At 42.0% G+C, this 288,358-nt stretch overlaps 1 protein-coding gene across 3 annotated transcripts; it reads left to right on the forward strand.

Annotated features, from left to right (window-relative positions):
• Positions 1–23,346: 23,346 nt before the first annotated feature.
• On the forward strand, positions 23,347–197,255 carry NR3C1 (nuclear receptor subfamily 3 group C member 1). Of its 3 annotated transcripts, none has more exons than XM_075856543.1 (9): positions 23,347–23,431; positions 25,968–27,152; positions 137,875–138,038; positions 144,378–144,494; positions 166,362–166,640; positions 167,272–167,416; positions 188,355–188,485; positions 189,582–189,739; positions 192,392–197,255. In XM_075856543.1, the coding sequence occupies exons 2-9, from the start codon at positions 25,981–25,983 to the stop codon at positions 192,542–192,544; spliced, it is 2,319 nt and encodes a 772-aa protein (XP_075712658.1). In that variant the 5' UTR covers positions 23,347–23,431; positions 25,968–25,980; the 3' UTR covers positions 192,545–197,255. The 3 variants fall into 3 exon arrangements, with proteins under 3 accessions (XP_075712658.1, XP_075712660.1, XP_075712657.1); XM_075856545.1 differs by lacking the exon at positions 23,347–23,431 and adding an exon at positions 23,512–23,644; XM_075856542.1 differs by lacking the exon at positions 23,347–23,431 and adding an exon at positions 23,657–23,743.
• The last annotated feature ends 91,103 nt before the right edge of the window (positions 197,256–288,358 follow it).

Below are 288,358 nucleotides of genomic sequence, written 5' to 3' on the forward strand. Positions count from 1 at the left end.
CCAGGGGATAGCAGGTAAATAATGGGAAAGGGTTGAACAGGGAAGTGTTGTGTTAGGGGGGAGAAGTTGCGTGTAGCTGCTGCTACACGTGGATACTTAGCGGTTCATCTGGTCCAAGGTTGGTGGGGTCTCAGGAGGGGAGAGCCATGAGGCAAGAGCAGACCAGGAGGGAAAGGGAGTCCGTTGGGAGCCGGGGAGCAGGAAAAGAGAGCAGAGCCATGAGGCAAGAGCAGACCAGGAGGGAAGGGGAGTCCGTTGGGAGCCGGGGAGCAGGAAAAGAGAGCAGAGCCATGAGGCAAGAGCAGACCAGGAGGGAAGGGGCTTCCATTGGGAGCTGGGGAGCAGGAAAAGAGAGAAAGTGTGGGGCAGTTGACCCTCTTATACCTTGCCCGTGCACATCTGTGTGACATCACATGCTCAGGCACGTGCAAGGGGGGAGGGCATGGGATCATGGCTCCCTCATGGAATCTCACTACTTGGTGAGGGGGATGGAAGGGCAGTTGGAACTTCCTGCTTCCTGGATTTGTTCACGGCTTATGGCTTCCATCCCCCAAATATATATATCTACACATATACATAGATATAAATATATAAAATACTTCCCTATACAATCCCCCTGTTGTCGGGAACACGACAATGAAATTTGTGGAAGAGTTTGTTCTGTATTAGGGTATGTGCACACACACTAATTACGTCCGTAATTGACGGACGTATTTCGGCCGCAAGTCCCGGACCGAACACAGTGCAAGGAGCCGGGCTCCTAGCATCATACTTATGTACGACGCTAGGAGTCCCTGCCTTGCTGCAGGACAACTGTCCCGTAGTATAATCATGTTTACAGTACGGGACAGTTGTCCTGCAGCGAGGCAGGGACTTCTAGCATCGTACATAAGTATGATGCTAGGAGCCCGGCTCCTTGCACTGTGTTCGGTCCGGGACTTGCGGCCGAAATACGTCCGTCATTTACGGACGTAATTAGTGTGTGTGCACATACCCTTACCCCCTCAACCTTGTTACTGGTAATGGTCGTAGATGGAATGAAGTATAATTTTTGATTTAGGTACTCCGGACATCACTTATCTCCTCGAGGACACCTTCCTGCCAGTCGTCAAACTCAAAAGTCCATATCAAAGCCCATCGAACTAACCTCAATGTCCATAGACAGTACCTCAAAGTCCATAAAACAAAGCTGAAAGTCCATAGAAACTCAATGTCTATCCTTGATCTTCTTCTTTCTTGGATCTTGATCTTTCTTATGAATCTTTTCCTCTTTAGCGGCGTCAGCAGGTCTTTCCAGCAGTCAATCCCATTTTAGCATGCCGACCCATGTAAGGCTACTTGTGCCCTCACACGGTCAGACTTGGAATGGCCTAGCCCGCCTTTCGACAACCTTTGTACGCAATCCGTTATCTTTCCAAATCTTTTCAGTATCTTGATTGAAGACGAAACAATCTTTGTGGGCCGATATCCATGTCTCTATCACGGCAGGTTAACATCCCTGAGGAGGAGGTGATGTCTTGTTACCTAGAAATCTAATTGTGGGGCGGAACATCGCCTTCCATTTCCCCTCTAACATTCAATCCATCATCGTATGGACCATACCAGTTCTAAGATTGAGGTGGCAATTACCTACAAGGGTGTGTGTGTGTACCTTACCTGTCTCTAAGGGTTCCTACACACTACCCAATCATACACACAAAATGTAAAATAATCAAACATACAAAAATATTCCCCCCAAACCATAGGTACATGTACATCACTACTCCTCCATAAACACGTGCAGGGTACACATGTAAATGGGGTGACTACAGGCTGTAAATATGTGCCCGCCTACCCATACACACTCACTTGCTGTGGGACGGGCACGTCCTCACTGACTATGCCTATGTTGCGGACACATATCTAAACCTAGAATGTCTATATGTGCACCTTGAAAGTTTTTGTACGACACATTGATTCATATTACATTACACAAATATATATATATACATAAACTTGACGATTACGGGTCGCAGGACAGTATTGGTGTTATGTCCTTAGTCCAAGTTCATGCTTTTACGCCTGACCTAGTTTACTTGGTCGGCAAGTCCTTTCACCCATCAGTAATATCACAGAGTGGATGAGCAGCTTGAAGAAGAAAATTGCATTGGGGTTGTACCCAAACAGGCTCTCCCATCAGGACACCTCTGAGTCTCTTTTCAGGGAATGGGATGGAGGCTCGATTCTCAGACTCTTTAAGCTTCTCCACGATATCTTCTTCCGCACTGAACCCAGGATCATCTGGGGTGTTACAGGAGCATCTGAGTGGATATCGAGCCTCTACTCAGGGGTGACTGGAGTTCTTCCATTCTGCTACATCGATACCTGTGATAATACAAAAGGGTAAAAATGCTCCTTGGAGGAGTATTCCTCTTCCGGTGCAATTAGTCGCACAGATGGTGTAGTAAACATAGGCGTTCCGGAGTAAAGGACCTTTTTCATGCAGCAGGGTACAAGGAGGACATTGCAGACTGAGATGACTTCTGATAGAGTGAGTATGGATTTCTCCACACTCAAACCCCTTTCTAAACATAGTTCATTCAATCCAGTAACACCCACTACATATGAGTCAGCAGGAATGCTGTGGCCCACACTGCTGGACGAGGCTTATGCGCATGATAAGATGTGCATCAGCAAGAGGAGTGTTTTTAACAAAACCTCTAAAAGGCTCCACATGCTCGCTAAACTAATCTGTGTTTATAAAGAGACGTGGAAGCCTGAGAACTCAGAAATGAAGAGTGGTTTCCTAAATCTGCCAGTGTTGTGTCAACAATGTGAAGCAGGTTTGTGCTTTACAGACATAACTGGCAGAGAATGCTCAATGTAAAATTGATAGAGATAAGCAAATTTGCATGCTGGAATCGCAGGTGATAGTTTTGAAAAATCATGGTGATGATATTGATGCACAGCTGACTGGGTCTTATGCTGTGATCAATGTGTTTAAGGATAAGGCGGCATCTACAGATGCGATCATTGCCAAGTTGAATGATGAGCTTGCTGCTAGGTCACAATTGGTTGCCAGTATGAAAAACATCATAAAAGATTTCTCAAAAATGTTACCGGCCTTGTCCTTTTCAAGGCCTGATTCTGATGTAAGTTTGCCCTCTACAGGGCAAAAAGGGGGAAGTAGGTAGAGTGATTGATCAGATGTCCCAAATCGTGATCCCATCCAGAAACCTGAACTATGTTTAGAAAGGTGTTTGAGTGTGGAGAAATCCATACTCACTCTATCAGAAGTCATCTCAGTCTGCAATGTCCTCCTTGTACCCTGCTGCATGAAAAAGGTCCTTTACTCCGGAACGCCTTTTCCCGAGCAGCTGGACTTCACCCGAAGGATACCGACATCAATACTTCCTTTCTTTGCTATCTATCAGAAGGCATTTCAGTCTGTGTTGTCCTCCTTATCCCCTGCTGCATGAAAAAGGTCCTTTTCTCTGGAACGCCTTTTCCCGACCAGCTAGACTTTACCTGAAGGACACTGACATCGATATTTATCTATCAGAAGTCATCTCAGTCTGCGTTGTCTTCCTTGTCCCTTGCTGCATGAAAAAGGTCCTTTTCTCCGGAACGCCTTTTCCCGACCAGCTGGACTTCACATGAAGGACACAGACCTCGATACCTCTGAAACTCTTGTGTTGCTCGATCGCCCGACGATTCGTCACCGTAGAACAGCGCACCGCAAAGCAAAATAAAAGACGTTAATACCTCAGAAAAGAAAACAAAAAAAACAATAAATTCGCTGATATCAATTGTAACCTGTATCAAGCCTTAAATAAAATTGTGTTACTCGTCCAAACTTCAAGGTCTGGGCGCACAGTATAACACAACACTACACCGTGTACGTACGTTCAAAAGTTTAGGGTCACTTAGAAATTTCCTTATTTTTGAAAGAAAAGCACAGTTTTTTTCAATGAAGATAACATTAAATTAATCAGAAATACACTCTATACATTGTTAATTTGCTAAATGTCTATTCTAGCTGCAAACGTCTGGTTTTTAATGCAATATCTACATAGGTGTATAGAGGCCCATTTCCAGCAACCATCACTGCAGTGTTCTAATGGTACATTGTGTTTGCTAACTGTGTTAGAAGGCTAATGGATGATTAGAAAACACTTGAAAACCCTTGTGCAATTATGTTAGCACCGCTGTAAACAGTTTTGCTGTTTAGAGGAGCTATAAAACTGACCTTCCTTTGAGCTAGTTGAGAATCTGGAGCATTACATTTGTGGGTTCCATTAAACTCTCAAAATGGCTAGAAAAAGACAGCTTTCATGTGAAACTCGACAGTCTATTCTTGTTCTTAGAAATGAAGGCTATTCCATGCGAGAAATTGCCAAGAAACTGAAGATTTCCTACAACGGTGTGTACTACTCCCTTCAGAGGACAGCACAAACAGGATCTAACCAGAGTAGAAAGAGAAGTGGGAGGCCCCGCTGCACAACTGAGCAACAAGACAAGTACATTAGAGTCTCTAGTTTGAGAAATAGACGCCTCACAGGTCCTCAACTGGCAGCTTCATTAAATAGAACCCGCAAAACGCCAGTGTCAACGTCTACAGTGAAGAGGCGACTCCGGGATGCAGGCCTTCAGGGCAGAGTGGTAAAGAAAAAGCCATATCTGAGACTGGCTAATAAAAGGAAAAGATTAATATGCGCAAAAGCACACAGACATTGGACAGAGGAAGATTGGAAAAAAGTAGTATGGACAGACGAATTGAAGTTTGAGGTGTTTGGATCACACAGAAGAACATTTGTGAGACGCAGAACAACTGAAAAGATGCTGGAAGAGTGCCTGACGCCATCTGTCAAGCATGGTGGAGGTAATGTGATGGTCTGGGGTTGCTTTGGTGCTGGTAAAGTGGGAGATTTGTACAAGGTAAAAGGGATTTTGAATAAGGAAGGCTATCGCTCCATTTTGCAACGCCATGCCATACCCTGTGGACAGCGCTTGATTGGAGCCAATTTCATCCTACAACAGGACAATGACCCAAAGCACACCTCCAAATTATGCAAGAACTATTTAGGGAAGAAGCAGGCAGCTGGTATTCTATCTGTAATGGAGTGGCCAGCGCAGTCACCAGATCTCAACCCCACAGAGCTGTTGTGGGAGCATCTTGACCGTATGGTACGCAAGAAGTGCCCATCAAGCCAATGCAACTTGTGCGAGGGGCTTCTGGAAGCATGGGGTGAAATTTCTCCCGATTACCTCAGCAAATTAACAGCTAGAATGCCAAAGGTCTGCAATGCTGTAATTGCTGCAAATGGAGAATTCTTTGACGAAAGCAAAGTTTGAAGGAGAAAATTATTATTTCAAATAAAAATCATTATTTCTAACCTTGTCAATGTCTTGACTATATTTTCTAGTCATTTTGCAACTCATTTGATAAATATAAGTGTGAGTTTTCATGGAAAACACAAAATTGTCTGGGTGACCCCAAACTTTTGAACGGTAGTGTATGTTATCAGTCCACGCCTCTCCGACTATCTTCAGTTCACGTTTTGACACAATTTTATTGTACAAAAATACAGAAATAAATTGACAACAGTTCGGGCCTTGGCTCGCCAATGAAATAGGGTGTGTAATAGTGGATTTCACCTGCTTGTGTCACCCACCATTACTACCTCCTTTATAATCAGGGTCACTAGGGTTATACCTAGTTCCCCTACCTTTTCCTTATACTAACGTTAATCTACTTGCTTTGCTGCTACGTAAGTGTATACACTGAGTAAATACAATTGTATAGTAAATAAAGGTAATATTTATTAACATACAGCAATCACTCTCATATATGAAATACAGTAACTAAACACAGAACACAGTAACCGATCACCGCATAGTATCAGTATACCCCAATACATATAACAATTAATATATACTAAGTATACTCACACTATACGTAGTACAGTATAAACACTGTATCACAATCCTAATTGTACCACCACCCACTTACCTAAACATACATAGAAGTTATGTTACAATACAGTACACATGCTCACTGTTTCTGTCCCACTGCCACCTAGCAATAACTATCCCTGTACACTAAGGGTTAATCAGGTAACAGGGACAGTAAGGGTTAACTTAGGAACTCAGGAGGAGAAAGGGATAACAAGGGGAATGGGTTGCTGTATACCAGGGGATAGCAGGTACTGCAGGGCTAGCAAGTTACTGCAGGGGTTACTTAGGGATAACTATGGTTACTGCAGGGGTTACTCAGGACTGCAAGGGTTACTTAGGGAACTCAGGGCTACAAGGGTTAACAGGGTATGGGAATGCGCAGGTGAGGAGCTGGAAAGAAACAGTTACTTAGGGTGTATAGGGTATAAGATACTTAGCGGTTCATGTAGTCCAAAGTTGGTGTGGTCTCTCAGGAAGGGCCATGAGGCCAGAGCAGACCAGGAAGGAAGGGGCTAATGTTAGGAGCCGTAAAAAGAGAACTGTGGGACCGTTTGTCCTTTTAAACCCTCCCGTGCACATCTGTGTGACATCACATGCTCATGCACGTGCAAGGGGGGGTATAGGCTTATGGCTACCTCATGGAATCTTATTACCTGGTGAGGGGGATGGAAGCAGTTGGAACTTCCTGCTTCCTCTCCAGAATCTTGAGGGGGAAGGGAGGTAAGTTAATCAGTGGTGATGTCCTGTGGTACATGAGTGTATCACAAGATACATCCCCAATTACCTCTCTGGCCCCACTGCAGAGTAAGGCTTCTTTTGCATCTCACTCTCTGTTAATACGACCAAGTCTGTGATTCTACAGACCTGGCTCCTGGGATATCAAGATATACATATTACATATACACACATATATATATATATATATATATACACATACATACAAACAAACATACATACACTACACATACCCCCCCCCCTCCATCTCCATTGAAAGGGGAAACTTCCCTTTACACAGGCAATGGCTGCCTGAAGACTGGACCAATAGACATCACCAAACGCTGAGTTTCCTCCTTTGTGATGCTTTGCCAGGCCTTTACTGCAGCTGTCTTCAGTTGTTGTTTGTTTGTGGGTTTTTCTGTCTTAAGTTTTGTCTTAAGCAAGTGAAATGCATGCTCAATCGGGTTGAGATCTGGTGATTGACTTGCCCATTGCAGAATATTCCACTTCTTTGCCTTAAAAAAACTCCTGGGTTGCTTTTGCAGTATGTTTTGGGTCATTGTCCATTTGTACTGTGAAGCAACGTCCAATCAACCTTGGTGCATTTGGTTGAATCTGAGCAGACAGTATATCCCTGAACACTTCAGAATTCATCCGGTTGCTTCTGTCTTCAGTCACCTCATCAATAAACACTAGTGACCCAGTGCCTTTGGCAGCCATGCATGCCCATGCCATCACACTGCCTCCACCATGTTTTACAGAGGATGTGGTATGCTTTGGATCATGAGCCGTTCCAAGCCTTCTCCATACTTTCTTCCTCCCATCATTCTGGTACAGGTTAATGATCTTAGTGTCATCTGTCCAAAGAATGCTGTTCCAGAACTGGGCTGGCTTCTTAGATGTTGTTTGGCAAAGTCTAATCTGGCCTTTCTATTTTTGAGGCTGATTAATGATTTGCACCTTGTGGTGAACCCTCTGTATGTGCTCTCTTTATGGTAGACTTAGATACTGATACACCTACTTCCAGGAGAGTGTTCTTCACTTAGGTAGATGTTGTGAAGGGGTTTTTCTTCCCCATGGATTTTTTTGCGGCAAGATTTTGGTGGACGGTGACGCAGTTAAGCCACGCCTATTTTGTCAAGCATGTTGGAAAAAAATTCTAAAACAGTTCATAAATGTGGCGCACAGCATGTACGCCAGAGTTTTGGCTTTAATCTGAATAGTAAATCTGCCCCAGTCAGTTTTAACACTCATTTTGTATATGACGCAATCTCTGGAAAAAAATTCTAATAAGATTGAATAAAAGTACATTTTTAATGACCTGTGGGTCACTAGTGGGACTATTGCCCTTTAAGTAAACCATTTTGATCTAAAGTTATTTTTTGGGGCACTTAGTGGGCATTATTACTGTCAGAGGCATATCAGCTTGGCACAATTATTTTTGAAAGGACATTGTCTGTAGCACTACTATATTCTGGGCACAACTGTGGAGTACTAGTATTTTCAGAGGAATTATCCATATGGTACCAATATTTCTCTAGTAGTATTTGCGGGCACTGGCAGCACAGTGGTAAGTTTGTGCGGAGATGGTGGGGAGGATTATTGAAAAATGAGGAACATACTGTAATGGTGGGGGTAGGGAAACAGACAAGTGAGCCCTAATCTACCCGCCACTCAGTCCCTGCCTACTTGCAACGACCCACCCTAGGCGACAGGGTACAACTGGGCGACGGTCCCTACGCTCAGTAAGTGCACGACAGACAAACAGACAAGGGTACACAAAGCTAAGGGAAAAGGGGCAGTTGCCCACGGCAACACCGTGAGCAACAAGAGTGGTGAACGAGCCGAGTCAAACCAGGACTGTACGAGGTACCAAACGCAAAGCAGGAGAGTAGTGAACAAGCCGAGTCAAACCAGAAGTGTACAAGGTACCAAACGCAGAGCAGGAAAGTAGTCAGTAAGCCAGGGTCAGTATGAAGCAGGGTCAAATAGTTCAGAAGCTGCAGCAGGGCCAGGAAACCAAATGAGAAGAATCACAAGCAAGGAGGAACAGGAAAGGCAGGTATAAATAGACAGAGGGCGGGAGCTAGCTCCATCTGGCCAGGCTGTGATAGGCTCTCCCACTCCTAAGCCTGCCATCCTGAGTGGTGGAAGATGGAGTCAGTCTCACAGACATAGAAGCAGGTGCAGACTGATTATCTATGGGCGCTAACCCCGAAGCTGTGCCTGGCAGATCCTTTACAGTACACCCCCTTTTATGAGGGGCCACCGGACCCTTTCTAGGTGGACCTGGTTTATTGGGGAAACGAAGGTGGAACCTCCTGACCAATACCCCAGCATGAACATCCCGGGCGGGTACCCAAGTCCTCTCCTCAGGCTCGTATCCTCTCCAATGGACCAGGTACTGGAGGGAGCCTTGGACCATCTTGCTGTCCACAATCTTGGCCACCTCGAATTCCACCCCCTCAGGGGTGAGAACGGGGACAGGAGGTTTCCTCGAGGGAGCCAAGGACGGGGAGCAGCGTTTAAGGAGGGAGGCATGAAACACGTCGTGTACTCGAAAAGATGGGGGCAACTCCAGTCGGAAGGAGACAGGATTGAGGACTTCAATGACCTTGTACGGCCCTATAAACTGGGGAGCAAACTTCTTGGACGGGACCTTAAGGCGCAAGTTCTTAGACGATAGCCACACCAGATCCCCGACCATAAACAAGGGGTTAGCAGAACGTCTTCTATCTGCCTGAGTTTTTTGTATGCTCTGGGACGCCTCTAGGTTCTTCTGAACCTGGGCCCAGATTGTGCACAGTTCCCGATGAACGACCTCTACCTCGGGATTGTTGGAACTACCAGGTGAAACGGAGGAGAACTGTGGATTAAACCCAAAATTACAGAAGAAGGGGGAGACCCCTGACGAGTTACTGACCCTGTTATTAAGGGAAAATTCGGCGAGGGGAATCAATGAGACCCAATCATATTGACAGTCAGAGATAAAACACCTTAAATATTGTTCTAGAGACTGATTAGTCCTCTCAGTTTGGCCATTAGTTTCAGGATGGAAGGCAGAGGAGAAGGACAGATCAATCTCCAACTTTTTACAGAAGGCTCTCCAAAACAATGAAACAAATTGTACCCCTCTGTCCGAAACAATATTGACAGGGACCCCATGGAGACGCAGGATGTGTTTGACAAACAAGGTAGCTAACGTCTTAGCATTGGGTAGTTTCTTGAGGGGTTCACTGAAGTGACAACTGAGTAAAATATACCTTTTAATAGTAACTCGTTTTAAAAACAGGGGTAACACACCACTGTGAAATAAGCCCCACCGTGAAAATTAAAAAATGTATTAAACAAAAAACACTGAGTCATTATGATAGATATATCTCAATGTTTGTAACAATATTTTTCTGGAACCAGCATTTATCCTGGGCACAACAGTAGTACAATCCCCAAAAGAAGGACCAGTGTCCGAAATAAATCACCGGATCTCCTAGCGCTGGGTGTAACACAATGCTACTGTCCCCTATGCAGACATTCCATATACAATAAACGACCCTACGCGTTTCAGATACTCATCCTCAGGGGTCCGTATCTTGATAACTCTGGCCTCATCACCAGCGATAATAATATTCAACAGCAGATATTCTGCTGTGCGTCACGGGAAGATGCTCGTATCGATGTCAACGGCATACTTCATTGCAGGCGCTGGGTTACTATAAACACCAAAACTCCACCCCTCGTATTTGGCGGCGATACATGAACTGACCAATCACAACACCCTCTCGATTCGTGACACCTGCCCATGTGACCCCCCGCCGTCAGCTGACAGCCAGGGGTCATCATCGACCGCATCATGCCGAAGGCGCAGTAGAAGCCAAGGACGTGTCGCCCGGACTGCCAAGTTAGAGGAAGGTAAGAGTAAACCGATAATTTATTTTGTAAGTATGTCTTGCGGGACAGTTACCCACCGCAAGTGGACTACCTCACAAAGCAACTCTTAAGTTAATAAACACATATTAGGTGGACAAGATTACTGAGTCCCTCCCATTAGGAAAATCTGACAAAAGATCTCTTTATATGTTTGCTGGCCAATATGGCCATATCGAACATAGTGCACTATGCAAATGGAACCCACCCACCCAAAAAGGCAACCCAAGGTGAATATTAGCCACCTTAAGGGGAATGGTATTGCATATTAAATAAAACACGTATAATTAGTCTGCTCGTTTAAACCCGCTGGTTGTATGCATGCCAGTCTATGGATCCATTGGGCTTCTTTGCGTAGAATTAGGTTGTCCCAGTCACCTCCTCTTTTTGGGGGTCTAATGAGTTCAATTGCTTGAAACTTTAAACATGCTGCATGGCCTTGGTGTTTAGCATGCACATGCTTAGATATTGGGGTGTCCCTAACATGGATAATATCTCCAACATGTTCCCTTATCCGGCGCCGAAATTGTCGTGCTGTTTTGCCCACATAATTTAGGGGGCATGGGCATGTGATAAGGTAAACCACCCCCGCTGTTTTGCAATTGACAAAATCCCGAATGTTGTATTTTTCCTGTGTTGCAACACTGGTGAAGCTATTCCCTTTGAGAATGAAATCACAAGCTTTACAGCTACCACATCTAAAAGTGCCTGGTATTTGTCTATCCAGCCACGTACCCCTAGGTGTAATGGGGTCAAAACAACTGTGCATGACTCTGTCCCTAATGTTTTTCCCTCTCCGATACGTGACAGAAGGCCACTGTGTGATCTGATCTACTAAATCTATATCAGAACTGAGAATACGCCAGTACCTTTTCAGGATCTGCATAATATCATTTTGTTTAGAATCATAGGTGCCTATGAGTCTCGTAACTTGTTCTTCTTTACGTTTTTTAGGAACCAGGAGACATTGCCTGTCTGCGTCCCTTGCTCCCTCATAGGCCTTCCTGATTACACTCTTGGGGAAACCTCTATCCTTCAATCTTGTTTTGAGTTCCTGGGCCTGGCACTCAAAATCACCCATAGAGCTACAATTCCTACGTACTCTCATAAATTGGCCTTTCGGAATGCCACGTTTGAGGGGATAAGGATGACAACTGTTCCATTGCAAGAAACTATTGGTTGCTGTTTCTTTCCGGTGTACCTTGGTACGAATTGTACATTCTTCTGTTTTTATAATTTTCAAATCCAGAAAAGACAATTCTTTTTCACTGATCTCACATGTGAACTTTAGCCCTACATCATTTGTATTGAGGGCTGCTACAAAACTATGGAAATCCTCTGCTGTAGAGTTCCAGAGAAGCAGCACGTCATCAATATATCTAATCCATAATCCAACGGATGAAGTCCATTTGGTAAAATTGTCCCCAAAGACAATTGTCTCCTCCCACCAGCCAAGAAATAAATTTGCATAGGTGGGAGCAGCAGGACTCCCCATTGCAGTGCCACATTGCTGATGAAAGATCTTGTCTTCAAAGATAAATATATTTTTTTCAAGAACAAATTGTAATAACTGCAAAACAAATTGGTTATGGGCTGCAAACTGAGTGCCCCTTGATCCAAGGAAGTACTCGATCGCCTTATAACCCAATTTGTGAGGTATGGATGAATACAACGCCTCAACATCCAGGCTAGCCAGGAGTGTGTCTTTCTCCAAAGAAATACCGTCAATCTGTTTCAAGACATCCATAGTGTCACGTACATATGATGTGAGACTCAAGACAAAAGGGCGCAACACCTGATCAACATATGTACTCACATTTTGAGTTAAATTATTAATGCCTGAAACAATGGGTCTGCCACATAAGGGGGGATACCCTTTGTGGATTTTGGGCAGGCTATAAAAACACGCCATGATGGGAAATTGTGGGAACAGGAACCCAAACTCACTCGCACTAATCAAAGATCTGCTCTTTGCATCACTCAGAATGCCCGGCAACTCTTTCTTGAATAGTGCTGTGGGGTTGTCCTTTAAAATGGTGTAACAGTCAGGGTTGAGTAAAATGTCCTCACACATTTTTTTATAATCATCCCTACTCATGACCACGATGTTCCCACCTTTATCAGATGCCTTTAGAACAATATTTTGTTTTTTCTCTAAAGTGGTCAGAGCTACTCGTTCGGACCAAGACAAGTTGTTATCTATGCCCCTAATGTCCTGACTAAGATTTTTGATCTCATCTCCCACCATCTCCACAAATAAATCCACATTGGTAAAGTCTCCTATAGGTGGCAACTTTCTACTCTTCATTTTAAGATTGGTGAAAGGACCTAGACCTGGGGTTCTACCAGATTCCTCTAGCAACCCCTCTAAGGCCACAAGGCCTTCCATATCAGATTCTTCTAACCCCAATTCCATGCATTTTTTCCTATTATGGTGTTTGAAGAATTTGATCCATTTGAGCTTGCGAGCAAACAAATTAAGATCCTTTATCCAGGATAAATGCTGGTTCCAGAAAAATATTGTTACAAACATTGAGATATATCTATCATAATGACTCAGTGTTTTTTGTTTAATACATTTTTTAATTTTCACGGTGGGGCTCATTTCACAGTGGTGTGTTACCCCTGTTTTTAAAACGAGTTACTATTAAAAGGTATATTTTACTCAGTTGTCACTTCAGTGAACCTCTAATCTTTTCATATTGTGGGAGCACAATTATATTTATATCAATTTATACAGTGAATTTATATTTAGTCCATACAGTTAATATTCTTACTATATCTGGGTATGGCAGCCTTTGCACTCTCTGATTTAAACACAGAAGGGTAGATGAGTGAGGCAAAAAGTGTCTTTTCTGAATGTGAACTGATGTATACAGCACAGTGTGCATCTCTCAAATCTACCTTTAAAAACCTTAATAGATTGCATAAGGATTACACTAGAAGCTGGTGGGAGATTCAGAGTCTGGAAAACTATTTAAAAAACAATATAGTTCCCAGAGGCCTTAGGGTCCCCATTGTTCCAGCATCAAGATTAAAAACCACTAATATAAAAGAAAGGTGGGAACAGGAGATCACAGGGAGTTCACTTAGGCTGATGCAGATTTTAGTGGAGGAAGAGAAAGTCCAGTTTGACTCCATTAGTGCTGAGCTTAAAAAAGAAATTGAGGCAGCTAAGTCTTTGGTAGATACCCCTGGTTTTGATAAAAAAGACAAAATCCTACAACTAACTCTAGAAAGGTTTACTAATCATTTGAAGGAACGTAAACACTTCCAATTCCAGAGAGACCTACAGGAATTTAGGGAGAAAAAAGCTTACGACTTTGTTAATACCCAACAACAGCAATATCAACAGACCAATAGGGGGCCGAGGGAATCTGACCCTTCCACATCAGAGAGTGAAACAACAGACTCTGAAAGAGTGGGCCCTTTCTTTGGTGGTAGTGGTGGGAAACAAAAATATAGGGGAGGAGCTAGAGGTAGAAATAGAGGCCATGCTAGAGCCTCTTCTAATAGTGGCAATAATTTTTTAGCCAACAATCCCCCCATTTCCCGCTACATGCTGAGGGGACAAAAGGATTAGTGAAGGGAATTAATATGGATAGGCTACAAATCATAAACCTATCTGAATACATTTTGAGTGCATCAGAGAGTATGTTATTAGAAAAGGGACTTTCTTTTGTCCCCACAGTTAAATTTGACTCATTTTCTTGGATAAAGGATCTTAATTTGTTTGCTCGCAAGCTCAAATGGATCAAATTCTTCAAACACCATAATAGGAAAAAATGCATGGAATTGGGGTTAGAAGAATCTGATATGGAAGGCCTTGTGGCCTTAGAGGGGTTGCTAGAGGAATCTGGTAGAACCCCAGGTCTAGGTCCTTTCACCAATCTTAAAATGAAGAGTAGAAAGTTGCCACCTATAGGAGACTTTACCAATGTGGATTTATTTGTGGAGATGGTGGGAGATGAGATCAAAAATCTTAGTCAGGACATTAGGGGCATAGATAACAACTTGTCTTGGTCCGAACGAGTAGCTCTGACCACTTTAGAGAAAAAACAAAATATTGTTCTAAAGGCATCTGATAAAGGTGGGAACATCGTGGTCATGAGTAGGGATGATTATAAAAAAATGTGTGAGGACATTTTACTCAACCCTGACTGTTACACCATTTTAAAGGACAACCCCACAGCACTATTCAAGAAAGAGTTGCTGGGCATTCTGAGTGATGCAAAGAGCAGATCTTTGATTAGTGCGAGTGAGTTTGGGTTCCTGTTCCCACAATTTCCCATCATGGCGTGTTTTTATAGCCTGCCCAAAATCCACAAAGGGTATCCCCCCTTACGTGGCAGACCCATTGTTTCAGGCATTAATAATTTAACTCAAAATGTGAGTACATATGTTGATCAGGTGTTGCGCCCTTTTGTCTTGAGTCTCACATCATATGTACGTGACACTATGGATGTCTTGAAACAGATTGACGGTATTTCTTTGGAGAAAGACACACTCCTGGCTAGCCTGGATGTTGAGGCGTTGTATTCATCCATACCTCACAAATTGGGTTATAAGGCGATCGAGTACTTCCTTGGATCAAGGGGCACTCAGTTTGCAGCCCATAACCAATTTGTTTTGCAGTTATTACAATTTGTTCTTGAAAAAAATATATTTATCTTTGAAGACAAGATCTTTCATCAGCAATGTGGCACTGCAATGGGGAGTCCTGCTGCTCCCACCTATGCAAATTTATTTCTTGGCTGGTGGGAGGAGACAATTGTCTTTGGGGACAATTTTACCAAATGGACTTCATCCGTTGGATTATGGATTAGATATATTGATGACGTGCTGCTTCTCTGGAACTCTACAGCAGAGGATTTCCATAGTTTTGTAGCAGCCCTCAATACAAATGATGTAGGGCTAAAGTTCACATGTGAGATCAGTGAAAAAGAATTGTCTTTTCTGGATTTGAAAATTATAAAAACAGAAGAATGTACAATTCGTACCAAGGTACACCGGAAAGAAACAGCAACCAATAGTTTCTTGCAATGGAACAGTTGTCATCCTTATCCCCTCAAACGTGGCATTCCGAAAGGCCAATTTATGAGAGTACGTAGGAATTGTAGCTCTATGGGTGATTTTGAGTGCCAGGCCCAGGAACTCAAAACAAGATTGAAGGATAGAGGTTTCCCCAAGAGTGTAATCAGGAAGGCCTATGAGGGAGCAAGGGACGCAGACAGGCAATGTCTCCTGGTTCCTAAAAAACGTAAAGAAGAACAAGTTACGAGACTCATAGGCACCTATGATTCTAAACAAAATGATATTATGCAGATCCTGAAAAGGTACTGGCGTATTCTCAGTTCTGATATAGATTTAGTAGATCAGATCACACAGTGGCCTTCTGTCACGTATCGGAGAGGGAAAAACATTAGGGACAGAGTCATGCACAGTTGTTTTGACCCCATTACACCTAGGGGTACGTGGCTGGATAGACAAATACCAGGCACTTTTAGATGTGGTAGCTGTAAAGCTTGTGATTTCATTCTCAAAGGGAATAGCTTCACCAGTGTTGCAACACAGGAAAAATACAACATTCGGGATTTTGTCAATTGCAAAACAGCGGGGGTGGTTTACCTTATCACATGCCCATGCCCCCTAAATTATGTGGGCAAAACAGCACGACAATTTCGGCGCCGGATAAGGGAACATGTTGGAGATATTATCCATGTTAGGGACACCCCAATATCTAAGCATGTGCATGCTAAACACCAAGGCCATGCAGCATGTTTAAAGTTTCAAGCAATTGAACTCATTAGACCCCCAAAAAGAGGAGGTGACTGGGACAACCTAATTCTACGCAAAGAAGCCCAATGGATCCATAGACTGGCATGCATACAACCAGCGGGTTTAAACGAGCAGACTAATTATACGTGTTTTATTTAATATGCAATACCATTCCCCTTAAGGTGGCTAATATTCACCTTGGGTTGCCTTTTTGGGTGGGTGGGTTCCATTTGCATAGTGCACTATGTTCGATATGGCCATATTGGCCAGCAAACATATAAAGAGATCTTTTGTCAGATTTTCCTAATGGGAGGGACTCAGTAATCTTGTCCACCTAATATGTGTTTATTAACTTAAGAGTTGCTTTGTGAGGTAGTCCACTTGCGGTGGGTAACTGTCCCGCAAGACATACTTACAAAATAAATTATCGGTTTACTCTTACCTTCCTCTAACTTGGCAGTCCGGGCGACACGTCCTTGGCTTCTACTGCGCCTGCGCGTTCGGCATGATGCGGTCGATGATGACCCCTGGCTGTCAGCTGACGGCGGGGGGTCACATGGGCAGGTGTCACGAATCGAGAGGGTGTTGTGATTGGTCAGTTCATGTATCGCCGCCAAATACGAGGGGTGGAGTTTTGGTGTTTATAGTAACCCAGCGCCTGCAATGAAGTATGCCGTTGACATCGATACGAGCATCTTCCCGTGACGCACAGCAGAATATCTGCTGTTGAATATTATTATCGCTGGTGATGAGGCCAGAGTTACCAAGATACGGACCCCTGAGGATGAGTATCTGAAACGCGTAGGGTCGTTTATTGTATATGGAATGTCTGCATAGGGGACAGTAGCATTGTGTTACACCCAGCGCTAGGAGATCCGGTGATTTATTTCGGACACTGGTCCTTCTTTTGGGGATTGTACTACTGTTGTGCCCAGGATAAATGCTGGTTCCAGAAAAATATTGTTACAAACATTGAGATATATCTATCATAATGACTCAGTGTTTTTTGTTTAATACATTTTTTAATTTTCACGGTGGGGCTCATTTCACAGTGGTGTGTTACCCCTGTTTTTAAAACGAGTTACTATTAAAAGGTATATTTTACTCAGTTGTCACTTCAGTGAACCTCTAATCTTTTCATATTGTGGGAGCACAATTATATTTATATCAATTTATACAGTGAATTTTTTTTTTTTTTTTTAGTTTCTTGAGGGGCACAAAGTGGCACATATTACTGAAGCGGTCTACTAGAACCCACACCACCGACTTGCCTTGAGATGGAGGCAAATCGGTGATAAAATCCATGAAGATATGGGTCCAAGGTCTCTGGGGAATGGGCAAAGAACGTAGTAAGCCCGCTGGTCGGGACCTGGGAGTCTTGGACCTAGCACAAACCTCACAAGCGGCGACGTAGGCCTTAACGTCTTTAGGCAACCCAGGCCACCAATAGTTTCTGGCAATGAGGTGCTTGGTACCCAGGATGCCTGGATGACCAGATAGTGCGGAGTCATGATTTTCCCTAAGTACCCTTAGCCGGAATTGCAGGGGAACAAACAGCTTGTTCTCAGGAAGGTTCCCGGGAGCTGAACCTTGATCAGCCGCAATTTCAGAGACTAAATCAGAATCAATAGAGGAAATGATTATACCTGGAGGCAAAATACAAGCAGGATCTTCCTCCGAAGGAGGGCTGGCCATGAAACTACGCATCAGCCTTAATATTATTAGACCCAGCCCTATAGGTAACCAAAAAGTTGAATCTGGTAAAAAATAACGCCCATCGAGCTTGTCTCGGGTTTAGCCTCCGGGCAGATTCTAGGAAAACCAGATTCTTGTGGTCGGTAAGGACCGTTACCTGGTGCCTAGCCCCCTCCAGGAAGTGGCGCCACTCTTCAAATGCCCATTTAATGGCTAAGAGTTTGCGGTTGCCAATATCATAGTTACTCTCAGTGGGCGAAAACTTCCTGGAGAAGTAGGCACAGGGACGGAGATGGGTGAGGGACCTGGTACCCTGGGACAAGACAGCCCCCACTCCCACCTCGGATGCGTCAACCTCCACGATAAATGGCTCCCTTTGGTTGGGCTGAACCAGCACCGGGGCCGAGATAAAGCACTTCTTAAGGACCTCAAAAGCCTGGACAGCCTCAGGAGGCCAGTGGAGGAAATCAGCACCTTTGCGAGTGAGGTCCGTAAGAGGCTTAGCGATGACCGAGAAGTTAGCAATAAAAATCCTGTAATAATTAGTGAACCCCAAGAAACACTGTAACACCTTCAGGGGGCAGGTTGGACCCATTCCGCCACAGCCTAGACCTTGGTGGGGTCCATGCGGAATTCATGAGGAGTGAGGATTTGACCCAAAAATTGTATCTCCTGCACCCCAAACACACATTTTTCAATTCAACAGTGTCTTTTAGGATCCTGATAACTTACACATCATTCCCCCAATGGTTCTGTCACAACTCAGTACCAAGTAGATCAGTGCTCAAGTTACAACAGTGTATCTCCACCTCCCTAAGGTTGTCCACCCCTGCTATAGAAAGCAGTCGCACCCACGCCCTGGTGTTTGAGGTGCAGGATTTATACGAGCCCATATTGAATATGTGCTGGCACTGCGTAGGGTTTACAGGATACCTTATAAGCAGGAGCCTCTCCCTGCCACCCCACTCAGCATTCCGGAATGGGCTTCCCACCCTTAATTTTTGCTTTAATACAAAAACTTTCATTTGTACATGTATATACAAGCTGTTTGTTTTACTTTGTGATGTATACACGTTTTTTTTGCTGTTACAGATTTGGAAGGAGACCCTAGCCTAAGGAGGGCACCATACTATTGAACAAGTGCATGCCCCTGCGGCTGAGGTAAAACGGAATGCGAGATGGCTCTAAGTTACGTTTAATTTTGAGTTATAGCAATTATCCCTTCTCAATCATGTCTTCTTAAAGAAGCACTCCAACCCTCCCATTTGAAAATGTAATGTAGTGTAATGTAACGTTGTCAGGTGTCTCGGTTTACCTAGTACTGTATTTCACAGGACGCCGCTCCGTTCCGCTGTTGGGTCACGTGATCTTCAGTCTGACTCCCTGTCCTTAGGGACCGAAAGTTAGTCTCTCAATGTAAGTCTATGAGAGCCTTCAGGTGAGTCTTATAGACTTGCATTGAGAGACTTACCTGTGGTTTCTACAGTATATGCTGTACAAGTCAGACAGTCAGTCTGAAGATCACATGACCCAACGGCAGCCAAGAATGGAGCGCCTACCCATGAAATACAGCACCAGTTAAAGGGGTTGTCCATGACCGGACAACTGATGACCGATTGGCCTTCAGCATATGATTGGTGTGGGTCCGACGCCCGGACCCCGCCCTGATCAGCTGTTCCAACTGCCTCCGGGCGCTAGATGTTTTGAACGGTATGCAGTAGTTGGTGCCGGAAGAAGATGGCCCGGACCATTGCATAGCGGCCATTCTGCAGAACTGCAGCTTTGCTCCTACTCAAGGGAATAGCTGATCGGTGCAGGTTCCGGGTGTCGGACCCAGACCGATCATATATTGATGACCTATCCCAGGGACGTAACTAGGGGGGCAGGCAGGGCATATGTCCCGGGCGCAACTTAGAGGGAGGCGCCAGCGCCACCCCCTCCTGCACTATAATTGTACCTGCGTCTATGGGACACAGCTACAATTAGAACCAATGAATGGCCGGGTACGTTCCATGCCCGGCCATCAATGGCGGATTATCATGGTACATTGTAGTTTTGTCGCGATTTTGCCGCGAATCGCGGCAAAAACCGTGACGAAACTGAATTGTGTATGTCCTGCAAAAGGACCTTTAAACATAAGGTCACATGACCTCATCTCTGAAGTTCTTACTATTGCCCCATGCACACGAACGTAAAAACGCCGGTAATCACGGGCCATAATTACGGGCCCATAGACTTCTATTGGCCACGGGTACCTCCCTGTATGCTTACGGGAAGGTGCCCGGGCAGTTCAAAAAATAGAGAACATGTCCTATTTTAGGCTGTAATTACGGCACGGGCAGGCCCATAGAAGTCAACCGTAATTACGGGAGCGTTGCTAGGCGACGTCAGTGGATAGTCACTGTCCATGGTGCTGAAAGAGTTAAACGGTCGGCAGTAACTCTTTCAGCACCCTGGACAGTGGCTACCGATCACAATATAGATCAACCTGTAAAAAAAAAAAGAAGTTCATACTTACCCAGAACTCCCTGCTTCTTCCTCCAGTCCGGCCTCCTGGGATGACGTTTCAGCCCATGTGACCGCTGCAGCCAATCACAGGCTGCAGCGGTCACATCGACTGTCGCGTCATCCAGGGAGGTCGGGCTGGATGTCAAAAGAGGGACACGTCACGAAGACAACGGCCAGGTAAGTATGAATTTCTTTTACTTTTACTAGGGGTCTGTATTAGTTTAGGGGGTCTGGTCTGAGGTCTGTATTAAGGGAGTCAGGTCTGGGGTCATTATTAGTGTAGGGGGTCAGGTCTGGTGTCTGCATTTATTCAGGGTGCTTGTGATGGGGTCTGTATTTGTTTAGGGGTCTGGTCTGGGGACTGCAATAGTTTAGAATGTCTGGGGTCTGTATTTATTCTAAAATCTAGTCTGTGGTCCAAATTTATTAGTGTGAGTAATAGGGGTTGTCCAGTCACATCGATAGGTCATCAGTATAAATAAAACGGTCTGTGCCCGCACCACCCCTTTAATGTATTGTCCTGGGCCTTGGTGTCTAAATTTGTGTGTTTCTATAGGGGCTGGAAATGGCTGCAGTAGTGATGGGCAAAGATGTCTCATCAGGAGAAGTCGCCATAACGGTCTGTGTCAGATGGAGAAGAAAAGAAAACGGCTCCCATCAGAGAAGACGTCACTGGATCTATAGGGGATCTCCTCTCCTAACACGTCTGTTGCAGGTAATCCTTGTATTCTACATATCTCTGTGTACCCAGAGCTAATAGACAAATGCGTGTTACCATTCCCATTGTCAGGAGGCTGTGTCCCTACATAGTGTGATCCTGTCAGCGATGGTAGGAGACTGTCAGTATGTAGGGACACAGCCCTTTGACAAGGAGAATCGTAACAACCATTTGTCAATGCTCACACAAAAAGGTGGTGTCCACTATAGACATGGCAGAGCGGCGGTGAGGAAGGGGGGCCCAAGAACAGCCCAGGGCCCATGGTCTACTTGATCCGCCACTGCCGGCCATTCAGTGCCTTTCTACGAGTGAAGCGGCGCGATACTTAGTTGAAAGGCGCTGATTGACAGGGAAGCGTTCAACCCCAGGAGACCTGCACAGAAGAGAGCAGGTCTCCTTTGCTGCCGGACGGCGTGGGAACGAGATTAAGGTGAGTTTGAATAGTTTGCTATTTTATCGTAATAAAAAGTGTGTGGCATTATCTACGGGGTGGCTTTATCTACAGGGGGGCTTTATCTATGGTGGGGCTCTATCTACAGGGGGCTAAATACTGGGGTGGGCTATATGTGGAGCACTATATACAGGGGTGGGCTATATCTATAGGGGGCTATATACAGGGGTGGGCTATCTGTGGAGCACTATATACAGGGGAGGGCTATACCTACAGGGGGCTATATACAGGGGTGGGCTATCTGTAGAGCACTATAGGGGGAGCTATATGTGGGACACTATACAGGGGTTGGTTATATGGGGGCAATATCTACAGGGGGCACAGTGTGTGTGTGGGACACAGTGTATGGTGCTATTATAATTAGAGGTGCAGTGTATGGCGCTATTATATTTAGGGGCGTAGTATGTGGTATAATGAGAACTTTATCATTGTTTATAGGTGTAGAAAAGTGAGAAGCTGAAGACATCTGAGCGGCAAACTGCAGAAATTGGCTGTGAGAAATACATCATAGAGGTCTGGACCGGATGGAGAAAAAGAACTAGAATCTGAGACGTCACCGGTGAGTCACTTAATGTAAATGTTTATTCTGCCTCTAATCAGCACTGTAGTCACTGTATGATCTTTAGCACGATGATGGGTGGTATGATTATGATATGATTTATTTTTGTGTGAAACAGCATCTCCCAGCATATCCTTACCATTGAGACAATTTAGTGTGAACCTATACGTCAGGGGGTTGCAATAAATTGAGCTGTATTTGTGCTGGAGGTGTATATATGTAATGAGTTGGGTTCTGGTGCTGTATATATGTACTGAGCTTGGTTCTTGTGCTGTATAGATGTAATGAGCACGATTCTGGTGTTGTGTATAGAACTATATTGCTTGTAAAATGTACAAATGTTTTTATGCTCAAGTTACATAAATAGAAATGTGGAAAAGAAATGACACGTCGATTGGTAGAGAAAACAAACACGGCGAGGGGGAAGGAGATGTCCGGAAAGAGGTTGGAGGGGGCGCCAAACTGAATCTTTGCCCGGGGTGCTGGAGAACCTAGCTACGCCTCCGCCTATCCTGTAGATAGGTAATAAGTTGTCCAATCGTGTACAACCCCTTTAAGCCGATACACCTGTCTACTTTGCACTACATCACATTTGCAAATAGGGTAGCGGGAAACATTTCTTTAAAAGTTTCTTTAATAAAGCTGTGCCAACCCCCCCTTTCCATGAAAAAACTTGTGTCCTGATACTTATTTGGGCTCGCCTTTAGTGTTAGTCCACCCCTTAGATTGCAGCCATGGCCCCCACAGGGCTCTGGTACAGGCACTGCTGGGTTTTCTGAGTGGCTTGCGCTATACGTTATGTGCCTATATACAATCCGCCTCGTATAGCCCGTGCGGCAGAGCCAGTCCTCGGTACGCCGTGTACAGGAGGAGGGCTGGGGAAGAACCGGGCTGTAGTTGCCGGCAGCAGCCAACAGGTTGCAGCGTTCCCCGCTCGGTCGACCAGCCTCCCTTCTCACGCAAAGAGCCCCCTCCGCCCTCTGCCTCTCTCCTCCCTACATGTCCGGGATAGGCGGCTCCCAACCCCGAGGGCGCCTCTGCTGTCTGCACCGTGTACTGGGGCTGCTGTGAACTACGCACCGAGGGGCACCGTCCACCCACAGGAAACACTCGAGACATGCCCGGAGTGTGAGGGCCGGGAGGAGTAAGTGTCAGCACTGCGGGGCGGGAGTCGAGTTGGGTAACAGGAGGGAGGAGAGCACTGGAGGGCGGTGGAGCAGGGACTGGAGGGAACAGCTGTGCAGCACGGAGAGTCCGGCGGACACTTCTGGCGGGGACTGTGTTCGGGGTTACGCGTGTGACAGGACGAGCACTGCCATGCTCCCGGGGTGCCAGGGAAGCCGCTATTCACACTTGTGTATGTATATACCTGGCGCCGTTTGCTGGGGAAGTTACGTGTTGTCCGGTGCATGGCGCTGAGCGGGAGCCTCTGAGCGGACGCGACGTTACCGCATATGTAAGTAGTCAGGAGCCGCACATTAGGGGCACGAATGGCGGCTGAAGGGCAAATGCTCCCCGTCGGCCCCTATATATATATATATATATGTAGCTGTGCGGTCGAGCCCGCCAGAAATGACGCGGCACTGCGCCCTGTTTTCTTCTCGGTGTCGTTATTATTATTAATAATAATCATCCCCTGTAGCCGCAGCGCGGGGCACCTCCGCTTCCTGCCTGCAACTTTCGGGGGTGTAATAATAATATTATACAGCGGGCTGTGGACGCTTGTGCCCGCACACAAGTCAGGAGGGCCAGTCTGTTCCCAAGAGCTCACGCCTCATCTGACGCATGACGTGCTGCCTATATCGATACATGTAACTTTTCCTTTCCAATAGCGGCGGGGGGAGGAGTGATACCCTGCTCGTCGATAGTGTTTCCCCGCAATGTCCTGTGGGCCTCCAGCTGTTGTGAAACTCACTACTCCCAGCATTCCCTGGGAGCCGTAGTCTCACAACAGCTGGGGAGCCACAGGTTGCTGAGCCCCGCCGTGCACGGAGCGGTGGGCTACACTCTACCCCATGACGGAGACGATGTTTATTTCCTCTCTGCTGACAGCAGCGCAGGCTGTGGGGGGCGGGGCCGCACGTCACGTCATGGACTCACTAGTGCGCTCGGTCGTATTAATAGACGTCTGTATAGAATGAGGGGAAGGCTTGTTGTTATGTACGGGTGGGTGTGTCCTGCCGTGCAACAAGTCGCTGCGATGGCTCCTGTATACATGTGGAAGGTCCCCTCATTGACCATAATGGCTTCTATGATAGCAGATTATCATGTAATGCATAGTGGATGGGACCTATGTCATAAACCATTGTCCATTGTAGTTTGAGTTTTAGGTGAACTGAAACTTTCTTACTTTGTATAAGGAAGGGTTAAATAGAATTACCATGTAAGCATTGCTGGTCCATATAAATACATTATTGTACTGTGTACATGGTTTCTATAGATCCATAGTCATGTGTGAGATAACATGTAATGATGTATATCTGAGTGTAACTGTATGGATATTAGGCCATAATGGCCATAGAATAGTCAAGTGTAATATCTACCATGTTTTAGTTATGATATTCTCTCGTGAGGAAGCAGAACTGAGGTTAGAATGGACTGTATGGACAGTAAATGTCGTTTTCTTTCCAGATTATATATAGTAATAATCTTTAAATGATGACATTTTATTAAGAAATGTCACATGATCATACATGAGCAGACAGATTGCCGTTCAGGGTGTGGGTATATAGGAATATATTAATCTATGTAGATAGATGTATTTGAGATCCAGCTACATACAGCAATATATATGTATTTGCGACTTATAGCACAATTTGTAATCCCTCCTATGTCCGTATACCCTATACACATCCCGGCTAATTCGCCAACTGACCGCTCAGTATGTTTTTGTTGTGTGAGAAGAAATCTGAGAATTTATAAGAAACCCTCGCAGATACAGTGAGAAGGTACAAGCTCATCCGGCTCCTATCTCTCGTTATATATTTCCTGAGCTGAATATGAGGAGGCAAATGTTGCCATTGAGCAGCTGGGTGGGCAGACTCCTTGGAAAAACAAGGATTTCTTGACAATCCGCAATTGACTTTTTGGACTGCTTTTCTGTTCCATATCGCAGGAGCGGCCTGCGGAGTCTGACTGTGCTGTGAGGCTCAATATGGAAGATTAGGAAGTTGTCATCTGCATTGCTAATGTTTCATTAGTGACACTGCACAATGTATGTTTGTTTCCCAGTATTGCGTTCAATAAAAGCTCCATTGTTTGAGTCGTGAGATTGGAGATACGGGAAAGAGACTATATAATTAATGTATCTCTATAAGAACATAATAATAGCGCTGACATGAAGTGCTCCAAGCATGGCGTGGCATGCAGCATCTGGTTACCATTGCTTGTTTTCTACATCTTCTTCGTGCAGGGTTAACATTCCAGCCTTTCCATTTTCACGTTACTTTTTTGTACGCAGCATTTTATACCTAATGATATAAAAAAATAAACCAAATGGTATTGAAGTAAAATCACTCTCCTATTTTCTTTATAGTCCCGTATGTAACACATTTTATGGGCAATGAAGAGTTAAAGGAGAGTGTAACTTGTCAGGCAGTAACAAAGACCTTTATTTAATGTTTATTTTTTGTGTTGTTCGCTTATGCTTTTACTTTATGTTGTTCCCTGTCATCTTTCAGGCATCGGTACTCGATGGATCCCAAAGATCTATTAAAGCCACCCAATGGATCTCAGGCTGTGAAGAGCGCACATCACAGTGACAAGACAGGGAACGTGACTGATTTATTTACAAACTACAGAGGTGGAGCCTGCGTGAACATTTCTACATCTCGTGCAACACCACCTGCAGCAGTGCCAGACACAAGACGGGCACAGCAGCAGCAGCAGCAGCGACTGGCGGTAATTGCGGACCCAGCTAATGGTCTGGGCAATGTGCGTCAGCCAGACCTGTCCAAGGCTGTTTCACTCTCAATGGGACTCTACATGGGGGAGCCAGACACAAAAGTAATGGGCAACGAACTTGGTTATCCTCAGCAGGCTCCACTTGGAGTCCCAACTGCAGAAACAGACTTCAGACTTTTGGAAGAGAGCATTGCCAGTCTTCAGACAAAGCCACCTGTCCCAGATAAAGTGCCAGAGGGCCTTGATGACAAAGGAGGCATCAAATGTGATATGTCTACACAAGCAAGTCCTTCTGTACAGGGTCAGGGGGGCAGCGTCGCCAAGTTGTATTCCAAAGACCAAAGCACCTTTGAGCTTTTACATGATCTAGACCTGCCACCAGATTCACCCAGGGATAATAAGGGCAGTCCATGGGTACTGGACCCTATCTTTGAAGATGATGCCATTGGCTTGCTTTCTCCTTTGACCACTGATGATGAATTTCTTTTGAGGTCTAGTGCAGTAAATGAGGACTGCAAACCTCTCATTATGCAGGATTTTACAGCAAAAGCAGGTAATCGTGAAGGGGACTTACTGCTGCCCAACCCTGAAATACATTTGTCTCAAGTCAAGACTGAAAAAGAGGACTTTATAGAGCTGTGTACCCCAGGGGTGGTGAAACAGGAAAAGTTTAGTCCAGGTTATTGTGGTGGCCATTTTTCTGGATCTGGTCTATTTGGTAACCAAACATCAGCAATTTCTGTGCATGGTGTCAGCACTTCAGGGGGGCAAATGTACCACTATGACTTGAACAGTTCCCCTCTCTCTCAGAATCAGCCGGATCAGAAGCCAATTTTTACTTTGGGAACACCCCTGTCTACCATTTCAGATGCTTGGAATAGGTGCCATAGGACTGGGGATGACAATACCCCGGGGAATGTAAATTATCCAGGCCGGCCGCTCTTTTCAAATGGCTACGGAAGGTAAGAGTATGCATTTTCTGGTGACTAATATGCACACATTCATTCTATTTCTTTCCATATATGTGTTGTATTTGTATAAAAGAGGCTTTTATTATGTGGCCTTAAGTTAGATTAATCACAATGGTGAAATGTATAACAATATTGTATATAACTATATACTGTATCTACATATATATATATATACTGCATACTACAAGGGTTTTATTCTCTGGTTCATGCAGTCTTCCAGGCGATGATTGGGTTAACGTTCTCAAGTTGTTACCTGGTAAACTTCCAGTGTTGTGTTCTGAGGAACAAATTGATGTTGTCGCTTGGTTTAATTTCAAAATTGGTTAATATTACACAGGGGAGATGGCATATAAAATGCGTAGCGAGTTGTTTGTTTTCCCCGGCTGCTTCTTTTATGAGTGTTTTTCCGAATAAATTTTGTACGTTGACTCTGCACTTTGCAAAGGATCAACCTTTTGTTATATTTATCAAGACAAGGCTGCGTTTTTCAGACTGGGCACTTCCTATGAAATGATTCCACACGTTATCCATTACATTGAATTGTATAGTAAATTTGTGGTCATATATGTGGAGAATGGGTCACCAGATTTACAGTGTATTAATAAAGTATACCGCTGTCTTTATTTTCCCCACACTACCATTATGTAATTACTATTTGTTAGAATAACATTTTCGTGTCTACGACAAAGGTGTACCCAATGACCTATGCTTTGTTATTGTCAGGGCAGTCTTAAAGGAAAGCTGAATATGAGTATTGGAAAATTAGTTGCGTTGCTAATGTTTAAAAGGTTTGTCCAGTTTAAAAAATAAATATATATATTTTTTTCATATACCCTATTAGGGAATTCTGAGTTATTAGGCGGGGGTGCCCTGTTCAGGATCCTCATGTCTTGGCCGGAGTGTTGAGCGGCTACGAAAAGCGTCTTTCTTTCTCTGGAGGAGCTGTCCTGCATTAAACAGACAACCCATTGATATGAATGGTCACTGTGTAATGCTTAATTTCCCCTGTGGTGGCACTGCAGGGAAATTGAACACTTAGGGTATGTGCACACGCTTAGCAAAAAACGTATGAAAATACAGAGCCGTTTTCAGAGCTAATTTTCAGACATATTTTAAGCCACTCGTGATTTTCGTGGCGTTTTTCGCTGCATTTCTTATGGCCATTTTTAAAGCTGTTTTCTATAGTCTATGAAAAGCAGCTCCAAAAAACGTCTCAAGAAGTGACATGCACTTCTTTTTTGCGGCCTTTTTTTTACACGGCCGTTTTTCAAAACGGCCCGTCGGAACAGAGCGCCGTTTTTCCCATTGCAATCAATGGGCAGATGTTTGGAGGCGTTCTGCTTCTGATTTTTCGTCCGTTTACGGCCCGAACAACGGCCGAAAACAAGCCGTGTGAACATACCCATAGGCTACATTTACAAGCGTAAGAAACGCGCATAAATCTGTCCGTGTGCATTGCGTTTTTGTATCAGTGTTTTGCGTGTGGCATGTGTTTTTCATGCACTTGGAAGCACTTATTTTTATTGAATTTTTTTTCAATGTAATTGATGCGTGAAGCACGGACACGGATGTGCGTCCATGTGCTGTCCGTGGTTTTCACCCACCTATTGATTTCAATAGCGACAAGGTGCGCAAAAACGCACCAATATGGGACAACCAGTGAGTTTCACGCAACGGACACTCGCTATATGAAAACTGACACATGAGTGAATAGCCCCATTGAAATTAATGGGTCGGTGTGCTGTGCATTGTTTCAACGCACAGCACTCGAACGAGAATCGCGCTCATCTGAATGAGCCCTCACTGCCAGGTTTCCTCACAGATAACCGCAGATCGCAGGGGTCCCAGCAGGGGACCGCTGTGATCAGCTTATTGTCAAGGGAGCCTTCTAACAAGTAGGAATTGTTGAAAGTGAAGAACCACTTTGAAGTAATGGAGCTTATAACAGAGTGGCTGAAGCTCAATAGCAACTGATGGGAAGTATACACTTTTTTAAAATGTTAAAAGTTAAATTGGGACCCGCATCTATCTCTAGAACGGGGCCCCCTAAACCCCCGCTGAGCTATGCTGTTTCTGTAACTCCCATAGAGCTGAATAGTAGTTACGGAAACAGCAAAGCTCGCATGCTACGCTGTTTCCGTAACTGTAATTCACTACTATGGGAGTTACGGAAACGGCGTAGCTCAGTGAGTTAGGCTGTTTCCGTAACTCCCGACCATGTAATCGGGAAGTGGCCGTGAGCACAAAAAGTTAGAATGGGGTTAAGGGGGCCCCGTTTTAGAGATAGGTGTGGGTCCCAAAGGTGGGACTCACATCCATATGACATATCTTGTGGGTATGTCCTTCATGGGAAAACCCCTTAAAATACTGTTAGAATTATTATTATTATTTTTTTTTTACAGATTCTTCTTTTATCATTGACGTTTCTAAACTATTGCAGTACAATACAAACTGTAGCAGTTAAAAATTATCTTTTAAGGAGCCTAAAAACAGATGTCTCTTGACATCTGCTAGGCGCAATGGTTTGCCCTTTTTAACCCTTTCGCTCTTGCGGCAATTTTCACACTTTTGACATACACAAAACCTGACTTATGAAATAAAAAAATCATCTTCTACCCCAATACCTATATATTTTCTAAAAGTAGACACCTGGTACATTGAAAATACCACCTAGCACTTCTACTCATGGACACCTTCATGAAATTAAAGTGTAATATTGTATAAAGAAAAGCATAAAAAGTAATTTTGGAGGCTAAAAGTCCGACAAGCAGAACCTGAGATGCACAACACTTCCTAAACATAAAGGTTCAAAATGTACAGCGTTATAACGGTCTCCATACACATACTGTATCTTTACATAAGCACCTGAACTGAAAAGACTAAAAAATCTCCATGATCCAGATGCTAGTAAATATCCGAGTCACTAAATGGTCTGATTAGAGGTGCAGGGGGTGATCAGATGTGTAACTGCTCATCCCTGTAGCAGAAAAAAAGACCCCCTTAGGCCTCATTTACACGAACGTGATATACGTCCGTGAGACTCGCGTGCTTTTCACGCGGGTCGCACGGACCTATACAAGTCTATGGGGGCATGCAGACAGTCGTGAGTTTTGCTCAGCGTGAATGCGCTGAAAAAAACCTCACGACATGTTCTATAATTCTGCGTTTTTCGCGCATCACGCACCCATTGAAGTCAATGGGTGCGTGAAAACCACGAAGGTCGCACGGAAGCACTTCCGTGCGAACTGCGTGATTCGCGCAAGAGCTGTCAAACTGAATGTAAACAGAAAAGCACCACGTGCTTTTCTGTTTACAAACATCCGAACGGAGTGTCTTAGACATGAGCGAACCAAACTTTACCGGGTTCGGCCGAACTCGTTTTGACCGAACCCGGCAGGAGACAGTCACTGTGCAGGGTGCTGAAAGAGTTTAAACTGTTTCAGCACCCTGGACAGCGACTTCCGATTCCAATATACGTGAACGTGTAAAAAAAAAAAAAAAAAAAAAGTTCTGACTTACCGATAACTCCCGGCTTCTTCCTCCAGTCTGACCTCCCGGGATGACAAATCAGTCCAAGTGACAGCTGCAGCCAATCACAAGCCAAGCACAGGCTGCAGCGGTCACATGGACTGCCGCGTCATCCAGGTAGGTGGGGCCAGATGTCAAGAGAGGCGCGTCACCAAGGACGCGTCACCAAGGACGCGTCACCAAGGCAACGGCCGGGAAGTTCTCGGTAAGTACGAACCTCTTTTTTTTTAAACAGGTTACTCGATATGGTGATCGGAATTCACTGTCGAGTGTGCTGAAAGAGTTACTGCCGATCAGTTAACTCTTTCAGCACCATGGACAGTGACTGACGTCGACTAGCCTCATCTCTATGATGGCGGCCGCGCGAAGATCACGCAGCCGCGCATCATACACGGATGACACACGCAGCTGTCAAGTGCCTTTTGCGCACGCAAAACGCTGCGTTTTTTGCGCGCGCAAAACGCACACGCTCGTGTAAATGAGGCCTAAGGCCCTGTTCCTATAGAGTTTTTCGACACTGTTTTGCCACGGAAACCGCAGCAAAAAATGGCCGAATTTGCCTCCCATGGATTTCATTGGGAGGTAGAGGCAATATTTTTCCCGCGAGCAGAGAAAAGCGCTCGCGGGAAAAAGAAGCGACATTCCTATCTTAAGGCTTTTCCGCCTCAAAAACTCCATTGGAATCAATGGGAGACAGAAAGAAACGCTGTGAACAGCCGCATTGTTTTTTGACTCGTTTATGGCAAAAAACGCTCGCGGTTTTTTCCTTTGCCTGTTGAAAAAAGAGGTAAAAAAACGCCGCAAAAAATAAGGGAAAAGTTGCGGAAAAAAACGCGCCATCACATATCCTCCCTGATTGTAGGGTTAATTACGTAAAGAAAATCTTTCTTCCTGCTGTTATTTGCAACATCCACCTCCCTTACGATAACACAAAGCCAGGAAGTAAAACTTTTTACATCCTGCTCTCCGACTACTATTGCACCCAGAATATTGAATTTTAGAAAACTTCTGACATATCATAGTAACATGTCAGAAGTTTTGCTCTGTGGGAGTCCGAGCACTGATGAAAAATGAAGCCACTTGGCAAATAATCTCAATTCTAAATCTCCTACCATTTGGGGCTACAGCTCATATGTGGTCCTATGTGTCTCCATGGTAACAGTCTAGAAACAAACCGTGTGTATTCTAATCCTCCATCACTTCTTAGCAACATACAAATACTACATACTACAATGCATTGGTGGGGACAGATGGATGGTACTACGACTGCAGAATCCGACACAGTTGTTGGTAGTCTGTTACTATGGAGACACAGATATTTTAACGAAGACTATTTTTAAAGTTGCTTAATTTTTTATTAAATGCATTGGACCAGTACAAATAAAATGGTAGTCTTTAAGCATCTCTGCACTCTTCACTGCATTGAAATCTAGAATCCATGGATGGAGTGGATTAGTCAATGAGAAATTGATGCAAAATGCTTGCCCATTAGCAGTGCTTGCACGCTGTTGCAACCTCTAGGGTATGTTCACACAGCTTATTTTCGCCCGTTTTTCAGGCCGTAAACGGCTGAAAAATCGTAAGCAGAACAGCACAAAACATCTGCCCATTGATTTCAATAGGAAAAACGGCGTTCTATTCTGACGGGGCGTTTTTTTTACGCATCCGTTTTGAAAAACGCCCACGAAAAAGAAGTGCATGTCACTTCTTGAGCCGTTTTTCATAGGCTATGTTCACACGGGGTATTTTGCCGAGTTTTTTGACGCGGAAACCGCGTCGCAAAAAACGGCCCAAGAACGCCTCCCATTGATTTCAATGGGAGGCGTCGGCGTCTTTTTCCCGCGAGCAGTAAACTGCCTCGCGGGAAAAAGAAGCGACATGCCCTATCTTCGGGCGCTTCCGCCTCTGACCTCCCATTGACTTCAATGGGAGGCAGGAGAAAGCGTATTTCTCGCTGTTTTATGCCCGCGGCGCTCAATGGCCGCGGGCGAAAAACGGCGCGATAATTGCCGCGAAAATCGGCGTGCAGGGAGAGGAATATCTGCCTCAAAGCTCCAAACGGAATTTTGAGGCAGATATTCCTCCCCCAAAATACTCCGTGTGAATAGCAATTATCGCACCGTTTTTCGCCCGCGGCCATTGAGCGCCGCGGGCATAAAACACGCTTTCTCCTGCCTCCCATTGAAGTCAATGGGAGGTCGGAGGCGGAAGCGCCCGAAGATAGGGCATGTCGCTTCTTTTCCCCGCGAGGCAGTTTTACTGCTCGCGGGAAAAAGACGCCGACGCCTCCCATTGAAATCAATGGGAGGCGTTCTCGGGCCGTTTCTGCCGAGTTTTGCGACGCGGTTTCCGCGTCAAAAAACTCGGCAAAAGACCCCGTGTGAACATAGCCTAACTATAGAAAAACAGCTCCAAAAACGGCCGTAATAAACGTGAGTTTGTTTATGGTTTTGTATGTGACCTGTTTAGTATTTCCCACCTTGTATGCGTCTCAAAATAATTGGTTGCATTTTTCTTAGTAACATTGAAAATCAAGGTTTCATCTCCGTGCAATTCACGAAAGTGAGAATGAAAAAAATGGATAACAAGGGCATTTTTCTCCGATACAAGAGAGTCATAGTCTGACACTATGGCTGGAAATATTTACTTACACAATATCTGCAAAATGGATTTGATAGATGCTGCATGAATCACACATTGGCACGAAACTCATGAATATTTAATCATTAACTTATTATTTTAATCTGTTTGACCTCATTGTGATCTATACAAGATCGTTGTTTTTCCGGATCTACCAATAATGGCCGATGCCTTCTTGTGGGCGCATTTATTTTCCCAGTCTCTGTAAAGATGTAGTAAACCTCCTAGTCTTATCCAATGTCACTACTTGGATGAAATAGAGACTAATTTACACATTAGACTGGGTTCACATCTTGCGTTGTGCAATTTCCTTTGCTTTAACCCGTCAGAGGAGCAGAACAAGGAAATAATGGAACCAACTGTTCCGTTGGTCAACGGACACCGCCGGTTGCCGACAGAACCCATTGACTTTAATGGGTTCCGTCGGAGTGTCCGTGATTTTACCGGACACAACAGCGCAGCATGCTGCGCTATTGTCTCCAGGAAACTCCGGTAAACCCTGCCACCTCTGAGATGGAGGTCCCTAACGGAGCCTCCGACGCCGATGTGAACAGAGCCTTACTTTTACAGGCTGGCCGGTGTTTTCATGAAATGTACTAAACTGTATTACATGTGTAATACTCAATCTAGAGAAACAGATCTTGGACTGTAGTTGCAGCATTAGAATCCTCCTAGTTCTAGGTTATATAGCTTCCTAGTATATGTGATAGGAACAAGATTGCCCTCTATGGATATAGACTGATGCTTGATGAAGACCCATTCATGGGTTGAAACGTTGCAAGTGTTTTTATGCTTGTTGAATAAATCCAATACACTTCTTTGGATTATCTTGAGTGCGGCAGTTCCTTTCTTCAATTGCATATTGATTGTCTCCCTTGGACCTGGGATTCTTTGCTGCGTGCACCTCCCATGTTTGGGGAGTCGTCCTTTCCCACTGAAGAATGTTTTGTGGCTGTGCTGCTGTTTTCCTGAATATATAGACTGATCTTCGCGATCACAATCTTTGTACAGCTTCCGAAAATGTATGTGCATGGCCGTAATATCAATGTGACTACTTCCACCATCTTTTTAGCCCAAGATGGAGCTGCACACAGTGGACACTTCCGAATTCAGGGATTTCCTGTCTTGTATATGTGAAAATGAGCGCTGCTTGAAGTTCACGTTGTACAATAGTCACTGATGCATTTCCTTGTAATCATAATGTAGGAAATTTACAGAGAAAGGCATTCTGCTGCTTAGATCAAGTTCTCCGAGGAGCCATGAGATGAAGGGCACAAATGTCGTCTTGTGTCTGTGCAATGCATGAAGCGTTGTATGCCGCAGGGACCCCAGGCCCCCTCCTCACTACTTATTGTAAGACTATTCCGGAGATATCCAGTGGTGAATATCCATCTTTTATCAGTTTTGGGTCACTGCGGTTTTTTCTGGTGATTTGTTATGAGACTTTTGTAGGAGCGGCAGTAAACAATCTTTTGCTTACTAAACTGATCCCATAAAATACGTAATTCAGGGTTAAGATGTTATTGATTGTTACTGTTAGCTATGTTATCATTCTGAAATATTACCAACAGTAATGTCAGGTTGATAATCGAAGAGAAAGACAAAAATACTTTTTGCTACATGTTTAGTCTTTATAAAGTAACCCTTAGCCGCTATTCAGATGAGTGTACCCATAAGGCTGTGTTCACATCTACGTCGTAGCTTCTGTTTATCACCGGAGCCGCAACACAGAGTCTGATCTGTTGTACGAGAGCAGGCTGCATATTTCACGAATAACCAGTGGCCACATACAACAAAAGCCGTTTGTATTTATCTTGCTACAAGCACAGACACGGACAAAATTCTGGCGCATGTCGCAAATAGCAGTCTTCGGCACTTTTGCTCCCGTGAGAAAAACGGAAACCTAGCGAACGGAGGCAAACGGAATGCAACTGAAAGAAAAGAATTACCATTGAAATCAATGGTAATTCCAACGGAAGCGATGCTTTCGGTTTAAGCTGTCGGTCGGCTCTTCCTCTATGGTAGAGCGCTAAACGAAAGATGACGGTAGTGTGAACTTTGCCTAAATGCGCAATAAATGTGGACCTGTGTCTTTAAAGCCTGTTATTCACTCAGCCTGTGAAAGATAAGAATTGGTGTAGCTGAGGAGGCGTATATGGAAGCCGTCTAAATGACCATGTGGTTCACCAAATAATGAAACCAGCTATTCAGATCTTCTTTTCGCTCACACCAGTTGAGCAGGAACCTTGTTTTGCATTGAAACTGTGTGGAATCATAAGGGTCAATGCACACGATGCGCATTACGCGCGGGACGTAAATTGACCCGCGACTCATATTTTCCAAGCCTGATTTCCGCAGAATTATTTTCTGCAATGTTTGAACTAACTTTCCTAAAAATGTATAGAAACAAATGTAAAAAACGGCTGCTGCAGAATTCCACTGTGGACTGTCCGCAGCGGAATTCAACAACAATTCCGCCACGTGTGAATGTGCCCTAATGCTGCCCTGTCTGAAGACAGCATAAAGAAGTGACACACACTAATTTCAGCGTGCTGTAACTCATTAGTTAATGCCGCGGCGCAAGTATGAGTCCAAATATATTCATTCACCTCTGCCCTCCAGCTGCTGAATTATTATTTATTCTTTTCTCGCTTTTCACAGTAATAAGGAGAAAAGTTTCAATCAGCGGCAGGGAGGGGTCTTGGACTCATACGCCACAAGTATAGGTTCTAAGTACCCAATACCTACCTAACATGAACTAATAAGTGAGAGCACACTGACATTTTTGGCCTCCGCTGGACTAGCCATTCCCTATGGACACGGCTTAGAGTGCACCTCGGGAGCTATCCCAAAATACACGCTAAATAAAGGGCCAAATAGTGGTGTGCATGGAGCCTAAGACTTGGATTTGCTGTGATTTTACCTAAGGAGATGTAAATCGTGCAGGATAACAAGGGCTTTCAGGGCTTACATATATTTGCATGGAAATTGCCTATTTCTCTGATTAAAGTGTTGCAATGTCTTCTGTTCTAATCCATGTTTGCAACAGTTTAGTTACTATATCCTACACTTCTCTGTGTGACGGGCTTTCTTCTCGTTCTTTCTTATGAAATCTTGTAGTCGTTTTCAGAGAAAAAAAATGTCCACATTTTTGATAATCATTGCTCATTTGACTTTGGGTGAACTTTATATTTATGTCACAACATTAATTCTTGTAAATGTAGAACTGAAGAGGGGTGTATCATTTCACTACTAGAGGTCAATTTTGTTCCATTTTTAATGGCCGTTTGATACCCATTATGCATCCGTTTTTCATGGCCGTTAAATGAAATTCATCATTTTTTTTATTTTTTTTCAGGCTTTTTTTGTCCCAACCCCCTGAAAACACCCAAAGGAAGGTCATTGTCATGATTGTTTCACAGCCCTCCTGTACATGATGGCGCACCGACCCCCTGTATATGGTAGCACACAGCCCCCCTGTAGATTATGCAACACACACCTCTCTGGAGAAAGCATCCCCCCTGTAGTAATCTTCCAGGACTGTCTCTGTAAATTCAGGACCGTCCAGAAAAATTCGCTACAGTTGACAACAATGCCCCCTGTATTAGCGCCACACTACCCTTGGAGTGAGCACAAAAATACCCGACATTTTATTCCGCCTGAATGCCCTACACACTCACCGATTCAGCACCGTCTACTTCACGTGTGGTCTCTAGTCTCACGGGTTCTGCGAAGGCGGCGCGATGACATCGCCTTCGCAGAACCCGTGAAACTAGAGACCACACCTGAAGAGGACAGCGCTGCATTGGTGAGTATGTGTCATGAACCGATAGTTTCCTTGCCTCTTGAATCCCCATGTCACAGATCCGTTTTTAACGGTTGTTACATGTATTGACAGCCGTTAAAAATGGATTCATTGACTTCTATGGGGGCCGACTGGCCGTGAAAACAGCCAAAAAAAGGACGTCCTAATTTTTGACGGTCAATATTCACGGGCCGTTAAAAAAAACGGCCGTGTGAATACACCCATAGAACATGATTGTTCTGAAAACGGCCGTCACATGGACTTTTTTCACTGTCGTGTGAATGCAGCCTAATAAGTAGGATGTAGCCCAGTTTTTTTTTTTGTTGTTGTTTTTTAAGTTTAAGGACCTTTGCATATGTAGCAGATTTGTTATGGATATTTAGTCTGGATTTGCGGATTTATAATAAATTTCAGCCTTTTTGTTGTAGAAGGGGTAAAATGTGCAGCATGAAACGCGTATCTTGCTGTGGATATGCTGCGAAAAATCTGCAACAAATCTACGTGTACAGTCTTACACTGCATGGAATATAGAAGTGGTCACCAATGCTTAAAAATGAAAACCCTGAAAAATTAAGGAGCAGAAATATGTCACCAAATATAAAGTGTGTATGGAAATAATCCGATTACATTACTATACCTGTTTCTTGGTTTTATTAGGAGAAAGGAGGCTATTTTAGGTTAATGAACAGAGTTCTCAGTTTCGATGGTCCCTGTTTTGACAAATTAATATACTTTATAATCTGACTAACATAGTGCTGAATGGGTGTAGTCTTTAAATAACCTATATTAAAATAATTTTTTTTTTAGAAGGAGCGTCACATCATGACAGTTGCTTGTTTTATTACAACATGAACCCTTACTAAATATGTTATCGTATAAATAATGGTGAAACATATAATTATAAAATGTGGAGAGACCGGTTGGCCTGGTTTTGGCAAAATATATGTTTATAGTTGAAGATTTTTTTTTTTTCTTTAAAGATGTAAGTTTAGATTGTAGTGCAAAAAAATGTGGGTTTGTTGAGAAAGCTTTTTGTCATCTTTCTAACCAGGCCCTGAAATTTACTTTGAGCACGATCAACCGGTGTACTGGAACTCCAAGAGTTAAATTACATTGAAAAAGAGCTTTATGTTAGACTAGCCTAACCTGTTGTAGAAAGACCTGAAGACCCAATGTTCCCCTCCCTCGTTTTTCAATGTCTACTATACGTCAGAAGCAAAAATCCCCAAAGAACAGATTCCTTTTTGGGCATTTGTAACATGCCCTAACAAAGCTAAACTAGCCACATTGATACACATTGATTTAATTTTTTCACAAGTCAGGAAATATTATAAATTAGATTCTAATTTATAACATTTCCATGTGCTGGCCACTAGAGGGAGCAGTTCCCAAAATTGCAGCATGGTCACTGTGGTAAAGCAACCTCATTGATGTATGCTGCAAATTTGGGGTGGACACACTCTCTAGTGTCCTCACACAATCCCCCCTCCCTAATTATGGCTGGTGCCAGGAGAAGGAAGGGTTTGAATGTTTTCAAACCTCCTACACTGTGTGCCGCCATTTTCTGAGCGACTGCACAGTGTAGGAGGATTAGATACAGGGCTCAGTAGACAGTATCGCACGAACATACACGATCATAATATACACGAACATAAATTACCTGCTCCTGCCTCCGCTGGTCTACGCTCCTCTTCCTTGCACCTTCGCTTAGTTGAACATATGGACGGAAGCCGCGGCCGGAAGTCGGCATCTGACTGTCCGACAGCGGCTTCCGGTCCACATGAAAATGACACCGGATTTCGCTCTACAAACGAGCTTTGTTTTGGTATGTGTGGGAGCGGCGCATGCGCCGTTCCCACACAGACGGCGCACGCAACTGAGAATGGAATGGCTCCCGTTCGCATCCTCTATGGGGTTGTATGTGCCGTATTCCATCTCTGTATATGTCATTAATCGACAACTACAGAGATGAAAAAAAAATGGCAGCCCCCATAGAGAAGTAGAAGTCAGACAACATTAAAAAGTAAAACATGAGAACACAATTAAATACAATTTTTGAAAATATTATATTAAAAGCAACATGATAAAAAAAAAAATTCATGACACCTTCCCTTTAAGGCACATGTAAGACGCTTCATTGTCAAGGGGCGTCTCTCCAGCGAATAGGTTTCCTTTTAACAAACTGATCCAATGACATAAAAACAACTTTTAGTTGTGTTTATTTAGTGGTAAGTGTTTTCTTGAACCTGAATGCTTTACTTTATCATTTCCTATAAAAAGAATTACAACTCGCCCACTAGTCGTGTGTTTACAGTAAAATAATCCAAGATCCGTGTACGCTTGTTCCCAAATATATATCAGCATAATGATTTATTACTACAGACACATGAACAAATTAGTCACGGAGCAGGCTCTCACACTTCATGGAAAGCCCAGTGCTGATGGAGCCGTGTTCATGACCTTGCCAAGTTTTTAGTTGTTTTTTTTAATAGGGCAGAGTTGGAAGCTGCCTAGAAATAAAAAATAATTGTAAGCCCCCCAAGGATTTTACACTTTTTAAATTTATTTTACTGAACTGTTTAGATGTATATGGTTTTACATACTTCTGACTCAATAGCTTTTCCTTCTGTCACTTAGAAAACAGCCTGTTCGCAAGAAGCAGGGCAGTATCAGAAAATGAGGGATGGGGGTAGCACTATAAAGTAATAACAAAAGGTTTCATAATTTTTTACTTTGTTCAGTGTTTAGAATTAAACCGCTTTATTTTTGAAAATATTTAGAACCCATTTAAGTTATCTTTTGATTTTCCTTAAGGCCTCGTTCACATCGCATAGTGCGGTACATTATTCATGTAAGTCAGGAAAGCTTCCTGACGTACACGATAAACCTGTTCATAGGGCTCAATTAGCCCGAATGAGACCAAAAGATTGTCCTTTTTTCATGATTGAATAGCGTAGTAGCATATTCTAGTCCATCCTGAGGGATCCCGCAAAATAACATATATGCGCACGGTATATGTTTTTTTACCATGTTAGCCTATGGGTGACAGATGCCACTGTAGGGCATCCGTCACAGGTATATGTTAAATGTATACGTTCGGAAGCTACCGACACCACTGTCCGTATACGGATACTCAACCCATGGACCCCGACCCTAAGGAAGCTCCTGACTTCACTGTCCATATATGGACATTGACTTGTTTAAAAAAAAAAGACAAAAAATATATCTAGAACTAAGGTATTTTTTTCCATTCTACTATAAAAGTGTGGACTATTTTTTTTCAGGTCCATTACATAAAATAAAATTTTAAATGCATTTTACTTCCAGGTTGTAATGCCACAAAACAGGGAAAACACCATGAGGGTGAATACTTTTTCAAGACAATGTGTGTAGAGAGAATGAGTTTTTCACAATGCTTGTGAAATATACCCACGACATTAAGATTCTCTACAGGCAGCATGGAATGTATAATTTCTATAGCTGTTGTCCTCAAATGCTCCATGGCTGGATTAGAATGACTTTCTCACGTGGTCTTGCTTTTGAGCGATGCTCCGTGAATTTTTAGAGCTTTTGTACTTCATTTTGCTTTCACCCTTTCTCAAGCCACCAGCACACCCCAGTAGAGCATTAAATGAAATATTAGTGTGCTCATTACACTATTTCCCCTCTGGATTATAAAGCCAAAAGTGCATATCCAGACATTAGAAAATGTTGACATCTTTACTGGATTATAACAGACTTGAAACCTTAGTCTAGATTACGTTTATATGTTGGAATTAAATTATAACAGTCCTGCTTACTTAGTGTCTTTCTTATGATGTATGATATATTGCTCTTTAAAATAATAATTTTTTGGGGGATTGGGTTAGTCTTTCCTACAGTGGTAATTTTGGAGACGTTTTGCAATTTTCAGGATATAGAGAGTCTCATGTTTCTTTTATAAAATGCTTATTTTCAGCACGTCTTATTATTGCTAGGATCTGGCTACCAGACTATTCCTTTTATTGAAAACTGGTTAAATTTAGTCCATAGAATATTTATATTTGAGAAAATTATCTAATCTCTTAATAATAAGATGAAAAACACAAGAAAATATAAAAATATTGTATTTGATTTAGTCAATGGGTAAATATTATTTCATTTATTATTTTATTCCTGTTAGGATTGGGGTTGCAGGACTCTGTAATTATTCTGTATGTATATGCTTTATAATTTTTATATAAGATATATAAAAATGTAATAAAGGAAAAAAATATCTTTTTCTTCACTTGTGTAGTTGTAGTATTTAATTTGATGCTTACAAAACGTGTCTCCTAACTTTATTTTTAGGCCCTGTTCACACAAAGTATTTTGTATGCAGTGAGTTTCACGCAGCGGACTCTCGCTGCGCGAAAACTCACGCATATATGAACGAGCTCATTGAAATCAATGGGTCCGTGTGCTGCGCGTGATTTCCATGCACAGCACACGGATGTGATTCACGCTCGTGTTAATGAGGCCTTAGAGTGTCCAGCATCCAAAAATTACTTCAAGGCAGCAAGCAACCAGCCTCAAAGAATATCCAAATAACTTAAGCCCCTTAAGTATCTGCTAAAGTTAGTGTTAAAGGGGTTGTCTCATCACAGACAACCCCTTTAATCTGAGAGCGGCTTCTGAGGCCTGAGAATTTTTTATTTTTTTTGCTGGGGGATGATGCGGCTGGCTGCCATCCATGGACAATAGAAGCCCAGACCACATATGAAGACCGAGATCAACCAGTGATTTGCCGTTTTAGCTTACGACAACCTTCACAGACCAACCATGTTCAGTAATTGGCCATCTGAAATCCCCAGTGTATGGCTAGTTTCAGAACTGAATTTCTTTGGTCAACATGATCCCATTATGTCTGGCAACATGGGGGTGATAGAGTGATGGTATGGGGATGCTTTTCTGCCTCTGGATGACCTGGATAATTGGCCGTCGTTAAATTATTTCCCAGAAAACTGGGTGGTTAGAGTGTATAATTTTGTTGCATAAATACGGTAGCAATTCATATGCCACGTCTTTTTATAAATCCTGAATATATACAGTAATAATAGGATCACCTTGTTCCAAGTTTTTTTTTTCTTCAGCCTTAAAGATGCTCTCTCTCCAGATTATAAGTGCCCTATCTCCTACATAATCTGATCGGCGCTGTAATGTAGATAACAACAGTGGTTTTTATTTTGAAAAACGATTATTTTTGTGCAAGTTATGAAGAATTTTAGATTTATGCTAATTAGTTCTTAATGACCAACTGGGCGTTTTTTTTAACTTTTTACCAAGTGGGCGTTGTAAAGAGAAGCTTATGACGCTGACCAATCCGTGACCAATCAGCGTCATACACTTCTCTTGATTCATGCCCAGCTTGTTTCACTGCACATCGCGTTCTCACGAGATCATGCTGTGATGGGACTTCCTCCCACAGGTCCTTCACCGGAGCGATGGAAGAGTCAACAGACATCGCCTCCAGCCGTGCCAGGACGTTTATCTGAATCTGCAGCGGCTGGAGGCGATGTATGTTCAGTCTTCCATGGCTCCGATTGAAGAACCTGTGGGAGGAAGTTCCATCACAGCGTGATCTCGCGAGATCACGCTGTGCAGTGAAACAAGCTGGGCATGAATCCAGAGAAGTGTATGACGCTGATTGGTCAGCGTCTTACACTTTTCTTTACAACGCCCACTTGGTAAAAAGTTTAAAAAAAGCGCCCAGTTGGCCACTTAAAACTAATTAGCATAAATCTAAATTTCTTCAGAACTTGCACAAAAATTATTGTTTTTCAAAATAAAAACCACTGTTACCTACATTACAGCGCCGATCAGATTATGTAGGAAATAGGGCATTTATAATCTGGTGACAGAGCCTATTTAACCCCTTCCCGCTCCTTGACGTACTATTACGTCATGGCAGCTGTATCGTTCGCGCTCCATGCCGTAATAGTACGTCTCGGGAGTAACGGCCGTTTCGGCCGTCCTCCCGACACATACAGGAGCTGTGACGCTGCTGTCTTGTTCAGCAGCTGTCACAGCTCCTACAGCGGGGACCGATCGCTGTGTCCCCGCTGATTAACCCCTTAAAAGCCGCGTTCTATAGAGATCGCGGCTTTTTAGGGGTTAAGCTGCCATCGCCGGCCTGCTACGCGATAGCGGCCGGCGATGGTGACTATGGCAACCGGACACCAAACAATGGCGTCCGGCTATGCCATAGACGGAAGCCTAGTGGGTCCTGACAACTAGCTGACAGTTCTAATACACTGCACTACGCATGTAGTGCAGTGTATTAGAATAGCGATCAGGGCCTCCTGCCCTCATGTCCCCTAGTGGGACAAAGTAATAAAGTAAAAAAAAAGTTAAAAAAAGATGTGTAAAAATAAGAAAATAAAAGATTTAAAAGTAATAAAAGTAAAATTCCCCCCTTTTCCCTTATCAGTCCTTTATTATTAATAAAAATATATAAACAAACAAATAAACTATACATAATTGGTATCGCTGCGTCCGTAACGGCCTGAACTACAAAATTATTTCATTATTTATCCCGCACGGTGAACGCCGTAAAATAAAATAATAATAAACCGAACCACAATCACAATTCTTTGGTCACTTCACCTCCCAAAAAATGGAATAAAAAGAGATCAAAAAGTCGCATGTACCTAAAAATGGTGCTGATGGAAACTACAGTTCGTTACGCAAAAAATAAGTCCTCGCACGGCTTTATTGATTAAAAAATAAAAAAGTTCTGCCTCTTAGAATAAGGTAACACAAAAAGTGAATGATTGTTTACAAAACGTATTTTATTGTGCATGCGCCATAAGACATAAAAAAAAACTATAAACATCTGGTATCGCCGTAATCGTATCGCCACGCAGAATAAAGTGAATAAGTCATTTATAGCGCACGGTGAACGCTGTAAAAAAAAACGAAAAAAAAAACAATAGTACAATTGCTGTTTTTTAGTCACCACGCCAACTAAAAATAGAATAAAAACTGATCAAAAAGCCGCATGCACCCCAAGAAAACTGCAATGGATTCCTCAAGGGGTCTAGTTTCCAAATTGGGGTCACTTTTGGGGGGTTCCCAATGTTTTGGCACCACAAGACCTCTTCAAACCGGACATGGTGCCTAATAAAAAAGAGGCTTCAAAATCCACTAGGTGCTCCTTTGCTTCGGAGGCCGGCGCTTCAGTCCATTACTGCGCTAGGGCCACATGTGGGATATTTCTCAAAACTGCAGAATCTGGGCAATACGAATTAATTTGCGTTTCACTGATAAATCCTTTTGTGTTATAAAAAAAATGGTATAAAGAGGATTTTCTGACAAAAAAAAAATGTAAATTTCACCTCTACTTTGCTCTAAATTTTTGTGTAACACCTAAAGGGTTCATAAACTTTCTACATGCTGTTGTGAATACTTTGAGGGGTCTAGTTTCTAAAATGGGGTATTTGATAGGGGTTTCTAATATATGGGCCCCTCAAAGCAACTTCAGAACTGAACTGGAACCTAAAAAAATAAATAAATGAGGCAATACTTCGCTTCTTACATTATACTGATAATGAGCCGTGCCCACCCCGAGATGACCCCAGTTTTGACCGTTTGTATAAACGGAGACCCCTATTAGACCGTTCCAGTGCCCGGTTTTCCCAAGCATACACCCCCGAGACGTGTATTTCTATTGATGAGTCCCTGGTACATTTTAAAGGGAGGGTTCAATTCCGCGAGTACCTGCCAGGTAAGAGGGCAAGGTATGGCGTGAAGATGTATAAGCTGTGAGAGTGCATCAGGGTATACCTACAGGTTTAGGATATATGAAGGAAAGGCCACCCCCAAACCAGACTGCATCCTGGACTACAATAGGTACATGGGAGGGATGGACTTGTAAGATCAAGCCCTGAAGCCCTACAGCGCCATGCGGTGTGGTATAAGAAGCTGGCCGGGCACATCATACAGATGGCATTGTACAATGCAGGTGATTATCAAGAACCTAATCTTTAGGGACCAAGAAGGGGGGGGCACCCAGTACTTCTGGAAGCGAGCCCACACGCATCGTACCAGGGCAACACTTTCCAGGAGAAGTTCCCCAAACTGGCAAGAAGGGAAAAAGTCGAAAGAGGTGCAGAGTCTGCTATAAGAGGGGGATAAGGAAGGACACAATATATCAATGTGACACGTGTCCCGAATAACCAGAGCTCTGTATGAAAGTGTTTTAAAATTTATCATACATCCCTTGGTTTATAATTTACCCCAATTTTACTTACCCTGATGCACTCCACACAGCTTATCCCCCCTCGTCTTTCCCCTCTGGGCCCTGCTGTGTGTCCAGGCAGCGCTGATAACAGCCACATGTAGGGTATTGCCATACCCGGGAGAACCCACATTACAGTTTATGGGGTGTAGGTCTCCGGTCAAAATGCTCACTACATCTCTAGATGAATGCCTTAAGGGTGTAGTTTTTAAAACGGGGTCACTTCTTGCGGGTTTCAACTGTACTGGTACCTCAGGGGCTTCTGCATACATGACTTCGCACTAGAAAATCCCCAGTAGGCCAAATGGTGGTCCTTTCCTTCTGAGCCCTCCCATGGGCCCAAACGGCAGTTTATCACAACAAATGGGGTATTGCGGCACTCAGAACAAATTGCGCAACAGAATGGGGTATTTTGTTTCTTGTGAAAATAAGAAATTTTCAGCCAAAACTACATATTATTTGAAAAAAAATTTTGTTTTCATTCCCAGCCCAATTCAAATAAGTTCTGTGAAAAAACTATGGGGTCAAAATGGTCACAACACCCATAAATGAATTCCTTGAGGGGTGTAGTTTCCAAAATGGGGTCATTTGTGATTGGTTTCGATTGCTTTGATAGCTCTGGGGCTCTGCAAATGCGACATGGCACCCGAAAACCAATCCAGCAAAATCTGTACTCCAAAGAACACACAGCGCTCCTTTCCTTCTGAGCCCTCCCATGGGCCCAAACGGCAGTTTATCACCACAAATGGGGTATTGCCGCACTCAGGACAAATTGGGCAACAAAATGGAGTATTTTATTTCTTGTGAAAATAAGAATTTTTGAGCTAAAATTACATATTATTGGAAAAAATATATTTTTTTTAAATTCCCAGGCCAATTCAAATAAGTTCTGTGAAGAAACTATGGAGTCTAAATGGTCACATTACCCATAAATGAATTCCTTGAGGGGTGTAGTTTCCAAAATGGGGTCACTTCTGGTGGGTTTCCATTGCTTTGATACCTCTGGGGCTCTGCAAATGCGACATGGCACCCGAAAACCAAACCAGCAAAATCTGTGCTCCAAAGAACACACAGCGCTCCTTCCCTTCTGAGGCCTCCCATGGGCCCAAACGGCAGTTTATTGCCACAAATGGGGTATTGATGCACTCAGGAGAAATTGGGCAACAAAATTGAGTATTTTGTTCCCTGTGAAAATAAGAAATTTTGATCACAAATGAAATTTTATTGGAAAAAATGAAATTTTTTTCATTTCAGAGCCCAATTCAAATACGTGCTGTGAAAAAACTGTGCGGTCAAAATGGTAACAACAACCCTAAATGAATTCCTTGAGGGGTGTAGTTTCCAAAATGGGGTCACTATTGGGGGATTCCTACTGTTTTGACACCTCAACACCTCTTCAAACCTGGCATGCTGCCTAAAATATATTCTAATAAAAAAGAGGACTCAAAATGCACTAGGTGCTTCCTTGCTTCTAGGGCTTGTGTTTTAGTCCACGAGCACAGTAGGGCCACATGTGGGACATTTCTAAAAACTGCAGAATCTGGACAATACATATTTAGTAGTGTTTCTCTGGTAAAACCTTCTCTGTTACAGAAAAAAAAATGAATAAAATTGAAATTCAGCAAGAAAAATGAAATTTGCAAATTTCACCTCCACTTTGCTTTAATTCCTGTGAAATGCCTGAAGGGTTAAAAAACTTTCTAACTGCTGTTTTGAATACTTTGAGGGGTCTAGTTTTTAAAATGGGGTGTTTTATCAGGGTTTCTAATACATAGGCCCCACAAAGCCACTTCAGAACTCAAGAGGTACCTTAAAAAAAAGGCTTTTGAAATTTTCTTAAAAATATGAGAAATTGCTGTTTATGTTCTAAGCCTTGTAACGTCCAAGAAAAATAAAAGAATGTTCAAAAAACGATGCCAATCTAAAGTAGACATATGGGAAATGTGAACTAGTAACTATTTTGGGTGGTATAACCGTCTGTTTTACAAGCAGATGCATTTAAATTCTGAAAAATGCAATTTTTTAAAAATTTTCTCTAAATTTTGCAATTTTTCACCAATAAACACTGAATATATCGACCAAATTTTACCACGAACATGAAGCCCAATGTGTCACGAGAAAACAATCTCCGAATCGCTTGGGTAGGTTTAAGCATTCCGACGTTATTACCACATAAAGTGAAATATGTCAGATTTGAAAAATGAGCTCTGAGCCTTAAGGCCAAAACTAGGCTGCGTCCTTAAAGAGGCTCTGTCACCAGATTTTGCAACCCCTATCTGCTATTACAGCAGATCGGCGCTGCAATGTAGATTACAGTAACGTTTTTATTTTTAAAAAACGAGCATTTTTGGCCAAGTTATGACCATTTTCGTATTTATGCAAATGAGGCTTGCAAAAGTACAACTGGGCGTGTTGAAAAGTAAAAGTACAACTGGGCGTGTATTATGTGCGTACATCGGGGCGTGTTTACTACTTTTACTAGCTGGGCGTTCTGATGAGAAGTATCATCCACTTCTCTTCACAACGCCCAGCTTCTGGCAGTGCAGATCTGTGACGTCACTCACAGGTCCTGCATCGTGTCGGCACCAGAGGCTACAGTTGATTCTGCAGCAGCATCAGAATTTGCAGGTAAGTAGCTACATCGACTTACCTGCAAACGCCGATGCTGCTGCAGAATCATCTGTAGCCTCTGGTGCCGACACGATGCAGGACCTGTGAGTGACGACACAGCGTGATCTCTGGAGAACACGGCTGTGTCTGCACTGCCAGAAGCTGGGCGTTGTGAAGAGAAGTGGATGATACTTCGATACACAACGCCCAGCTAGTAAATGTAGTAAACACGCCCCGATGTACACACATAATACACGCCCAGTTGTACTTTTACTTTTCAACACACCCAGTTGTACTTTTGCAAGCCTCATTTGCATAAATCCGAAAATGGTCATAACTTGGCCAAAAATGCTCGTTTTTTAAAAATAAAAACGTTACTGTAATCTACATTGCAGCGCCTGTCTGCTGCAATAGCAGATAGGGGTTGCAAAATCTGGTGACAGAGCCTCTTTAAGGGGTTAAGACCTCTTTCCTAACAGAGCCACAAGTTTCTATTTCCCAATGATAAAAGTAGATATTTGAAAATCCCCATTTCTATTTCCTGCGTTTCTTATTTCTTCACGTTTTAGTTGTTACTGTCATCATGTATATTTACCCTTCATGTTTCTTTCCTATAAAGCAGTTGTCCCAAACCAGTGAAATTCCAGCATACACTTACAGAGAAGGCTTGTAGTATCTCAACGGTTGGGAAGCCTCAGGCTAGAGAACAGTGATATAGTGTATTACATCAGAGAATAAGCCGCTCCATGTGTTGCAGCAGAGCAGTTGAGGGTACATCTTATTTGCTTTGGTTGCTGCCAGTCTGAAATAACCGGGATTAAGGATTTCCTTCTTCTTGAGCTGTTTTCCATACATTAGTTGTATTCCGATTAGATTACTTTTATTTCCCCATTATGGGGAGGCTACATCCTCATGGATACCACAGCTTGTGCAGGTTTCTTAAAGATTTCTATAAAATAAACAAAGGAGTCCATGTTAAAATGGATACAGGCTGCTGTATATTCGGGGCACTGTATATTACTGAGAACGGTGGCTCCAGTAAACCCACATATGTATAAGTGTATTAATAAACCAATTATTCTAAAATCTCTTTTCACAATCATCTTATCTGGAAACCCTTGATGACTGTGTATTCGTTCATGTTCCACCTTCTGGTGGTACAGGATTAACAGATAAAACGACTGGCATATTTTGTTTTCTTTTTGGTTATTTTTAAATGTTTTTTTGGGGGGGGAAAAGGGGTTCTAAGTACAAAGGCTTTCTTCTTTGTGATAACAGTTGTAGATGGATGATGAGACAATAACAAAAACTAATCTGTGACCTTGACCTACTGTAAAAATCAGCAAAATGCAAATTGGGTGTGGTCCCTGCACGTGTATCTAAAGTAAATGGCGAGCTTTGCACGCCACGGTGATGCAGACATGTTAATTAGAGGGAGACATTAAAACTGGTTTGACAATGCTCAGTGCCAAGAAAGATCCTTCCTCATCTGAAACAGAGAACGTATTATCTTGATTCATTTACCATTATTGGTAGATTTAAATCTACTTCCTTAGAACAGTGGTTATGAAACGGGGATTTCCTAAAATTAAATTGGGTAATGGCAGATGAAGGAGATGCATGACGCACCTAGGGTTGTCACGATACCAGAATTTAGACTTCGATATCGATACTTTGTGTAGTATTGCTTTTCTCGATACCAAAACCATACTTTGCCAACAATAATAAAAAAAAGTTCTTCCATTTTCTGATGTAGGGCACGTGGTGTGATGAAATTGGACAATTATGGCATATCCACAAGATATGCTACAAAAGTTCGATATATCTGGGTCCCACCTCTGGGACCCGCACCTTTCTGTAGACCCGTACCCCCCCATACCCCGTTCTAGCTTACTCCGATCCCGCTGCCTCCCGGCCACTTCCTGGTTAGGTGGTCGGGAGTTACAGAAAAAGCCGAGCTCACTGAACTACGCTGTTTCCGTAATTCCCATAGAAGTGAATGGGAGTTCCAGAAACAGCGTAGCACAGCGAGCTACGCTGTTTCCGTAGCTACTAAGTTCCAGGAACAGTGTAGCTCGCCGTGCTACGCTGCTTCCGTAACTCCCATTCACTTCTATGGGAGTTACGGAAACAGCGTAGCTCAGCGAGCACTCTGGTGTTTCCGTAACTCCTGACCACCTAACCAGGAAGTGGCCAGGAGGCAGCAGAGCTGAGTAAGATAGAACTGGGTTTAGGGGGGCCCGTTCTAAAATTAGATGCTGGTCCCACCTCTGGGACCCGCACCTATCAGACCTTATGCCATAATTGCCCAAGACGGGAAAACCCCATCATGTTTCTCACAGTCATGATGGACAACATTGGGTTAATGTGTGAGGTACATGATGGGGTTAAGTACTATTAATGTCAGGCACATGGATGTACTAAATTCATAACACCTTGTGCCTCACATTAATAAGTGCAAGAAAGCAGATTTTTTTTTTTTTTCAGCATACACATCATAAATAATGCTATAAATATGTTGTGCAGGTTATTACGGTTGTGACGATACCGAATGTGAATATTTTATGTATTGGGGCTTTTGATTTAATGATTATTGTAAGAAAATGTGAGTGTATTTTTTTTCCTTTTTTTAAAATTTATTTTTAACTTTTTTTTTACTTTTTATTTTTTATTTTAATGTACTGGCATATATCTATATGCCAGTACATTAGCATGTTACTTAGGCTGGGTTCACACACCCTATTTACGGACGTAATTCGGGCGTTTTAACCTCGAATTACGACCGAAAATACGGCTCCAATGGGCCGGCAAACATCTGCCCATTCATTTGAATGGGCTTTACGATGTTCTGTGCCAACGTCAAAGAAGTGCCTGTCAATTCTTGGGACGTAATTGGAGCCGTTTTCCATTGACTCCATAGAAAAACCGCTCCAATTACGTCCGTAATGGACGCTGCGAAAAACGCCGGCACTTGCCTTTACGTCTGAAATTCCGGAGCTGTTTTCTCCTGAAAACAGCTCCGTAATTTCAGGCGTATCGGACGTGTACGTGTGAACATACCCTTATAGTACACAGGCTGTTGTTCGGACATACCTAAGTATGCTCCAACAACAGGAAATCTAGTCAGACAGCCCTGGGGTCCTTCTCAATGGACCCTGGACTGTCTGACCATATATGGGATTCCTCCTTCTCATTTTCCCCTTAAATTCTGTGGTCAGCTTTGATTGCAGCATTCAAGGGAATAGCGGTGGAGATCAGAGGTTTCTCGGTTCTCCGCCGTTATAGCCGTGTTGCGGCTGTGTATTACAGCCATTGCCCCACTCCTGACAACAAGTGTGCCCACGCAGTCAGCATGAGGTGATGTGGCCGGCGCTGCACTAATGAGCGGTGGCGCTGGCACTGAAGACAGAACATGGGGTTGCTTTGCAGTGTGCCCGCCATGTTCTCTGTCTTAAGTGCCGGCGCTCATTAGTGCAGCGCCGGCCACATCGCCTCATGCTAACCGCGTAGGCACACTTGTTGTCAGGAGTGAGGCATTGGATGTATTATACAGCCGCCTCCCTGCTCTGACTACATTCATGTGTTACAATAATAACTGTTTGAGGGTGTACGGCACCGAAATAGTATGGATATTTCGATGCATTGTGCAAACCTAGGCACACCACAGCCATCACTGCAGGCCACTAAAGGCCCTTTTACACTGGCCAGTTATCAGGCAAAGGAGCGTTCACAGTTCATCGTTCATCAGTTGATCGTATCGTTTTAAATACTGAAAATATTATCGTTGTGTAAATAGGGAGATACACAGATCTCTGTGTAAATAGGGAGATTCGCTGCCGCCATGATAATAATGTATGGGGACGAGAGATCGTAGTAACAAGCGCTCGTCCCCATACATGGCTCCTTGTGAAAGGTGCAAACGAGCGCCGATCAACGAGCTGTCTCGTTGATCGACGCTCATTTACACCGCACAGGTCGGGCCGTGTAAAAGTATCTTAACTCTCCTCTGAATTACTTACCACGCAGGAAGACAAGGAGTCACTACTCTGTGGCGGGCTCCTGATACTTACAGTAGGAGAGCTGTGGTTGACCCCTAGACTGACATTTTCAGCAGAGTTGTACAGGCTATAGGCCCTGGAGGAAGCAACAGCACAGCCTACTTCATGCATCTACCCAATGTGTTACCAGGCCTGTTTAAGGTATTTGGACATCCTCTATCTGTGTACAGTGGGGGAGATGTATCAAGACTGGTGCAAAGGAAAAGAGGAGCAGTTGCCCATGGCAACCTAACATATTCCACATTTTTTCCCTTCACAAATTGAAGCTGGTACTTCATTGCTTATCATGGCCAACTACCCCACTTCTCCTTTGCACCAGTTTTCATACATCTCCCCCAGTTTTCCTTCATAGCATTTTTATGATATGATGGCCCAAGGGGACCCATCACCTCCTGAGCAAGACTCGATGCAGTTTATGGTCCACAATATCCAGAATATCCAATATATGTCCAGAATGACCAAAGTCTCATATATTTATAAATTGGTATTGATATTGGTATTCATTCTGTGTGTAGTTTGCATATATTACTTGCTTAAAGCGTAGCTAAACGTTTGACAAACTTCTGACGTCCCAGTGACGTGAGGTTTGGATTGGTGGGGGTCCGAGCACTGAGCCCCCACCAATCGCTAGAACGAAGCAGCTGAATCGCTCGTGTGAGCGCTCAGCTGCTTCGTGTCTGTTCTGCTTTTTCCGGAAAGCCGATGTATCGGAGTACGGGCTCATAGACTTTCTATTGAGTCCGTACACGATACATCGGACCCCACCAATCAAAACTTCACATGTCTCTATGACGTGTCAGAAGTTTGTGAAACGTTTAGCTACACTTTAACTTTAGTTTAAGAGATTATGCTTCTGCTCTCACTAGTATACATTTTAGGTACCCTTGTGTACTGTACGCTGTGGACCGTTTTCAGTGTTTCAACATTCAGTAAATTCATAAATTAAAAAATATTAAATGTTTAAGCTCCTTTTGAAGCAGACTACACTACTAAAAGTTTGAGTAGCGCTGTCTTAGATGGTTTATATTAGTTGTGCAGCGCCAGCGTTCACCGAGGCCTTTATTTGCAAAACAAACTTCAGAATTGCTTTACTTCAGCTATGGAACCTGAGAATGATTATACAAGATCTACATTATTTGATCTTTTGCTTTTATTGGGGCCTATGACCCTGGAACATAAGCATAAATGCACAATTCAAATTCCACAGAGAGAAATGAATTACGATGGCCATCCGGTGATTGCCATAGAAACGGCAAATAAAAATATTTACTTTTTTTTACGTTTTTTTTTTACTTCTTTAAAGAGGCTCTGTCACCAGATTATAAGTGCCGTATCTCCTACATAATCTGATCGGCGCTGTAATGTAGATAACAATGGTTATTATTTTGAAAAAACGATTATTTTTGAGCAAGTTATGAACCATTTTAGATTTATGCTAATTAGTTTAATAGACAACTGGGCGTGTTTTTACTTTTTACCAACTTGGTGTTGTGAAGAGGAGTGTATGACGCTGACCAATCAGTGACCAATCAGTGACTAATCCGCGTCATATACTTCTCATTGTTCCAGCCCAGCTTCTTTCACTGCACAATCACACTGGAACAATGAGAAGTATATGACGCTGATTGGTCACTGATTGGTAAAAAGTAAAAACGCGCCCAGTTGGTCATTAAGAAACTCATTGGCATAAATCTAAAATTGCTCATAACTTGCTCAAAAATGATCGTTCTTCAAAATAAAAACCACTGTTATCTACATTCCAGCGCCGATCAGATTATGTAGGAGATAGAGCACTTATAATCTGGTGACAGAGCCTCTTTAAAGCGTACTTCCTCATCATAAATACATTTACCATTATACCTGTTACCATTGTCGAGCAGACAAGCTGTATCAGTTGTCGACCAAATGGGGATCTCCTGCTTATGGCTGCTATACCGAGATGTTATCGATTAGGCTGTGTAAAATAACAAGGCTCTGTCTACGCTGCATGTTTCTGTAAAGATCTGAATCTCTATGCAGTTATTATGATGGACTATTTCATATGAGATTGGAAAATGTACAGTTGACATTCTTCATACTTCATTAAAAGACTGTTCTCGGCTGCAATAACTTTCTGTAATCACCTGTGGGATATATTTGTGAGAACTGGCGTGACACACCAACCGCCTAACCATGTGAGCATCTAAGGCCCTGTTCACATCACGAGAAAAGCCTACATTTGGACTATTCGCCAAACGTATCCATAGGGCACCATACAAAAGTATACAGTAAAAAGCGTAAACTGCACGCTATACGTTTTTGTTTTTTACAATGGCAGTCTATTAGTGAAGTATCCTACTGAATGCCTTAATGTCGGGATATGTCATAGCCTTCGGTCGGAGGGATACGTCATGAGATTCTCCCTAACTCCAGCGTAGTCTCTTAACGTGATGTGAACAGGACCCGGTGTTAAACTTGTGAGGTCATGCTTCACTATACTCCTCCTCTCTTCTCAAGGTCTGGAGTGGGTGATTTTGCACTTTCTAGCATACAGGCACGTCAGTCTTTTGTCACCTTTTTATGTTCAAACGGCATTGCAGTCATTTGTAGCTTCTCTTCTTCAGCACTGCATTCCTATTCATGACTATTGGATTTACAATGACTGTGTCATGAGCCAAGGTGGCAATTATCAGTCTGTAATAAAACACTGTTCCCTTTGGCTCCTTGTCAGCATGATTTTTTACCTCATGATCCAGGTGACCTTAGGAAGAATAATTATGGTGGTTCTCCGGAGGCCAAAATAAGTGTCAAGGGGAGAATGAGCACAGGGCTGATATGTCATGTCAAGGTTGGGGTATATAACATAATATGTATTCTTTAGACTACTCTTCTTTCAATCAATATCTATTTTTACCCTTACCACACATCTCTTCTGCACCTATACAGTTTGTTTACTACTACAAAAAATGTCAAGAAATAAAAGTGATTTGTGAATAGTATTTGGTTTGAATTGATAGTTTATCTTATTGTGTTCTGTTTTACTTATAGAAAAACAGAACTCCAGCTTATGCGTGGTAGAGCCTTAAGGGTAAATCTTCACGGAGCGGCCGGGTTGTGGTCACAATGCTGACCATAACGAACCATTTGATTGTTAATGGCCATGTGGTTTTGCCGATTAAGCTGCTGTTTACCTGCAAGATTGTACAGCCATCAAGGGACTTATTAAAAAATGGCGCACAATTTTGCAAAGCAAATGGTGCAGCCATTAAAGCCCTATTCACACAGAGTTTTTTTTTTTTGCAGAAAAAATCTGCCTCAGAATTCCTACAAGAATTTTGAGGCAGATTTTGAACTGCCTGTGATTTTTTTGCTGCAGTTTTCATTGCGTTTTTCGCCTGCAGCCATTAAAGCTAATGCAAGAAACACAGCGAAAAACATTCGGAACTGAGCGCCTCAGGTTTCCTCTGCCTCCCATTGATTTCAATGGGAGGTCAGAGGCAGAAACCGCGGCAAGAAAGGACATGACATTTTTTTTTTTTTTTTTTTTAAATGAACGGCTAAAAACCACCCAGGAATAAAAAAACACCCCTTCCTCCGATTTGAAATGGGTGGCGATTTCGGCAGTTTCTTGGCGCTGATTCCGACGCAGTTTGCACGTCAAAATCAGCGCCAAAAACCTGTGTGATCAGGGCCTAACAAATCCATGCCGTGCCAAACAGCATGCCTTGGGCTCTTCGTGTTGGTCTTACCCTCCTTCTTCAACAGCTTATGCCAGTCATGGCTATTCCATGGTCATGGACCACTATGGTAGGACTTCCAGGAGTAAATATTTCCGTAATACAGCATGTGTTAGCTCCATGTAAAGTCGGAGGCACACTGAGGCTCAGCATGTGCCCATAATTTTTCTATACACTCCTTTGTTTTTAAACCTATAGAAATGTATTCCTGAAGTATTCCATAACATATGACATACATTTTTATTTTTCATGAAATTGATAAACTTATGCAAACTTGTTCTCTATCTTTGCATACTTTTTTGCATCGTTACTACGCTTTTTCTTTTTCCTGAAATGAAAAAAAAAAACATATAGCTCAATCGTACGTCAAAATGTGTAATGAAAGAGGCCTTAGGTGTACTGTACAGTGACCGAGCTATGCCCACTTGTTATCAATAAACTAGATAAATATTACAACTATGGATACCCTTTTTAATGTATAGGTAGTTACATACACCGTTATAGTTGCTTGTTTCTCCAATAACATCCTCTTGCTTCTGTGGAACAGACACTTCTTTAAAAAAAAATAAGGGTGTTCACATCAGCGTTGTCTTTCCGTTGAGCGGTTCCAACGGGGAAACCCCTCAACGGAAAGGCAAACGGAAACCATAGCCTGTTTGCATCACCATTGATCTCAACGGTAACGGATACTTTGCTAATGGTTTCCGTTTGTCACCGTTATGAAAGGGATCAGTTTTTTGGACGGAATCAATAGCGCAGTCGACCGTGACAAACGGAAACCATTAGAAAAGTATGCGTCACCATTGAGATTAATGGTGATGAAAACGGAAGCTATGGTTTCCGTTTAGGGGTACCCCTGACGGAAAGGCAACACTGATGTGAACAGGCCCTTAGTCTGCTAATATGGTTCTCTTTTGCACTGCAGAATACACTATTGCTACTCTTTGATAATTTCTGAAAATGGGCAGAGTTGGAGAACATCTTTACCATTTGGCCAGGGGATGCTGTAAAGCAAGAACTTTTCTTGTAATGTCAGATGCTCAATTCAGTCATATGAGAGCCCCCCCAGGAACGAACAAACGCAGGAAATACGTAAACGTTAAAGTGCAATGTTTTTATTATGGGTTGTCTCACAAGAAGAACCCCTCTCCATATGTCCTATTTGGGCATATGAGCATCATAGAGGGAGGTCCCCCCAAAATGTGCCAGAATGGAGAACCACACTTAGCGCCTCCTGCTCTGGCAGACCAGGCACATCCATGCATTACATGGACAGCCATTAATTTGTATGACATACATGTAATTCTACATGTGAGGCTGGCAGTGGCATACCCTAGCGATAAAAGTGGATTGCTTTGGCAGGGCGGTAAAGAAGCTCTAAGCCGGACGGCTTCTTTTTTAAAAGGGGTGGTCTTCGTGAGACCACCCCTCAAACTCTAGCTAAAGCATGTATATGTAATTCCAGTTCATGCATGCAGTGTTTTGTTTCTAAAGTACATTGTTTTTTCAGGAGTTTAATATACCATTTATTTTTTTCAGGGAGGCAATGTTAGGGGTTTCTAAGTAGCTTCTTCTATCTTATGTTTCAATAGGCATTGACAGGAAAAGATTGTTCCCTACATGTTGTAGAATATTGGTATTTATAACTACCAACTTGGCGGCTGGGGGCATTGGCTTACTGGATTTATCTACTTAAAATGTGATTAAGCAAATAACTTTCCAGAGTCCTATGTTTAGATAGATAGGTTTAAAAGATCTGTCGGCTTGTTGTCTTGTCTAACCTTAAAGGGTTATTCCCATCTTATGGTATATCCACAGGATATGCATGAATATCTGATAGGACCCGCACCTACCCTGTGAATGGGGGTCACCGCCGCTTGCTCGACTGTTTCCATAACTGCCGTGGAGACAGCCACGAGCATGTGCAGCAATCTCTCCACTATGCCCATTCTGGAATCTGCAGTCAGCGGCCGCCGCACCAGACAAATCGGGGGTCTCCGTATGGGTGTGTGACCAGGAGCTGGGACTCGCGTATATCAGACGTTTATGGCCTATCCTGTGGTTTTGCCATAAGTGTCTTAAGATGGGAATATGGGTATGTTCACACGCTTAATAAAAAACATCTAAAAATACGGAGCTGTTTTCAAGGGAAAACCGCTCCTGATTTTCAGCTGTTTTTTAAGCAACTCACGTTTTCCGCAGCGTTTTTTTACGGTTGTTTTTGGAGCTGGTTTCATATTGTCAATGAAAAATGGCTCCAAAAACGTCACAAGAAGTGACATGCACTTGTTCGCGGGCGTTTTTTTACGCGGCCATTTTTCAAAACGGCCTCGTAAAAAAAAACGGCCCGTCGGAACAGAACGCCGTTTTTCCCATTGAAATCAATGGGCAGATGTTTGGAGGCGTTCTGCTTCTGATTTGTCAGCTGTTTTTCGGCCGTTTACGCCGTGTGAACATACCCTAACCGTTTAAGGCCTCTTTTACATTGCAGTATCTTGGTCAGTATTTTGTAAGCCAAAACAAGCAGGGAAAATTAAACCGAGTGTAATGGAATGATTTGTACCTCTTAGGCTTTGTTCACATCTGCGTCGGGGTTCTGTTCATGGGTTCCGTCTAACCTTTCCGTCAGGGGAACCCATGAACGGAACCACACTGAAACAAATGGAAACCATAGCTTTCCGTCTGCATTACCAGTGATTTCAATGGTAACGCATCCATTGCAAATAGTTTTCGTTTCTCACCGTTCAGTAAGGTTTCCGTTGTTTTGACAGAATCCATAGTGACTGCGCTATTCATTCCGTCGAAACAAGGTAAGCCTTAGGGTATGTGCACACAATAACTGCAATTACGTCTGAAATTACGGAGCTGTTTTCAGGAGAAAACAGCTCCTGAATTTCAGACGTAATTGCATGTACTCGCGTTTTGTAGGGCGTCTTTTACGGACGTAATTTGGAGCTGTTCTTCATTGGAGTCCATGAAAAACTGCTCCAATTACGTCCCAAGAAGTGTCCTGCACTTCTTTTGACGAGGCTGTAATTTTACGCGCCGTATTTTGACAGCGACGCGTAAAATGACAGGTCGTCTGCACAGTACATCGTAAAGCCCATTGAAAGTAATGGGCAGATGTTTACCGACGTTTTGGAGCCGTTTTTTCAGACGTAATTCGAGGCGTAAAACGCCTCCATTACGTCTGAAAATAGGTCGTGTGAACCCAGCTTTACAGAACCGAGACAAATCTGCAGAATCATCCACACCAAATCTGACCCTTCTGGAACCGACCTAAATGAGTGTTTGATAAATCCCACAGCCAGTTATCCAAAGTACCATGACGTTTTCTACCAATGTTCTTCTTTCCTGGACACTAAGGCGGGATTCACACGACAGGGTTTCCCGTTCATAGATCGGCTGGCACCCGGCTGCATTAGGAATAATAGACCCCTAATGGGGCTATTCACACGACAGATTTTTTGACGGGCCGGGAAAACCGGCCGTCAAAAAACGGGACATGCCCTATTTTCGGCCGGGTACCCGGCCGCCCGGCTCCCATAGAAGTCTATGGGGCCGGGTAATACACGGCCATCACCGGAATATGTCCCGAGTGATGGCCGGGTCTACCGTCGCTCGCGCACTCTCTCCTCCTCCTCCTCACAGCGCAGAGTGCATGTGAGGAGGAGGAGTTGATGCCATTCGGACGAATGGCTACGCTGGAGATACTGTGTGGCAGGGCCGGGGTGTACAGCAGGTGGAAGGGAGCGCTGCACTGGCTCCCTTCCCCTGCTTGTTACGGTTCCCGACCGCTGGCTGTATTTTTACGGCCAGCGGTCAGGGTCCTTAAAACCCGAGCCATAGACTTTTTGCGGCTCGGGTTTTAACTTGCTGCCCGCGCGATCGGGCAGCTGAATGTCGGGTCTCCGGCTGTCAGTGACTGCCGGGGACCCTGAGGAGAGGATAGAAGCAGCTTTCGCTGCTTCTGTCTTCTCCGATGTCTTTTTACACAGCGCTCAATGAACGCTGTGTATAGGAATAGAGACAGCAGCAGCGGCGCTGTCTCTATTCCTCCCGGTGATCATGTGACTGGTCACATGATCGCCGGGTGCCGTTAGTGACAGGCTGCTAATGGGTCTAACTAGACCCAGCACAGCCCTATTTGTGACAACCGTCACTATGAGAGGGCTGATTTCCCCTGTAACTGGGGCTGCTGTGTAAAAGAAAGAAAAAAAAGGTATTTTTTGACCTTTGAGGGACAGACCATAATAATAAAAAAATAAGTAAAGTGCAAAAAATTCATCCGATTAAAAAACGGTCAGGGAAAAAAACGGATGCAAATCGGCCGGTAAAAACGGCAACACAGCCCGGAACGGAATCAGAACGTATTCGGAACGGAACCAAACCGGCCGGGAAAATCGGACAAAAACAGCCGATTTTCCCGGCCGACACTCGGACCTTGTCGTGTGAATGAGGCCTAAGACCCCATGCACACGACCGTAAAAAACCTCTGCAATTGCGGTCCGCAAAAATGGACCCATTCACTTTCATTGAACGCAGACACCTTTCCGTAGCGCTACGCATGGGTGTCCGTGCCGTAGAAATGTTCCGAAAATTATGGAACATGTCCGTTCTTTTGCATTTTGCGGGCCGTGCTCCCATACTTTGTGGCAGTCGGCGGCCGGCCGTGCCCACAATCGCGGGCCGTGATTGCAGGTACGGTCGTGTGCATGGGGCCTAAGGCTTTGTTGACACAGCACAGATTCAGTGCAGTTTGTGATGTGGTTTTTTTTGGGACACAATCCTAGAAAAAAGCAAAGAAAAAAGTTTTTGTAATTTTTAATTTGGCTTCTTAAAAACCCTGCATAAATTGTATGTAAACTGTATGAACGAGACGTAATAGTATTGATCTTTCTCCTGAAACGATTGAACTGGTTTCTACTGCCATTTTTCCACCTTAACATTCCCATTTTTATGAAGGATGAAATGACCCCCGCCATACCAGTCTACATTACCAGCTATGTTACAATCTCGACTTTTTAATGCATAGCATGTGGGATTCTCAGAAAAATGTGAAAATACAAGCATCTTCTCAGTAACAAACATTTGACTTGCTCATCACAATGCAAATTGCAGGTGGCATGCCTGTGACAGTCCTAATCCTGTTTTCTTGGTAACTGCTCACTTTCAATGGGATTCAGGGCTTTCTGCACTAACAAAAGAATGCAGGGAAACAGCTCTGCACTAATTGCTAACATGAAGGAGGTAAAAGGGATTCTTTGCAGGTGTGTGGGTGTCGTAATCTGTAGTCAAATCGCTTGAAATGTATGACATTAAAACATACATATTTTTTACTTCTCGATTTTGTAGTGGTGTATTAGAACTGCCTATTTAGGCTGTATTTCCCGGACCGAATACCGTTCAGGGAGCCGGACTCCTAGCATCATAGTCATCCATGCTGCTTTGAGTCTCTACCTCCCATCGGGACTACTATGCCATACTGTAATCTTGTTTTCAGTACGGAACAGTATTCCTGCTGGGAGGCAGTGACTCACAGCATCACGATGACTATGATGCTAGGAGTCCGGCTCCCTGAACGGTGTTCGGTCCGGGAAATATGGTCAACATACGGTCCGTATCTCATGGACTGAATACGGCCATGTGCAGCACGCCTAATGCTGATGTTTAGGCAATGCCTATGTTGTATATAGTGTTAGGCTTTATACAAATGACCATTCTATGGAGTGCATAGCTCCATGTGGGGTGTCCAATCTCAGACTGAAAACAGTTCTTCAGGCATATGGCATCCTATAGAGCAGGGGTCTCAAACTCGGCCGGGTAAGTGGGCTGCATATAGAAAAAATGGGAAGTTGACGGGCCGCATTACTTTCAAATTTGATACAATACAAAATTATTGTTAATCAATTAGTTATTTGAACTACTATAACACTATATTACTAGAATAATAATACTACATTACTATAATAATAGCGCTAGGTTTAAAATTTGAGATATTTCTCCACGTGCTTATTTCAACAATCCAGCTTTCCAGTTTAAGTGTTGCTAAATGCAGTCCGGCGGCTCAGTTAGCACACATGTCAAGATTGGGCAGCCCCTTTTTAGATAGTGCCGCAGTGCCCTCTGTGGATGCTGCCGCAGTGCCCTCTGTGGATAATGCAACACACCCCTAGATAAGGCCACAGTGCCCTCTGTAGATAAGGCCACAGTGCCCTCTGTAGATAAGGCCACAGTGCCCTCTGTAGATAATGCCACAGTGCCCTCTGTAGATAATGCCACAGTGCCCTCTGTAGATAAGGCCACAGTGCCCTCTGTAGATAATGCAACACACCCCTAGATAATGCCAGTGTCCTCTTCAGATACTGTCACACGCCCACTTGTAGATAACTCCACAGTGCCCTCTGTAGAGGCTGCCCCAGTGCCCTCTGTAGAGGCTGCCCCAGTGCCCTCTGTAGAGGCTGCCCCAGTGCCCTCTGTAGAGGCTGCCCCAGTGCCCTCTGTAGAGGCTGCCCCAGTGCCCTCTGTAGAGGCTGCCCCAGTGATGTCAGGGGCTTGCCCAGAGCTGGAGTCCCAGGCAGAGCGCTAGTAGGCTCATCCTGGGACTCCAGCTGTGCTCCTGACATCACTGGGACTCCTGCTCTGGGGAAGCCCCTGACATCATTGTCGATGTATGGACAGCGATGTCAGAGGCTTCCCCAGAGTCCCGGAGCAGAGCCGATAATAGCGCTCTGCCCGGGACTCCGCTCTGGGGAAGACCCTGACACACTGTCCATATATGGGCAGCGATGTCAGGGAATTCCACAGAGTCCAGGAGCAGAGCCGACACCAGCGCTCTGCTCCGCTCTGGGCAAGACCCTGACACACTGTCCATATATGGGCAGCGATGTCAGGGAATTCCACAGAGTCCCGGAGCAGAGCCGACACCAGCGCTCTGCTCGGGACTCCGGCTCTGGGGAAGCCCCAGACATCGCTGTTCATATGTGGACATCGATGTCAGGGAATTCCACAGAGTCCAGGAGCAGGGCCGACACCAGCGCTCTGCTCCGCTCTGGGGAAGACCCTGACACACTGTCCATATATGGGCAGCGATGTCAGGGAATTCCACAGAGTCCCGGAGCAGAGCCGACACCAGCGCTCTGCTCGGGACTCCGGCTCTGGGGAAGCCCCAGACATCGCTGTTCATATGTGGACAGCGATGTCAGGGAATTCCACAGAGTCCAGGAGCAGGGCCGACACCAGCGCTCTGCTCCGCTCTGGAGAAGACCCTGACACACTGTCCATATATGGGCAGCGATGTCAGGGAATTCCACAGAGTCCCGGAGCAGAGCCGACACCAGCGCTCTGCTCGGGACTCCGGCTCTGGGGAAGCCCCAGACATCGCTGTTCATATGTGGACAGCGATGTCAGGGAATTCCAGAGTCTCGGAGCAGAGCCGATAATAGCGGCTCTGTGTCCCGCGGGCCGCAGATGACAGCCCCAGGGGCCGCATGCGGCCCGCGGGCCGCGTGCTTGAGACCCCTGCTATAGAGTATGCTTCAATTTTATTATTATTTTTTTTAATACATGGCCCTATTAATATGCATTACAACTGTATCATCTCAAACCAAACATACCCACCAGGTCTACACTAATAAAAAGGGGTCTGGTTTGGGAGTGTGATTTGCCACTTGCGTCTGAGAATTATTCATTATTTATCGAGATTTTTATTCTTTTCATATTTTAAGTACAGAGACTTAAATGTTAAGGAGTCATCGTTGCCAGCCATAGGTCATAATTTCATTGCATAGATACTTTCAGGAGATGAAATATGCAGTAAAATGGTCATGCGCTGCCATGGCTAGCAAAAATAACTTTATATATTAGAGAACGGAAATTTTTTTATTTCTATTTAATCTATGTTGGGTAGGCCTAGAATATAAAGCACACCTATGTTAGCCATAAATGTCTGAGTTGGGAATACCCCTTTAATAACGACTGGGTCGGTGGTACCCTAGTTTTTTCTGGATCCGCAAGTTAAGGATCCCATATACAATTGTGTGGATAAGGAATTTGGCTAAATCCACACCACATTTTGACATTATGTGAGACACATACCTCTGTATACCAATAAAGTATTCAGGCGCATACTGGAACGTACGTACTTGGCTCTCTGGACCTTTTTTACTGAATAAAATAAGCCACTTTACTTTTCTTAACCACAAATAACATAATTACTTCCGCCACCCCACTGACATTCATGGATGAAAAAAAAAACATACAATTTTTGGTGGTGCAGGTTTTACATATATTTATGTTGTACATCACCTCTCTTTTTGGACCCTATGCCTAAAATATAGTGCAGATAAAGTGTCAGTGTTGTGTTCAAAAAGTGTTCTAATATTATATAATATAATATTTATTTTTGGCCTAGAAAACAAACCGGATTGTATTGTGAAGCTTTATTAGTGACTTCAATAATGGAAAGTGGATTAGTTTATTATATTCTATTTTATTACTGTTACTGTACAGCTCAGAAACCCAATCTGTCAACATGTCACAGGCAGTCACACATTTCTGAATTTGTTCTGTGCCTAATGTCTATATATGCCTCCTTTATAGAAGAGTGGAACTATGGGAAAAGTCTTGGGTGTGGAGATGATGTTTCCATTACTTACTCGAGTGAACGATTTACTATTTCCAGCAAAAAAAAAATACTTTTGCAGGCTTTTGTTGGAATTCTATCTGTTTCTGCATCCATTGCCAATATATTTCTAATTCAAAAAATGTGTTGCTTATTTAAAGTATTTTCTTCATACAATAAGTTATATTTATAGGCCGTAAGGGAATGTCATTAACCGATTCAGGTCCGGGCTATTTTGATCCTTCAGGGCCAGACACCGTTAAGTCATTTTTAGCACACATTAGTTAAACGGCTATAACTTTTTTAATTTGTTGGGCTAGCGACGTGATTTTTGCGATGTTTTTCCCGTAGAGAATGCAGGTTTCTTTTTTCTTTATCATTTTTATACACATCCTTTTTGCTATTTTAGAATTTTTAGGCTTAAAGTTTGAAAATAATAATGAAAAAATAAGCTTTTTTTACTTTTTAGCTATTTTTTTTCTTGTAATAACACTCTAAAATAGACCTTTTGTTTGTGATCGTCACTGTTTACTGTAAATGTTAATATATTACATGCTTATTTTAGGGTAATTGGCTCAGGGCTAGCGTTACGAAAATGATTGGCGGGTGGGAAAGTATTTTATTTATTGATAATTTTTTTGCACTTTATTTAACTTTTTTTTTTATTGTTATGGTCTGTCCCTCAAAGGCACAGCAGCCCCAGTTACAGGGGAAATCAGCCCTCTTATAGTGACTATTGTTACTAATAGGTCTGGTAAGAGCCAGCAGCAATCGCAACTAACGGCATCCTGGCGATCATGTGACCAGTCACATGATCACCGGAACCAATAGAGACAGCGGCGCGGCTGCTGCCTCTATTCCTATACACAGCGTTCATCGAGCGCTGCGTACAAGTGATCAGAGAAGACAGAAGCAGCGAAAGCTGCTCCTATCTTCTCCTCAGGGTCCCCGACAGTAACTGACTCCCGGAGACCCAACATTCAGCTGCCCGATCGCTCGGGCAGCAACCTAAAACCCGCGCCGTAAATAGTTTATGGCGCGGGTTTTAGGGACCCCGACCGCCGGCCGTAAATACACAGCCAGCGGTCGGGAAACTGTTAATGGGATAGTGATTGTCTCCTACATAGAAACCTCCCTCTAATCGCATGTTGTCATTCTCTGTACCAGAAGCACGCACTCTATAAATGACAGTGTAAATGAAAGTGTAACTAAAACTACGGGCTCAATAGAAAGTCTATGAGTCCGTACACTGCTCGCTCGGCTTTACGAGGAAAGACGATCAGAAACAAAGCAGCACATAGATCACCCGAGTGCTTCTGCCGCTTTGTTTTAGCGATCGGTGGGGGTCTCCGTGCTGGAACTCCCACTGATCAAAACTTTTGACATGTCACTATGAGTTACACTCTAAATTAAGCATACAAAGAAATCACTTTTCATGCATTTTCATCATTTTTTGTAATACCTTTGGATATTTTCTGATGAGTATAAGGCCTTATTTACACGAGCGTTGAAACAACGGCCGTCACACGAACTCATGTTTTTCAATGGGGCCGTTCACACGGCCGTTGTTTCAACGGACCGTGTGAAGGGTCCGTTGAAAAATAGAACTTGTCCTATCCCTCCAGAGGCTCAAGTTAATGGGGATCTGTGAATACGGGACCTGCACGGGGTCACCACGCTCGTGTGAATCTAGCCTAAATAACATACACTATTTGGATAAAAGTATTGGGACACCTACACATTACACCTACAGGAGCTTTCATGACAGCCCATTCTAAATCCATAGGAATTAATATGGAGTTGGTCCCCCCTTTGTAGATGAAACCGTTTCCACTCTTCTGGGAAAGCTTTCTACATGATTTTCGAATGTGTCTGTGAGAATTTTTTAATTTGTGAGGTGAGACACTGATGTTGGACGAGAGGGTCTGTCTCACAAGTTCTAGTTCATCGCAAAGGTGTTCTATAGGGTTGAATTCAGGGCTCTGTGCGGGGCAGACAAGTTTGCCAAACCCAGAGGCTGACAGATAGAGAAGGGTGATTAGTCACTCCACAGAACACGATTCCAGAGTCCAGTGGCGGTGTGCTTTACACCACTACATCCGACGCTGGGCATTGTGCTGGGTGATGTAGCAGCTGCTCGGTCGGTCGTGGAAACATGGAACATCTAAATTCAATCAATAAGAGGTGTGTCCCAAAACTCTTGTCCATATGCGGTTTGGTGCGTTTTCGATGCGGTTGCGCTATTTTACCACAATGCATTGTAAAACGTATTAAATCACGATAAAAAACACATGCATATATATATATTGTGTGTGTGTGTGTGTGTGTGTGTGTGTATATATATATATATATATATATATAATGGTTTTGTTTTGTTTTTCAATGTGGTTCTAACCGCAACGTGTGAATGGATCCATTATAATCTTGTATTAAGCGCATCCTGATGGGCTAACAAGTACCTGTTGATAAAAGTTTTGCACAAGAGGGTATCTGACATTCATTGTGCCTCTGTTGAACCTCTGTGTGACTCCTGTGTCTACACAGGTTTTTTTTCTTGCAGTATTCTCCCCTAGAAGCATGAATACTGTGCACACGGAGTGTAAGGTGGCTCCTTGTACAATGCTGTATATACTCCAGGGCTCATCGCTTCCATGGCTACATCTCTTTTTTTGGTAGAAATACTCTTTAATTGAAAACATAAATAACATCATTGCATACATAGCATGTGACTACTTCAACATCAGGTCCTAATTCTGTAAACCTTTTGATTCAGGCAATGGAGAGGCACCAGGGGCATATCGGGTTCCTCTGCCACAGTGAAGGTAACATTATGAACTGGTGATTCTTCTATTTCAGGGTTTGTTTAGAGTGCAGATTAAGGGAATTCTAATAAGGCTGAAAGTTGGCCTGAGTCTCTTATTATGTTAAACAATACGTATAATCTCCTTCTAACTGCCTTATGCTTTGAGCTTGAAATGAAAATCCTATATATCATTTATCCCAGCTTAATTACGCCAGATTGTATTCTGGTAAAGCCACGTGCTGAGGACGAGCGTCTCTAGAAACTCTCCTCATCTAACCTTAGAAGACTGGATATATGCTTTTATCATCTCCTTACGCAACTAAATCCATTCTAACTATTGTAAATCTATCTAGCTGATACTCCGGTTACGGGAGAACCTGATTCTATGGGTTAGAACGTATCAATTTTTGTCACCAGAAATATCAGTTTTTCTTCAATCCTAGTCCAATGTAATACTGTAAAATTCCGATAATTGAGCGTGCAATTACCACTGGCTATATACAGAAGGTATTTGTCAGCAGATCTTATTGGATCTACTAATAATCTCATGCGTATAGGGACAGCTAGACTGTTCCTGATCTCTTCTGTCCTATATTAACTTATCTCTAAGAAACATATATCTCATATCTCCCCCATATTTGAAAGCACGTGTCAAATGAGCAATGATTTATTTGACAGCGGTTTTATGCGAATGGCCATCTTATGTAGCTAGTGATGTAGGCCTCCACTGATCAGTAGAACGAGTGGACCGCGGTACTCACCGGAACACCATGGCACCTTCACCGGGCTGTGTCTGGTACTGCAGCTCAGCCCATTCAAGAGAATGCAGCTGAGCTACAGTACCCATGACTAGTGTGTCACTATCGTTACTGTGGTAAAGGGGTTGGAAAACATGGCTGCTTTCTTCCACAAACCCCATCACACCTGTCCGCAGATTGTGTCTGGTATTGCAGCTCATTCCATTGAAGTGGATGGGACTGAGCTGCAATACCACAGATAACCTGTGCACAGGTGTGGCACTGTATTTAGAAGGCAGCCATGTTTTCTAATCTCTACAACCCCACTAAATCCCCATGAGGTGGATGGAGCAGGGATAGGGGACTGTCCAGTATCTGAGGCCACCATACCAATTTTGAAGTCTCAAATGCAAAGTTTCTATAAAAAAAAACTTCGATAGGGGCTTTGCAGGATACGCTTCTTTCTGTTTTATTAGTGAATTCAGTAAAAATAGCTTTGAAATTTAGTTTCTTTCAGAAATTCTTAAGCAGCATTGGGTAATTGTACTGGAGGCCTTTTTAATGTGATAGTCTAGAGGGCTCTGATAGCGGCCACTGTACAGCCCCTGAATTGTAGGTTAGAGGTCTATATACAACATGCCTTTAAGGGGGTTTTACACTGGGCGATTATCAGGCAGACGAGCGTTCATAGAACACTTGTTTCCGATCATTGCCCTGTGTAAACAGAGCAGCGATCAGCAGATGAACGATCAAACGCTCGTTCATCTGCTAATCGTATCGTTTTAAAAAAAGTTAAATATTATCGTTGTCGGCAGCACATCTCGTTGTGTAAACAGGGAGACGTGCTGCTGACATGATGATAATGTATGGGGACGAGCGATCGGAGTAACGAGCGCTCGTCCCCATCCATATCTCCATGTGACAGGAGCAAAACAAGCAACGATCAACGATGTCTCGTTGATCGGCCAGCGCTCGCTGCACCGGCTGATTTATCTGACTACCTGAGATTGGTGGCGTGACATGAGGGGAAGCCCTACACTTGGTGAATATTTCCTTGTATAGTGTTTGAATATTACTGTCTGTGGTCATACTGTGGATGTGCCGCACGTGATCTGGGATTTTATTATGGAGTTTATGGGACTATATCAAGATGGCACAGAAGATGACAGGCAACAGACGTTTAGTTTGCGCAAGGCAAAACTGTTTTCAGTACAGTCATGAGCAGTGGATTGTTGCCTGATCATTATGACCATAGTTTATATTACATATGTTTATTTTGTTAATGGGCCCAAATTTCTAAAGTTTGCTGCTCTTCTAATAAAATCGGTTTTTTTTTGTTTGTTTTTTACTGTCCTAAATGAGATGTTCACTGCTGGTTAATTATGAAGGCGTGAAACTCACGGTAGTAGAACAGTTTAAGATTGAATAACAAGTTGGCAATGCTAGTTCTTACTCTAATCCTTACTCTGTTAATGGCCGTGTCTCAGTAATGGCCTATCACAGACGTATAGTGTACTACATTCATATTTACTGATGAAGTGTCTGGGAACGCAATACAAGCATTCGAAACAAATGTGTAAAAAGCACTTACATAGTATATGGCAGTTACTATTCATGGCTGTGTATAGGTGTGTAATATGTTGTTTTGTGTTTTCTTTTTTGTTTGGTTTTTAACAGATGTAGCAGAGCAAGTTTTCTTTTTATTTGCTAAAACTCATCCTAATTATAATGTGTGATCTCTGATTTTACATGGTGATAACTTTGAAGTCACAATGCCCAAATAAAAGTAGTAAATCCTAAATTCAGCTTCACGATATCTGCGTGTGTAGGTGAATTATATTAGGATTGCATAGACCTTTATTCTGCTGTAGTTGATGGCTTTTCTTAATAGATAATGGAAACTGTAAGTGCAAGTGTATTCACTTATTTTATACATTATCTTCGGCATATATACCCTAAGTGTCTATCTCCTAGAATGAGACATTTCCCCGCAATAGAATGTATATAGAAATGCTGTGGACATATGAGCACGTGCTAGTGACTGTCAACTTACTGTATAATGGCGGGGACAGGACTCTTTTACATAAAAAAACGCAACCTGATTACTCGATTTTTCTAAGCTATAGTATATCACTGTGTGGTATGTGTACCTCTTTCATGGGAGCCCTGTATGTAGCTTTGTAATGAGGACAATATGATTTGCAGGCTCTATTACAGAGGTACTGTTGAAAGTCAAACTTGTCAAGAATGGTACAGCAATACCACACCACATATTTGTATACATATTTTGCATCTCCAAATAATATAGATGTACACTCGCCCACAACTCTACTAAGCGAATCCCTCAGTAAAATATGCTTTCCTAGTTAAAGGGAACCTGTCACCAGCATTTCACCTATTGAACTCTACTCGCCGCTTGCTGGCCGCTGGTGTCAAAACTTCATTGGCGTTATCCCGTCTCCTAAACTCTTCCTTCGACTGTAAATATATCTGCAAACATTTTGATGGTAAAAATCCAGCAGTCTCGTTCGTTCCTCTTCTTATGCCTGCCCACTGCCAAAAACTGGACTGTCCTGAATGCATAAATCTCGTCTGAGATGGCGCACGTGTGCCCGTCCTGTATGGTCTGATACACTTCCCTGCTTCGTCCAGGCCTCAAATCTAGTTACTGTGCATGCGTGGTGTCCCGTTGTGCACATGCACCAGGAAAGGACATTGATGCGCAAGCGCAGGATTTTGTGTGTGCTGGGGGGAGCCGAGGAGCTGTCAGCGTGGTTAACTCGGAAAGGCTTGAGGAATGAAGATATGACTCTAGCATACGTCACCGGAACATACACTGAATACTAAAGGCACAGAAGCCTACTTAGAAGATAATTTTAAGTTACATAAAAATGATTTTTCACCCACTTCCACCAGGTATTGCTGGTTTAATGGGTGAAATTCTGGGGACAGGTTGCCTTTAAGGACAGCACATTATAGGGTCTTAAAGGGTTACTATGACAAATGGCACTGTTGTGCCAATCTTTTACAATTCTTTATAAAATATATTAAGTAGCATGTTCATGAGGAGAGGGCTTACCTGTTGCTTTATGTCGGGGAGAGTGCTCTACTCATATGGCGGACTCCATAGAATGAGGCCTTAGGGGGTCATTCTTTTTTCAAGGTGATGCTCTCAACAAAACTTGTGCCCAGCTCTTGACCTCCCTTCCTCCAAATATTGCTTTGAAACATTTTGTTATTAGGCCTCATGTACATGAACGTATTTTTTGCGGCCGCAATTAATTTCAATGGGCCCATGCACACGACTGTGGTTTCCACGGTCCGTGCATGGCCCAGGAGCCTGGACCGCAAAAAAACGGCTCATAGAAATTAATGCAGGAAGCCATGTTCATTGCCCGCGATTTGCAGGCGGTCCGCTGGTGACACTCCGCTGCCGTCCGAGCCGAAAATCATGGCCGTGCACATGGCTACGGTTGTGTGCATGAGGCCTTATTCTAAATTTTTAATTATCAGAATCTAATACAAAAATGGAGCAGGGTAGCCCATAATTCTTCAGCAGATTACAGAATATCCTAAATCTGTGATCGGTGTCCAATTAATGGACTATACACGGCTGCCTACAGCCGGATGCCAGGATCTTATGGCCACCTCCAGCTGCCCTGTTCTACTTTTGCATCACTGCTGGTATACACAAGCCATTTAATGCAATTCCCTAATATGTTTTCAAGAGCACCACCAAAATTATACATTTTACCAAGCGTAAGACAACAAGCCTAGTAAATGGAAATGGTCTTGGGGGGGTGGGGTGGAATGGTTACCATCCAATCAAAGTTCAGCTTTCATTTTCTAAAATAGAAAACTAAAATGTAGAACAACTGCACCTATTTGGGATTGTTCCCTATTGTTTCTGGGGCTGTAATATAGTACTGGAAATAATATTTATTGCTGCATAAACGATACGATCAGCTGATGAACGAGCGTTTGCTTGTTCATTGGCTGATCGTTGCCCTGTTTACACAGGGCTATGATCGGGAACGAGCATTGATATAAATTCTTGTTTGCCCGATCATTGGCCCGTGTGAGGGCTTATTTAGCCGAATGTTGAATACGTCCGTGTTACGGCCGTTAAAACAGCCGTTAGATGGACACAGGTGTTTCAATGGGACCGTTCACACAGCCGTTGTCTCTAGGACTGTGTGAAGGGTCCGTAGAAAAATAGAACATTTCCTATTTTCTTCAGTTTTCACGGATCCCTCCATAGACTCAACTCTATGGGGATCCATGAAAACGGGAAACGCACGGGGGCAACGCGGACCTGAAAAACTACAGTTTTTCACATCCGAGTTCCCTCGCGTTCGTCTGAATAAGCCCTTAAAGGGCCTTTACTAAAGCATCACATATAAATAGTCAATATAAATGAGAAAACTGCATTGATTGTCCAGCACTAGGGAGTAAGGTCTCATGCACACGACCGTAGCCATGGGCACGGCCATGATTTTTCGGGTCGACCGGCCGTTGAGTGACACCCGCGAGCCGCCCGCAAGTCGCGGGCCGTGCACATGGCCACGTCAATTATTTCCTATGAGCCTGGACCGCAGAACACGGCCGTAATAAGACATCCGTTCTTTCTGCGGTCCAGGCTCCTGGGCCTTGCATGGTCGTGTGCATGGGCCCATAGGAATGAATGGGGTCGCAATTCTCCCGTGGATTTGCGGGGGAATTGTGGCCGCAAAAGCACGTTTGTGTGCATGAGGCCTTACGGATGAGAACTTTGTGTCCCTTCAGAGAAGCTTTTTTTGTGATTACCAATAAATTTGGCGAGAACACGCTAGAGGTGGGGACGCCTGGGACAATGTTTCAAATCGAAGTCTGTCACACTGTTTCGAAGGTTCATATGTTTTTACTAGGGGTATTCAGTAGGAGGTCTTACATAATGTTTTTGTTCTCTAGGTGTTCATGTTATGTTTCTTTTTGTTTTGAAACTGTTGCTGTTAGTTATGGTAATAACGGTTTCACTCATCTGCTATGTGTGGTATTTTAAGCATTCTTTGGATAAGTACAAGAGCTCCTTTGTTACTTCCCCAAGAGATTGAAATGCCTTGGATTAAACTTCAGTGATGTGTCTGAGTATACTCTGGAACTCCAGGCCTACAAATCTCAGAGATAATTGTTACAGTATGTGCTAGATGAGTAAAAAAAGAGCAAGAGATGAAGTAATACTATTATTAAAACAATAATGCAACAAGCATCTATATGTAAAACAATGGGGAATATGAATTCCCATTCACACAGATTAACCACTAGTTGGGGTAATATATTAAGACTGGCATTTCAAACGCCAGTCTTAAACTAATTTACGTTGTCGGAAAATGTGCCAAATATATTGTTAGCTTAGGCACATCTTTGGATGACTGTGCAACAGAAATGCATATCTACGCCTGCTATAATTGAGGCGTTTAATTGCGCAATAACTTACACCAGTTTTTGGCGTAAATTATGATAAATCTGTCAATTTGGTGGAGCTCCCATCCCCTTCGACTAAACCCCACCCCATTTTCTTGCCACTGTCGTTAGGTGGTGAGAAGAGCTAAAATGTATGACTTTTTACTTAACTATGGTGTGTTCAAAAATATACAACTATTTTATGCCAGAAAACATCTTTCGATGTTTTCTCCCCAGTGTCTGTTTTGTTGTCTTACTTTTCGCCAGTTTTTATGCCAAAATGTTAGCACATTTTTGGTGCACAATGTCACATTTTAAACCATGCTCCCTTGTTGTGTGTGACGAAAAAAAGTGTCTAAAACAGTTAAAATGTGGCGCATGGCATGTATGCCAGAATTCTGGCATCATTCGAGGTGTGTGTGTGTGTGTGTGATCGTCCGTCCATTCTGCCCTTCCTTTTTACACACCTTAGAAAAAGATTGTCTGGTTGCAAGACAACTGTCTACAGTAGGAGCCTTCCCCCAATCTTAAAGACAATGCATGCAATCCCCACCTCCTTCAGCCATCTTCCAGCCAAAAAAGAAAGGCATCAGGAGGAAATATACACTTTTACAAGTGCTTTCACGAGCATGCCCAAAAGATGGACAAAGAGTTTATTATTATTATTACTAATTTTGCTAGTGTATGATAATCCGCAGTACTTTTCATGCATTGTCCTGCAATAGATAGAGGCTTCTTCTATACATTTATTGGGTAGGTGAATGAAAGATAGGGATGCCTTGTTGACGACATGAAGAGGCCTCAGAGTACATGTCATTGTGACATTGTCCTGCTATTAATATAGAATGATCATCTCTATATTGGGACACAGTTAATTTTTCAGTAAATAAACATTCTGATGTTTGCTCATTGCCTTTCCATAAAAAGAACATCATCCCAATTATGTTTCAGAGAACTTGGTGATTTACTTGAATGAAAAGCTTGACATGGGCTGTGTGCACACTTTGCAGTCAAAATTTGATTTTTGCTGTGATTTTTGCAAAAGCGCTGCAGAACTGCACAATTTTTCAGCAATTTAGCAAAAATCTCTGGAAAAAAAAAACGCAAATTGACTGTAAGGTGTGTCTGCAATATGCCATAGGTAACTGTCAGATGAACACTCACTCAGCTGACTCACCCCCTACGTATGTATGCTTGGATAGGCCGGGCATGCATTTTTCCTGCCATGGGGAGAGGAGGACAAGCCGTTGCCAGTCGCCTCTATGGGTAAAAATACGGAGGCTTTATTGATCCAAGATGCTTTGAACCAAAACTATATGGCAAATGTTATTTGTGTATCCAGCTTTCTTATTATAGATAAATAATTTGATGCAGTTTTAGTAATCCACACATGTTCGGCCTGAATTGCAGTGATCATAATTCTTGTGGTTTTTTGTAGAGAAAAAAAATTTGTATCTTGTGGAATCAACCTCGACTTGTAGCCAAAAGAAAATCTGAGATAGTGCTGAAGGCCTGCAGTCATCCTTGTAGATTATCTTTAAATTTACTCATAACCCAATATTCCATCGAATATAAACACTATTATATTATAGTATATTACAACCAGCTTGAATTTAGTAGAGGTATAGGTAGGTTAAGCTTCAAGAAATCATATATTTTTTTTTTTTTGTCTTTCTTTTTTTAATTAACAATAGTCAATTGGAAAATATTTTTTTTCCCTTTTAGGCTTCATTCACATCTGCGCTAGTGCTCCGTTCCGACGTTCCGTCTGAGCTTTCCGTCGGAACAGAGCCCTGACAGACACAAACGGAAACTGACATGTCAGCAGCACATCTCCCTTCTTACACGGGGAGATGTGCTGCCGACTAGTGGCTGCATAAAAAATGCGATCAGCCAATAAATGAGCATTTGCTTGTTTGTTGGTCGATATTTGTCATTGATCGGGAACGAGTTTTTGTATCCGCACGTCTCTTTTCTGTGACCATTTGGATTTGTGATACTGCCCTAAATCTCCTGGTACTGTGTGGGTGATCCATCTGGGATTTTATTTCAATTTCAAAATGTACTGCGATCCCTTTCTGGCATTAATTCTAAGACTCACACACACCGCTGTAATATACCAATGTGAATAAAGCCTTAGCCTGACATTCTGTAAAAATGGAAAGTGTTACCCCTATACAATAGATGTGTACCAGCGCCCACAAGGCTAAAACTGAAGACATTGAAAAATCTTGTTACCTATGGCGGCTCCCGGTTTCCATGTTTTGCTGCATCAAAATTAGTATTTTCAGTTTTCTTTTTTTTTTTTAGACCCTGCTGGTAGCAATAAAAAGCAAGCACACACTTTCCATGGATGACAGAGGTTTTCATTTTGCATGGTTTTCGTAGTAAGTGGGGGAGAACTATGGAAAATTGGATGGCTAATTCATTTAATTCAGACATTGTAAATGAAAGGAATGGGTAGACAGAGCCGCCTTGTTTCGTCTGTCAAGAAAGATGCCTGTGGCTTGAAATTTTCCCTTGCTCCATGTCCGCAAGAGAATCCTGCTTAGAAAACTCACATATTTTCCTTTTGCAGATATCTTTGGTGAGGCGTAAACAAGTTACTGTAAATGGGAGCAGCGCCAGTTGGCACCAGGCAGGAGCGAGCCTTGTGACACTCCTCAGGGTTAGAAAAATGACTTTACTTCATTTCCTCTCTGTAAGTGAATACAAAAAAAGCCCTGTCCTGTTCATCTTTTTAACCATTTCTGTTTCGGAGGTTTTCTTCGCTGCCCTGTGCTTGATCAGATATAACTGGCACACTATATACATACAGTGATGAAAACATATGGGAGAAAAATATTGTCCACGACAACCAGTCATTTTCTACACTACACTCAAATAGAAAAAGGCAAAAATGTGTCCAGTTACTGCAGTGTCCCGCATGGAACTGCCCTGCAGCATCATAGAGACTCCTACTACACCAGGCAGCGTCACTATGGTACCCCGTCCTGCTTGTAGGATGATGTGTACTGTGGAAAATCGGACATCGGAATAGGTGACTGGACCCCTCAGAGTACTGAGCACGGTCTAAAATGATTGTCCTTGCAGAGCATGGTTTGTATTTTATTTGTCGCATTCTTAAGATTTAGAACTTTCTGCTGTACCCCCTCCCCCTTTCCGCAAACCCATCTCTCACATAAGGTAATAAGAGTGTTGCAACATATATAGTTCTCTGCTTGCTTCTTTTCCAATAGCATCATATATCTCCGGAAATCTAATGTACCCCATGGGGCATTCCTACCAAAAAGATTAGATATGTAAACACTACCTGTAGCATTACCTGTGTGTAGTTAATTTTCCAGCAATGCCAGTGCCAGTAATGTCTTTGGCATAGTAATAGTACTATAGGACATAGTACTCTCCATTTTCTTATATATCCTCCTTTTTTCCATGCGGAATCCAAGGAAATAAGTAACAGAATTTTTGTCTGCACCTCAAAGAAAACAGCTATCTGGAAAATTTCTGTAGCATGTGAACGGAGTTGTAGAAACTCAATTTACATGCATGGGATGCATATTTTCGTCCAAATCCGTGTCAAATTCGATACATGTGAACGGGGCCATATGTGCCAAGCCATGATAATCCCCGATGCTATCCTCAGGAGAATAATAACCCATATGGATGATGCATCAAGCAGAAGCCATATACCTAAAATGTTAGGCCCCATGCACATGAACGTGCTTTTGCAGCCGCAATTCCCCCGAAAATCCACGGGAGAATTGCGGCCCCATTCATTCCTATGGGGCCATGTACACGACCGTGGTTTCCACAGTCCGTGCATGGCCCAGGAGCCCGGACCGCAGAAAGAACGGGCAAGTCTTATTACGGCCGTGTTCTGCGGTCCAGGCTCATAGCAAATAATGGCCACGGCCATGTGCACGGCCCACGATTTGCGGGCAGCTTGCGGGTGACACTCAACCCCGGCCGACCCGAAAATCATGGCCGTGCACATGGCTACAGTCGTAAATATTACACAAAATTAGATTTTTATAAAAAATCATCGTTTTTACATTTTTAATTTTATATCTGTTTCAAAACTCTTAAAATTAACTGGCTCCTGCCATAGCCTTGCCTTATCTTGAGACCTTACTCTTACATGGTGCATTGAGAATTGTTAAAGGGGTTGTCCACTACCTGACAACTGATGACTTATCCACCGGATAGGTCATCAGTATATGATTGGTGCAGGTCCGATACCCAGACTCCACACCGATCAGCTGCTTCAGCTGCCTGCGGGCACCGGATGTCATTGCACAGTATGCAATTTACGGAGCCGGAAGCAGTTGGCTCCGTACATTGCATAGCGGCCATGCTGCAGAACTTAAATAGGAGCAGAGCTGCAGTACTGCAGCTCGGCCGCTCTTCCGTGGCCGGAGCCATCTGCTTCCATGCCGGACGTCAGGTGCCCGGAGTCAGCTGATCGGTGCAGGGTCCAGGTGTCGAACCCCCACCGATCATTTACTGATGATCTATCCGGTGAATAGGTCATCCGTTGTCCGATAGGTCATCAGTTGTCCGGTAGTGGACAACTTCTTTAAAGTCAGTTGTTGGTCAGGCTCTGAAGTGTGTATTATTAAGAGGTAGTGTTGTGTGAAATGGGTCAGAAGTAGGATGCCACCGAGTGGCAGAAGGGTATCAATACATTGTGTATGGCAGAAGAAAGTCTCCATGTTTACCAGTGTCTACTAATGGATAACTACAGACAGGGGTAAAAGGAATAACTTTTCATTCTCTGACTTTTACAGCAGCATCAATATTGAACACTAGGACCACTGAATTATTTGCAGAGATATAGTGACATGCACCGCTCTTATGTCGGAAGCCGTGAGAAAGAAGTGTGACTGTTATTATGACAGCAGTCCCTAATCTAGAAATGCTTGAGGATCTGTCAGCAGCTCACTTAGCTCCGGCACACACTTTACTCTCATGATCAACACCGACATTCCCAAGTGATACAGGTGCATTTTACACTATGAAATCTGTTCTCCTGCTTTATCCTACAGACCGCATAAAAGGAAGGCGCTCAGCTTACAATACAACCAGTCAGTCTGCCCCAGACCACCAATCCAAGATGTCGGCAGAGTATTCCATGACCTGTATGTACGTGTTACTGACGCTCTGCTGACTGTACAAGTGGAAATTAAAGAGTTCTTGGGAGGCTCAGCAATAGGATTCTTTACTTCTTACAATGTTTAGAGGGCATTGTAACCGACTATTAACCCCTCAGTGACCAGCCTATTTTAGGCCTTAATGACCAAGCCATTTTTTACGTTTTTCCATCATCTCGTTCAAAGAGCTATAACTTTTTTCTATTTTTTCATCTATATAGCTGTATAAGGTCTTGTTTTTTTCGGACAATTTTTTTTGGTTTTTTTTAATAGCACATTTTGGGGAACATATCATTTATTGATTAACTTTTATTGACTTTTTTTTGGGGGGGATAGAGAAAAAACGGCAATATCGCCACAGTTTTTTGCGTCTTATATTTACGCCGTTTACATGTGGTATAAGTAACACAATAACTTTATTCAGTGGGTTGTTACAATTGCAACAATACCACATTTGTATAGGTTTTTTATGTTTTACTACTTTTACACAGTAAAAACACTTTTTTTCAAAATTATTTGTTTTTGTATCCATATTTCAAGAGCCATAACTTTTTCATTAGATAGCAAATATGTGTGACTTTTTTTGTTTTTTTTTAATAATAAAGCATTTTGTAAGGGGAAAAAGAGGGTTTTTAATTTTTTTTTTCACTTATGTTTTTTAAATTACGTTAACTTTATTAAACCTTTTTTTTTTTTACTAGTCCCACTAGAGGACTTCGAATATATGCGATCGTCTGATCGCTTTTATAATACTTCAATACTTCTGTATTGCTGCCTGTCTGTGTAAAACAAACAAATGGGCATCTGCTAGGCCATGCCAGATTAGCCTAGCAGGCATAACTAGTGGCAGACCTGGGGACCTTTTGTTAGGCCCCTGGCTGCCATAGAAAAGACCAGCACTTGCAGGATGCCGGTGGGATGAGAGGGAGCTCCCTCCCTTTCTCCAAAACCACTCCGATGCGGCGCTCGCAAATGAGTGCCGCATCTGAGGGGTTAAACGGGTGAGATCGATACTGATATCGATCTCACCCGTTAGAGCAGGTATGTTTCCAGCCCTTAGCTGGCTCTGTTAGCTGAGAGCAGGGAGATTTAAAGAGGCTCTGTCACCAGATTTTGCAGCCCCTATCTGCTATTGCAGCAGATAGGCGCTGCAATGTAGATTACAGTAACGTTTTTATTTTTTAAAACCGAGCATTTTTGGCCAAGTTATGACCATTTTTGTATTTATGCAAATGAGGCTTGCAAAATTACAACTGGGCGTGTTGAAAAGTAAAAGTACAACTGGGCGTGTATTATGTGCGTACATCGGGGCGTTTTTACTTCTTTTACTAGCTGGGCGTTCTGACGAGAAGTATCCTCCACTTCTCTTCACAACGCCCAGCTTCTGGCAGTGCAGACACAGCGTGTTCTCGAGAGATCACGCTGTGACGTCACTCACAGGTCCTGCATCGTGTCGGACGAGCGAGGACACATCGGCTCCAGAGGCTACAGTTGATTCTGCAGCAGCATCGGCGTTAGCAGGTAAGGCGATGTAGCTACTTACCTGCAAACGCTGATGCTGCTGCAGAATCAACTGTAGCCTCTGGTGCCGATGTGTCCTCGCTCGTCTGACACGATGCAGGACCTGGGGAAGTGACGTCACAGCGTGATCTGCCAGAAGCTGGGCGTTCTGAAGAGAAGTGGATGATACTTCTCGTCAGAACGCCCAGCTAGTAAAAGAAGTAAGCACGCCCCGATGTACGCACATAATACACGCCCAGTTGTACTTTTACTTTTCAACACGCCCAGTTGTACTTTTGCAAGCCTCATTTGCATAAATACAAAAATGGTCATAACTTGGCCAAAAATGCTCGTTTTAAAAAAAAACAAAAAAGTTACTCTTATCTACATTGCAGCGCCGATCTGCTGCAATAGCAGATAGGGGTTGAAAAATCTGGTGACAGAGCCTCTTTAACGGCTCACGATGCAGCACTGTATAAAGGCTATTGCCCGTTAGTGGCCGCTGTAAAAACACTGAGCGTTCACTAACAGGTTAAATACTTTTTTGATGTGCATAACTTCACATTATAGCTCTGCCCTTGATATGTTGCATGGTCTGTAATGGAATGAGAAGGAAAAGGTTAACGTTTAGTACTGTCCGTTCAGATTGAAACAACTACAGTAGTGTCCAAAAACATAGTAGTGAGTTTAAAAAAGCAAATAAAGTGCAAAATCATTCTAATAACTTTTATTTGCCTAAACGCAAATGCACTGGAAATATTACACATTCAATTCCAAATCAAAACCATAACATTTATCCAGTTTGTGTAAGGCCCCATGCACACGAACGTTCTTTTGCGGCCGCAATTCTGCCTGAAAATCCACAGGAGAATTGCGGCCCCATTCATTCCTCTGGGCCCATGCACACGACCGTGGTTTCCATGGCCCATGAGTCCGGACCGCAGAAAGAACGGACATGCCTTATTACGGCCGTGTTCTGCGGTCCAGGCTCATAGGAAATAATGGACGCGGCCATGTGCACGGCCCGCAATTTGTGGGCGCCTCGTGGGTGTCACTCCATGACCGGCCGACCCGCAAATCACGGCCGTGCACATGGCTACGGTCGTGTGCATGAGGCCTTAATCCTGTACAGAAAGTAAAGAAAAACAAATAGCTGTTCAAAAAAAATAGCAGTGCCAGCATTTTTCTTTAAAAGCTCAATGTCATGTATAAATTGGAAAAAAAAATCAGATTTCAATTTACTGAACTAATATATAGTGGCATAACCGTTGCCGACCAACTTCTGGCACCTCTGAACAGGTATTCCAGTCCAGGAAGATTGGACGACATTCCACAGTTCTTCTGCATTTTTGGGTTTTGCCTCATAAAGTGAATTTTTGATGGCCGCAATCCTGTTTGTCTGTAACCAAGATGTTGTTCACTTACTGATGTGCTTTGGGTCATTGTCATCTTGAAACACCCATTTCAGGGGCATTTCTTGTTTGGCATAGGGCAACATGATCTCCAGTATTTTTATATAATTAAACTGATCCATGATTCCTTGTGTGCGATAAATAGGCCCAATACCCTAGTATAAGAATCATCCCCATATTGTGTGTCGTTTTTTTTTTGCACCACCTTGCTTTACGGTCTTCACAGTGTGCTGAAGTAAATTATTTGCTATGTAGAAATATCACTTCTACCAAAAACATTGATTTATCAGGTTAATGATGTTGGACTGCTATTTTTTTTATTTTTTTTAACACTACCGTATATTGATATTTACAGGTGTGAACTTAGAATATTCTTGGAAAAGCAGAGCAAGGCATGTGTTGTAGTCTGACGGACTCAACGCGAACATTTATTATATGGTTGCCCATTCATTTCAAAGAGCGCCATGTGTTGTTTTATTTCCACTGTAGCGCATGTTGTAGAGAGAATGCGCCGCCAATCACAGCTGATCGACAGGGGTTAAGGAAGTCAGACTTGCAGCGACCAGCTTATCGCCGGGGCAGCTTCTTTGTATGGCCTGGGACCCCAGAACTGAGAGCTACTTCTGTTGGATTCAAACAGTCCATGTATTACATGGACAGCCATTCATCTGAAGGACACCTGGCAAAGCCGCTCCAATCTGAAAATGATGGGCTTGTCCCACCAGAGCCTCAGAACTGTCACAGTGAAGCAGCGACCTTATTATCTGCGTTACTTCTCCGGTGCCGTTTTGTTTTTGTAATGGTTACTCGTGTGGCTATTTTCACTGTAGTCTCTATATTTTAGGAGGCAGCAATAATGAATTTGAGCTAACTTGATAAGGCAGAATAAAATGACCCGCTGACAATAACTGGACGTTCTCCCATTGCATCTGTGTTTAGCACTGAATCAGACACTTACACAATCATTTTCTTCACTTTCAATGCATTTGGTCTGATTATCCAGGATGAAAGCAGATGATTTTCTATTTTTTGTTATGTTTCCTGCTTACACTTCAGAATGGCACAAATCTGCTCTCCTCAACAACCGCTGAGGCCTCTCTGGCAGTCGTTACCTGAAGCCTTTCACTAGGACAATTGCAAACGTCTAAATCGTGTTAGGCTTAATGGCTCCTTATTGGGCTCATTTTCTAGCCGATTTGAATTGGCTTACTTGTATTGCATTTCTGGCTTTTAAGGCTATGTTCACACGGAGTATTTTGCAGGCGGAATTTCTGCCTGAAAATTCAGTTTGGGCGAGTTTCCGAGTCAAAAAAACTCGCCCAAAAACTCTGTGTGAACTTAGCCTAACAGTTCTCTCTCTTAATCCTAGGCTTGTGTATGCTTTCTAGAAGAATATTTTTTTTTTTTTTAAGGCCTAGTTTATGCAGATATTTTCCTTATGAACTCTGCTCCTACATATAGGGACACTGGTACTACTATTTGGTAAAATAGCAAGAAAAGTTATTTTGTAAATAGTGTTAAAAAATTCTTGTGAAATTAACCCCTTAGTGACCAGCCTATTTTAGGCCTTCGTGACCAAGGTATGTTTTAAGTTTTTCCATCGTCGCATTCAAGGAGCTATAACTTTTTTTTTATTTTTGCATCGACATAGCTGTTTAGGGACTTGTTTTTTGCGGGACAAGCTGTATTTTTTAAAACCATTTTGGGGTACATATAATTTATTGATACATTTTTATAAACTTTTTTTGGGGGGTAATAGAAAAATAACAGCAATTTCGCAACTCTTTGTTTTTTTGCGTCCTAAATTTATGCCGTTTACTGGGTGGTATAAATAACATAATAGCTTTATTTAGCGGGTCGTTACGATTGCAGCGATACCATATTTATATAGGTTTTTTTTATGTTTTCCTGCTTTTACACAGTAAAATCATTTTTTTTTCAAAGTTAATTGTTTTTGTGTCGCCATATTTTAAGAGCCATAACTTTTTGTTTTTTTGGGTGGGACATCTTATAGTTTTTATTGGTACCATTATGGAGTACACGTGACTTTTTGTCACTTTTTTTTTTTTAAGGCAGGATGAACAGAAAACAGCAATTCTGGCATTATTTTTAATTTTACTTTTTACGGCATTCACCGTGCAGGTTAAATAATATAATTAGCTTTATAGTTTAGGTAGTTACTGACGCGGCAATACCAAATATATGTGCAGGTTTTTTTTTTACTTTTTTTGGTTGTTTTTTCATAATAAAGCATTTTGTAAGAGGGAAAAAGTGGGGTTTTAATAAATTTTTTTACTTGGGATTTTTATTTATTTATTATTACGTTTATTTAAGCTTTTTTTTAAGTGGTGTTTTTTTTTTTATTTTTAGTCCCATCAGGGCAGTGATCCCCAACCACCGAACCGCGGACCAATACCAGGTCATGGATCATTTGCTATCTGGTATCCGCAGGGAATTCCAGACGAAAGACCACGCCATGTTTCAATGGGGAAAACCTGCAACAAATAAGCAGCGTTTACACAAATCCAATTGACGTGCTGTGGATTGAAAAAACGCACTGCAGGTCAATTTCTGAGCGTTTTTTTTTCCGCTCTGCATTTACGCCGCGTGCGGATGACATTTGTTCAAATCTTATCCATTATGGTGCTACTGTATTATGCTGCGAGTTTTCCGTAACTAAATCTGCTGCGGAAAATCTGCAGTATTTACTGAACTTGCCCTAAGCGTGTTGTAATTCGTCTGCTGTAATTTCCCTCAGGATGTTGTGGTAGGACCTTGAAAGAAATTAAATAAAAAACGGCAAAACAGTGAAGTTAGATATCTCATATAAAATCAGACTTATTATAGGAAGCTTTATGGTACAATGAGGTGACCGTTACTTTCTGTATGGGTGATATTGGTGTTAGTAACTATCATAAAAGTCAGCAATAATATAAAAACTTTCTGATAGTTTATTCATGAAATCTATTTCCCATGACACCGATACCTACAGAATATACAAAGCTTTGCTCTTGATGTAATGTGTAAGCTGTATACTTCTAAAATGGCTTTCACAGAGGAATTTGATCCTCTGAACTTTAGATACATTTCATAAGTTGTTGATAGCAGACACTATATACATCCCTGCTTGGGATCAAGGCCAACTGTCTAGTTTACCCACTAAATAATGGTTGACTAGTCACAAAAGGGAACAGCGTGCGTGCGTGCGTGCGTGAGTGCGTGCCCTGTTTCCTATAGAGAAACACTGAGGATGCGCGCTTTGCGGTAATCCAAAAATTGTTACGGACAGCTCTTTAGTAAGGACAGGAATGCTTTTATTTGTTACAAGCCACTTTATAGTAACATGCCATGTTGGTTTGGGTTTGTTCGCCATATTGTTACAGGGTGGAAAGGTACAAACAGTATGAAAAATGTTTAGTCGTCTGGTTTATGCTGTGCACAGTGAACAACACACGATTTGCATCTGCTCACGTATGTGAAGTTTTTCATGTTTTTTTTAATAGCTGAACAACACACGATTTGCATCTGCTCACGTATGTGAAGTTTTTCATGTTTTTTTTAATAGCTGAACAACACACGATTTGCATCTGCTCACGTATGTGAAGTTTTTCATGTTTTTTTTCATGCTATTAAAAAGTACTAACCTGTGTTCTTTGTTGTAAAAATAACAGGAAAATGTTTTATATTTTTCAATATATGTAAAAAAATAATGAAAAAAAGCATAAAAGAGCGCCACATGTAAATATATACCCTTCCAAAAATGTGTTCTGCCAACTTCATCCTATACACATAGGAACCCTACAGATGTGCCCTGCCATAACTATGTGCACTCCTTTATTTTGTATGGTAGGTATGGGCAAAATAAACCCTGCCAACTTCAGTCACTTGTTACAAGTATAGGGGCATAAGTAAATCTAGAAGAACACTTGCGTTCTATATTACAGTGTGTACAGCACGATATCCACTTTTCTGCCGTTTACCACTTCTCGCCGTGCGCCTTCAAATATCCTAGAAACCTCTTAATCAGGATTGACATTCTCCAGATTGCATTTCATATACTTGGCACAACTACTGGCCGCAGCTCCCAAGAAACAAAGTCAGAGGTGAATGTATAAATACACAATGAACAGTTTTTAGCCACTAAAACGGATCTACTATTAGTCGGGACCTGCTCTTTTTCATTGAACAGATTTTGAGGAATGTATTGAAATTCCAAGCATGTTTGTCAACGGCATCTTTATAAAGTATGGGGTGACGGCTGATTTTGTATCCATACCTCCGCTCTTCTACTATTGATAGGCCTAAGGTTTACAAATGTCAATAGGAATTAAACATGTGGGAGATTTATTAAGTCTTGTAAGACGCACGCATTTATGTTTCCGTAAAAATAGCGCAAATGTATCAAAATAGAGCACAGGCCGTGATAGTTGGCGCAACCTTCCAGGCATTTTAGACACTTTTCATTACGCCATGTTATGGCTGACCTATATTCCCGCTTAAACTTTGCATTAAAACCCCCCCCCCCCCCCAAAAAAATGGCACTCTGAAGCCACAGCACAATGGCACAACTACCAGTGGTGCCCGACTGACCCTCTTGACCTACAATGGGGTCCGTCAGGTTCAGCAGAGGTGTCTGTAGTTTTGATTGGAACTTGCGACGGAGCATCTGAGACAGGTGTGAACACAGCCTAAGCTTCAACTTTACCATGTAGTTGATTAGCAAATTCCTCCTTCATTTTGATCTCTAGCAGCACAGACCCCTGTACTCCACACTCCAGCAACTGACTGCAAGGCCGGATTCACACGAGCGTGTGCGTTTTGCGCACGCAAAAGTTCAGTGTGACATGTGTAAATTGTGCGTGGTTGCGTGATTTTCGGGCAGGCCGGCATCATTATGACACTCTGTTTTTATGTTACGACACCGTAAAGAAGGAGTGGCTTTTATGTTTCCCTTCACTTTTTTAACCACTGTAGCGCGAATCACGCGCGTCACCCGGAAGTGCTTCCGTGTGCCGTGCGCGATTTGCATGCACCCATTGACTTCAATGGGTGCGTGCTGCGCGAAACACGGGCAAATATAGGACATGTCGTGAGTTTTACGCAGCGGACATACGCTGCGTGAAAATCACGACCTGTCAGAACGGCTCCATTGACTTACCTAAGTCCGTGCGACGCGCGTGATTTCCACACGCTTAGCATGGATGTAATACACGTTCATCTGTTGCGGAAATCTCTAATAATAATATCTTACTCCTCTGAACGGGACTCGCATTAAACCATGTGCATGCTGAAGAAACCACCTCATTCAGATGTATAAAACTGGTATTCAGTCGCAGAACCAAGTGTATACAGCTCCAGCAGCAGACAGATGTAAAAAGCATCTAAAACGAAATATTAAGGGACAGAATACAGTTTGCTTAGTAAAGGTCCCCCATTGTTGTACAATCAATGGAAATGCATGAATTCCTATTCACTGCTATATAACTTGGGGCCAATGCTGTTTTCTTTGTAGTGTTGCTATAAGATGCCACGATTCTAACAATTGAGAATGAAACCCAAGGAACAATGATCGTATCATATGTATTATGGATGCAACATTGGGTCCTGTTTGTCCAGGATTAGAAAAAAAAAGTCTGTTTTTTTTTTTCCAGAAACAGCGCCAGTCTTGTCCATAGGCAGTGTCTGGTACTGTAGCTCATTCTCATTCAAGTAAATTGGGCTGGGCTGCAATACATGGCACAGCCTATGGACAAAAGTAAGGCCTTCATTCAGTTGTGCGTCCACAAAAAAAAGGGACCGTATTTCCCATGTGTGCATGTCCATGTGCGTTCAAAGTCCGTTTTTCACATCCGTATGTAATTTGTGTGTTATCTGTGTCTATCAGCCGCAAACAAAATGGAAGGAGGTGTACTTTTATCCCACACTGGGAAAACAAACTTCCCTATCTCCTCCCAGGCAGCATCTTTTTTTTATCCTATCTTAATGGGAGTCACCTCTTGAGTCTTAGGGTATGTTCACACGCTGAGTCAAAAACGTCTGAAAATACAGAGCTGTTTTCTAGGGAAAACCGCTCCTTGATTTTCAGACGTTTTTTAAGCCACTCGTGATTTTCGCAGCGTTTTTTACAGTCGTTTTTGGAGCTTTTTTCAATAGTCTATGAAAAACGGCTCCAAAAATGTCCCAAGAAGTGACCTACACTTCTTTTTCGCGGCCGTTTTTTTTACGCGGTTGTTTTTCAAAAAACGGCCCATCGGAACAGAACTCCGTTTTTTCCCATTGAAATCAATGGGCAGATGTTTGGAGGCGTTGTGCTTCTGAAAATAGGCCGTGTGAACATACCCTTAGAGCTCCGTCTTCTCTTCCACCAGGGTGACCAGCCGCCTCACATCCACGGCCCTAGGCATGTCTACACTTTTAATGATGGCTAATCTCACTTCGTAGTTTTCACGTAATCTGGTCTGCAAAAATCTAACCGGAATAAGACCGGCAGTAAGTTTTTTCAACAGAGACAGGCTTCGTGAAATATCACGGACGTGTGAATGGCCCCATTGAATTAGGTCAGTGTGCTGTCAGTTATTTCAATGGACAGCACACTTATGTGAAAAACGCTCGTCTGAATGAGCCCTAATGCGGTTTTTAGAAAAAAAAACAAGCCGCTGGACAGGTGGAATAGGGTTGATGTTGAATTGCAATGTTTGAGTAGGATTCAGAATGCATTGGAAGGTAGTGAATATCTGTAAGGTCGGTGATCTTGGTTTGATTCAGTAGACCCCTTGCAGGTCTGTGTAATGTGACTGTAATACAGATGCTAAAAATGGACAGGTATAAACTTTGTTTTTTAGCCAGTGGCTAATGATTTTGATCTACTGTTCACTGAAGATGCACATTTGCTCTTTTATGTCACTGAATGACTTGTTATGACTGTACAAAATGTGCTCTTTAACACGTCCATCTTTGTCATTAAAGATATTGCTTCCTGTCAACCAACCATGTTCCAGTCTTTCTGTTACTACGCATGATAGCCATTAACTCCTTAACGCCGAAGGACGGATATATCCGTCCTCAGCAGCAGCTAGTTCGCGCAGGAGGACGGATATATCCGTCCTGTGATGGCGCGGGTACTGTCACTGTACCCACGCGATCAGCGGCAGGAGCACGGCTGTTATACTCAGCCTGGCTCCTGCTGCAACTGCCGGAATCGAAGCACGCTTCGATTCCGGCAGTTTAACCCATTAAATGCCGCTGTCAATAGTGACAGCGGCATCTAATGTGTTTGACAGAGGGAGGGAGCTCCCTCTGTCACCCCATCGGCGCCCCCGCAAACAAATCGCGGGTCGTCGTCGGGTTTCCATGACAGCCGGGGGTCTAACAAAGACCCCCAGGTCTGCCTTCAGCATCTGCCTGTTAGGCGATGCCGGAGGCATGACCTAACAGGTTGCCTGTCAGTTTTACACTGACAGGCAATAATGCTTCGGTATACTAAGTATACCAAAGCATTATATATGCGATCGGCACATCGCATAGTGAAGTTCCCTGATGGGACTTAAAAAAAAAAAATGTCAATCAGTTAAATAAAGTTTGTAGAAAAAAAAATAATAATTACAGTCAAAATCAAATAAAACTACTTTTTTTGCCCAAAAAGTGGTTTTATTCAGTAAAAGTGTCAAAACAAATCACACATACACATATATGGTATCCCCGCGATCGTAACAACTTGACCAATAAAATGAACACATTAAACTGCAGGATGAACGGCGTCCAAAAAAAACGCAAAAAACAACGGCAAAATTCTCTCTTTTCTCCCATTCCCCCCATAAAAAATAAAATAAAAGTTAATCTAGAAGTCCTATGTACCCCAAAATAGTACTAATGAAAACTACACATTGGCCCGCAAAAATCAAGCCCACATACGGCCACATCGACGGAAAAATAAAAAAATGACGGCTCTTGGAACGCGGCGATGCAAAATCAAGTAATTTTTTTCTAAAAGGGTTTTTATTGTGCAAACGTAGGAAAAACACATAAAACCTTTACATATTTGTTATCCCCGTAATCGTGCCGACCCATAGAATAAAGTGAACATGTTATTTACGCTGCATAGTACACGGCGTAAATTTATAACGTGAAAATTAATGCTGGAATAGCTGCTTATTTTCTATTCTCTCCTAAAATAAAGTTAATAAAAGTTAATCAATATATTATAAGCATCTAAAAATGGTGCAATTACAAAATACAACTCGTCCCGCAAAAAACAAGCCCTTATACGGCTATGTCGACGGAATAAAAAAAAAGTTACGACTCTTGGAATGCAACCGTGAAAAAACAAAAAATAATCCTTGGTCATTAACGTGCAAAATGGCCCGGTCATTAAGGGGTTAAAGAAGAAGAATATGTTTACAATGTATTCTGTTTACATAGAGGTGTCTGCCAGTTTAATGTTCCATTATGATCGAGAACTGTCCTGCTGCATGTCTGGCGGTTTTCCAGAACTGCCTTTTTATTTTGAAGTAAATAGTTTTTGTGCCAAGGATTCCTTTTGAAGAAGCATATTGATGGCTTCCTTCACCAGTCGACGTTTCTTTGTTCCCTGGTGGTGGAAGTATGCATGTTTACAGTCTATGCCCTCGGCACTGTTCTTTTAGTCGTTGCCTATGTACGAAGATAATAGTATGACATAATGCCATGGCTTAGCAGTACATTGTGCAGAATCATCTGGATCCTTCCGAGTTCTTCCTTTCCGGTCTGTGACGCGCCATGCCTTTTTGTCATTGTGATGTTTTGGACTAAGTTTCTTAGTTGCAAGTGAATGGGCATATTTACTTTCCTGCCGCCCACTCTTGTTCCTCACAATGCGAAGTACCAGCCATGACTGACAAACCACAATGGGTTATACTGGTATTGCCTGCATATTGACCCAATAAATTTCAGAATGACTTGTGACACTTCGTACCAATCTATATACCTGTAGATACTGTATGGCTTAGGTTCCAACAGTACCATGGGAGTATATGGACTAGTAAAGGGTTTCTCTTGTAAAGGTGTCATCAAGCAGCCACCAAAAAAGCATAGGGAAGAACTCTGCGTTGTAAATACCCAGAGGCGTGGTACCAACATTCAGACGTGGCATTCAGTTTCTGCTGCATGTGGTTTTGAAAATGAAATTCCATGTTAAGTCCTATTCAGTTGGCCCAATGATGCACTGCAAGAACTAATTCATGGACTGTGCAGAGACCAGGGCCTACTGCATAGTATAAGGCCAGGATCATACACACCGTTTTGATACAGTTTTTGGATTAAATGTTTTAATTTTTTTTAAGCCAAAGCCAGAAGTCGATCTAATAAGAAGTGACGGTATAAAGAAAAGACTGCATCGCCGCCGTCTTCCTTTTTTTTTTTTTTTTTTTTTTGGGGTCCACTACTTTGTCTGGCTCAGTAAACTGTGACAAAAACTGCATCAAAACTGGATGGGTGTGATTCTGTTCTAGGAAATGTATTTGATCAGTATTTTAAATTCAGGTATGTTAAAATAATTAATACAATAAATCCGGAACACCCCTTTAATTTACCGGAGAAGAATATGATGGGCGATCTATATAGAAATGAACATCACCCTGATGCTTTTAATAAATTTTTATTATATGGTCAGGTCCAGTGGTAACATGTAGTTGATCTTCTGCATAAAAATTTGCATGTGTTACAGGGATTTCACCCATTCTACGTTGAAAAGGGTAACCTTTTTACAGAACATCCGCTGCTTGCTCTGATTTCCGTGTGAAAAATGTTCAACAGCATGTGGTTGAGTTAAAGGCCATGTACACCTTTTTGAAAACTTTATATATATATATATATATATATATATATATATATACAGTGAAGGAAATAAGTATTTGATCCCTTGATGATTTTGTAAGTTTGCCCACTGTCAAAGATATGAACAGTCTAGAATTTACCAGTGAGAGATAGATTATATTAAAAAAAAAACTGAAAATCACATTGTCAAAATTATATATATTTATTTGAATTCTGCACAGAGAAATAAGTATTTGATCCCTTTGGCAAACAAGACTTAATACTTGGTGGCAAAACCCTTGTTGGCAAGCACAGCAGTCAGAAGTTTTTTGTAGTTGATGATAAGGTTTGCACACATGTTAGATGGAATTTTGGCCCACTCCTCTTTGCAGATCATCTGTAAATCATTAAGATTTCGAGGCTGTCGCTTGGCAACTCGGATCTTCAGCTCCCTCCATACGTTTTTGATGGGATTAAGGTCTGGAGACTGGCTAGGCCACTCCATGACCTTAATGTGCTTCTTTTTGAGCCACTCCTTTGTTGCCTTGGCTGTAAGTTTCGTGTCATTGTCGTGCTGGAAGACCCAGCCACGAGCCATTTTTAATGTCCTGGTGGAGGGAAGGAGGTTGTCACTCAGGATTTGACGGTACATGGCTCCATCCATTCTCCCATTGATGCGGTGAAGTAGTCCTGTGCCCTTAGCAGAGAAACACCCCCAAAACATAATGTTTCCACCTCCATGCTTGACAGTGGTGACGGTGTTCTTTGGGTCATAGGCAGCATTTCTCTTCCTCCAAACACGGCGATTTGAGTTAATGCCAAAGAGCTCAATTTTAGTCTCATCTGACCACAGCACCTTCTCCCAATCACTCTCAGAATTATCCAGATGTTCATTTGTAAACTTCAGACGGGCCTGTACATGTGCCTTCTTGAGCAGGGGGACCTTGCGGGCGCTGCAGGATTTTAATCCATTACGGCGTAATGTGTTACCAATGGTTTTCTTGGTGACTGTGGTCCCAGCTGCCTTGAGATCATTAACAAGTTCCCCCAGTGTAGTTTTCGGCTGAGCTCTCACCTTCCTCAGGATCAAGGATACCCCACGAGGTGAGATTTTGCATGGAGCCCCAGATCGATGTCGATTGCCAGTCATTTTGTATGTCTTCCATTTTCTTACTATTGCACCAACAGTTGTCTCCTTCTCACCCAGCATCTTACTTATGGTTTTGTAGTCCATTCCAGCCTTGTGCAGGTCTATGATCTTGTCCCTGACATCCTTAGAAAGCTCTTTGGTCTTGCCCATGTTGTAGAAGTTAGAGTCAGACTGATTAATTGAGTCTGTGGACAGGAGTCTTTTATACAGGTGACCATGTAAGACAGCTGTCTTTAATGCAGGCACCAAGTTGATTTGGAGCGTGTAACTGGTCTGGAGGAGGCTGAACTCTTAATGGTTGGTAGGGGATCAAATACTTATTTCTCTGTGCACAATGCAAATAAATATATCTAATTTTGACTATGTGATTTTCTTTTCTTTTTTTTTTTTTATATATAATCTATCTCTCACTGGTAAAATAAACCTAGCCTAAAAATTCTAGACTGTTCATGACTTTGACAGTGGGCAAACTTACAAAATCAGCAAGGGATCAAATATTTATTTCCTTCACTGTGTGTGTGTGTGTGTGTGTGTGTGTGTGTGTGTGTGTGTGTGTGTGTGTGTGTGTGTGTGTGTGTGTGTGTGTGTGTGTGTGTGTGTGTGTGTGTGTGTGTATATATATATGTGTGTGTATCAGTGTAATTGGTGCAACTTCCTAATTACTTTTTCTTTGTTAAAAAAAACTATTTTAACTTTTTGAGATACATCTGTATCGTGCGCTGAATCTTGTAAATGTCAGGTCAGCGGGACTGACGGGTTCAGTGACAGCGGGGTCCTGCATGTCTCTGACACACAGGATCTACCTATAATCGGTCACATCTGAGTTATGAACTTAGATGTTATCGATAACAGCTCGATCCTTCGTGTCAGAGACATGCAGGACCCGCTGTCACAGAACCAGTCAGTCCCGCCGACCTGACGGATACAGGTTTCAGCACTAGATACAACTGCTCTGTATACAGAATACAAAGCAGCTGTATCTCAAAATGTAAAATAATAAATAAAAAGTAATTCGGAAGTAGCACCAAACACAGATACACATTTTTATTTAAAAATAAAATAAAAGGAAAGTTTTCAAAGGTGTACATAGCCTTTAAATCTTATCCATTTGCCTGCAACAGTCGTTTGTTGCAGACTTTCCGCCTGCAACTCTGGACAGAAAATCCACAGCAAATCTGCTACGTGTGAGAAAACCCTAAGGCCTTATTCAGACGGCTGTGATCGGTCCGTGATATACGGACCATGTGACGGCGCATTTCTTGGACCGACCGCAGTAGAAATCCTGCCTAACTAAATATCTAAAAATAAACTTGAGAAATGGGATTTGCGTTTTGTAAATGGATACAGTTCTGATCTGTAGATGAAGTTGGTACTCCCCAAATACAATGACACACTTCCCTCTATTTGTATTGACAAGTAGTTTAATAAGAATAAGCAACAATGAGACGTTATAAAAGTGATTGCAAGACATTCTGAAGAATTTCCATGTATGTCAGAAAATACTGTTTCCCTATGAACAATGACCTCCTATTTACATTTTACTGACCATTATTTTGTAGCAGATGTATGACTACACACGTGTACATGACCAGTCACTCTACAGTCAGATCCAACATGTGATCTAGCGAGTTTCTGCTAAGGGTAGCACTGAACCAGTGTTGACATTCCTGTCCAGATGTTTAACCTTTCAAGTACAAAGCAGTTCACTTCAGTGTGAATTTATTCATATTTCAGATAAATGAAACAAGGATTCTAAATGATGGCAATTATAGAAATACATTTTATAAATGTTGATGGTTACTGATCTTCAATTGCAATACTATAAACCCAGTGTGTATAGGTGACCGCTATTACAGCACCATATAGGAATGTTGTCTGGGAAAAAGCTTTCCCTTTTCTGCATAAAATGCCGCCAGGCCTCTCACCCCCTTTCTCACCCTACCTCACATCGAACTTTATACTGTCAGTCATCCAAATGTCCTGCTGCTGTAATCTCTTGTCTGCTCCTGGCTGTGACTGGTTTTGTCAGCTTGCTGGGGATGTGTGCAGGTACTCCTGCCAAAGAACAAAGGCAGAAAAAAATCCACAGCTCACATGAGTTCAGGGAAGTTTCTATAATCCGTGGGTGATTTTGCAGATGAAGAAAGTTGATCTCTCCTCCAGCAACAGACGTTATCATTTTACTATAAGAATGGAGTGTTTGCTGAAAGTGAGGTGGGGAAGGAACATAGAAATATAAAATGGATGTAAAAAACGTTTTTTTTTTATTAAAGGGATTCTACACAAATTTTTACATAGGCGACATATAATACCCACACTTTATAAATCAGCAAGCATTATAAAGAGCAGCTGTTGGAGGTTCTAGTTGAAAAGAAAGCTCATGCTATGACAGAACTCTTTACATTGGTATTTATGTATGTATGTATGGCCTTGTTCACATGGAGTATTTTTCCAGAGGAACAATCCATAGTGGATTTGGTCGAGATTCTGCGGCAAAAATCCAAGGCTTACACTCAGATGTATGCCTTGGTTTTTCAGTAAAAACGGACACTTCTCTGCAAGAATTAAATGGGGCTTGTCTGCATGTGGTTACCGGACACTGTTTTGAGTGAAATATGCCACGGAAAACAGGTCAATACGTGACATCACTTATTTTCTTTCATTAACGCGTTTTCAATTCCACGTGCTGAAAATTACGCACTGGGAATGGGAGATGTTTTACAGGTGAAATTCACACCAATTCCAATGCGGAAAATGCATTCAGAAACTGAATCGGCGTGAATTTTCTGCTTTGTGAGCATACAGGTATAGAACTCTGCTAGGAACTTAGTTTCTGTGTGAGCGTTTTTAAAATGGCTTCACAATGTGCGTTTTATTTAGCTGCTTTCTTAACACTAGTTTAGGGATCTTGAAATGTATCTACCAAAACAAAAAATGCATATTAAAAACGTAATAAAAACACGTGTGTGAACCCAGCATTAAAGTCATTTTCCCACTAACACAAGTGTGTTCAAGCGTCCTAACCCTGCATTTTTAAGAAACATTCTTACTTTTTCACTATGCTGATGTCCCCATCAGCGTCCGTCACTTCCAGTCTAAAACGCCCGGCTTTGCAGTGCGCCTCCTATGTGCCTCCTGTCGCACAATTCCTTAGGGCGTGCCAACATGACCGTGTAACATCAGCCAGGCAGTCACGCTGAATACAGTCCAGTAATGCCACTGCAGAAGCACATCTGCACTAAAATTGCATACTAGGGATTTAGCCGAGAAGAGGACAGTGCGGATTTCTAACCACCAAACTTCATTGCCACAGGTGTACATTATTTGCGGCTACCTAATTTATAAGCAAAGTGAATACATGAAGGTACAAGTAGGATCATAACATTGAAGCACTGCCAAATTAAAAATGGAACCAAATGGAACTATATTACAAACATTTTATTTTACATCGTTGAGTAATTCCAACATGTTCTATCTTTTGCTTTTTACGGTCAGTGCTACTTTGTATGGGAGCACATGCCAGAAATGCGGGCGGCCAGCCGTGCCCGCGATCAAGGGGTCGTGATTACGGGCACGGCCTCGTGCATGGGGCCTTAGTCTGCTGGGAGGTGGGGGAGGGGTACTGTATCTATCAAAAGAGATGTTACCTTTCATTGTAATCCTGCCCTCCTGACTTCTGAAAACTGATAATTACAAAGAATGAAGTGTCAGCTTAAATTTAAAAAAAATTAAAAATGTTTCATGTAAAAACTAAGTTTAAACCATAGGTCATCTTCTGATGATACATTACCTTTCAAATAAAATGATGCTTCTTACATTAAAGGGAATCTGTCACCAGCATTTCACCTATTAAGCCAGCAATACCTGGTGGAAGTGGGTGAAAAATCTATTTGATGTCCCCTATAGTTATCTTCTAAGTAGGCTCTGTACCTTTTAATATTCAGTTTTTTTTAGTGTTCCTGTGCCGTATGCTAATGAGCATAAGAGTCCTATCTTAGTTCAAGCCTTTCCGAGTTAACCCCGCCTCCTTTTGATTGACAGCTCCTCGGCTCCCCCGAGCACACAGGAAATCCTGCACTTGCTCATCGATGTTCTGGTGCGTGCACACAACTGGACACCATAGCAGCTCATGCGCAGTAACTACATTTGAGGCCCAGACGCAGCAGGGAAGAGTGTCGGACCATACATGACGGGCGCATTTGCGCTATCTCAGGCTAGATTTCGACATTCAGCGCAGTTTTGGGCTGTGGGCAGGCATATGAACAGGAACGAACGAGACTGCCGCGTTATTACCATAAAAGGCGCAAAGTGTTTGCAGACAGTTATTTACGGTCGGGGGAGGACTTTTGGAGAGGGGATAATGGCAATTAACTTTTGACAGCAGTGGCCAGCGAGGGGTGAGTAGAGTTCAATAGGTGAAATGCTGGTGACAGGTTCCCTTTAAGTATCTGGCACTTCTCTTGGGAGGCATCCTGACCAAGTTACTCCAGTTCCCTCTTCTGAAGCTCTGTTACATAAAATTCTGCTGTGTAACATCTCACGAGTTACAGAGGCCAAGTAAATAGCTTTAGAGCCGGATAGAAGGGTTTTATAGCGGCTGGACAGTGCTGCGGCAATGCGATTAAACCTCTACTTTCTCCGCACAATGCACTTTAACATGAAAAAAAGGTGCATAGTGTCTGTTTAATATACCACTTAAAGTGGAAATTTCATCTAGTTTATGCCTCTTTATAGCAGCACGTATTAGTTGTTTCCCTTTACGCTCTAAACTGGAGGAGTTAACACGGGTGACCTGTACTGAGTACGTGCAGACAAGTGATTTGGCCTATTCATTGCACTTACTGTCCTACTGAAAATTGCAGATCTAGGATAAGGTTGACAGCTGACAAATGGGCTAGTCCTTTAACTGATTTTCTAAGTAAGCGGAAAAAATCGCAGCTTAATTTCCCAAGTGAATACAGTAGACACGCAGCTTTGTTGACGTAGTTGAAATAGTTGGTGTTTCAGTGATGGCACAATATATAGTGGACAATGTTTTGTGTGCGTTGCCGCTGGTAGCAAGCTTAATTTCAAAAAGCACGTAAACCGAAAGTGCTATCCCTGAAATGCAGAAACTTCTCTAAACATAACCCTTGTTATATCCATTAAAAGAAACAGAACAATAAACGACTTATAATTATGAATCAAAACAAGGGAACACTAAAAATGCTGTTTCCATAAAGTGCCCTGTGTGACTCTAAACAATCAGAAAGCCCACCCTGAGGAGGGCAACCTTGTGCAAGACTGTTTTCCATAACTCCCATAGAGCTGTTTGGAGCGTCATTTTCAAGCGCCACTCCAAACAAACTCCTCCTCATCGTTGTCGTGCTGGCAGGGAGATCCGTTTGGGTCCCATCACTTGTGTAAGCAGTGGGACGCGCTGCCAACATGATAAAAATGTATGGGGACGAGTGAGCGTAGTAACGAGCGCTCGTCCTCATACTAGCTTCTTGTGAAAGGAGCAAACGAGCGCCGATCAACAAGCTGTCTCGTTGATCGGCGCTCATTTACACGTCCCACGTCGGACCTTGTAAATGTACCCTTGGGAAGTGATATTAGTTCAAACACAATACTGAAAGTTTTCTATGTACGCTAAAAGGTCCTAATTTGTAGCATGCACCTTAAATAAATGTGTGTGTGTGTGTGTGTGTGTGTGTGTGTGTGTGTGTGTGTGTGTGTGTGTGTGTGTGTGTATATGTATATATATAATTATGTTTTATTTTTTTTTCATTCTTGTTTCTGACCTTGCATAATATAAATGTATGGCCTTCAAGTAGCATTCTGGCTTTTAATAGACTTGTTAAAGGTGGCACCTTTTTGTTCTTTTGGCAAAAATGAATACTATACTCCTAATACTCCATCAAATATGCATCGCTTGTGTTAGCTGAGGAGACAGCCATACGGTGACTTGTGTTGCACGCGTCTAAAGATCACTGTGTCACGCTTTCTACATTGCAGTAATGTAAGTGAATGTGGCCACATTGCGACCTGCAGGTTGCAGCAACAGCCGAAAAAAATCCAAGCCTTTTGGATTTCTTGCGACTGTCAAGTCACGGTCGCGTCAACATAACCCCAAGACTATATTAATGAATTTGCCAATGTTTTCAAGGAAATAAAGCGGCCACGTTAATTTACATTGGTGTCACAGCCAAAGTCGCTGTGTGGCCCTAGCATAATTGGTAGTCTAATTTATTGTGTTATATAAAGTGCCTTCCCAAAGTATTTACCCTGTTGGTGTTTTTCCTATTTTGTTGGGTGACCATCTTGAATTAAAATGTATTTTTGGCGGGTTTGTACCACTTGGATTACACATGTCTGCCACTTTGTGTCACAGTAAAAAATGTTTTGCTCCTTCAAATAATAATTAAGACAAAAAACAGAGAACCTTATTGTGCATAAGTATTCACCCCCCTGAAAGTCAATACTTTGTGGAGCCACCTTTTGCTGCAATTACAGATGCCAGTCTCTTGGGAATGTCTCCATTAGCTTAGCTCATCAAGACACTGGGATTTTTGCCCATTTTTCCAGATTTCTCCAACTCCTACAAGCTCGATGGGTTGCGTTGGTGTACAGCAGTCTTCACACTATACAACAGATTCTAAATTGGATTGAGGTCTGGACGTTGACTCTGCCATTCCAAGACATTTAAATGTTTCCCCTTTCAAATACTCCAGTGTAGCTTTAGCAGTATTTTTAGGGTCATTGGACTCCTCGAAAGGTGAACCTCCATCCCAGTCTTATGACTGAAACAGGTTTTCCTCAAAAATTGCCCTTTATTTACGACCATCCATCTTTCCTTCAATCCTAACCAGTTTTCCAGTCCCCGCTGATGAAAAGTATCCCCACAGCATGATGCAGCCCTCACCATGCTTCACTGTGGCAATGGTGTTCTCTGAAAACATGATTACAGTATGAGACAGTTGTCCCGCAGCGAGGCAGGGACTCCTAGCGTCGTACATAAGTATGAGCTAGGAGCCCAGCCCCCTGCAGTGTGTTCGGTCCGGGACTTGCGGCCGAAATACGTTCCGTCCTTTACGGACGTAACATGCTCGTGTGAACCCAGCCTTAGAGGTGTTGCAGGCTCAGTGAACTTTTCAGAGCAGGTGTATTTATACTGACATCGTGTGACACATCATGTGACACTTTGATTGCACACAGGCCGACCTTATTCAACCCATTATGTGAAGTCAATTGGTATGACCAAACCTTAGGTACGATTAAAACCCACATAGAAAACCGTATGCGTCTTTACAGTGATTTGATGCAGGTTTTTAAAAAAAAAGGTTACAGTAAAAAAAAAAAAAGTTTACATTTTTTTTTATTTATTTTTTTAATGTGATTTCAACCACAACATCTGAATACACCATAAGGGGTTTTGTCGCAAAGGGGGTGAATACATCTATGGTCACAACTTTTCCGTTTTTAGTTTTTTTAATCTTTTGTAAACTGTATTTTTATTTTTTTTAATTTATATTCCACTGTAACAATATGGACTATTTTGTCAGGTCCGTTATATAGAATCAAACGTAAAATCTATTTTAATTCCAGGCTGTAATGCAACAAACAGGTAAAAAAAGAACAGGGGCTATGAATACTTTTTCAAAGGCACAGTACATTTGGGTTTTTCCATTAGTATATCGGAACATCCTATCATCCCAGAAGTGACTTCATACAAAGAAAACAAAACTTTTTAACATCATTAATAAAAAATTTAAAAAAAAGCTAATAAATAAGCAAAACTGTGCAAATAAGTGTACAATGCACTTTATACTTTGATGCTTTTTAGATTTTCCAAACCTTCCACTGTGATGTATTATTCATAGTGACAAGGTCCAAGCAAATCTAGAACGGACATGAATTCCCACTCTGCAGCTCGTACACGGCAATACTTGTCGCTGCGGGCCATCCCTTGCATTGCCTGTTGCTTCTCAGCTGTCTATGTGACTGGATCAGCTTTCAAACATAATTCTGTGAGCTCCTCTGGATCTCCCACTAGTCACCACTGTCACCTTTTGTAGAATCTGTTAGGATTCCAAACTCTCCAAAAAAATTGTACGAAGTCACTCTGGAGTAGGACATTAAAGGGTAACTAAATGTTTAACAAAGAAGTTTGGATTGGTGGGGGTCCGAGCACTGAGACCCCCCACCAATCGCTAAAATGAAGCAGCTGAAGCGCTTGTGTAAGCGCTCAGCCGCTTCGTGTCTGTTCGGCTTTTTCAGGAAATAAATGTATCAGTGGAAAAGTCTCATAGACTTTCTATTAAGTCTGTACCCCGATACATTCATTTCTGGAAAAAGCCGAATCGACGCGAAGCCGCGTAGCGCTCACACGGGCACTTCAGCTGCTTCGTTTTAGCGATTTGGTGGGGGTCTCAGTGCTCGGACCCCCACCAATCCAAACTACTCCCATGTCACTATGACATGTCAGAAGTTTGTTAAAGGTATCCCTTATAGGCATTGACAGTCACGGCAAAAATCAAAAGCTAAACTCTCCACCTTTTCAGAGGCATGTTTTTTGCACCAACAACTGGTGTTGGAAGAGTTAGGGTATGTTCACACGGCAGCGTCCGTAACGGCTGAAATTACGGGGATGTTTTCAGGAGAAAACATCCCCGTAATTTCGGCCATAACGGCATGTGCAGGCTCTTGAACGCCGCGTCCATTACGGACGTAATTGGCGCTGCTTTTCATTGGAGTCTATGAATAACGGCTCCAATTACGCCCCAAGAAGTGACAGGTCACTTCTTTGACGCGAGCGTCTATTTACGCGCTGTCATTTGACAGCGGCGCGTAAATTACGCCTCGTGTGAACAGACAAACGTCAGCCCATTGCTTTCAATGGGCAGATGTTTGTCAACGCTTTCAAGCCGCATTTTTCGTACGTAATTCGGGGCAAAAACGCCCGAATTACGTCCGTAATTAGTGCGTGTGAACATACCCTTAAAGAGAATCATAAAACACAGTTTTCATTTTACAGGCGTCCTAAAAATATGACTGACCTATTGATCTGTTTTTGTTGGGTAGTATATGGATGAATGCAACACTATTCTGGCAGTTAAAGAGCAATGGAAACCTGACTGACTTAAAATAAGTAATGAAAGTGTGAATAGAGCCCTAATTGGTTGTTTAAAGGGCTTCTCCTCTATTTATATATGTTTTTGGGTTTTTTGCAAAGCTTTTTCAGCTGTAAGCCTATGACCATTAAATTGAAAACCAGATTACAGCTGAAACATTTTGTAAAAACACTGCTTAATTACTGCAATCTAAAAAATGCATCCGATTTTACATAAACCTGTGCGTTTTTTTTGGCAGCGTTTCATGAACGAAAAATATAATCCGCAAAAAAAAACGTACAGTGTTAACCCAGCCTCAAGGATGAGGATCATAACAAAGGATGACATCTTTGACAACAGATGTTAGACACCGCTCCCCCCATCCTGCACAGTGGCCTCCGCACAGGTCAGAGAGCATGCCCACAACACTCTACCATAGAAACCTGAGTCCTATCCAGAATTCAGTTCACTATGTGCACGTGGCTGCTGTAAAGCATATCTCTGAATGCTGTTCACAGAACAGAGGATCAGCTCAGGCAAGATGGCAGTCCCCATAATAATGTACAGAAAATAAAATAAGAGAATAAGTTTTAGTATCTGATTTTATATAAGAAAAATATAGATGATAGAAACCCATTGGAAGTGGAGAACATTGCTCGTGTGTATTTGCTTTTACTAACACTTCTATTTAATCAGTTTTCATTTACGTTTGTTCTCAAGTATCCATTAGTGTGCGTCACAAATTGCACCAAACAATGGTGTACATGGCATGTGCCGAATTTATCATTTATTGTATACTTTAGATACTTTTATAACTCCCTCGACAGTTTTGAAAAGTGTCTAGAAACAGGGGCGTGCTCCTTTTTGTCGGTGCAAAATGTTGGTGTCAATTACACAAACCAAGAGGAAGAGAAAAGTTTTAAGCAAGTTGTGCCAAAAAAATGATAGTGTGTGCCATTGTGATAAATTTGGCACAGTTTCAGACTGTCTGATCTAGTTTTATCTTGTCTACAGTATCTTTAGGACAATTATAATATATCCGGAATATGTCCATGAATAGCTGGGATGCACATGTACTGTAAATTTACATAACAAAATGCAAATTAGTGGAAGTTTATTTTTTTGAGTTTGAATGAATTGCCAAGAGGTGTTGTCTTGTGTTTTCAACTGTAGGAAATGTGGTCGTTTATAAATAGCTTCGTGAGAGAGCGGAATCCCGTGACGATATTGATGTGTAATGACATAAGTGTTCAAACCTTGGTTTCTTCTCTTTCCAAATGACCCCATAAACTTCCTCTCAATGGAAATCTCGTGACGTAGGTAACCAAACTGCCCGTAGTGACAAACCTTCAGTAAGACATGTTAGAAAGGTGAGAGATTTCCTTTCTTTGTGAACTTGGAAACTACAAGAGAACACAAACATAAGTTAAAGAGTCTCTCTACTGAAATATATATTTACAAAATGTGGGCAATGCGGCAGTAAAAATCCAAGTCCTGGCACACTTTCTTGTCTAGTCCTCCCTCTTCCCAATGGGAATTTTGCCTGGAGACAGACTGGGTGGTAGTACTTCATAACTACCGCATTCAAATGTCTGTGGTTGTTAGGCAGCGTCTCCCAAGCAACCATGCTTTCAGACATGACTCAGCTGCTCAGCTCCAAGCTAGACTACCACTGTGCCCACAGCACAGAACGGGCTATATAATGCCAATCTCCTTTTAGAGCGTGACAGATGCCAAGTTCAGAACAGACACACACACACACACACTATATTATATATACATACATACACACAGACATATACTAGTCCTTCTCAATGAATTAGACAATCATCAAAAAGTTAATTTATTTCAGTAATTCAATTCAAAAAGTGAAACTCACATATTATATAGATTACACACAGAGTGATCTATTTCCAGCATTTTATTATTTTAATGTTGAAGATTATGGCTAACAGTTAATGAAAACCCAAAATTTAGTGTCTCAGTAAATAAGAATATTCTATAAGCCCAATTTCAAAAATGATTTTTAATACCGAAATGTTGGCCTACTGAAAAGTATGTACAGTATATGCACTCAATACTTGGTCGGGCACCTTTTGCGTGAATTACTGCATCAATGCAGCGTGGCATGGAGGCGATCAGCCTGTGGCACTGCTGAGGTGTTCTCAATGCGGCGTGGCATGGAGGCGATCAGCCTGAGGCACTGCTGAGGTGTTATCAATGCGGCGTGGCAAGGAGGCGATCAGCCTGGGGCACTGCTGAGGTGTTCTCAATGCGGCGTGGCATGGAGGCGATCAGCCTGAGGCACTGCTGAGGTGTTATCAATGCGGCGTGGCATGGGGGCGATCAGTCTGTGGCACTGCTCAGGTGTTATGGAAGTCCAGGTTGCTTTGATAGCGGCCTTCAGCTCGTCTGCATTGTTGGGTCTGGTGTCTCTCATCTTCCTCTTGACCATACCCCATAGATTCTCTATGGGGTTTAGGTCAGGCGAGTTTGCTGGCCAATCAAGCGCCTGTGATACTGTGATTATTACACGGCTGTGTTGCCTCTGGACTTGATATAACACAATGGACCAACACCAGCAGATGACATGGCTCCCCAAACCATCACTGACTGGAAACTTCACACTGGACAGCAAGCAACTTGGATTGGCTCCTCTCCACTCTTCCTCCAGACTCTGGGACCTTGATTTCCATATGAAATGCAAAATTTACTTTCATCTGAAAACAGGACTTTGGACCACTGAGCAGCAGTGTTGGTCCACTGTGTTATATCAAGTCCAGAGTCAACGCAGCGTCTAACAGGAAATTTTAGAGCACTTCGTGCTTCCCTCTGCTGACAAGCTTCATGGAGATGCTGATTTCATTTTCCAGCAGTGCTTGGCACCTGCCCACACTGCCAAAAGTACCAACAAACGTGAAATAAATTAACGTTTTGGTGATATTCTAATTCATTGAGAAGGACGTGTGTGTGTGTGTGTGTGTGTATGTATATATACATATACACACACACACACACACACACACACACACACACAGCAGGGGGGCAGTCTTAATTTACATGTAATCCATGTAGATTTTTTTGGTCAAAAAGTGTGAATGGGGTTCTACAAACTGTGCGAACACTTATGGAAGGCAATAAGGATTAACACTATTATGTCACTTGAAAATGAAGCACTTGTGCCTCGGTAGAACGCAGCTGTCAACCACAAGCCTTGTCCCATTCATTCTAGGTGCCGTATGTGTTATAACCTTGCCACTTGCCCCGTATGGAAGCTTCCCTTTAAAGTCTCATCTCTGACAGACCCGGATAAATTTATTTTCTTGCCTAAGGATCTGTCTCAGAGTTATTGTTTGAGTAAGAGATTGTGAATATTGATTTATGTATTTTGAATCGGGTCCAGGGGAACACAGAACATGTTTTTCTACAAAAGAAATTGAGGAAATTTAAACCAAAAGCAAAGCAGGATATTATTAAAACAATTGGAGGCCTGAAGTGTTTTATTTGTGTTTTCAATTTCTGTTCACGCCTGTCTAAAATCTTTCCTTAAAGGACTCGGTTTGCAATTTAAATCAAATTAATCTGTGGAAAATGAAAATCTAATTTCAGCAGATCTAGTTATTTGTGATTTAGCGTCTTCAGTGATTTGATTTTATGAGGTAACATTTGTGTGTGCGCAGCTTTGCTCTTCGGATGGTGGACTGGACAATGTGTGGCCACTCGGTGGCATTTCTAGACTTTGTTCCCTACTCACATTTGCTGGAATTAAAACCAGTTTATTGGGGATACTGTAATGGCAGGAAGGAGGTGAAGGGAAAGTGAGCCCTAATCTACCCACCGCCCTGTCCCTGCCTACTTGCAACGACCCGCCCTAGGCGACGGGGTACAACTGGGCGGCGGTCCCTACGCTGTCTAAGTGCACGGGAGAACAAACAGGGAACACGCAAGGGAAGGGGCAGTAGCCCACGGAACGCCGCGAGGAAACGGAGCAGTGAATGAATAGTCAGGACCAGGATGAAGTGGAGTATACCAACGTGAGCACGGAGAAGGAAGCAAGCCAGGGGCAAAGCGAAGCAGGTAAAGCGGAACTGCAGCAAGGCAGAAGCAGGCTGGAGCAAGCTGGAGCAAGCAGCAGTGGGGCCAGGAATCCAGAAGAATTACAAGCACTGAGGAAGAGAACACGGCAGGTAATAAAGGACAGGGGGCGGAGCTAACTCCGACTGACCAGGCCGCGATAGGCTCTCCCACTCCTGAGCCTGCCACCCTGGTTGGTGGGAGACGGTGTCAGTCTAACAGGTCTGGCCTCAGGTGTGGGTTGATTAATCCCAGGAGTATACCTAGACGTAGTACCTGGCAGATCCCTAACAGATACTGATCGGTTTGTAGTCTGACCATTAGGACTGGTCTTATCTTTTCTGGATCATCTAGCCTTTTGCATCTTTCAGACCTTTGTTGTACGTGAAATACATTTAATTGCTAATGAAGTAGTATCCCCAAATGTTGGAAAAGCTGGTGTTGGCCATGGCATCTGATCGGATTGTTAGTGTTTTATCTTGTTTCTATTGGCTTGGTTACGCTTGTCCTTTTGAGTTGTTTGGCATGAGAAGATATCTGCTTCCTATCTGTTATGTTCGCGTTATACTTGCACACGACAATGACAGATCTAGTGGTTTTATTTCACATATGTTAGGTAGTAACATATGAACATGCAGAAGAACGTACCTCGCTGGTTGTTGGACTAGTTTTCCTTGGGCCCACCAAAGGAAATGATTCGGAGTACCCACTTGCAGAACATGCGCACGTCCATTTATTTGTAATCTTTGTTGTTATCATTGCACACACGGGACATATTAATAATAGGTTAAAGCATGTGTGAATTATCCATAAGAAAGAAATACTAGAGGCGAGTGATTGGCTCCAAATTGGATTGTCTTCTGCTGGACCTTTTGGGGCCCATTTTTGAGGCAATTTAGGCCTATCAGGGGATTTTTGGTATTCTGGTGGGCCAATCCAACACTGAACTCGCTCAAGAATCATTCCCTGGAATATTGTAGTGCATGAGTATTAGTGTAATTCTGAAGTAAAACTGCAGAATGAAGCGAACAGCTGACGCCAGGTATAGATCCTATCCAGGATCTGTTTACTGGATAATAGAAGTTACCTCTTGTCTTTTGGCTCTGACTAGCTGTCTGCTGTGAACATCTGCCGTACAGAACACAAATACCACATGTCAGTCCATGCTGGAATCGTAATGGTGCACCTCCTCCTGGCTATGTTTTTCACGCAGTGGCAGTGACTTTATCAGGTGATCAAGGAAGCGTGCTTTCTCGGATCATACACACGTTTGAAGGACATGATATATAATTGTGTTAATGTCAAGTTCCTCACCGCATTACACTTTCTTTGGGAGCGTATTTTCTGTCCGGACTTGAAAGTCGTTCTAACTCTCCTTTTAATTTCTCTCTTTTGTAAGAACCTGCTGCTCCTTTGGAATTTTCTTTTGGTTTTATTGCAAATGGTGAGGAATTTGTAAGAGCAGTAAGCTAGAAAGATCCACATTGAAGTGCATGCTTGAAAGACTAACTTATTTTTTCTTTATTCGTTGAAGGTGAAAACCCTAATGGCTGGGTTGAAGCCTAAACGCTCAACATAAGATTTTAATTTGATTCTTTTCTATATGGTTTTCTCCTTGCCTACATATATACATTTAACTCTTCATTTAGGATTGCAGACTTATTAAAAGAATGTCTGTAAATTCATGTTTTCTCTCGGGGTCAGCTTGTTTGTAAAGTTCCTAACTATTCCTTAGAAGCCTATCAATTAAGAAAACATGAGATAGTTCATATCCGGATTCAGAAGAATGTGCAGTGCGAAAATTTTAGTCATGTGTTCTAAGGCTTCCTTCACATCTGCGTCGGGCTTCTTTTCATGGGTTCCATCAGACCTTTCCGTCAGAGGAACCCATGAACGGAAACCATGGCTTCCCATTTGCATTACCATTGATTTCAATGGTAATGCTTCCGTTGCGAATGGTTTCCGTTTGTCTCCGTTCCGTAAGGTTTTTGTTTTTTTGCAAAATCAATAGCGTAGTCAACTACGCTATTGATTCCGCCCAAAAACCCAGAAACCATACGAAACAAGAGACAACAGAGACAGACGGAAACCATTTGCAATGGAGGCATTACCGTTGAAATCAATGATAATGCAAACGGAAAGCTATGGTTTCCGTTTGGTTTCCGATCATGGGTTCCCCTGGTGGAAAGGTTTGATGGAACCCATGAACGGAACCCCGATGAAGATGTGAACGAAGCCTTACTTAAAAATCATATTGGCTCCAGGAGTGTTCTAAGTGGCGTCTATTTTGACCGTTTATAGTTTTACTACCTATGTTAAGAGATTTTAAACATGGAATAGATCAGTAATAGCATAACCTAGAATCAAAATCTATAGACCTATATAGTAAAAGGAAAAAAATAATTGGAGCTGCATTCTATTTCTTTTTCTTTTTTTGATAGGAACCTAACCACTATCGCACAAAAATGCATGTGTAGTTTAGTATATTTTGGAAAAACCCATCCTAAAAGCTGCAGGTCACTCCAGAACACAAAAGTATTGTTCATGAAGACCGCCTCTGTCCCTCTGCCCCTTGCACTTCCAGCACAACTGCAATTCTGAAGTTGGCCAATGTAAGAAAAAAATGGAAGGATTCATTAAACCGCTCATAGATGACATCTATATCTCTTTCGAGCAAAAGCAAGTGCTTCTGAACTCACTAGCTGTCCCGTATAAGGAACGATTATTAGCCCGATCATTGGATCAGGGAGGAACTTTGCAGCCATACGTAGCCAGCTTTAGGGTGCCATACATGTAGTTTTACCGCAAATTGGCTTGTACAGGTGAAGTACATTAAAACCATGTGCTTCACCTGTTAAAGCTATGCGGGCAAAAACCGCATCACAAAACCGCACTAACTTGCTGTAAAACCACATAATTCTCGGCCGCACAGCAAACGCCGCATCTCGGCCGCGTTGTGTACGTGCATTCGACCTCAGTGCTTATCTTGATGGATACATGAATAAGTAAGTCACTATAGAACATCTTTTAACCCCTTGGCGAAAATTTACATACATTTATGTCGGATATGCGCCAACACAATTTTTCCATGGGTTTAGGAGCAGAGCCTGCACCATACGCTGTGGGTGCCGGCTGTTTCACCCTCTTGCAACGGCTGGGATCGGGGAGAACTCCAATCCTGGCCGTTTAACCTTAGTTGCCTTGGTCAATAGCGATTACAGCATCTGAGCAGTTGAACGGAGATGGGAGCTCCCTCTGTCCCCCTATTCCCCCCCCCCCCCGACAAAATAGTGCTGATCGGTTGCCATGGCAGCCAGAGACCTATTGAAGGCCTTGAAGTCTGCCATCAGTTCCCTATTATTAACGCAAACTTTTATGGTGACTTTTCAGCAAAAAGCTGTTCTATGTGCATGCATGAGAAATTACACTATTTCTGATCATTATATGACTTGTATTCTGTAAAAAATGCTTAAAAAAAAATCGTATGTACCCCAATATGGTACAGATAAAAAATACAGCTTTGTCACGCAAAAAATTATCCCTCACACCGCTCACTACTCCATCGACTGAAAAATAAAAAGTTATGGTTCTCAGAATGTGGCGACACAAAGCAAAATTGTTTACCTTTTTGTAAAAGTATTGCATCATAAAAAAAACTTTATTTGGTATTGCCGTAATTGTATTGTAATTAACATTTACTGCACGGAGGACAGGAATCGCTGCTTTTTCCCCATTTTACTCCACAAATATATATATTTTTTCCGTTTCACAGTACATTATATGGTACATTAATGGTTGCATTACAAACTGCAACTCGTTCCACGAATAATCAAGCCGTCATACGGCTCTGCTGAGGGCAAAATAAAAAAATGATGGCTCTTGGAATGCGACGATGGAAAAACGAAAATGAAAAAATTTAATTCTGTTGTGTCTAAAAGGGGTTAAAAACGTTGCCTGGAATATTGGTGTAGTTTCCAAGCAACTCCCTGTGTCATTAAAACTGTCCCCAATTATATACCAAGAATTAAATTTCTCAAGGTACTGTAATAATTTCCCTGTAGGTTGATAGTGCCAGTAGATTAATTCATGTATAAAGATTATGTAAAGCAAAATTTCCGCAAAGCCATATAATTTCTTACATTTGCACTGCCTATTCTTCAGGGGGAAATACTGTAATCTTTAAAGGGAAATTGCAACCAAAAATAATTTGTCGTATTAAAGAAACACTTTAACCGATTTATTTATTTATTTATTTTGCCTATATAGTGCAGCATAGGCTATTATTAACCCCTTAATACCGAAGGTATTTTAAACCTTAATGAACGAGCAATTTTGTAAGTTTTTCCATCGTCGCATTCAAAGATCTATAACTTTTTTATTTTTGTGTCCACATAGCTGTATAAGGACTTTTTCTTTTGCGGGACAAGTTGTATTTTATAATCGCACCATTTTGGGGTACATATAATTTATTGATTTACTTTTTTAGTTTGGTATAAATAACATAACAACTTTATTCAGCGGGTTGTTACGATTGCGGCGATACCAAATTTATATGGATTTTTTGTGTTTTCCTATTTTTACACGCTAAAAACACATTTTTTTCAAAATTATTTGCTTTTGTGTCGCCAAATTTTAAGAGCCATAACGTTTTTATTTTTTGACCAATGCAGCTCTATGAGGGCTTTTTTTTTGCGGGACGACTTGTCGTTTTTATTGGTACCATTTTGGTCTACATGCGACGGTTTGATCACTTTTTATCAAATTCTTTTGAAGGCAGGATGAACAGAAAACAGCAATTCTGGCATACTTTTTTTATTATATTTTTTACGGCGTTCACCGTGCGGGTTAAATAATGTAATCGTTTTCTAGTTGGGTTCGTTACGGACGCGGCGATACCAAATATGAGTAACTTTTTACTTTTTTTCATAATAAAGTACTTTTTAAGGGCAAAAAGTTTTTTTGTTTTTATTTAACTTTTAACTTACTGTGTAAACTTTTGATCACTATTATAATACACTGCAATACTTCGGTATTGCAGTGTATTATTGCCGGTCAGTGTAAAACTGACAGGCACCTGTTAGGTCATACCTCTGGCATAGCCGAACAGGCAATCACTAAAGGCAGACCTGGGGGGCTTTGTTAGGCCCACAGGCTGCCATAGAACCCATCGGCACCCCGCGATGCACGCGGGAATGCCAGTGGGATGAGAGGGGGAGCTCCCACCCTCTAAAATCACTCAGATGCAGCGCTCGCTATTGAGCGATCTGAGGGCTCAAATATGATCGGAGAACGCTGCTAGTGATCTCCAATCGTTGCCCTGAAGCCCGAGGCTGTTCGCAACAGCACGAGCTTCAGGGGATCCCTGCACGATACGGGGAAAGTTCTTCTGAAGTTCCGACGTGAAAACGCGGCGCTTCAGAAGAACTACCCTAAACGGCCGACATAAAAACACAATACGCCGGTCGTTAAGGGGTAAAGAATAATGCAGAGACTCTTGTGTATAACTGTTTTAGATGACCTGTTTACGGGTTGTTTTCCCTCTGATATGTTTCCCTTAATGCAGCCTACATTTCCCATGGTGCCACTGGTTTTGTAGAGGGGCAGAGTCTTATCACACTGAACTTGCTCTGCCCTGGGTTCAATCTAATTGCAGCAAGTGATAGAGCAGTGGTATAAAACTTCTGTCCCCTAGCTACCATCCAAATCTGTGTCTACAATCGGCTTGATGACAGCATTTCCATATGCTCTATTAGGGCAAAAGGATGTCATAAATGGATGTCATAAATGGGCTCCACCTGCTCGGAACCCCGCTCCCCCATGAGCCGGAGCAGAGACCCAGGCTGGCAATACAATACTTGGTCAGTTATCCTTTTGAATGGCCAGCATATAATGCTAAATTTCCCCTACAGTATATTACCAGATATGTATTGCTTCCCTCGGAGATAACATAAGATTGCAGGGGGTTAGAGAAGCCAGAATGATCACTCGCCCAGCTTCTATTACAAAATAGATGGTGTTCACGAGACAACCAGTTTCAACAAAAATACTACTACTTTCAAAATTTTTGTTTTTCTGAGTTGTAAGACCGATTTATTGATATTTTAATATTTTCTGAGTTCAAAAGAAATAGATTGAGAAAACAAAAAAAGCAGACATTAAAAATAACAAACTCAGCAGTTTGTGGAAGGCAATTTATATAAGACTTTGCTCCAGTATCTTGATAAGATACCTAAAGGCCACAAACGGCAGATAAAGATTTCTGTTTTATTAGCTTTAATACATATAGCTTTGTCAACTTTTTGTTTGGTGAGCAATATTGGAGACAAGCGCGTATTCTATTTTTTACTGGATTTATAACTTTTATGGTTTGCAATTTCTGGTGGAGCTCTCAAGACTGGGTTCACATGTCGAAATCAAAATGTCATTCTATTTTTGACCGTAACGTGTGAACCCATCCTTTACACTTCTTAAGGCCTCATTTACACGAGCGTGTGCGTTTTGCGCGCGCAAAAAACGCTGCGTTTTGCGCGCGCAAAAGGCACTTGGCAGCTCCGTGTGTCATCCGTGTATGATGCGCGGCTGCGTGATTTTCGCGCAGCCGCCATCATAGAGATGAGGCTAGTCGACGCCCGTCACTGTCCAAGGTGCTGAAAGAGCTAACTGATCGGCAGTAACTCTTTCAGCACCCTCGACAGTGAATGCCGAACACAATATACACCAACCTGTGAATAAAAAAAGACTTTCATACTTACCAAGAACTTCCTGCTTCCCCCAGTCCGGGCTCCCGGCCGTTGCCTTGGTGACGCGTCCCACTCTTGTCATCCGGCCCCACCTCCCAGGATGACGCCGCAGTCCATGAGACCGCTGCAGCCTGTGATTGGCTGCAGCCTGTGCTTGGCCTGTGATTGGCTGCAGCTGTCACTTGGACTTAACTGTCATCCCGGGAGGTCGGACCGGAGTTATCGGTAAGTCAGAACTTTTTTTTTTTTTTACAGGTTCATGGATTTTCGGAGCGGAAGTCACTGTCCATGGTGCTGAACCAGTTTAACGCTTTCAGCACCGTGGACAGTGACTGTCTCCTGACGTCGCGTACCCGAACATTTTTTACCGGTTTCGGTCAAAACGAGTTTGGCCGAACCCGGTGAAGTTCGGTGCGCTCATCTCGAATTTGACACTCCGTTTGGATGTTTGTAACCAGAAAAGCACGTGGTGCTTTTCTGTTTACATTCAGGAGTTTGACAGCTCTTGCGTGATTTTCGCGCATGCAACGCAGGACCGTCAGTGTGGCATGCGTTGTTTTCACGCACCCATTGAAGTCAATGGGTGCGTGTTGCGTGAAAAACGCAAGAATATAGAACATGTCGTGAGTTTTACGCAACGCACTCACGCAGCGCAAAATTCACGCATCGTCTAAACAGCCCCATAGACTATTATAGGTGCGTACGACACGCGTGAAAAGCACGCGCGTCGCACGCGCGTATAATACGCTCGTGTAAATGAGGCCTAAGTCACTCTCCTGGGGTACTTCGGAAAGAAGTGGTTACATTGCATATTAACCCCTTCCCCCTCCATGCATTCTGGGCCCTAATGACCAAGCAATTTTTTAAGTTTTTCCATCGTCACATACAAAGAGCTATAACTTTTTTATTTTTACGTGGACATGGCTGTATGAGGACTTGTTTTTTGCGGGATGAGTTGTATTTTTCAATGGCACCTTTTTGGGGTATATAGAATTTTGTTATTAACTTTTTCTTGGGTCGGATATAAAAAACCCCAGCAATTTAGCCATCGTTCTATGCATTTTACATTTACACAGTTTACCGTGCGGCGTAAATAACATGCACCTTTATTCTACAGGTCGGTACAATAGAGGCAATACCAAACATGTATAGATTTTTTATGTTTTACTACTTTTGCAGAATAAAAACACTTTTGAGCTAAAATAATTTTATTTTGCATTGCTGCTTTCCAATAAACATAACTTGTTTTTATTCCGTCAATGTCGCCATATGAGGGCTTGTTTTTTGCGAGACTTCATTGCTACCATTTTGGGGGGGGGGCGTGGAAAAAAATAGCAATTTTGCCATTGTTTTTTGCGTTTATTTTTATGGCGTTCACCTTGTGGTTTAAATAATATGCTAACTTTATTTTTTGGGTCATTATGATTGTGGGGATACCATATATGTGTAGTTTTTACACTTTTATAAATAAAACCATTTTTTTTATGGGGGAAAAATGGTTTTATTTTTTTTATGTGTATCTTTTTTATTTTTTATTTCACATTAATTTTTTTTTCTGTCCCACTAGGGGACTACACTATGTGATCTTTAGATCGCAGATATAATGCTTTGGTACACTTCGCATACCAGAGCATTACTGCTTGTTAGTATAAAACTCCGGCAGGGCCTGAGGGTATGTTCACACGGTTTACTTTCAGCCGTTGTTTGGTCCGTTAACGCCCCAAAAAACATCTGAAAAACGGAAACTGAACGCCTCCAAACGTCTGCCCTTTAATTTCAATGGGAAAAATTTTGTTTCGCTCCGAGGGGGATGTTTTTTTACGCAGCCTTTGAAAAAACAGCGCGTTAAAAAACGCCCTGTAAAAAGAAGTGCATGTCACGTCTTGAGCCGTTTTTGTAGCAGTTTTTCATTGTGTCAATAGAAAAACAGCTCCATAAACGGCCGTAAAAAACGCATCAAACAATGCTTGATGCTTTAAAAACGGCTGAAAATTCCCTTGAAAACAGCTCCGTATTTTACAGTTGTTTTTGTTTGTGCGTGTGCACATACCCTTATAGTTATACAGCCAGGGCAGACCTGGGGGCCTTTATTAGGCCCCCGGCTGCCATGGCACCCAATTGGATGGCCGCAATTGCTTTTGCGGGCCGCCGGTGGGTGACAGAGAGAGCCCCCTCCCACTGTAAACAACTCAAATGCAGCGGTCGCTAATGGGTTAAATGGACACCCGTGCAGAACGTTGATTAGGCCGCCGTGAAAAGGCGACGGCCTACAATAAAGCCCATTAATGACTGCCGTGAAAAGGCGTATCAGTGGTCATTAAGGGGTTAAAGGGTTTGTATCATCAGAAAACGACCTATTGTTTAAATCAAGTTTTTATGTTCATTTTTTGAAAAAATTTTTTTACTTTCATTAAAAACTTTTTGCCATTTATACTATTTTTATCAATGAGATAACAATGAGAGTTAACAGCTCTATTTTAAAGCTGGAGGCAGATAACAGGATCACAGCATTGACAATAGGTGATGGACACAGCTCACCTCCTCCCTTTCCTTGTACAGTGACCTCTGCACATGTCACAGAGCATGCCCACAATACTCTCCCATAGAAGTTAATAGGTTGTTTTCTGACAGAGTTTTCTTATGTCCATGTAGCAAATCTCTGAACAGCTCAGAGCAGTAGCTCAGGCAAGATGGCTGTCCCTTTAACCCTTTAGTGACAAGCCTAGTTTGGGCCTTAACCCCTTCCCGCCCCTGGTCGTACTATTAGGTCATAAGTACATCGTTCGCGCTCCATGACCTAATAGTAAATCACGGGTGGAACGGCCATTCCGGTCCACCCTCCCGACACATACAGGAGCTATGACAACTGCTGTCTCGAACAGCAGTCGTCACAGCTCCTTCAGCAGGGACCGATCGCGATGTCCCCGCTGATTATCCCCTTAAAAGCAGTGTTCTATACCTAAAAAAAAATGATGCCAACATATAGTAGATAAATGGGAAATGTGAACCAGTCACTATTTTGTGTGGTATTACTATCTTTCTTACAAGCAGATACATTAAAATTCCGAAAAATTATAATTTTTCCAAATTTTCGCAAAATTTTGCTGTTTTTCACTGCATATATCAAGAAAATTTTACCACTAACATAAGGTCCAATGTGTCATGAGAAAACTATCTCAGAATCACTTGGATAGGTATAAGCATTTCAGAGTTATTACCACATAAAGTGACACATGTCAGATTTGAAAAATGGGCTCCGAGCCTTAAGGCCCAAACTAGGCTGCGTCCTTAAGAAGTTAACTGATTTATTTATTTATTATTTTTTTTCTTTGTTGCATTTCAAAGGCCATATCTTATTTTTTTTTTCCGTAGACACCACTTTGGGGTACATATAATTTATGAATTAACTTTCATAAACTTTTTTCAGGGGATAAAAGATAAACAAAATGTTGTCATTCTTTTTTGTGTCATTCTTAAATCTACCCAGTTTAGGCGGGATTCACACGTCAGGGTTTCCCGGCCGGGTGCCGGCCGTTCATAAATCGGCCGGCACCCGGCTGCATTAGGAATAATAGACCCCTAATGGGGCTATTCACACGACCGATTTTTTTGACAGCCGGGAAAACCGGCCGTCAAAAAATAGGACATGCTCTATTTTCGGCCAGGTGCCCGGCCGCCCGGCTCCCGTAGAAGTCTATGGGGCCGGGTAATACCCGGCCATCACCGGAATGTGTCCCGAGTGATGGCCGGGTCTACCGTCGCTCGCGCACTCTCTCTCCTCCTCCTCAGAGTGCAGAGTGCATGTGAGGAGGAGGTCTTTTATTGCTCGCTGTAGGAGTCGGAATCCCCAATCCCCGGCCGGGGATTGGGGATTCCGCTACAGGAGAAGTGCGTGACTACACTGTCCAGATATGGACACAGCGAAGTCACTCACTTCTGCAGCGGAATCCCCGACTCTATGGCCGGGGATGCCGCTACAGGAGAAGTGCGTGACTACACTGTCCATATATGGACACAGCGAAGTCACGCACTTCTGCAGCGGAATCCCCAACTCTATGGCCGGGGATGCCGCTACAGGAGAAGTGCATGACTACACTGTCCATATATGGACACAGCGAAGTCACGCACTTCTGCAGCGGAATCCCCGACTCTATGGCCGGGGATTCCGCTACAGGAGAAGTGAGTGACTACACTGTCCATATATGGACACAGTGACGTCACTCACTTCTGAAGCGAATTCCCGACCTGTGGCAGGGAATTCCTCTTCAGGAGAAGTCAGTGACTACACTGTCCATATATGGACATTGAAGTCAGTGACTTCTCCTGGAAGGGGGGGGGGATGGGTGCAACCTACAGGGGGCTGTGTGGGATCACCTACAGGGGACTTGGTGGCATCACCTACAGGGGGCAGGGTGGCATCACCTACAGGGGGCAGGGTGGGTGGCATCACCTACAGGGGGCAGGGTGGGTGGCATCGCCTACAGGGGGCAGGGTGGGTGGCATCGCCTACAGGGGGCAGGGTGGGTGGCATCGCCTACAGGGGGCAGGGTGGGTGGCATCGCCTACAGGGGGCTGGGTGGCATCACCTACAGGGGGCTGGGTGGCATCACCTACAGGGGGCTGGGTGGCATCACCTGCAGGGGGCTGGGTGGCATTACCTGCAGGGGGCTGGGTGGCATTACCTACAGGGGGCTTGGTGGCATTACCTACCAGGGGGGCTGTGGCATTATCTACAAAGGGCTGTGTGTGGCAACAAATTTAAATGAAATTCAGCCGATTTTAAAACGGACAGGGAAAAAAACGGATGCAAATCGGGTCCAAATCGGCCGGTAAAAACGGCAACTCGGCCCGGAACGGATGCAAATCGGATGCGAACCGGCCGGGAAAATCGGCCAAAAACGGCCGATTTTCCCGGCCGACACTCGGACCCTGTCGTGTGAATGAGGCCTTACTGTGTGGTATAAATAACATTATAAATTTATTATGCCGGTTGTTTAGATTATGGCGCTATTAAATTTATATTGTTTTCTTTGTTTCACTATTTTTGCGCAGTAAAAACATTTAAAAAAAAATATTTGTTTTTGTTTTGCCATATTCTAAGATCCATAACGCTTATATTTTTATATTGTCGTAGCTCTATGAAAGATTGTTTTTTGCAGGACAATTTGTCGTTTTTATTGGTACCACTTTGAAGTACATATGACTTTTTGATCATCCTGCCTTCCAAAAAATGCAATAAAAAGTGAACAGAAAACAGCAATTCTTTTTTTATTTTTATTTTTTTACGGTGTTCTTCTTGCGGGTTAAATAACGTAATATTTTAGTTTGAGTCGTTGCGGACGTGGCGATATGAATTATGCGTGGCTTTTTTTTTCTTTATAATAAAGCATTTTGTAACGGGAATAAGGGGAGTTTTGTTTTTTTGTTTTTTACTTGGGATTATTAACTTTATTACTCTATTTTGTCGTTTTATTTTTTTTAGTCCCACTATGGGACTTTAATTAGATGGACTTCAGACGATTTCATCAGTTCGTAACTTAGATGTGATCTATATTAGCTGGATCCTGTGTGTCAAAGAAACGCAAAACCCGCTCTCAGCCAAGCCGTCAGTGTAGCTGGGCTGACAGATTAGACTGAGACGGAACGATGCAGCACCTATGTATACAGGATACATAGAAGCTGTATCCTAAAATGTAAAAAAAAAATTTTAGGAAATAAATCATAAAATTGCTTAAAAACACATACATTTAATTTAAAAAAAATCCTTACAAAGGTTTACATAACCTTTTAAGATATTTACACTAGCTTGAAAAACAGTAAATATTACAAGACCATGTAATACCGCCTGTCATCCGTGACAGTCTTCAAGAAGAACAGGCATGGATACCTAAGGCTTTTCATAATAGTTACACGTCAGGCAAAAAAAATAATACAATTCTGTTGCAATAGTTGGTATTTGCAGTATTTCCTGTGCTTGGTGGCTCATGCCAGTGCTGCTCCATTGTCAGGGACACAACAGGCTTCAGCTGCGGCCTACTACAGGACCGTAGATAATCTCTGAAACCCTGTGAATCCATCCTTATGTTATCACTGGAAATAAAGGATAATGTGTCCAGTCAATCGCATAAAGACGTTAAATGGCTTAAAAATGTCATTTTCATTGGACAACTTTACCTTTTTTTCTTTTTTACATTAGTACTTTTTACCATTTACATTCGCTGTAATAAGATACAATTATTCGTTAAGTGAACACGTTCGGCGTACCCACTTGAAAAGCTTACAGCTCATACGCCAAACGTCAGAGGCCAAAAGAGTGCGCTTTTGGCCTCTGTTGGGGTATATGGTGGCCACCACAGAGAAGGTATACCGCGCAATATAAATTTTTTTAAACATTATGGCCAAAGTATGCCACTGTATTGCTGAACAGTGGCATACGTCAGAGGTTAAGTCGGGGAATATTCCTGACGTATACCTCCGACGTATAATTGTGAACTGAGCCTAAGTTGCCTTTTGTTGACTGCGGCAGAAAGTGCAGTTGGTGCATTGTCGTGCAAGTTCAGTATTCCAAGTATGAATTTGTGTTTGAGCATAGACTTGGATTGCAGCTTCCTGGATTTAGTTTCACTTCTAATAGCACTTCTTGTTTCCCAAGCCAGTCAGAAGACTCTCCAATTTCTTCAAATGTCATAAATGATAGATCTCTCTTGGCCTAAAAAGTGAGCATTTCTTTCTAGTTCTTGTTTGTTCATTTTATGAATTTCAGTACATCTTTGTAACACTTTACCTATTGTGCAAATCGTGTAAAACAAGATGCCAAAGGAGATAAGCAACGTGTGACTTGTCTACAAATAATGGTAGTAAGTGATTCAACACCATCTGTATGGAGATTATTAAATCCTACAAAGGAGTCCGATATGAACTACCCTAGTGACTGCATGTATGCATCAATCCTCTGAGATGGTCGGTGGGAGCGCTCCCCTCATGAATACGGTAGACTCCTAGCTATGAGTCCGCTGTATTCTTCTATAGGTTCTATTAGCCAAATGGCACAATTTTTGTGTGCCATTTGGACTGATGGTAGAGCGGCCCCTTTATAGGGCAGCATATTCAGGTATTATTTAATGTGTGTGTGTGTGTATGTATATATATATATATGTATATATATATATATATATATATATGTGTGTGTGTGTATATATATTTACATGTGTGTGTGTGTATGTGTATATGTATATATATATATATGTATATATATATATATATATATATACACACTACCGTTCAAAAGTTTGGGGTCACCCAGACAATTTTGTGTTTTCCATGAAAACTCACACTTATATTTATCAAATGAGTTGTAAAATGACTAGAAAATATAGTCAAGACATTGACAAGGTTAGAAATAATGATTTTTATTTTAAATAATAATTTTCTCCTTCAAACTTTGCTTTCGTGAAAGAATGCTCCATTTGCAGCAATTACAGCATTGCAGACCTTTGGCATTCTAGCTGTTAATTTGCTGAGGTAATCGGGAGAAATTTCACCCCATGCTTCCAGAAGGCCCTCCCACAAGTTGGATTGGCTTGATGGGCACTTCTTGCGTACCATACGGTCAAGCTACTCCCACAACAGCTCTATGGGGTTGAGATCTGGTGACTGCGCTGGCCACTCCATTACAGATAGAATACCAGCTGCCTGCTTCTTCCCTAAATAGTTCTTGCATAATTTGGAGGTGTGCTTTGGGTCATTGTCCTGTTGTAGGATGAAATTGGCTCCAATCAAGCGCTGTCGACAGGGTATGGCATGGCGTTGCAAAATGGAGTGATAGCCTTCCTTATTCAAAATCCCTTTTCCCTTGTATAAATCTCCCACTTTACCAGCACCAAAGCAACCCCAGACCATCACATTACCTCCACCATGCTTGACAGATGCCGTCAGGCACTCTTCCAGCATCTTTTCAGTTGTTCTACGTCTCACAAATGTTCTTCTGTGTGATCCAAACACCTCAAACTTTGATTTGTCTGTCCATAACACTTTTTTCCAATCTTCCTCTGTCCAATGTCTGTGTACTTTTGCCCATATTAATCTTTTCCTTTTATTAGCCAGTCTCAGATATGGCTTTTTCTTTGCCACTCTGCCCTGATGGCCAGCATCCCAGAGTCGCCTCTTCACTGTAGACGTTGACACTGGCGTTTTGCCGGTACTATTTAATGAAGCTGCCAGTTGAGGACCTGTGAGGCGTCTATTTCTCAAACTAGAGACTCTAATGTACTTGTCTTGTTGCTCAGTTGTGCAGCGGGGCCTCCCACTTCTCTTTCTACTCTGGTTAGAGACTGTTTGTGCTGTCCTCTGAAGGGAGTAGTACACACCGTTGTAGGAAATCTTCAGTTTCTTGGCAATTTCTCGCATGGAATAGCCTTCATTTCTAAGAACAAGAATAGACTGTCGAGTTTCACATGAAAGCTCTCTTTTCTAGCCATTTTGAGAGTTTAATCGACCCACAAATGTAATGCTCCAGATTCTCAAGTAGCTCAAAGGAAGGTCAGTTTTATAGCTCCTCTAAGCAGCAAAACTGTTTACAGCGGTGCTAACATAATTGCACAAGTGTTTTCTAATCATCCATTAGCCTTCTAACACAGTTAGCAAACACAATGTACCATTAAAACACTGGAGTGATGGTTGCTGGAAATGGGCCTCTATACACCTATGTAGATACTGCACTAAAAACCAGACATTTGCAGCTACAATAGTCATTTAGCACATTAACAATGTATAGAGTGTATTTCTGATTAATTTAATGTTATCTTCATTGAAAAAAACTGAGCTTTTCTTTCAAAAATAAGGAAATTTCTAAGTGACCCTAAACTTTTGAACGGTAGTGTATATGTATATGTGTATGTGTATATATATATATATATATATATATATATATATATATATATATATATATATATATATATAGCAAAAAAGTAGAGGATGCTAGTAAAGCATGCTTGACAAAGATCCCATCGAGACGGATTGAAACGTTGCTGCTTGGGTGAATTAGACACCATTTTTTTCACATCATTGGAGTGCTGCCTTCTACTTTTTTGCCATTTGAATTTTCTGGACTCGTAGCCTGAGTCAGGGGGGATTTGCGGCACCCGACCATTGAGGCTGTGCTTCTTTCTTCATATTATACTGCGGTGGATATCCGACCGTTCACCCCACATATCTAGTAATTTATTTGCTTTGATCAGTAAACTGACACGTCATCACTATTTTATCTACACTTAAAAGCTTCTGCTTGTACACAAATAGGAATTTAATACGCCAGTCTTAATATAAGGAACGCTGGAGTAAAATGCGCCTAATTTATTTAAAAGGTCAGGCCTCTTAACATATTAGGTGCATCTCTGGCTGCCCATTTGCCAGAAAGGGAAATCTACGCCAGTGTACTGAACTGGTGTAGATGTCTGCTATAATTTAGACCAGTTTCTGTTGTAGAAATTTTAAGGAATTGGCCACACCTCTTACACTAATCCCAGCCCACTTTCTAGAAAGTGGCAGCGGTGGCGTAAAACTTAAAAAACTGCAAATTATTGCGCAAATATGGCAGCCACATAAATTACAACATTAATTCATCAAAATATTGGTGCACAGCCTATAATAAATTCCCCCATAAGGTTTTTACGCACATGACTGTTAGTGGAATTCTTGTTAATAACTAGATAAATACAGATCTATTCATATGATGTGGATATTAGTGCAGGTAGCCCCATAAACATAGAATTGTGTCAGTCGTTCACTGAGGAAGCCTGTAACATTCTCACCATTTCTCCCCCACTAAGCCACAGAATCCCTGCTGGAGCCGGGATTGTGTATTTTGGTTGTCCGTTGCAATAACTACTTGTGTTGCATTATTTTTACCCTTGGCAAGCTGTCCACAGACCGTATTGAATCTGGCAGGTTCCTACATGGCCCAGTAAATATTGTCATTTATCCGATGTCGGCTAGATGGATTGCCTGCTGAACATGCCAAAACCCAAATTAGATTTGGCTCCCTGGGATACAGTGGTATTTAATAAATTATTTTTAGCTGTGTGTGTGTTGTATAATATGATATACATAAACACACTGCACATATACAGTATGTATAACTAGATATTTATTTATACATATGTATTGTATATTATGTGGAGGGTCCAAAAATCCATGCATTTAAAATGTGCATAAATATATTTCTGGTATTGGTTCTCTTAGGCACGCTGCCGTGCACTTTTATATGGAAAGATACCGGTAGGTTGTTCCAAGCATTCTGGAGCGCTTGCCACAGTTCTTCTGTAGACTTTGGCTCTGTCACTTGCTTCTCACTGCAGGTAATCCCAGGCAGCCCTGATGAAAATTCTTTGAAGGCCATACCATCTGTTGTAGAACTCCTAGTTGTTCTCTGGAGTTCTCTCTTTCCAACTTTGGACGTGTGTTTGGGATCATTGTCTTGGCTCAGAATGAATCTGAGGCCAGTGATTCTCCTCTCCAGTGGTATTGTGTTACGGGTGACAATCTTCTTGTACTTCTCAACAATCAGTGCGAACCAAATATTAAAACTTTTAATTCCTCAGTTGGAGCGCTTACGTACATTGTTCAGCAACCCAGTGCTTGTGTTTTTATGTTTATTTCTATTTCGGCTTTGGAGGAAGCATGTATTTTTTTTTTTTTTAACTGGTTCCCGACCGCTGGCTGTGTTTTTACGGTCAAGGGTCAGGGTCCTTAAAACCCAAGCCATAGACTTTTTACGTCTCGGGTTCTAACTTGCTACCCGAGCGATCTGGCAGCTGAATGTCGGGTCTCCGGCTGTCCGTGACTGCCGGGGACCCTGAGGAGAGGATAGAAGCAGCTTTCGCTGCTTCTGTCTTCTCTGATCACTTGTACGCAGCGCTCGATGAACGCTGTGTATAGGAATAGAGGCCGCTGTCTCTATTGGTCCCGGTGTTCATGTGACTGGTCACATGATCGCCGGGTGCCGTTAGTGACAGACTGCTGCTGGGTCTTACTAGACCCAGCACAGCCCTATTGGTGACAATCGTCACTATGAGAGGGCTGATTTCCCCTGTAACTGGGGCTGCTGTGCAGCTCCAGTTACAGGGGAAAAACATGGTGTAAAAAGAAAGAAAAAAATATATAAAGTTCCCCAAAGGTCTTTTTTGACCTTTGAAGGACAGACCATAGTAATAAAAAAATAAAAGTAAAGTGCAAAAAAAATTAATAATAAATACACCTAAAATACCCACCCCAAAAAAAACGTGCTTGATACCAAAACGATACTTTGCCAAAAATAAAATACCCACAAAAATGTTCTTCCGTTTCCTGATGTGAGGCACAGGGTGTTATCAATTTTGTACTTCCATGTGCCTCACATTAATAGTAATTAACCCCATCATCTACCTCACACATTAACCCACTGTTGTCCATTATGACTGTGAGTGAGATACTGGATGGAATCACTTACTATAATGATTAAAATAGGCAACATTGAGTTAATCTGTGAGGGAAATGATGGGGATAATTACTATTAGGGCTTATTCACATGGCTGTGTTTGCTCTGTGATATACGTATCGTATGTCGCATGCATTTCCCGGATCTTACACCGTTTCAGAATCCGGGCTCCTTGCCCCCTATCAAAACTATCCATGAAGGTGTCCAATAGTCGTGGCCGAAGCACTTCCCCATACTCCTTAAAAATTTCAATTGGCAGGCAATCCGATCCCGGGACCTTTTCATTGGCCATACTCCATATAGCGATCTCAATCGCTTCCAAAGAGATAGGCGCTTCCAATGCTCCCTGATCCTCTTGATCTGTACTAGGAAGCCGTATATCAGTCAAGTAATTGTCCAGTTGTCCCATGGTAAACTGTGCTTCGGAAGTATACAGGTCAGCATAGAATCTCTAAAAAAAAATGTAAATCTATTCTGTAGTCGTTACTAACTGTCACCCCGTTCCTCTCATATGGTGTATGTAGTTTTTTCCCCTCTGGGCCTGTGTCATTCTTGCTAACATTCTACCAGTGGTTTCCCCCTCTTCATAATATTGTTGCCTAAGAAACATTTTTTTATTGTCCGCTTTCTCTGATTGATGGTGTCTCAGAAGTTTCTGAGCTTCCACCCAATTTGCAAGAGAGTCAGGAGAGCCCTCCTCCATGTGCTGCCTTTCAGTATCCGCGATTCGTGACAACAGACTTTTTCTAGCTGCCGAGTTTTAGTTTTGATTCGTTGTATATTTCGTGTGAACACCCCCCTTATCCATGCTTTCATGGCGTCCCATAGCACTGCATGAGGGTCAGTATCTGCATTAAACTGAAAATACTCCATTATCTCTCCACACATTGCAGTCTTGTCCATTAATCTCAGCCAGAACGCCTTTAGCTTCCAGTTCCCTGGACTTCTATGAGGTTGTGCACCAAGTATCAGTGTATGTTCACACGTAGTGACCAAAAACATCTGAAAATACGGAGCTGTTTTCAGGCGAAAACAGCTCCTGCTTTTCAGACGTTTTTGTATCAACTCACGTTTTTCAAGGCCGTTTTTGGAGCTGTTTTTCAATGGAGTCAATGAAAAACGCCTCCAAAAACGTCCCAAGAAGTGTCCTGCATGTCCGTCATTTTACGCGACGTATTTTGACAGCGACGCGTAAAATAAAGGCTGGTGGGAACAGAACATAGTAAAACCCATTGCAAGCAATGGGCAGATGTTTGTAGGGGTAATGGAGCCGTTTTTTCAGGCGTAATTTCAGGTGTAAAACGCCCGAATTACGCCTGTAAACACTGTGTGTGAACATACCCTTAAGGTTATCACCATAGGGGAGTGATCCGACAAAGCCCTTTGTAAATACTCTACTCGTATAATATAGGGCACTGCATTACGGGAGCACAAAACCAGACCAATACGAGATGAGGACCTATATGTAGAAGAAGCACACGAATACTGGCGTATTGCCTCATGTTTATCTCTCCATATGTCACGAAGCCCCAATTCCATAATGAGCCTTCCAAACGCTGTCATTCCTATCTACGAATCCCCATCCTCTGTGTGAAATCTGTCAAATCCCTCCTGGATCACAGCATTAAAGTCTCCCATCAGAATTAGCGGCACATCAGGCAAGTTAGTAATTTGTTCCATCATTTTCTTAAAGAGGCTCTGTCACCAGATTATAAGTGCCCCCTCTCCTACATAATGTGATCGACGCTGTAATGTAGATAACAGTGGTTTTTATTTTGAAAAACGATCATTTTTGAGCAAGTTAGGAGCAATTTTAGATTTATGCTAATGAGTTTCTAAATGACCAACTGGGCGTGTTTTTACTTTTGACCAAGTGGGCGTTGTACAGAGGAGTGTATGACGCTGACCAATCAGTGACCCATCAGCATCATACACGTCTCATTGTTCCAGCCCAGCATGATCCACAGCACAGAGAAGTGTATGATGCTGATTGATCACTGATTGGTCAGCGTCATACACTCCTCTGTACAACGCCCAGTTGGTAAAAAGTAAAAACACGCCCGGTTGGTCATTAAGAGACTCATTAGCATGAATCTAAAATTGCTTATAACAAAAATGATCGTTTTTCAAAATAAAAACCACTGCTGTGATCTACATTACAGCGCCGATCAGATTATGTAGGAGATAGGGCACTTATAATCTGGTGACAGAGCAACTTTAAGCGGAGTACTGGAAAATGGAGGGGGAACATATACCACAACCACCACACACTCCCAATGGTAAAGCGTACAATGCACTCCTACAAATCTCCCCTCCCCGTCTGAAAAGGAGGAATGACAGTCAAAAGGCACATTCTTGTGTATCAGAAGACTCACCCCCCTAGAGTAGGTAGAATGAAACGAGTGAAAGCTGTAAGCTATCCAAACCCTATGTAACAGAGACACCGAATCTCTGGTCAAGTGCGTCTCTTGCAACCCTTTTACTAGAGAGTGCTTTTGCTAAATATAGTAAATATAGTTAAACACCGCATGACGTTTCCTCGGCTCCCTCAGACCCCTGACATTCCAGGACAAACCGTTAACCGACCCCTTCACAATTCAGAATATACATATCGGATACATCAGTAATAACAAAAGTCTCTAAAATACCAGACTGTGCTCCCCACCCCCCTCTTACCCATCCCTCAACTCCCAATAAACCTCCCCTTCTAGAAGGGTCAGGGTGACCACTAAAAGTCTTCCCTAGCCAATGTAGGCATAACCAAAAAGAGCAACATTTCAAATTTGTTCCTTCGCCTTATCCTAATAATTATTCCCCCCCTTTAGACAGTAGCTCCCACAGTCATGTAAACTATACAGTAGATCCCGCTAAAACAATATGTTAAGCAGGTACATAACCCCAGCTGATATCAGCTAGTATTGCAACAAACGTCCCAAAGAGCATTGAGCATATAAAGAACAGAACAGAAATAAACAATTACTGGTACAGGTAAAGCATTGAATCATATCCGATATTAAAGTCTCACTGTAACGGCATCTCTCCTAAAGCTTGTTTCCGCATTGAAGCTCACTCTCCTTCCGCTCCTGCAGGTCTCCGTAACTGAGCTTCATGGGTGTCCAGCCATCCCACCGCCTCTCCAGGGGTATCGAAGAATGAAGTAGACACCATGGCCACCACTTGGAGTTTTGCCGGATACATCATAGAGTATTGAACACTGAAACTTCTGAGGCACCGTTTAATATCCACAAATTGCGCCCTCTTTTTCTGCACCGCAACAGAAAAGTCAGGAAAAAAGGAAATCCTCACATCGTTCATGGCAATATCCTGTTGTTCCCTCGCTTTCTGCAGGATCCGGTCTCTGTCCTTGTAATGCAATATTTTTATAAGAACTGGCCTGGGCGGCCTACCCGCATGGCCCGGTCTTGTGTGCACCCTGTGCGCCCGTTCCACAGCGAACAAGGAAGTCATTTAGTCACGCCCGAATGTGTCCATGGCATGTTTTTTTTTTTTTTTTTAGCCAAGGAGGAGTATATAATTTGCGGTCACTCAATATAATAATAGGCTAAAAAATATTTACTGTGACCATATAGTGTGTGTGTGTGTGTGTGTGTGTGTGTGTGTGTGTGTGTGTGTGTGTGTGTGTGTGTGTGTGTGTGTGTATGATTTTATTTATAGAGTTATGTGTAAGTAATTAGTAATAAGTATTTATATATAGATATCACTAATCTTAATCGGGGATCTGTTTCTAAAACTTCTTTAAAGAGGCCACTTATAATGTGGTGACAGAGCCTCTTTAAACTGTCATACTGCGTTGCCAGCGTGGTACCAGGTTTAGTACTCTAAATGGCTAAATGTGCCTGCTCTGACTGAAGTAATATTAAATATTAAAATGAGCTGCCCGCCAACTCGAAGCAAATTCAGTCTCATGCTAGTCCGATCACAGCCACCAATCATGCACTTGAAGAATTGTTGTTTTTATCTTCTTTCTCTTAAATTATCACAGCATCTAAAACTTTGTTTCTAAGGCTTCATTCACATCTGCGTTGGAGGCCCCATTTTGTTGTACTTATCATAGCTTCTTTTATGTTCATAACTGAGTAATTAAGCCAATGAAGGAGATGAACATGCGGTTACATACATCTACTAAGAGCCGCTAAGGCCCTGTACATCGGCACATGAAGTCCCTGTGAGTCTGAATTACTCCATTGGCCACACTATGGCGCCTTGGTGAGACACTGTACTTCGTAATATGCCATGCGAGCAAGCCATTGTATGAATTCATGTAAAAATAATCTATATGTCAGACTCCCTACCACACAGATCAGTAATAAGATTTGTGTGCATGAGGCTTTATTTTATTTTAACCGTTTTACATTCTTTTGTGTGGTTATAGGCTGGAGCGGGTGATTTTATCATTCTTATGTGGTAAAGAATTGAGCTATGCATTTACTTTAATTGAAGGTAACATTCAGACATACTTTGTCCGTGGCTAAACTTTGCTCTGAGTGCTCAAATGTCTCATTCACATCTGCGTTTGTTTTTCCGTTTTTCTGTTCTGTCATAAGACTAGAAAAACAAAAAAATGGAAGCACCGGATCCGTCTCATGACGGACAATATAGCACTGCATGCTGTGCTTTTTTGCCCACGATTTTTGACAGAATTTGCGCAGATGTGAGTAAAATTTAGTTTGTAATCGTATTCACTGTTAAGCTGCGTAAAAGTTTTTTCCTAATTTTTTTTATTGCGGCCATATTGTAGTCTACATCTGGTTTCTGTCTTCCATTCTATTGTGTATCAGCTGTTGGTCCAGCACATGTTACCATATTGTGATTATAAGTTGCAGACAATAAGGGGAATTTAGGAACAGCTTTACGCCAGTTTCCTGGCAATAAAAAGTCGCCGATTATGGGACACCCATATTAATTTAATAATTTGCGACTTTTTGCCAGTCTTAAATCCAATTGGCCCAGATTTACTAAGCTTTGTGCAGCTTGCTCTGTAACAAGTGGTAAGTGCATTATGGGAGTAATTTTTTTCTACAGGCAATGCAAGCCTGACCACTTTGAGGTGGTGAGACCCACACTATTACTGAATGTTAACAAATTGTTTTAATGTCCATTGCCTCAAATACTATTTTTAGCAGATTTGGTCATTTTTTTTTATATGTGATCCATCTGACTCTACAGTGCCAGACACAGCTGCTGGAAATTATATTCGCTTTTGCCCATCCTCCACTGGCTTCAAATTGCCAGAAAAGGATTACAGCGGTCTGTGGTGAGCTGAGGGGATTTAGACTATTGTTGTAAAATCTGTACTTTCTATAGTTTAAGAGCGCAGACAGTCAAGGAAATGACCTCTTGCAGTGGCGTTCGTACTGTCAGTCTGTTTCAGGAACTGCAAAACAGCTCAGGTGTTGCCAGAATTATGAAAATCATGTCAAAAATCGTGACACAAAATGTATATGTAAATAGACCTTAGGGCAGGAGTCGGCAACCTTTGGCACTCCAGCTGGTGTGAAACTAAAACTTCCAGCATGCACTGACAGCCAAAGGTTAATATTCCAACTAAAAACTGTCCGGGAATGCTGGGGATTGTAGTTTTACCGTAGCTGGAGTGCCCAAGTTTGTGACCCCTGCCCTAGGGGTTTATGCACACTGGCACAGAGCCTGTATTGTTCTTTGGGTACAGAGTCACTCAGACCAGGGTGTACAGAGCTATTCTCCCTTAGGGTATGTGCACACACACTAATTACGTCCGTAATTGACGGACGTATTTCGGCCGCAAGTCCCGGACCGAACACAGTGCAAGGAGCCGGGCTCCTAGCATCATACTTATGTACGATGCTAGAAGTCCCTGCCTCGCTGCAGGACAACTGTCCCGTACTGTAATCATGATTACACTACGGGACAGTTGTCCTGCAGCAAGGCAGGGACTCCTAGCGTCGTACATAAGTATGATGCTAGGAGCCCGGCTCCTTGCACTGTGTTCGGTCCGGGACTTGCGGCCGAAATACGTCCGTCAATTACGGACGTAATTAGTGTGTGTGCACATACCCTTACAATAATGCTTCTATGCACACTTGTACATACGGAGTCCAATAGAGCATGGCACCATTTTTTTTCCTTATTGAAATGCGCTAAAAAAATACCTCCATAATCCTTCATATGAAATCGGGCATACAGACGTGTATAGTAATACCTCATTATCCTCTGTGGCAATCCTATTACAGCTCCATACAAAACAGAAAAATAATATGGCCATGGGCATGCGCCCTAAGGCCTAATGCACAATTCTGTTGGCCGCCGTACGGCCGCTAACGACGGATCCGTGAAACACGGACCGCACACGGATGGCTTCTGCGTGCAGTTTATTTCAACGGACCAAATTAATGAAATGGCCGAGATTGTTCAGTCAAAAACAGAAAGGAGTAGGACCTAGGGATACACGATGCATCGACACTTCGATACTGTTTCGATGCCGTGCACCCTCAAACGGTTCTATACCGTTATTTCATGTATTTCGATACTAAGCTGTGCCGCCACAGAGCTTAGCATTGTAACACATGAATGTATGACAGCGGGACTGCGGCTGTGTAATACAGCCATTGCTCCACTCCTGTGCTCTGACAATTACGCGCGGTCAGCATGATGTGATGCGACCAGCGCTGCGCTAATGAGCGGCGGCACTGAAGACAGAACATGGCGGGCGCACTGCAAAACACCCCCATGTTCTGTGTTCAGTGCCTGTGCTGATTAGTGCAGTGCCGGCCGCATCACCTAATGCTGACTGCGCGCACTTGTTGTCAGGAGTGGGGCAATGGCTGTATTACGCAGCCCCACTCTAACGGCGGAGATCAGGGAAACCTCTCATCTCGCCGCTATTACCATGAATGCTGCGATCAAAGCTGACCGCAGCATTCAAGGGGGAAATGAGACGGGGGATGCCCCTTGGATCACATCACAGGAAGACCCTGTGACGTGATTGAGGGACATACCATATATGGGCAGACAGCCCAGGGTCCATTGAAGGACCCCAGGGCTGTCCTACCATATTTCCTGTTGTTAGGGCATACTTAGGTATGTCCTAACAACTGTCTGTGTTATATATAGATATATGCCAGTACATTCAAGTTTAAAAATAAAAAAGTAAAAACAAAGTAATGTTAAATTAAAAAAATACACACACATTTTTTACAATAAGCATTAAAATAAGTGTCAATACATAAAATATACACACATTCGGTATTGGCGTGGCCGTAATAACCTGCACAACAATTTTTTTACGTCATTCATGATGTGTACTCTGTAAAAAAATAAAATAAGAACTTCTTTCTGTCACTTATTAATGCGAGGCACAGGGTGTGATAAATTTAACCAGTATGTGCCTCACATTAATAGTAATTAACCCCATCATACACCTTACACATTAACCCAATGTTGCCCATTATGTCTGAGAAACATCATGGGGTTAATTACTATTAATGTGCGGCACGTTCAAAATTCATCACACCCCACATCAGAAAATGGAAGAACTTTTTTTTTTTTTTCATTACTGTTGGCAAAGTATCGTTTTCGTATCGAAAATCGCAATACTAAACGAAGTATCGGTATCGAAGTCCAAATTCTGGTATCGTGACAACCCTAATAGGACCTGTCCTATTTTTGGCGGAACGGCCATACGGTTCCGTTAAAATAACGGAAGTGTGCATGGCCTGAATGTGTCCGTGTGCTATCCGTTAAAAAAACGGATAGCACACTGAAGAAAATAACGGAAGTGGGCATGAGGGCTTACAGTCTTGTAGAAGTTTTGCAGAACATGTTATTTTCCTCCTGATCCCGTTATTGCCTGGCAGACGGGTGAGGTGTTCCTGGTCTCCTATTGCAGATAGAGCAGTGGGAAAAAAAAGTTTATTTTGCAGGGAGCCCAATTCCAGGCACAGGTTTTTGAGGAGGAGTAAGATGGCTGATCTCTTTGAGCAGTTAAAGAGACTCTGTCACCACATTATAAGTGCCCTATCTCCTATATAAGGAGATGGGCGCTGTAATGTAGGTGACAGTAATGCTTTTTATTTAAAAAAACGATCTTTTTTCACAAAGTTAGGAGCGATTTAAGTTTATGCTAATGAGCTTTCTTAATGCCCAAGTGGGCGTACTTTTACTTTCGACCAAGTGGGCGTTGTACAGAGGAGTGCATGACTGACCAATCGGCATCATGCACTCCTCTCCATTCATTTACACTGCACTAGCGATATAGATATATCACTATGTGCAGCCTCATACACAAGCCCTAACATTACTACAGTGTCCTGATAATGAATACACATGACCATCCAGCCTGGACGTCATGTGTACTCAGAATCCTGACACTTCTGACTCTTTTTTGTGAGATTCCAGCAACGGATACGAAATCTCGCGAGATCTCTGAGCTAAACGAGATTTGGTTTCACTTGCCGGAATCTCACAGAAAAAGATTCAGAAGTGTCAGGATTCTGAGTACACATGACGTCCAGGCTGGATGGTCATGTGTATTCATTATCAGGACACTGTAGTAATGTTAGGGTTTGTGTATGAGGCTGCACATAGCGATATATCTTTCACACAAATAAAACCTGAATTTTAAGTTGATCACTGATTGTAATAGTGGACAGTTTATAATATGACCACATTTTAAGGAAGACGCCAGTCATCATAGAATATTACATTTATACCCCTCCTACTTCAGTCTTAATCAGTAAAGGAAAATGGACATTTTTAAAGGCCACTTTTTTTTGTTACATATTTCATTTTGCAATTTCATTGATGTTTTGTACTCTGGGTGGAGCTAAGGTCACATGACTGTACATCTGTCAACTGAAGTCTGCACAGGGAAAGAGAAGTACCAAAAGGGGTTAAAGGGGGTGGAGCCCGACAATCGATTGCTTGTGTGGAAGAGTATTTTTTGTGGAGAAAAGTTGACAGTGTTTTTACACTATGTTCGGTGTATGCATCAGGAAAGCTCCAGAGTTATACGGTGAACATATCCATAGGGCCTTATTTACCTGATGGATGCCAAAAGTGAGTCCTTTGGGCAATGTATGTCACTGTGTGCCTGTACAGTGGTATATATTGGAGGCTTCGAAGGTATACGATGGGAAGCGTCAACGGTGATATGAGCAGAGCCTGACAGTCACTATCTTCTACAGTGTAGAAACCAGACTATTTTGGTCAATACAGGGAGCACAATGCCAATAAAACATGCAGGTAGAAAATATATATAAATACCAATACAATATAGGTTTTTTTAGTCTTTACCAAAGTTTATTTAAAATAGACTAAATGCAAGATACATATATTAAAAGAAAAAATGAAAAAGAAGATGTAACAGAAAACAAGTGGCTCGCTAAAGCATTTCATTCATGGTATGTGACCAATACCCCATGTTTTCAGGTTAGGCGACCAATGAATTATTCTGGGGCTTCCTTTCTCTGAAGTGACGTCAATTCATAGAAGGCAAGATTGTGTCTAGTATTAGAGCCCCAAGAAAACGGGATTTGCCTGTACGTGCCTCGAAGCAGCGTGAATTTGTCAGAGAACATTTTTCTCACTTGTTCTTTCTACAGATCCTGCCACTAAAGATCACTATTAGTACATTTCCATTTAGTCAGTAAGTCCGCAGGATATTTTGTAGGAAATTATTGTGAAATAAGAATTCTATTTGTTTTATGTTCGTAGCATTATTGCAGTGCTGGACATGTGCCTGAAGCATAGTTCGCTACCTTAGAGCCATGAGTAAACTGTTTTTATATAAAGACACGTGTTCACATCATGTGAGATGTCATGTCTGCCTATACAGCCAGCAGTGAAGCTCAATAGCAGGCAACCATAGTGATTGGCTAGAAAATCCAGCTCAGCCAAGTGCTATGTCCTCAAACAACAGTTGCCGTTTCCTGTCGATACCCATAGCAATACGAGTATTACTCCAAAAAACAGCCAGATTGGGCAATAGTTCTCTAGAGATTAGCTGTAAAAGTTTTGTCTAGCAGAACAGCATGCACGAAAACTGTAATAGAAACGCAGTGTTGCCCATAGCAACCATTAAGATCCACTTCACTTATTTTCAAACCTGCCGGAACCTGATTGGTTGCAGTGTTTCTTGGAACAGCTTTTCTGCATGAAGCCCTGCGTACTGTAATCAATTCTAATCTTCCCGTCACGTTATATTCACAAAACGTAAGGCAAATTGGGGATGATAGACCACTGTCATAACCTGGGTGTCCTCACCAGGAATTGTCTGAAGGGCTGGTGTGTAGTGGGATGGAGGGCGCTACTTTCTGCAGTTGGCACCTATTATACAAATTGAATGGTATTCACTATGTAAGGGGTATGATATCATTCATAGTCATCAGCACCCAACAGTTTGGTGATCAGATAAATTGATAGTATAATCCGACTTTTCATGACATCACAGCGATGTTGCACCCATGCCCGAGGTTTGGTTTATTCATTTCTTATTGCTTGCTATTTTAAGTAGACTTTATACAGTTGTCATTATAATGTATCTCGAGGGCCTTGCTTATGAATTAAATATTAGATTTGAAGAAATTGATTTATTGAAGTAGTAAGTCATTTATTTACATGTGATGTATTGGACATTTGCAGGATAAAGCAATGCAGCTAAATCCTTCTTAGGGCCTGTTTACATCAGCGTTGGTTTCCGTTGAGGGGTTCCTTCGGACCTTTCCGTCGGAAGAACCCCTTAATGGAAAGGCAAACGGAAACGCTACGGTCGTGTGCATAAGGCCTAAGGGTTCAGTTATTTTGTCAGAATCAATAGCACAGTCGACTACGGCTTTGAATCCGTCAAAACAAGGGAACCCTTAAACAACGATAACAAAGGGGAACCATTTGCACCGGATCCATCACCATTGAAATCAATAGTGATGCAAATGGAAATCTATAGTTTTCATTTCTTTCCGTTTGGATTCCGTTCATGGGTTCCACTGACGGAAAGCTCCGGCGGAACCCATGAACGCAGTTCCCCACGCAGATGTGAACTAAGCCAATCCTATATCGGTCTAGTAACTTAAAAACAAAGCAGATTATGACCGGACATGCCTCAAATGCCTGTGCTTCTTTATTGTAAGGAAAGTGGAACTTTCAATCGATTTGGTTATACATTTAATAATTGGTGACAAATAGAATACTATAAACCAATCATTTCCAACCTGTGGTCTGGGCATGCTGGGAGTTTTAGCTTTTTAAGAGCTGGAGCCCTTGAGGGCTCATTCACATGGTCGTATTACCAAGTTGTACAGAGCGTTAATACCCAGCACCCATATAAGTTTATGGGGCCTTACTGTGCCTCCGTAAGCCTCCAATTTCATATTGTGGCATACAGAGTTTTATTTCTATCATACTCAGCCATATCCAGGAGCCTTTGGATGGACAAAGGGCAAAGCATAGCGAACAATTTCCGCTGCAGAATTTGTCACATTTCACTTTTCCGCGACAGTTCTGTGCCAAAATTTACATATGAAGTATACAGATTTTGTTGCAGATTTGCGGCAGGTTTCAGCTTACACATTGCAAAGACTGACGTCTGATGTGGTCTTACCGATTATTAAATATTTAACCAATCGACTGCACTTTCCTTACAATAAAGAAGTCTGCTTCGTAAATACATGGCAATTTACAATACAAGTAAATGGGGTTTTCAAATCTACATGTAGTTTTGAAAATTTGCAGTGAAAGCAGAGCATTCTGGGAAGGTTTTAAATCCACAGCATGTTCGGCCTATTGCAAAGACGTAGCAGATTTTACTTGTATTGTACTGTAAATCGTCACATATTTACGAAGCGGAATCTATTAAGATTGGCACAAACACTAAACGCACCAGGTAAAGCCTGTGCCGACTTCCCACTAACAATACCCTGCACAATATGCAAATAATAAGGACCAAGACACTGTTTCTTGTGAGTAAAGACATTTCTTGCTTTTACTCAGTCCTATGTACTATAGACAATATTTGGCCTAAGTTTTGGAGCCTTTGTGCTCTCCATATGTACGTGTGAGATTTTTTTCGGACTATTTTATACCCACTCTAAGGCCTCATGCACACGACCGTATTTTTTCCCACCCGTAAATACTGGCGTAAATACGGGTCCGGTGTCACACGTATTCGACCCGTTTTGCACCAGTATTTACGGACCCGTGCCCGTAAATATGGGTCCGGTGTCACCCGTATTCCACCCGTATTTACGGGCACGTTTTTGGCGGCAAAATAGCACTGCACTAATCGGCAGCCCCTTCTCTCTATCAGTGCAGGATAGAGAGAAGGGACAGCCCTTTCTGTAATAAAAGTTAAAGAAATACATACTTACCCGGCCGTTGTCTTGGTGACGCGTCCCTCTCTTCACATCCAGCCCGACATCCCTGGATGACGCGGCAGTCCATGTGACCGCTGCAGCCTCTGATTGACCTGTGATTGGCTGCAGCGGTCACATGGGCTGAAACGTCATCCAGGGACGGCCAGGACGTCGGGCCGGATGTCGAGAGGGACGCGTCACCAAGGCAATGGCCGGGAGACCGGACTGGAGGAAGCAGGAAGTTCTCGGTAAGTATGAACGTCTTCTATTTTTATTTTTTACATGTTGCTCTTTATTCTGATCGGTAGTCACTGTCCAGGGTGCTGAAAGAGTTACTGCCGATCAGTTAACTCTTTCAGCTCCCTGGACAGTGACTATTTACTGACATCGCTTAGCAACGCTGCCGTAATGACGGGTGCACACATGTAGCCACCTGTCATTACGGGAGCTCCATAGACTTCTATGGACTGTCCGTGCCGTTATCACGGCCTGAAATAGGACATGTTCTATTTTTTTCAACGGCACGGGCACCTTCCCGTAAGAAAACGGGAAGGTACCCGTGGCCAATAGAAGTCTATGAGCCCGTTACACGACCGTAAAAACTCCCGTTATTACGGGTCGTAATTACGACCCGTAATAACGGGCTCATAGACTTCTATTGGCCACGGGTACCTTCCCGTTTTCTTACGGGAAGGTGCCCGTGCCGTTAGAAAAGATAGAACATGTCCTATTTCAGGCCATGATAACGGCACGGACAGTCCATAGAAGTCTATGGAGCTCCCGTAATGACGGGTGGCTACATGTGTGCACCCGTCATTACGGCAGCGTTGCTAAGCGATGTCAGTAAATAGTCACTGTCCAGGGAGCTGAAAGAGTTAACTGATCGGCAGTAACTCTTTCAGCACCCTGGACAGTGACTACCGATCAGAATAAAGAGCAACCTGTAAAAAATAAAAGACGTTCATACTTACCGAGAACTTCCTGCTTCCTCCAGTCCGGTCTCCCGGCCGTTGCCTTGGTGACGCGTCCCTCTCGACATCCGGCCCGACGTCCTGGCCGTCCCTGGATGACGTTTCAGCCCATGTGACCGCTGCAGCCAATCACAGGTCAATCACAGGCTGCAGCGGTCACATGGACTGCCGCGTCATCCAGGGATGTCGGGCTGGATGTGAAGAGAGGGACGCGTCACCAAGACAACGGCCGGGTAAGTATGAATTTCTTTAACTTTTATTACAGAAAGGGCTGTCCCTTCTCTCTATCCTGCACTGATAGAGAGAAGGGGCTGCCGATTAGTGCAGTGCTATTTTGCCGGCAAAAACGTGCCCGTAAATACGGGTGGAATACGGGTGACACCGGACCCATATTTACGGGCACGGGTCCGTAAATACTGGTGCAAAACGGGGCGAATACGCGTGACACCGGACCCGTATTTACGCCAGTATTTACGGGTGGGAAAAAATACGGTCGTGTGCATGAGGCCTTACCATTTAATCCGCTTTATATGGAATGAGCCCTTGTGACTCAAAGCTTAGAAACTAATAATTCTACATTAAAGAGGCCAGGTGAGGATGTAAATGAAGAATTATTCTACAGGGCCATGGGTCCATATAGAGAGATATTGCTATTTGTTGCTTTTTAGCTGTAATTGTACCAGTGTCTACGTATACTAGCTGTTGTTGTATCTTTACACTAGCTCTCACATAAAAGAGCATTTACCTCAGAACAAAAGGTTGAATCCATTATAACGTTTGGCTTTATTCTCCCTAGCCCTGGAATGAGATCTGATGTGAGCCCTTCTCCGTCCAGTTCATCTACGAGCACCGGACCACCTCCAAAACTCTGTTTGGTGTGTTCAGATGAAGCATCTGGGTGTCATTATGGAGTATTGACCTGTGGCAGCTGCAAGGTGTTCTTCAAAAGGGCAGTAGAAGGTACGTTTAAAAAAAAATTATAGATATATTTTTTTGTCTTTTATCATTAAACAAACCTAGGAAGCCATTTCACATTCCGTGAACATCTCTTTGCCAATAAAGTGTATTCAATGTAATCAAAAGTTCTACAATTTTCTTGTCTACTTTCTGTATCATTTCCTTATGGTATTCTCACTCATCGCTGTCCTTGAATGTGAAATCTTATGGTTTACTTCCAGAGGATACAAAACTGTCCTAGGTATGTGATAGACACACAGGTGCTTAGCTTGTTAGGCCCAGTTCACACACAGTTTTTTTGGCACTGAAGGAATTTTGAGGCAGAGTTTTTCTGCCTGCAAAATCCTCCGTGTGAACTAGGCCTTACAGTACAGTTATCAGAGCTGTGTCTTGTAATAAACCTTGCACCTGTGTGTCCATCACATTACCATGGACAGAATTTTATGCGTTGGAAACTAAACAAGGAAGGTTTCTGTTTAAAGAGGCTCTGTCACCACATTATAAGTGCCCTATCTCCTAAATTATGCGATCGGCGCTGTAATGTACATTACAGCAGTGTTTTTTATTTAGAAAACAATCATTTCTGACGGAATTTATGACCTATTTTAGCTTTATTCTAATGACTTTCTTAATGGACAACTGGGCGTGTTTTACTTTTTGACCAAGTGGGCATTGTGGAGAGAAGTGTATGACGCTGACCAATCAGTGACCAATCGGCGTCATGCACTTCTCTCCATTCATGTAATCAGCACATAGTGATCCTGCGTTTTTCACTATGTGCTGTCACTTACTCACACATTAACGTTACTGAAGTGCCCTGACAGTGAATAGACATCACTACCAGCCAGGACGTGATGTCTATTCACAATCCTGACACTTCACAGCCACCACTGAAGAAAATAAAGTATCCTGACCTTCATATAACTGGACATCTAGCAGAGCCTGAAACTGAGCTCGACTGGGTTTAATAAAACCAACAGGACTTATGAAGATGCCAAAATCTATCTGAATTGAACCTACACAATTCTACCACTTCAGAGTTTTGTGCTGGTTTACAACATTAGTTTTTGTACTCTAGAGTAGGCCCCACAGAGCATCATTGCCGCACGGTGTTACGGGTAAAAAACTGCGGATTACCTGCAAAATTGTATGCCCATTAATTAATAGGCCCTTATGGGTGCTCGATTTTGCAGGTAACCAGCAGTTTTACCCTTAAAGAGGCTCTGTCACCAGATTTTGCAAGCCCTATCTCCTATTGCAGCAGATCGTCGCTGCAATGTAGATAAGAGTAACGTTTTTTGTTTTTTTTTAAAAACGAGCATTTTTGGCCAAGTTATGACCATTTTTATATTTATGCAAATGAGGCTTTCTAAAGTACAACTGGGCGTGTTTAAAGTAAAAGTACAAGTGGGCGTGTATTATGTGCGTACATCTGGGCGTTTTTACTTCTTTTACTAGCTGGGCGTTGTGAATGGGAGTGTATGATGCTGACGAATCAGCATCATCCACTTCTCTTCGTTAACACCCAGCTTCTGGCAGTGCACAGACACACAGCGTGTTCTCGAGAGATCACGCTGTGACATCACTTCCCCAGGTCCTGCATCGTGTCGGACGAGCGAGGACACATCGGCACCAGAGGCTACATTTGATTCTGCAGCAGCATCGTCGTTTGCAGGTAAGTCGATGTAGCTACTTACCTGCAAACGCTGATGCTGCTGCAGAATCAACTGTAGCCTCTGGTGCCGATGTGTCCTCGCTCGTCTGACACGATGCAGGACCTGGGGCAGGAAGTGACGTCACAGCGTGATCTCTGGAGAACACGCTGTGTCTGTGCACTTCCAGAAGCTGGGTGTTAACGAAGAGAAGTGGATGATGCTGATTCGTCAGCATCATACACTCCCATTCACAACGCCCAGCTAGTAAAAGAAGTAAAAACACCCAGATGTACATACACAATACATGCCCAGTTGTACTTTAGAAAGCCTCATTTGCATAAATATAAAAATGGTCGTAACTTGGCCAAAAATGCTCGTTTTAAAAAAAAAAACGTTACTCTTATCTACATTGCAGCGCCGATCTGCTGCAATAGGAGATAGGGGTTGCAAAATCTGGTGACAGTGCCTCTTTAACACCACACGCCCATTAACAAGCAATTTGACAGTCTCGCTGATCAGCATACTGGTGCGGTTTTTTTCCGCGTTGCCAGGTCAATGCTGTTCCATGGGGCGTCACCCTAATAGTTTGGAAGGAAGGCAGCATGTTATAAATATTATAGAAAATAAGATTTTAAGGTTTTCTTGGAAAAAAACCTTATCAGATTAGAATGAACTTTGTCTGTTCTCTAGTACCTTGAAACTAATAGAAGGTAATGTTGAAAATAATAAGGTATTTGTTTGAAACAGAAAAGGGTCAAGTATTTTTTATAACCAGGTTATAGTATTCGGAACAATTCTGAACCTTTCCCTTACAACTTGTGAAGAAAAAGCTCCAAATATTACTTTCCAGCATGTGTTTATTTAAAGATAATCTGTCATAATGACAAATCCCTGCTCCTACTCCTCCACACGTTTTATGGAAATGATGCGGCTCTCTCGTCACCATTCTTACTAAAATGCTATGGTTGTGGCCACATCATTTACTTCGCTTGAGCACCCTGAGAAGTGTTCAGAGGAACGCCCAGCAGGGACGGTTTTAGACAAAATATGGCCCTGGGCAAAGTTAAAAGTGGGGCCATAAACGCTGAATTACTCTATCAATAACACAGTCCTTTCGGTTTGCATGGAACTGCATCGTGATTTCTAGTGTGTCTGGGAGTGTTGCAAGCCTTAAAGCATATGTCCCTATACCAGATGAAATATTACTTCCATACTGTTACTGAACAAAACACACTATTATAAAACCAATAGTACCAATAATAACACATTATAAGATCCACATAATACCGCCACACCATAACCACATAGTAACTGAATAAGACCAATCTTACTACCATATAGTGACCATACAGTGGTAGATGCCAGTTATACACAGGAGCACTGCAGACAATATAAGTGATTACAGCGCATTTATATCCACTGCGTTTCAGGTGATGTTTTCTGAAAACAGTCATTCACTTTCCATTTTTTCTCTATCCGACCTAGACCACTGTGATGACTTATTCCAGCCACGACCCCTCTCTGCAGAATTTGACACACAGAAACGTTGGTTTCTTGCTTTTCCAGCCCTCGTCGCATCTGTACCCCATCCTCTAAATAAATTTGTAATCCAAAGTGCCCCAGATGTTAATAATGATCCCTTAGTGCTTGACACAATAAAAGTGCCCCCTCAGTAACCGTGCCCCCACAATAATAATGCTCCCTGCATATAGAGCCACAGCATCCACCATAGATAGCGCCACACACAGCCCCCTGTAGATAGCGCCACACACAGCCCCCTGTAGATAGCGCCACACACAGCCCCCTGTAGATAGCGCCACACACAGCCCCCTGTAGATAGCGCCACACACAGCCCCCTGTAGATAGCGCCACACACAGCCCCCTGTAGATAGCGGCACACAAAGCCCCCTGTAGATAGCGCCACACACAGCCCCCTGTAGATAGCGCCACACACAGCCCCCTGTAGATAGCGCCACACACAGCCCCCTGTAGATAGCGCCACACACAGCCCCCTGTAGATAGCGCCACACACAGCCCCCTGTAGATAGCGCCACACACAGCCCCCTGTAGATAGCGCCACACACAGCCCCCTGTAGATAGCGCCACACACAGCCCCCTGTAGATAGCGGCACATAAAGCCCCCTGTAGATAGCGCCACACACAGCCCCCTGTAGATAGCGCCACACACAGCCCCCTGTAGATAGCGCCACACACAGCCCCCTGTAGATAGCGCCACACACAGCCCCTGTAGATAGCGCCACACACATCCCTCCCCCTTGTATATAGTGCCATACAGCCCCCCCCTTGTAGATGGTGCCACGCAGCGCGCCCTTGTGTATAGTGCCACACAGCCCCCCCTTGTGTACAGTGCCACAGAGCCCCCTTGTGTACAGTGCCACACAGCCCCCTCCCTTGTATACGGTGCCACACAGCCCCCTCCCTTGTATATGGTGCCACACAGCCCCCTCTTTATTGTATATGGTGCCACACAGCCCCCTCTTTATTGTATATAGTGCCACACAGTCCCCCCCCCCCTTGTATACAGTGCCACACAGGTCCCACCCTTGTATATGGTGCCACCCAGCCCCTCCTCCCTTGTATATAGTTCCACCCAGCCCCTCCTCCCTTGTATATAATGCCACCCAGCCCCTCCTCCCTTGTATATAGTGCCAACCAGCCCCTCCTCCCTTGTATATTGTGCCATCACAGCCCCCCTCTCCCTTGTATATAGTGGCACACAGCCCCCTTCCCTTGTATATAGAGCCACACAGCCACCACCCTTGTATATTGTATATAGTGCCACACAGCCCCCCCCGAAAAAAAATACTTACCTAGCCCCGTTCTCGCGGTGGACGGAGCGCTTTACAGCCTCCACAGTTGCACAGGCAGCATGATGCAGTGACGCCATCGCGCAGGGATTCTTCCCAGCGCCTTATAGGCTACAGGCCTAACTACTGTCCTGATACAACTGAATGTGGCTGTTGCTAGCACCGGGGCCCCCTCCGGTGATAGTGAAGCCACCGGGTATGAGGGGGCCTGTGTTGCCCGGCCCATAAATGTTATGTGCCGAGGGCTCGGTCTACCTCATGCCACAGGCCCCGGAGCAGTTGCTATGGCTGCTATAGTGGACAGAGCGCCCTAAGAGGATTGGGGCCCTTGGCAATTGCCCAGTTTGCCCCCCCCCCCCTAACGCCGTCCCTGACGCCCAGTAGGTGTAATAGGGTTTGTTGGCTTGTCACCATGACACATTCCCTTTGAATTTAATGGAGAAATTCCAGCATGTATGTTAGATCACGCAAAGCAAAACACTTCTTCAATTGGAATACATTTCATTTTTATTTTTTTAAGATGACCACCCAAGATTGCATTGACAAGTGATCTGCTAGGGGATGGTATTCTCAAAGAAGATTGGCAGTATGCATATTATATGGTGTAATTGAAAATCTATCACAGGACATGTGGTCTGGATAAGAGTTGGTCTTCTCAAAGAGGTGGTCTTTTGGACAAGTTTCACTGTATGTCCAGTGCTAGTGGACACACATGCCCAATAGCTTGGCACCACCGCTAGGATCCTCTTGTACACAGGCAGAGTGATTCCTGCTATTGTTCAGACCTGCCGATAAAAATTGTCACACTAGAAGTGGCTTCTTCTATGCTTGCCAGAGGATTGCGATGCTACGGCCTAGCAGAGAAGACGCTGAACTTATCCTTGCATGTTATTAGCCGCTGTGGTCTCAGATGTATTTGTGACAGAATTGGATTGACCCATAGTGTTATGTGTAGCCTGCCTCTTGATGTAAGATGATGGCTTTTACACAATGGCCCAGGAGGTAAACAAATCATTGAATGTTAGCAGAATTGTGAGTCTTGCTGTACGCGCCGCTATATTACTCTGCAGATCATTATGGATGTAGACTGTTTGTAACAGGTGGGTAGAGCATGATGTCTGAATAAAACATTTGACAGATCTAATAAGATCATTTAGTTGGTGAGCGGTAGACAGCTTCATTTTATTCATCAAGTGTTTCTCAGGTTGTCAGATGGAATATTTTGGAGACATACAGGAGACATCTGCCGGGGTAAACTAAGGTAAAAAGGAAAAATAAAGCCATGTTCTCGGAGTTCCTGTTGTATTTATGCAGTTTTAGATAAGATTTTGTTTCAATATAAATTGAAGTAAGCTCATGCAACGCAGACTATGTAAGCGGAATTTGATGGAAGGTAGAGTCACCAATCTCAAGATAGAGTTTACAAATAGTTGCTGTTTGCGTGTTCAATAGTCCTGAAATTCTACCGTAGCCACAAAGATGCATTACACAATGCCCATTAAAAATCACTAATGCCCGGAAGTGGTGAATCCTCCCAGAGAGAATGAGACACTGTTTGTAGCCACTCTGGCTAATGGATAAAGGTCCTGAATGGGTTACTTCTCTGGATTTCAGAGCTCTGGAGGAGATGTGGCCTCCAGACTATGAGCAGTGGGTGTATGTGTGTGGGCAGCCAGCTTTAGAAGCGCCTTGGAACAGATTATTTTTTGGGCTTTGTTCCTTTAAATTCTGGATGTATACTTTTAGCGCTGTTGCTTTTTCCACCAGAATACAGATGTTTTCTTCTATGTACACATTAAATCTTTGGTATTATATGTAAAGAATGTTTTTTGTTTTTTTTGTTGTTTTTTTTCCAATAGGTCAGCACAATTACCTATGCGCTGGAAGAAATGATTGTATAATTGACAAAATACGACGGAAAAACTGCCCAGCCTGCCGTTATCGGAAGTGTCTCCAAGCTGGGATGAATCTAGAAGGTAAAAGCCATGCCTTACATTTTTTACCATGTATGATTAACTAATAATTATATTATTTGCCTAAACACTGATTTAGTAATCCAAGACGGTCCCAGTGCACTACAATGCAAAGCATCGCATATAGTCAATAGGCTTGAGTTTGGTTTGAACATTAATTTTTACGTTATTTTCAGGGTTTCCATGTAAATCCAGACATCTAGAAAATAGACTGACATTCTGTTTGGTTACAACGGCTGCATGAGTGATCATGTCAAAGTGTCTGTATTTCAGTAGCCAGTCTGAGATCCCGATCATCATGCATAAATCAGCATATTTTATTAGATCATTAGGTGATAATTGTTCAAATCGGAGAATGTGGAAATTGTGTTCATCTGGGTCAGCCTACGGAGAGCCCGAAAAAGCACATCACTAGGGCAATAAGGCAAAGCTTTAATGTGCTTATGAAGAACCCCATATTCTGCAGATTGTACAGGCGCCTCAATGCAGTGTCATATTCCAAATGCTAGTTCGTTTATGGTTCCTATATAGTACATGGCTTCATCTTCTCAATAACTCGTATTGGTCTATATCTACCAGACATGTTACCTAAAGTCATTTTCTCATTGTTTCATTCTGGAAAGGTGCTTATTAGCATGTGCAATCAGTATGTTGATCGTTGGTGCCCAAGTGGCATGTTGGCTGCCAGTAGTTTTAGTTGCAGTAAAACAAAAAACACTTCCTGTAGCAATGCTCTTCAGCTGCTGACAGATGTGTCAAAGGCTCTTTCCACACTAGCATCACGGCTTCCATTTCTAACGGAAAATGGATCCACCACAGCGTTCAGGAGTCCAACGGATTGTAGTGTATGTACCTGCCGTAGATTGGATAAATATCTGTACAAGGGCTTCTAATCTATCTTCCAGCCACAAAGTGTTGATGAAACGGGTTTATGCCACACTGCAAGAGTGTATAACACCATGTTTCGGCACACACGATGTGGTTGTGTGCTTCGTGTTCAAAACCATATTTTACCACAAATTGCCATTGTTTTTATTGGCTGCACAATTTTTACAGGTGAAACATATTGGTTTTACCTGTAAAAACAACACACGGCCAATAAACGCATCTCAAAACCGCGGTTAAACGTGTGTATGGTTTTAAGGCTGCAGGTTTTGAACGTGGGACTCACAATCGCACCATGTGGACCCAGCCTAATGCACATAGGTATTTTGGATCGGTTGGACCTGTGTCTACTTTGTTCTAAAGTAGTAAAGTAATCGGGGTTTTCTTTGTTGTTTTTTTAATCCATCTTGTTGGAAGGTAAAACTTCCCATACAAACATTTGTTGATGGATCTCGCTGGCAATCTAGTGTGTAAAGGGGAGGGTGGTATCGGACTGCAGATGTCGGCGGAAATAAGGGTTGGGCATGTTGGATTATAATATGCCTGATCCTTAGTTCTGCCGCAAAATAAGATGCTGCCGGGAGTGTCTGGAGGAGGCTTGTCTCCTCAATTGAACGATTATCGGGAGGTCGGAGGAGATAACTGTTGACTCAATGAGTGTTTGGTCAACAGTTGTCCTATGTGTATGGCTGGCTTTAGCTTCACTGTCCAAACTTTCAATAGTCATATAAAAGCAATTGTAATATCTATGCTACATTATAGTGCAGAGTATACTATAGTAACTATTGCAGAGGGAAGAGAAGACATGTCATGTTCTTTTGCAATGCTATAGTTTACCCACTTTTTGTAATATTTAGAAAATTTTCTTTTCTTGCATAAGTAGTCACAGCAGTTTCCAAATCATGTGAAATACAAAAGGTTCAGCTGCAGTTCTCTAGTTTCCTGACAACTGACTCAAGTATTGATTCACCTTACAATAAAGGGATCTATTTAATATAGCTTGTTGTTCAAGTATTGATACCAAGCAGTTTTAAAGAAAATGACATTATTTAAGTCAACTTCTATTATTAACTTTTTTTATTTATTTTTTATCCGCATGAAAGAAAAAAAATCTTTAGGCCCTGTTCACACAGTTTTTTGACTCGGAAAACGCGCCAAAATACGGCCGAAAATGCCTCCCATTGGGAGGCGGACGCGTTTTTTTACCGCGAGCAGTAAAAAGCGCTTGCGGTAAAAAGAAGCGACATGCCTTATCTTCGGGCGTTTACGCCTCTGTCCTCCCATTGACATTAATGGGAGGCAGAGAAAGCGTATTTCGCAGCGTCTTTGCCCGTGGCACTCAATGGGCGCGACCGAAAAACGCCACGAAAAACGCGGCAAAAAAAACTCTGTGTGAACTCAGCCTTAAATATCCCATGTTTTACACGGGCCACTAGAACACACACAAACTTCCTGATTTCTGCAGCTCACTTGTTTTGTCAGCTTTGCTGTGTAGACTGTGGCAAGCTCAGCAGAGGCGGAGGGTTTAATGATCGCTCTACTGTAGTGCTGGTGGCCTAGATAGGGCATGATAGCAACACTATACACACAGATAAGACTCTGTATGCATCTCCCCGTCACTCCCTGGTCTCTTGCGGAGGGGGCTGTACTTATCACTTTCCTGGAATAATCTATGACCTATCCCTATCTATTGATTCCCAATCTTTTCAGTTGCCATAAAGCACACACACCCTGCTGCACTGTCTATACAGACAAGGCACGAAGGAAGTGTGTGATTTCAATAGAGCCACTCAAGACCGTTTAAAAAAATAAAATAAAAAAAATCGCTACACTCCAAAAACAAATAATAAATGCAGATCAGAAATGTCACATTTCAAATCAGAGCGATCACATTTGTTTTTATTTTGAAAGTTCTGGCAGCAAATCTCCTGTCTCTTTTTTTCTCCTCACACATTGTTTCAGTGTGAGGAGAAGAAAAGACTTAGAGAGAATTGTTGCCAGAATAATACTGTGTCAAAAAAATACAGTGTTACACTATAATACATTCTTTGTATAGATAGATGTCTATCTATCTGTACAATCCATCCATCTATCTTTTGTTCTATCTACCTTTCTTTCTTTACTAGAATATTAGAATAGGCAGGTAGGGAATATATAATTTTATATATATATATATATTATAAATAGCGGTTTATTTTTTTTGTTAGCGGTAGTGTAGATAGTCTGTTCGATCATAAATAATTTTATATATATATATATATCTCAGTTAGTTTGTGTATATATGTATATAGCAACACCCAAAAAGAGTGCCGTATGTGCAGAAAAGATGGGTGCCGCAAAGATTCCCGATATTTATGTCCCTCACCACCAGGCATGTGCATTCAACAATGTTTTAAAAAAAATTACCATACTGTACTGAATTATTAGATTTTAGTTAATTCGTTGAAAATATATTTGCCCTACATTACATTTTTATTTCTCCCCTGATTTTACGCTAACGGTGAGGGAGGGAATGGGTGGGGGGGGATGTCATGTTTGCATATTTTCTAAAGTTCAACTGCTGGAAAGCCGAATTTGCATAAACCTGCAATTTCTTATTTTAGGAAACCCCAAAAAATAAATTCCCATTATGCCCCTAGATTAATATTTTGGGATCTCTGCTTCAAGAGCAGATATTTTGGACGTGTTATAGAAACTCTGTTGAGTTTTGTCAAATCAGCTTAGAAGAAGCTTATTTCACAAATCGCCTTTTTTCAATCGTCCGCCCTCCTACATCTCTTTGTGATAATAAGGGCCACATATTTGGTATCCCCATGCACGGGAGAAGTGGAAGAATGTGAAAGTTGATTAATTTTGTCCGTGGTCTATACCGTGTGTGAAAAATGCTGGCATAAACTGACGCATTTGCTAAATTCTTGCATTTTTTTTCCAATTTTGCCCACTTTGGAGAAAAAAATAAAAATGATGTATACTGACAAATGCCACTAAAACAAAGCCCTATCTGTCCTTTAAAAAGAGTGTAAAATTCAAAGATGAACTTTATTCACCTGCTGAGTTATAGTCATCTAAAGAAGCGCATAACAAAATTGTGAAATTTTATCTTGTCATTTAGCTGTAAAACAGCCTAGTCCTTAACCGGTTAATGAAAATAAAATTTAATTCATTCGATATTCCCTTTAAAATGAGTTTGTCACGTCCTTTTTGGCAATTAAATCAGTAACAGCACTGGGTAGGAGACACAAACGTATGTGTAGACATACCTTTGTGGCCGCAGATAGTCTTCATAGGCTCCAGTGTTTTGCCGAAGACCGTAATGTTGCTGGATTTGTCAATCAAAGCCAAAGGGGGGGGGGGGGCATTGGGCAGTGTTTATTCACAAGAGCCGGAGCACTTGCCACCTAATATGAATATGTGAATACAGTTCTGCACTTGGAAATGCTAACTATCTGCAACCACAAAGGTATGTGTTTAAGTCCCCCTACTCAGCGCAGTTACTTTTCTAGTGACCATAAAAGACCTGATAGACTCTCCTTAATTTATTTGATTGATAGCAATTTCAAGTCTTCTATTCTAGTTACTTTTGTGACACAGTCAAGGCCATCGTTAAAAATATGTTCGTTTTCTTGCATCACAAATTAAGTATTCATTAAATATTTATGTGTAATATAGTTAAAGATCTGCTATATTTTTTTTTTCTCTTCTAGAAGCTGCAATACATTTGTCCATAGTCTTTGTCTGGTATTGCAGATCAGTCATTTACTCTTGAATGGAAATAAGATACAGCAAGGCCATATAAAAATATCTAGTAAATGGCAAAAAAGACAGAGATGCTATGACTGGGTTCTGCATGTTCTGAAATATAGTATTAATAGGCCATTGGGTTATCTTTGGAGAAACCAATAAAGCAACCCCCGGTCCTATATGGGGTAAATTATGCAACTGAATAAACTAACTGTAAAAACCTCTGACTGGAACAATAGTAACAGCCGTGCTCGGCAATGCAATATATAACCTACAAGAATTATGAGCACACAAGGCTAGAATATACAAAATGGCAACTTTATTGTATACAAAAATCACAAATCTTTTAAAATTGCTGGATTAAAAGGAATGCCACAATGGGCAGCGAGGACGCCAGGTCAAATCAGGCATTAATACAACTGTGAATAGGCTGAAATGATGCAAGCTGCTGCTTTCCCTGGTACCCGATCCGTAAGTAACGGCCGTAATCAAATGCAATCAGTAGGAAGAAAAAACAGGGGAACTGTAGCGCTGCTAAACATCACAAACGGGCTTCCAAGTAAAGATAACGGTATTTATTGGGAAATAACAGACTGCTCATTTCAGTTCCGAACCAGAGCCTTCATCAGGTCCTAGTGATGGGGACAGTACAAGAAAGAAAGAAGGTAGGCAGCACTCAAGGGTTGAGGATGAATCACCAGTGGTTTAATCCAATAGGGTTAAACCACTGTTTATTCATCCTCACCCTTTGAGTGGAGTGCTGCCTACCTTCTTTCTTGTACTATACTTTTGTGGGCAAATTGGGTCTATGCCCCTGGCTTTGCATGCACCATAAGGATGCAAAAGAAACTGATCAGAATGCTGTCCCCATCTCCATTTTCTACTAGTATGGGGACAGGTCAACTCGCCTATTAGCCAAAATGGCACAAAAATATATTGTGCCGTTTTGGCTTATAGGAGCGTTCAAAGATTATACTAGAACGCCACCTTGAGGGGCAGAGGGGGGTGTGCTCCGCTCATGAATACACTGGGCTCATAACTATATAAGTCTAGTGTATTTTTTGAACAGCCTTGTTAGCCGAATGGCACAATATTTTTTTGTGCTGTCTTGTCTAAAAGAAGAGCGGTCTTGTCCCCCATACTATGCTAGACCTTCTATAGGGCAGCAAAGTCTGATGACTGATCCGCTGTTTAGAAAACCTATTATCAAATACCCTATTAGGAGGAAATACCAAGTTAATAGAGGCGTGTTTCTCAGTTCAGGATATTAATCTAATAGGCATGTCTACAAAGAGCATCTCTCGATCAGGAGTACCCGACCAGTCTGTGAATTACAAGGATAGCCCATTGATTTTAATAAGAGCTGTGTAATTGAACACTTGCTGATGTGTTCCCCCACAGATTACAACGGATCATTGGGGCCCAGAAGTAGGACACCCTGTGATCAGCTTTTCATCAAGGGACCCTTCTAACGAAAAATGGTTTGTCCAAAGTAGACAATCCCTTTAATGTCCAGAAGCTTTCATTGCCTTATATACAATTTACCTTTAGTGGGATTGCAATAATTTACAGTAGACGCATCCAGAAGATGTCTGCCACAAAAAACAAGATCGTACACCGCTAGTATACATTATGCAGTTGAGAATAACTAGGCATATAGAAGTCAGAAGGGTCCTCCCAGGGTCCGCAATATACTGCTGCCGTGTAAATTGGCAGGCAGCTACAACCCAACGGATATCAGACATCTTATTTGTTAGCTGAAAGATCTTCTCACGACAATTTTAGCAAACCTATGGCCCGCTTTAGATCTCAAACAAATAGAAAAGTACTCTTTCAGATTGAAATCTTCGTCTTTATTATTTTTACCTCTGATAGGCTGTAACAGCTTTTTTTCTTTTTTTATAGAAGTCGGTATGTTCACTTTAGCAGTCCTTTGAAACTATAAACGCGATAAAGCATCCTGTAGTGCATTTAATATAAGAGGCGGCATTTAAAGAAATTATACTCATCGGTAAATGGAAATGGCTGATGCTATTTGTGGAATCATTAATGCGCTGTCATCCTCACAACAGAGAAGGAGGTTAAAGCGCAGCCTTTCACTTTGCCTTCTCTCATCTTTCCAATGGCCGCTTTCCTGTTCACAGATTGTTTTTTATTATGTACAGAAAACTAAGTGGCCTGATTTGCAATGAGCAGCATGTACCACTTTGTACAGGAAGAATATGTTTTTGCATATGAATGAGCGTTAACCATTATGCATTTTAATGATTGACGTAGAACAGATTCCACTAAGGAATTGCGTTTCGGAGTCCAAGCCAGTGGCCAGATCCTAAGAAGTTGATGCAGGTTTATGACAAAGGGGGGAAAAAACACATCACAAGATGAAAGAACATCATTTACCTTCTCACCACAGTATTTATAGACATATTTTACATAGTACAGAGACTGGCTGTGCGTGCCTATGTCCTTAGATTACCCTTTATCACCTCATGGGGAATTTTCTACTTCTTTTCTCGAGTCTATGTATATGTCTGGTGCAAAGATTTTTTTTTTTTGCTTCAATAAAGACATATGTGTGTGTGTGTATGGTACGTTGTATAAGCTAAAGTCTTCTGAAGTTTTCCGGAGCTAAAGAAGGCAACCTTCAAATTCGATCCAAATGTTCTGCTGTTGAAGATTCTTCCTTATGATTATAAAATCTCACTGCTAGAGTATTCAGGGGAGGAGGTTCAGGAATCGGCCAATACTCACTTACGTATATTGACGCTGTTGCCAGTGCTGCGCTAGTGATTGTTTTTGGAATTCCATATAAAACTAGATGGCTAATCCGACATCAATGTGTTTTCCAATTTCCATTTAGTGACAGTAGAACAAAAATGGTGCTTATTGCAAAGTAAATGACCCTTGTGGTCATGAACAAATACTCTCCTCAACATTGAATTTCAACACCAAGAAGGAAAAGTTTTTGATTTGTAGGAATCACAGGATTGATAGACATGGTAATGATATACAAATGCTAAAAAAAATGGAAACAAAATATTTGAAACATATTGATTTATTCAGTATTGAGTATGAACGCCACGTGCAGAAATACACGCACTTCCATGCCTTGGCATGCTATCAATGAGGTTATTAATGGTTGTCTGAGGAATGTTATGCCACGCTCAATGCACTTGGGCACGCAAATCCTCAAGATTGGATGCTGGCAGCACCCTTTGCAATTGCCAACCAATCACGTCCTATATTTGGTCGATGGGAGACAAGTCCGGAGACGCTGCAGGTCATGGTAGCATGTCTAGGCCACGCAGGCTGCTCACAGTAGCACGAGCAACAAGCGGCCTGGCGTTGTCCTGTTGAAAATGGTTTCTGGGGCACTTTGAAGAAAATGCTGTACCACTGGTTCCACGACCAAATCAATGTAACGCCGAGCTGTTAGTGTACCTGAAATTAAGACTAGAGGGTTCAGCTACTGTACATTATGCCACCCCACATCATAATCCCGCGTGTTTGACTTGTGTAACGATCCCTTCTGAAGGCCTCTTAATGGCATTGCCCACGTGGTCTGCAGACCAATCTCCGGCTATCATTGCGTCCGACAAAAAAGCGGAACTCCTCACTGAAGAGGATAGACGTCCAATCTAGCCTCCATTGCTGTCTTGCTGTGCACCATGATAGCCTTTAAGAGTGGTAGTGTGTGTTCAATTGAACACCTGTAGCTGTACATCCGGCTCGTAGCCCAATGTCGTGCAAACGCCTTCTGATGGTTTGTGCTGTCTTGGTTGCAGGCTTGTGATGTTACGTCTAATTTCACCAAGTACAGAATGGATCCCATTTTCTGCGAGGATCCGTCATGATAAAGAGATTAATGGTTTTGGATGTCGGGGGAGGGAGGACAAGATTGCATTGTATGCAGACGACATTCTATTATTTTTGGAAAATGACTGCAGATACCCTCCCTAGAGTTATTACTGAGTTCAGGTTCGGAAAAACGTTGGGATTGGAAATTAATTGGCAAAGGACTATCTTGCTTCCGATAGATAAGGGGGAATATTACCCGGGCATAAGGGTACTGAAACAAGAGGAGTCATTCAGATATCTCGGTATTAACATTTCAAGAGATATAGGACAATATGCAAAACTAAATATAGACCTGGTTATTGATAATACTAGGAATAAAATTTAAATTTGGAATAAACTACCTCTTTCCATGGCAGATCGTATAGTTACAACCAAGATGATTAATGATGATTAAAAAATTTCTCCTATCCAAATTGGACTATTAAAGTCATTTAACATCTCATGAGAGAAATAATTTGGAGGGGGAGAAGACCTAGGATAAAACTAAATTATTTGATGTATAGGGAGGATGAAGGTGGATTAGCACTGCCTGATTTAAGGATTTATTTCTTAGCAGGACAGTGGAAAACTCTTGTGACTAGAAAACAATCTTCGTTTATACAGGACATCGTTAATACTAGTAGGGGATCCCTGCGAAATATATTGGAGGTACTTGAATCTGGTCAACTTAGAGTTAGGAATTGTAAGGAATCTCCGCTGATACATATGATCTCTGAATTATGGATCAAATTAAGAAAACTGTATAACACGAGGGGAGCATTGAGTTTCACGCCGTTGATTGGCAATTATAATATTCCTGAGATCAATAAAATAAATGACTGGAGTGGATGGTCCAAATATGGACTAAGGCTGGTCAAACAATTTTTTCATAATGGAGATTTGAAAGAGTGGGATACACGGAGTAAATAATTTAATATTTCCACACATATGGGATTCAAATATTTCTAAATACACCATGTGGTGAAAGCAACAGTGGATAAAACCCTATTCTTTATTGAGTCTTCTGATTCACTATGGAATTTATATCTGTTAGGGGTAAAGGTTTATTATCCCTGATCTATAATAAATTAAAAAGGGAAACTCGGGAGGAGTGGAATCAAAGGGGTAAGAAGGATTGGGAAAAATCTCTGGGCACAATTGCTGATACACAATGGAGAAGATCAATTGTAGTATTGGCAAATTTCTTTTGAATAGGTCATATAGAATGACACCATTTTTATTGTACACTGCTTATATTTGACTCCAAGAGACATGGAAAAATTTTCAAAGAAATATACAGGGGAATCTATCAGATGATTTAGACGCGGATTTCTTTCATCTATATTGGAAATGTCCTAGGGTATACCAATGTTGTTTAGATGTTACTTGGAAGCCTGGACAAGTTACATATTCTGCACAACAAGAAAAAACTGGTGAGCATTTCACTTTTTTTTTTTTTTTCTTTTTTTTTGCAAGTCTAATTATAGCACAGAGATGAATGGCACAGACAGCTCCAAAGGTCATAGACTGGCATAGATTAATAGTGAGGAATATAAATATCGAATTTGGCCATTTTAACAGTAAGAACAAAAAACATAAATTCAGGCAAATATGGGAGCCATGAATTAAATCTATGATAGATAGAGTTCTATGCTGAATAATAGAATTATAATTAAATAGGGGAGATCGACGGTGGGGGGGGGGGGCGGGGAATGTATAGATTGGATCACTACGCGCCATCTGTCCAATCAGATGATCCGTCCGTGCAGAGGTTTGCATCCGCGCACCTATTGCTGTCATTCCCATTCTTTGTTGTTCTCCCAACCTCCGGAACACGCAAGGTTGAAGAGTGCAGACATCTCGGCCTAGGCAAGTAGCGATCTGCCAGAGTGATAAACCATGGTCTCTCAGTTCAAGGATTCTGTCCCTCTCAGTTTTCTGAGCATGCAGCTCTCTCCATTCTGTTTAATGGTTGGAGTTACGGAAACCGCTTTTGCTCGGCTGTTTCCATGACCAGCTTACAAAAGAATACAGAAAGCATGCGTAACCCGCATCTATCAGACATATTTTAGCATTTCCTATGGATATGCCATAAATGTCTAATATGTGAAAACTCCTTTAATACAATAGAGTGAAATCCAGTGACTCACCGGTGACGTCGTCTCAGATTGGAATCGCTCACTTTTCCTTTTCTTCTTCATCCAGCCCTGATGCCTTCTCCCCACTACGAATTGCCTCTGCAGAATTTGAAACACAAACATCTTTGGCTTCATGCTTTTCTGGCACCTACCTACCCTCTACAAAAACAAGCCGCTCCCCGTAGATATTGCCACACGCCGCTCCCCGTAGATATTGCCACACGGCGCTCCCCGCAGATATTGCCGACACGCCGCTCCCCGCAGATATTGCCGACACGCCGCTCCCCGCAGATATTGCCGACACGCCGCTCCCCGCAGATATTGCCGACACGCCGCTCCCCGTAGATATTGCCGACACGCCGCTCCCCGTAGATATTGCCGACACGCCGCTCCCCGTAGATATTGCCGACACGCCGCTCCCCGTAGATATTGCCGACACGCCGCTCCCCGTAGATATTGCCGACACGCCGCTCCCCGTAGATATTGCCGACACGCCGCTCCCCGTAGATATTGCCGACACGCCGCTCCCCGTAGATATTGCCGACACGCCGCTCCCTGTAGACAGTGCCACGCGCCGCTCCCTGTAGACAGTGCCATGCGTCGCTCCCCGTAGACAGTGCCACGCGCCGCTCCCCGTGAGGAAAATTATGTGGTTAATTCACATGGCTGAGTTCAGTGCGTGAGATACAGACCAAAGTCAAAAAGCCGGGCTCCCATAATGAAAACTTGATTACGCTACAGGACAGTATTCCCGCGGGGAGACAGTGACTCACGGCAGCATGGATGACTATGATGCCAGGAGCCCGGCTTTCTGAACTATGTTGGATTCAGGAAAAGCGGGCGACATACGGTCTTTATCTCACGCACTGAACACAGCCATGTAAATTAACCACATAATTTCCCTCACACATTAACCCAATGGTGCCTATTATAATCATTATAGTAAGTGATCTCATCAAGTATCTCGCTCACAGTTGTAATGGGCAACATTGAGTTAATGCGTGCGGTACATGATAGGGTTAATTACTATTAATGTGAGGCACATGGAGGTACTAAATTCATAACACCACGTGCCTCACATTAATAATAAGTGACTAGTTCATCATTTCCCTCACATAATGGGAATATTAGGGTTGATGTGGGTCACATTAAACCCAATGTTTCTCAATGCTGGCTGCCTCTATTTCAAGCTTGTGCTCAGCTGTAATACCAGCCTGGGGCCGATCATTCACTACACTGCAGCGCGAGCTACACAGGAACGTCATCAGGAAACCTGTGCCGCTCGTGACCGTCCCCACCCTGCTCCTTTCTCACATTCTCAGATTATCATTGGTCGCGATAGAGAACGGAGGGAGGAGCGTTCCTCCCTCCCACAGTGACACAGCCCGCACTAATGACGAGCGGGGCGTCAGTAGGAGGGAGGAACGGGGGAGGGAAAGGATCACTGTAATAAGAGAACATCGCGGGCGTTCTAAGATGTGCGGCCACACGGTGTAGTATTGAAATATATAAATTGATGGTATTGAACCGTTTGCCCCCGCACAGCATCGAAATTTCGATGCATCGTGCAACCCTAAATGGGAAAAGGTCAGATAACAAATTCATTCATACACCACTAACCAAGTGGAAAACAGTTGATACTCACTCGATAATTCTGAAAGCCTTCGTACACCAAATAGACCGTTATGGGATATCTTTGGACATGGGGACACTGATAAATATAGGTTTTCACCAGAAGCACATAAATTGTTTCACTTTGGGGCAGCAGACGTAGTGAAAGCCATATTTCAAACATGTTTCCACAACTCCTCCACCCTCTTTTAAGCTATTCCTCGATAAACTATCATATTTACTGAAAATAGACTGGGTATGGTTTGCTGGTCCACCGATGCATATCAATAACAACGGTTTCAAAATGAAGCTGTCCTGGCGATGCTAGCGGAGATGGTTCACCGCAAATTAAAGGTTCTCTTTTGGTGCATATGTGTACATTTTTCCCTTTAGGAGACATCATGTATCCTTCAATGCACCCATGCGCATGAGTGACACCATATTAGCTTGTTATGATGTAGCGACCATCGGGTGATAGTCCTTGCCATCCTTCATCGTGAGATGTTTGGCTCAATGGGATTTATTTATTGTATCTAGTATAATAAAATTACCTAAATTACTGTCCTTTCTGTCCTATGTCGCTCTACTTATGAATGTCCTATGATGTACCTATTATTCCTAACCACTTTATGTCTCATGTGCATCAAGATGTGTTATTTGCCTAGATGGTGTTTCTTGATGACATTGTTTGGATTTCTCTTTTGTCTATGCTTTGATTATCACAAAATAAAAATACTTGAAGTGGGGGAGAAAAAAGGGGCCCCTCCTTCTTTTGCTTCTCTCCTTTTTCTCTTACCCAAATCTCAGGGTTCTTCAACTCTCATACCCTAATCGTTTCCTATGCAACATGATCGATGATAACTGACCCATTGCCTATGTTTTGGATTTCTACAGCTATGTGGCCATGTTCCTACAGCATATTACAGGAGTATTTTGGATCGTAAAACGCCTGTATTGTGCTCCAGGTATAGTTAAAATATGCCTGCAAGCAGCTTCCCATCCCTTTGTGTTGTTCATACGAGGCGTTTATATATATATATATATATATATATATATATACTCGTAAAAATACGCTTCTTAAAAAAGTAGTGACTTCTTAAAGCGTTATACAAGCTGAATTTTTTCATTTCCCATTGACATTTCGAAAAAGCAAAAACTCTTTGAAAATCACCTAAAATGGTTGTATTTCAGAGGCTGTTTTCCCTCGAAATCAGCCTCGTATTTTTCAACCTGAACATATGACGTGTGAACATGGCCTGTCATTTTATGGTTTCGATTTTTTTATGTCCAGGTGCCTCCGGTAAAGCAAATCTCTGGAACTTCTGTTTACAGCTCAAAGCAGCAGTTTCCCTTTGCATGATACGTTGCTGATGAGTTATGCACAGTTGTTTGTTTAGCCTTTATCTTTTGCAGTAAACAGACAGGAAAGAACCTAAGGGTTCATTCACACGAATGTAGCCCACTTCGGATGTGAAAAACTGCAGTTTTCCACGTCCGAGGTGAACCCGTGCGGGACACGTTGTCACGGATCCCCCACAGACTACAGTCTATGGAGGGGTGCGTGACACAGTAAAATAGGACATGTCCTATTTTTCAATGGAGCATTCACACTCTCCGTTGAAACTACGGTCGTGTGAACGGCCCCGTTGAAATTCATGAGTCCGTGTGACGGCGGTCACACGGACGTGATTCACCCTCATGTGAATGAGGCCTAAGAATAGTGTGCACTAAATGATCAGTAAATGATCCATCAGTAAGGCCCCATGCACACAACCGTATTTTTGGGGATAAATTGCGGACCCATTTTTTTCTATGGCCTCATACACACGACCGTGGCTTACACGGATTGGTGCGGGGGCCGTAAATCCGGACTGCAAATACTCAGAGCAAGTCATTTTACGGTCCGGATTTGCGGATTCACCAATACTGGTGAATTGTTGTGTATTTGTGAGTCCAGATGACACACGGATGCACAACAAAGGTTTTTTGCAGGTCCGAATGTCCATAACGGACTTGTGGATTTGCGGACCACAAAACCAATACGGTCGTGTGCATGAGGCCTAAGTATTCATTGTCTAGCGCTGTACCTATGCATCACGAGAGATCATGGATTTTGAGAGTAAAAGTAATGTAATTTGATAGGTAGCAGTTAGAGTAACCCGTTGCTGTGCCTCCTACAGGAGCGTAACAGTTAAAGCTCTAGCATGAGAACGCTCTTGTTTAACTCTGCTTTGGGACATCCATCTCTGCCAAGTTCTGGAAGGCTCAAGAGAGAAAAAATAGAATTTATGGAACGGGATTACATAATTTTTTTCCTCTTGAAAATGTGTTGGATTGGCCTAAAGTTGGCATAAACAAGGTCCCCACACCAGTGTATGTGCTCTCCCTGGTATGAGTATTTAAGGGTAAAGCCTGTGCATGGAAACTGCTGCTTTTCTTCCTTTCCAAAATAAATATCGGTCTTACTGTATCATCCCTCTCTGGCTCCAATGAAAAGCATTACTGTTTTCCAAATTAAATATGTACAGTATTTCCAGTTCTAGAAGGTAGAGAAGCATACTGTATGCTCTGGCAGTTCTTCAGATGCATAGCCCTTATGGAATTAAATCAGATAAGCTGCTTCCATCCAATCCTTGCAACAAAATGTCGATTCTTGAAGGCATTTGGTTTGCGTTAAGTTATTTTGTTACAAGTTGAGACTACCCCCAGCCCCCTCCACAAATATAATTAACCACAGCGGACGAACTGTGAATCTACTACCTACTGTATTGAGTATGCTCCTCATAGGAAATCCACAAATTATTGTTAAACCTTACAAGGGTAGTGATACCCAAGTTATTATGTCTGGTACATGTTCAGACAGATATAACAAAATATATTCATTCGTTACCATAGAGACACAGATTATCGGTATTCGCATTTTATGGCCATGTTCACACACGGAAGATTTTTAGTGCAGAGTCCACATTTGAAAACTGAAAAAAATCTTCCGTTCCATGGAAGTGAATAGGGTTTTACAAAACCCAATTCACATGTGACAGAAAAAAATCTGCACAGATTGTAGAGCATGCTGTGTATTTTCGAATCCTCTTCATACCCCATATGTTGGGTGAAACCCGCATGTAGCGCATACAGATTTGCCGTGATATCGGCAGCAAAAATGAGTGAACATGGTTGGTAACAACATGCTGGTTCCCAATGTATCTTTCACAGTACTATAAAAGTAGACATCTCAAGGCTTCTCGGCGTGGATGACTGTCATCCTTTTAGAGCAAGCTGCTACATCCCACTAGAGCCATCATTTCAGCTGTTGAATGCGAAAAAATTTGTATGCATGTGGACAACCTCCACAAAAATGGGAGCACGCTGCAAAATTTATTTAAAATAGCAACGGAGACTGAAAGAGAAATTGTAGAAAGGGCTTCTGATTACCATGTAGCATGCCACAATAACCGCCCCAGTCTAGTTGTTGACCGTTCTAGATTTGGATTGTGGAAATCCTAGCTAGTTAGATCAATCTTATCACTGCTATAGGGCTGGGTATGTGCATATTGTAAAAGTCACGCAGTGGAACCGGCCTTAAAATTCTGCACCAAAATCCCCAATGAAATCTCTTACATGCAGATTTTGTTGCAGATTTTCGTGCAGATACAGCTGCTGACTTCACTTTTTGCATAGCAGTGAATGAAACCGTATTAAAACTCTGCAGCATTTCTGTAACAGATTTTTTACACTGTGAAATAATGTAGTTTGTTAAAACCCCATTCACTGACATGGAACTGTACTTTGTTGCGGAATTTCGGTGTAGATTTTGCAACAGATATGCAATGTGTGATCCTAGACTAGCGTAAGGTAGACTAAGCCTAAGGCCCCATGCACACGAACGTGCTTTTGCGGCCGTAATTCCCCCGAAAATCCACGGGAGAATTTCGGCCCCATTCATTCCTATGGGGCCACGTACACGACTGTGGTTTTCACGGCCCGTGCATAGCCCCGGAGCCCGGACCGCAGAAAGAACGGGCAAGCCTTATTACGGCCGTGTTCTGCGGTCCGGGCTCATTGAAAATAATGGCCGGGGCCATGTGCACAGCCTGCGATTTGCGGGCGGCCTGCGGCTGTCGCTCCGTGGCCGGCCAACCCGGAAATCACGGCCGTGCACATGGCTACGGTCGTGTTCATGAGGCCTAAGACTATGTTCACAAATCACATATTTGTTTTAACAAACCCCATTCAATAACAGCGGTAGCGGATTCTAGTCATGCCACAGATTTCATTTGTTGCTTTACAAAGAATGAAATTCGCGGCTATATCCGCACCAAAATCTGCAATGAAATCTGAAAAGAACACATGCTAGTTTCAGTGTGGTTCGTTGTTTAGAACAAATTTAAACAATGTCCACACTGTGGTCAGTATGTACGTTTGGCTTTCCCCCCAGGAATGGTGCGCTTTCCTATACAATTAGGTACCACCAAAAAAATGATCACAATGCAAGTAGAGAGAAAAAAGCCGCACTCTCCCGGTCTGACATAGAAAATTCTTTTAATGCTTGTAAAAAAATTATAATGCACAGTGCACGATAGATGTGTAAGTCGGAAGATTTTACCAACGCTTGTAGTGTATATAAAAAAACCCAGATGTGAACAGAGCCTTAGTGGTATCCACTATAGACATGGCAGTTAACTGCTGCCCGTCACAGCACTGACTATTCTCGTCCTAATAGACCGTGACACTTTCCATGAGGACTTGAATAACAGCCTTCCTGTTCCTTCTCTCAGAGCGTTCCAGTCTTCCCCCTTCTTCCGGTCTTTTTGCTGCCATCATCCTTGGCACTTGCCAAGTAAAAACCAATCCAATAGACTTAGTAACCGGCTTCATATAGAATTATGACATTTCTTTAGGCCTAATTCACACGACCGTGTTCGGTTCGTGATATACAGTCCGCATGTCAGATGCGTTTCACAGACCGAACACAGTGCAGGGAGCCGGGCTCTTATCATCATAGTTATGTATGACGCTAGGTGTCCCTGTCTCACCGCGAAACTACTGTCCCGTACTGAAAACATGATTACGTGCGGGACAGTTTACCTGCAACGAGGCAGGGACACCTAGCGTCATACATAACTTTGATGCTAGGAGCCTGGCTCCCTGTACTGTGTCCGATCTGGGAAATTCGGCTGACATGCGGACTGTATGTCACGGACCGAACACGGTAGTGTGAATTAGGCCTTATAGTTAAAAAATAAAAATGTTCAAAAAGCAAGTGTCTCATGATAGAATTAAAACATTTTGAAAATAATTACAAAGTGTTTATTTTAATAAAATAAATTAACATGGCAAAAGAAAATAATATAATAGACGTGATATTTTGAATGAATTTATTTTTTATTAGTAAAAGTTTATCCCAACTAGTATAGGCCATCAATATCTGATCAGTGGGGTCCAACTCTCAGCTCCTCTGCCAATCAGCTGTTGAAGAGATAGCAGCTTGCCCTACATTGCTTATACATCTTCGCGCGGCACACCGCCATCACATTCAGAGCAGCTGTGCACAGTAGTACACATTCGTCGATTTACTTGAATGAAAGGAAGCTGTAATACTGTGCATGACTGCTATGAATGTGACGGCGTTGTTCAGTTCTGAGCTGCTTCAGAGGCACCTTCAAACAGTTGATCGGCAGGGGTGCCGAGAGTTAGGCTGGGTTCACACGACCATGTTACGTCCGTAAAGTACGGAACGTATTTCGGCCGGAAGACCCGGACCGAACACAGTGCAGGGAGCTGGGCTCCTAGCATCATAGTGATGTACGATGCTAGGAGTCCCTGCCTCTGCGTGGAACTACTGTCCCGTACTGTAATCATGATTACAGTACGGGACAGTTGTCCTGCAGAGAGGCAGGGACTCCTAGCGTCGTACATCACTATGATGCTAGGAGCCCAGCTCCCTGCACTGTGTTCGGTCCAGGTCTTCCGGCCGAAATACGTTCCGTACTTTACGGACGTAACATGGTCGTGTGAACCCAGCCTTATACCCACACCGATCAGATATTGATGGCCTATCCCGATATTTTTTTTGGTCCATTACATAAAATCTCATTTAGAATACATTTTAATTCCAAGTTGTGATGCAACATAACAGGAAAAACATCAAGGGGTGAATACTTTTGCAAGGCACTCTGTTTTTATTCATTGTACTAATTGCCTTTAACCCTTTAATGACCAGCCTATTTTAAACCTTAATGACCAAGCAATTTTTTACGTTTTCCCATCGTCGCATTCAAAGAGCTATAACTTTTTTATTTTTGCGTCGACATAGCTGTATAAGGACTTTTGCGGAACAAGTTGTGTTTTTTAATAGCACCATTTTGGGGTAAATATCATTTAATGATTAACTTTTTTTGGGGAGGTCACAGAAAAAAAACAGCAATATCACCACACTTTTTTGCATCCTAAATTTACGCCGTTTACTGTGTGGTATAAATAACACTAACTTTATTTAGCTGGTTGTTACGATTGCAACGATACCAAATTTATATAGATTTTTTATGTTTTACTATTTTTACACCGTAAAAACTTTTTCTTCAAAATTATTTGTTTTTGTGTCTCCATATTTGAAGAAATAAAACTTTTGTATTGTTCCACCGATGCAGCTGTACGAGGGCTTGTTTTTTGCGGGACGACTTGTAGTTTTTATTGGTACCATTTTGTAGTACATGCAACTTTTTGATCACTTTTTATCACATTTTTTTTTAAGGCAGAATTCACAGAAAACAGCAATTTTGGCATTGTTTTTTATTTTATTTTACAGCGTTCGCCGGGCGGGTTAAATGATGCAATAACTTTATAGTTGGGGTCATTACGGACGCGGTGATACCAAATATGTGTAACTTTTTTACTTTTATTTCGTTTTTTAATAGTAAAGCAGTTTGTAAGGGGAAAAGGTGGGTTTTTCATTTTATTTCACTTTTTTATTTATTAACTTTATTAAACGTTTTTATTTAATTTTTTTACTAGTCCAACTAGGGGACTTCACTATGGGATCGTCCGATTGCTATTATAATACTCTGCAATACTTCTGTATTGCAGTGTATTACTGCCTGTCTGTGTAAAACAGACAGGCATCTGCTAGGCCATGCCTCTGGCCTAGCAGGCATTAACCCGGGGCAGACCTGGGGGCCTTTGTTAGGCCCCCCCTAGTTGTTATAGAAGACACAGATACCCTGCGATCACACGCAGGGTGCCGCTGGGGTGAGAGAAGGGATGGAACTCCCTCTCTCCAAAACCACTCAGATGCGGCGCTATTGAGTACCGCATCTGAAGGGTTAAACGAGCGAGATCGATATAGAGATCGATAAAGCCCGTTAGTGGCCACCGTAAAAACACTATGAGGCGGTCACTAACTGGTTAAAATAAAAAATAGGAACTTTTTTCTTTTTTTCTTAACATTTTCCCTTAAATAAAACCTACAAAATTTATTGAGGTCCGCTCCAATTTCAAACCATAAGAAAGCCCCATGTGTCCCGCAAACAAAAGACGCTAAACATTTTGGTATAAATAAAAAAAAAATGGACCTTTTTGAATGCAGCATTTCAAAAGGTGAAATTTTGCCCTGGGCATCAAGGCCCAAAACACCCCTGGTCATGAAAGAGTTAAAGGCACAATTGTGCTACACTGTACAAAGAAGTATGTAGACTGGTAGTTTTTCCTGAAGGAATATTAATTCAGTGACTGTGAACATTTCCGATCATTGGATTTTACATTGTTGGTGTTTCATATTAATAAAATTTGCAAGTTGTAAAAATTAACCGATGATAAATTCTTTTTTCAGACAGGATAATTAAGTAGCTTTCCCACCTGGATTGTCTTATTATGAGCACATGGCAGCTGAAACCCTGGCGATTAGCTGTATCAGCAGAGGAAGCTGTGATTTTACATGGCACCCATTAAAATGAACGTGTGACTATGTAAACATGGCTACAATGAGTCCACTAGAGCTAAATCAGCCCTTTTGCAGTGGCTCTTCGGTCTGGCTAACAGAAGGGGTCCAAAGCAGGAGACACCCTTCAATGAGGTCTATATGCCCGATTAGGGTTGTCCTAATGAAATTACCCCTTCTAGTGACCTTGTGAATCTTGAAGCTAAGTCCCCTCTCCCCATTGAAATAAACATGTCAACTTGGCCGAGATAGAAATTTCTGTCGCCACATCTGTTCATGTTACCTACTTGATTTCCTGTGAATGACCAGCATATGAGATCAACATCCCAGGTCATGCAGAATGTTGTTGTGAACTGTTTGTGGACATATTTAGACATGGTTTTATGATTGCAATGCATTTACTTATTGACTTTGCAAAAATTTGAAATATTGAACTTTGGAGAAAAAAAATGGACTCAGTTATGAAGCTTTGCGCCTGGTAATGAGACAGTCGCACGTTAAGATATGTAAACGATGTCTAAAGAAAAGTGGGAAACGCTAGACCGACCAGATAATTTAGGTTTCTAAGAGCCTGTTCACATCACGTTTGCCATCCGTTTGGCTTTCCATTCCTCTGTTCCATCAGAGGAATAGATAACCGGAAAGGCAAACGGAAAGTATCGTTTCCACTATCATTGATTTCCTTTGGTATTTTTTATTTTATTTTTCCATTTGCCTCCGTTCCACTAGGTTTCCTTTTTTTTCACGGAAACAGCGTAGTGTGTTGCGTTATTGTTTCCGTAAAAAAAAGGACACGGAAACCTTGCAAAACAAAGGCAAACAAACAAAAAAAATAGCATTGAAATGAATGGTAATGCAGACGCAAACAATACTTCCGTTTTTGTCTTTCCGTTCATCTGTTCCTCTGACGGAAAAGATGAACGGAAAGAAACTGAAACTCAACGCTGATGTGAACAGGCCCTTAGTGTACATTCAATGTGTGTTAAAGCGACCATCCGGTCCCAGGACAGCATTTTAGATATATGGTGTATATAGAGTAATAATAATATCTGATGACCTCCAGTTGTGCCCATCTGCCGTAGCTCCATCATTTTAGGCTCCCCACTGTGCTGTCCCAAAATGGCTGCAGCACTTCTTGGACTATGGGTTTGAGACACTCCCACTGTTCTCGAATTGGCCAGAGCTGCTCACGTGAGCCGTTTTGTCCAATCCGTGAACAGAGGGAGTGTCTTAGACTCTGTCTGAGAAGCTCTGTGGCCGTTTTGAGACAACACAGAGTGGACCCTAAAACAGCCGATCCACGGCATAGGGGGGCTCCTGGAGGGCACAGGTAATATTACTCTATATACACCATATATCTAAAATGCTGTACCGCGACCGGATCTGTTATGCTAAGATATGGTTGTTTGAAGTTGCAGGGACTATTGAGAGATTCTGATGATAACATGACACCTTCCAATTTATTTCAGGCACCATGCTGTCATTGGAGATCTTTTATGGATTCAAATAGCCAAATACAACAATATCTACACCATACCGGGCTTGTATAGTTGTAGTTATGTCTCTATATGTGGGGACATCAATGTATTTGGTGATATGAATCTACACAATGTCTCCTTAACAAACTTGCACCCGATAGACGACGGAGACCTATTAAAGAAGCACTTTTTAATGAAATGTTACGAAAAAGAGAGATATAATATGTTTTGATATTTTGTTTCCTAGCACGCAAGACAAAGAAGAAAATAAAAGGAATTCAGCAGTCTAATGCGACAGAAGTACGTGAACTTCCTGAAAGTGCTATGAACAAGACCATTGTCCCGGCCGCTGTAGCACAGCTTACACCGACCCTGATCTCCTTATTGGAGGCTATTGAGCCTGAGGTTTTGTTTTCAGGATATGACAGCAGCTTGCCTGAAACCGCATGGAGACTTATGTCATCACTGAATATGCTAGGTGGCCGCCAAGTTGTATCTGTTGTGAAATGGGCAAAGTCTATACCAGGTAATCTTGCTGGTGCAACATTCTTCTATTTTGTAAACATTGTACATTACAGCAGATGTAGTGTTCTAATGTATCAGGAATGTACTGGGAAAGCTGGTTTACCCAGAATGCTCTGGCATAGCCCATGGGAGTTATTGTCCCTAAAACGGCTGCCGATTTGAAACAAAGCTTTGCCGACCGTACAGGTGATGGCTTTGGGTGGTGGTGTAGTTATAGTGGGTGCACTGGTAGCAGTAAACACTAGCCCCTAGTACTGGGGTTGCCTATAGGCTTCTGATGCCAAGAACAGCAGCACCACTGTGACTATGTAGAGGCACATTGAGTTATTTATATAAGGAGATGGTTCTGTATAGCAGGATCGCATTGTTCTACACTAAGTCCTTCTATATAGAGCCTATACAATATAATCTTATCCCATACAGTGAAACACCGTTATCGTCTGTTAGGTTATGGGTGAAGGTAAAGTGTTGCAATGGTTCTATTGTATTTTAGGAATCAGAAGTCTGAAATCTTCTAATAACCTTGTAACTATGTTGTGTACGCACAATGTATTGCAGGGATTGTGGTGGAGGAAATCTGTTGTAGTCCAGGGGTCCAAAGGTTCACTCAGTTATTCCCGTTTTATTTTCAGGTTTCAGAAATCTGCACCTGGATGACCAAATGACCCTTCTTCAGTACTCCTGGATGTTTCTCGTGGTTTTTGCCCTCGGATGGAGGTCTTACAAACAATCCAATGGGAGTGTGCTATTCTTCGCACCAGATCTGGTCATTGACGAGTGAGTAGATTTTAATGTGGAATCAATATTTATTTACGAGTGGCAGTTACACAAAAAGTCTGTATTCATAGACCTGCTATAATTCTCCTACCCTAACAGTTGCATCAATAGAAACATTCCGTTGTATTTCTTTAGTTTTACTCTGAAGGTAGTAATTTCACGGATTCTGCGATTGTTTGTTTGGAACAGAACTGTAAACTACATCCTAGACATGTCAGGAGCGAATTATTGTGATATGACAGATACAAAATAATGCATTTGCTGTTGGATGATTGACTAACCTAAGCTCCATATGTTAAAAGAAAACCATACATATCTGTAGAATAGGAATATTCCTCTATTTTCAGTAGTTGACCTATATTACATTCTCTGTAAGCTGACAACACATCTATTTGATTGGCTCTTGTAAGAAAGTTATTGTTCTTTGTGAGTAAATTTTGTTTCATGACGTTGTTGTATTATATATTCTTCTGAAATCGCCACGATCAACACAGCATTATACAATATATAAATAAGAAATTAGCGATAACAAATTAGAAGAGATATTTTACAAAGCTCAAAGTCAGGAAGGAGACAAGAATTGGTTCTAGCCTAACAAATATCTGCGTGTGTAATCGGCCAACTCATACCAACCTTAGACCGGAATCACACACAGTTTCTGTGGCAGTTTTTTAATGCAGTTTTTTTGAGCCAAGCACGGGAGTTGAGCCAAAAAGATGGAAAAGTATAAAGGAAAGTCTGATATGTCTGGATTAAAAACTGCATACAAAATTGGCATAAAAACTGCTAGTGGGATTCCAGGGTCTGTGTTTCAGAAACCTGTATGTGTAAATCCAGCTTTGACCAGATTTACACACAGCGTTTTAGGTGTATTTGTTCCGTAAAAAAAACCTGTGGTTACATATTTGCTGTTATTCTAAAGGAACATATGAATACCTCAACACACAGCTCTTTAACCCCGCGGCACAGCATCTTTTTTTTTTTTTCGTCGACATTGCCGTATATGCCTTTTCCGTCAACACAGCCTTGTTTTCTGTGGGCCGAGTTGTAGTTTTAATGGTACTATTTAAAGCGCACCTAACTTTTCAGGTGACCTTTCAGAATAAGCTGTCATATGTGTGTACATGAGGAATAGCACTATTTCTGGCCACTATATGACGTATTCTGAACTTTTTGCCGTTTTCTACTCTGTAGGCTCTAACACCAATGCTCTGTTTTTGCTAAGCTAGTGGAAGGAGCCTAAAAGTTATCATGTCTTCTGTACACTGCACACGGAGAAAAGAAGAATCCTGCTCCTCTATCTAATAAATATATATATATGTATATATACACACACACACATATATAGCTAGCAGTAGCATAGACCAGATTATACAGCAGTAATGAGCAGTGCAGCTGGGAATGCAGCACTGGGGTGATATATAACGCTTACCAGCAACTGCTGCACCTCTTTGTGTCACTCTGCTCTCTCACACCGCAAGACCGGATCCATCGCCCAACAAATACCAGCTGCGCCCGACTTATCCCATTATCTTACACTGTTCCATCGAGGTGTCTGTCATTTTGACGGGAAAAATAATTCTGCATGCCGCACTATTTTTCCTTTAAAATTCAACGAATGTGAGACGGCGCCTAAGGCTCTGTTCATGTCTTCACTAAGAGACATCTTTGGGAGTTCCGTTGAGATTTGTAACTTTTGATGGCAATAATATCGCATAACGATATTCTTGTGTTTTAAAATATAGGATACCTCAATGGAACCACAACCGACCTCATTATAGGTCAATTCTATTATAAATGGAAGTTATAGTGCAGAAGTTAACAGAGCTATACCCATATCCCTTGCCACGATTCTCCCCTACTTGCCTCTGTAAGGTACAAAAAAATTATAAATAATAGTAAAAGTACATATTGTAACCTCTAGTTTATAACATGTATACAAAGTGCAACCACGAAGACTGGGTTCTTGTGTGGCATTTTGTCCACCCCTTAGACACTTTAGAAGCAGGTTTCCTCTTTATTTCATTTACTAAACATGCTACTTAAAGTCAAAGAGTCTAAAGCCATGTATAACTAACAAAAAAATATAAAAAATGGCACCACACAACATTCATATTTGTATAAGACGTTGTGGACTGTGCATTATGTACAGTGACGGGTTTGAAATGAATGATATGGTTTGGGGATTTAGAGATTACATACTGGGAAATAAAGATTAAGATGTATACGCAATGAGATGCGAATATGTAATTGAGATTGGAGGAGAGTGTACATTATATCTTATTTTAATGTAAAAGTGCTTGAGTGATGCTTAATAATATTAGAGACTCTGATAATGAAACACAAGTACTTATTGTCCAGCCTGCGCTTTAGGAATTTTAAGGTGAATTGACACGCGGCAGATTTGTTTCAGAAATTTCTGCCACTGTTCCATTTATCTGAATTGAGTTTGCAGAAATCCATGTGCATGCTGCAGAAATAACCACATTCACATGTATGGAATGGGGTTTTCAAACAAATTTCTGCAACAAGTGTGCCACATGTGAATATACCCTTATTCTGATATATATATATATATATATATATATATATATATATATAATAGAAATGCTTGTGTGCAGTCATTGCTTGGCAAATCCCTGTACAGTAATATGAATCTGAAACTCCCCTGTATAAGGTCAGTGTCTCAAGGTCAGGGCTGTAATTATTTTTGTCACAAATGCAGCATGACCTAGTAAACAGTATACATTATGAATGTGTGAAAGATTGTCTTTCACAATAATTGCCGTAAATATAAAACTGTATTGCTAAACACCGCTTCGTCCAGTAAAATTATATTTTAACTTTTATTCATCATTTACTTTTTTTATTACTAATAATAATAATAATAAAAATAATTTAAAAAATATTTAGAACTTTCTCAACACCTCTTTGTAAGCTGCTCACATTTGGCCTTTATTCTAGAGCAGCGATCTTCAAACTGTCCAGCTCCCCGTTGTTGTTGGTGGAGAGGGTCTGGGGAGGCAGTTTTGACATATTGTTGCAGCCACAGATAGTCCTGTGCAGGATCTCTGGTTTAGCAACATAATTGATTCCTTTTGTGCTTATTCCAATGGTTGACGGAGATATGGAGACAAATGAAAGGTAATATTTATCATTTTTGCATGGACTTCGACCACAGATGGTGAGGTTCAGGCATCACCATGTTCTGGTTGATGAGAAATTTTGAGGCTTGTTCTAGAGCAACATATTTTCTTGGCGCCCTTGAAAACCAGGAGCATGGACAACCAGTAGAGGAACCAAAATGTTTTTCCTTCATGGCTCATTAAAGGCACAGCACACAATGAGCTTGGTTTGTACAATAGTTGAAGTGACAGTGCCTCTTACTCATTTGGTCCCAGAGATTAAAGGGGTATCTCAATTTCAAACATTTATGGTATATCCACGGGATATTGGTACCATGTTTGTGTTTATGTGACTCTTTGATCACTTTTTTTTATTCCACTTTCTTGGGCTGCTAAGGAGACCAAAAATGTAGCAATTCTGGCGTTGATTTTTTTTTTTTTTTTTTTACAGCGTTGACCGTTCAAGCTAAATAAAGTTATATTAGAATAGTTCAGACTTTTACAAACGCAGTGTCCATTTTTTTTATTACTTTTTTTGTACAATAAAAATAGCTTTATTTAACTGTTAATTACTTTTTTTATTGTCCGTCAGCAAGTTTAGATTGTGTGCACAATATACTGCAAAACTTATGTAAGGCAGTGTATTGTGCAATGTACCAGGCCCATGAGCCTCCTCCATACTTCCCCTTGGTGTCTGTCACACACATGTACGTAATATTTTGCCAAGATGTTAAAGAGGCTCTGTCACCAGATTTTGCAGCCCCTATCTGCTATTGCAGCAGATAGGCGCTGCAATGTAGATTACAGTAACGTTCTTATTTTTTAAAAACGAGCATTTTTGGCCAAGTTATGACCATTTTTGTATTTATGCAAATGAGGCTTGCAAAAGTCCAACTGGGTGTGTTGAAAAGTAAAAGTACAACTGGGCGTGTATTATGTGCGTACATCGGGGCGTGTTTACTACTTTTACTAGCTGGGCTTTCTGACGAGAAGTATCATCCACTTCTCTTCAGAACGCCCAGCTTCTGGCAGTGCAGACACACAGCGTGTTCTCGAGAGATCACGCTGTGTCGTCACTCACAGGTCCTGCATCGTGTCGGACGAGCGAGGACACATCGGCACCAGAGGCTACAGTTGATTCTGCAGCAGCATCGGCATTTGCAGGTAAGTCGATGTAGCTACTTACCTGCAAACGCTGATGCTGCTGCAGAATCAACTGTAGCCTCTGGTGCCGATGTGGCCGACACGATGCAGGACCTGGGGCAGGAAGTGAGTGACGTCACAGCGTGATCTCTCGAGAACACGCTGTGTGTCTGCACTGCCAGAAGCTGGGCGTTCTGAAGAGAAGTGGATGATACTTCTCGTCAGAACGCCCAGCTAGTAAAAGTAGTAAAAACACCCCGATGTACGCACATAATACACGCCCAGTTGGACTTTTACTTTAAACACGCCCACTTGGACTTTTGCAAGCCTCATTTGCATAAATACAAAAATGGTCATAACTTGGCCAAAAATAAAAACGTTACTGTAATCTACATAGCAGCGCCTATCTGCTGCAATAGCAGATAGGGGTTGCAAAATCTGGTGACCGAGCCTCTTTAAATAAAGGCACACAAAGCCTGGTTGCTGACAAGTCTGTTTTTCTGAAGACAGATTGGTTAGTGTGAACCATTCTAAGAGCGAACAACTTTCACTATTATACAGACACATGAAGCTGGAAAAAGCTACAAAAGCACTACCAAAGACCTTGGTGTACAGTAATAAGACAAACTGGGTACAAATGGAAAAAATTCATAACTATTGCTACTCTCCCTAGTAGTGAGTGTCCTGTAACGATTTCTACTAGAGAACAAAGGGCAATCCTGAAAGAGGGATGAGAGAGTCCAAGAGTAATAGCAAAAGACTACAAACTGCAAAAAACTCTGGTTTTGTGTCCACTATTAGAAAAACAAGAATAGTGTTTATGGAAGGACACCACGAAGGAAGCTGCTGCTGCCAAAAAAAAAAATTGCGGCTCGTCTCAAGTTTGCCCGAGACCACCTGGATGCTCCACGATGCTTCTGGGAAAATGTTCTATGGACGGATGAGACAAAAGTGGAACTTTTTAGCATAAATCCACAATGGTATGTTAGGAGTAAAAAGAACACTGCACACTGTGAAGTATCATGGTTTGGGGCTGCCTTAGGGCCTGGAGCCCTTGCAAGAACAGGGAATTCAAAGTGTGTCAAAATATTTGACAGGAGAATGTAAGCGCAGCACTCTATGACCTCAAGCTGAAGGTATTTTGGGTGATGTGACAAGACAATGACCCAAAGCACAGAAGTAATCAGCTAAAGAATGGTTGAAATAGAAGATAATTTGTGTTTTGGAATGACCAAGTTAGAGTCCTGACATTAACCTTTATCAAGATGCCGTGACATGACCTGAAGAGATTGTGCATGCAAGACATCCCAGAAATATTGCAGCTACAGGAAGGGGATGGTGGAGGTGATTGCTGCTAAAAGGGGGTCTTTAGCCAAAACTTATTTAGGGATTTTGTGTTCACTCACTTCTTTTCATTTTCTGGTTAAAAAATAAATTAAAAAAAAAAATAAACCAAGGTTCTTTTTTTTATTTTTTTTTATTTTTTATTCCCCCATAGCAATTTGGAGTGTTTTGGCAGGTCTGTTACAAACTGGAATTACAATGTTATTTTATGTAATACAACATGACAGGAAAAACACCAAATGGGGTAAATACATTCGCAAGACACTGTATATCCACAGTAGGTTTACACGCACGCACACACAACACTAAAAAAAATCTTCAGCCTATTTACTATTAAATTGCATGATCGCAAATGTTCTACTCCTCATTGTCTAAGCATTTTTGGGGAGTATTCGAAGAGGGTTATTTTTACTCTGCTTAAAAATATTATATATCACACATATATACAGTGCTGTGAAAAAAGTATTTGCCTCTCACACGAGGTATTTCTATTTTTTCTAAACAAATGTTTGCAATAACTTGCAATGAGACTTGGAGGAATGAATTTGGCTACATTGTGGCATAGAAAAGTCACAATTTGCAGCGAAAATTGTATCTTTGGGGTCTTTTATTCCACTCACTGCACTTTAAAAATAAAAATAAAGAAAAGTAGGCGGGCTTAGCAGAAAAGGGCACTAAACACCCTCACCCTCCCCTGATTGGACATTAACATTAAAAAAATTTAAATGACTCACCGCTCTCCTTCCCTCAGGCTCTCACAGCAGGCCACGGAGCATACAAGGTAATGACACAGAGCACCTGACTATGCTAGGTTTAATAAATCTCCCTCAATGACTGCCTAAAGCCAGGAATCCATCAAAATTTGCTGGGTTTCCTCACCTGAGATGCTTTACTGCAGCTGCCTTCAATTGCTGCTTGTTTGTGGGTCTTTTTGCCTTCCGTCTTGTCCTCAGTAAGTGAAAAGCGTTCTCAATCCGGTTGAGGTCAGATGAAATTCCTGATCTGACCCTGTCAAATGTAAGTGCTATTATTGTAAATCATTTTGAAGTAACCGCTCAGGCAAGAAGTACTAGACCACAAAAACGGACAGAGCCAGGGCCACAGAATGCTGAAGCGCGTGAAACATAAAAATGGTCTGTCTATTGCATCACTCACTAGAAACTGCCTCTGGAAGTAACATCAGCATAAGAACTGTGCGTCAGGAGCTTGGTAATTCCATGGATAAGCTAGTCTAACATCAGTGCCTGACCTCACAAATGCTCTTTTGGCTGAATGGGCACAAATTCCAACAGACACACTATGAAATCTTGGGAAAGCCTACCAAAAAGAGTGGCGGCTTTTAAAGCCTCAAAAGGGGACCCAATTCCATATTAACGCCCATGGTTTTGAATGGGATATACAACAAGCTCATACAGGTGTGATGGTCAGGTGTCCATATATTTTTTGTCATATCGTGTTTGGTAATAGAATTCCACCTATTATTCTGTCGCTTTGCCAGTGATTTCGATACTAAAGTAATTGCGGAGCAAATCTGTTCATGAAGCGTTTTATATAACTTTTCAGTGCAACCTCTCCTAGATTTCTGTGATATTAGGAAATCCAAAATAACAAATGAATTAATATTGCAACTACCCTTCACATTCTTTGTGGAAGTGGATTTTATATGCCACTTCTAAACTAAATAAATTAATAAAAGAGTCTCTTAATAAATTAGGCATATATCTGGCCGTTCGTAAGCCAGAAAGGGAAATTTTGGCTATAATTTACGTCCATATCTGATAATACATTTTTTCGGGCCATGGATGGCCCCGTCCCCTTACAGTAAGGCCTGCCCATTTAATATACAGTATATATATATAATATATATTAGGTAAAACTGACAACCAAGGCCGGTCAGCTACTGCCTAAGCAAATAACATAATTGGATGCATGAAATTGGGCTTAGAAGCACAGAACGAAGGTTTCACCTTTAGCATAGGTGTTTTTCTGCTATTATTACAGAAGTGAGCCTGGAATGTGGTGATGTTGCTTTGATGAATGAGTTTTAAAAAATGCCCTGTATGTCCTCATAATATATGTAACAGACAGCTTGAGATTTTTCATTGATTCACAAATTTTACTCTTTTTATATTCTTTATTTATTATCGATAGATAAGCCATGCTTGGAGAATATTTTTTTTCTTTTACCCAAACATTTTGTTTTTTAGAATAGATAGATAAAACTTTATTTATCCCCGCAGGTGAATTATTTTGTTTTTCACAACTCCCAATTGACAAGGATAAACATTACCATTTCAAAAACGCAAATAACGTATATAAATACAATTTAAAAAAAAAACCTGATTAAAATAAATAAATACTACCCCTTTAGCACAGGCATATTGTAAAGTGCAATTGCAGATGGCATAAATGATCGTCTAAATCTCACTGCTGAATGAAACAAGTGTGCTGCACATCTATTGTGTAACGGATGTGACTCGTCCAACATAATCACATAAATCTTCCCTAATATTCTTTTACTCAATACCTCTTCAAACAATGGCCCGCCTCCACCTATAATAGCTCTTCCTTTTTTAATCACCTTGTTTAACCTATTCATCTCTGCGTTCCTGATATTACCGCCTCAACAGACCGCACCATAAAATATAATGCTCGACACCACAGAGTCATAAAATATTACCATCTGTTAGGGCTGGGCGATTAATCAAATTAATTTGATTCATTCACCCCCAAGGACTCTCACGATTCTGTTTTTCTAACAGAATGATAGAATCGATTCTTTGGTGGTGCCGTGCTGCAGGAGGAAGCTCCACCCTGTTCTATCTCTGCTACCCCATGGGACTGCTGTTCTGTACTGAAAAAAATGATACAGTACGGAACAGCAGTTCCATGGGGAAGTAGTGACTCCTAGTACATAGCCACACCGCCCTGTAGATACCGCCCCGCTGTAGATAGCACCCCCTTGTACCTTTTAGCTCGCACCACCAAACCCCCCCCCCTTTTTAGATCACGCTGCTGTAGATAGCACCCCCCTTGCAGATTGTACCACCCCCCCCCCTTGTACCTTGTAGATCGCACTACAGACCACCCCCCCCCCCCCCTCTCTTATAGATCGTGCAGCTATAGCTCCCACTAGGAGCTGAATCCCCGGCCAAACTGTCGGAATCTCTGGCCAGGGATTCGGCTCCTAGTGGCAGCTACAGCGGCGCGATCTACAAGGGAGAGGGGCGGTGCTGCGAATTACATGGGGTGGGGGTGCGATCTGCAGGGGAGGCAGGTGGTGCTGCGATCTGTAAGGGGGGAGAGATCTACAATGGAGGGGGTGGTGCTGTGATCTACAAGGTGGGGTACAATCTACGTGGGGGTGCTATCTGCAATGGGGTGTGGCGCTGTCTACATGGGCACTGTGGCACTATGTGGGCACTGTCACTACAGGTAGGCACTGTCACTTCATGTGGGCACTTTGGCGCTGTCACTATAAAAAGAGTATGCCCTATGCAACAAATATAAAACTGCATCCTCGATTTGGTTTATAGGCGAACTGCTAAAGATCCTCATAGTTTACTACAGCCGATTTAAAGAGACTCTGTCACCACATTATAAGTGCCCTATCTCCTACATAAGGAGATGGGCGCTGTAATGTAGGTGACAGTAATGCTTTTTATTTAAAAAACCGATCTTTTTTCACAAAGTTAGGAGCGATTTAAGTTTATGCTAATGAGCTTTCTTAATGCCCAAGTGGGCGTACTTTTACTTTCGACCAAGTGGGCGTTGTACAGAGGAGTGCATGACGCTGACCAATCGGCATCATGCACTCCTTTCCATTCATTTACACTGCACTAGCGATATAGTTATATCACTATGTGCAGCTACATACACAAACCCTAACATTACTAGTGTCCTGATAATGAATACACATGATCATCCAGCCTGGACGTCATGTGTACTCAGAATCCTGACACTTCTGACTCTTTTTTGTGAGATTCCAGCAACGGATAAGAAATCTCGCGAGATCACGGAGCTAAACGAGATTTGGTTTCACTTGCCGGAATCTCACAAAAAAAGAGTCAGAAGTGTCAGGATTCTGAGTACACATGACGTCCAGGCTGGTTTTCATGTGTATTCATTATCAGGACACTAGTAATGTGGTGACAGAGCCTCTTTAAGGTACACTAACATTAGCCTTTCAAAGGCCTTCATAATGTGAGAGGTTAAGCCACTGGATGATAATAGTTTACTAGCGACAGTTTCGCTCTTTGGTATAGGAACTATGCAAGATGTTTTCCAAACCTTCAGTACTATTTGTTGAGTTAAACTTAAATTAAACACTTCTTCTGGATCAACACTACTGGTTAATAGGATGAACTACAGTGACTTTTTTTTATTTTTATTAAAGATGTTTTATATAACAGAAATTTGGAGCATATACAAAACACTATTTACTGTTTTTTAGTCTGATAAATCCTAATGTATCTGACTATAATGAGAATCTTCTATCGTTTACCGTATCATCAGGTACATTATATCACCAGAAATGCATACTCGCCTAGATATAATTTTGCCAGGAGAAGTAATCAGATTTTCAGTTTGAAAATTTGAATGGTGCAGCCAAAACTGCTTCCGACCACCTGCCCCTGGGCTATGCCAACAATCGCCACTCAAACAGACAAGGAATAGTAGACCGTTGTTTCTGAGGCCCTGAGCAAGGCTATACATGATGTAATCTCTTCACATAGCAGCAACAGATTTTCATCAAAGCCAAAGCATTGCATCATGTCCATCTGGAAACAGATGACATATGGCTGCAACACAGACAGTAGAACTGCTTCAGTGTTCCCTGGTACGGTAAGGCCGGGTTCACACTGAGTTTTTTGCAGGAGAAAAATTCCACCTGGCTGTGGCTCTGCTGGGTCCATGTTTATCATAAGCAGAACAAGCGAATAACCAGAAGCGCCGGTTCTTTTGCACCACGGACACCACCGTGTTCCGCCAGGGTATCCATGGTTTTACATTAGACAATATCGCACCATGCTGCGCTATTGTTTTCGGCGGAATCTGCGACTGAGGCCCAGCCCTCCTGCTGCATGTCATACAAAGACATCTCGGGCCGCACATTTTTTAGCCTAGTTAACGTCACGTGACGCAACTTCTTGCTGTACTAATTAGTAATAAACAGTTGGCTGGAGAGTTCGAGATTTTTTTTATTTTTTATATTTGTATTATTTCCTCTCCTAATTAACATTAATTATAGAGAATGCGTTTTGTTTGTTTTTTTTGTCAAAATATAGATTTTGCTGATACCCTCACTTATTTATATATATACAAAGTGAGTTATGGGGAACCACAAGGTGTACACCACCAAATAATGTAATTAATATATTTTGGAAGTAGGGAGAAAGGAAAAGAGTTGTGGTTCCTATTGAAAATTGAAAAAAATAATAAATTTTATTAATATATTTAATTTAAAATATTCCTAAAATGTTTATTTCTCAATGTAGGTCAATTATTCAGCAGTGCAGAGGACCCCTTGTCCTGCACTTAAAGAACAGAATTTGTCTTTTATGCTACTATCATACAACAATATAGTTAGACTTGGTTAATAGCTGAGGTAAGTATAAATTCGATCCCATAGGCATATTGTATGCTCTGTGTGAATCAGTGTTAGCTGTCAATCATTAAACATTGTATCAGTTTTGTATGCACTGACATTTGTAATGTTTTCTATTTGTAAATAGACTTTGTATCAATTCAATTGCTGTGCAACACGTACTTTATCTATTTCTTTTGTGCTTTGCACTGATTGTTATAAACCTGCTATTGCTGTCTGCTTTTTGTAAACCAGCAAACAGCAGCAGATTGCAATTTGTTGCATATATCAGTGTTAGCTGTTGATTCGTATTTTTTAGGATAATTTGCAACAGTCAATGTTGGTATTGAATTTTAATTGTAATATTTATTTTAAAGGTATTGTTGTCTATCATACAATTTTTCAGCAGTCCACATTTTGTTATAACACGCTGGCTTCCTCTGACAGAAGTAGTAACAGTGCGGTAGCTTGTATGAGTGAGCACTATAGAGAATGCTATGATTGTAGTGTGCTCTAATTTAGTTCCCTCCTTGAATTTGTAAGAGGCTATTCACAGTGGCACTATGCAGTATTTGAGCTGGTTAGCTTGTGTGTTATATAGAGCTTGCAACAACGATCCTCTGTATTGGGATCAGCAGCAAATTTAGCCGCTTGTTTCTCTTTTATTATGGACTGATTGCTGTCTGTTTTCTGTGAAAAGCAGCAAATAGCAGCAGATTACAATTATATAACAGGCTGCTTGTATATATCGACGTGCTATGTTCTGACCAGGCCACTTTTATATATCCTCATGTTTTATAAGCATTGTATTTTCAGTTAGGATTACGCTTAATAGTGTGCTTTCTTAGAAAGCTATTTGCTTCTTTATTTCCTTATATCTCAGTTTTTACAGAAAAGGCCGTCAGTGGCAGCATTACTGGTGGTCTGATTAACTTGCTCTGCAAGTCAGCTGTCTTTGTACGCGCTGTCAGGGATTCAACCTGCAGCGCTTGTCAAAATTCAAAAATTCTTAATTCACGTCCCGCTCTCCTACAGGGAGCAGTGCTTTTATAAGTGAGTCTTTGCAGACTTATAGTTCTTGAATTGTTGTTGGTAGCAGCATTGAATTAGGCTAAGACCTTATGCATTGAGTTCATTAATATGACTGGACACCCGACGCGCGTTTCGCCGGCATTCCGGCTTCCTCTTGCAAGAGGAAGCCGGAATGCCGGCGAAACGCGCGTCGGGTGTCCAGTCATATTAATGAACTCAATGCATAAGGTCTTAGCCTAATTCAATGCTGCTACCAACAACAATTCAAGAACTATAAGTCTGCAAAGACTCACTTATAAAAGCACTGCTCCCTGTAGGAGAGCGGGACGTGAATTAAGAATTTTTGAATTTTGACAAGCGCTGCAGGTTGAATCCCTGACAGCGCGTACAAAGACAGCTGACTTGCAGAGCAAGTTAATCAGACCACCAGTAATGCTGCCACTGACGGCCTTTTCTGTAAAAACTGAGATATAAGGAAATAAAGAAGCAAATAGCTTTCTAAGAAAGCACACTATTAAGCGTAATCCTAACTGAAAATACAATGCTTATAAAACATGAGGATATATAAAAGTGGCCTGGTCAGAACATAGCACGTCGATATATACAAGCAGCCTGTTATATAATTGTAATCTGCTGCTATTTGCTGCTTTTCACAGAAAACAGACAGCAATCAGTCCATAATAAAAGAGAAACAAGCGGCTAAATTTGCTGCTGATCCCAATACAGAGGATCGTTGTTGCAAGCTCTATATAACACACAAGCTAACCAGCTCAAATACTGCATAGTGCCACTGTGAATAGCCTCTTACAAATTCAAGGAGGGAACTAAATTAGAGCACACTACAATCATAGCATTCTCTATAGTGCTCACTCATACAAGCTACCGCACTGTTACTACTTCTGTCAGAGGAAGCCAGCGTGTTATAACAAAATGTGGACTGCTGAAAAATTGTATGATAGACAACAATACCTTTAAAATAAATATTACAATTAAAATTCAATACCAACATTGACTGTTGCAAATTATCCTAAAAAATACGAATCAACAGCTAACACTGATATATGCAACAAATTGCAATCTGCTGCTGTTTGCTGGTTTACAAAAAGCAGACAGCAATAGCAGGTTTATAACAATCAGTGCAAAGCACAAAAGAAATAGATAAAGTACGTGTTGCACAGCAATTGAATTGATACAAAGTCTATTTACAAATAGAAAACATTACAAATGTCAGTGCATACAAAACTGATACAATGTTTAATGATTGACAGCTAACACTGATTCACACAGAGCATACAATATGCCTATGGGATCGAATTTATACTTACCTCAGCTATTAACCAAGTCTAACTATATTGTTGTATGATAGTAGCATAAAAGACAAATTCTGTTCTTTAAGTGCAGGACAAGGGGTCCTCTGCACTGCTGAATAATTGACCTACATTGAGAAATAAACATTTTAGGAATATTTTAAATTAAATATATTAATAAAATTTATTGTTTGTTTTTTTTGGTCTCTTGCCAACAACAGCTTTTGTTTACTTGTGCAAACAAATACTAACATACACTACCGTTCAAAAGTTTGGGGTCACCCAGACAATTTAGTGTTTTCCATGAAAACTCACACTTCTATTTATCAAATGAGTTGCAAAATGACTAGAAAATATAGCCAAGACATTGACAAGGTTAGAAATAATGATTTTTATTTGAAATAATAATTTTCTCCTTCAAACTTTGCTTTCATCAAAGAATGCTCCATTTGCAGCAATTACAGCATTGCAGACCTTTGGCATTCTAGCTGTTAATTTGCTGAGGTAATCGGGAGAAATTTCACCCCATTCTTCCCTTCTGCCCCCCCTACAAGTTGGATTGGCTTGATGGGCACTTCTTGCGTACCATACGGTCAAGCTGCTCCCACAACATCTCTATGGGGTTGAGATCTGGTGACTGTGCTGGCCACTCCATTACAGATAGAATACCAGCTGTCTGCTTCTTCCCTAAATAGTTCTTGCATAATTTGGAGGTGTGCTTTGTGTCATTGTCCTGTTGTAGGATGAAATTGGCTCCAATCAAGCGCTGTCCACAGGGTATGGCATGGCGTTGCAAAATGCAGTGATAGCCTTCCTTATTCAAAATCCCTTTTACCTTGTACAAATCTCCCACTTTACCAGCACCAAAGCAACCCCAGACCATCACATTACCTCCACCATGCTTGACAGATGGCGTCAGGCACTCTTCCAGGATCTTTTCAATTGTTCTGCATCTCACAAATGTTCTTCTGTGTGATCCAAACACCTCAAACTTCGATTCGTCTGTCCATAACACTTTTTTCCAATCTTCCTCTGTCCAATGTCTGTGTGGTTTTGCCCATATTAATCTTTTCCTTTTATTAGCCAGTCTCAGATATGGCTTTTTCTTTGCCACTCTGCCCGGAAGGCCAGTATCCCGGAGTCGCCACTTCACTGTAGACGTTGACACTGGTGTTTTGCGGGTACTATTTAATGAAGCTGCCAGTTGAGGACCTGTGAGGCGTCTATTTCTCAAACTAGAGACTCTAATGTACTTGTCTTGTTGCTCAGTTGTGCAGCTGGGCCTCCCACTTCTCTTTCTACTCTGGTTAGAGCCTGTTTGTGCTGTCCTCTGAAGTGAGTAGTACACACCGTTGTAGGAAATCTTCAGTTTCTTGGCAATTTCTCGTATGGAATAGCCTTCATTTCTAAGGACAAGAATAGACTGTCGAGTTTCACATGAAAGCTCTCTTTTTCTAGCCATTTTGAGAGTTTAATCGAACCCACAAATGTAATGCTCCAGATCTCAACTAGCTCAAAGGAAGGTCCGCTTTATAGCTTCTCTAAACAGCAAAACTGTTTACAGCGGTGCTAACATAATTGCACAAGGGTTTTCAAGTGTTTTCTAATCATCCATTAGCCTTCTAACACAGTTAGCAAACACAATGTACCATTAGAACACTGGAGTGATGGTTGCTGGAGATGGGCCTCTATACACCTATGTAGATATTGCATTAAAAACCAGACGTTTGCAGCTAGAATAGTCATTTAGCACATTAACAATGTATAGAGTGTATTTCTGATTAATTTAATGTTATCTTCATTGTTAAAAACTGTGCTTTTCTTTCAAAAATAAGGAAATTTCTAAGTGACCCTAAACTTTTGAACGGTAGTGTATGTATGTATGGAAAAAAAACCTGCGCCATAAAAATAGTAATGAACATAAAAGATGACTCATGTCTATGACATCCTGAGACCACACATTCTTGCACGCTTTGAGTCCCGGGCTCTCTAGACTTTGTGGATGAATAAGGTTGTGCACTTCGAGTATTTTTTAGTGTGTCACCATTTGGAAATATTGGAGAGTTGTGTGATTTAAATCTCCTTAGTGAGCCTGCAGCTGGAGAGCCTTGCATCTGTTAACACGTACTCCGTGCCCTGGAATTAAACATTCCTTCCTCTAACTGTGCCTTTTATGGCTGCTTTCTCTGTACTTGAGTTGCATAACACTGGTTCATTGCTGTAAACTGTACAAATATAAGTAGATATTATGGTAACACACAAATGTATATTATAAGAATGCTAAAACTATTAACAATTCTGGATACAAAATCAAGGAGAGCCCCTTGTATTCTTCCATAGGTCTATAGACATAAAACATTTTATTTGAATACAGTGGAACCTCCTCAAAAAACACTTCTTTGAGAAGACCAACCCTTTATCTAGACCAGATTCTTTGACAGATTTTCAGTTGCATCATGTACAGGCATCATAGTGATCATCTTATTTGGACATTTTCCAATGCAATTTTGGATAATTATCTCCAAGAGTTTTCTTTGTATTTGATTTGCCTTAGATCACCATTTGGATTATAACAATCTTGTGACTTCAAGTGCTTTTCATATACAGAAGAATGTTCACTTATTTCTGTATAGAAATCAAGGTTGTATTGGCTTCTAAATATGTTTCCTAATTACGATGTGCCACTGTGCAGTCTGAAGAGCATTATTTACAGTGAGTCAAAGAAAAAATTATAGAACCTGTCCCACTCTTGTCCGTAAATACAGACGACTACAGATGTGCATCCGTAAACCGTCCGTATTCACGGAAGCGTTGCTATGCAAAATGTTGGTAACTTCATTTGCAACCTCTCTTTTATTTTTTAATGATCCGTATATACGGCTCCAATACGAATGCACTATGGGCCGTATTTACGGATACCGTTCCGTATATACGGATAAGTAATAGATGAAAATACGGTCGTGTGCATGGGGCCCTAGTGTTTATAGCGCTGGACTAGAATACAGTTCTCAACCCTGGATAAGAACATGGTCATTAAAGAGGGACTACTTTCATCAAACTTTTGATATGCTTTAGAGACATATTAAAAGTTTGGATCGGTGGTTGCTAAAATGAAGGTGCAGAAGCACTCCGCTGAGAGCCGTGCACCTCTGGCATTTATCTGCCTGAAGACGGCTCATAGACGTTCTATGTGAGCTGTCTTCAGGCTGACAGAGCGCGATCATAGCCGAAGGTGCAGGGCACTCAGGTGAGCACTTCTGCACCTTTGCTTCAGCGACAGTGTGGGTCTCAGCAGCCGGACCCCCACCGTTCCAAACTTGTAATATTTCTGTATGACATATCAAAAGTTTAATGAAAGTGTAGTCACTCTTTAACCCGTTAGTGACCGCCAATACGCCTTTCCACGGCGGCCACTAATGGGCTTTATTCTGATACATACGCCTTTTCACGGTGCTGCATCAGAATAAATCAACAGAGCATGGAGCCGTTAAATCTCCCTGCTCTCAGCTACCAGAGGTAGCTGGGGGCAGCCCTACTCTAACGGGTGAGATCGATATCAGTATCGATCTCACTGGTTTAACCCCTCAGATACGGTGCTCAATTGTGAGCGCCGCATCTGAGTGATTTTGGAGAGAGGGAGGGAGCTCCCTCTCATCCCACTGACACCCGGCGATACGATCCGAGTGTCAATGTCTTCTATGGCAGCCGGGGGGGCCTGATAAATGCCCCAGGTCTTCCTGTAGTGTATGCCTGCTAGATCATGCCAGAGGCATGGCCTACCAGATGCCAGTGTATTATAAAAGTGATCGGAGGATCGCATAGTAAAGTACCCTAGTGGGACTAGTAAAAAAGTGAAAAAAAACGTTTAATAAAGTTAATTAAAAAAAAGTGAAAGAAAATTAAAAACCCACTTTTTCCCCTTACAAAATGCTTTATTATTAAAAAAAAAAAGGTTACACATATTTTGGTATCATCGCGTCCGTAACGACCCCAACTATGAAGTTATTACATTATGTAACCCTCATGGTGAACGCCGTAAAAAATAAAATAAAAAGCAATGCAAAAATTGCTGTTTTCTGTGCATCCTACCTTTAAAAAAAAAAAAGTGATAAAAAGTGATCAATAAGTTGCATCTACTCCATAATGGTACCAATAAAAACCACAAGTCGTCCCGCAAAAAAAAAAAGCCCTCATGCAACTGCATCCGCAGTTATGGCTCTTCAAACATGGAGACACAGAAACAAATAATGAAAACAAATAAGTGTTTTTACTGAGTAAAAGTAGTAAAACATAAAAAATCAATATCAATTTGGTATCGTTGCAAGCGTAACAACCCGCTGAATAAAGTTATTGTGTTATTTATACCACACGGTAAACAGCGTAAATTTAGGATGTAAAAAAAGTGGCGAAATTGCTATTTTTTTCTATTCCCCCACCCACCCAAAAAAAATTAATTATTAATAAAAGTTAATCAATAATTTCTATGTAACCCAAAATGGTGCTGTTAAAAAATACAACTTCTCCCGCAAAAAAACAAGACCTGTTACAGCTATGTCGACGCAAACAATAAAATAAAAAAATTATAGCTCTTAGAATGAGACGATAGAAAAACGTAAAAAATTAATTGGTCATTAAGGCCTAAAATAGGCTGGTCATTAAGGGGTTAAAGCAACGTATTGATAACATGATGGATCAGTCAATGAATCCTGTTCATTTCTGAGGGACTGTAACTGATGATAAAGTGCATCAGTTGTTTTTAGTACGGAGGTTGGTAAGAGATGGATTAAAACTTTTTTTCCCCGGTGCATTATGTTTATTATTCTGGTTAGAATTGTTAGGACATTTGAGATAAACAGCAATTGACAGTCTTTTTCTTCCTGTAGGCTACATGCACACGTTGTGGAATTTGATGCAGAAAATCTGCATCAAAACCACAGGTAGAGTCCGCACATAATATTGTGGATTTTTTTTTTTACATTTCTACATCTGCAGAAATAGGTGCGGATTATATGCTGCAAATTTTAATGTTTTATCTTCAAAAAAAATCAAATGGTCAGATACAATTCTGAGACGGAAACACAAGATAAATCGACATTCTGCAAATGTGCAACGCAGGTCAATTTATATTTGGAAAGATTCCGCAAAGTAGAGTTAAAATTACTTGAAATATTTGCTTTACAGGTATTGTATTACCCTGCTGATTTGCCGCAGGACAATTCACACGGCAAGTCCACATGTAATACGCATTGTGTGCATGTGGCCTAAAGAAGGAATATAGGCTGTCGCCACCAAAAATGAACCAGCGTGTTTTGTTAGTTCCTTTCTCAAGGAATAAAAGGCAGAATGAACTTTTAAAGAATAATTCCAAATGCAATTGGAAGATTTGCGCCACAAAGGGTTCCATACACATTAGAATAATTTTGGGCGACCATCTAAAATGTATGGGGGTGTCCGGCAGCAGCTTATTACCCTCTTTCTATTGAGTTCACATGCACACTCAGTTGTCATAAGTGGTCCACTGTGATTCTATCGCCCACGTAAACCTGGAGCCGGTTTTGTACAGTGATATGAAATATCAGTTGCGCTTGCCGGTCTGATCAACAATACGAGGCCACTGGAATAGCGGAGAAGAAAGCAGGCCTGCTTTCCAACTAACACCTCCTTAGGCCATAATAATTATTTTAACCTATCTTCTGTTTTTTATAATGGACAGACAGACAGGTATGAAAGTAGTTGGACAAAAGATCACAGGCACTAAGTAGATCTATTTCATTGAATGCCAGCCATTGTTGAGACATAGAAAGGTTTCTGGCATAAATAGTTTGGTATTTACTTTAGAAAATGTCCGCAATTTCTATCAAAGAAAGGAAAAACGCTGTTCGTAAAGTGACAATGGCAGTAAATATAATGATTGTATTACATTCATTCTCACATGCATATTTGTGCTGTGCATATAAACCACAGAAATACAAGTGTGTAAGTGTCCTCATATGTATGTGGTTATAGTTACGCAGGTCCATGCAAAGGTAACGACCAGGCCAATTTGAGTTTTTTTTTTTATTTTCGTATATTCCTCCCCCGCATTCCAAAAGCCATAACTTTTCTATTTCTTCATCAACATAGCCGTATGAGGGCTTGTTTTTTTGCAGGACAAGTTATAGTTTTTCATGGCACCATTTATTGTAGCGCAAGATGTACTGGGAATCTGAAAAAAAAATATTTGTTAGGGTGAAATGGGCAAAAAAACAGCGATTACACCATTTTTTGGGGGGTTATGTTATTACAGCGTCCATCAGGTGGTAAAAAGTACATGTTCACCTTATTCTGCAGGGTGATACGATTACAGCAATACCAAATCTGTTTTTTTTTATATTTTACCACTTTTAGAAAAAAAACTTTTAACTGTTTTTTTTATTTTTTTAATATTCCCCCTAGGGGACCTGAACCATTGAATCGCTTGCATGATATGCTGCAATACTAATCTGTTGTAGTATATCGCTATACTAACAATCTCCTTTGAAGCCCTGAGGCAGGGCTTTAAAGGAGTACAAATATGGCAGACCTAGGGGCCTTCGTTAGGCCCCCAGGCTGCCAAAACAACCATCAGCAACCCCCCGCGTTGTGGGGGGGCCGATGTCGCATCAGAGTGCGCCACCCCCCTGATTCTAACAATTTGAATGCCGCGGTCCCGATTGGCCGCGGCATTTAAGGTGTTTAACAGGCAGAGTCAAAGTGTATTACACAGCCGTCACCCCCTTAGTATTGAGCGTGCTCAGCCCGTGAGTCCGCTCCATAGTTTCCCTTAATGGGTACCTAAGTCGTTAAGGGGTTAAAGGACTTGGCTATTTTTGTATAGGAGGTGAATTTAGCTTCAAAGAAAATTCCGACCACAGCTTCCACTGTGTTATGCCCAGTGCAGGACTTTAGGGGGTGATGCATGATTTAAAGAACACCAAGGATGGAATCCCAGTGTCGTGCCCCGCCCCCTCATGCCCTACACTTCTCCCTCATGTCCTACACTACGCATAACACAGTGTATTCTCTCAATTCTGAATAGGGTAGTCCTAGAATGTAATAAGAGGAAGCCTTCCATCCTATTACATCTACAGTATTTTGTAAAGTGTGGAACTGGGTAGGACCATGCCTGTTATCTACTATTGGGCCAAAATCCTCCATAAAGCATGTCTGTTTCTTTGCCATCTAGAATGTTGAGCTTGTTTTGCCAGTTTGCTGACATTTTTTGTAACACTTGAAGTTTCTTTCTTTTTTTTGTACTATGCATCACAAATTGTATCACCATAATCTGCCAAATTAAATGTGAAAAATGTATCAGGGTTTCCATCAAGATACATGACATTGCAGGTCAGCACTAACGTGTATTTACTTCCCTCCTCTTTCAGGGAAAGGATGCGCTTACCCTACATGCAAGAGCGATTTCAAGACATGTTCAAAGTCGTCAAGGAAATGACTCGCCTTCAGGTTTCATATGACGAATATCTGTGCATGAAAACATTGTTACTCCTGTGTACTAGTAAGTATTGGTAGACTGTGAAGCATTTTCTTGGATAACTAGAGATTAGATTCTGGGGATGAGACATTGATCCAGGGATTTATTCTGATTGCCATGTTTGGAGTAAGGGAGGAATTATTCCTCTCATGAGGCAATTGGCAGTCGCCTTATGGGGTTTTTGCCTTCCTCTGGATCAACACGTTAGGATTATAGATTGGACTTGTTGGACCGGTCTCTTTTTTTCAACCTTATTAACTAAATGTTTATTCTAGATTGAGGCCCTATTGGCCCTGACATAGTCATAGTTCTTGCAATTGTTCAAACCTACAGTTAAAATTGGTTTAAAAAAAAAAAAAGTAATTCAAAAGTAAAAGTTAAGCTTCTAGCGAGATATCCTTATGCCAGTCCTCTAAGCTCCGAAGATCCATAATTCTCCAGAGTACATTCCCAAACCTTCTCTGGTCTGCTTTCCTTCACTGCTTATGTCAGTCCAGTATCCTTTCAGTCAATGAGCTGTAAGACTTCGTTCACATCTGCGTCAGGGCTCTGTTCATGGGTTCCGTCTGAGCGTTCCGTCAGGGGAACCCATGGACGGAACCCTGACCAACAAACGGAAACCATAGGTTTCCGTTTGCATCACCATTGATTGCAATGGTGACTGATCTGGTGCAAATGGTTGCCGTTTGTCACCGTTGAAATCAATGGTGATGCAAACGGAAACCTATGGTTTTCGTTTTGTTTCAGTCAGGGTTCTGTTCATGGGTTTCCCTGATGGAAAGCTCTGCCGGAACCCAGAACCCTTACAAAGCCTAAACCCTTCATCAGTCTTCAGACCAACAGCAGTTAGTCACTCAAGTCATATCTTATAGTATGTAGGAAACAAGCTGATTGACTTCTAAAGATATTTTACAGAATCCAGATGCCATTTACCTAATGTTGCCCATTCAAGAGATCTGTCCTGAGTGAACTGTAGGATACAGGATAAGTGTACTGGTCGGAAATAGCAGAGCTGATTGAATTCTGACATTAAAAGAAAGAATGTTTGTTTGTTTTTTAGACTCTGCTACAAATTTTTTATTTCTTCTCTTATAATGCTGTTCTGTATATTACTTTATAGTTCCCAAGGATGGTCTGAAAAGTCATGCATTATTTGAGGAAATTCGGATGACCTATATTAAAGAACTTGGGAAAGCCATAGTAAAGAGGGAAGGAAATTCCAGTCAAAACTGGCAACGTTTTTACCAACTGACGAAGCTCATGGATACAATGCATGAGGTAAGTCTTTAGTGGAATATAATAAAATCCACTTATTCTCCTTCACACAAAACAATGTACAATTAAACAGATCCAAGGCATCTTCCATTTAGCATTGTTAAGACAGACATCACTTTCCATTGCTGCTTAGCTTTGAAGCATTGCAAAGTTTAAGTAAGCCTTATTTAAAGGGGTTTTCCCAAAATGAATATTTCTCACCTATCCTGACCAATCACGAAAGTGGGCTTACCTTGCCGTTCCTGGGAGCCCCATAGGAATGGAGCAGTAGTGCTCGACCACCGCTACATTTATTTCTATGGGGTTTAGGCAGGTAAGCCCATTCTCGTGATTGGTGAGGGTCCCAGCGATCGGATAGGTGATACATATAGATTATGGAAGAACCCCTTTGATGAATTTTGGACTATTCTTCCCTGCAAATGTGTTTTAGTTCATCAATATTTCTGGGATGCCTTGCGTGCACAGCTTTTTTCAGGTCGTGCCACAGCATCTCAGTGGGATTTAAATGTACAATAACTTTTCAAACAATATAGATCGAGAGAGAGAGAATCAACTTTGTCATTTAATTACTATTAAAATTTAGTTGTATTACCCCTGCAAATTCTGTGTGAAGTTGCTGCCACTAGTTGCCTCCCTGACTGTAATTTGCTGTCCACCCCCTTTTGTCAGTTAAAATCCATCTGAGCAGAAGAGACGGACAGCAGGATATGGATGTGTGTTTTTCATAGCCTGTCCATAGACTTCCATGGAGAGGGAAGGGGTAGCAGGAGGAAGGAGCAGAAGAAGAGACACACAAACACTGCCTATAGAAGTCTATGGGGGGTTGGAAGTAGGAAGACAGAGCAGAGTGAGAGACACAGATGCTGCTGCCCATAGAGATCTATGGAGAAGGAGCAGAGAGAGATCAGACACAGATGTGGTGGTAAGAGTTATACATCACCCTAGTGCTGGATCCTCAGCTATACTGCTCGGCACTGCAGTATATACTCCTCCATCCTGCTGCAGCTTCTATATATGTGATAGATAAAAATAGGAGAGCAAGCTTCTCTCCTCTGTGTACAGTGTATAGAAGACATAATAGCAGTTAAGGCTTCACACACTTAGTTAGGCTTCCAACGGAAACTAGGAAAACTTTGTTTTTTTCCTAGAGCGTTACCTGAGAATTAGAGAGAAAGCCTACAGAGTAGAAAAGAGAGCCTACAGAGTAGAAAATTGCCATTCTTTTTCAGTGTTTTTCCAAAGGTGGAGACCTAAATAGAGATTTTTGCAGTTTGTTTAATATTTAGTAGGTCTTATGCTTTACCTTTGGGTTCTTTCTCACCTCTTTCAGGATTGCCCATTGTGCTCTTGGATTGATTTTAACAGGTTACCCACTCCTAGGGAGAGTAGCAACAGTTGTAGACAATTTGTCTAACTGTGGATTGATGTACAGCTAGTTCTTTAAAAATGCTTTTTGTAGCCTTTTCCAGCTTTATTCGTCTATATAACACATCTTCTTAGGTCTTCTGAATGATGTTTGCCCCAAAGCATGGTTTACACTAACCAATCTTTATTGAGTAGAACAGATTTGTAAGTAACCTATCTTACTGTGCAGAAGTAAGACTTACACAGAAGTTCACCAACTTTTTCTCTCTTTTGTGCACTGTGGCTGTTTACTCAATGCTTTCTATAAAAGACATGAGCATGGGGTTGACAGTGATGTCAGGGTGGACTCCGGCTCCGGGGTTGCCCCTGACATCACTGTCCATATATGGACAGTGATGTCAGGTGCTTCCCCAGAGTTCTGGAGCAGATTTCCGTTATGTTTAAACCTAGCGGTATCATTATAGAAATGTAGTAGTATTATAGTAATGTAGTATTATTATAGTAGTTCAAATAACTAATTGATTAACAATACTTTTGTATTGTATCAAATTTGAAAGTAATGCGGCCTGTCAACTTCACATTTTTTCTATGTGCAACCCATTTACCCGGCCGAGTTTGAGACCCCTGATTTAGAGCATACAGACGCCATAAGCCTGTTCATGGTTCTGGGGAGAGCTATCTTTGGGAACAGTATTCACCAATTTCCACTCTTCATCTAAGGCTGCATTAACACAGCTGTGATACGGCTCCCACATATTACGGCTGTGCAAATGCAGCCTTACCTCATTTGCTCCCACTTGTAAAGAGGGTGATTAGATAGATAGATAGATAGATAGATAGATAGATAGTAAATGCTGTTTCCTATTAAGGCTCACCTGAGTCACCCATTGCTTTCAAGTGTAATGTTACACAACTAAAACACTCATTTCAAATATAACAATACCCGGTTGCGAATACAAGTTCTAGAGCTGGCTAAACCAATCCATTGGCATCAGAATGTCCTACATCATTTTTCAGGCCAGCAGAACGACTATCATGCCACGTAGCCCATGGTGTCACACCTGTAATGCCACATGGCCAAGTAAGGTGCTGCGCAAATCTGTGCCCTATCACAATTTCACATGCATTTACAGATACATACTACAAATTCGCTTGTTTAGCAAATTACAAAGGAATCTCCTCCAATATAAATGTATATAGTATAATATAGAACATAGAGCTGTGTCTCATTTTACTTGCTTTGAGCATGATTCATTTTTTCTATGTTACCATATTGTCCTTCCTTTTTAGGTGGTTGAAAATCTTCTAGCCTTTTGCTTCTATTCTTTCACGGACAAATCGATGAGTGTTGAATTTCCAGAGATGTTGTCCGAGATTATCAGCAATCAGATACCAAAATATTCGTCTGGAAATATCAGAAAACTTTTATTTCATCAGAAGTGACTGCCTTACTAAAATTCTATATATAAATATATATAAATACATATAAATACATAAACAAAAAAAGTTGCCTTAAGGAAAGAATAAGTCAAATTATAGCTTTTACTGTATTAAAAAGAAATCAGATGTGGTAATTGTCCTTGCAACAGTGTACCTATTGTGATTATGCACTACAGTTCATGTGGTTTACAGAGGGCCAAGATTTGGACAATGAAAAATTCCTCATTTCACTGTTTGAAATGAGAAGAAAAAGTGATCATTAAACCAGAGGCTCCATTCTGAACATTCTGGTAGTATCTTTACGTAGATGGAAGTTGTGCTACATTTTTATCATTGTTTTATTTTCCTGTCAGGTGTTTTTGCTTTTTTTTTTTCTCTCCTATGGGGAAAAATAAGATTTTGATTTCTGCATGTAACCTGCTGAAAGTTTACAAGTGTATATCAGAAAAGGGAAGTTGTGCCTTTTAAGCTACTGTTTGGATCTAGCAGTTTCTCCGTTTTTACAGATGAACTGATTCTCCTTTTTTCTTACATCATCTTTTTCCTATTCTTTTAAGAATCCTGTTGTACAGATTTGGTCCTTTTTTTAAGGCTTGGGCAGCTCACAGCTTTCCGAACACAAGTGAAACATAATATTCTTACACGTAGTCTTTCATAACTACTCTTACCGTGTTGGCCACTCGTCTCTTTCAACTACTCGCCCAAACCAAATGCAGAGTTGTATGGCCAAATACATTTAGAATATGAAGTTTAATCGGAATACGGTATAATTCTTTCGCAAATAATGTACCAGTTGTAAGTACGTACCAGGAGTATTTCTCCTGCATTTTGTTATAAAATCCCTACAACACTCTGCAGGTTTGAGCCCTGCCGTGCCTGGAACGGACTACAGTTCTAAGATGGAGTCGTTTTTGCTAGAAAAGTTCCCATTTCACGTGCCATAATTTCTCAGAGATGCAATGGTAAAAGCTGCTGTAGTCGTTTCAAAGCTTGCCTATGTGTATGCTTTTATTTGTAAGAAATACAAAAAACAAAAAAAACATACAAAAAGCAAATAACAATAAAAAAAAATCTTGATAGCCATTCACTTAAGTTTTGTTTTTTTGTTTTTTTTATCAGATGAAAATATTTTTTACTTTATCAGGGTCACTACAAAAGCCACTTTACAGCAGGGTCATAGATAAAACAAGTTTAATGTGGTAGAAGTAAAAAAAAAAAAAAAAACATTAGTCAACTACATTACTGTGTATAAATTGTCAACTAACTTTATATTTATACTTTTTACAGATGTATGCCATATTGGTATAATTGAGAATGTAGAAAGAAAATGAAAGGGCTACTGCAGCTTGAAATAATACTCTGTTCTATCTCTAAATGCTTTATCTAATATACTAAAAGAGTAGTGTAAAACATACAGCAAGTTTCATTCGGTTCAGGACAAGGAGTTTAGTAAAGCAGCGATTTTAAAATTCGCAATGGAAAGATACATGGCGGTAATTCAGTATACACAAGGTTTATGACATTAACAAGCTTGATAGTGCTGATATTATATTGTGTGATTTTTGTTTCTCAAAAAGAAAAAAAATGGATAAGCACTTAGGTGAATCGAGTTTTCTCTGCATTTCTCTTTTGTACTACTTAATATATGCTATAATCTGCAATAGGGTTCAGGCCTCATTGTACTTTGGCCTAGAATGTTATTGGATGGGTTTATGTCTCTACTGTCATCCCGCAACAGCATTGAGTAAAATGAGAAATGTTTGCTCAAATTATAATAAAATTACAAGAATCCATAAGTTTATGCATAATTAAATTCTCAAATTGTAAATCTTTTTACAGTTTTAATACATTTTCATATTTCTTTTTAGAAACTTTTCAACTTTTTACAGGACTCAGAGACAAATTAAGTCTGTAAAAAAATCTATTGATATTTTGTCAAGGAATAAAGAAGTGAGCGCAATGCAGTTACGTGCTACGAAGCTTTAGGAAAGAAATCAGTGGAATTTCTCAGGATTTCTCTGGCATAGTCCCACCACCTCCCACTGCTCTACCTCCTAGGTTTGTAGTAAAAATCTGTCTGTACCTGTAAGAGGAAGACTCTAATCGCCAATAGTATTTGTGAATCTTGTCCATCATTGCCCAGAAGTCAGTATTGAGAGCACTTATTTTCTCATCTGAAATGGCAGATGGAGAATCCGGTAGATAAGACCCACCGACCCCTCACTCTACCAGGATGCAGAACTTTCATTGAGCCCTAGCATCTAACATGGATTTCTTTTGCTGTATACGTTCCTTGTTTGTCTGTGTCTGGAATGTTGAATGTCACACAGATACATGTCGGCTGACTATAGAGATTGCAACTATGTTTCCAAGACATTTTAATTCTATCTGTAATAACCGCCTCTTCACTGAGGACTTCGTGTTTGTGGTGTAAAAGGCCTAATGTAGTGTGATGTCCATATTCCTGTAGTGCATAATTTAGTTATCACAGTGTTGAAGTTGCAAGTTTATCTTCGCTTTCTCCTTAAAACATTGTATGCGTTTTGAAATCTTAATGCCTTAAGAGTTTGGTATCCGTTGTTTCCAGAGAATTAAGCCTGAGCGGTCTCAATCTATTATTTGCACCAGTGGCTGTTAGGTTGCGTTCACACAATGTGAAAATTGCAGGAATAAGCCGTGACAGGAAAAGCTCATGTGAATACAGCCTTAGTCTTTTAAGAGCTATGCTATTACCTAAAACTTATTGATGTTGTGTAGTAACTTATACCTACAGAACCTATCCAGCTAGCCATTCCTTGCTTTGTAGAGGGCACTTTATAATACCAAATCTTGCACAAATGACATGTGCATAGTTCAGGGTAATTGTATATTCCTAGAGTGCATTTATTGATAATGTTACAGACCTATTACTTTGCTGTAATATTTCCGATAGTATGTGATTGGATAATTTACAAACCAAATTTCCATGTTGTAGGGTTTAATAAACCAATATAGAGAGATGATTATATTTTCTTATGCAGCCTTTCCGAGAGGCCGGACACGCCGCTGGTTCTTAAACAAAAACCAGTGGAGACAATGGCAGAGCTGTTGCCTGCAGCAAACAATCTGGTAACTTCTAATTTTCTAACCAGCACTGGAAATACCAAAAGCCGGAATCTGGTTGTTTGCTTTGGACAGCGCCGCCACTTTTTTTTGTCTACATTTGTTTTTATTTGTGAGGCCCCGTTGTACTCCATGCTCACTGGTCAGTTAAAATATTGTCTGATAACCCGCACTTTTATGGTGTAACCGATGGAAAGTTATTAGAGATTGTTGCTTATTTCTTCAGAAAGACAATAGGAACCATTCACCTACATTATCAAAATAAAGCCATGTTTTAAGCTGCTTTATGCCACTTTACCATATGAGATTATGTTCCTGTTTATCAAAGAGGGGTGGGGATTTGAAGATCTTAGACATAGTATCCGTATTAGCACAAAAAAAGTCCTAGTTTGCTCTTTGCTGCTTCTCCCCCTTATAAGCAATGGATAACATGGATATCTGTATATTCTAGTGGAAACCATTTGTATATTTTTTAAGTAAACAACCATTGGGCTGTCCTTGCCTCCATGACCCCCCTCCCCCCCCCCCCTTTGCCATAATCAGATTATTGGTGGTTGAGTTGCATTAGAACAGGGAATAGATTATATATAATAACTTAAGTGTTGTCTCACTGTGACAACCCCTTTTCAGTTTGAAACTGGCCCAGCCATGAGCTGATCTCTGTGGGTTCAACTTTTGAAACCATGGACGTCAGCTGTTACTGCAGGGGCAAGCTGCCATTCAAATAAATGGTCAACCATGTTAATACAAGGGCAGACTGGGTCCACCAGCGTGGGAGCCGCTCTTTGTAAGTGGCTCCGAACTTGCTGTTAAAAGAAAGGACTCAAGCTAAGTGAGACCCCCTACTTTATGACGTCCATATGCCCTAGTGGGGCATATTGGAAAAAAGTTATCTTCATGATACAATTCCTTTAATGTTTTATATATTTAGTAGCCCTTAAGACGAGAGAAAATAAAAAATATTTGTGATGGGGATAAACTATAATGTCTTTGCCCTTTTTCATCCGCCATGTTAACCAAATTTATTGAAGCTCTAAATCAGGGCTTCTCAAACTGTTTCTACTGGGTCCGCACCATTTAGAATATGGGGATACCTGGTCGAAAACAATAGTAACATTTTGCTCAATTTACCTTTCATTTGTCTCCTGAGCACAGTATATCATTAAAATAAGCACAAAAGGTGTCAATTCTGAGCTTAAACAGAAATTGGTGTCACCAGAGAAAGCCCTGTTCAGTTTATGATAATTTCCATCACACTGCCTCCCCAGCTGCACCTTACCCACAACTAGGGGGCATCCCACTGGTAAGACCCCACCGTACAGCTTGAGAAGAACTGGTCTAGATGACTGACTTCTGTGTTTGACTTAGAGGCTCTGTCACCAGATTTTGCAACCCCTATCTGCTATTGCAGCAGATAGGCGCTGCAATGTAGATTACAGTAACGTTTTTATTTTTAAAAAACGAGCATTTTTGGCCAAGTTATGACCATTTTTGTATTTATGCAAATGAGGCTTGCAAAAGTCCAAGTGGGCGTGTTTAAAGTAAAAGTCCAAGTGGGCGTGTATTATGTGCGTACATTGGGGCGTTTTTACTACTTTTACTAGCTGGGCGTTCTGACGAGAAGTATCATCCACTTCTCTTCAGAACGCCCAGCTTCTGGCAGTGCAGACACAGCCGTGTTCTCGAGAGATCACGCTGTGACGTCACTCACTTCCTGCCCCAGGTCCTGCATCGTGTCGACCACATCGGCACCAGAGGCTACAGTTGATTCTGCAGCAGCATCAGCGTTTGCAGGTAAGTAGCTACATCGACTTACCTGCAAACGCCGATGCTGCTGCAGAATCAACTGTAGCCTCTGGTGCCGATGTGTCCTCGCTCGTCCGACACGATGCAGGACCTGGGGCAGGAAGTGAGTGACGACACAGCGTGATCTCTCGAGAACATGTGTTACATGTGGATTTTGTAACCGATTTCACACTTTTTCATTGCAAAAGGGGTGAAATCCGCAGTGAAAATCCACAACATAATAGGCATGCTGCGGATTTAAAAATCTGCAGCATGCCCTCAAATGTGCAGCGGAAAAATCCCCTACAATGGGGATGTAAAAACTCCACTTACATGTATTGTACTGTACTTTATAGCACCTTTTCATGCGGAATGTGGACTAAAAATCTACAACAAATCAGTCACATCTGAATGTGGGCTGATAAATCCCTGCACTACATTAACGGATGTTTAGGGGTACCCTTCTTATGGATTGATGAATTCTGCACAGGTTTCTGTCATTAATGGAAAGTATGAAGTAGTAATACACATATAAATGAGCCTCAGCGTTAGCTTAAGTTATGATATGCCTTGTAAGAAACGAAAAGTTACTGAGGAGTGTAAAGGACCTGAAAGAAATATGCTCAGTTAAATGGTAGTCTGTGACATCTGAGTCTAGTTTGGTAGGTTGTTTAATCCCATGAATCATTTTATTTATGACACCTGAAAAGCACAGTAGTCATTCTGGAAATTCTTCGAATATCACTTAGTCAGGTCACATGCGCTATTACATTAAAGGGGTTGTATAATGTTGGATAAACATGGCTGCTTTTTCCCAGAACCACCACCACTCTTGTCCCTGGGCTTTGTTTGGTACTGCATCTAAGGGCTGATTCAGACGAACGTGTTTTGCGTCCGTGCCGGCCGCGTGGTTTTCACGCGGCTCGCGCGGACCTAGAGAGGTCTATGGGGCAGTGCAGACAGTCCGTGAGTTTTGCACAGCGTTAGTCCGCTGCGTAAAACTCGCGACATGTTCTATGTGTCGACGTTTCTCGCGTATCACGCACCCATTGAAGTCAATGGGTTTGCGTGAAAATCACGCATGCCTCCGTGGGACAAGCGTTATTCGCGCAATATTAGTAAAAGAATGAATGTAAACAGAAAAGCACCACGTGCTTTTCGGTTTACAAACATCCAAACAGAGTGTCATAAAGATGGCGGCTGCGCGAAAAGCACGCAGCTGCGCATCCATATGAACAGGGCACACTGAGCTGTCAAGTGCAGTCTGAATCAGCCCTAATACACATCTACTTAAATGAGCTGCAATACCAGACACAGCCCGGGGACAAGAGTGGTGCTGTTTCTGGAACTAAGCAGTCTTGTATTTTAAATCTCATACTCCTCGGAGGTTTCTTCTTTACATATAAAGCTTGTTACATTGGCACCGTAGATGACAAACTGTTTTTTGGGGTAAATTGGTCTTTTGCTGCAGAGAAGTGAGACATTTTGTGATCACCAGAATTTTTTTAAATTAACTGGTTGCTAGCACTGGTCATGTGTTGTTTATTATATACTTAGTAGTGCCCATGTTGCTTGCCTGTCAGTTCTATGCCCTTCTTGTGTTTAGTCAGACTAAGGGTATGTTCACACGAGGGCGTCCGTTACGGCTGAAATTACGGGGATGTTTCAGCCTGAAAACATCCCCGTAATTTCAGCCGTACCGGCATGTGCAGGCGCTTGAACGCCGCGTCAATTACGGATGTAATTAGCGCTGCTATTCATTGGAGTCAATGAATAACGGCTCCAATTACGGCCAAAGAAGTGACAGGTCACTTCTTTGACGCGGGCGTCTATTTACGTGCCGTCATTTGACAGCGGCGCGTAAATTACGCCTCGTGTGAACAGACAAACGTCTGCCCATTGCTTTCAATGGGCAGATGTTTGTCAGCGCTATTGAGGCGCTATTTTCGGACGTAATTCGGGGCAAAAACGCCCGAATTACGTCCGTAAATAGGCCGTGTGAACATACCCTTAGGGCTTATTCAGACGAACATAACGTAGTTTATGGCCGTTTTGTTAACAGCTGTCACACGGCTGCATGTATTTTTTATGGGGCTGTTCACACGGCCATTGTTTTAACGGACCGTGTGAAGGGCTAGTGAGAAATAGGACATGTCCTATTTTTTCCCGTCTTCACAGATTCCTCTATATACTGAAGTCTGAGGAATCTGTAAAAACGGGTCCTGTATCGGTGCGACTCGGATGTGATAAATGGTCGTTTTTCACGTTTGAGTTTATACTCGTTCGTCTGAATAAGCCCTAACACAACTCCAGAGACAGAAAGTTGTCTGACTTACCGCATGAGCTGCGCTGGTCAGAAAAGAAAGCAGCTTTGCTCTTCCTTGACATAGATGACAAGATTTAATGAAAAACACTTTGAACACTTAAATTTAGCCCTACGTATGTGGAAAAAATTGGCAGAAGTAGGTGGGGTGGGGTGATGTAGCGCATGACGTTTGTCATTACATGAAAGTATTTATGGTCTAGTGTAATCCCTAGAGGAGAACTTATTTATGGTTTTCTTTGCACTAAACATGTCACAATGTAATGTCTGAACACGCAAATAAAAATGTAAATTTGTACAAAGACTCGAGTCGAGACCATCACATAGCGCAAGTATTTCCCTTAACTAATTTGACTTTTTCTATCACTTAGAAAACTGAGGGGGAGGTGTTCGACATTTCAATTATTGTACACAGAGCCCATGGAGCTCTTAAACTATCAGGTTTTGTCACTTGTGGACTTGCGGCAATGTCTGTAATATGGACTCTCTGAGATCACTCGTTTTAATAACCGTTCAATCCAAGTGACATTTCTCTTGAGCACGTATGAACGTTGGGGCATGTAAGCTGACATTAAATAATAATATTAGCCCAGTGATAGATTGAATCTGTTGACATTCATTGGCCCCATTAGAAGAAAGATTTCCAGCTCCTGGCAGCCTCCTAGATATGAGCTGTGTGTGAACATTATGAATAGCACAGTTTCTATAGATTAGTACAGTGGGCAATTGCCTGAAATATGTTCTAAAAACAAAACAGACCTTTAACTTATTCTGATTTCTAAACGTTTGATGGTAGCATCAGACTGTAAAGCACCTGAAATGAATGGTCATGAGATGTTCTCCACCACCACCACAATGCAGACTTCACCGCAGTGATCCGGTTGTCTAGATGGTAGGCTCTAAACATCTTGTCTAGGAAACAGAAGCCAATATAGAGAAACTGCTCACATTCACGTAATAGTAACGCTGAGACAACTAGTCAGTCTAGTAGCAGAAAAAATAATAATAAGTCTCTTATTGTATATAAAAGTCAGCTCATTCCAGACTAAGAACCTTACCATTATTGAGAAGCCATAGTTCTAACATAAGGGGCAGAAACGTCATTTCACCTGTAATATTATACCGGTACTTAAATCCAATGGAAAACAACTACCGATATCACAACTACTTTTCGTTAGTTAAGACAGGGTGTATTCACATGTACAGGTAGTTTGCTGTGTGGTCAAAAACAGTGTGTGTTTTTTCTGCAAATTAGTGATGTGATTTTTTTTCCCGTGTAGTATTTATCAACGCGTGGCGCACTACCGGCACATACCAATATGTGTGAATACATCCTAATAAATCTGCCCACTTACATTGTAAAGTCTACACTACTGAGAGTGTAAAAAATCTGTATGCCTTACCCATATGGACGTGCCAATTAGTATATGGGGGGGGGGGGTCACACTTGAGTAAGATAAAGAAAGCACTTTTGTGTGGTCCTGGTGTTATGCATTACCTGTGTAGGGGATATTAGAATTGTTCTATGCAAGTATTTTGTAAATCGGGCATAGAACAATTTTTTAATGTAGATGTCACCATTGTCCAGCTTTAAAGTTCACTATTAAATTATTAATACAACATCGGATCATGCAAGCAGGATTGCGTTACTCTTATGTGTTCTTTCTTCTGTCTGTAAGACTGTTGATTTCTTTGCTACTTGTTAAAGCCAAAATTTATATATATAAAAAAAAAAAGAAAAAAAAAAAGATCTTGATTTCAACAGACGCTGATGTTGTTTTGTGTTTTACTCTTTTTCTTCTAGAATAATCCATATGAACAGATTGGAAATATGTCAATATTTTATTTTGTATAAAGTATAAGAAATACATTATAATGGGGAGAGATCGGATTCTATAATGGTGTCAGGCCTTATTAGAAATGAATAGAACTATACGAATATATATTTTTTTTACATTAATTGTAAACCCTGTATGAAAATTAAAACAGTAACTTCTGTTAAAATGTAAGTTGTTTTTTTTTTTATATACATGCTGAATTAAATTCACTTGTAATAATGTCTTTTCCTTTTATTTTGTGAAATGTTGGACTAATGTCTGTTTGTGGAACAGGTTTGCATTTATTTTCTCTTAATTTGCTGTTTGGGTAAAACCAGGTCCCATTTGTACAGTGTTGCAGTACATGTGAGACACAGCTGCAGCTCTCAAAAAAAGAAACATTGAAGTCACATAATAAAAACATGCTTTTTCATTAACCCACTTCTACAGTTTGTCTTTGTTTGACTCGTTATTTTTGGTTACAAATTTTCTCAGTACCATGCTCATATGACCCTTCGTGTTTTCTCACACTGTGAAATTTCATGAATTAAACAGGACACAGACAGTTTTTTGGCTGATTTTGGCAGCATCCGCTGACCATTTCATGTCTGGTGCCTGCCCTATGGCTCAACTGTCATACAGTTGGCGGAAAGAAGGCATGTTACATTTTTAACCAGTCCAATCCTTTGTTCCCTTAGGCGATAAGCACCCGGGCAAACACTTGCGGCAGCAAGTATCTCTCTCTGACCCAGCTGAAATCAGCATGTACTCTTGGCCGATCGGAGCAAACGTTTATGATTTAGTTCTACAAAATAGCTGTTGGCCAAAAATAATGGCCAACTGTAGATATTTGTTCTTTGCAATGTAGGGGTCTGCATTTTCTTACAACTGCAGTCTGTTGCATTATGGTAATCTATCTGAATGGTCCTAATGATCAGATCTGGCTATCATCTGAACTGCATAAAACGCTCCCTGATCTGATCAATGCTAAAACAGTAGCCTAGAAAATAAGTTGAGAAGGGAATACCAGTTTTGAAAATTTCCTGGGCTTTACCAAAAAATTGGGCCTATTCTGGCCCTAGCAAAATACCATCTCTATATGTGTTTCTTCAAAAAGCACTCGGTGTGTCAGAGTAGAGGGTGAATAATTATGCATTCAGCTACTTTTTCATGAGTGTAGAAATGTGTATTCACTTTGACTATAGTCTTAAAGGGAACCTGTCACGTTCAACATGCTGTCCTATCTGCAAGCGGAATGTTACGGAGCAGAAGAAGGTGAGCAGATTGATATGTCGTTTTTGCAAATATATTTATTACAGGTTATCCTAAATCTATATTCTATAAATTCCTGTTCCCTGTGGGCTAAAGAGTCCAGTGGGCGGTCTCAACCATTGACTGACAGACTTCCCTGTAGAAGTGTAAGAACAGAAAAAGCTGCCAATCCCTGAGTAGGACCACCCACTAGACTCAATTAGCAAATTTAAATCAATAAATTACAGGTTACCCTCAATCTTTTTGCACACAACCATATATAAATCTGCTCAGCCCTTCCTGCTCTATAACATAATGCCATTTGATGTGAAAGGTTCCCTTTAAAAATGTTACAATAAAACACAAAAAAGGTGTCTAGATTATTTTTTCTGCGGTTACAATGTCTATAAAAAAGTATTAACATTGCTGCAAGGAACCAGGATAACATAAGTCAACTTACTTATGTATTTGCTACATCTTTTCTAAATGTAATTTAGTTCAGTTTAACCCCTTAATGACCAAGCCTGTTTGCACCTTCCTGACCAAGCCAGATTTGTCAAATCTGGTATGTCTGAACTTATCAGAGAATAACTGCAATAGTTTTGCATATCCAAGTAATTCTGACATTGTTTTTTCGTCACAAGTTGTACTTTATTTTAGTGGTAAAAGTAGACTAATACGATTTGCGTAAATTAAATTTAAAAAAATACCAACATTTATGAAATTTTGTAAAAATTTACTTTTTTCCCTATTTGGAACTGCAATATGCCACATATGTACATACATACTGTACAATCTTTTTTATTAAATATATATTTCCATCTCTTTATTGTAGCAGCACTTTTGAAAAAATAAAACATTTTGCTCAATTTAGAAGACAAATTTAATAATTTTATAAATTTAGAAGTACATTTTGTTTTTTTGCACCAAGCCAGGTTTTCAGGGCCTCATAAGTGTCAGACTGATGGAAACCCCCACAAATGACCCCATTTTAAAAACTATACCTATTAAGGTATTTATCTAGGGGTGTAGTGAGTATTTTGACCCCACAATTGTTTTGTAAGAATTCATGCAAAGCAAGTGAAAAAAAAAATAATTCCACTTTTTCCACAAATGTGTCATTGTAAAGACAGATTTCTTTGTATAGCGAACATGAGAATGAAGAAACACCCCAAAATCTATCACCCTGTTTCTCCAATTTTCAAAAATACCGCCATTGTGGCCCTAATACGCAGCCTGGACACACGACAGGGTCCGAAAGGAAGGGAGCACCCTTTGGCTTTCAGGGCACAATTTAATAAATTCTAGGCCCCATATCATGCATTTAGAGGCATTGAGCTGCCTGAATAAAAAAAAAAACACCCAGAAATGACCCCATTTTAAAAACCAGACCCCTAAAGGTATTCATCTAGTGGTGTAGTGAGCATGCTGACCAAAATTTTTTTAAAGGAGGAAATAATGGGTATTATTTCAGACACTATGGGTATATAATGTTTTCTTCAAATTCTTATTACATTTCCACATGAAATAGAGGAGACGTGGTAGAAGGTTATTTTGTTAGAAATATGGCACATTAATAAATTTGTGCGGCATACAGAAGAGACGTGAAGCCATGTATTCATAATGGATGCATGTCGCTATAGACATATTTGCCTGTACTTATGACTGTGTCTTGCTGAAGAAGCAGTTGTCCCGCATCTGTGCCATTATAATGTCATTGTGGACAGAATTCTGTCCGAATATAAAATCAGTCAGAGATGAAAAAATAAACTGTACTGGAGTGACGGGCAATATCTTCAAATAAATGGAGGAAAATGTATCCAACTATGTGGCAAACTCGAGTTTGTTCACAAGATAGAAGAGCACCTGTAGGGCGGTCATAACTATGTTTTTATTAATTTTTTTCAGTAACTGGTTGTACAACGTCTCTTTAGCTCCATCAATCCCTATATGAGGGACGAACGTGCCAAGTGACGCGGTACACCATAACAGGCCCCTGCCTGGCAAGGTAGGAACCGCTATGTGCACAAAACAACCACTCGGTTAAAGAATGAATACCCATAACTGTATGTGAGGACATATCACACATCCAAAAAGGAGAAAATAAGACCAAGTACAAATATGTACCTTACAAAAATATAAATCCTTTATTACAATACTTAAAAACATATTGGCCATCAAGAACTAAAATTGGACAAACAGTTAAAAACACAATGGTGTGGAGAACTATAAAAGGCTATTCAAATGACATATACTCAACATATAAATGGCATATGATATAATATCACTGAGAAAAGTCGCTCAAAAAGACATGCTGTATATATATAAATAAAAAAAATGCAAAGCCACAGATATATCTCATAAGAGTATGCCTAAGTAAGGTAATGTATCTCAGACCAAGTAGAGTATGTAAAGGAGCGGTCACAATCACACTAATATGTATGTAATTGTAAATATATAAGAGCCAGGGAATCACCACAAATCAAAAGGGTCCCAAAAACCTATACCGACCCGTATGTTGCATAGTAAGCCTATAAAGACGAGCTCCACACCAGGGAGTCCTGGTTGAGATGGGCACATCGGGCAGTAGAAGTGACTATCCCTCCTTCCATGCTTACTGCAAACCAGGCACCTTTTTTGGGGATATCTTTGGGTCTCGGTGGAAGGGACGGGGTGAAGAAAGTGGCGCTCTGAAAGTCTTCGCACATCCTCAGACTCGTAGGGTTGTGCAGTTGGCATTGGAGTCAAATAGGAGACGCTCAATAACCTCCTTCTGGAACTGAAGGAAGGTGAGTGTTCCTTGTTTTTTTGTTTTTTTTATAAAGCACAAACCCATTATAGGTTGCAATCTGAATTAGGTAGATTGCTACCTTTTTGTACCAGGCCCTGGTCTTCCGCTTCACTAAATACGGTCGTCGCACCTGGTCCGACAGAACTACACCCCCCATTAATTTATTGTAGTCTGTCACGCAGACAGGCTTATCCTTTTCCACGGTGGCCGCCCTCCCTCTAACTGCCACCATGGATGCAGAGTGGACAAAATATAGACATCATTCTCATCATTCCACTTTACTGCAAGTAACTCCTCGCAAGCCAGTGCGAATGACGCCCCCCTTTACATACGTCTGGACACCAATTGCTTTGGGAATCCCACCCTGTTTTTACGGACTGTCCCGCAGGCCCCTGTATTTGCAGCATGGAGGGATTTAAAAAGGGGGACACTGCTATAAAAATTATCAGTGTAGACGTGGTGCCCATGGTGCAGGAATGGCACCATTAGGTCCCACACAATTTTGCCAGATGTGCCAATTGTGTCTGGGCAGCCTGGGGGATTAATTTGGCGGGTTTTGCCTTCATAGATTGAGACCGCAGGTGTACCCTGTTGTGCTCTCACACACTTTATATAATTTAATGCCATATTTGGCACGTTTCGAGGGGATGAACTGCTGGAATGAAAGATGGCTTTTGTAGCTCATCAGGGATTCATCCACCAATAAATTTTGATCTTGGGTGTAATATTTGAGGAAAGATTCTTGTAGGAGGGAAATTGACGGTCTCAATTTATTAAAGCGATCGTAACCTGGGTCATTTCTTTGGGGGACTTGGGAGTTATCTGTATAATACATGAAGCGCATTATGAATTCAAATCAGTGTCGGGACATAACTGCTGCAAATACAGGGGTAGCGTGGACAGCTCTTGATGCCCAGTAGGAGCGGATAGTTGGTTTTTTGACCAACACCATATTTAGCGTTATGCCTAAACAAAAATGAAGCTCAGGGACACTAGTGGGGGTCCATGATGAGTAGACGGATGTGGGTTTCTGTGCATATATATTTGTCTATTGGACAATTAACTCCAGGAATTGGTCACTGACAAATATGTGGAAGAAGTCCAAAGGGGTATAATTAGCAACAGCCACTTTTATTCCTGGGATTGCTGACAGTTGCAGGACCTGGGGGGGAAATTAAATTACAGGATGCCAGAACACGGGAGGCACTGCACCAATAAGCCCTGCACCTGCGGATTCGACAGCGACGACTGATTCCACCACCATAGGGCTATGGGATCCAGAGGTAGCAGTAGAACTTGAGTCGTCACTGTCTGAAAAAGTTCTACCTCTGAAGCAATGTTGGTGTCACTACCTGAACTGCCCGAGCATAGCAAGGTGTACGCTTTCTCTGCAGTAAACATTCTCCGAGTTATTATTTAGGTAGAAATATAACCGTTAGGCTGGGTTCACACGACCTATTTTCAGACGTAAACGATGCGTATTATGCCTCGTTTTACGTCTGAAAATAGGGCTACAATATGTCGGCAAACATCTGCCCATTCATTTGAATGGGTTTGCCGACGTACTGTGCAGACGACCTGTCATTTACGCGTCGTCGTTTGACAGCTGTCAAACGACGACGCGTAAATTGACTGCCTCGGCAAAGAAGTGCAGGACACTTCTTTGCAACATAATTTGAGCCGTTCTTCATTGAAGTCAATGAGGAGCAGCTCAAGATTTACGAGCGTCAAAGATGCCTCGCATAATACGAGGAGCAGCATTTACGTCTGAAACGACACAGCTGTTTTCTGCTGAAAACAGTCTGTCTTTTCAAACGTAAAAGCCACTTATCGTGTGCACATACCCTAAGGCTACTAACTTTTTTTGAAGGTTTTTTTTTTTTAGTTTCTTTTTTTGTATTTTTTTTTTTTTTTTCAAACTAAGAAGAAGAAAAAAGGATACCCTGCCTATCACTAGGTAGATAAATAGATTCCTAAAAGCAGCGCAGGAAAAATTACGTAAAACTGGCTAACAACAGGTAATAAACCTGACGCTGACAGAAAACATACTGATTACTTGTGCTCACACGGGATGAGAGGGCACAAACGAGGTGATCAGGGAGCACAGACTTGAAGTTTGTGTGTTTTCTCACTTTACTTTAACTAAATTCTGAGCTGTAGAAGTGAAGTATAGTGTCTCTCTCTCTCTCCTCTCACAGATTAACTACAGTGAGGGGAGAGGAAGACACAGCCCATGTCCTGGCTGTATTTTATAGATATAATAACATAGATCACTGTGATAGGTATATCACAGTGACTATGTCAGCGGAGACCACTCAGATTGGTCCCTGGCTGTTACTATTTGCCATATGCTGCCTGCTTGGCAATATTTTAACCGCGCATGCGTGCGCCATTTTGATTATCAGGGACGGGGGGTCTAATAGGTGCTGGCCCTTATTTTCACTATTTCACAGAATACATTCTGTGAGAGAAGAGAGAGCACTAACCGCCGCTGTTTTTACAGTGATCACCATTATTCGGTGAATGACAGTGATCACGTGACCAGACAAAACGGTCCTTGGTCTGTGCTCCGAGGCCTCAGCTACCTCTGTAGCGGAGTACATGGAGTTTAAGCGCCTCCCCCAGGAGGTGCTATCTTATGTCAAAGCTCTGGCATAAGTACCCTTAATGGCCACTGTGAAAACACGTATAGGCGGTTAACGCTAAATGACCTATTAAGTCACGCTAGCTAGAGCGTTCATGCTCTGTCACCAAATAGTAGATCATAGGAATAACCGCCCTTCCGCCCCCCCCCCCCCCTCCTGGCACTTTTATGAGCTGTGACAACTGCTGTCTCATACAGCAGTTGCCGCAGCTCCTTCAGCGGGGACCGATCTCGGTGTCCCCGCTGATTAACCCCTTAGACGCCGCGTTCAATAGCGATCGCGGCTTCTTAGGGGTTGAACCACCATCGACGGCCCGCTACATGAAAGCGGCCGGCCACGGTTGCTATGGCAACTGGAGGCCTAATAATGGCGTCCGGCTATGCCATCTACGGAAGCCTATTGGGTCCTGATGATGTAGCTGACAGCTCTAATACACTGCACTACTCATGTAGTGCAGTGTATTAGAATTGCGATCAGGGCCTCCTTCAAGTCCCCTAGAGGGACAAAGTAAAAATAATTGTATAAAAATAAAAGTTTTAATAGTAGAAATCCCCCTTTTCCCTTAGCAGTCCCTTTTTATTAAAAATATAAATAAAATAAATAAACTATACATAATTGGAATCGCCGCGTCCGTAACAACCTGAACTACAAAAGTATTTCATTATTTATCCCGCACAGTGAACGGCGTAAAAAAATTAATAAACCATACCAGAATCACAATTTTTTGGTCACTTCGCCTTCCAAAAAATGGAATAAAAAGAGATCAAAAAGGGGGCGTGGCTAACGGCAGGGACAGAGAGGACGCAATTTACCGGGGCTCCGGAGATTAAGTTAAAAAAAACACACATCCCCTGTCCAAACAGTCTCACCTGTACCCTACATCGCTTCTAGCGGTGCCGACGACCTGCGGGACCTAGCGCCGGTGAGATCGAAGTCAGCACACGGACTTCAGCCGACGCGGCCTAGCGACACCTTAGAAGCCGCGGTCTAAATTTCCGGCCGGCCAAGCAGCGAAAGCAGTTCCCAGAGCGCTGGGAAAAAAAAGGAAAGGGCTGTACAGCACATCAGACGGCACCGCTGACCGAGGTGACCGAGGGGACCTAGTGCCGGTGAGTTCGGAGCTACTATACTGACTTTTGTGGCGGCGGCCTAGCGGCAACATTGAAGCCACGGACTAAATTTTCGGCTGGCCCCAGACGTGACCCTAGTCCTGGTGCAGAGGCACAGAGGAAGTGTCCAGAGTGTCACTAGCTAGGACATTACTAGCAGATCATAGAAGTGCAGGGCAAAAGATAAACTCCCTGGCTTCCAACTTGAGGAAAAAATATATACATTAATAAATATAAAAAAAAAAAAAAAAAAAAAAGCTGTTACGATATAAGGAACATTACCTAATTTGTCCTAGTCTTATGCAAGGAAAATATCCCATATATCAAGAGCAAAACAATATTGCAGGTGACATACCATCTAATGCTCTTGTCATCCATCATAACCATTGATCTAAACAGCCCTAGTACTGTACAAGGGAAAAAATACCCAATATAAGGGACAAGCATAGCGACATAAGAATTATCATCCAGCTATCCTATCACTTACTAATTCTTTAGAACTACTTAAGGAACCCCCAGTGCCTTACAAGGAAAACATCCTCAACATAAGAGACAAAGTAATGCGCTCAAGAGAACAAATTATAAGATCAACCTACCAACACACGACCAAAGAGTAATGAAAAAATAATTCCAACCTCATTCTCCCCAGCAAAATTACATTCTACCAAACAACCATGGGAAAAACATCCAGAAACCCGAGCGAAGAAAGAAATAGTAAAACCCCAAAAAAAACATCTGAAAGCGACAAACCTAACAAAAAACTGACCTTCGACAATAAACAAGGCAACAGACCAAAGACGGACGATAAAACAAACGAACAATCAATAGCATCTATTTGGTCAGAAAGCGAAGAAGAAGCGGAAACATCACAAGACAAGATGGATCTTAAAGATTACATAAAAACTTTGCCAACCACTGAATGCATCAAGAGCCTATTTAAAGAATTTACTCAAACAGTGAAAAATTACATATCCGATCTACGAGGCGACGTGAGACAAGTCTTCACAAGGGTTCATACTCTGGAAGAAACTTGTACCCAAATCATCCAACACTCAGAAAAAGTCACAGAAATCCTCCTTGATAAACAAAAAGAAGTCTATCTGCAAAAACTCCATATAGATGACTTGGAGAACAGATCAAGGAGAAATAACTTACGAATAAGAGGCATACCCGAACTGGTACCAGACAAAGATATACCATTGGTACTGAACCGAATTTTCAATGAACTTTTGGGTAAAGAAGAAAATCCTGATATTGGACTAGAAAGAGCTCACAGAGTCTTCAGACCAAAATCGATAGGCCAAGACAAGCCCAGAGATATCTTGTGCTGCCTCCAAAGTTTCAGGGCCAAAGAAGAGATACTGGCAAAGTCCAGAACTGCGAAAAAGATCGAGTATGAGGAGAGTGAAATCCAAATATATCAAGACCTTTCGAAACTTACTTTGGACCTGAGGAGACAACTACAACCACTAACTAGAGCCCTCAGGGAAAGAAACATCATATATAGATGGCTGTTTCCATTTGGATTGATGATCTCCTGGGCAAACAAAACGCTAACAATTAAGACGCCAGATGACCTTCTCTATGTGCTAAACAAACTGGAATTAAGCCATATACAGATCGGATTACATCAGAAGAAAAACTGAATTTACCATCTCTTCCCACTTCAGGTGAATGGGAGAAAACTACACCACTAAAAACCAAAAGAATGAAAAAATCAGAGGCGGATCCATCAAAAACCCCCAAAGGACGAGACAGAGAGGAACGAAATTAAATCGGAAGGGACTGGAGAACATTACTCATATAGAGAATCTACAAACCAAGTTATCATCCATCAACAGATGTTGGAAATAATGTTTTTTCCCTTTTTCTGCTTCCTTTTTGTCCTTTCTCGGTTATGATCTACCAGGGTCCATGAGCCTCTTAAGAGACTATGATGTATCCTTTATTCTTTATTGTTCACTGACTTTGAATTTATAATGTTTTATGGTTCGCTAATTATCATAATTCCATGACATAGTTTTGTTATCAATACATGGTATAGCTGATGTTGGTTGTTATTATTATTGCTAACTTTTTCCTAAGATTTTGCTGGGGGGAGCCCCAGGTGTGTGAGACTCCATTACTATAATTGAGGCCTGACACCCCCCCCAAGAATGGTAATTTTTTTTGCAAATTACTCTGGTATGGAAAGAGGAGACCCCTCTGTTTCCAACCAGCTGCACAAAACAATAATTGTTTTCACTTTTGAAATATGTTCTTTTTTTTTCTTCCCTATTCTCTAGTATCGCCCTCTCCTATCCTCCTTAAATCTCCCTACACATTGTACCGCAATATCAACATGCTGACTATACAAAACTTAGCCGCTACACCTTTCCATTTAGATTATGGCTGAATTGAATATCGTTACGTATAATGTAAAAGGTATCAATATCCCACATAAGAGACTCCAAATTCTACAATTTCTAGAAAAACGGAAAACAGATGTTATATTCTTCCAAGAAACCCACTTTAAAAAATCATACACCCCCCTTACAAAAAACAAAACCTTCACTCAATGGTTTAATTCTTCATCTCCCCTTAAGAGGAATAAAGGAGTATCCATAGTTATTAATAAAAGAACTCCTTTTAAGCTAAAAGAAGCCAAAATAGATCCAGAGGGAAGATTCGTATTTGTCAAGGGCAGTATCTTTGATAAAATGTTTACTTTTGCAAATATTTACTCCCCAAATGTAGGACAAGTCAAGTTCATTAAATCTACACTCGAGACCTTAGATTATTTCAAAGAAGGATTGCTAATATTAGGAGGGGATTTCAATGTACCACTACAACCTTCGTTAGATACTTCTAACAATTCCTCCGCGATAACATACAAACAACTTAAGCTTATCAAAAAATTATTAGCAGAATCACAACTAATTGACGCATGGAGAATAAATTATCCGACCACTAAGGAGTTCTCCTTCTTCTCAACAGTTCATAAAAAATACTCTAGAATTGACTATATACTAGTACCACACACTATGCTTGGTTTAATTAAAAAAACAAGCTACGGTCTGATAACCCACTCAGATCATGCTCCCCACTTTCTCTCATTAGAATTGAACCCTAAAGAGAGACGGGCATTCAATTGGAAATTTAATGAAAGTCTTTTGAAACACACAGAGGACAAAACATACATCTCACAGTGTTTAAAACACTTCTTCAACGAGAATTGCCCAGAAGGCCTTTGTAATGCCAACATATGGGAGACTCACAAAGCGGTTATCAGGGGATGTTTGATTGAACTAGGTTCCAGGAAAAAAAGAGAAAAAGATAAAGAAATGAACGAATTATTAGTAAAGATCCAAACACTAGAGCAGTTACACAAAAAAACTCTTTGTCTTAAGACCGAAAAAGACTTATTTAGATTGAGATCGGATCTTAAAGATATATTAAATTTCAACACAGAAAAGTTCCTACATTATGCTAAGTTTACTTCATATATACAATCTGATAAATGCGGCAAAAAACTTGCCTCCCTGGTTAAAAAACATGTTACAACAACCTACATCCCAAAAATAAAGGATAAAACGAATACCCTCAAACATACAACAAAAGATATAGCTAAAGTTTTTAACGATTATTATGAAGAACTCTACAACCTAGAGACCAATAAGCAATCTGATCAAGATAAGACACAAAAAATAAATACAGTGCTGGATGGAGTTGAACTACCTAAGATTTCTGACCCTCAAAAAACTATACTTAATGCCCCCTTTTCACCCCAGGAAATTGAAGAAATAATTATGAAAAGTCCAAAAGGAAAGAGCCCAGGCCCTGATGGATTTTCAGCTACTTATTACAAAGAATTTAAGGACATTTTGACCCCATACCTTACTCACTACTTGAATAACACCAACTCGGCCAATCCATTCAGGAAAGAATCTATGACGGCCCACTTAACCCTTATCCCAAAGGAGGGAAAAGATTCTACAGTTTGTAGCAACTATAGGCCAATATCACTAATAAATAATGATGTCAAAATATATGCTAAAGTAATTGCAAACAGAATACAGCCATTATTACCGTCACTTATAAACCCCGAACAAGCGGGTTTTATTCCAAACAGAGAAACAAAAGATAATACAATGAGAATACTCAACATTATTCAATATGCCCAAAGACATAATATCCCGATGGCCCTCCTGGCGACCGATGCAGAAAAAGCGTTTGATAGGGTAGATTGGCAATTTCTAAAGTTAACTCTTATAAAATTTGGCTTCCCAGACTTCATACTAGATAAAATACTGGCTCTATATATAAATCCTTCTGCTAAAATTAAGATCAATGGCGAGCTATCCTCATCGTTTGAAATTAGGAATGGCACAAGACAAGGCTGTCCTTTATCCCCGTTACTATTTGTCCTAACAATGGAAGTCTTGGCCCAAAAAATTAGAGACAACCCAAACATTAGTGGCATAACATGCAACAAAATTGAGCATAAAACAGCCACATTTGCGGATGACATGCTTATTATTCTATCTAACCCTCAAAAGTCGCTCAAGAATCTGAGTGATGAGTTCAAAACCTTTAGCTCAATATCCAATTTCAAAATTAATAATTCAAAATCAGAACTCTTGAATATAAATATCAATACGGAAAACTGGAACTCCTTATTAAAATTATCTCCCTTTAAAAACAACTCTGCCAGTATCAAATATCTGGGTATACAGATAAACCCAAATTTTTCAAAACTTTATGAACTAAACTTCAAACCATTATTGGAAAAAATAGAGAAAGACCTTAATTCTTGGAATTCGATACAAACATCGTGGTTTGGAAGATCCAATATTATTAAAATGATAATTCTGCCAAGAGTTTTATACCTCCTCCAAACACTCCCGATTAGCTTGCCACAATCCTTTTTCAATACGCTCAAGAAATTAACATCTAAATTTATCTGGCAAACTAAAGGACATAGGGTAAAGCATGACACTTTAACGCGTTCCAAGAAATCGGGAGGCATAGGGCTACCAGATTTTGAGAAATATAATGATTCTGTTCATTTAAACAGAATACTTGAATGTTATGTATATCCCGGCCGGAAATTATGGTCAGACATTGAAATGACCATGCTAGACAAAAACTTGGAAAACTACATCTGGACCACCCCATATAATAAATTCCAATACAATTCAGTTGTAAATACCCTGACTAATAACACATTAAGAATTTGGCATAAACTCAATAAAAAATACAATCTCATACCAAAGATCTGCGAGGCCACACCCTTTTCATTCCTCATACCGAATAGATGCAGATCTCTAAAACAAAGACTAACCAGAGATAAAGGCTTAGCGAAACTACCGGTTAGACATCTCATTGCAAACAATAATATCATTTCAGATCTGAAGTCGATACCTAACCTGGAAGGCCTAAATTTAACCCCACAAGAAACGGAGATCATACTGGGATCCATCAAACCTTTCCTCCCGGACATTACTGACTTAAATCAGAGGAATTTAATTAATCTTATAAAATCCCAAAACAGACCACTCAAAGGTCAAATAGCGAAACTATATAAATTTCTTATAGCACCACAGGCGCTCCCATCATACTTATTGAAATGGGAAAATGACTTGAACACCTCCTTCACGTCAGAACAATCTAAATTGATTCTTAAGAACTCCCACTCGGTCTCAGTTTCCACAAGAATTCAGGAACTCAATTATAAAATCATAACAAGATGGTATAAAACCCCGGACATACTAAATAAAATAGACCAGAACCATTCACCTATATGTTGGAGATGCAATAAAGAAAAAGGTACAATGTTACATATATGGTTTAAATGCTGTGATATCTCCCACTTTTGGCAATCTATTGAAGCGATCTTAAACAAATATACTGGAAAAACTATCACTCTTACACCAGAACTGGTATTACTCAATCTAGATACTACTCATCAATATAGTAACTCAAATTCCACTCTACCACACCTTTTGAACGCAGCAAAAACTCTAATAGCGAGACATTGGAAAGACACAAATCCTCCTACAATTTTAGAATGGTTAAAAGAGATCAATCTCATCCAATCATATGAAAGAAACAAATGGTCTAGGAACTTACAATATGATAAATATATGAGCATCTGGAATGACTGGTCTACATTTTATGGCTCAAAAGACATAGAATCACACTTACCACAAACATAACGAATTAACACCATGTCATAAGAAGCCATAGTTCACACATCGGGCCAACAAGCAGATACCTTCTCGAGATCCTGTGCAAATATAGCTCTATATATGTGTTTTTCAATTCAAATAAATATGCTATCTAGACAGTTACTGATTAGTTGTATTAGTCAGCTAGTTCCCCCAAGGGGAATGTGTTTAACATGACTTGTTATTGTGTTACTACCCCACTCATCCCTGTTTTATTTTTTCTGTATCCCACCCCCCCCCCCCCCAGAATACTTTAATACAAAAAAAGTAAAAAATAAAGAATTTACAAAAAAAAAAAGAGATCATAAAGTCGCATGTACCTAAAAATAGTACTGATCGAAACTACAGTTCGTTACGCAAAAAGCAAGCCCTCACACGGCTTTCTTGATGGAAAAATTCAAAAAGTTATGGCTCTTAGAATAAGGCAACTCCAAAAGTAAATGATTTTTTATAAAAAGTATTTTATCGCCGTAATCGTATCGCCCCGCTGAATAAAGTGAATATGTCATTTATAGCGCACGGTGAACGCTGTAAATAAAAAAGAAGCGCCTCTTAAAAATAGAATCAAAAAGTCGCATGCATCCCATGAAAACTACAATGAGGTCACTTTTTTAAGGGGTTTCCCCTGTACTGGTACCTCAGAAGCTCTGCCAGTGCGACATGACCCCCAGAAACCAATCCAGCAAAATCGACATGCCAAATAGCGCTACTTCCCTTCTGAGCCGTGCCGAGTTACCAAACAGCAGTTTATGACCACATATGGGGTATTGCCGTAATCAGGAGAAATTGCTTTTCAAAATGTTGGGGTGTTTTTTCTCATTCCTTGTAAAAATGAAAATATTGTAACTTTTATCGGAAAAATATGTGATTTTCAATTTCACTACCTAATTCCACAAAATCCAGCAAAAAAAACTTATGGTCTAAATGCTCATTATACCCCTTGATAAATTCCTTGAGGGGTGTAGTTTGCCAAATGGGGTCACTTTTGGGGGTCTCCACTGTTTTGGCACCACAAGACCTCTTCAAACTTGACATGGTGCCTAAAATATAATCTAACAAAAAGGAGGCCTCAAAATCCACTAGGTGTCCTTTGCTTCGGAGGCCTGTGTTTCAGTCCATAAGCACACTAGGGCCACATGTGGGATATTTCTAAAAACGGAAGAATCTGGGCAATAAGTATTGAGTTGCGTTTCTCTGGTAAACACTTCTGTTTTACAGAAAACAAGTTGAATAAAAAAGGATTTTCTGATCAAAAAATTAAATTAGTACATTTCAGGTCTACTCCGCTTTAAATTCCTGTGAAATACCTAAAGAGTTAATAAACTTTCTAAATGCTGTTTTGAATACTTTGAGGTGTCTAGTTTCTAAAATGGGGTGTTCTATGGGGGTTTCTAATATATAGGGCCCTCAAAGCCACTTCACCTAAGTGAACCTAAAAAAAGTGTACCTAAAAAAAATTGGCTTTTGACATTTTATTCAAGATATGAGAAATTGCTGCTTATGTTCTAAGCCTTGTAACGTCCTAGAAAAATAAAAGAATGTTCAAAAAATGATGCCAACATATAGTAGAGATATGGGAAATGTGAACTAGTAACTATTTGGGTAGTATAACCCTCTGTCTTACAAGCAGATGCATTTAAATTCAGAAAAATGCTATTTTTATCCAAATTTTCTCAAAATTTTGCTATTTTTCACAAATAAACACTGAATATAGCGACCAAATTTTACCACCAACATAAAGTCCAATGTCTCACGAGAAAACAATAACTTCAGAATGCTTAAACCTTTCCAAGCGATTCTGAGATTACCACATAAAGTGAAATATGTCAGATTTGAAAAATGGGCTCTGAGCCATAAGGCCCAAACTAGGCTGTGTCCTTAAGGGCTGAAGGCATTAATTTAGTGCAACATAAATGAAATAAGTAGAATTTTCAATCTCTACAATGTGGGACACTGTGACTGTCAGGCCTTATATAATCAATGTGCTAGTAGTTTTAAAGAGGATCTGTCACTAGTTTAGTAATACCCAATCTCCTAGCTAATCTAATAGGCACTGTCACACTGATAATGGTAGTGACAATTGTGTCCCAAAACATTTATTATTTTAAAAGTTATGAGCTTTTTTCTAAATATGCAAATTAAGCTATACTTGACAATTGGGTGTCAAAACAGCGATTCTACTGGCTCTGGTGGCATATAAAAAGAGTCTATTGCAGGTTTTCCCCATTAAATTCAATGGGAAAGGTAAAACCTGCAACAAATAGCAATTTTTTATGGCTGAAGACAGCAGCTAAGAAAAAAAACAACTCTTGTACTTATCCAGAACTCTGCTCCTGCATCTAGCCCAGCCTCCAGGGATGATGTTTCATCCCATGTGACCGTTGCAGCAAACGTCAACCTAGGAAGCCGGGCTACAGGATGTCATAGGGACACGTCGCCATGGTTACTGCCGGGGTAAGTATGAAAGGTTTTTCTTTCTAGCGCTGGGTCTTCTGCCAGCTGCCCGGCGGACGCAGTGATGTCATAGCGCCGCGTGCACCAGGATGTCAGGTTGACCCTCTCAGCGCCCTACCGACCAGAGTTAGAGGCTGGGCAGCGCCAATGGCTCCCTGCTCCATCACAGTAAGCTGTGCTTGCATGGTGCTCCTGGCAGGCACCCCTGGGTGTCGAGAGGCAGCTGGATCGATCAGCTGTTTTTTTTCCACTAGCAAGTGAAAGAAGATCGCTGCGTCAGCCGTCCACACAGTGTGCCAGGCCGAGGCCTTGAGGGAGGGATTCACTGGCTTCCCGGTGAGCTAGTCCAAGACTGCATGTAGGTATTCTATAACAATTTCTGGAACTTTAGGTATTTAGGAAAGTTTCCTATAGAATAATCTCATGGATGCATCATGAAAGTTTAATGTACATACTGCTTGACGCAGTTTTATCTGACAATTGTCACAATCACTTCTCATGAGAAATAACATGCTAATCTAATAGTGTACCTAATATAGATCAACTTTGTAATTTACTTACTATTAAAAGTTAGCTGTTTTATCCATGCAAATTCTGTGTGGAGTTACAGACGGACTGCCTGAAGAAGGTAGGGGTGTGTCCCTTCACTGCCTGCCAATACAAGTCTATGAAGAGGGGAACAGGAGGAGGTAGCAGAAAGAGAAAGAAACATACATGCTGCCCATACTAGTCTATGGGGAGTGGAGGGGAGAGCAGAGATAGAAAGAGACACAGACATGCTGTGCTCATATATGTCCTTGGAGGAGGAAGCAGAAGCAGAATGAGAAAGACACAGACAGACATACTGCAGCTTCCTGGTAAGTGTTACTGTCTCACCCCAGTGCTGGATTCTTAGCCACACTATTCATTACTGCAGTATGATCTCCTCCAAATAGGAGAGCAGGATTCTCTTCTTCTGTCTGTGCTGTGCATAGAAGACATGATAGCCATTTGGCTCCGTCCACTAGCCCAGAGGTAACTGAGAATTAGAGATAGGGCCTGCAGAGGGGAAAACTGCAAAAAAAAAAATGCACAATACAAAGTCATACATTATCCAGAATTAGCGTTATTCCCCATTTACACACTTGACAGCTTATTCTGAAAGGTCATCTGAAAAGTTAGGTATGCTTCAAGATTATGTACCTTGGATGGAATTTCTTCAGAGGAAAGAAAGGCTCATACTGTCATTCGAACAAAGCAACAAGATCCCTACAGTCAGCTGTATAAACTTAGGATAAAGTTGATATTGCTTAAATGAGACTTCTGCAAAATAATTTTCACTGTCTGTCCCTACTGTACAGTGAGGAGCTTTTGTGTCTGCTACCAATATGTACATAATGTGATACGTATGTTATACTCACATGCGTGGTCTACACTAAATGGATACTCTACTATGCAGAGAAAACGCATCACCAGGCTCGGCTTCCTTCTGGGCAGCTTGTAGTTTAGTCATTCACTCTCTTTTCCTAGGGAATGTAGAAGCATTGTATTAATTTGCGGAGCAGAAATTATATATAAACAACAATTTAAAAAAACTTCACTAATTTGTAGCATAGTGTGAAATTAAATAATAGATGGACAACAATAAATGAACAATGGTAAAAATGTTCCCTACATTTTGGTTTAGTTACAGAATAGTAAACTCATCAAGTAGCATAAATTAGAAGGCCATAGAATACACAAAAAAAGCTTTTACCTTTTTGTTTCTTTTAAACTACATACAAAAAAATAATCTTGAAATATTCCAATTGTCAAACTGGCCACTAGAACAGACACAATAGGCTGTCCCTTTCTGTTTTCTGTAGCTCACTTTTCAAATTTGCTCATTCTATCCCAATCTGCAGCAGAGTCTTCTCATTATCATTACACGGCGGGCAAGTTAATAACCACTCTAATGTATTGCTGGAGGCCATGGTAAGGCTGTGTTCACATCACCGTCACTTTCTGTTGAGGGGTTCTGTCTGAGGTTTAAGTCGTATTAACCCTGCAGCGGAAAGGCAAACGGAAACCTCAGCTTCTGTTTCCCTCACCATTGAGCTCAATGGTGACGGAAACCTACCTAATGGTTTCCATCTGTCACCGTTGTGACAGGGTTCCATCGTTTTGACGGAATCAATAACGCAGTTGACTACGGTATTGATTCCGGCAAAACGACGGAACGCTTGCACAATGGTGATGAACGGAAACCATTTGCACCTGATCCATCACCTTTGAAATCAGTGGAGATGCACTTATGGTTTACGTTCGTTTCAGTTTGGATTCCGTTCATGGGTTCCCCTGACGGAAAGTTCCAACGGAACCCATAAACGGAGTCCCGACGCAGATGTGAACAAAGCCTAAGACAGGATAGTAACACTATGCACACACAGATAAGGCTCTGCATGCATCTCCCCTGTCACTGTTTAGGGGAGAGGCCTGCACTCAATTTCCTGGAGACTTTAAAGGGAACCTGTCACCAGCATTTTAGCTATAAAGCCAGCAATATCTGGTGAAAGTGGGTGAGAAATCATTGTCATCTAAGCTATAAATATGTTCTAAGTAAGCTCTGTACCTTTAGTATTCCGTTTTTCAGTGGTCCCACGCGTATGCAAATGAGCAGAAAAGAGTCAAATCTTCATCTGAAAAGAGTCAGATTTTCATTCCTCCAGCATCTCAGAGTGGACTCCACCTCCTTCTTTTTGATTGACAGCTCCTTAGCCAGTCAGGGCCGGACAGGTGCCGGCGGTGGGCGGGGTTAAGAAGCTGAGTCCCAGAGGGAAAACTAATTACCATAAAAGGCGGGAAGAGTTTAAACGACGATATTTACCGACAGAGGAGGACTTCAGGAAAGAAGAGAACAGGAAAGAACTCTCGACAGCTGCGGCCATTGAGGGGTCAGGCGAGTTTGACAGGTAAGATGTTGATGACGGGATCCCTTTAATAATTTATGGCATTTCTTTTGTCGATTGAATCTCATTCAGCTGCCATAAAGCACACACATCCATAATGGTCACCTAAGGAAAGTTAACAAAGATAAATTGGGAGCAAACATGTTATTTGTCTTCATCTAGTTAATAAAACCCCAAAAAAATACATGAGATATTCACTTTAAAGGGGATGACACCGATATAAATATGCAGCCAAATGTGACCACTGCTCTCCTGAAACAACCAGTCAGTCTCCTATTCTCCATTCCCTCATTTCATGTTGGTGCAAGCAACTAGGGTTCACAACACCTTTGGAAAAAGTTTTTACAAAATAAAATAGTGAAAAAAATATAATGAAATAATAAAATGTATTGAATAAATACCACAAAAGTGTAAATAACATACATATTTGACTGACATCTACTAGTCCATGCACCACTTTTGATAAATCCTTACAATTCATCTCCAACATATTTAGAGAACTGCCCATCTAACCAGGGGCATTACATGTGGACATTTTGGGCTTGTGTTTTTGCACAAGGGAATTTATTAGTTTTGTGTGGAATTGCATTACGACTGGACTTCTTTCCCCTTTTGTACGTGTGCAATGTACAGCCTGGGTGGTATAAGGCCAATGCAAGGTAGTCACGGAAATGTTGGAAAAAAGGACCAATGGCAAAATAAAGTCCTTACTTAGTCTAGTGTCACACTCACACACGGCCACAGGAAAAGAAGTTTAACACTACTTAGCAGAGAGGTACAATATTTTTAAAGACATTACAGTACAACTTGACAATGATGGCTGGATTACCACTAGTTGTAGGACAGAGTCACAGGCCCTCCTCCTTGATACAGGGGTAACATCCTCTATAACTGCAGCTACTTGCTTGACCTTCCTGGTTTGCAGCTTCACTGAAATTTTCTTGCTTGCTGCTGAAATGCACCTGCCACCTGTCACCCTCCAAACATGCTGACTCTCTCGTGGAACCTCCTGCCTAACACCCGAACAACAGTCCTACACACACATGTGGGGAGGCTCCTGTCACCCACCGATGCCCCAAGTCCACTCAATCTCAGGACCCTTACTCGTGCTCGTACCTGGGGCCAAAGCCCTTAAAGTTACAGTAGCAAGCCACTGTTCACTTGTGAACTAACAGTGCAATACAAATGACAGAATGCAATATACAGCAGGAACAGGTCTTCCTTTGAAACTCGAACCCTGAAAAGAAAAAGCACAATTAGGGTATGTGCACACGCTAGCTGTCATCTGTCATTTACGTGTGAAAAGACAGACTGTTTTCAAGAGAAAACAGCTGCCTCGTTTCACACGTAAATGCTCCTCCTCGCATTTTGCGAGGCGTCGGAGACGCTCGTAAATCTTGAGCTGTGCTTCATTGAGTTCAATGAAGAACAGCTCAAATTACGTGGCAAAGAAGTGCCCTGCACTTCTTTGCCGAGGCAGTCCATTTACGCGTCGTCATTTGACAGCTGTCAAACGACGACGCGTAAATTACAGGTTGTCTGCACAGTACGTCGGCAAACCCATTCAAATGAATGGGCAGATGTTTGGCGACGTATTGTAGCCCTATTTTCAGACGTAAAACGAGGCATAATATGCCTCGTTTACGTCTGAAAATAGGTTGTGTGAACCCAGCCTTAGCAACACACATAATGCAATTAACAGCACAGTATTTTTTACATAGGGCTTCACTATATAGAGTGGCAAAAAATATATTTGTGAACCCCCATCCCCCCAATTCTGGGATAAGGATCATCTTCACATTCTTAAATTTTTGTGTTGTGGGTTACATAGCAAAGGGATAAGTTACTGTCATCCACAAGTAGACATAAGACGTATGGACTGCTGTCCCACTCGTTACGAGTCCCAGTCGCACAGCCAGGAGCTCCTCTGACCACCGGCCTTAACTAAGCGGTTTATAATCGTTGTAGCCTCCAACGACGTACCTATGATGGTGAGACGATCTGCCAAGAAGCCGGAGACTAAACTGGCAGCCTCTGGAAACCCGAGAGGTGGCACCCTGGATGCCTTCTTCTCGGATCCGCTGACGGCACAGGCGCCATTACACGCGCCCTTACGAGACGAAGCGTCACAGTCCTCCAGATGTCCGTCGGACATAGAAGAACAGGACCTGGCTAATTCACTGCCGGTTGAAGGCGCATCTGACCCTGAGAGGGATCCTCGCGAGGGGAACGGAGATGGCTTGCCGCCATCTTCTATACCGTCCTCATCTCCACGTGTGGCTGAAGCGGAGTCGGAGTTGCCACACTCTCTGGGAGCAACCTCCCCTCCGCGACAGAATCTTCAGGTCAGTGACTCTAGGGAATTTCTTATATCCCCCAAACCTCTGATACCCCGCAGAAATGACATTTCTACATCTAAACGCCCTAGAGACCTGGGCAAATCGGGGAGAGACCCTGAGAGGGAGACGCTCTCCATCTTGGATCATTTGCTGCCATGTGCTCATGACGCAGACTCGCAACCATGGCTCTCACCGTCTGACTCAGAGTCCTACTCCCAAACGCCATGACTGGCAGTCTTTTTTAAGACCGCTTCCTACCCGAGATGATTTCACATCGCTTATTGAGGAGGTGAAAGACACCTGTAACGCAGCTATCGCAACAGTCAGACTAGACATACAGAAAATCTCTCACAGAGTGGAATCGTTAGAGGACGACCATGATTGTACTCGCCAATATGTATCCCGGTTGCAAACCACAGTAGTAGCACAGCATACTGCTCTGATTATCAAAAACATCTGTAAGATCTGGATAACAGAGGTAGAAGACATAATATTAGAGTTCGGGGCGTACCTGAAGCTACTCAAGATGAAAATCTGAAGGAAGTATTAGCAGCCATTTTTAATAATGTCCTGGACGCTCCAACTGACCATACTATCAAGTTAGATAGGGCTCACAGAGCTCTGAGACCTAAAGGAGCTTCGCCTCTACCTCGTGATATTATTTGCTGTGTGACTGATTATGAGCTGAAGGAAACCATTATGAATAAAGCTAGAGCTCACCGATCTATTCAATACAAGGGTTCAAATGTCCAATTGTTACCGGATCTGTCGTGGATCACGCTACACAGGCGTAGACAACTACGTCCTTTATTTTCTACACTTCGAGAAAATAATATTTTATACCGATGGGGATTCCCGTTTAGTCTCACAGCCAGAAGAGATGGCCGTTCAGCGGTTCTCAGAACATCGTCGGATGTCCGGGCTTTTTGTGATACTCTGGACATTCCGGTCCCGAAACTGCCCGAATGGGAACTCTCTCCGCCTCCGCCCCCGCCATCACCTGTGTGGCAAAAGGTCTCCTCACAGAGGAAAGCTGCTAATTCACAAGGATCCATGTTTGATCGCGGACCCAAACCACCATTTCAACGATAACGTATTTGTTCAAGGAGGCTCATACTCTTTTCTGCATGTTTATGTGCTTAGACCGCACTGAAAGTTTACTTTATGTAAAAGAATGTTATTTTCTTTCTTAAAGGCCGTAGCGGAGTTTCATAAATGTAGATTGTACAGAATTTGGTCATCCCAGCTACTGGGATTGATGGCTGTGTTGCTGATAGATTTGGCTTCTAGGGGTTCTTCTCCCTTATGGAGACGCTATATCCTCCTAGTGCATTGGATGCACCTAGTGGTCACATTGTCACATACAGTGAAGGAAATAAGTATTTTATCCCTTGCTGATTTTGTAAGTTTGCCCACTGTCAAAGACATGAACAGTCTAGAATTTTTAGGCTAGGTTAATTTTACCAGTGAGAGATAGATTATATAAAAAATAAAAAAAATAAAATCACATAGTCAAAATTATATATATTTATTTGCATTGTGCACAGAGAAATAAGTATTTGATCCCTTTGGCAAACAAGACTTAATACTTGGTGGCAAAACCCTTGTTGGCAAGTACAGCGGTCAGACGTTTTTTTGTAGTTGATGATGAGGTTTGCACACATGTTAGATGGAATTTTGGCCCACTCCTCTTTGCAGATCATCTGTAAATCATTAAGATTCCGAGGCTGTCGCTTGGCAACTCGGATCTTCAGCTCCCTCCATAAGTTTTCGATGGGATTAAGGTCTGGAGACTGGCTAGGCCACTCCATGACCTTAATGTGCTTCTTTTTGAGCCACTTCTTTGTTGCCTTGGCTGTATGTTTCGGGTCATTGTCGTGCTGAAAGACCCAGCCACGAGCCATTTTTAATGTCCTGGTGGAGGGAAGGAGGTTGTCACTCAGGATTTGACGGTACATGGCTCCATCCATTCTCCCATTGATGCGGTGAAGTAGTCCTGTGCCCTTAGCAGAAAAACACCCCCAAAACATAATGTTTCCACCTCCATGCTTGACAGTGGGGACGGTGTTCTTTGGGTCATAGGCAGCATTTCTCTTCCTCCAAACACGGCGAGTTGAGTTAATGCCAAAGAGCTCAATTTTAGTCTCATCTGACCACAGCACCTTCTCCCAATCACTCTCAGAATCATCCAGATGTTCATTTGCAAACTTCAGACGGGCCTGTACATGTGCCTTCTTGAGCAGGGGGACCTTGCGGGCACTGCAGGATTTTAATCCATTACGGCGTAATGTGTTACCAATGGTTTTCTTGGTGACTGTGGTCCCAGCTGCCTTGAGATCATTAACAAGTTCCCCCCGTGTTGTTTTCGGCTGAGCTCTCACCTTCCTCAGGATCAAGGATACCCCACGAGGTGAGATTTTGCATGGAGCCCCAGATCGATGTCGATTGACAGTCATTTTGTATGTCTTCCATTTTCTTACTATTGCACCAACAGTTGTCTCCTTCTCACCCAGCATCTTAGTTATGGTCTTGTAGCCCATTCCAGCCTTGTGCAGGTCTATGATCTTGTCCCTGACATCCTTAGAAAGCTTTTTGGTCTTGCCCATGTTGTAGAGGTTAGAGTCAGACTAATTAATTGAGTCTGTGGACAGGAGTCTTTTATACAGGTGACCATGTAAGACAGCTGTCTATAATGCAGGCACCAAGTTGATTTGGAGCGTGTAACTGGTCTGGAGGAGGCTGAACTCTTAATGGTTGGTAGGGGATCAAATACTTATTTCTCTGTGCACAATGCAAATAAATATATATAAATTTGACTATGTGATTTTCTTTTTTTTTTTATATATAATCTATCTCTCACTGGTAAAATTAACCTAGCCTAAAAATTCTAGACTGTTCATGTCTTTGACAGTGGGCAAACTTACAAAATCAGCAAGGGATTAAATACTTATTTCCTTCACTGTACGTGTGAGAATTTCATTACTATGCTAGTCTTCATATGGAACCTAGATTCCATTCATTGTCGTCTAACCGACTTCATAATGCAAGATTGTTATCTGTTATATTTTTTGTCTGTGGTCATATGTCTTTGTCTCCCCCATCCCTTCCCCTTTTTCCTTTACCTTTCTTTCTTAAATAGGAGATCTGGTTTGTGAACTGGGAATATAATAATGCTGTGGCAACTCCTCTTCCTGACACTCCACTCTACATACAGGTTGGTGGACCCTCTGGGTCCGTTGTTTATACTTGCATGAGTACTGGGAAGACCCCAGCAGTTGGCAGGCACGTAATGAATACAAAAGGGACTAAGTGTGCCAGGCACACTTAGTCCCTTTTGTTGTTTATACTTGCTTCACTACCTATGGAACTGTCATGGCGCGTATAGTATCCTTGAATGTTAAGGGCTTAAACTCTAATGTTAAGAGGCGTCTCACGCTCCGAGAGCTGAAGCACTTGAGAGCAGATATCGCCTTCCTACAAGAAACGCATCATGACAGTTCTGGGTCTTTCAAATTTGCACTACCTCACTTTCCTATTGCATACACAGCTGTTCAAAATAAGAGAAAGGCCGGTGTCGCTATTTTAATGTCAAAGGATTGTCCATTACAAGATGTATTGTTGACCCACAAGGGAGATATGTTATCCTCGCAGGGACCCTGAAAGGTGTTCTGATCACTTTATGCAATCTATACGCTCCAAACACGTTACAAATCCCCTTCTTTGAGAGAGTCTTTGCTAAAATTTCTCGTTTACCACCTACCACTTTGTTTATAGGTGGTGACTTTAACCTTCCCTTCTCAGATATCATGGATAGACACTCGCTTAGTTACCCTTCCCCACCCTTGGAATTGCGTCAACGAACATCGGCATTTCGTCGTCTGATTCGTAAATATAACCTTTATGATTTATGGCGAATCTCAAATCCGTCGGCTAAACAATATACCTTTTACTCACACCCACATAGGACTCACACCCGGATTGATCTCTTTCTTGGCAATATACCAGGTCTTCGTTCAACCTCTTCGGCTGACGTCGGTTCTATTACTTGGTCGGACCACGCTCCAATTATGTTGGATCTGCATCCTGACCTACGAACTACCCGGATATGTCACTGGAGGCTGAATGAACGTTTGATTAAAACCCCAGAGCATAGGGAGACGCTTAAAACACACATTGATTCCTACTTTGCTCTTAACAAAGATTCGGTCCCATCGTTAGCCAACATATGGGAAGCGCACAAGGCGGTTCTCAGAGGGCACTGTATTTCCCTCTCTTCTCACATTAAGCGAGATAAAACCCAACAGCTCTTGGATTTAATGACGATCCTCACAAAACTAGAGCGTAAAATGTCCCTTTCTCCTTCGACGTCCACTCTTCGGCGAATCATTGCCACACAGGGAAAACTAAAAGATCTATCTATCGCTAAAGTGGAAAAGATGCTCTTATATACTAAGCAACGATATTACGAGAGAGGAAATAAGTCACATTCTTTGCTTGCGGCTCAATTAAGAGACAAAAAAGCCCAATCGACCCCGTCTGCTTTGAGGGATGCACAGGGACGATTGATATATGATCCTAACCAACAAGCGGACATGTTCCACCAATACTACTCCAAGTTATACTCTCTTAAATCCCAACTCCCTACAGACCCAAACACACGTGCCCAACGTTTAATGGAATATTTAAAGTCCTGCCCTCTTCCTACGATTGCCTCTGAAGATGCCCTTATGCTTAATGGCCCCTTTACCGAAGAGGAATTACAGAACACCATACAAGACTTACCTAATGGGAAATCCCCAGGACCTGACGGTTTCTCATACCTTTACTATAAGGTCTTTCAAGATTCATTAACTCCACACTTCGTAGACCTTTTCAACTCCTTCCTGTCGGGGGCTGGCATCCCTCCTTTCATGCTTCCTTCCTTTATTACTGTTATTCTCAAACCGGGGAAGGACCAGTCTGATTGTTCCAACTATCGACCAATTTCTTTGTTGAATGCGGACCTCAAAATATTTACCAAGATTTTGGCCAATAGACTTGGCATGTTGCTCCCTGGCTTGATTCATAAGGATCAAGTGGGTTTTGTCATGCATAGACAAGCATGTGACAACACTAGACGTACCATTGATTTGGTGAATGTCCTTAATAAATCGGACTCTCCTGGCTTACTACTCAGCTTGGACGCTGAAAAAGCCTTTGACCGATTGGACTGGTCCTTCCTCTTTGCCACATTAAAAACATTAGGCATCTCCTGTCCCTTTCTTACTGCCCTACACTCGCTATATACCTCTCCAAATGCAGTGGTTAAGTTACCACACGCGACTTCCCAACGATTTAATATTGCCAATGGAACACGTCAGGGTTGCCCTCTCTCCCCTCTTCTTTATGTGCTATGCATAGAACCTCTAGCCGCCCGTATCAGGAGTAATCCAGATATTCAGGGATTTTTAGTGCGAGATCGGGAATTTAAGATTTCACTATTTGCTGATGATGTCCTCCTGACTCTGCGCAACCCACAAATTACTTTGCCGAACTTACACGCGGTCTTGGCTGACTATAGCCTCCACTCGGGTTACAAGCTTAATAACTCTAAGACGGAAGCACTACTTAATATTTCCCCGCAACTTACTTCGACCCTAAAAACGACATTTAAATACACATGGAAGGATGAGGCGATTAAATATTTAGGGGTCCAGATCACTCAATCATACGCCTCCTTGTATAAACGTAACTTCTCCCCCTTCTTCCAGGAAATGAATGCATTACTGTCTAGATTGTCTTCCCTCCCCCTGTCCTTCTTCGGCAGAGTATCTGCGTTTAAAATGACTATCCTACCAAAATATCTGTATCTCTTGGAGACCCTCCAGTGCCCATACCACGCAGCGACCTTCGTAGGTTTCAATCAGCTCTCTTGAAATATATTTGGGCGGGCAAACGCCACAGAATCCCAAAATCAGTCCTACTTTCTACCACTACATTGGGCGGCCTAGCTGTTCCTGATGTATATCGATATTATTTGGCTGTACATCTCCGTAGAATTCCTGGTTGGACTTCGATGCGTGCATATACTAAATGGGCTGAGATTGAGAAGCTGTGGATCGCTCCTACTCACCCGAATTCGCTGTTGTGGTCCGGAGCTGTGGACGCTTGGCCGAAGCCCCTACTGGGTCCCATGTTGTTCACTAAGAACATATGGAGAATGGCTTACGCCTTATACCCCTTGTCGTCTCCCAAATCACCAATGACCTCTTTTTTTATTTAACCCGTCCTTACCTGACGGACTCACTGCGAGGATGACTAAATCATGGTCGCATGCTGGCTTATTTTATTTTGCAGACATCATAGACCCGTGCTTGAGAATGCTTTTACCATTCTCAGCATTACAGTCTAAATACAACCTGCCGCCCAACACGTACTTCAGTTATTTACAGATAACCCACTACGCCAATTCCCTTCCTGGTCATAGTAGTTTCTCTAAACCTACACCCTTCGAGGTTCTCTGCAAAACTATTACCTCCACTAGAGGTCTAATCTCTGACATATATAGTATTCTCTCCTCTTCAGGAGGTAATAAGAATCCTAAACATAACTATATGATTAAGTGGGAGACCTATATGGCTAGGGAGATCCCCTTGTCGCTGTGGCAAATTATATGGTCGCAAGCTGCGAAGTCCTCTCTTTGTGCTGCCTATAGAGAGAACCAATATAAAATTCTGATGTATTGGTATCACACTCCGGACTTTCTCCATCGCATCTACCCTCTCGTTTTGGATAGATGTTGGAGATGCCGCAGCGAGAGGGGGACACTTCCTCATATCTTCTGGGACTGCCGACTACTCCGCCCGTTCTGGAGGGAGGTCGCGGGTTTAATCCATACGCTGTTGGGGGGTCCATGTTCCCTTGACAGCTCTAACTTTTCTTCTTAATGTACCGCCGAAAGGCCTCCGAAAAGTATCCTCTAGACTACTATTAGGGCAGATTCAGACGAACGTTGCGTTTTTGCGCGCGCAAAAAACGCAGCGTTTTGCGCGCGCAAAAAACACTTGACAGCTGCGTGTCATCCGTGTATGATGCGCGGCTGCGTGATTTTCGCGCAGCCGCCATCATAGAGATGAGGCTAGTCGACGCCCGTCACTGTCCAAGGTGCTGAAAGAGCTAACTGATCGGCAGTAACTCTTTCAGCACCCTCGACAGTGAATGCCGAACACAATAGCGAGAAACCTGTTAAAAAAAAAGAAAAAGTTCGTACTTACCGAGAACTTCCCTCCCAGCCGTTGCCTTGGTGACGCGTCCTTGGTGACGCGCCTCTCTTGACATCGGGCCCCACCTCCCTGGATGACGCGGCAGTCCATGTGACCGCTGCAGCCTGTGCTTGGCTTGTGATTGGCTGGAGCTATCACTTGGACGGAATTGTCATCCCGGGAGGTCAGACTGGAGGAAGAAGCCGGGAGTTATCGTTAAGTCAGAACTTCGTTTTTTTTTTACAGGTTCATGTATATTGGGATTGGAAGTCACTGTCCATGGTGCTGAAACAGTTTAACTCTTTCAGCACCCTGGACAGTGACTATCTCCTGACGTCGCGTACCGGAAATTTTTTTGCCGAGTTCGGCCGAACCCGGTGAAGTTCGGGTCGGTTGTCCGGGTTCGCTCATCTCAAAGACACTCCGTTTGGATGTTTGGAAACAGAAAAGCACGTGGTGCTTTTCTGTTTACATTCATCCTTTTGACAGCTGGTGCGCTGTTTCAGTCGGTTCGCACGGAAGCGCTTCCGTGCGACCTGCGTGGCTTTCACGCACCCATTGACTTCAATGGGTGCGTGATGCGCGAAATACGCGGAGATATTGAGCATGTCGCGCTTTTTGCGCAGCTGACAAACGCTGCGCAAAAAGCACGGACTGTCTGTACTGCCCCATAGACTTGTATTGGTCTGTGCGTGGCGCGTGAAAACCACGCGGCCCGCACGGAACCAATACACGCTCGTGTGAATCCCCCCTTACATGTGCTTACAGCCGCTAAATGTCTCATAGCAGCTCAATGGAAGAGAACTAGTCCCCCTACAATGCAAGATTTGTACTCTAGAATAAGAGAGGTTAGAAGAATGGAATCCTTGACAGCCTCCTTGAACAATCACCTGGTACGCTTTCATTATGTTTGGTCACCATGGAATGTATATGATTCATCTAGACCGCCCTGAGCCACATATTACTAATTCTAACTTCTTATAGATGTACCCAGATCAAGCTAGGATATCTCTTTGCTTCCTTCCCTCCCCCATTCTATTGTCTTGTTGTATATGTTTTCTATGTTCCTTGTGTTTTTTATGTTTTTTTTTTTCTTTATTTTATTATTTCTTTTCTTTTAATGCTTCTCTGAAAACAGAGTTTGCCTAGATGATGAGGAAATGTGAGATCCGCATATTACCATATTATTACATGGTCTCAGTTGGGAATCTTGTACAACATGGCTGATTTCTCCTATGATGCCCATTGTAGAAAGTTTGCTATTATTGGTACTCGTTATGTTATACCCTCATACCACCCCTGTAATGATTTATACTCTGTACTGTAAAGATACTGTGTATGTTTTGTTCATTCTGAAAAATAAAAATATATAATTATAAAAAATAAAAAAAAGGGTTTTCCAGCCAGTAAAAATGTATGGTCTATCCTCAGGATAGGACATCAATAGCTGATCGGTCGGGGTCCAACTCCTGGGACCCCCACCGATCAGTTGTTTTGAAGGGGGTGCAGCACTCGTACGAGCGCTGCTTCCCCCGCATTTCTACTTGTTCACTGTGAATCGTCGACACGCATGTAGCGGTGATTCAAAGGTATTGCAGCCTTCTTCTCCCATTGAAGTGAATGGGAGAAAAGGCAGCAATACCGGTGAGCGCTGCACCCCCTTCAAAACAGCAGATCGACGGAGATCCCGGGAGTCTGACCCCAACTGATCAGTTATTGATGGCCTATCCTGAAGATAGTACTTCCTTCATCCCGCAGCACTCCGTGTTTCAAGGGTGCGTGAGTAGGCTTCCACGCCAACGTATAAAAAATGGGAACTCAGCATTCCAAGGTATTATTATTTTATTTCATATATAGCGAAAAGTAGTAATTAAAAAATAGGTTTAACGTTTTGGTCTATGGCGCCATTAACTAACAGCGACCGAGGTCGCAAGCGCCGCATATCCTTATCCACGGACGTAATCCGTGTCTGAAGAAGGTCGAATGTATAGACCAAAACGTTAAACCTATTTTTGGATTACTACTTTTCGCTATATGTGAAATAAAATATCACTTATTGCATAATACCTTGGAGTGCTGAGTTCCCATTTTTTCTATCCTGAAGATAGGTCATACATTTTGACTGGCTGGAAAACCCCTTTAATCTCAGTGCTACAGATCTTGCCTAGTTAACCCCAATTATTAAATTGCTGCAGTTTTAGTGTTCATGTTTTAAACTCTGACTAGTGTATCGTCATGTAAATCCACACCTCTTGTGAGGATAAGGTTAAATTTGTCAGGAATAAAAGCAGTGCATGCATTACTTCCTGTGAAAATTACGGACCTCATTGTTAGTGTATAAGTTCTGTTGGGCGCCAGTGTTATCTGTTGAACGACGGATCCAGCACTGAACCGCCTGCGGCTTTACTTATGAACGGAAGCCACAACATAGATGTAGACATAACTGTATAAAAACTCTATGGAGCAGATGTACTAATGCAGTTTAAGATTTAGACAGTGTAAACTTAGTCCAGGTAGTCAGAAGATGCGCTACATTTATCACAGTTGTATGATGAATTTGGTGCATCTTTCTTGACCTGCTAGACACTTCTGTCCGTCCTATACCAACTTTGATTTGGCTTAGTTTGCAACAGTAATTTGGCGCAAGATGGCGCATCTTAAGCCAAGCCCCAATTCAGTTAAGCCAGCCCTGTTTTCAGAACACTTTTTAAAAGTGTCTAGTGAGGCACAAACATTACGTTTAACGAGAAATGTGCCAAACTGCAACAGATTTTGGCACAATTTACAACATATTCGAGCTGCTGACACATTAGTATATCTGCATCTATAAGTAGAAAAAAAAACCTCCCTTAAGCTTTCTCTCCTTTGATCCCATAAATTGCAACCAAAACTGTGAGAAATCCTGGCCAATGGGTATAGTGCCCATTATCAATCTGCCAGCAGAAAATGGAAGGGATTACATTTTGTGAAGAGTATGTGAACACATAAAGTAAACACATTTTAGCATGTTACATTATAGTCAGTCTACATGATCACAGTTATGGATTATGCATTCTTGTTCTCATAGACACAAGGCTGAAAGGGAAATGTTTATAGGTAAAATTAAGTCAAAGAAGGAAAATATTGTCTCCATAGGTTACAGCCACCCAGAAAAAGTTATATCCTACGAGGTTTTATAGAACCTTAACAGGGCAATTGCTTACAGATGTTACTGTTCATGAGCTCAATAAAAATACAAAGTGGCTTTTGTTCAACTGATGAACGAAATTCATTTTCTAGAATGCTATACTTGGATGGAAATTCTTTTATTCCTTGTTACACAATCTGCCATGTAACTGGTTCCTAAACTTTCCACATCATAGACCACTTAAAATGTTAATAACAGATGGAAGCCAGTCTTACTTCCATTTTGCTGAGTTCATGTGTGTATTTATGGCAAGAGACATGATCTGATAGACTTGCACAGTAAGCTGCCCTCCATCTGCATGTTTATTTTACTAATATTTTTATTTCCAGCTAATAAAAAAAATCTGTAGAAAAAATGGCCAAGATGGTGATCTTCTCCTAAGCTTTTTGCTAGGGACGATCGCTCAGACAAACAGCCAGGGACAAGCAGAGGTGTAACTTGAAGCTCCTGGATCCCATGCTGAAACTATAAGAAGATCCCCCATCTACCATTTATAATACTGGTGTCTTCTTATGTGGCAGAATTCAGTGAAAGGGCCAGTGAACGATTGCGAGCTCAGGGAGGACATAGTAATGCCGTTGGGGACAGGCAGGGTCGCACCATCCATGAGGTGAGATCTTTCCTCAGGCGGCGGCGCCTGCACCCCGCCTTAAGTAATGGAGGTTGTCAATCAGCCAGTGGCCATTACTAAGGCGGTAGTAATAAAGTTTAAAAAAATTCAAGTACACAGAAAAAAACACACACAACCCCCATTAACCATTTTATTGAGAATAAAAAACTGCTGTCATTGAATTAGTCCTCGAACCCGACGTAGTCCAATGACCGAACCTGTAAAAAAACGCAAAGACACAAAAATAATTAGTAACACATAAAGAAGCAAAACAATTATTATTCTTACCTTTCCTGGGTCCAGCGCTGGAGCCGCAATGTCAGTGAGCTGGGCCCTATATTTAATCCTATCATGTGTGATACTGTCTGTTGAGCCACTTTATCTAATCCTATCATGTGTGATACTGTCTGCTGAGCGCTGTATCTAATTCTAACCATAGTTTATAGGGTCGTAGTGCTATAGATATGCTGTCTCCTATACACACATACACATTTTTTTGGGGGGTATATGTATTGGGGCTATTTCCCTTGACATTTTAAGTCCTTAGTGACACCCCTGGCTGCTAGTGATGCATTGTTAGGTCACTTAGGAGACCCAGCGATGCAGCTGAAAGCTGCAAGCCATCAGCCATGAGAAGTTTTCAGGGGCGGGGGCCCAATTAGAACTTTTGCATCATGAGCCCATGAGCCTTTAGCTACGCCCCTGGAGTTTAGTATGATTTTTTTTATTATTATTATTTGTAATTTAGGTTATATTTGTACATGTAAACAAGTGTTAAAATTGTCCTGAAACTAGAGTCGAAAAATCCTGGAAGCGAAAGGGTTAATAACTAAAAACATAAGGTTTCAATTACCATAACAATCCCCCCCAAAAAACAACAGGTTGGCAAAAGAAGTAGCCAATATAACCTGGTAAGTGAATGTGCAGAAATAGGGATCATGTGATATTTCTGATGTGCCAGGATAGAGGCAATTCTATTGCGATCACAATTGTACCGTTAGAGGAAATATTTCTTATCGCATTTTAGGCAATTTATGGAAAATACAGGAAAATATTTCTTAGAAATCAGTCTCAAGTGAAAGCTTTTTAAGTTAAAACGAAGCTGTAATTACTATTCGCAGCAAAACAGTAAATGGTTTGAACCTTCCGTGATTATAATTTTTCATAGCTGCTGATTTGGTATTTCAATCTGTACTAATTAATTAAAATACATTAGGATGCTGTGAACACTGTTCATCAAAATATACAATATGAACTTTGCATTGGACAATTATTGTCAAGTGAACAAGGGGCTGTTATAAAAGGTTTACAGTTGGACAACACTGCAAATATATAAACTGCTTTGATCATTTACTGGCACCTGTTCTACTTACCAGTTCCATTGATTGATGCAAGTGATTTAATTTTATTAAAGAGAACCTTTCACCTGCCCATACATGAGCAGCTGAGTGCTGCATGTAATAGGCAAGGCTTCATAAACCCTGTCTCACTTTACATTTTTTTCCTATCCTCCTCCGTTATTTAAATATTGGTGCCGTTATATTTGGCGCCCGATATGTAAATAACCCCCTGAACTGTCATTGGGGCGTTTCTTTATTTCTAAATGGCAAGGGGGTGTGTTACTTATTGCTCTGACACTGTCCAATCAGCTACGGACAGTGTGAGAGCGGCTTGTGCTGCGTGATCTCTCTCGCAAGATCACACAGTCTTGTCGTTCTGCAGAGAGCGCGCGCACTGTTCATAACAGATTGGACAGTGTCACAGCAATACATAACACGCCCCCATTGACAGTTCAGGGGGTTATTTACATATCGGGCGCAAAATAGAACGGCACCAATATGTAAATAACGGAGGAGGATAGACAAAAAATGTAAAGTGCCCCAGGGTTTGTGCAGCCCTGTCCATTACATGCTGCACTCAGATGCACATGTATGGGCAAGTGAAAGGTTCTCTTTACGTAATTTTATGGATTGCGAATATTTTTTAACCCATATACAGCTTCATCACATCAATTATTAGTCTGAGCAGAATACGGTGTACCCGAGATATATCAGTAATGTGGTCTAAAATGTCAATGTTATTTATTAAACAGAAATATCTTATATAATCATTGCAGAACACATTAGAAAAAAAAATTGTTAAACAGAACAGCCACCCAATCCCCTATCAAGACAAAAAGAAAAAAAATCTATGGTGACACAATGCTTTGTGAACGGGCAATAATATCATGAGACGTTACATCACTATGGACAAATTGTCATTGCGGTCTTGTTTTTTTTCTTCTATTTTCTACAGGTTTCCAAGGTTGATTTAAAATGAATACTGAACAACTATATCCAGCAGAATCTATAGACGCACCAAGTATATTAAAGTCTATGCACGCAATTCATATGGGGACTCTGCAGAACTTACAGATGTAGCGATCTTTATTGGACTCAACGCATTAAATACACACTGGCAAGAAACTTTGACTCGAGTTTTTGAACAGCTTTCTTTGTGTGATATCATGCTGCAGCAAGTTATCAAGAGTCAAGATAAACTGTGCTACATCTGTAGCCTTTACATAGGGTTACTGTAATTTGTCACATATATTATGAACAACCTCATATTCTAATATAAACTTTTTTTTTTTTTTAAGTTGACCAAAGCTTTATTAAATCTCGTGAAGATTGCCCCTCCAGCATGTATAATTGTCAATACCATACGCAAGCACTTTTATTTACTGGCCTACAATATATAATGAGCGACGGCATATACAAATGTAACCATTCTTATTTTAATGCTGATAACTTGATAATTTATCACTTAAGCCATTACAAAAAAATCAAGTGTTTCTTGCCACTGTGTATTTAATGTGTTAAAATTCACTTTAAAGATTGCTACATCTGTACAGTATTCTTATATAGAAGTCTCAATACATAGCTATGAAGAAATGTAGCCTTGGGTAACCTTAACCTCGAATGGCCACATTATCTTTACCACTATTGATGGATTATTCTCAGACTATGACAGCTGCTGACTGTTTATCCTATGTTAATGTTTTCCATGGGAATGCATGACATACCAGTGGAGAGTGGCAGCATGCTGTTAAATATCTGCTCTTCATACATCCATTAACATCTTGCACGCAGCTGTGAAAATAGAGCTTTTACAGTTAATTGAACGGCATATCATTTCCAGGCTATCCAGACATGAATGTCTAAAGTCACTAGTGGCTCTAAGGATTGGTTTTAGCACATTAAAGTCATTTGCTTATACTTAAAACTTATGTCCAGCTTTTAATACCATTTTATAATTTACATATTGGATTAACCGGTTGCGGAATGCCCATAGACTATAAATGTCCGGGCGGTCCACAATTAACTCTGCAAGGACGTTCCAGAACGTCCTGCAGAGTTAGCTGGTTTGCCGCTCCATTTAGTTGCATGCAGTGGCGTAACTACCGCCGTAGCAGCCGTAGCGGCTGCTACGGGGCCCGCGGCATGAGGGATACATGTGTGATCGCTGGCAGCGATAGGGAGAATGGGGGACTGAAAGTCCCCTGAAGTTCTCCATCACAAACCTCAGACTTCCGGGGTCTGTGTCGGCAGCTCCGTAGAAATGAATGGAGCACCGGTCGCGCTTGTGCGCATGCGTGACCAGCGCTCCTTTCAGTTTTAGTGAGCTGCGCAGACGCCGGAAGTCAGAGGTTAGTCATGGAGAACTTCAGGGGACTTTCGGTCCCCCGTTCTCCCTATCGCTGCCAGCGATCACACATGTATCCCCTATCCTGTGGATAGGGGATACATGTCTTTTAGTAGGACACACTGTAGGTCGGATTTTTTTGGGAGGGGGGACGCTGTATGGCGTTCCCTACAGGGGGGACTCTGTATGGCGTTATCTACAGAGGGGGCTGTATGACGTTATCTACAGGGGGGCTGTATGGTGTTCCCTACAGGAGGGGGCTGTACGGCGTTCTCTACAGGGGGGCTGTATGGCGTTCTCTACAAGGGGGGCTGTAACGCCATACAGCCCCCCCTGTAGATAACTCCATACAGCCCCCCCTGTAGATAACGCCATACAGCCCCCCTGTAGAGAACGCCATACAGCCCCCCCTGTAGAGAACGCCATACAGCCCCCTGTAGATAACGCCATACAGCCCCCTGTAGATAACGCCATACAGCCCCCTGTAGATAACGCCATACAGCCCCCTCTGTAGATAACGCTATACAGCCCCCCTGTAGATAACGCCATACAGCCCCCCCTGTAGATATCGACAGGGGGGGGCTGTAAAGGCACTATCTACAAGGGGGGGTTGCGACACCCAGGGGAGGGGGGGCCCCAGTCAAAAGTTTGCTATGGGGCCCAGTCTTTCCTAGTTACGCCCCTGGTTGCATGATACAGCTGTGTCTATACAGCTGATATCACACAGCTTTCAACCGGAGACCACTCAGTGTGGTCTCCGGTCATGTGATTGCTGTGACAGCCTGTTCATGTTGTTCCTCCCAGCGGCGCTTGAGTGCCGACAGTAAGGAGCTCCATGATACAGCTCTATAGACTGCTGTATCATGGATCTTCATCCAGGGTCTCTTGTCAGGTGACGCACACTTTATTTTTATTTTTTATATTTTCAATAAAGATTTTTTCAATAAATAAATTTGTTTGTCTATCTGCTACACGGCGACTTTGTCTGCGCACGACACAGGTCGTCCGGCCAAAGATCACTATGTCCCGTAGCCTACATTGCAGGTAATAAAAGTCAATGTGTTTGTGGCGCAGCGTGCAAGTTGCCGCCACATGACATTTGCAAGAAATCCAAACTAAATGTATATTATACAATTTCACTGCCTGTCTAAACGTTTAAAATATTTTTCTTTACGAAACTTTATTTAAAAATAGTAGGGCACTAAATGCCAAATATCTGGGTACAGGCGTTGGCAACACAGATTAAAAGTGCACAGTGGAGTGTGAGCGATATGCACAGTCAAAGTACACTAAGTTACAAGTGCCTAGGATAGCTGATAGTAATTAACATATCGCCACGCTCCATCCACGTGCTAAAAAATATTGGTTGGTCCGATTGCCACAGATAGACAAGATTCCCAACGCGTTTCTGCGCCCCTAAAACGTAGGGGAGCATCCTCAGGGGTATAAATTGCCTGATTGTACTAGAATGCCGGTCAGCACATATTATGCTATATATTTGATTTGCCGGCGTGCACTGGACACTGATGAGCCAATCGGTGAGTAACACGTCAGGGCTGATGTCCACCGAGAGAGACGGCCCATGGTAACGACGCGGCCAATCAAATAGATGCACAAGGCATCAATAGTTTCAAGGTGGAGCTCCAGGCGGCCAAACATACAATGCTTGAATGACACTGTCGCGGATGCTGTGAATACGGAGATTAAGTTTAAGGAGATTAGTTACTGGAATACAAACATACACATAAAACATGCTGATACTAGGGAGAGGATTATCCCTAAAATCGAGAACCAAATATAGAGTAACAAGGGACCCGTTTTGAAAGGAATAAACCGCACTTCTTGAAGTTAACCACCATAGAATAGTCTAATATACTAGACACTGGTGGTTTGACATGTTCCATCCCCTGGAATTTCAGGACCAATGGGTCCCCAGAGTGACACTCCCAAACATGCCTGGAGACAGTTGTATCCTTTTTCCTAGTAATGTCGACCAACTGCATTACCAAGGGGGTGGTGTATCTGATTACCTGTGTCTGTAAGACACAAGATGTTGGTAAAACGAAGAGAGAGTTTTGACGTAGAATCAGGGACCATATATGCGACATTACTAGGAAAAAGGAAATTTATACCCCTGAGGACGCTCCCCTACATTTTAGGGGTGCAGAAACGTGTTGGGAATCTTGTCTATCTGTGGCAATCAGACCAACCAATATTTGTTAGCATATGGATGGAGCATAGCGATATGTTAATTACTATCAGCTATCCTAGGCACTTGTAACTTAGTGTACTTTGACTGTGCATATCGCTCACACTCCACTGTGCACTTTTGATCTGTGTTGCCAACGCCTGTACCCAGATCTTTGGCATTTAGTGCCCTACTATTTTTAAATAAAGTTTTGTCAATAAAATTGTTTTAAACGTTTAGACCGGCAGTCAAATTGTGCAGTTAATTGGTGGTCGCAACGCAACCATAATGACTTTCATTACTTGTGGTGCAGGCTATAGGAAATAGTGATCTTTGGCTGGGCAAATTGTGTTGTTGCCAAAGTCACCATGTAGCCCCAGCCTTCGGGTGACATTACATGTGGCAGATTCACTGCAGATTTTACCTGCAGATTTGCACAGGCAAAGTCTGCAGCGGATTACCGTACAAGGCAAGTAGATGCGATTTTATAAATTTCGTCCACATGCTGCAGATATTTTATACACCAGATTTTCAAATCTTTGATAGGTCGTTAAATGAATAGCTTAGGCGGGTCTAATTTCCATAAAAGGGTAATCTTAGGGGCGTTACAGGGGTTTTCCAGTCCACAAAAATTGATGGCCTATACTCAGGATAGGCCATCAATATCTGATCGGTTGGAAGTTGATCAGCTGTTTTGAAGGGGCCGCAGTCCTCATACAAGTGCTGCTTCCCCTTCAATTCCATTACTGCTCACACTGTGAATTGGCAACACACTTGTAGTGGTGGTTCACAGTATTACACTATACACTTGAACGGGAGAAGGCTGTAATGCTGTGAATCGCCGCTACAAGGTTGTGGGCGATTTACAGTGTGGGCAGTAATGGAAATGAAGGGGAAGCAGCACTTGTATGAGGACTGTGGCCCCTTTAAAACAGCCAATTGACAGGAGTGCTGGGTCTGATCTGACCCCAACCGATCAGATATTGATTGCCTGTCCAGAGGATAGGCCATCAATTTTTGTGTACTGGAAAACGCATTTAAACGCCCTAAAATTATCCTTTTATGGAAATTAGACCCGCCCAAGCTATTCATTTAACGACCCATCAAAGATTTGAAAATCGAATATAATGGTCATATGGTGTCAGCAAACCAGCTTTGGAAAGTTGCTCTCCAAAAGCCAGTTTGCGCACCATTCATTGTAAGCTCGGCCTTGTACCCATCATATAAGAAATGCACACATATGTGGTATTGCTGTAGTCAGGAGAAGTTGCCAAATATGTATTCAGGTGTGAAAATGCGTAAGGATATATAATGTATCCAAAACTGAATAAATAACACAAAGTACATACTATGTACCATGAAGATATAAAAAAAACTTGATTACAATAAACATGACAACATATTGACCATTAAAAGTTAAAAACCATTATAAAGACAAATTAAAAAATGGTGTGGAGATACGAAGAGGACTACACGAATAACATGCTAGTACCATATAAACATCATGTGATGCGGTAAAGTACAAAGAACTAAATCCAAAAGATATATGTGCACTGAAAACCGTATCATAGGGCAAAAGGCCACGGATAAACTGCACAACTGGCCAGTAACACAAGAAAATGTGCAAAGGTATATAGATATAAATCCAAAATGAGATTATATAGATCACAAAAAGAATTGCCCAAACCAGAGGATCAAAGAGCTGTACGAACCCGTAGATTGCATGGTGAGTCACAAACAAAATATCTCCACACTCAACGCCCCGACACGCGTTTCGCTGTCAGCTTTCTCAAGGGGTACTGACTGATGGGATAACAGTCACTTTAAATATAGGACGTAATGGGAGGAGATTCAGATAATGTCCAATAGATACACAGCATGTAGACATCACAATCACGAACATAACACGCATAACGTGACTATGAGCTCCAAATGGCGTACATGACTGGCAAAACCCTCACTCGTATTCGCAGGCGCCATGATGGTACGTGCTGCGCATGCGCACCAGCACCACCAGGAGCGCCGGAAGGGACAGTCGTGTTCACGGGCGCCATGATGATACGTGCTGCGCATGCGCACCAGCACCACCAGGAGCGCCAGAAGTGGAGCACAGTACGACCCGCACATCAGGTAAGAAAGAGAGTTTGGCCATCTTGGAAACTGGCATATATGCCAGAAGTCCAAAATTTTAAAGAGATTTTAAAGAGGGCAGTATAAGCAAGAGGGACATGCTATAAAGCGCTCGTATGCATTATAAACAGACCAAATCAAGAATGTTAATATACAATGGTACAATACGTTCATCAGCATTTCATAAAGACGTTTACACAATTTAAAGCGTAAATATTACATATAGATGCATATATACTTGTAAACAATATGTATATGTGCACAAACACAGATTTATCAAAAGTTTTGGATACATTATATGTCCTTACGCATCTTTATAGGTATTCATTTTTGTCTTGTGATATGTGCGGACGCTTAATTTTTTACATATGTCTGGGGTCTATATTTGTATAGGTATTTACTATCTTGTTTTGTTTCTAATAGGCCTTGTTACTAATATGGATTTCCATACCAGGGAAACCAATTGGCTGTCACTCGTGACTCAAGTTTTTAATAATGATGCTGTAGGACTTATAGGTGTAGCCCATGTGGGAATATTGGAAACCCAGAAGAAATTGAAGGAATTATCAAAGCGAAGAATGCGAGTCTGGTGGAATAAGGTTGCCTTGGAACAATATCTTACTAAGGAACTTATTCCCAGATGCCTGCGTGTTCAGGTGTTTCCATCTTTTCCCTTTGATGATCTGATTTTTCGATCCCGATAGGAAGAAGCATGTAAATCTTTTCACAGACGTTCATAGAACTTCTAATTGAATGGGACAAAAAGCAATTAGAGGAAATTGAAAAATTAATATTACCTCTACGGGATAAAATCAAAACAGATCTGAATCCTGAACTCCTTGCCAAATTCGAACATGAGTTGAGCACTGAATATATTAAATGGGAGAATGATATAAAAGAATTTAAGTCCAAAAAATTCCAACGTGATTTGTTGGACTTTCAGGAACATAGAGTTTACAAATGGCAACGGAGGGGTCCCTCTACGCTGGTACGCTCTGAATCTTCATCATCATTGGAGAGCGCAACCTCTGGGACCTCACAGGGGAGTCTCCCTATGAGAACTAGGAGATATGAAATGAGACATACCCCAATAAAAAGAAAATTCAATTCTGTGGATGAAAACGTGGGAGGTGAAATGAAGGTAATTAACATTTCTGATATAACACTTACTCTGATTCAAAACTCTGTGCTCTCTTTGGGTCTGACATTCTGTGCTGTATCAGGCTTTGATGACTTTACAGCCATCAAGGATGTTTTTTTATTTGCACACAAATTAATATATAAAAAATATTTTTCTAAAAATGATCCTCACAACTTTTTTACAGCACAGGAGGAATTGGAAGCGGTCCGGGCGTTAGAATCTCTACTTCAGGAACTGGAGGTGAGTACTGGCAAGTTTCCAACAACTATTCATCCTCGCTCCACCACGTTTCCACCCTTGTCTCTGAATCAATCAGTTGACATGTTTGTCAGAATGGTCACTGACGAACTTTGCAAATTACCACAGGAACGTGGTTATGATAATTTATCATGGGCCCAACGTAAGGCTCTATATGAATTGAAAGAGATGAAGGGTGTGGTTTTCAAACCCGCAGACAAGGGTGGAAATGTGGTGGTGTGGCCTGTGGAGATGTACGAACTTGAGACATACAGGCAATTGCGTGATGCTAAATGCTATAGGCGTTTGGTGTCCAATCCAACTGAGGCTTTTAAGGGACAGTTGGATGGTATGCTTGCTGACACACTTGATGATAACATCATCACCAAAAAAATAATGTAAGGACTTACTGTCAAATTCCCTATCACTCCCACACTATACTTGCTGCCAAAGGTACATAAAGACCAAAAGAAACCCGCTGGTCGACCAATTGTATCAGACTGTGGCAGCTTATGTGAATCCATTTGTCACTTTTTGGACTATTATCTCCGCCCTTGTGTGGAGGGTCTCCAATCGTACATCAAAGACTCCACCGATGTTTTGAAACGTCTTGATGGAGTAACAATGGAGCAGGATATGTATTTGGTATCCTGCGATGTCGAATCCCTCTATACCTGTATTGACCATGAATTGGGTGTATCTGCCATTTCATATTTTCTACGGTCAGGTGATCATGACCGGGAATTGGTTCACTTCCTTATTCTTTTACTGCACTTTGTCCTAGAGCATAATTATTTTTTGTTCAGGGACAAGTACTACTTGCAATTGCGCGGGACGGCGATGGGTGCCACTTGTGCCCCATCTTATGCAAACCTATTTTTAGGTTTCTGGGAACAAGAGATTGTAAGAGTAGCCATGGATATGGTCTCTGGTTGTGTTGTCAGTTGTATGCGCTTTTATGACGATATCCTATTCATTTGGCAGGGCACACGAGCTGAACTGGACTGGTTCTTAGTCATCTTGAACACTAATGCATGTAATATTAACCCCTTAAGGACGCAGCCTACTTTTGGCCTTAAGGCTCAGAGCCCATTTTTCAAATCTGACATATTTCACTTTATGTGGTAATAACGTCGGAATGCTTAAACCTACCCAAGCGATTCTGAGATTGTTTTCTCGTGACACATTGGGCTTCATGTTCGTGGTAAAATTTGGTCGATATATTCAGTGTTTATTGGTGAAAAATTGCAAAATGTAGAGAAAATTTTGAAAAAATTGCATTTTTCAGAATTTAAATGCATCTGCTTGTAAAACAGACGGTTATACCACCCAAAATAGTTACTAGTTCACATTTCCCATATGTCTACTTTAGATTGGCATCGTTTTTTGAACATTCTTTTATTTTTCTTGGACGTTACAAGGCTTAGAACATTCACAGCAATTTCTCATATTTTGAAGAAAATTTCAAAAGCCTTTTTTTTAAGGTACCTCTTGAGTTCTGAAGTGGCTTTGTGGGGCCTATGTATTAGAAACCCTGATAAAACACCCCATTTTAAAAACTAGACCCCACAAAGTATTCAAAACAGCAGTTAGAAAGTTTTTTAACCCTTCAGATATTTCACAGGAATTAAAGCAAAGTGGAGGTGAAATTTGCAAATTTCATTTTTCTTGCTGAATTTCAATTTTATTCATTTTTTTTTCTGTAACACAGAAGGTTTTACCAGAGAAACACTACTAAATATGTATTGTCCAGATTCTGCAGTTTTTAGAAATGTCCCACATGTGGCCCTACTGCGCTCGTGGACTAAAACACAAGCCCTAGAAGCAAAGAAGGACCTAGTGCATTTTGAGTCCTCTTTTTTATTAGAATATATTTTAGGCAGCATGCCAGGTTTGAAGAGGTGTTGAGGTGTCAAAACAGTAGGAATCCCCCAATAGTGACCCCATTTTGGAAACTACACCCCTCAAGGAATTCATTTAGGGTTGTTGTTACCATTTTGACAGCACAGTTTTTTCACAGCACGTATTTGAATTGGGCTCTGAAATGAAAAAAATGTCATTTTTTCCAATAAAATGTCATTTGTGATCAAAATTTCTTATTTTCACAGGGAACAAAATACCCCATTTTGTTGCCCAATTTGTCTTTAGTGTGGCAATACCCCATTTGTGGTGATAAACTGCCGTTTGGGCCCATGGGAGGGCTCAGAAGGAAAGGAGCGCTATATGTTTGTTGGAGTCCAGATTTTGTTGGATTGGTATTCGGGTGCCATGTCGCATTTGCAGAGCCTCTGAGGTATCAAAGCAATGGAAACCCACCAAAAGTGACCCCATTTTGGAAACTACACCCCTCAAGGAATTCATTTATGGTTGTTGTTAGCATTTTGACCACACAGTTTTTTCACAGCACCTATTTCAATTGGGCTGTGACATTAAAAAAATGAAATTTTTTCCAATAAGATGTCATTTTTTACCAAAATTTCTTATTTTCACAGGGAACAAAATACTCAATTTTGTTGCCCAATTTCTCCTGAGTGCATCAATACCCCATTTGTGGCAATAAACTGCCGTTTGGGCCCATGGGAGGCCTCAGAAGGGAAGGAGCGCTGTGTGTTCTTTGGAGTACAGATTTTGCTGGTTTGGTTTTCGGGTGCCATGTCGCATTTGCAGAGCCCCAGAGGTATCAAAGCAATGGAAACCCACCAGCAGTGACCCCATTTTGGAAACTACACCCCTCAAGGAATTCATTTATGGGTAATGTGACCATTTAGACTCCATAGTTTCTTCACAGAACTTATTTGAATTGGGCTGGGAATTAAAAAAATATATATTTTTTCCAATAATATGTCATTTTAGCTCAAAAATTCTTATTTTCACAAGAAATAAAATACCCCATTTTGTTGCCCAATTTGTCCTGAGTGCGGCAATACCCCATTTGTGGTGATAAACTGCCGTTTGGGCCCATGGGAGGGCTCAGAAGGAAAGGAGCGCTGTGTGTTCTTTGGAGTACAGATTTTGCTGGATTGGTTTTCGGGTGCCATGTCGCATTTGCAGAGCCCCAGAGGTATCAAAGCAATAGAAACCCACCACAAATGACCCCATTTTGGAAACTACACCCCTCAAGGAATTCATTTATGGGTGTTGTGACCATTTTGACCCCATAGTTTTTTCACAGAACTTATTTGAATTGGGCTGGGAATGAAAACAAAATTATTTTTTTCAAATAATATGTAGTTTTGGCTGAAAATTTCTTATTTTCACAAGAAACAAAATACCCCATTCTGTTGCGCAATTTGTTCTGAGTGCCGCAATACCCCATTTGTTGTGATAAACTGCCGTTTGGGCCCATGGGAGGGCTCAGAAGGAAAGGACCACCATTTGGCCTACTGGGGATTTTCTAGTGCGAAGTCATGTATGCAGAAGCCCCTGAGGTACCAGTACAGTTGAAACCCGCAAGAAGTGACCCCGTTTTAAAAACTACACCCTTAAGGCATTCATCTAGAGGTGTAGTGAGCATTATGACCGGAGACATACACCCCATAAACTGTAATGTGGGTTCTCCCGGGTATGGCAATACCCTACATGTGGCTGTTATCAGCTGCCTGAACACACAGCAGGGCCCAGAGGGGAAAGACGAGGGGGGATAAGCTGTGTGGAGTGCATCAGGGTAAGTAAAATTGGGGTAAATTATAAACCAAGGGATGTATGATAAATTTTAAAACACTTTCATACAGAGCTCTGGTTATTCGGGACACGTGTCACATTGATATATTGTGTCCTTCCTTACCCCCCTCTTATAGCAGACTTTGCACCTCTTTTGACTTTTTCCCTTCTTGCCAGTTTGGGGAACTTCTCCTGGAAAGTGTTGCCCTGGTACGATGCGTGTGGGCTCGCTTCCAGAAGTACTGGGTGCCCCCCCTTCTTGGTCCCTAAAGATTAGGTTCTTGATAATCACCTCTTGAAATTCCAGGAAAGTTCCCGTCTGGCCTGCACATCGACGTAGCATGTACGCATTGTACAATGCCATCTGTATGATGTGCCCGGCCAGCTTCTTATACCACACCGCATGGCGCTGTAGGGCTTCAGGGCTTGATCTTACAAGTCCATCCCTCCCATGTACCTATTGTAGTCCAGGATGCAGTCTGGTTTGGGGGTGGCCTTTCCGTCATATATCCTAAACCTGTAGGTATACCCTGATGCACTCTCACAGCTTATACATCTTCACGCCATACCTTGCCCTCTTACCCGGCAGGTACTCGCGGAATTGAACCCTCCCTTTAAAATGTACCAGGGACTCATCAATAGAAATACACTTCTCGGGGGTGTATGCTTGGGAAAACCGGGCACTGGAACGGTCTAATAGGGGTCTCCGTTTATACAAACGGTCAAAACTGGGGTCATCTCGGGGTGGGCACGACTCATTATCAGAATAATGTAAGAAGCGAAGTATTGCCTCATTTATTTATTTTTTTAGGTTCCAGTTCAGTTCTGAAGTTGCTTTGAGGGGCCCATATATTAGAAACCCCTATCAAACACCCCATTTTAGAAACTAGACCCCTCAAAGTATTCACAACAGCATTTAGAAAGTTTATGAACCCTTTAGGTGTTTCACAGAAATTTAGAGCAAAGTAGAGGTGAAATTTACATTTTTTTTTTGTCAGAAAATCCTCTTTATACCATTTTTTTTATAACACAAAAGGATTTATCAGTGAAACGCAACTTAATACGTATTGCCCAGATTCTGCAGTTTAGAGAAATACCCCACATGTGGCCCTCGGGCGGTAATGGACTGAAGCGCCGGCCTCAGAAGCAAAGGAGCACCTAGTGGATTTTGAGGCCTCTTTTTTATTAGGCACCATGTCCGGTTTGAATAGGTCTTGTAGTGCCAAAACATTGGAAACCCCCCAAAAGTGACCCCAATTTGGAAACTAGACCCCTTGAGGAATCCATTGTAGTTTTCACGGGGTGCATGCGGCTTTTTGATCAGTTTTTATTCTATTTTTAGGTGGCGTGGTGACTAAAAAACAGCAATTCTACTATTGTTTTTTTTTTCGTTTTTTTTTACAGCGTTCACCGTGCGCTATAAATGACATATTCACTTTATTCTGCGGGGCGATACGAGTACGGCGATACCAGATGTTTATAGTTTTTTTATGTCTTATGGCGATTGCACAATAAAATACGTTTTGTAAACAATCATTCACTTTTTGTGTTACCTTATTCTAAGAGACAGAACGTTTTTATTTTTCAATCAATAAAGCCGTGCGAGGACTTATTTTTTGCGTAACGAACTGTAGTTTCGATCAGTACCATTTTTAGGTACATGCGACTTTTTGATCTCTTTTTATTCCATTTTTTGGGAGGTGAAGTGACCAAACAATTGTGATTGTGGTACGGTTTATTATTATTTTATTTTACGGCGTTCACCGTGCGGGATAAATAATAAAATAATTTCTTAGTTCAGGCCGTTACGGACGCGGCGATACCAATTATGTATAGTTTATTTGTTTGTTTATATATTTTTATTAATAATAAATGACTGATAAGGGAAAAGGGGGGACTTTTACTTTTATTACTTTTAAATCTTTTATTTTCTTATTTTTACACATCTTTTTTTAACTTTTTTTTTACTTTATTACTTTGTCCCACTAGGGGACTTGAGGGCAGGAGGCCCTGATCGCTATTCTAATACACTGCACTACATGCGTAGTGCAGTGTATTAGAACTGTCAGCTACTCACTGACAGCAAGCATAGTGGGTCCTGACGTTGTCAGGACCCACTAGGCTTCCGTCTATGGCATAGCCGGACGCCATTGTTTGGTGTCCGGTTGCCATAGTCACCATCGCCGGCCGCTGTCGCGTAGCAGGCCGGCGATGGCAGCTTAACCCCTAAAAAGCCGAGATCTCTATAGAACGCGGCTTTTAAGGGGTTAATCAGCGGGGACACAGCGATCGGTCCCCGCTGTAGGAGCTGTGACAGCTGCTGAACAAGACAGCAGCGTCACAGCTCCTGTATGTGTCGGGAGGACGGCCGAAACGGCCGTTACTCCCGAGACGTACTATTACGGCATGGAGCGCGAACGATACAGCTGCCATGACGTAATAGTACGTCAAGGAGCGGGAAGGAGTTAAACTAACAAATGTGATCAGTCAATATTTTATGGAATTCTTGGACATCAAAATCACAGTACAAACTACGGGTAAGCTTAGTACTACTATCTTTCGTAAAAAAAAACAGCTGTAAATGCCCTCTTACATTCATCGTCGTTCCATCCCTCACACATCATACGTGCCATCCCAACAGGCCAATTTCTGAGGGCAAGACGCGTATGTGATTCTCAAATCCAATTTTGAAAATGAATCCCAGTGTCTGAAGGCTCGTTTGTCACAACGTGGATATCGTAAAAATGACATTGAAAAAGGATACCAGAGAGCATATCATACCGACCGCAATAGTCTTCTCATTCAATTTGGGGCTCCTTCCTAACTGGTAGAAAAAAGTCAGGGCCCGATAGAATTAGATGTGGCCTGATATTTGCAGGAGCTACAACTGAGGAATGTTTCTAATTGTTGTGAGGGAAGCTTCCATACAAATGATTATGGTCATTATTTCAGACAAACAAGACTATTTTCTGCAAACCTGTGAGATATTCTATGTACCTTAATAAATATTATTTAATGCCGGGAAATAGTTCGATGAAGTGTCTTGATAAACATACATATATTGACTTGTATCCCCTACCTGCCAAAAGACTTGTTGTGCCTTCTCCAATGCAGCTTTTTGTTTGTTTTTTTAATACCTCAGAAGCCAAATGTGTAATATGAGCAAATCGGAATTTGTGAAATGTGGTTATTTTGCAGCTTTTTAGGACTATGTTGCCGTTTTAAAATAGTGTAGATGTGACGTTTATTAGTAATGTTGTTTACCCCATTGACTTTAAAGAAAATTTCTGGTCTTTAAATTTGTGTGCAAGTAGTTTAAATGCAGTAAAATTAGTCACTTATTAATTTGCTGTCTGTAGCTAAAATGCCTCTGTAAGCTAGTCACAAAATCATGCTCCTGGTATTTGTCTTATGCTGAACACAGGGAATGCAGAGTCTAGCAGCAATATAGCAGAGATGTGTCTCAATAGCAGACAGTGAGTAATTACAGCACTACCTTACACCTTGGAATAAAGGGGCATGCAGGCAGCTGTAAATAGAGGCAGGGTCTGTGAGAGGGGAGAGGAATCATAGGAACTATAGACTGTTGGAGTTCAAGCGCTGCAAGACTGTATTCCCTTACCTTTAAAGAAGTCAAGTCCCCCGAATAATACTCCCAGTTAAAGAGGCTCTGTCACCAGTTTATAACTTATCTCCTACCTAATCTAACAGGCGCTTTGATGTATATATCTACTGTTTTGTTGTTTTTTAAAAAAATATATTATTGACCAAGTTATGAACAATTTGTGATTTATGCAAATTTTATCTAAATGCCCAACTGTTTTTTTTTGACCAATCAGCGTCATACACTTCCCTTCATTCCATCCCAGCTTGATTCACAGCACAGCGTGATCTCACGAGATCACGCGGTCACGTCACTCCCTCCCACAAGTCCTTCACCACCTCCAGCTGCTGCACATTCAGATAAACGTGCTTGCATGGATGGAGACAATGTCTGTTCAGTCTTCCGTCGCACCGGTGAAGGACCTGCGGGAAGAAGTGACGTCACAGCGTGGTCTCACGAGATCACGCTGTGCTGTGAATTAAGCTGGGCTGAGTAGTGTATGATGCTGATTGGTCAGCGTCATACACTTTTCTATACAACATCCACTTGGTGAATAAAAATAAAATGCCCAGTCGGGCATTTAGAAAAAATGTGCATAAATCGAAAAATTTCATGGTCAAAAATAAACATTTAAAAAAACAAATAAGCAAAACAGTAGTTGTCTACATCAAAGCACCTATTAGATTAGATAGGAGATAGGCAAGTTATAAACTGGTAATAGAGCCACTTTAACATTAACATGATAATACAGTCAATGTAAGGCCTTGTTCACACGGTGCAGATTTGAGGCAGAATTTGCATGTATTTTTCAAGCCAAAACCAGGAACGTAACCTAAAACAGTAAAAATATATAAAGGAAGGCCTTAACCCCTTCCCGCAAAATCGTACGTGAAGGAGATGGAGCTAGCTCAGGAGCTGAGCCAGCGCCGTATATTACAGCTGGCACCCTGATGTAACGGTAAGGACCGAAGCTAGCCTCAGATCCGGCCGATTAACCCCTCACATGCTGCGTTCAATAGAGATCACAGCATGTGAAGAGTTTTTAGCCACCGTCACCCCAGCAACGTGATCGCTGGGTTGCCGGTGGCTGCAAAGGCGATCAGAGGCCTAATACTTACCTCCCGGTCTCCCAGTAATGGAAGCCTCCTAAGGCTTCCGGTACCATCGGCTCAGCTTCCAGCTCAGAAGCTGAGCCGGCGTCATCAGCAGTGGGTGTCCACTGTATGTTACCGCGGACACCCTTAATGTATCGGCAGGAACCAGAGCTAGCTCCGATTCCTGCCATTAACCCCTTCGATGCAGCGATTGAATGCAATCACTGCATCTTAGCGGTTTGTAGCAAATCGGCAGCCTGCCATGCAATGGCAAGGCTAGCGACTGCTACTATGGCAACAGGAGGCCTAAAAATGTCATCCTGTCTGCTATTACGGAAGTAGTTTAGGCCCTGCCCGGAGGCGGAGCCTGTTCGGCTTGCTGTCAGTGAATAACTGACAGTTTTAATACATTGCACTACATAGGTAGTGCAATGTATTAGACCATTAAACAAACAGTTGGATCTTCAAGTCCCCTAGTGGGACTAAAGAAAAGTGCAAAAAAAGTAAAAATAAAAGTTGTAAAAGTCAAGTCATTTATTATTGAAAAAAATTATAAACCATACATATTTGGTATCGATGCGACCGTATTGACCTGAACGATAAAAATATTATGTTATTTATCCCGCGCAGTGAATGCCGTAAAAAAAAAAACTAAAAAATACTGCCATAATTGCTGTTTTTTTTTGTCACTTTGTCTTCCAAATATTGAAATAAAAAGTGATCAAAAAGTCGCAAGTATCCAAAATTGGTACCTATAAAAACTATAACCCGTCTCGCAAAAAACAAGCCCCCATACAGCTTCATCGACGAAAAAATAAAAAAGTTATGGCTCTCACAACATGGCCACAGAAAAAAATACATTCTCTTTACAAAAGTAATTTTATTGTGCAAAAAGTTGTAAAACATAAAAAAAGTGCTATAAATTAGGTATCGCCGGAATCAGACTGACCCGCAGAATAAAGTTAACATGTAATTTATTATCCGTGGTGAACGCAATATAAAACGAACTAAAAAAAGATGCCAGAATTGCTGTTTTTTGGTCACATTGCCTACCAAAAAAAAAGGATAAAAACTGATCAAAAAGTCGCATGTACCCCAAAATTTTACAAATAACTACAGCTCATGCCGCAAAAAAACAGCCCTCATGCCACTACGTCTAAGAAAAAAATAAAGTTAGTTAAGGCTCCAATAATTCAGGAAAGAAAAATATCCAGTTGTGCAGCCCGAGGGGAACACTTCTTCTGTTCCAAGAGGCGAATTATCAAGGCACGAAAATTAGGGAACCAGGAAGGGTAGGACCCAAACATATCTGCTGGAAGCAAGGGTGCCAGTATTATACCAGGACAACACTTCCCAGCAAAATTCCCCAAACTGCAAATGTGCGGAGCATGGACCAAAATGGGCATAAGAAAGGACATTTATCAGTGTGACAAAGGTTTATGTCACAGCTTAACACACATCTATGGATTATTTTATTATTTTTTTTACCTTATTATTATACCACCTGACTATGCCCCTGATGTACTCTACCCAGCTCACATATGTCCCACATTATAAACGGAAACACCAGTAAGACTCCAAACAAAAGTACTACCAAGCAAAACCCACGCTCCAAAAGCCAAATGGTGCTACCTCCCTTCTGAACCCTACAGCATGCCCAAACAGCAGTTTACGTCCACATTTATGGCATCGCCATACCCGTCAGAACCCTTTTAACAGTTTTTGTTACATTTTTGTGTGTCCCCAATTGCACAAGCTGGGCACAACATATTTGCCACTGAAATAGCCAGGGAAAAGTTAACATTTTTACTTTGCACCTTCCGCAGCGCAATCATTTATGGAAAAGACCTGTGGGGTGAAAATGCTCACTACACCCCTTAATAAATGCCTTGAGGGGTGCAGTTTCCAAAATGGGGTCACTTCTCAGGGGTTTCTTTTATTATTTCACATCAGAGCCTCTGCAATTGTGAACCAATTCTGTGTAAGTCGCCAAATTAGGCCTCAATTTTACATCGTGCTCTTTCACTCCTGAGCCTGGTCCGGAATGTCCAGGCAAAAGATTAGGGCCACATGTAGGGTGATTCTAAAACCGAGAAACACTGCATAATGATTAGAGAGTTATCTTGTTATGGTGGCACATGCTGGGCATCACATGTTGGCATATCTATGGAAAAAATCCCATTTTCACTCTGCAACATCGAGTGCACACCAATTTCTGCCAAATACCTGCAGGGCTAATATGCTCACTACACCCCTAGGTGAATACCTTGAGGGGTATTGTTTCCAAAATGGGGTGATTTCTGGGGGGGATCCACTGTTTTGGTCCCACAGGGACTTTGCAATTGCGACATAGTGCCCAGAAATCAAATGCAGCAAAATCTGTACTCCAAAAGCAAATGGCGCTCCTTCCCTTCTGAGCCCTATTCTGTGCCCAAACAGCAGTTTATGACCACGTGTGATTTACAAGTGTTGGGGGGTTCTTTTTTTCCTTTATTTGTTGAGAAAATGAAACATTTTGAGCTAAAACTACGTCTTATTGAAGAAAATTGATTCTTTTTATTTTCACTGCCCAATTCTAATAAAATCTATGAAATATCTGTGGGGTTAAAATGCTCACTACACCTCTAGATGGATTCTTCAAGGGGTGTAGTTTCCTAAATGGAGTCAATTTTTTTGGGGCGTTTTCATTGTTTTGGTCCCTCAGGGGCTTTGCAAATGTGACATGGCCTCCGCAAACCATTCCAGCTAAATTTGAGCTCCAAAAGCCAAATGACACTTGTTCCATTCTAAGCCCTGCTGTGTGTCCAAACAGCCGTTTATGACCACATGTGGGGTATTGTTTTACTCAGGAGAAATTGCTTTACAAATCTTGCTGTGCTTTTTCTCCTTTAGTCCTTGTGGAAATTATAAAATATTAGCTAAACCTACATTTTCTTTGAAAGAATGTAGATTTTCATTTTCACGGCCTACTTTCAAAAATTTCTGCAAAAAACCTGTGTGGTCAAATTGCTCACTATACCCCTAGATAATTTCTTAAAGGGGTGTAGTTACCAAAATGGGGTAACTTTTGGGAGATTTCCACTGTTTTGGCACCGCAAGAGCCCTTCAAACCTGACATGGTGCCTAAAATATTTTCTAATAAAAAGGAGGCCCTAAAATCCTCTAGGTGCTCCTTTGATTCTGAGGCCTGTGCTTCAGTCCATTAGAACACTAGGACCACATGTGGAATATTTCTAAAAACTGCAGAATCTGGGCAATAGAGTTGTATTTCTCTGGTAAAACGTTGTGTTACAAAAAAATAGATTAAAAATTAATTCCTGCAAAAAAATAAAAAAAAATTAAATTTTACCTCTACTTTGCTTTAATCCCTGTGAAACGTCTAAAGGGTTAAGAAACTTTCTAAATGCTGTTTTGAATACTTTGACAGGTGACGTTTTTAAAATGGGGTGACTTATTGGGGGTTTCTGATATATAGGGCCCTAAAAGCCGCTTCACAACTGAACTGGCCCCTGTAAAAATAGCCGTTTGAAATTTTCTTGAAAATTTGAGAAGTTGCTGCTAAAGTTCTAAGCCTTGTAATATCCTAGAAAAATAAAAGGATGTTCAAAAAACGATGCCAATCTAAAGTAGACATATGGGGGATGTTAATTGGCAACAATTTTGTATGGTATTACTATCTGTCTTACAAGCAAATACATTTAAATTTATAAAAATTCAATTTTCCGCAAAATTTGTGTTTTTCACAATTAAATACTGAATGCATTGAGCAAATTTTGCCAGTAACAAAGTCCAATGTGTCACGAGCAAACAATCTCAGAATCGTTGGAAAGGTAAAAGCATTCTAAAGTTATTACCACATTAAAGGGAACCTGTCACCAGCATTTCCCCTTTTGAACTTTACTTATCCCTCACTGGCCGCTGCTATCAAAAGTTCATTGCCATTATCCCCTCTTCTAAACTCCTCCTCCAACTGTAAATTACGGTCTGCAAACATTTTGCGCCTTTTATCGTAATAATCCGGTTTCCCTTTGTGCGCACACCCCAGAAGAGGACATCAATGCACAAGCACAGGATTTTGTGTGCTGGGGGAAGGCGAGGAGCTGTCAATCAAAAGTAAGGAGGCGGAGTAAACTCGGAAAGACTTGAGGAATGAAGATGTGACTCTTTTCAGACGACGATTTGACTCTTTTCAAATGAAGATTTGACTCTTTTATGCTCATTAGCATACGGTGTGGGAACACTAAAAAGCTGAATACTAAAGTTACAGAGCCGACTAAGAAGACAATTATAGGTTATATAGAAATGATTTTTCACCCACTACCACCAGGTATTGCTGGTTTAATAGGCGAAATGCTGGTGACAGGTTCCTTTTAAGTGAAGCATGTCAGATTTGAAAAATGAGGCTCTGTTCTGAAGGTCAAAAGTGGCCAAAGAGGGAAGGGGTTAAAGTATCTCATCTGGATCCAATACTGGTTTGTGCTTAAAAGTGCAGATTTCATGCAGATTTTGCATGCACTTGATATGAAGAGGTGAGCAGAAGCCTAGACAGAGGGGCCGCTGTGGATATAGTGTTTTTGGACTTTGCAAAGGCATTTGACACTGTCCCTCATAGACGTCTAATGGGTAAATTAAGAACTATAGGTTTAGAAAGTCTAGTTTGTAATTGGATTGAGAATTGGCTCAAGGACCGTATCCAGAGAGTTCTGGTCAATTATTCCTACTCTGAATGGTCCCTGGTTATAAGTGGTGTACCCCAGGGTTCCATGCTGGGACCACCATTATTCAACTTATTTATTAATGATAGAGGATGGGATTAATAGCAATATTTCTATTTTTGCAGATGACACCAAGCTATGTAGTATTCTTCATTCTATGGAAGATGTTCGCGAATTGCAAGCTGATTTGAACACACTAAGTGTTTGGGCATCCAGTTGGCAAATGGATGCCACTTTTTCAACCGTACTATGTAACTATTTAACATTGGTCTGCCATTTGACTTAATGTACATATATGTAAAGTTGCGGGGGTGGTGCCAAATGAGTTATTTTTTTTACAAACCCCTTCCTTGCTCCCCGTTGGACTAAGTAAAAAGGGGGCGGGGGAGGGGGTTCACGTACAGGCCCCACATCAGAGAGGAGAAATGTTCCTTCCACTCCTTTGCATTGTGAAGTGAGAGCTGATTGGTGGAGCAGCAGGGGCCTCTGTCTGCTCCACCAATCAGCACAGCCTGTACTGCACAGCCACAGACTCCGTGCCTCCCGCAGCTCTCCTCTGCTGCTGCCACAGTGAAGACTCCTCCACGGAGCTCAGGACTCTGGTAAAATCAGTAGCTTTAGTGTAATCCATGTTCATGTATGTGCTGTGTGAGGGAGGAGGAAAGAGGGATCTACAAATGATGTGTAACAGGATGTTTTTTTTTGTATAGATCGATTTTGTGGGGAAGGGGACATTGTCTAAATGCTATAGGAGTTTGGGGCGATTCTTTACAAATCTATTTTGTGGGGAGGGGGACTTCTGTATAGTTTATTTTGTTGTGTAGGAACTTATTATAAATGATATGTGGGGAAGGGGAACTTGGCTGCAAATGTTATGCATGGGGAGAAAGAATTCTTTCATTTTTGTTAGGGAGAGCAACTTGATTATAGGGGTAGGGACACACAGGGCGGATACACTGCATAAAACTACAGAGTATCCATCCTGGAAACTGCAGGGAATTCCACCTGAAAAAACTGCACCAAATTTTGGTGCAGTTTTTCTGGCGGCATGTCCACTGAGGAAAGACTGCAGATATAAATAAAAAAAGCTAATACTCCCGGCCGTAGTTATAGCGATGCGTATTCTCTTCTGAGTGCAGTCCGGCCTCCTGGGATGACGCTGTAGTCCATGTGACCGCTGCAGCCTTTGATTTTCTTCCCATAGTTAATACCAGCATACTGTGACTAGATAACACTGCCATACACTGACTGAATAATACCACCATACTGTGACTAGATAATACCACCATACACTGAATAATACCACCATACTGTGACTAGATAATACCACCATACTGTGACTAGATAATACAACCAGTGTATGGTGGTATTATTCAGTGTTTGGTGGTATTATCTCATCACAGTATGGTGGTATTATTCAGTGTATGGTGGTATTATATAGTCACAGTATGGTGGTGTTATTCAGTGTATGATGGTATTATTTAGTCACAGTATGGCTGTATTATTCAGTCAGTGTATGGCGGTGTTATCTAGTCACAGTATGCTTGTATTATTCAGTGTATGGTGGTATTTAGTCACAGTATTGTGGTATCATTCAGTGTATGGCGATATTATTTAGTCACAGTATGGTGGTATTATTCAGTGTATTGTGGTATTATTTAGTCACTGTATGGTGGTATTATTCAGTGTATGATGGTATTATTTAGTCACAGTATGGTGGTATTATTCAGTGTATGGTGGCATTATCTAGTGACAGTATGGTGGTATTATTCTGTCAGTGTATGGCGGTGTTATCTCGTCACAGTATGGTGGTATTATTCAGTGTATGATGGTATGATTTAGTCACAGTATGGTGGTATTATTCAGTGTATGGCGGTGTTATCCAGTTACAGTATGGTGGTATTATTCCGTGTATGGAGGTGTTATCTAATCACAGTATTTTGGTATTATTCAGTGTATGGTGGTATTATTTAGTCACAGTATGGTGGTATTATTCAGTGTATGATGATATTATTTAGTCACAATATGGTGGTATTATTCAGTGTAGGGCGGTGTTATCTAGTCACAGTATGGTTTTATTATTCACTGTATGGTGGTATTATTTAGTCACAATATGGTGGTATTATTCAGTGTATGGTGGTGTTATCTAGTCACAGTATGGTGGTATTATTCAGTGTATGGTGGGATTATTTAGTCACAGTATGGTGGGATTATTCAGTGTATGATGGTATTATTTAGTCACAGTATGGTGGTATCATTCAGTGTAGGGCAGTGTTATCTAGTCACAGTATGGTGGTATTATTCAGTGTATGATGGTATTATTTAGTCACAATATGGTGGTATTATTCAGTGTATGATGGTATTATTTAATCACAGTATGGTGGTATTATTCAGTCAGTGTATGACGTGTTATCTAGTCACAGTATGGTGATTTTATATAGTCATAGTGGTAATATTTAGGCATTGTATTATTGTAATAATTTGGGGGTAGGGCTAATCTATGTATACAGATTCCATATTCTGGTACAGCGCCTGTATTTCCCAGTACAACTCATGAGTTTTGGGGAAAACAGTCCACACCACCTGACACCAGGACCGGACTGTGCACTAGGCAGCAATGCTGAGTGGAAATTTCACTATGAGCGGCATTTACATCTATCAATTGTGTCACTGATAACAATTATTTTTACATCACAATTGCAGAGCAATGATAAACAAAGGTTTTATTATTGATCTTCTCGTATGTTAACACTGACCATATATCAGTATAATTGGTCAGAAAATAGCAAATCATGATGATAATTGGCGAAAAGTAAATAAGCCTTTAATGGGGGTATATTCAGGCTTAGTGCCTAGTGCAGTGTGAACTGTAAATACGGCACTGCTAAGGACACAGATACCATCGAACACTATAGCAGAGCAGGGAGGTATCTCCCTCTGGGGGTGCCGCGACACTCCTCTGAACCACTGCCACCGCCATGCTGTCTCTCCTCCTCCTCATAGCGCGAAGTGAATGTGAGGAGGAGATTTTTTGCAGCCCCCTTATAGATAGCACCCCTCCCCCTTCCTGCACTGTGAACAAGGGGAAGGTGGGGGGCTGTATGGCACTGTCTACAAGGGGGAGGTAGGGGCTTTATAAAACGGTCTACAAGGGGTAGGTGGGGGCATTATGACACTGTCTACATAGGGGAGGTGGGAGGCACTGTCCACATGAGGGAGGTGGGGAGCCGTATGGCACTGTCTACAAGGGGGAGGTGGGGGCTGTGTGGCACTGTCTACAAGGGGAAGGTGGGGGCTGTATGGCACTGTCTACAGGGAGGCTGTATGGCACAATCTAGTGGGGGCACTATCTACAAGGGGGGCTGTGTGGCGCAGCCAGAGGAGGGGGCATTATACTGTGTGGGGACTACTAAACAGGACATTATACTGTGTAGGGGCACTATAGGGTGCAATATAATGTGTGTGCCACTTAGGGGGCATAATACTGTGTGGGCACAATTAGAGGACAAAATATTGTGTAATACTGTGTGAGGGCACTATACTTTTTTATGGGGCATTTTTTTATGATGGGGTGGAGCGTCGAAAGATAATTTCGCACGGGGCGCCATCTATCCTAAGGCTGGACCTGATACAGGGTCTCAAGTTTCTATATTTCAGTAATATTATATTGAAAAACTTTAACGGCTCAAATGACCGTTAAAAAAAAAAAAAAATAGCAAAGAGTTATATGAAGCTCAGATAATAAAGAAATGATAGATAATAAAAAAAAGTGTTAGATAATAAAAGCAATACTAGATCCCAGCAGCAAAGAAAATATCATTTTTATTGCAGTCTGTCTAGTGAGGATCTAGCTTTAATTTGCTTTTGGGAAGAAACATTTGACCAAGTTATTGTTAGATCTGTGACATTTTAGGTCTTGAATTTAAAAAAAGCATATGCTTTAGTGGCCGTCTGAAGCTTTCTGGAGCCAATATAAAGCATTAGAAGATTATTTTTTTTAGAAGCTAGTCATCATTACATTTTACAGAAAAAAATTGAATGAATGGTGTAAAGGTCAGCAGCATATATTATCAAGTGTAAAATTGCTTTACTATAAAGGCAACAGTTCTGTTCATTTGTATTTACATTCTCACTGCAATATCACATTTTACAGGAGATAAAGAGGACCTGTCATGTCTGTTTTAGTAAGCACTTGTTTTCCCTATAAAGTAGCAATTCTAAAGAATCTTTTACTCAAATTCTGTTATTCCTCCTGCAAATGTATAAAGCACTTGACATGTCCCTACACACTGATAAAGTCCAATGAAGGCTGACCATATCAGACTGTAGGGACATTCCCTATTGACATGGGGAATGGTCTTCTTTAAGAGGAAGAACGGAACATCTACACAGGATACCTACTCAAGTGCTGGATGACACCAGTAAGGTACCGCAGATGCTTTACCACAAATTACAGAGGTTTTGCAATTTACTTTTTGCCTGCATGAATTGTACGTGTGTAAAAACAAAAAAAAATTTTGTTTTAAAAAATGCATTGCAAAACGGAGATAAAATGCATACGCCACATACTATGGATGCCATTTGGCACGTGAGAATATTCCCTATCTTTAGAGATAAAAATTGTTGCAATCTATACCCCAACTACAGACAGCTGGTTTATATTGTAAACTGGAGAATTTATCAATGTTAGCCTGCCATCTATTTGTTCTCAAGTGGCAGTTGATCGGTAGGGAGCTTTACCTCCTGGACCCATGTCGATCAGCACAATGAAGGCACCACAGTTGTGCCTGGTACTGCAGCTCGCCCCATTCAAGTAATTGAGACAAGCCACAGTACTATGCACAGCTGTGTAAACAATGAAGGGTTCATTGTGCTGATCAGTGGGGGTCCTGGAGTCTAATCCCCAACAATCAAACATTGGTGGCCTATCCTAGGTCCTAGAAAACCAAGTTAATTATAGTCAATAGAGCACTGCTGCTTAAAATATCTCTAAGGGTAAGGCCACGCGGTGCAGTCACGGTGCGTTTATGTTTCGTTTTTAAACTGAAACAAATAATTTTTCAATAGAAGTCAATGGTGAAATTTTTGTTATGGACAGACTGCTGCTATTATATTACAATGTGTTTTTTGTGCGGTTGAACGCATCTTCATAATGTCCGACTGTATGCAGTTAATGACTGCGCTGCCAAAGTTGTTGCTGAACTGCTTGCGTTTTTGCGAACAGTTCTGCAATGCCTTGTAATGACCTGTATACAGGAAGCACATAACAAACTTCAACAAGTGTGAAAACTATGTCCATCAATTATTTCCTTTAAAAACGCAACAGAACTGCAGCATTATAGAGACAAAAAAAACGCATGCAGTTGACCGCATGCAGTTTTCAATTGCAACAAAACCGCATCAACGACGCACCGTGTGGCCTTATCCTAAGGCCCCATGCCCACTTTAGTTTTTTCCTTCAGGGTGCTATGCATTGTGGTCACGGACAGCACCCTGAACCCATTTATTTCAATAGGGCCATGCACACTTCCGTTGTTTTAACGGAACCGTACGGCCGTTCCGTCAAAAATAGGACTGGTCCAGGGCCAGCGTTAGGGGGGGGCAAACTGGACAATTGCCCAGGGCCGTCTACCCACTATAGGAGCCATAGAGGCTGCTAAGGGGCCTGAAACTTGAGGGGGCCCACGCCGCTTGGCACATAATTACCGGGCCCTGGTGCTAGTGACAGCCACAATTAATTGTATCTTCATCCTTAGGACGCAGATACAATTGAATACTATAGGCTGCAGGCCACGTTAGACCTGCAGCCTAGAAGGCTCTGGTAAGACTGCCTGTGCAGGCCGGCGTGATGACACTGCACTGATGACACACCCCCTAAAATCATACCTCAGGCGAGCCCCCAGACCTGACTCTCCAAACTAATACAGACCCCAGACCAGACTCCCTAAACTAATACAGACCCCTAAATAAATACCCCTAAACTAATACAGACCCCAGAACAGGTCCCCTAAATACAGACCCCTTAAACTAATGCAGACTCCCTAAATACAGCCACCAAACCCCTTAAAGTAATCCATCCCCTTATACTTACATAGCAGCTCTATGTAGTCTTGTTGCTGTGCTATGACCTGCAGTCATGTGACCTGAAGGTCTCTAAACAGTAATAAGAACTGCAAATAAAAGGTCATGTGACCTTATATTTGCAGGTCCTTTTGCAGAACATACACAATGCAGTTCTGTCATGATTTTTGCCGGGAATTCGCGGCCAAAACATGACAAGTCTGTAATATACTTTGGTCAGCCATGGGCCCCCCAGGAGCCTTGGGCGGCCAACCAGAACGCCCCTATGATAATCTGCCATTGCCCATACTATAAAACGAACATTAATTACCCCACATGGTGAACACTATAAAAAGAACCAAAACACAATGACAGAATTGCTGCTTACTGGTCACCTTGCTTCCAAAAATTTTTATAAAAAGTTATAAAAAAAGTTGTATGTACGCACTTTGCAAAATGCCCTCAACACAGCTACGTCAACAAATTTTTTTTTTAAAGTATGGCTCTCAGAACATGCGGACACAAAAACAAATAATTTTTTTCTGAAAATGTTTTTTTTTTGTGCAAAAGTAGTAAATATGCTCGCTGTGATTTTCAGGTCAGTGCATTCAGGGCTAGCCTTAGGGGTGTACAACCAGTGCCATTGCACATTAATCTAGCAGGTGGAAGGGGGCGCTGCGCTGGATCCCTTCTCCTGCTTGTTTCAGAAGCACCCATGCCCGGCGACTCAGCAGCCACCTTTCCACCTGGGCGCTTCTTCACTCAGTGGCGTTGCCATAGAAGCTGTTAGCGGTGACAACGGGCATGAGGGTGCCTGAGCCGCCCGTCAGGATGGCCCCCCCTGGCCGGCGGCGCTACTAGCAGCCACTGCGGCGGCTACAGAAGTAGTGACGCCACTATAGCTGAGCAATAATCTGCAATCTGAGTTGCAATCTACAAGCACCAGTGTAGCTCCTTGAAGGAGCGGAATTCCCGTGTGGCCGGGGATTATGTTCCTGGACAGAGCACTTGATGTCTCTGTCCATTTATGGGCAGTGACGTCACTGGCCTCTCCTGGAGTTGAATCCCCGGTCTCAGCGTTGGGGGGGATTCCACTCCAGGAGAAGCCCTTGACGTCACTGTCCATAAATGGACAGAGACGTCAGGGACTTCTCCTGGAGTGGAATCCCCCGACGCTGAGACCGGGGATTCAACTCCAGGAGAAGCTAGTGACGTCACTGCCCATAAATGGACACAGATGACAGGGGATTTTCCTGGAGTGGAATCCCCGGTCACAGCGTAGACAACGCTGTGGACAGGGATTCCGCTTCAGGAGTTCCCCTGATGTCACTGTCCATATAAGACATCAGGCGGAGCGCTCCTGGATCAGGATCCTCAGCCACAGGGGGATTCCGCTCCTTCAGGGAGCTACAGTGGCGCTATCTACAGGAAGGCGGGGATGCCATCTACATGGGGCTATGTGCTACTACCTACAAGGGGTCTGTGTGGCACTACCTACAAGGGGGCTGTGTGGCACTACCTACAAGGGGGCTGTGTGGCACTACCTACGGGGGGCGGTGTGGCTTCTTTGTGTGTGTGACGGTGAGTGGCGGGCTGATGGTCATTTTACTATAAGTGGGGGGCTGATGGTCATTTTACTGTGAGTGGGGGGCTGATGGTCTTCAAGTACTTTCCACCTCGGAGCTCCAATTAAAATTAATAGGAGGCAGAAAATAACTGTGGCGCCCGTTTGACGCTTCTTTGCCTGCATCTTTTGCATTAGCTTCAATGGTTTAAAAAACCAGTTTTCTGAAAAAAAATTTTGGTAGGGGTGCCCTCGAGTCCGAAAAGTTTGGGAAACGGTGTACTAGGCTACACGATCACGCCGGCCTACGAAAGGATCCCGTTGTGGAGCAGCTCAGTTAGTCGTGGGAACGGGGCCTAGGTGAGTAAAAATTTTTTGGGGGCACTGTCTACGATGGGGAGGTGGGGGCTATATGGCATGTTCTACAAGGAGGAGGTGGGGGATTATGGCACTGACTACAGGGATGTTGTATGGTAGAATCTACAATGGGGGGCGGTGTGTCTGGGGCAGCCAGGGGAGGGGGTATTATACTGTGTGGGGGCCACTAAGCGGACATTATACTGTGTAGGGGTACTACAGGGGGCAATATACTGTGTGTGGCACTTAGGGGGCATAAGACTATGTGGGCACAATTAGAGCACAAAATACTGTGTCCTTGAAGGGGTTATATATATTATTAAATATTATTATTATACTGTATGGGGGCACTATATAGGGCATTATACTGTGGGGGGCATTATACTTTTTTTTATGGGGCATTTATTTTATGATGGGGAGGGGTGCCGAAAGATAATTTTGCACGGGGTGCCATCTATCCTATGGCCGGCCCTGAGTGCATGCACACTTTATTGCCCCTGGTGGTTCAAGTCCAAAGTGTGGCTGAAGCATAATTGGAGCACGGGTATAAAGGTGCACGGGTATGGGTATGGGTATAAAGGTGCACGTGCTAGCAGTATTGCCATAGTAATGGCAACACCACGGAATTTTAGCAACAGGTGTTTCTTAACTGTTTATGGGAGGAGGTCCCAATAGCCCAGTATTGCACTTTGCCACAGAGGTGAACTATTTTCCTCATTATGATGGGCGGAACGATCCACCACCACCACCACAACTCTATAGTCTGAGGTCGTTATTATGCCCTCCTAGGAGCGGCTCTGCTATATCATCTCCAACTATAGCACCGTATCACGTGCTTAGGTTGTGAGTAATACACACTGTGAAAGTGAGTAAAATGTGTTTAAGTGATTATTTTGTATCAAGAAGAATCCATTTTATATTTTCTCTCTGTAAGACAAAAACGTATGCTGGGATTGCTTGAGAAACTTATATGTTTGACATTCCTAGCTCTGTTTATCAGTCCTTATGAGAATTGGGCCTGATGTCTCATACCGTCTGGGAACTCATTTATTTACATTCTTGTTATGAGATTAGACCTGGTGACATTGCATTTTTAAAGTTATGAGACTTTTGTGTCTTATGATTTCCCATAAGAACCTCATATTACCTATGATTGGTTGAGCCAAACTATTTTAACTACATTCTATCAATAAACCAGAGAACGATTATTTGGGTATATAAAGCATTGTCTGTGTGTCCCTTACTTCTCTCCGATATATCGATACAACATATGCTTTTGGATCTCGGCAAGTGTACTAGAGGGTGTCCGTTGACACACCCACAAGACCTTCAGTCTAATATATTTTGGCCAGGATTGCGTCAAAACACACAAATGCATTGATAGTTTATTTTATTATTTTTACCAGTACCAGTACTGGTTACCTGTTTATTATCATACTGGACAATGTTTGGTGGTGTTGTGATTCAGTCCTAATTCTGTAGACATACAGTATACTAGTTGCTTCATGTTTAATCTTTACTTTGCATGAGCCATGGCACATTGTACTTTGCATCATTGAAACGGTGTTTAATTTATTGCAGCACTGGCTGGCATTATTGTAACATTATTGTTTATATCATATTTGCCTAACAACCATTTCCTTTAGGCCCTGTTCTCTGACGAACCTGCGTAAAAGGTAGGGGAATCGCTAAGAGATTTGCCTAAATAGTTTGGTCTTTACCAACAAACATTTGTGGTAATTTATTTACATCTTTGTGCACCGTAATTTTGGTGGTCCTATATTGCTGCAACTATATTTCTGTGTTGTCTGTCTTTTGTATGTGCCCTTTCTGTTTACCCCATCTACTGCCTGATCATGGCCCTTTCCTAGTATTTTTACACATTTTCCTGTTGGTGCCCAACCGACATCAATTAGTTTACAGGGACACAATAGGGCCAAATGAGGGACAGGGCGGAAGTCGGGGTTGAAATCCCAAAATCTCTTCAAAGACATGGGGATTTTGGGTAGGTTTTTTTTTCCACAATGATTATCTTAGTAAATAGTGTTAAGAAAAGTTAAAAAGGGAGTAAAAAGTAAGTTTTACTCTGCCACGTGCCGGGTCTGATAAATTAACTGCATAGGGGAGGGGAAGGGTTAGAGCGCTAGATGCAGGACTCTTTGTAATTCGGCGAGTATGGCAGGTGGCAGAATAAAACTTTTTCCACTAATGCACGAACAGGTATTTTCCTAATCCGTTACCCGATAGCTACCTAGCAGTGTCAGCCGTTTAGTAGTGTATAATCTACTGACAATTTCTCTTTAATTGTCATATATTTTCTTGGACTGGTGGATTGCTGTCTCTGTGATTTGCAACAAAGTATTTAAATTGGGTATAGCCCTAATCATACTGACCCACAGAATAAAGGTAAACGTTAATTATTATGAATGGCGATTGATTAAAAATGTAAAAAATAAAATAAATGCCGGAATTGCGGTTTTCTTTCCATCCACCCCAAAAAGTTAATCAATAAGTTATATGCGCTTCAAAATAGTGCCTGAACTAAACAAGCCCTCATACAGCTACATCAACATAAAAAATAAAAAAACAAGAAAAATAAAATGCTCCTTCCTTTAGGGGCTAATAAAAATATCAAAATTTATTTTCTAGTGTTATATTCTGGTGTAGGATAATACACAAAATACAATAATATCATAGTCCTACATTTGTGAATGGTTGTCCAATAGTACAGATATTTATTCCCACATAGATTATTATTATTATTAATAATGTAAGTATTTTCATAAGCAGTCTAAGGGGAAGTAGCATTCACTTATTTTTTTTATGGCACTCCCAACAGAAATACAGGTGAAGATTCTTTACCCGTCAGCCTTAATAGTTTTAAATAAAATTTTAATAAAATCACTTACAGCTCATAATTTCTATTGTACCTAAAGGAGTTGGGTATCATTCACATATGAAAAAGCACAGCAGACTTCAGCATTTCATAACAATAAAATAATAATACATAAAAGGGGATGGCGCTAAAGCAAAACTTTCATGGTGCATAATACAAAGCATTATCTCAAATTATATTTTAATATCCTTTTAGGAGTCTGCTGAGGACATAAATAGCAGCCAAGGTGAAGGGAATAAAAACACAAGAGATTTATGGCTTGGCTGTTGCTTAAGCAAGAAGAAAAAAAATCTCTTCTTTTTAAATTAAAATAAGAGTGTTTCAACTGTAGTAAATAAATTCCGTACATGTCTGAAAAGCAAGCATTTCCAAAGGAATAATAATATAAGAAAGAATCATATCGTTTTTTCCCCCAAATTGCATTATAATTAATAAAACGTGTGCTGGCATCATTTATATCTTGGAATGCAAAAAAAATATCGAAGGATGACTTCTATTTATTTTCGGATGCTTATATAGCACCTATCTTTTTATCACATATATTAAGGGGACACTGACTAAAACTAAAGTTTCCCATGTGTTGCATTAAGGAATTTTTTATGTGTCAGTCTCTTACCTGTTCTTTTTACAACAGTATGAATCAGGCTTTGGTGACATGCCTTTTCTATTTGAGTCTGTGTGGATCGATGTGTCCCTCATTCAGTCACCAGAACCTCCTGTATAATGAAATTACTGTAATGACTGGCAGGTATGTGGACCCACCGGGCCGCTCCGCCGTAACGGAGCAGCTGCTGATCAACAAAGTCTATGGCAGTCAGTGAGGTGAAAGTACCTGGATTGTCAGAGGTGGGCTTGTGCCAGACCATCAGAGGAAGCAGGCTTGTGCAGGATAATGGAACTTGGCTAGAACAGTGCAGTCGTCTCGGACACCGGACAGGAGTAGTGCAGTCATCTCGGACACTTGACTCGGCATGGGCACCGGACACATATGGTGAAGTCGTCATGGACACTTGACTTGGCATGAGAACCAGGCACAGGATACAGGACGCAGGATAAAGCTAAGGAACCATTTGCAAGACAAACACTGGGAAAACACAACATTGCTCGGGCACTGGGGCAGGTCAGATTATATAGCCCATGGTGTACATGGATAGGCTGGGGAGACTTTTAGTGGTCCGTGTGCTGGCCCTTTAAGAGACCACCAGAGAACACCCTACGGGAGCTGGGGGCCAGGAAGCAGAATGCGCCAGCATCCCCGGGGAGTTGGAGGGAGACATCGGCAATGATAGAAGGTAAGATGACGGACGCCAGGGGAGGGGAGATGGCGGTGGTCAGCGGCCGTCAGCTCCACAATTACATGGACTTTTCAACACAGGCTCTCCATGAAAGGGGTAAGGGAGAGACACACATGACAAACTCCTGTCAATTACTGATGATGACCAACAGGCTCCTGTCACACAGTTATAATGAAGTTGTTCACAGGTCAGCATCCCTGATTTTATAATTTTATACTTATAAACTCTTATCTTATATATAGGAGAATATTGAGAGACGGATAATCACAATGTCCTCTCAGTAGGCAGAGATTATATTGGCTCTAGCTGCTTGGTTGCTGTACTAAGACATCATGAAATAGGTAGCACAGAGGACAGAGGAAGAAAAAGCAGGGTCGAATCTAAAATTCATGATGGTGTCTGATCAGAAGCAGACGAGGCTGGATTACAGGGAAATGAGTACAATATACATAAAAGAAGTGCAGAGCTAATAGACAATCAAATGGGGGGTACAGAAACAGACAGTTGGGTTTCTGCTCGAGGTCTTCTTTAACCCTGTCACGACTATCATATGGCTATATACGTTCCAACTGTCTATGCGCCTTGCAGTTGCCACGTGTATAAACGTTGACAGCCTTGAACGGGGTTTAATGAGTGCAGTGCTGCTTAAGACCCCCGGACTACACCCCCCACTGTAGATAGCGCCACACACAACCCCCTGTAGAAAGCGCAAAACCCCCTGCAGATGGCGCTACCTAAGCTCCCTCTAGGAGTGGAATCCCCGGCCAGCTCTTTGACCGGGGATTCCCTTCCTAGAGGGAGCCCCTGACATTTCTCCATCCCGCTGTAAATAGTGCCCCCCCTGTAGATAGCAACCCCCCCTGTAGATCGCACCACCTAAACTCCCACTTGGAGCGGAATCCACGGTGTCAGATCGCTCAGTGCCGGGGATTCCACTTCTAGAGAGAGCCCTTGACTGTCCACTGTCGCTGAGGCAGGGAATTTTGCTTTTAGAGTTAGCCCCTAACATCATTAGACATCAGGAGCTTCCTCTAGGGAGCTACAGTGGTGCTAGTTACAGGAAGGGGGTGCCAATTACGGGGGGGGGGGGGCTGATACATACAGGGGGAGTGGCACTATCTACAGGGGAAGTTGTGCTATCTACAGGGGGTGGTGCTATCTACAGGGGGGTGATGTTATCTACAGGGGGGTGGCACTAACTGCAGGGGGCGGCACTATCTGCAGGGTGGTGGCGCTACCTGCAGGGTGGTGGCGCTACCTGCAGGTGGTGGCGCTACCTGCAGGGTGGTGGCGCTACCTGCAGGGGGGTGGCACTACCTGCAGGGGGGTGGCGCTACCTGCAGGGGGTGGCGCTACCTGCAGGGGGGTGGCGCTACCTGCAGGGGGGTGGCGCTATCTACAGGGGGCATGGTGCTATCTACAGGGGGTGGTGCTATCAACAGGGGGGATTGTGCTATCTACAGGGTGTGCTATATACAGGGGGTGTGGCACTATTTACATGGGCACTGTGGCATTATATGGGCACTACCTACAGGGGACACTTTGCAACTATCTACATGGGCACTGTGTGTGTGGCACTATGTGGGCACTATCTATAGTGGGAACTGTAGCACTATGTGGGCCCTATGGCACTATTTACAGTGGGCACTGCCACTATCTACAATGGGCAATGTGGCACTATCTACAGTGGTATTGCGTCACTATCTACATGGGTGCTGTGGTGTTTTCAGGTGGTTGCGACAAAAAAAGCCCTAACAAATAAAATTAATCCATTTTTTTAACATCCATGATAAATGGATGGCAAATGTCGGTGAAAAACGGTCAGACGGCCGGGTAATGGATTCAAATTTTGAGACACATTGATGCAAAACAGGCATGAAAAACTGACAGTTGATCCGTTGTTAACTGCCCTTTTTTTTTCATGTCTTGTGAATATAGCCTTATAGTCCATTTATCTGCTCACTGCGATCCAGGGTAACAGTGTATGTAGAGATATATATATATATATATATATATATATATATATATATATATATATATATACACACAGGGCCGGCCTTAGGTTGAATAGCGCCCCGTGCAGGACGCTCTATTGCCGCCCCCTACACAAACCAAAAATTAACCACATATATAGACACACACATACTGGAACATATATACTATACATACATAAAGACAGATATTTAGACATACAGGCTAACATACACACACACATCTGGAATATATACATACAAGTAAATATATAGACGTGCAGACACATATATACACACACACACACACACACACACACACACAGGCAGCTAAAAACACAGACAGGACCATATACAAATACATAAAAGGCACCTATATACAAGCACAAAGACACATTCACAAACAGACCGATATATACCCAGTACAGATAATGTAGTAGATTTTACATGCAGTCCTATGTAAGACCACAGATAACACACAGTAATAACTCTGATTACAGATGTCGTCAATTTCACGTACAGCCCTATGTAACACCACAGATAACACACAGTGATAATTCTCTGAGTACAGATAATGTTGTAGATAACTATACCCACAGACACATATAAACACACACAGAGGCATATATAAGGGCAGCAGGGTATATAAGGGGCAGCAGGGTATATAAGGGGCAGCAGGGTATATAAAGGGCAGCAGGGTATATAGGAGGCAGCAGGATATATAGGAGCAGCAGGGTTATAGTGGGCAGCAGGGTATATAGGAGGCAAAAGAGGATATATTTGGGGTGCAAGGGTATATAGGGGCAGCAGGCTATATATGGGGCAGCAGGATATATAGAGGGCAGCAGGGTATATAGGGGCAGCAGGATATATAGGGGCAGCAGGGTGTATAGGGGAAGCACAGATATCTTCATTTTATCTGTTCTACTTTAATATTGAACACGTACTTTTACAGAGACAAACACATGCAGACACACACACACTGTAACATATACACATACAAACAGAGACACATTGTATACACACAGAGACACATACTGTATACACACACATATATACTCACCATTTCCCTTTGCTGACAGGATCACAGCTTCGTGCAGGACGGGCTGTGGGCGGAGCTTCCTCCTCTTCTCTTGCTCCTCGGCGCTTATTTACTCCGTGTGTGTAACTAAGAGAAGAGCATAGAGTAGAGGTAGAGCCCAGTGGCGCCCCCTACATGCTTGGAAGGGGCAGCGCCCTGTGCGCTCGCACATCCTTAAGGCTGGCCCTGTTTATAGATACACACACATATAATATTTAGAAATATATATAAAAAATTACAAAAAAGCTTTCTTTTTTTTCACATTTTTTGTGATTTTGTCTGCTCATAATATAAATGAAAAACATTGAATTAATTAAACTAATCTAGAAAATGAAAGCCTCATAAGACTTGTAAAAAAAAACAAAGTAAAAATAGATGCAATATTTAAAGCGGTTGCAAAGATATTATCATTTAAAGATGTGTATATCAGAAATGGAAAATTTGACCTGGACACATGAATATCATTGACCCTTGGTCATGAAATGGTTAAGTGCGTAATATAATGAAGTTTCAAAACACTTTTTTTTAATCCTGGAAACCCCTTTAAAATAATTGGAATAAAGAAGAAAACTGAAAACAGGTGTCACAAGTAGAATAAAATAATTTTCACCATTTTAATTCTTCACTCAAAAAGATGTCAAACTTTGATGTTTTAATGTTTGGTAAGCAATTGGCTCATTGAAAGTGGAGAAAAAAAAATGATAGTTAAGGTCACAAACAGACAATCGAATCTCACAGAGCCATGTACTGAAATCTTCAGTAAGAAACAAGATTACAGTTCCTATAAAATCCGGTTATATCCTACACTGTAGTGACAGCTCCTTACGTAGGGGTTTTACTATACCGGAAATTCTCTACATTAACTGACAGCCCAAGGGCTCACAGTAGACAGGTGCTGGTAATGGCTGGTCATTTTGATGTGAATTGAAATAACAAATCCTGCAGTGTGCACTTTTGCCCTGTAGTTAGAAATGTGTACTTTATCTTCCCTTGACTGTACTGTGGTGTTGTAGAAGCAAACACAGGCCTTCCATGTTGTATTCTAATATACCTGGCTGAACCCCTCTGAACTTTATAGGCTGAACAATCAAATTTATTTTAAGAAAACATAGGAGAGAAAGTTGGCTATCGTCAAGTGAAAGTTATGCAGGTTTATCCAAGTATTTTCAACAATAAAATTGTAACAGATGGTTGTGTCAAATATAGTAAGTACCACTGATGAGCTATGGGCAACACTTAGAAGTTGTAAACGGCTGCGCTGACTCTGGACTGGATATAACACAATAGACCAGGGGTGGGCAAACTTTTTGACTCGCGGGCCACAATGGGTTCTAAAATTTGACAGAGGGGCCGGGCCAGGAGCATTTGGAGGGAGTGTTTGGGCCGGATATACTAAAGCATTAAATGTAGTGTGTGCAAACCTCATAGCACAGTAAGAACACTACAACCCAATTTATTAACTGTCTTTCAAATGTGAAAAATAGCCCTTATCAGTTAATAAATTTGTCTCAAGGAATATGCAAGATATGGCATTTACATACTATTTCGCAGATACTGGGAGAAGGAAATGTAAATAGATTAAAATAACATACGCACTGTGATTTATCAAGAAAAAAGTTCTGTTGACTCTGTAAATTAGCTGCCAACCTCTGAGCAGTAGCCGCCCGTTCTTGTGTTGACTGCTTGCTAGCATAGTTTGCATGCTTCGTGGCAAAGTGACGGCTGATATTGTACTCTTTGAAAACCGAAGGGCTTAATGGTGACGTGAAACGAAGTGAAAATTAAAGTGAAATAAAGAGAAATACGCGCCACATTAACCCCTTAATGACCGGGCCATTTTGCACGTTAATGACCAAGGATTATTTTTTGTTTTTCCACGGTCGCATTCCAAGAGTCGTAACTCTTTTTTTATTCCGTCGACATAGCCGTATAAGGGCTTGTTTTTTCCGGGACGAGTTGTATTTTGTAATTGTACCATTTTTAGATGCTTATAACATATTGATTAACTTTTATTAACTTTATTTTAGGAGAGAATTGAAAATAAGCAGCTATTCCAGCATTAATTTTCACGTTATAAATTTACGCCGTTTACTATGCAGCGTAAATAACATGTTAACTTTATTCTATGGGTCGGCACGATTACAGGGATACCAAATGTGTAAAGGTTTTATATGTTTTTTCTACGTTTGCACAATAAAAACCCTTTTAGAAAAAAATTACTTGTTTTTGCATCGCCGCGTTCCAAGAGGCGTAATTTTTTTATTTTTCCGTCGATGTGGCCGTACGTGGGATTGATTTTTGCGGGACAGTGTGTAGTTTTCATTAGTACTATTTTGGGGTACATAGGACTTATAGATGAACTTTTATTTTATTTTTTATGGGGGGAATGGGAGAAAAGAGAGAATTTTGCCGTTGTTTTTTGCGTTTTCTTTGGACGCCGTTCATCCGGCGGTTTAATTAATGTGTTCATTTTATTGGTCAAGTTGTTACGATCGCGGGGATACCATATATGTGTATGTGTGATTTGTTTTGACCGTTTTATTAAATAAAACCACTTTTTGGGGCAAAAAAGTAGTTTTATTTGACTTTGACTGTAATTTTTTTTATTTTTTTTTTCACAAACTTTATTTAACGGTTTTACTTTTTTTTTTTTAGTCCCACCAGGGGACTTCACTATGCGATATGCCGATCGCATATATAATGCTTTGGTATACTTCGTATACCAAAGCATTATTGCCTGTCAGTGTAAAACTGACAGGCAACCTGTTAGGTCATGCCTCTGGCATCGCCTAACAGGCAGATGCTGAAGACAGACCTGGGGGTCTTTGTTAGACCCCCGGCTGTCATGGAAACCCGACGGCGACCCGCGATTTGTTTGCGGGGGCGCCGATCGGGAGACAGAGGGAGTTCCCCCCTCTGTCAAACACATTAAATGCCGCTGTCACTGTTGACAGCGGCATTTAATGGGTTAAACTGCCGGAATCGGCGCGTGCTTCGATTCCGGCAGTTGCAGCAGGAGCCAGGCTGTGTATAACAGCCGTGCTCCTGCCGCTGATCGCGTGGGTAAACTGTCAGTACCCGCGCGATCACAGGACGGATATATCCGTCCTCCTGCGCGAACTAGCAGCTGCTGAGGACGGATATATCCGTCCTTCGGCGTTAAGGGGTTAACAACGGTCAATGTGTTTTGAGTGCGCCATCTATTGGGAAAACGTGGGCATTGCAGGGAAAGGGGAAAAAAAAGGAGGTTTTTACTATTATTTGGACAAGTTCGGCGGGCCGGATTAAAAAGCCTAACGGGCCGTATGTGGCCCGCGGGCCGTAGTTTGCCCATGTCTGCAATAGACCAACATCAGCAGATGACATGGCTCCCCAAACCACCACTGACTGTGGAAACTTCACACTGGACAGCAAGCAACTTGGATTGATGCCTCTCCACTCTTCCTCCAGACTCTGGGACCTTGATTTCCAAATGAAATGCAAAATTTACTTTCATCTGAAAAAAGGAACTTTGGACCACTAAATAACAGTGTTGGTCCACGGTGTTATATCAAGTCTAGAGTCAACGCAGCCATCTACCAGGAGAGCACCTCATGCTTCCCTCTGCTGACAAGCTTTATGGCGATATGGATTTCATTTTCCAGCAGGACTTGGCACCTGCCCACACTGCCAAAAGTACCAATACCTGGTTTAATAACCACAGTATCACTGCGCTTGATTGGCCAGCAAACTGGCCTGACCTAAACCCCATTGAGAATCTATGGGGTATTGTCAAGAGGAAGATGAGAGACACCAGACCCAACAATGCAGACGAGCTGAAGGCTGCCATCAAAGCAACCTGGGCTTCCATAACACCTCAGCAGTGCCACAGGCTGATCGCCTCCATGCCACACCGCATTGATGCAGTAATTCATGCAGAGTCGGACCCCCGACCAAGTATTGAGTGCATAAACTGTACATACTTTTCAGTAGGCCAACATTTAGGTATTAAAAATCATTTTTGAATTTGGGCTTATATAATATTCTAATTTTCTGAGAGACTAAATTTGGGGTTTTCATTAACTGTTAGCCATAATCATCAACATCAAAAGAAAAAAATTGCTGGAAATAGATCACTCTGTGTGTAATGAATCTATATAATATGTGAGTTTCACTTTTTGAATTGAATTACTGAAATAAATGAAACTAAACTAAAAGGTTGTTGAAACCCTGTCTACAACAGTGGAACATAGCCTATCTATGCCTAAAAAATAGGGAACCCTTTTCACTATTCGCCAAATCTAAAAATCAACTACTGTGCAACAGTCATCATATTACTAACCTATATGGGACACCATATATTGGTATAGCATTTGCTTTTTTATAATTAATGGACAGTGAAATCTTCGAACATATTTCCACGCTGGATGGCTGCCGATGGAGCAGATGTTGACGATTTTCACTCCCATACATGTCATTAATGAATTTGGATTATCTGTGCTGTGTTAAAATGTCTGTCGAGAAGACTGAAATGTATGGATTTTTTTTACATATTTGTTCTAAAATAGATAATGGTTATATGATTTTAACACTTTTTTTGAGGGTGTGTAGTTTTCCTCCACAGCCACATTATTAGTGGCTGAAATACCCACAGGCTGAGGTGATACTTAACTATTAAGAGTTTTGCTTCTGCCAAATAAGAGGTCATAATAAAGAAGAATCATGGATTATAAACATTTTTAGATTTAATAATAATTTTATTGTTCAGGAATAAATATTACATTATATACATATAATCATTTATTTTCTCATAGTCATCCTATACTCTCCCTCCCCCCACCCGACCACCCTATTCCTGTCAGGGATATAAATGGATACTATAAAACAGACTTGCTACATAGATCCTTAAATTTAAAAGATACCTAGCTAACGCCCCAAAGCGTTAGTTATTTTTTTGCTTGTATACAACTATAATGTATCTTCTCAATCACTATAGTGGGTTCTAATTGTAATAACCATTCCTTAACTGTAGGGATTTTTCCGATATCCAAAATCAAACTATTAAAAGTTTAGCAATGAATAGAGTTTTAATCAGCCCCTTTTGATAAATGCACTTCTGAATCATCTCCGAGTAACACTAATTGGCAGGTGAAGTCAATTTTAAACTGAAACTAGTTTAGAAATGATCACAAATATTTTACCCCAATAATCTGTGATCTTGGGGCAGTTCCAAAGCAGATGTAAAAGTTCTGCACCGTCTTTTTTTACATTTTGGGCAAATATTTTCTCTCTCTTTATAAATTCTTTTGAGTAGCTGTGGAGTGTAATATAACCTATGTACAATATTAAATTGAGTTATTTGGTGATTAAGACTTAAGGCTACTTTCCAATGTTTTTCACTGTTACAATATAAACAAAATGAATTAAAATGTAACAGTATATATATATTGGCTAAGATCTTTTTCTTAGGGCTTATTGCTTTTAAAAATGTAAATACCCCCTGAACTGGGGAGACTCGGAAAGATTCCTTATCAGCAGAATTATCAAACGTATGTTTTAGTTGTACATATGCAAATTTTTCCTTTTTTCCAAATTCATATCTTCTTTCCAAGTCTTCCCAGCTTATTATTTCCCCCTGTTCAAAAATGTCCCCTACAGTTTGATTCCTTTTTTTTCTCAGGGGGTTATGCCCCGATAATGTGTATACTTTGCGGAGATTACTGTTGAACCAAAGTGGAGTGAATCCAAACGCACCCTTCCAGTTAGAGATCTTTCCCAATAGTTTCTGGCTTTTATTCAGCTGGATAACCGTGGGGAGTTTGCCTACTTTACTTGTGTCATTTTAACCAGCTTCAAGAACCTAACATATATTTTGATGATAACCCCCAATCTCCTTTATCAAGATTTGTAAAAAATCTGTGTCCTCCTATTCTTGAGCGTATTGAAGCTGAGGGGCCAAAAAATAAATTTTAACATCCGTTAATGCTAGGCCACCTCTAGCCTTGGGAATACATAGAAATTATTGCTTCATTCTAACTCTTTTTCTGCCCGAAATCAAATTATTAAATAAAGCTCGAATCCTACGGAAAATGTTATCCTCAATCCAGATTGGAGCAGCTGAGAAGATATAAGCCACGGTCACAGGGTATGTGGACACACTAGGCCGCTCCGCCGTTGCGGTGAGGCAGCTGACCAGGTCTCAGTCTATACGAAAGTCTATAGCAGTTCGTAACACTCGGGTACCTGAACTAATCCAGACAGTGGCTGTAGATTCAGCACGGACGAAGGTTGGTGCAGCAGGTTGTGCTAGACGTGGCAGGCAGTACAAGATGTAGCAGAAGACACTGGACGTGGCAAACGAAAGCAGGAGCAGTAGGACACGACTCCAACATTAGTAGGCACAGGAACAAGGACAGAGCACGGGATACAGGAACAGGTAACAGGGCACGGGTAACAACTGGAACGGGAAACACCAAGGGACCGTTTGCAAGACAGACTGTAAAGGATCTGCCAGGCACAGCTTCAGGGTTAACTTCCTTAGGTAATCTCTCTGAGACTGACTCCAGTTTCCACCACTCAGGCTGGCAGGCTTAGGAGTGGGAGAGCCTATCGCAGCCTGGCCAGACTCAGCTAGCTCCCGCCCTCTGTCTATTTATACCTGCATTTCCTGTTCCTCCTTGCTTGTTATTCTTTTTCGTGTGGTTTCCTGGCCCAGCTACAGCTCCTAACAATTTGATCCTGCACCATTCTGACCCTGGCTTTCTGACTACTCTTCTGCTCTGCGTTTGGTACCTCGTGCTCTCCTGGTTTGACTTGGCTCGTTCACCACTCTGTTGCTCACGGTGTTGCCGTGGGCAACTGCCCCTTTCCCTTTGCTTTATATTCCCTTGTATGTTTTGTCTCGTGCACTTACTGAGCGTAGGGACCGCCGCCCAGTTGTACCCCGTCGCCTAGGGGGGGGCGTTGCAAGTAGGCAGGGACAGAGTGGCGGGTAGATTAGGGCTCACTTGTCCATTTCCCTACCCCTATCATTACACAGACTTGGGATAAACTAACAACGCTCAGGCAAGGATCAGAAGGGCTGATAGACCAGGAAATCATGTGAGTTGAGGAGGATGATGATTTTCATTGTGTGCGCGTTGGCCCTTTAAGAGCGGCCACGAGAGTGCATGCGCACACTATGGGACACAGCGGACCAGAGTGGAAGTGAGCGTTGGCGTCTCCTAGGAAGGAGATGGGGACCAGCGCTCACAGATCCATGGCTGCGGGCATCAGGAGGTGAGTGAACCCGACAGCCAGTGGCCATGGACGCAACAGTATCCCCCCTCTTACGCCCCCTCTTCTTGGGGCCATAGCGAGAGAGGAATTTATTAATGAGAGCAGGAGAACTCAGGTTCCTCCGGCTCCCAGGACCTCTCCTCAGGACCAAACCCTCTCCAGTCCACCAAATAGAAAGTCCTTCCTCTTACCCTTTTGCAGTCCAGAATCTCCCTCACCTCGAACACATCAGAAGTACCGCTGGGAGAAACGGTGGAACTAGATGTCTTGCTGTAGTGGACCACAGGTTTCAGGAGGGACACATGAAAGAGGTTGGGAATTCTGAGGGTAGGAGACAGCTGCAGCTTATAGGAGACAGGGATATCTGTTGCAGAATTTCAAACGGACCAAGGAACCCGGGAGCAAACTTGTATGAAGGCACCTTCAAACGATGTTCCGAGAGGACAGCCAGACTTTGGTACCCGGAAGATACTGAGGCGGCTCTCATCTCTTTGTATCCACTTTTCACTTCATGTGATTGACTGCCAGCAAAATAGAGGACCGGGTCTGTTGCCAGATTTGCAGAAAGTCCCCAAATGCAGAGTCAGCAGCGGGTACCTGAGATGTAGTCGACACAGGAAGAGGGACTCTAGGATGTTGAATGTACACAATGTAAAACGGAGTGGAAGTGGTGGACTCACTTGTGTGGTTATTGTCGGAGAACTCGGCCCATAGAAGAAGTTGTACCCAGTTATCGTGCTCTAAAGAGATGAAGTGGTGGAGATAATTCTCCATGATCTGGTTGATCCTTTCGACTTGCCCATTGGACTGGGGGTGATAGGCTGAGGAAAAGTCCAATCCCACATCCAGGAGTTTACAGAGGGATCTCCAGAACTTTGAGGTAAATTGAACCCCTCGGTCGGACACAATGTAAAGGGGCAAGCCATGCAAGCAAAAGATGTGCTGAATGAAGAGGCTCGCCAGTCGGGGAGCAGAAGGTAGGCCGGTCAGCGGGATAAAATGTGCCATCTTAGAGAACCAGTCCACCACCACCCAGACAGTGTTGCATCCTGCTGGGGGAGGAAGGTCTGTGACAAAGTCCATCGCAATGTGCTGCCAGGGGGCATTGGGTACAGGCAGAGGTTGAAGCAGGCCGGCAGGCTTGGAGTGAGTAACTTTGTTAAAAGCACACACCGTGCAAGAAGAGAAAGTCCAGAACATCTTTAGGCAGCGTGGGCCACCAGAAGTGACGAGCAATCAGCTCTCGGGTTTTACGAACACCAGCGTGCCCAGCTAGTTTAGAACTGTGTCCCCAGCGGAGAATTTTTCTCCCATCAGCCAACCGAAAAAAAGTCCTCCCTGGAGGGATGTCTCTAACCTGTAAAGGATTAGCAGTGACAATTCAGGACGGGTCTATGATAGTTTGAAGGGACTCCACCTTGTCATCCGTCTCAAATGATCTGGACAGGGCATCGGCCCTCACATTCTTGTTAGCGGGACGTTAGTGGAGCACATATTGGAAACGGGTGAAGAACAGCGACCACCTGGCTTGACGTTCTCGAGTAATAGTCACATACTACTGCCTTTCCTTTGGAGCTCCTCTGGAACAGAAGTGTACCTGCGCCAACAGAGGAAGCGTCCACCTCCAATGAGAGCTGCCGAGACGTCAGGATGATAGAGGATCGAGGCTGAAGTGAAGGCTTTCTTGAGGCTAATAAATGCGGACCCTGTCTCTGGAGTCCACACCTTGGCGTTCACACCCTTCTTGGTAAGGGTAGAGATGGGAGCCGTCAGAGATGAGAAGTTTGGAATAAACTGCCGGTAGAAATTGTTGAATCCCAGGAACCGCTGTATGGCCCTCAGTCCTTGAGGACATAGCCATTCCAGGACAGACTTTACTTTCTCAGGATCCATCTTAAGACCTTGATACGAGATGATGTAGCCAAGAAAGGGCAAAGACTTTTATTTAAAGACGCACTTCTCCAACTTGGCATATAAGCGATTCTCCCTTAGTCGCAGAAGAACCTGACGGACATGCCTCCGATGCGTCATCAGATCAAATATCATCGAGATAAACTACAACACACAGAGGAGATTTCGGAAGATATCATTGACGAATTCCTGAAATACTGCGGGAGCATTACACAGTCCGAAGGACATCACTAGGTATTCGTAGTGCCCGTCACGGGTGTTAAATGCCATCATCCATTCGTCACCCCGGCGAATCCGGATTACGTTTTAAGCCCCCTGCAGGTCTGGCTTAGAAATTTTTTTGACTCCTCATATGCGATCAAACAGCTCGGATATAAGTTGCAACGGGTATTTGTTCTTGACCGTGATCTGGTTGAGACCACGGTAGTCAATGCAGGATCGAAGCGATCAGTCTCTCTTCTTAACTAAGAAGAAGCCGGCCCCAGCTGGGGAGGAAGATTTTCGTATAAAACCCCTCTCCAAATTCTCCTTGATATAGGCTGACATGGATAAAGTCTCTGGCAAGGAGAAAGGATATACTCGTCCACGGGGATGAGAAGACATCCGCAAAACTTGCATACAGAGATGGTAGATCGGATGTTGACTGAGGCAGAGGGGGCATAATAGGATGAACTTGTGACAGGCAATGGCTATGGCTTCTGGAACCCCATTGAAGAACCTCTCCGGAACTCCAGTCAAGAATCAGGGCGTGTAGGCGAAGCCATGGCAGACCCAGCAGGATAGGATTGATAGCCTTTAGGTAGTACAAGGAAGGCGATCTGCTCCAAGTGAAGAGCTCCGACCCATAGTGTCAATGGCTCCATGATGGCAGAAAAATGGACAAGGAGGCAGCACTTCCAAAATGTAGAAAAACCTTTATTCACCCATGCAACGTTTCAATCCCTCAGGATCTTTCTCAAGCATAATAAAACACATCAAAACACAGAGTATTTAAGGACTCACAGAGTCATTAAGCAATAAAACGGTGATCAAGTAAAAAATGTTACTCAAATAAATAAATATTTGTAGATAAAGCAATAATAAAATACAGACCTGAATAGGGGTGATAATTACATGTGTGCATACAGTTTAATAGGGGACTGGTACAGACAAAGAACAGTCCAAGTGTAAACAGTCAATAAGTGATTAATACATCACCCAGGTGTACATGTTAAAAAGCAAATTACATACTGTCATTATGCAGATAGCGGAGGAACCTGCTCCTAATGTGATTATGGCATCCCTGTACAGCAGCTGGGTATATCCCACGTGTAAATACGGAAGTGAATCTAATCTAACAGTAAGAGCCGAAATCCCGCGAGACTATGCAATCCAAATCTCGCACATGTGCAGTAGCTCAAAAACTTGTGCGGCGGCCATCTTGGAAGATGGAAATTCACTAGAATTTATGCCAGCAACCTCATAAACCGAGATAGACTATAGAACTACATCAGGGCAGGGAACTACAACAACAATACATGCCATACAAAGACAGGATGATGGCATATCTATGGGGACAGAAAGGGGAAACAGTGGTATACCCCAAAGGGCCTATATAATGTATCAAAACCGGTATAGAGATACCAGGTATTGGCACGAATTCAGTATATGCAAAATAGATACCATCAAAATATGTACAAATGTATATATCCACAAGTAAAAACGAGGATAGAATAATCATTGACATTGAAGCAGTATATGCCAACATATACTGAATTCGTGCCAATACCTGGTATCTCTATACCGGTTTTGATACATTATATAGGACCTTTGGGGTATACCACAGTTTCCCCTCTCTGTCCCCATAGATATGCCATCATCCTGTCTTTGTATGGCATGTATTGTTGTTGTAGTTCCCTGCCCTGATGTAGTTCTATAGTCTATCTCGGTTTATGAGGTTGCTGGCATAAATTCTAGTGATTTTCCATCTTCCAAGATGGCCGCCGCACAAGTTTTTGAGCTACTGCACATGTGCGAGATTTGGATTGCATAGTCTCGCGGGATTTCGGCTCTTACTGTTAGATTAGATTCACTTCCGTATTTACACGTGGGATATACCCAGCTGCTGTACAGGGATGCCATAATCATATTAGGAGCAGGTTCTGCAGAAATTCAAAGACGGTTCAAAGGAAGCGTTTGATAAATTCAAGACACATTTGGAGAATACGATACGTCAGAAGTGGGTACGCGATGTGGAGGATTACATCGATGGCCGTATCTATAGTTGGCAGAAGGAACCAAGGATAATCAAAGGGGGAGCATATGGCAGAGGAGCTCCATCGAATAGGAGACGTCCTCAATCTATAGCTGAAAGCCCTATAGACATTCCTAATTCTTTTTTAGGGGTGACTGTGGACGTACAAGGAGAGGAGGCCGCAAACACCGGAGGCGGTTTAAACCCAAAACCGGAACGTCAGAGACGACACTGGCAGTCGACACGAGGCAAGGAGAGGAAGCCCAACTAGGAACACTGGCGGTAAATATCTCCTCATGTTCTCTCACTGATGTTGAGTTGAGATTATTATATAAGGGATTGTCGTTTTGCCCTGCGTCCAAAACGGACTGGTTAAAATTGGAATTGGAACGCTATGCCTTCTTTAGAAGGATTAAACTCAAAAAATTCTTCTGTAATAAGGCTGTTCCTCATGAGAATTCTAATTTTTTGCCTAGTGAATTTGCTTTAGGTAAAGTTGGGCTGTATAAAACATCAGATTGGCAGCCTTATGTATGTGAACCTATTATAGAGGCTTTCGTTACCATAGTCAAACAGAAGATCCAAAAACTCAGGGAGGAATTAGGGGAGTCATCCCTATTACATCCTAATTTAACTAGTGTTGAGTAGATGGCCCTCAGGGAGTCTTCTGGCGATGTGTCCCTGACGATCAAGCCTGCCGATAAGGGCGGAGCCTTGGTCATCATGAATACATCGCTATATCTTGAAGAAATCACGAGTCAAGTAAATGATGTCAGTGTTTACGAAAGGGTTCATGGTGACCCTAAATTTAGGATACAGCAGAGGATCTCTCATGTTATACAGCAGGCCCTTACAGCGGGGATTATTGATAAAGATCTGTCTGAATTCCTAACCGTTTCACATCCGGTCACCCCGGTTATTTACGGTCTCCCTAAGATACACAAGTGTCTACACAACCCCCCTGGGCGCCCTATTATATCGTGTAGGGATTCTATTTTTAACCCTATAGCTGTTTTCCTTGACAAAATCCTTAGGGTTCATGCCATCTCTGCGTTGTCCTATATTCAGGACACGAAGGACTTTATAGTCAAATTATCCAATGTAATCTTAAACGGCGATGTTATACTAGCGTCTTTTGACGTCTGTAGCCTGTACACGTCCATTAACCACAATAGGGGACTTAAAATGGTTGGTGAGGCTCTTGCAGGTTCGGATTTTTCCGACATAGGTGTACAATTCCTTATGGACCTGTTAGAGGTGGTCCTCACTGAGAACTACCTCTTATTTGCTGACTCCTATATCCAGAGAAGTGGTACCGCCATGGGCTCTAATGTTGCTCCGACTTATGCCAACATGTTCATGGCGGCACTCGAGGAGCGACACATCTATGTATCCCACCACTTTAGCCATGTGCTCAGGTGGTGGAGATACATAGATGATATATTTGTCATCTGGATTGGCACTATGGCACAACTTTCGGATTTCTTTGAATTTCTTAATTTGATAGATGAGGACATCAAGTTCACGATGGAATCCTCTAGTAGGAGTTTACATTTTTTGGACACCCTGGTGTATAGAGAGGGTGACAGGCTTGTTACTGACCTATACCAAAAGGATACTGACCGCAATAGTCTATTGCGATATGACAGTCAGCATCCTCGACGGATGGTGGAATCACTACCCTTTAGCCAAATGCTGAGGGTCAAACGAATAGTGGCAGAGCCCCAAAGTCTTGGTCCACGCTTTGATGAGATGCATGACAAGTTTGTTGAGCGTAGATACCCTCGGTCCCTTTTACAGAAACAGCGAGACAGGGTGGAGATGGTCACTAGGGAACATAAACGAGAATCTTCTGGTAGATTGGCTTTTGTTTCAACATACTCGGACATCAGTAACAGAGTCTCCAACATTATACGCCATGAATGGGGTATTCTTGCAAATCTCACTGACACAGTTCCTGAATTTGGTAGGCCTCCACTTATGGCCTTTAGACGTCAAAAATGTTTGCGGGACCAACTAGTACATGCTGACGTGGGACCCCTTTGTACTAATCTCCAGTCAACCCTGGCTCCTAAAATATTGGGATGTTTCTCTTGTCTGAATTGCACAAATTTTAATAATATGGTCAAGGGTAGTACTTTTTGTCACCCTATAAGTGGTAAGGTTTTTCACCTTAAACATTTTTTGACCTGTGCTTCATCCCACGTCATATATGTACTTCAGTGTCCCTGCAAATTCATTTATGTTGGAGAGACTACTCAGGTGTGCCGAGTTCGTTTAAACAAACATAAATCTACAATTAGAACTAAAAGATTGGATTTACCAGTGTTGTCACATTTTGTTTCAGCGGGGCATGTGGTGAGTGATCTAAAGTTTTGGATTGTTGACCACATACCTATACATCGGAGGGGTGGAGATCGAGTCTTGAGACTTAAACATAGGGAGCTTGAATGGATTTTCAAGTTAAACTCCCTAGCTCCACAGGGTTTGAATATCGATTTTAAAGTTGGCGCGGCCATGAGGTGTTGATAACACCTTTTTGACTACTATTCGTTCATCTCATGATACTTTGCTTGATCTTGAAGTGTCATTGTTTTTTGTGTGTATCAGCTGAACACATTTTGAATATATGTTGTGTTGCGAAATTATATTGATTCGCAATATTTATTAATTCTATTTTTTATTTTTTTTCAATATCATTTGAAGATATATCTTGCGGATTGGACCATCTCCTTTGGTTTCGGAAACCCAAACATAATGTACTCGTGCCGAACACATTTATGCTGTTCATTTTCTATGGCTATTTTTCTAGGGCTTAACATATATTGGCATATACTGCTTCAAAGTCAACGATTATTCTATCCCCGTTTTTACTTGTGGATATATACATTTGTACATATTTTGATGGTATCTATTTTGCATATACTGAATTCGTGCCAATACCTGGTATCTCTATACCGGTTTTGATACATTATATAGGCCCTTTGGGGTATACCACAGTTTCCCCTCTCTGTCCCCATAGATATGCCATCATCCTGTCTTTGTATGGCATGTATTGTTGTTGTAGTTCCCTGCCCTGATGTAGTTCTATAGTCTCTCGGTTTATGAGGTTGCTGGCATCAATTCTAGTGATTTTCCATCTTCCAAGATGGCCGCCGCACAAGTTTTTGAGCTACTGCACATGTGCGAGATTTGGATTGCATAGTCTCGCGGGATTTCGGCTCTTACTGTTAGATTAGATTCACTTCCGTATTTACACGTGGGATATACCCAACTGCTGTACAGGGATGCCATAATCACGTTAGGAGCAGGTTCCTCCGCTATCTGCATAATGACAGTATGTAATTTGCTTTTTAACATGTACACCTGGGTGATGTATTAATCACTTATTGACTGTTTACACTTGGACTGTTCTTTGTCTGTACCAGTCCCCTATTAAACTGTATGCACACATGTAATTATCACCCCTATTCATGTCTGTATTTTATTATTGCTTTATCTACAAATATTTATTTGAGTAACATTTTTTACTTGATCACCGTTTTATTGCTTAATGACTCTGTGAGTCCTTAAATACTCTGTGTTTTGATGTGTTTTATTATGCTTGAGAAAGATCCTGAGGGATTGAAACGTTGCATGGGTGAATAAAGGTTTTTCTACATTTTGGAAGTGCTGCCTCCTTGTCCATTTTTCTGCCTGATATTGAGGACCTTGGACCAGGTTCGGTAGAGGCGTGCACCCTCCTGGCGGTTCGGTGCTGTGGTAACGCTCTACTTTTTGCTAAATGGCTCCATGATGAACACAATCGGATCAGGCAAAGGTAGATCATTCACAGAGGCAACAGCCAGGGGTCTCTCCAGAAGAACTGTGGGTAGATGTAAACGATCCACTAGATCCTGCTGGATGAAATTAGCAGCTTCTCCAGAGTCAAGATAGGCGGAGGAGGGACGCGACGTCTCTCCGAAGACGATGGTCACAGGAATTGATAATTTGGAAGAAGTTTTAACGTTCGGAGAACTCCCAGTTAGGGTTGCCTCTTCAACCAACCCTAGGTACTGGAGTTTCTCAGTTTCTGTGGGCATTGGCGCACAAAATGACCCTTAAGGCCACAATACATACCTAGTCCAGAGGAGCGTCTGCGCTGCTTCTCTTGTTCAGACAACCGGACTCTGTCTACCTGCATGGGTTCTTCAAGTAGCGCACTAGGAGAAGGCAATAGTGGTCTCTGGACCGAGGGTGCTGGTCTGTGGACCCGGCTCTCCTGTCGAACCTCTTGAGTGCGCACCCGGATTCTCATGTCAACCAGAGTGGCTAACAGGATGAGGGCATCCAAGATAGAAGGAAGGTCGCGGGCTGCCAGTTCGTCCTTGATGTGAGAAGACAGTCCCTGCCAGAAGGTCGCCACCAGTGCCTCATTGTTCCATGGCAGCTCGGCTGCTAGGGTACGGAAGGAGATAGCATACTCCCCTACTGTGGAACCCTCTTTCTTGAGGGTCAACAGAGTGGCTGCGGCAGAGGATGTTCGACCCAGCTCCTCAAACACGGCACAAAAGGACTGCAGGAACAAGGCTAGGTCCGAGGATACAGGTCCTTCAGGGAGCTAAAGTGGGGCTAGCACATAGAGCAGGGAGATACCTCCCTACTCTGCTATAGTGGCGTCGCTACAGCAGTAGCAGCCGCTGCAGCTGCTAGCGGCGCCATCGGAAGTGTTGCCGGGCCAGGACGCTTTTAAAACAAGCAGGGGAAGGGAGCCAGCGCAGTACTCCCTACCACCTGCTGTACACCCGGGCCCTGCCACACAGTACCCCTGTATACAGCAACCCCACATTGTAGAAACTTACCTCCAGTGTACAGTCATTCGTTTTTTTGGAACATAAAAAAACGTTAACTGTTTTTTACTTTTTTTTTATTAATCACCCTAGGGGACTTGAAGCAGTGATCGTTGGATCA

This window comes from Rhinoderma darwinii, chromosome 3, assembly GCF_050947455.1.
Source record: "Rhinoderma darwinii isolate aRhiDar2 chromosome 3, aRhiDar2.hap1, whole genome shotgun sequence".
NCBI classification, from domain to species: domain Eukaryota; kingdom Metazoa; phylum Chordata; class Amphibia; order Anura; family Rhinodermatidae; genus Rhinoderma; species Rhinoderma darwinii.

Bases quoted from the DNA above. Each gene is read 5' to 3' on its own strand.
- NR3C1 (XM_075856542.1), top strand. The intron at 27,153-137,874 runs GTAAGAGTATGC...TATTCTCCCTAG, and splicing joins TTTTCAAATGGCTACGGAAG to CCCTGGAATGAGATCTGATG. The intron at 189,740-192,391 runs GTAAGTCTTTAG...CTTCCTTTTTAG, and splicing joins TCATGGATACAATGCATGAG to GTGGTTGAAAATCTTCTAGC.